Raw genomic sequence first — 266884 nt, 5'->3', positions numbered from 1 at the left:
GCAGCAACACTCCCCCCCTTCCCGTGGCTCCCGCCACACCCACTCAGGCACGGATTTCAGGGCCTGCCCTGGGCTGTACAGGCCCATCTCCCCTTGATGTCAGGCAGAGAAACTGCTGAGCTGGAACTCATCTGCCAGCTTGACACAATCAAACTGGGTCTGAATCGGGACTTGGAGGTAATACAAGTAATTGTCAGTGTTCACACAGTCGCACCTCCTAGCCAATGGTTGTGAATAGGCCTCAACTATTCTAACTGAATGGACTTTGCTTATATCTACCTTCCCCATTGTTGTTCCTTACCCTTGGATGTATTTATATACCTCTTATCTGATTTCTATTCCTTACATCTGACGTGGAAAAGCTTATGCCTGCAGAAATTAAATTTGTTAATCTTTAAAGTGCTACAGGACGCTTGTTTTTGCAAGGGGAGTAGGTCCCAGAGGTCAGGCTGCAGCCCAAACCTGAACATTTACACAGTAATTAAACAGTCCCTCAGCCCAACAAGCCACAATTAGCTGGCAGGGCCAACCAAGATGTCGTATTGCAGCGTAGATGTATCCAAAGTTGCCATGTCCTGCCTCAAGTCAGTAGGATGCAGAAAACGGCCAGGACTGTGACACAGGCAGTTTCATACCAGGTGCAAAATGGGACAGGTCAATGCCATTACATGTCAGCTGCCTTCTGGTTCTGAACAGGTGCTGAAAGCAGAGGATAAACCTCAAAAATAACAAAATTGGCTTCAAAATCATGAGACTTTTTTAAAAAGTAACAAATTTGGGGTTCTTTTAGTGTACTTTTAGTCTGATGCTGGCAACCCAGGTACACTTGTGGCATGGGTTTCAGATTTGTCTTCTGCAGCCATGAGGCCTAGACAAAAGAGGCACTCCAGCTAGTTCTTTTAAGACTCTTGGGTGCAAGTTATCTACATCTATTGATTTAAAAATATTTGATTTTAGCAGACGTTGCTTCACATCTTCCTTTGTTACAGATGGTAACCTTTCTATTCCATCCACATTATATAGGATGGATATATCATCCTGCTTCGTTTCAAATACAGAGCAGAAATGTCTGTTGAACATTTCTGCCTTTTCCACATCGCTATTTACTATTTTACTATGACATGTAGCAATAGATCTATACCTGATCTAGGGCATTTTGTTTGTTTTTGTTCCTAATATGAATAAAATGCCTTGTTATTGTGTTTAGCCTATTGACCATTGATATTTCATTTACTTCTTCTGCTTTCATTTTTTAAAATGTTGTGTTGTATTCTTAAATTCTATAAAGTATTTAGTTTATTTAGTTTTGCAGAACAGAAAATAAAGTTTATTTTATGTTTATAATGTTCCAAAAGTGTATCTGATGTAATTTGAAAGTAGATAAGATGATTAGAAATGCTTTAAAACGAAGATAAAATGTTTAAGTTCCTAAATCATTAACATAATATATCTGTAGACTTGGAAATAATTACATTTGAAAAGAAGATAATGGTATTGAATAGCACTGAATTCACTTGGGCATCAACAGGATAATAAAACACATAATGTGTAACTTGAAAATTAAGGTGATAATGAGATAGAAGAATTGATAGGACAGCAAAGGGGATTAGCAGCCTAGAAGTCACTCTTCTTTTCCCACACCACCTAGCAGCACTAGTCTTCTCTGTCTGCCAGTATATACTAGCAACCTTACTGCCAAGCACCGTTAAAGTCCAGTGACCCATCACCATTATTGGCATCTCCCCAGCAAGCAAGCACACATCCACCCAGAAAACACCACCAGCTTTACTCTTCTCAGGACAACTGTCTATCTCACCTTGAACATGCCAGCAACAAAGCAATGACACCACCTCTTTCCATCATCCACCTACAGGCAACCAGCAGGAACAGCATAACCATCACCCTGAAACAGCATCCTTGCACCACCACCACCAGTTCCCACTCTTCAGCAGCCAGCAGGAGTTATCCCCCAGAAATAGCCAGGTCAACAAAAAAGGGGAAGTGTCTTTGTTGCTATAGAGAGAAGATTCAGGGTCAGGGAAGTCTCAGGGACTGTGGATCTGATTTTTAAAGAAGCTAGGTGCTCAGCTGAGTGCATAAAAACATTCAATAGTTTGACTAATTTGTGTGAACAATTATCAAGTGTGCAACAGTAAGAATAAAAAAAATCACCTGAAAATTTGACATTTAATTATTCTGTGTAAACTAATGTATATTCCTTTTGAATATATTAAATATCTTTGACATTTTAGAGCTGAACTGATGGATTTGCTTAACATGTCTCTTTCGTGGATTGTACTAGAACTGAATGTGTTATTAATACCTTGATTAGTCTTGTAATTAGTTATTACATTAGTTCTCTGGCCAAAGTTCATTTAACCTGGCAGATATCCATTTAACAAGTTCACTAAAACATAGTTTTGCTTGGAATTTTATTAGTGTTGCAGACAAACCATAGAAGGATTTAAAAAAATATTCCTGTAATTAAGAGTTGACAGAAATAACAACAGACTGAATAATATCAAAAGATTAGTTTTGAAGAGCCACGCAGGAAAACCAAAGAGAGGTGGTGTAGGATTTCATCATTCTTCTAAGAATCGCTTTTTGTACAGTAAATTAGTAAGGAGCCCCATTTTCACTTTTTCTCCAACATTCCCCAAATTATATGCCTCTTTTCTGATGTCTGTTCAAAATAATCTGTACCCTCTGATATTAATCTCACACTTATCATTTTCCTGTCATGTCTAGTTATGGCATTAGTGAAAAACATCTCCATTCATGGTTGCTGAACAACCACAAATACAGATTTACTTTTGTGCTATCACTTCATAGACCAGTCCTTTTATTCCAGTTGGTGGCCTGTGTAAGAAATCCCATTTACAAACAGCTGAACTGTCTAGCAGGTTAGAATTCCTGATGCAGTTCATTGTCATGGTGTATGATTCAACATCATTATAGTTATAAAAATAAGCAAACTATTCCTTGAATGTCCAGGTGCTTATTTTACAGTATGACAGACTATACTTGTGTTCACACTCTACACACTGATGTAATAATGTTTGTACAAGGTATGCCTTGCGAGATATTATTTAAAAACTCACAACTTGCTGAGCAATAATATCATGGCAAAATGCACATAGCAACATTATATGTAAAGCTATGAACATAAGCTGAAATCATGACTGAAGTATGTTTCCCAGCTAAGTCTGGAGAGTGGCTAAATCAATTCCTCAGAAGCAAAGGGTAAACTGATGCCTCAGCCAAGTGTCAAACAAGGCAGATGGACCATTACCTGCTATGTGGCCATTCTTTAGCTAGGAAGGGGCAGGGACAAAAATCTACATCTTAGCAAAGAAACAGGATGGATTAGTTTCCTTTCTTTACCAGACTGGCAGCTTGCTCCCAGCTGGAAGTGCTTCTCAAAGGCCGAGACAGGACTTGGCAGTTTGGTCAGTAATCTGCTGGAGCATGTGGTGAGAAAGATTTTGTTTTGCAGCTAAGATAGTTTCTTAAGTAGACACCAGTAAACATTTTATTTTTTCTTTTAATCATTTCTGACTTTTATGCCTCGTTATTTATATTCATTTAAAATCTCTCTCGCTGTAATTTAAGTGCGTTTAAGTTGAAGTGTCTGAGTACTCTATTTAAAATAATAAAATGTCATATTATTCCCTTAAAGGAATAAGAGACAGTATATTTGTACTGTCCAGGAGAGGGCAGTATAGGACATATATTTCTGGGGAAAGAGCCGGGACTGAGAGTGCGTTGGGGTCACCCTGCAGCATAACCAAGGCTGGTGAGAGCCAGGGTGTAGCTGGCTGGCTGCAGCACACACAGACATGGCTGGGAGTGACTTACATGTTGGAGGCTGTTTGTGAGCAGTCCAGGTTGGAGGCTACAGCAGTAAGGCATTGCAAAGGGCACCCTAGGTTACAGGGTAGGGGATAACACAGCTACTACTGGTCTGGATTGCACCCTGTTATGTCACAGATAGCTAGAATCTTTGCTTCAGGCATATTTAGTGTTACACTACAACTTTATTTTCTATACAGTGATTTCTAATGGGATTATTCTACACATATTATTCCACCATCCCTATTTCTTTCTATTTGAATATATGAAACACGTTGCTACAATTAGAGCATTAGCCACAAACTCTCCTGGTTCTCAGATGTAGCTTTTGAGTATTTTCACTTGTAATATATGTGTATTAAATACCTTATGTTTCCAGCGTCACACACTGATGAACAAGCTGGGGCATGCTGGGTGACGTGGAATCTTGCACCACTCCAGCTTTCCAAAGCTCTCCAGTGTGCAGTGGGGGAGTGTGCTCACTGTGCCATCTTATATGAGGGTACAGCTTGAGTTACCCTCTGCAGCTGGCCAGCTCCACAGGCTGGTGATGGCACCACTTCCTTGTTTGCCCTCCCCAACCTTCTGAGGTGGATTACAAGTTAGGGAACACTAACAAAGAACAAGCCTTGTGCTTGAGAGATTCCATATAAAAGGAAAACTCCCATTTAGTACAAAAGGCAGAATTGGGCCCTGTTAATTTTATTAAAATAAAGTACGTCCTCAATGGGCGCAGGGGATGCAGAAACTGTTCTGAATGGCCACTCTCCTGAGTAGCCCTCCCTGACTCCTACCCTGTGGGACTTCACTGTTGCCAAAGTATGCCTTGCGGGGCCGTTCACACTAAAGTAAATTTCAGGCATAAAAAACTAATTTAACTTGTTGTTGTTACTGTTGGCAGTTCTCCTTCCTCACAGGCAGAGTTAAAAATCACAGTAATTTTACTCCAGTGATTATAAACACTGTGAAAATTTTAAAAAGGGCTTTGCACATTAACGTGAAATTATTACAAATAGCACTTATTGCACAATGAAACAATATTTGCCTGGTTAAATTATTAATTTCATTCTGTTGTAAATAGAATCTGTGCAAACTTGCTTCATATTTTAAAAAATCTTAATGAGATTTTCTAAGCACTGGGTAGCTTTAGGTGTCACTATAGCTAGAGCAAGCATTTTACAAGCAAAATGCAAAGCACTGAATATCTTCTGGGGCATCAGTGATGAGGAAACTTGTAACGTTAGCCTACAAACAATATTCTTTTTAAACTTGTAAAAGACAATATGGTGCACAGCCATATTTAGATTCACTTAAATTCATATTAAAAATTAACATAATATGAAATATATTTTAATGCATTTATAATGAAATATTGTAAATAGGGTAAAATATGCCTTAAATGGTGAAATTAAAATGTACTAGTTGACAAGTCCAGTAGTAAAGGCCATTGCTTGTTTGATTTTGAACATGGCTTGTTGTACAGAACATAAAATTAACTTTAGCTTTTAGAAATCAAGAATAAACTCAGATTTCACTGAATCTTGCCTGGAATTGATAAGTGGGGAGAGATCTGACTGGGATGGGTGTTCTGCCCCACTACATCATATAAAACAAGGTTACTTACCGGTAACTGTTGTTCTTCGAGATGTGTTGCTCATGTCCATTCCAATATAGGTGAGTGCACGCCACCATGAACTGGTTCCCAGAACTTTTTTCCCCTTAGCAGACCCCGTAGGGTCGGCCTAGGCGACCCCTGGAGTACCGTGCTCATGCCGCGGTATATGAGGCACTGCTGACGCTGCGCACCCTCAGTCTCTTCTTTCTGCCGACTCCGACAGCGGGGACGGAGGGTGGGTGTGGAATGGATATGAAAAACACATCTCGAAGAACAACAGTTACTGGTAAGTAACCTTGTTTGCTCTCTTCGAGTGCTTGCTCATATCCATTCCAATATAGGTGATTAAATAGCCATAGCCTGGAGGTGGGTAGGAGTCATCGGTGAGCTGCTCTCATCAGCACGGCCCTGCCGAACCCCACATCCTCTCTCGCCTGCTGCACGATGGCGTAGTGGGACATAAAGGTGGGGACCGACGACCAGGTGGCTGCTTTGCAGATGTACTGCAGTGGCATTCGTTCCAGGAAGGCCACCAGTGAGGCCTGGGCTCTAGTTGAGTGCACTGACACAGCTCCTGGAAGCGGTACCTTCACCTGATCGTAGCAGCATCTGATGTAGGCGGGGATCCAGACGGAGATGCGCTGGGTGGAGATAGGTGAGCCCTTCATCCAGTCCACCACCGCCACGAACAGTTGCGTAGACTTCCGGCTGCGTCCTCTCAATGTAGTCACATCCAGCGAGTGCCATCTCCGCTCCTCCTCCTTCGACCCATGCGGTTTTGGAAAGAACATGGGGAGGAAGATATCCTGGTTATAATGGAACTGGGACACCACCTTGGGCAGGAAGACCGGGTGGGATCTCAGCAACACCTTGTCTTTATAAAAGATGGTGTAGGGGGGCTCCGAGGTTAAAGCTCTTATCTCGAAGACCCTCCTAGCCAATGTAATGGCCACCAGGAAGGCTACCTTCCACAAGAGGACGAGCAGTGGGCATGTATCCATGGGCTCGAAAGGGGGTCCCGTTAGTCTGGCGAGGACCAGGTTCAAGTCCCAGGGAGGCACCGGGTCACAGACCAGGGTGTATAGCCTCTCCACCCCTTTGAGGAACCTCACTGACATAGGGTGGGAAAACAATGACCGCCCCTCCATTGGCTGGTGGAAGGCCGAGATGGCCACCAGATGCACCCTCAGGGATGCCAGCGCTAAACCCTGGAGTTTCAGGTGGAGCAGATACTCCAGGATTGCCTGTATAGGCGAGCAGCTAGGTGGGATGCCCCGGGACTCCGCCCAACAGGTAAACCGCTTCCACTTGGCCCGGTACACAACCTGAGTGGAAGGTTGTCTGCTGCCCAGCAGAAACTGTTGGACCTGCACGGAGCAGGCTCTCTCTCCCTCCGTCAGCCACAGAGTCTCCACGCCATCAGGTGGACGGAGTCCAGGTCCGGGTGAAGCAGACGACCCTAGTCCTGGGAGAGCAAGTTGTAACGCCTCGGGAGCAGCACTGGTGGGGCGATGGACAGGTCCAGCAAGATGCTGAACCAATGCTATCTCGGCCAGGCCGGGGCGATCAGTATCAGGTCCGCTTTGTCCCTCTTGATTTTCAAGAGGACTTTGGGGAGCAGTGGAATGGGGGGAAACACATACATGAGGGCCCCCGTCCAGTCTATGAGGAACGCGTCGGAGATGGAGCCCAGCTCGCGACCCCGGAGTGAGCAGAACCTCGGGCACTTCCTGTTCCAGGACAATGTGAACAGGTCCAGTTGGGGAACACCCCACTTTCGGAAAATAAAAGTTATCAGCTCCGGGTGTAGTGACCAGTCATGTCGGGGTAGAAACGACCTGCTGAGGCAGTCCACCTCGTCGTTCCTGACCCCCGGGAGGTGAGAGGCAGATATATGGAAGTCGCGCCTCCCCGCAAAGTCCCAAAGTCAAATGGTTTCCTGGCAAAGGGCCGAGGAGCACGCTCCCCACTGCCTGTTCATATAGAACATGGCTGCTCTGTTGTCTGTGAGGACCTGCACCATTCTGCCCTTCAGGAACCTGAGGAACACTTTGCAGACTATCCGTACTGACCTGAGCTCCCAGACATTAATATGGAGGCTCTTTTCCTCCTCCGACCAGAGCCCCTAGGTGCTCAGGTCGGTGATGATGTGGGCTCCCCATCCCACATCTAAAGCGTCCGTGATTAGGGTGACAGATGGAGCCAGATCCCGGAACGGAACCCCTCTCACAGTACCTCCCTGGAGATCCTCCACCAGTTCAGGGAGGTCAGGACCCATGGGGGAACTGTGATCACCCTGTTCAAGGAATGCCTGGCTGGTGCATACACTGAGGCCAACCATGCCTGGAGATGCCTGAGTTTGAGGCGGGCCAGCCTCACCACGTATATACATGCCGCCATGTGTCCCAACAGCTGCAGGCAGTGCCTGGCTATCATTGTGGGGGACCTGTGTAAGTGGCCGATTATGGCGGCCATCACCTGGAAGCGAGGCTGTGGGAGGAAGGCTCTGGCCTGGGTAGCGTCCAGGGTGGCCCCGATGAAATCTATGCGCTGCATTGGGGTGAGAGTGGACTTCTGCTCGTTTATGCCCTTTTGCTTTGGAGATGAGAAAATACCTGGAGTAAAATCCCCTCCCTCTTGTGGAGGAACCACTTCCACCGCCCCGAGGAGGAGGAGGGAGTTGACCTCCTGCAGAAGGAGTTGCTCATGAAAGGGGTCCCTGAAGAGGGATGGGGTGGGGGGGAATCTGGGGGGAAAGCCGTAAATTGGAGGGCATGTCCCCTGAGGACTACACCGAGGACCCAACGGTCTGATGTAATAGCTTGCCACTCGGTGTAGTAGGGTCTGAGCCTCTCCGCAAACGGGAGGTGGGGATCCAGGAGAAGGGTATCGGTGCCACCCTCAGGCGCATTCTCAAAATGATTTCTTGGAATTGGGCCCTTAGGGGGTCCTTGCTGGGAGGCCGCAGAAGATCCCGAGCGGTCTTGGCGCCCAAACCCCGTTTCTGTCATGGCCCCTATGGGGCTGAGATGGTCTGGGTGATCGCCTAGGGGGCAGTTGGGCCTGGCGTTGGTGCTGCGGCAGAGATTGGCGCCCCGAAGCCTGGGGGTGTAAAGGTCCAAAGAGTGGAGGGTCGCCCTTGAGTCTTTCAGGGTGTGCAGCTTCTCATCCGTCCTGTCAGAGAAAAGGCCTGCCCCATCAAAGGGCAGATCTTGGATGGATTGCTGCACCTCCTGGGCTAGCCCTGAAGACTGCAGCCATGAGCACCGGTGCATGGCAATCGCAGAGACCATGGCTCTGCTGGCGGTGTCCGCCGTGTTGCTGGCAGTCTGTAAAGCTGCTGCTGCCACCGTGGCACCCTTCTCCAGTACCGTGGCAAAGTCCACCGCTTGGTCCTGGGACAACCCCCCTGCAAACCTCCTCAGTGAGTTCCACAGATTCAGGTTGTAGCGATCCACGAGTGCCTGGTGGTTTTCTATTCGCAATGCAGGGCCCCTGTGGAGTAGACCTTGTGGCCAAATAGGTCTAGTTTTTTATTATCCTTATTTTTAGACATGGTGCCCTGGCCACCCTGCCTATCCCTTTGGTTGGCCGCATCAACCACCAGGGTCCCTGGGGCTGGGTGTGTGTATAAAAATTCGAACCCCTCCAGTGGCACATAGTATTTTTTCTCGGTGCCCTTTGATGTGGCAGAAACCGAGGCAGGGGTTTGCCAGAGAGCCTTGGCCAGTTTAAGGACTCTCTCATGGACCAGGAGGGCCACTCTTGATGGTCCCGCCGATCCAGCCACTCCAAAGAGGGGGTTCTCCTCCTCAGAGAGCTCCTTAAGGTCTATATTTGAATTGCTGGCCACCCTCATAAGGAGCTCTTGGTGGGCGCAGAAGTCAGGGAGGGGCTCCCTGTGATTTCTGGCGGCTGCCTCATTAGGGGAGGAGGAGGAGGATTGTGGAAGGGGCCCCGTGGAGGGTCCTTCCTCAGGGTCTGTTTCCTCCTCAGAGGAATGGTCTTTAGCCTGTTGGCTCTGTGGTGGGGGGGGTACTGGCTGCATCACTGATGGTGGGACAGAGACAGTGGCCTGTCCCATCTGTGCCCCTCATGGGCCCCAGTAAGGCCACTGCCAGGGCCCTTGCGGCCACCCCGGTGCCGACAACAGTACCTTCTGTGGCACTTCGGGGCGACACTTGCTCTTGCAGGATCCCGACCCACTGGAGCGGTGCCAACGGTGTCCGTGGCTCTTGCTCATCCTCGCCCGGGACCTGCCACGCGACGACCCCAACGAAGACGATGAGCGTCGGTGCCGGCGTGAATGGTGCCGATGGGCAGACGTGCGGCTCGACGAGCTGGAAGACGACTGCCATCTCGGTGCAGAGGACTTCCAGCGCCGCTTCCTCTTCGGAGACCTGGAGCGGTGCCGTCCATGACGTCGCGATGTCGACCCTGACTCCAAGGAGCGCAATCGGCGACGAGTGAAGATGGGCTGTGCCGGGTCCTTCGGCACTGGGATCCATGCCGGACTCTGCGCCGGGGATCGGGACCGGTGCCGTGTGGAAGGGCTCGGTGCCGGGGTGCAGGAGCCACCTGTACTGCGTGAGGTCAACCAAGATCGACGACGCCTCGAACGCGAAGCCTCCGGTGCCGTGGAGTGTCCTCGGTGCCGTGGTGAGGAGGAGCTTGATGACTCATAGTGAGAGCTAGGAGGGGAGCCGGCCCGCTCTACCCTCTCTGGCTGTCTGGGGGGGGACTTCACCCCGGATGGGGGTCCTGGCCACCCACCGGAGACACCCAGCGCGGGTTTACCCCAGGACACTGGTCCCTGCACCCTCGGCCGAGGGTGGGGCGGAGGCGTTGGCATGGCCAGGAGGGCCTGGGCCGCACGGTACGCCTCCGGCGTCGCCGGTCTTTGCAGAGGCACTCCCCCACCCCCAGGAGTCGGGGGAGGCTCTCTGTGTGGAGATGCCGGCACTGGAGCTAGCTCAACGGGCCACAGCTGGGGCACCTCCTGGCTCAACCCTGGCCGCGCAGGCAGTGCGGGGGAGCCTTGGCACTCGGTGCCTTGGCGCTTCTTTCTAGGCACCGGCGACTGGCGGCAGCAGGACGACTCCGGTGCCGGTGGAGCCCTCCACATTGAGGAGACGCTCAGTGCCGCAGGGGAACGCGCAGGTTCAGAGTCCGGCTGGAGCGCCGCTTCCATCAGAATTGCCTTCAGCCAAGCGTCCCACTCTTTCTGGGTCCTCGGTTTGAAGGCTTTGCAAATCCTGCATTTATCCTTCCTGTGCTGTTCTCCCAAACATCTGAGGCAGCGCTCATAAAGGTCACTCACAGGGACAGGCTTGCCGCAAGCGGCGCAGGACTTAAAACCAGGTGAGCCAGGCATGGCCCAGCCCTAAGCCCCTAAGGGCTTCTTATTCTAATGCTAACTATACTACTTAACCTAACTATTAAACTACTTAACAACAATTAACACAGTCAATAAGGGCATTGCTACTTGCTGTGCACAAGAGGCAGGAGATGTTCCAGTAATCGTCACAGGCGGAAAGAAGGAACTGAGGGCCCGCAGGGTCAGCGGTGCCTTATATACCGCAGCATGAGCGTGGTACTGCAGGGGGCGCTTAGGCCGACCCTATGGGGTCTGCTAAGGGGAAAAAGTTCCGGGAACCAGTGCACGGTGGCGTGCACTCACCTGTATTGGAATATGAGCAATCACTCGAAGTAGAATCTTTTTATGCTGTAAAAGGTGGAGGAAGGAATAATATATATGTAAAAGTAAGTAGACAGTATTGTTATTAGTTTGTTTTAAATAGAGTCTAGAGGCTTTTTTGTACTAGATACTGAACAAATATATATGACACAAAGTTCTTTGGAACAGGGACTATTTAAATAGACACGATGGACAGATGATGGAGGAAACAGATATACAAATAGAGTGATCAGAAAGATGATTGACACACATTCCATGATTTATTTTGTGTTTGGGAAGGGTGGGTTGTTTATATGGAAGGAGAATGGGCTGTAGTAGCTAAGATTTAATTATGCTGAATTAATAGAATTTAAAGCTGGGAACTGAGACAACCTACCTAGAGAGGTCTGTTTGGATGGACCAATGGTAACACTTGTAAATTTAACTATTTTAGATTAGTTGTAGCCTTCTATAATACACAAAATATTTATTTGTCCTCTCTTCTATTTATTTTCCTGGTCTTCACAAGTGAACAGCCTTCGTGTCCAAGACAGGCCCAGTGAAAACAGGATTGAACAAATATTTACAGCTCAGGCCTTTAGAAAAGAAACAATGTACTGTTGATATATCCAATCTTGTCATGTCCACTTCTAAAAAATTATTCTCCTAATGGTTATTGTGTAACACCATGACCATATTTCAGTACTAAAAGGCATTCTGAAGTAGGGCTTATCCTGCAAGTGCTTATTATTAATTATTATTAGTAGTAGTAAATATTTATATTATGGTAGAATCCAAAGGTCCCAGTCGTGGTTGGGGCCCCATTGTATTGGGTACTAGACAGCCATAGAAAAGAGGCAGCCTCTGCCTCTTAGTTACTCAGGCGAGTAACTTTCCACAGGTGAGTACATACTTCTAGCTGTACCCTTGACTGGCCTCAATTTTTTGCACATTACAACCTTGTTTAGCTCATTCTGAGCCTTATACGTCCATCCCTAGGAGAGTTACATTGTCAGCTCTGTTTGATAGATGAGGTAACTGAGGTACAAAGGCGCTGACTTGTCCAAAGTCACACAGGGAGTTGGCTGCAGTGCTCGGAATAGAATCTTCATTTCTGCTGTGGAAGTCCCACATCTTATTAATCAAATCATAGCACTTCTGAGGCAAGTGGCTTCAAATTCCCGTGCCTGTGTTAACTGTATCTGAAAAATAATACCCACTTCTGTAAAGCACGTTGAGATCTATGAAAGCAAAGCACTAAGAAGGTATACAGGATTACTATTAACCTAATTACCAAGTTCTTTCAAGAAGCTTGTGTCAGTTGAGCTTCAGAGCAAAAGGGGCAGGGCATGGTGGGATGGAGAACCTGCCGGTGTGCTGATTTTCCCTGTCTTGTGCCATGTTTAGTTTTATCTAGTTATATCCAGTGAATGGTCTAATTATTATGTAGTCCTGCCTGGAGTGCAGGGAACTGGACTAAATGACCTCCCGAGGTCCCGTCCAATCCTACGTGTCTATATGGAAGAGAGAGGGGACAAAGGAGGAAGGACTGCAGTAGACTCCAAACTACTCCATGGCCATTTGCTGTATCTACCCCAGTGCTTGGCATGGCTACCCAGACTGGCTGCTAGGCTGAAGATTTTAACCTTAGTAATTATTAGATAAACTGCAGAGCAGCATCTTCTCATTTCATATAGTGCAGCAACACCCAATCAATACTGCTTTCCAAATGTTTTTATCCTCAGTGTCTATTGGGTACATTATTCTTTCAATAAGGCTACAGCAAACAGATATACATGACCTCTGATATTTCTCAACGGATCTACACCACCATCTAGTGGGATGTAAGTGTCATCATTAGAGAAGGGAAAACACTCCATCGGAGACCATTAATCTAAGCCTTTACCAGTGAATAAAAGATCTGAGTCTATTTGTGGAAGACAAGAAAGTCAAAACAAAAATTATAATACATAATAAATGTATGTAAACCAAAATCTTAAATCATTATTTTGAGAGTCTAGATTCTTAAGAGATTTTCCCTTCTACATCCTTTTCAATAATCTTAACTAGAAAAGGGAAATGAAATTCAGTGTGACAATTTTTTTCTTAGAACAAAAGTATCTTAAAACCTGATGCAATTACATCCTTATTCACAAAATTCCTTTAAGCATGTTATGGACCTCATTTTTATAAAAAATGTGTTTTACATGCTATTCAACTAACAGATTGATCTGCTTAATTTAGCCTATGCTTTATATGAAAATCATTAATATAATTGCTGTTCCACACCCATGACCATTTTTCAGAAGTGTCATGTGTATGGATTACAAATTCTTGGGACAAGTGTGATATTTCCATTTCGATTGATGCAGTTGACATAGTTCTTTATGTTTATCAAACTGGGTTTTGTGCTGATCTTTATGATGTAGGTTATGCTCAGTGGTTATCAGAGTTACTGTAGCTCACAGAGCATTGCATGAATCATTGAGAACCAGAAATAGGATCTTATTAATTTTAGGTCAGAAGACATCCTAATATGTTAACATTAACTAAATTTCCAGATAGTAACAAAAATGTGCAAGACTCTCCAGTTGTTTACGCATATCTCTAGTAGCACCTTGCAAGTATGAAATCCACTGCAGAGATGTAGGAAGGTCCTGTAGAAGGTTAATATGTTAATTAAATGATTAATGTTTGTGAAATATTTGCCCAGGTCTAATGGTCAGTCTTTCAAAGTTTTCAGAGTGAATAAATGAATGTGAAATTCTTGATGAAAAATAAAAATGAGATCTAAAATTCACAGCATTGCTAGAAATGACCAGTAGATCATGCATATGTGTTATAAAATTGTTTGGTTTGTGGCAAGATAACTTTAATGAACAAGCAATTTGCATACTTGTTTGTGTAAGCCAGAAGAAAGGTTATAATAAAATACAGTTTTAACCATTCTACTATTATTATCCAGTACAAGTTGCAAAATTCTGCACAGGTGGACATGCCTTTAACTATTATAATTTTTAGGTAAGTGTGATTGTGTATTGTACTCTGAATTAATAAGCTAACCTTTCATCTCTGGAATCCAGGGTTCAAATCCTGGAAATGATTTTGCTGGTATCAGCTTAGTCTGTAGTCAATTTTTGTTTACACCACAACTATTCCCTTTACATTTTTTCTGTGTATAGAACAAATGATGACTCAAGCTTAAATTTATTTAAAACCTGTGAATGCAATCTCTCCCACTCCTATTCCTTCCTCCTCACTCTCTTCCCTCAGTCTAGCCTTTCATTCATTCATTCCTTTCCCTTCCTCATTCCATTCTCAACATTCATGACTTCCTCTCCACCATTCACTGTCCTACACTCTCCCTTTCGCTTTCCCTTCTCCCACTTCCTCTCCCAATGCCATGCAGTCTGTCCTTCTCACTGGGTGAAGTGTGTGTGTGGGGGGGGGGGGGGGGGAAAGAAGGAGGAAACAAAATCAGGAAGGAGAGACGGATGAAGGAAGGGAGAGCTCTAGAGGCTCTTTTTCCCCTGCTTCATAGACTAGCAGCAGCATTCAAAGGAAGGGAGACCCCTTGACCTTCTATATCCCCCATCCCATGCCTGGGCCCTTGCCTCCCTTCTTTCTTGCCCAGCTGATGGCACCAGAAGCAGCTGAGGGAAGGGGAAAATGCAAAAAAGAGAGAAAGACAGACATAAAGGGGCGGGGAAGATTAGGAGGTGGTGGGTGGGAAAGGAGAGATGTAGGACGGAATAGTGGAAGGATTTTGACAAACCTCTTTACCAGGGAGTACCTTTTCTCTTTCTGATTACACCCTTCTTCTCTCATCCTGCTGGAAGAATCAGAATAGTTAACAAAAGTAGCAAGTAGTATCCCCAGCAAGGAGATAAGCATATCCAAGAGGTGTCTTGGAGAACCTTGCACTAGAATTCTGTCTCTGTGGAGGCCTCGAGATGTACTAGATAATGGTGGATGAATGTGTGAGGTAAAGACCATATGGTGACCCTGCAGACTGTGAGGGTTATGGCCTCTGCCCTCAAGTAGGAAATCTTCTGGTGCAGTGTCCTGTTACCAGTACTGATGGTAAGTCATATTCATACTGGATTTTAACTAATTGCTTAAGGGAGTCATAGAGATCACAACAACTATCTTTGAACCATAGAAGAAAAAAGACTCAGTTGTGAGGTAAACAGCCTAAATGAGAGCTGGCTTGATATAAACTAACTTTATCTTAAATGAAATTTATTTTAACAAGAACTAAGACAACTCCCTTCCATCTTAAAAGTTGCTAGGAGTAAGACATAGGCACAGACCCTTAAAAGTACTTAGGTGCTGCTCCACTTAGCATTGCAAAGCATAACTCCCAGGAGCCCTGCTACCCAGTGGCATGATCAGCCCCTAGCTAGGTGCCCAGGCTCCCCTTACGATGCATGGGGAGAGTCAGGTGCCTCAGGAAGGGATTTTCAGAAGTTGGCTCCCTGGGTAGAGAGCTGCCTAAACTAGCCAGGAGTGAAATGCTGAGGAGCGGGATGGGAAGAGATGAAGGGCTTTAGACACCAAAGCAGCTGACCTGGTACACTTGGCAGATGGGCCAGATACGCATCATCTTCTGCTCGGGTATGAATCTTCTCCTGGAATTGGGCACCTAATCCAGGTCAGCTACTTAGGTAGTCCACACCCTAGCAGCTGAAACCATCTTCCTCTCCCTCACACGCTTTATACCTCTCTTACACTCACCCTGCATTTCTGCATGCCCGCCTGTCTTTTGTGTGGGTGCTCTACTTCCCCGCCACCTACCAGTGGCCTGCCTCCTGAAGTGGCATGCTCAGAGCATGCCTATGGGATCAGGTCCTGCTGGTGAGATAGGTATTCCCTCAACATACCTTGAGAATCCCTAGCTGGGCCTCTGAGGCTTCAGCTTGGGAAAGGGCTCAGAGCATCTCATTAGCTGCGGGGCAGTGTCAGTGCTTAGGCAGCTTTGCAAATGTCAATTGTCTGAAACTTAGGCACTTAGAGATTAGACAGCAGCTGAGCAATAGCTTTGAAAATGTCAGTGTCCCCTAAATGGTGGACTCAGGCACCTAAGTACTTCTAAGGATCTGGGCCATAATTCTTCACCCAGTTAGAGCCACAGTGTTTAGTTCCCCAGTTTCTCATCTAGTGAAGGTGTGATGTGATAGTTACCATGAGGTACCTACATTTATTTTAAGAAATGGTAAGACGATGTGTGAAGATTTGAGTATGGGCGAATGACAGAAGCTGTTCACTGGGCCATTAATTATACTCACGAGCATGTTAACGTCTTCTACAGGAGGCCTGGTTCCATCTGGCACACTCCAGTCATTACGCTGAGGTGGAGGGTATAGAGGAGGGCTGGGATAACATCCTCAAAGTTACCTTCTGTGTATCAAACTCTTTTATGTTTGGAGCCCATATTATCCATTCTTGCAACCACAAATACTATAAGAGAACTCCCAGCTTGAGGACTTTCCAAACTGACCAAGAGTCACTCTTGTCCACCTCAATGAGGATTAAGCCCACATTGTAGGGGTCTGAGACGTGTGATGCCTCCAATTTGCTCAGAAGACCTCCAGGGAGATGCCAAAGGTGGATCAAGCTAGACTGGTAAAGATCAAGGTGAATGCAGAACACAGGGTGTTCTTCTTGGGCTACCACGATGCCAGGATAGGCTGACACTTTTTGAGGCTGGCCCTATGGAAAGAGAAGGAAAAGACAAGCCTGGGCTACATGAGCCTGAGCAGCTTACGTACCCAGCAGTCTGAAGTACTGATGGCATCATGTGGTCCCTTAAACTGCAGTCTTAACTCTGAAGATGAGTCCAACTACCATGCAAGATGAAAAATTTGCATTTTATTTTTTTTAACTTAAAGCATTTTTTATCTTTTATTCTTTTTATTTTGAAAGGATGGAGATGTCTTCCATTATAATTTTTCTCTTATTCTCTTGACGTATGAATGCTAGCAAGCACATTTAAGCACCCAGAAGTTCACTTTTTGAAGACATCAGTAATAATTCCCTAAACATAATTTTTAAGTAAATCTGCTTTTAAAATCACTTGTTTCTCTCCCTGATTTAGTGCAGTGTCAGCAGAACAATGCCGTACACTAAGAGGAAGTGAGAAGTGCTGACCACTATTGTATCAAATCATATAATCAGACTGGTACGAGCCAACAGGATAGCCATTGAGCATACAAGAACTTAAAGGTATAAATTTATTTCAAGGTCTCACATGTAAATTTGCTTTTGATTCTAAAACATTCAACCATTTCAGTTGATTAACCTGCCCTGAGCAAGATCCCATAATTGGTGTTTAGAAACTAAATGGTCAACCACCTCTTTAAATTCCTAGGTTAGTACTTGTAAGAACTGACTATGTGCTGTATTAACCACATGATCTGATTATTAACTGTATTAATTTAATGACTTGATCAATTGATGATTCAGTTCAGTGTCATTGTTTAAGCTATTGATTTATTGACTCAATTCCAATGGTGACATTGATCTGATAACTGTACTGTGTAATTCTTAATTTAGTGAAAGGTTATGTCAGTTAGCTTCAGCAATGTTTGCTGGATTTTAAGATTATTAACTTTTAATAAAACCCATAAAAATGATAGAGACAAATTTTTCTTTCAAATTAGCAACTTGATTCAGAAACCTAAAGAATTTAGGCAAATTATCGGAATTATCTGAGAGCGGCTCTTTTGCCAAATTATACACTTTGGTTCTCACATAGTCTTTCTCAGAGTTTGAGGGCTGTCCAAATAGAACTTCATATCTCTCTTACTGTAAAGAGAAAGTTTTGTTCAAGTGGTTTAGGTAGAAAATGGGAGGAAGCAATGACTAATTAACAAGACAATCTGTGATCATCATCTGTTGCATGTCTCAAATATTGAAGATTTGTGGCTTGTAGCCAGGACCCTAGCACATAACAAAGGAGAATACTTTTCTTAGGCATATGTACACAAAGTCTGCTTCCAGGCCATGGTAAAGCATTGATCCCTGGCAGAGCATGTCTGTTCAAAGGGGAATGGGCCATTCATGCTCCACTGAAAGGACTATTAGGTCAAAGCAACAATGTATCTAAAGTACATCCACTTTGTTTGATGTGACCCTACAAAGAATCTTGGGTACCAGAGGAATGATGAAGAAGGAAAACAGATATCCAAACTCCTTCCTTCAATCCCAGGAAATAGTCAAAGAGTCAAGGAAGTACAGGCCAAGTGTGAGGGCCTGAGAGTCCCTGAAGGTGAACAAGGCCACCTTGTGAACAGGAGATGAAGAGGAACAATTAACAGTGAAAACTTCTCTCCCCCCTCAGGTCATGGTATATCAAATAAAGCAATCCTTCTCATGTTTACTTCTTGAGATGAATGATTGTAAGGGGGCCCAAGAGTATAAGCACCATTAATTCCATGTTGCCCCTGTTGGTTGATATATTAGGTTGCTGTGATGGACCATCACAGATCACAAGGCTGATCTGATAGCCATGGCTGTCAGTAATTTGAAGAATGTCCCACTGGCACTTGATTAGGATATGGTCTAAAATCTTTTTACCATACATTCAGTATTATTAAGCAAAACTGGGACTCTGAGCAAACAGTCTTTGGGGATCTAATAGACTTCTTACTATTAAAGCTATCCCCACATTCTCTCAACAGTGGATGGAGTTCTCTCTTTCCAAGTGTATCACTACAATTTTTTCTCAGGCTAACAGCGTTATTGTAGACCATTTGTTCAATGTTTGAAAAAATAGGTGTAAGCTACAATATATGCCTTTTAGACAGTGCTTACTTTTACAAATAAGCCCATCACTGGAACTAAGCATGAGTTCACTTACAAACATGTCTTACTTTATTTCCAGAGACATGCCTTTCTAAAAAAAAAAAGTCTGCTTTATTACTGAGATGACAGCTTTCATTGACAGACAGCAGAGAATGGAGACATGAAACAATGATAAATAATTCTAAAAATTTTTTGATATAATATTTTTAGTAAAGGATTATTTAGCTATGTACAATATTAAAACAAATCACTGACATCTTCATTTAAGAACAGTCCTAAATGAAACTAGAGCACTATTTTCTAATGTGCTGGCTTTGTTTGTGGGTTCTAGTTACCAAGAATTACATGAACATATTTAAAATGCCACCTAAAACTTGTACTTGTTTAAAGTTTACTATAATGCTGCAAAGTTCTACAAAACTTTATTGTATTAAAAAAAATTACATTTAAAACTGTAAAACATTACAGAAAACCTCAACAACTGCTCTGTCTCATCCATTTTTATTGTTATACAACATGTTCTATCTCCCATTTATCTGAGACCCTGTCTATACTTACCTCTGAGATTTGGCGGCAATCGGCGGGAGTTACACAAGCTACGCAAAAAACTTGCGTAACTCCTGTCGACTTCTTTGCTCCTCTTCTGCACGCCGTCTTCCCTGCACTGCACCAATGGGAACCGCGTTCTCATCGAAGCAGCGCTACGCTACTTGTGAAGGTGGTCTTAGTACGTCGATTTCTGGATCGACTGAGCAGGTCTTCACTGACCGCTCAGTCGATTCAGAGAAATCGATCTGACGGCGGCGACTTTGCCACCGTCATTGTAGCCATAGTCTGAGTGTTTTTATTATAGCCATTGCTTAATCTACAAAAGACAAATTTAAAAAGTGAATCAAGAAACACTGACCTAGGAGAAAATAATTTCTTCAACTTCTGATATTACCGCTGTCTTCCTAGCTTGGATCAATAAAAGATAGTTAGCCAGTAGTAGAAAAAAGAACTGGCACAATAAACTGAAAGTATGATCGCTGTAAAATAGAATGTTAGTGGTTGTTAGGCATTTAGTTTAGATCATACATTTTAAATGGAGCACTGAATTAGATACCTTAAATTTAGGAACAGTATTTCAACCAACTAGTGTTCACAATAGCACTTAAAATACAGTCCAACTCTACTGCTCTATTGTCTGCACCTTAGTGGCAAAATCCTTTGGAAACCATTTCTCTATTTTCCCCCTTCTTCTCCAGAAGACCGTTTTCTACAGAGTAAGTGCCAGTTGAACGCTGAGACTGGTAAAATAACCCTTTTTACTTGTAACAGCCACAAACAATTCCCCCAGCTGAACTATGATGCATCCTCCCCCCTCTTTCTTCCTGAGCAACACCACAGAAAAATCTGACATCACATTAGCAGTATAATGGAGAGAAAATATACATGGCACCAATTTATACAACCGCTTTCTCTGCACAGATTAGGCCAGCTGGATGGGATAGTATGAATGGTCCGATAGCTCAGTTACCTACAGATTACCAGTGATTGCTAGTCATCCATTTATTTCTACATCTGCATGTCTGACATTGAATAGCATCATCAGCACAACCTTGGGGGAGTATAAATGGGTTAGGGCTGAAATGATGTTTTTGCATCTGTTTTCACCACAGTGAATCTTGGGCAGATATCTTGCCCAGATTTGCTCTTTTTTGGTAATAAAGAAGAGTTACTATTAGAGATTGAGGTGTCAGAAGAAAAGGTACTGGACCAAAATCGATCATTTAAAAAGCAGTAAGATATCAAATCCAGATGGTACATCCAAGAATTCTGAGGGAGCTGAGATGTAAAGGGGAGAGTTCCTAATCAAAACAGGCAATCTCATTAAATACTGTTTCCAGTACCTATTGTTGAGAGAGGACCTAGGCGTGATCTAAATAATTGTACACCATTAAATCTTATATCTGTACCTGGCAAATTTACTGTACTGTACTGTAGAAACAGTAACAAAACACCTGAAAGATCATGATATGATAGGGCCTTACCAGCAGTTTCTGCAAAGATACATCGTGTCTCATCTCTTAGAGGTTTTCGAACATGTCAGTAAAGTAGTGGATAAGGAGAATCAGTTGACATTTTTTTCTTAGACTTCCAAAATGCCTTTGACAAAGTCCCTCATAAGCATCTACTATAGAATTTTAGTAGTCATGGGATTAGTGGGGAAGCAAAATAGTGTCATGAATTAAAAACTGGCTAGGAGACAGAAAACAAAGAGTAGGACTACATGGTCAAAGTTCATTGTGGCAAAAGTTTGACAGTGAGGTGCCTCAACATTCTGTACCAGCTCCAGTGCTATTTAGTATTAATAATTTGGAAAGGAAGATGACTAGCTAAATAGTGAAATTTGCAGATGACACAGTTATTTAAGTTAATCAAGACCAAAAAAGTCTGAGGAGCTTCAGAGAGACTTATGCAAATCAGTATTAACACGACATGATGACAAATGAATTTTAATTCTGATAAACACAAAGTAATGTACAGAAAAGTTTAAACTAGCCCTTCACATCTTATAGATTTCTAAATGAACTGTCAATTCCAAAAAGGAACCAGACATCATTGTAGGTTGCTCAATGGAAACCTCTGCTCAATGTGCAGTTGCAGTCAAAAAAGCAAACAAGGTAGGATACATAAGGAATGAGACAGAGAATAATATGGAAAATACTATAATTCCATTACATAAATCAACGATGTGTCCTCATCTGGAATACTGTGTGCAGTACTGATCACCTCATCTCAAAAGACACATTGCAGAACTAGAAGGGATTCAGAGAAGGGTGATAGAAATGATCAAGGGCTTGGGTAAAATCTTTTATTATGAAAGATTGGGATTGTCTGAATTAGAAAGGAGACAACTAAGAGGGCACAAGTATGTAAAACAATGAACAGTTCTTTACATTTTCCCAATTTTACAATATAAGAAATTGGTGACATTCAATGAAATTAAGTGGGAAATTCAAAAGTGATAAAAGGAAATACTTTTTCACACAACACAATTAGACTACAGAACTCACTTCCACAGTAAGTTGTTGAAGCCAAGAATTTAGCAAGATTAAAAAAAGGGACTGGACATTTATATGGATAACAGTATCATCCTGGGTTATCCTAATTAATGATAAAAATCTTATAAGGGATATTAAATCTCATGATTCAGGGCTTAAGCGGTTCTCTAACCATTAGAGATCAAAATAAAACAATGTGGGGACATGTTATCCTACATCTACCTACTGTGAGGCTCTTACACCATCCTCTGAAGTAGCCAGTAATGACCATTATCAGATAGGATACTGGGCTAGCTGGACATTGGTTGTATTGTAATATGGCAGCACCAATGTTCCTAACTATTCGTTTTTAAACCCATCCTAACTATGTCCCATTCTAACCTGGTGAGAAATCTTATGATATTGCTAATCAGAGTGTCTGATGCTGTGATGTCATTCTTAGAGGTACCGCTTTTGGAGTTGTACTTCCTGGCAGTAGTGTAGCCAGACATTTGTAGACACATGGGTTGATGTGTTGTTGCCTCTCTTCGGTATACTCACAACCTCCAAAAGATGACATGTCATCATACAGTCTGGCCTGTCAGAATGTGTCAGGGACGCCCAACATTGTGTTAATAAAAATGATTGCTTAAATCCATTTCTCTAGAACTATCCCCTGAACTGGGGTAGGTGGGGGGGGAGGTGAAGAGGCAGATGCCCTCAAAACAGGGTTTAAATGGGGCTTAAGTACTGCATTCACCCACCCTGTGCCCTGTGAATGGTGGATGGCATTTCATTCAGAAAGAGGAAACTATACCTGTAAAGTAGGAGTGGCATTAACACATCATCAAGATGAGAACAGATCCTGGAAGGATTACAAAAAACCATGAGAATATTTTTGGTATGTGGTTAAAAATACATCTTGGCTAATCCTTTTTAAAAAACCTCTTCTCAGCACTGTGTCTCTCCACTCACAGCATCTTTCCAGAAAATGAAGACTAATAGAAATATAAAATGTGTTTGAATTTTGATAACTTCTTTCCTTCAGCAAGTAGTTTTGAGAGGAAGCATGAATTGAGGGGACTGGTTATACAGAGTCTAGAACCTACAAACTCCTGCATGCTATCCCAGTTCTGCACTAACAAGCTGTGTGGTTTTGAGCAAATCATTTAACCTCTCTCCTTCAATTTGCCAAGTAAAACAGGATACCACTTACTCCCCTCCATTCTTCCTAGGAGTCCTGTGTTGATTACAGTAGCCAATGTATATACCATACAACTCTCTGAAAATGGAAAGCACTAGTATTTTCAAGTTTCCAAGATGCTGTAGTTAGTCTCCGTGCATCAATAAACATTTAAAACTGGTGCAAGGGCCTGCAGGAAAAGGAACTGCAACACACTGACTTCCATATGAATTGTTTATTGAATAAATACATGCATCATAATGTAGAATTACATGAGCAAAAAATTCAATCTGTACAAAACTGATCACACTTTGTTCTCATTTCAACTCACACGAATTGTTGCACCTCTGATAAAGAAAGGATTCAAAACAAAAAATTAATCTCCTTTCATCCAAATGCAAGTGACACGTGGTGATTTGTGTTTGGATTATGCCAGCTCTGCATTTAAGAGTGCTGGCCTTCTTCCCAGTGAAGCACAGCACTTCTAAAAACCGTCTCAATACCACAGAACATAAATGTTGGTAAATACAGCTAACAAAGCTCATTTTTAAACATATTTTAAACACCTTTATATGTTCATATTTTAAGGCACAGGATAAAAAACAAACTACATGGAAAGCTAATCAGCTGACATTCAAACCTACACTTGCTAACGAGACAGATTTTTTTGGCCCAAAAGGAAAAATAAGCATCTTCCCTTCTTTCTCTCCCCTTTCCAAATAAAAACAAACCAGGACTAACAGTTACTATGACACACAGATTTTCTTCCCCACTGCTGCGGGCAGAAAAAGACACTCTTACTTGGGCAGACTTGTTCTGATCCATTTCTTATGTAAGGCTAGATTTTGAAAAAGTACCCAGCAGTGACTATTGAGAACAGGAGCTGTTGGGTGCTCAGCTATTTTGAAAATGTGACCTCTTCATTTTAGGAACCTAAGTGGGAGCTGGACAATCTTGAAAATCTAGCCCCGATGGTCAGTGCTGAGCTATTTTGAAAATCTGTGCTACAAATTCTATGTTCACCTTCTCCTCCATTTTGTGTTATTACCTCTTGTCCACAAACAGCATTTCCCCCCATAAGAACTAACAAAGGAAAAACATGCAGTTAGGTGTGATCCAGCACAAAGTCTAACTTTTTTCTCAAGTCACCACTTAGTATAGTACGGGGCTGACAATTTAGCCTTTAGATATGGATTGAACCCTTTGGTGTCACTGGTCCTGGTGTTAACCACTGCTGTCAACTAGATTTACACCAAAAATCCTACCTTCTAGATGCTGAACTTAGGCAAAAGACAATGCCACTGAGCTACACTTTCCTTATTTACATGAGCCCTGACTTTCTGCACCTCCATTTGCATCTACATCAATTCTCTCTTTTCTTCCTCCCAACAGTGTAAAGGGATGAATGACTATTCCACAAGGAAAGTTATATTTCATAATATATTCCATTGTGTGTGTGTAGATAACGAGTGTGTGTTAATACAGAGTGGAACCTTTAGTTAATTTGGAAAAGAGGCAGACTTGTTATATGAAGTGGGAAATGCCACCGTTTTTTTATGCTTATAGGGAACCCTTCTTGTACAGCTTAATTTTGCAGTCTAAACGGTTGCAAATCTCCCAATGAGAGTTTTATCTGCTGAAGTTGTTCTGTGAAATAAAATTGCCTCATTATAAGAGTTCCACGGCATATGAGTGTGTGTGTAATAGATAAATTGTGTGAACAAACAGATTGACATCAAACTAAAATGGGCTGATTCTTAATTTTGATGAAAGCAACAGGCTACGTCTACGGTAGGCACTTTGGTATATTTAGTAACGCAGGTATATTCTACATCTAGAATTAAGGTTCTGTCAGTAATTATATTATAAAGCTATTTTTTCAGGAGTTTATTATTCTGCCTTAAAAATTCTTTCTTAGCTAAGACACAATTCTAGACTCTTATCTAAATAATACACTTCTGTTGTCTAATTGCATATTTACCCAAGTTCACAAGGCTAATGGCTCTGAAGGAGCTGGATTGGTCACTTGGGTTCATAATGCACATTTTATAACAGTCTGAGAAAGCTTTCAAAAAGGAAAAGCTAATTGGAAACAAAAACAGATCCCCTGTGATTCAGAGCAGGAAGGTTGTAGTGGCATGTCCTCCACTCTCAATTATCTGCTTTTTTACTGGTATGTGTTATCTACATTGTTGTGGGTCCTGGTAGGAGAATACAGCAGTGTTTCAACAGAACCTATCTGGCATACAGATTATTCTGGAGTTGCATTTTGCCTTATGTACCAAGTACATTAGGCAGCAATGAAGCAGCTGTGGAAAGAGTCTGTTTCATCTCTGGATTTCATGGGTTTTTTTTTCCAGTCTTGTATTCCACTTTAATGTTATACATATTCTGTATAAAAAGACTACTGTATCTATTTGATGAGCCCGATTTATCAGCTGCTTTATATACCTTATTAGCCAATGTAATTACAATGCAATTGTTAAGACAGTCCACGAGTGGTTATTTTTGAGACCTGGTTTCCAATATGGAAGGTGACTGTCCTCACTATACTTTCAGAAGATCATTGGTGTAGTGCTATAGATTATAGGAATAAATTACACCAAGAAGAAATAATAAATCAATATGCATAATAAAATATTGAACTGTTTATAAGTCTTCATTCCTGCATCAAAAGAAACCGCAGATTTATATGCTGTGATTCATGGACCATGACAATCCTCTCTTCATACCATGTTTCTAGAATTCTCAGCTCTAAAACACATTTGTTTATTATATTCTCTAGAATGACTTTCCAATAATACATCTCTATATAAATATTAAAATGTTAATGTTTTGTATGTTTTTTTTACTAGCCTTACAGGGCCAGAAACACACTGTCAAATCTTAATAATGTCTTTCAGTTACAAAAAAATCCACAAAATTAATAATTTTAAGACCATTTTGCAGCAAGAGCAAAACAAGATTTGTCCAAAGAATTTAACATGCATTTAGAAGAAAATATCTATATCCTTGATCTATTTTCTTCCAACTTCAAACCAGGATGGAAAAATTATTAAAAAAATAGTACATATTTACATGGTACAGCGTACCTTGGTGATATACAAAACAAGGCAGGAAAACAGAACAGCATCTTTTCACTTTCTAACAGGCACAACTGCTATAAAGTTCAATTTAAACACAAGAGGTTACTCTACCATACCATTGCACATTACAGTAACATGAAAAGTAGATTAGCAAATTAAAATATAAAGTTTAACAATAAGATTGGCTAAATCTACATATAATGTCCAAATGTTATAAAACTATTGATTGGGGTGTGTCTAATAACTAAATAAATGAAGCTATAAAAATAACATTGATACATCTGTAAGAACAATGCTTTTAAAATATATTAAGATTGGCAAAAGTATGCTGGGCAAACTCCTGGTGTCTAAGGGTGCCTAGGTTACAACATGTGGCTTTGTACCATCTTCTGTTAAATCATACCTAAAAAAGGATGAAGCAAAGGGTAATTGTTATCTAGAGTAGAGTTGTATTATTGAAAATTACCCAAAACTTTACCATACTCACCACTGGGTCCAGCCTTTGGTGAGTTCTTCAGATGCTAGAGGTATCAATGACTGTGAGAGGGATGTTAAATAGATAATCAATGCAGTGTATGCACATTTAAGTCTAAACTTCTGTTTAAATAGTCAGAGTATGACACTGGGTTACACTGAAAGCAATATTGTCACAAAGAGCATTTTACCCCCATGCTGGGATGTGTACAGTATTTGCTACCAGTTGATTTCTAGAGGAAGTTTAAGTTGCTGATTTTGACCTATGGAGCAGTTTGGGTCCAAGCCACTTGAAAGATCACCTATCACCCCTGTGATATCATGGCAGCTCTGACTGGCTGATGTGCTCATTCTGAGAGCTCTCTGGTTTAAATGGGAGGAAGCTGGCAGCAGGGCATTCATTGTGAATGGTCCTTAGTTCTTGAATCCCTTACCCAGTCCATCAGAGCCCAGATTTCGTGACTTCCTGGGCTGTAAGTCTTGCCTCTTTTTCCCAGAAACCCTTCTTGGGCATAGTGGAGATAAAAGAAGGTCTACAGGATGGTGAATTGGGTTGACAGATTAACTTGTTCAGGGGTAGGGAGGTCTTTGACAGAGGTTCTTTTCATGTCTTTGTACATTTTGTTATTTTGATTACTGTGTGTGAATTGCTTTTGTGTACTTTGAAAAGTGCTTTCACTTGCTTGTTCAGTTCCACACCAAGTAAATATGCCCTTACGCTAGCTTTAGGGGGCATTACTTGTAGGAATAATAATTTCAAGTTAATCAAGTGACCTAGATCCCATTTTGAGGATTCACAATTCTGGGAAACCATTTTCTGGGATTTCATCCATGTTCTATTGCTCCTTATCTGTCTGTATAATCAATATGTCAGACATTTAGAGTACTTCTGAGTACATTTCTGTAGGAGTATATTATCCTCCCATATCCTGCCATCTTCTATTCTGTCATTCTTCCCACCACTTCCCATTTGTTCCTGTCCTCACAGAGGCTTGAGGTATAGAATGAGGTATAGATTTTGAAAAACAATAGATCTGAACCAGGGCCTCACTGTATCAGGCTCAGGACCAAGCATTTTAGTTTTTATAGCTGTGACATTTTTCAGCTTTTTTTCAACTTACCTTGCCAAGGAGCCCTTTGTCTTTGGACAAGAAACCACCACTGTTCTTCACTGCTACATCTAGTGTCCTCCTCTGCACTTCAGGTAGGGAAACACTGAAATCAAAGCTAACATGGAAAAAATATCATTTTAGAGAGGATTTGGTGCCTGAAACATGCAACATGCTTTGAACTGTGCTAGTTTTTCTTCTCCTGCTAAAGAAGAAGTTACTCACCTTGTGCAGTAACGCTGGTTTGTTGAGATGTGTGTCGCTATGGGTGCTCCACTGTAGGTGTGTCTGCATCCCTGCGCTGCTGATCGGAGAAATCTGGTAGTAGTCTGTCCCACCCATACATGCGCTGTTCCTCGCCTTCCATGAGGCTAGTCAGCACGCAGGGGCAACCCTCCTCAGTTCCTTCTCTACTTCTTTACTAGAACTCCAAAGTAGAGGGGAGGAGGATGGGTCGTGGAACACCCATAGGGGGACACATCTTGAAGAACCAGCGTTACTGCACAAAAGGTGAGTAGTTACTACTTCTTTTTTAGTAGGTGACTCCCAGCAGTGCCCACCACTGGAGGTTGGGACTTCTGAGTAGAGTCTGATATGGACAGCACTGTGGCACCGAATTTGGCATCTGCAGCCGAATTCCCCAGGATGGCATAATGTTCTGAAAAGATGTGTGCAGATGCCCAGGTAACTGTTCTGCAGATTTCTCATTCAGAGATACCCTTGGAGAAGTCTCAGGATGGAAACTGACCTTGTAGAATGCGTGCGTATTGAAGATGGGGGTGTTACATTGCGCAATTGGTAACAGAATTTAATATAGCCTGAAACCCACTTAGAGAGTCTTTAAGATGAAATCGCTGTATCTTTTGATCTATCCACAAAGGAGGGGAAGTGAGTGCCTTCCTCCGTGATTGGCAACTCTGGTAGCTGTATGTGGGTGTGGCTGATGTGCTTGCTTGCAGGTAGGAAAGGCTCCCCTCCCTCACACCTATCTGAATTGGGCTTATAGATCCCATTACACTAAATAAACTGATTTATGAGGAATGTGGAAGTCACCTTGGGAGTGAACTTCGGGTGTGGTCAAAGCATGACCTTGTCAGGAAAGAATACCATAAAAGAGGGATGTGCCATAAGAGCCACTATTTTCCCTATTTTTGCAGAGATGATGGCAATGAGGAACGCCGTCTTCATGGAAAGGCAAGATAATAAGCAAATGGCCATAGGCTCAAACAGTAGTCTAGTTAGCCCTTTTAACACTAGGTTGAGATCCCACTGAGGAGTGGGAAGTCTAGGTTCTGAGAAGAGGTTCGTTATGCCTTTGAGAAATCTCTGAGTAGCCTTCTACCTGTTGGTGGAAAGTTGCAATTACTGCTAAGTGAACCTTTAGTGAAGTAATAGAGAGTCCTGATTTTTTGAGAGCCAGCACGTAGTCCAGCACTACTGATAGGATGGCTCTATAAGGGGTGACGCCTTTAGGTTGGCACTATATCTGGAATCTCTTACATTTTTGTAGGTTGGTACAACAAATAGTTCCTTTCCTACTATGTAACAGCACCTCCTGGATTTCCTCATAGCAAGATGTCTCTATTGCTGGAACCATGAAAGAACCATGCTTTGAGCCACAGGATCCGAAGCATGGGATGAAGAGTGTATCTCTCGTTCTGCGATAGGAAGTGGGGAAGAGTCATCAGTGGACATAATGCCAGCTGTGACAGGTAAGGAAGGGTACCATGTCTGTCTGGGCCATGTGAGTGCAATCAGTATGATGTTTCTTTTCCCTTTTTCAACAGGACTTTCTGTAATAGAGAGAATGGGGGAAAGGCGTAAAGAAGGCCCTTGTCCCATGGAAGGAGGAGTGCATCTCCTATGGAGTGTCATCCATTCCCTGCTCTGGAGCAATACTGTGGACATTTCCTGTTCTGGTAAGTAGCAAACAGGTCTATTATTGATGTCTCCTATTGATGGAATATGTTGTGGAGTACCACTGACTCTATCTCTAATTTGTGGTCATGTGAGAATTTGCAGTTGAGACTGTCCGCTGTTGTGATGTGTATTCCCGGTATGCAGGCCGCTGATATTAGGATATTATGGGAAATGCACCAGTTCCATTGTCTTAGTGCCTTTACATACAAAGAATGAGACCTGGCACCTCTCATCGGTTTATGTAATAAATGCAGGCCAGGTTGTCCGTCATGACCCTTGTGTGTGTCTTTGATCATTGAGAAGAAGTGAGCACATGTGTTTCTATCACTCTGAGTTTGAGCAGGTTGATGTGGAGTCATGTCTGTGCTGGAGACCATTTGCCCTGTATTGTGCGACCATAGAAATGCGCACCCCATCCTTTGAGGATACATCGGTGGTCAGGAGTAGAGATGGGAAAGACTGAACAAATGGGATTCCCATACAGACATTTACTGGGTCCCTCCACTAGTCCAAGGATTGCTTAACCCTGGTGGGCATCAACAGAAGTTTGCTTATGTTGTCTCTGTTCGGCCTGTGAACCGAACCAAACCATGCTTGGAGGCATCTCATGCGTAGTCTGACATAAGTAATAATTTGTTGTCCGCAGCCATATGCTCCAGAAGTTGGAGGCAATGTCTGGCCGAAATTTGGGGGCTGGATTGTATGTTGCTATCAACAAGGAAAGACTGTGAAATCAGTTATGTGGGAGGAGCGCCTTCACCTGAATAGAGTCCAGATTGGCTCCCATGAATTCAAACATCTGTACCAGCTTTTGTTCGTTGATCTGTAGGCCCAGATTCACAAACAGATCCAGTGTGGTCTGAGTGATCACTGGGACTCTGTGAAGGACCGTGCCCTGAGAATGTAGTTGTCTAGGTAAGGATAAATCATGATGCCTTGAGAGCATAAGTTGGGCCGCCACTACCGAGAGGACCTTGGTGAATACCCAGAGGGCCAATGAGAGGTTGAAAAGGAGTACTTTGTATTGGTAGTGGTCCTAGCCGAGCATGAATCTGAGGTAATGTCTGTGACTCATTATGATGGAAATGTGGAAGTTGCATCTTGAAGGTTGAGGGCCGAGAACCAGTCTTCTTTTTCTAATGCTTGAAAGACCACTGATAGGGCGACCATCTTGAATTTTTGCGCTTTGACATATTTGTTGAGTGCTCTGGGGTCCAGAATAGGCCTCCAACGTCCCTTTTTCTTTGGTATCAAGAAATGGCAAGAGTAGAAGCCTTTGCCTCTGGGATGTATGAACATAGGTTCTATGGCTCCTATGCTGAGGAAATGGTTTACCTCTTGGTGTAGACTCTTGTGAGAAGGGTCCCTGAAGAGGGACGGAGAAGGGTGTTTGGGAGGGGGAAGAAAGGAGAAATGGATGGTATATCCATTCTGTATGATCTCCAGCATCCATTTTTTGGAAGTTCTCCATTCCCAGATGCTGTGGAATGGGTTAAGGCAATGTCGGAAGGGATGTGCAAGGTTTTCCAGCATGAGATGGTGAAGAGAGTGTTCAATGGGTGCCTCGACCAGCTGTCAAAACTGCCGATTCGAGGTGGAGGGCTGAGATGAAGTAGTTTGGGATCCTGATTGTTTCGCCTGTGGAACCTCAGTTTCTTCTTCTGTTGCTCATAAGATCTTTGTGACAAGTACTGAGATATGTATTGTGATTATCAGAGCTTGAACAGTGACTGATGGCTGTACTTTATTTTATAGGCTGGAATATAGACCCCAAGGGATCGAAGAGTTGCCTGAGAATCTTTCAACATGTGAAGAGATGCATCTGTCTTCTCTGTGAATAATTTTGTTCCCTCAAAAGGAAGGTCCCTCCACCATGGTTTGAACTTCTCTAGGGAAGCTAGACAAATGAAGCCACGAAGCCTGTCTTAACACAAAGGCTGTTGAAATTGATTGTGCCACTGTGTCAGCCGTATCTAGCGCACATTAGAGGGACATCTTGCCCACTAGTTGGCTCTTGGTAACTATGGCTCTGAATTGGTCCTTATGAGAATCTGAGAGTTGCTCAAGTAAGCAACTGAGTTTTGTGTAGTTCTGGTAGTCATACTTTGCTAGCAAAGCTTGGTAGTTTGCTACAAGGAACTGTAGGGTAGCTAATGAGTATGCTTTCTGCCTGACAGGTCCAAATGTTTCCAGTCCTGATCATAAGGGGTGGATTTAAACTGGTGCTGGTGGCCCTTAGATTTAACTGTGTCCACAATGCGGGAACTGGGAAGTGGGTGAGGAGCAGAGCATGCAGGGGGGGCGGGACAGGCTGCCACCAAAGTTTTCCCATCAGCTGTGCAGGGACACAAACTCACCTACAGTGGAGCACCCATAGGAACATTACTCGAAGAACACTGCAATTCTCGTTGACCCATTTCTAAAGCCTTTGTTTTGCACCCCAAAATAAAAGCATACAAATAAGTTCTGGGCTAGAGAGAGAGAGAAAGAAGGAAGAGAAGAGAACAATCCCCCTGTCCTGACCAACATTTCCCTTCACTAAAGCGTTCAATGCTTAAATCAAATGTTCAGAGCAACAGCCTCAGTGCTAATAAATGGGCTGACCACTGGTTATCTGGGGAAGTAGGAGGAGACTCCTACTCTCCAGGCTGTAGAGCTGCTGTGCATTTTATAATCAAGATTCAAGACTGCATCAGACCCCATGGCTCAATGTTCCCATTCTCCAGGGGGAAATGACCCCCTCATGCCAGAGTTCCTCCCCAACAGCACACAAGAAGCCAAGCAGACTAATCCTCCCCCCTCACAGAATGGAATGCATTTTGTTCTTTTACATCTGGGATCTCTGCACCTCTGGAGAGTGAAGGCAGCCTTTATTTCATAACAACTCCAGCTGTGCATTCACATCTATTGTCACTGCAATACCTGTATCTGAACCACTGGTCTATAAAGAACTTTGTTTTGTCAGACAAGGAAGCTCAACTCTGTCACCTGGAGTGGGGAGGATGCAATGCTGCGTGGCGGCCACTCCCCGCTTCCAGCCCCACCCCTCTCCCATATGGGCCCAGCGGTGCCCTGGCTGTTGCTGGAGCAAAGCAGGTGGGTGGCGGGGAGGAGTGGCCGCAGTGCAGCTCCTGGCCAGGGCCAGTGGCGCGCCGACCTGGCCCCTCAACCTCCCGTTCTCCCAGCCCCACGCTGGGCGCATCTAGGGAGCCGCAGAGACCCCGGGAGCGCAGGGACCAGGCAGCCTTCCTCGCCTGCTTTGCGTCAGCTCCGACCAAGGCAGAGCACCATCCACTGGGCCCACGTGGGAGAGGGACGGTGCCGGAAAAGGGGAGCGGTCATCACGCGGCCTTGCTTGGGGTCATGCCACTCATCACGCGTGCCATAGGTTGCCGACCCGTGTTATGGTAATATGTTTGTTGCAATGTCATGTGTATGGTTATGAGGCTTCACTATGTAATATACCCTAAAATGTGTCCTCATGGTTTAAAACATATCCAGGCAAAACCTTCCAGTAGCAGAGGGGCAGTTCACACCTCGTCAAGGCTTGTATAGGACCAGCCCAGCACAGTTTTCTAGGAACAAAGGATGGGCTTAGGCATCAACAAAGAGTAAATGAGATTCTCAAGTGAGTCACCTCTCTTCCCTTGGTCATCTTGGAATCATGATGGGGTAATGCTCACTGACTCAGGACATGGATGAAACCATACAAGGTCATAAAAGGGAGACATTTACCATGCTCTCTCTCTTCCACCTCCATCTACAAACACCACGAAGCAACTGAAGTGCTGACCAAAGGGGAGAGCCTGGCTGAAGGAAAAACCAGCCAGCCTGTGTGCGAATCATCTAAGTTTCTAAGGTTGCTGAAAGTATTAAGCTTAGTTTAGAATGCATTTTGCTTTTGTTTCCTCTTGACCAGTTATCCTTTGAATTATAATCACTTAAAATCCTTCTATAGTTAATAAACTGCTTGTTTGTTTTGCCTAAAGCACTGTATCTGATTTGAAGGGTGTTAGAGACTCCACTCGGAATAACAATGCTGATGCATATAAATTTCTTTGTTAAATTGATGAACTTACATGAGCTTGAATGGTTCAGTGGGCTTTACTGAACGTTGTAAGATGGAAGTTCCTAGGGTGGCATCTGGGACTGGGGGTATCGCTGGGGTCATTCTGCTGCATAATCTAAAGAGTGGCTTGCTAGAAGCACTCGCTCAGTTAGGAGCAACTTGCTTGCTGGAGGCTGTGCGTGAACGGCCCAGGAGTGGGGGGGATGTCTCACAGCAGAGCAGAGTAAGATGGGCTCCAGGGGTGGGGGATTGGGGTGACACAGCATTTTACCAATCCAAATTGCACTAGGGGAATGCTACACATTTATAATGCTACTATTTCTGTGGTGCCAAACACTACATGTGGATTACTTGGTTTTTTTGCCAGTAAGCATCAGCTTCCACAACACGACAGGTAACAGTGGGTACGTCTACATGGCAATTGGGAGCAAGTCTGTCAGCCAGATTGACTCATGCTAGCAGAGTTCGAGCTAGAATGATAAAAATAGCAAAATGGATGTTGCACCTCAGGCTTTCAAGCCTGCCCATCCAAACCCGTGTGTCTGAGCTCAGCTAGAGCTGTAGCTGCAACTACTTTTAGAATGCTAGCTAGTGCCAACTAGTGCAAGTCTGTCTTTCCGGGCCAGGAGGCTTGCTCTCACCAGCAGTGTGGACATATCCCATATCGCATCTTGAATATGAAAAGGGTTGTAGAAAACCAAATTCTGATCATATTCCATAGCTCATTTTATCACTTTTCAAAGTTCTGCAACATGGATTTTAACAGCAAAATTATCTCTGGTATAGCCTGAATCTTGTATCTGCATTGCAGATCTCTGCTGCATATTCTTCATGTAGAATGTCCATCAATTTCAGTATTGACTGAAGAGGAGAATTTTGCCCCTAGTCTTCCCTACTCCCTTAAGCAGAAGCAATTCCGTACATTTTTTATTCATGAAACCAGCCAACCTGGAAAGCAGACTATTTCTGATGCAATACAGAGGAACAGACACAACTCTGACTTTTTAAACCTAACTTATGTTCACAAGAGACATTTGTAGGTTTTATAACACAAAAGCCAATAAAAGTGAACTTGGTTATTTGTTGGTCCTCAGGAGAGTTAGAACACAGAGTTAAATTGTTGGTTACCATGAAGCTGTATAAGAAATGTAATGTTTGAGAGCCTTATAGATGCATATACAAATCTAATTTCACTCATATTGATACCATATTTACAAAAGGCGTGGCTATGCCCTGACACCTTTGTAAAATAGGTCTTGATCTGCATCAGCCTCAAAATCCAAGCAATACTTTTAGGCCCTGCCTACATTAGGCAAATTTTTTCAGACATTTCCCACTGTTACTAACACTTGTTTGTCTCTAAAGGTATTATGAATAGTGAGAGCCATAGTGTAGACATCTCACTAGCTCCTACCACCACTTTAAGAATTGTGTTAATTAGTACTGCTCTGAGCAAGATTAGATGACATAGTGATTTAAATGCCAGTCAGCTGCCCATGTAGGGCTCTCAATGTTCCTAATATCAGTGGAGTCAGTTAGCAGCAGTGAGACGTTTCTGAAAACTTTCACCTCTGAAGGTCTTTAGCTGTGTTTGCACTGGCAAAAGTGAGACCTGTAATTCATCACCAGTGCTGTCCCAACCAATGATAACAACAGTGGAAGCTCTTTAATAGATCAAGCTCACACATTAAATTACATGGTGATAAAGACATGTGCCCTGTGTACACTATTGTTGCCACCAATTCCCATTGGTAGAAGTGACTGGTGGTGAAATACAGGGCCAAATTTCTGTCAGAATAGACAAGGCCTTATTGAAGACATTGGGAACTGGCAGAGTACAGCAACCTGAGTAAAGATCTAAGGACTTGACTTTTTGTTTGAAAATTCCCAGCCTACCCCCAGTTCATGCAACCAAAGTTTAATAGCCTTGCATATTACATAATGTAAAACTAGTTAACTGAAAATGTAACATACGTTTGATCGAACACTGGGTTTAATGTCTTCTTTGATACATGTGTTTTTCTTCTTCCTGATCTTCTCTTGTCAGGTAATAAATACATTCGGACATATGGGTCGGATCCCTCCTCCGAAAAGGCGATTAGATTTCTGTAATCAAGAACCCAAAGAGAACCCCCACCCGAAGAGAAAAACAGATTAGAACATAGTTAGAGTTTGCTAAATACAACAAAGAATAATGTGTTTGCCTCCTATTGATTGCACTTTTTTGTTCGACTTACACTTTCATTTTCATCCTCTGTTAAATTAAGAAACAGCTAATGATTGTTTGGCCAAACAGTGATTAACTGGGAGTGATGAAATGAAGTAGAACTATTTGAGTAATGTAGACATTGGAGAGGAGAAGAATTGTTTAGGGAAAACTAAATGAGATAAACATCTGGGAATGATGCGATGAATTGCATAGAACAATACCATGAAAAAATTCTTAACAATTGAATACTTTACACTGTGGGAAAGTCTCCTAAAAGAAGTGGAGAAAATCCCAGTGCCTATAAGATTCCAAACTAAGTTAGACAAAAAATTAACAAAATATACTCTAGGGAAAAATCCTGCATTGCAAGTGAGATTGACTACATGGTTTAACAGCAATTTCCCCTCTCTAACTTCTGTGAAACTAGCACTGTGATTTGGAAGGTTCTAATAATTCATTTTATCCCCTATATGTATATCTATGATGTTTAAAATATGAAAAACTGCTGTGTTTTGATTACAATCCCAGTGGAAACAAGCCTTTTGAAACACATTAATAGGTTTTTGACAGGAGACTGTGAAGACGATAGTCAACTACTAGCATTGTATTTCTGTGATGTTGGATGTTGTTCACTAGCAATAATTGCTTATTAGTAGATACTATTAATTGTAACACAGTAGTTCCCAGAGGCACCAACTGAGATCAGGGCCCTATATTGCTATATTAACACCTAGTAAGAGATAGTTCTGTTGTATTAATTTAGATAGAATATATGGGCTACACATATCCCAGTCACTGTCCAACATTTAACAGTATTAAACAAGGTTTGGCATTTAGCATTTAGATCTCAGCCTGCTTATTACCATGGCAAACACACCATTAAAAATCCTTTTTAGCATTTTATTAAAAGATACAGAAAAAGAAGGAAAAACAGGCAAAGCATTTGAGATGTAAAATATTAGGTTTTCATTTTAACAACATCCCTTTTTCCCTTTCCCTTTAGCTGAAGAGAATTTTTAGAAAGAAACCTCCCCGTTTAACAGTCTCTTAGATGGTATCAAAGATGGTAATAACTGTCCTTTTGAGAAAAAGAAGTTAGTTGAGCAGGGTTAGTGCTATTATTGCTGCTGTTATTAAAGTCCAATCCCATTTCTTAAGAAGACATGACAAAGAGGGTGAGAAAAGAATAATAAAGATAGAAAATGCAGCTTCTGTCTCTGGTGCTGACTTTCACCTGCAATCTCACTGCTGGAAAAACACAGATGGTCTTATTAGCTACTCTGAGACCTTGCAAACTCATAAAAGCATCAGGCTGTTTAGGGCATTGCTTTTAGCTGCCTCTCTAGTCACAGGCTTACAACAGTGTTGCAAAATATGTAGTCTTGGCTGGCTAAGCCAGACTTTCATTAGAGAGAGAAGGAAACAGGAGAGAGAAAGCAAAGAGATGAAATAATGTAGGGAACTAAAAGGATACATGGAGGAGGAGAGGAAACAACAAAGTTTCACATCCCATGTGGTGATTGGGATTTAGTTGAAGCTGGAGGAAGTGGCAATGTCATCTGGGTCCTACCCTCCAGTCTGGCTTGGTCAGGACATTTCTCAGGATTAGGATAAAAAAGATCTGGGGCCATAAAATATGCTGGGGGTGGCAGATATAACTATGAGGCTCACTCCAGTAGCCATTTTTCTCCTACTTTCTTTCTTTAAGGACTTCAAAAGGGAATGCTGGGTGGAATAGCCCACCCGCATTATTTTGTCCACCAATTAGGCCTAGTTTTCAACACATCAGTTTTGGCTCACTGATTTCTGGTTCCACAATTCTCTTGTTTACCAAGCACGATCTTAACACAGTCCTTGAGTTATATCAGTAAGATTTTTGTTTGGACTAATTCAGTCTCAGTCTTGGTTTTGCACCTTTTCCTACCAACATTTGTTGTTACAGGTTATTGTGACAATTTTATGAACTTGCACTCACTTCTCAAAGTTCAGCTCACAATGAGGGTAAAACTGTAGGACCAATTATCATCACAACAGTCCCTCCTGTGTATAATTTACATTACAGTCGAAACAGAGAAGACAAACAGAGAATGGGAGAGAAAAGGGGTCACAGAGAGATGAAGTATCTTGCCCAAGATCACAGACCAGATGAGTGGCAGAGATGGGAACACAGCCCATGCCTTGACTCTCGGTCCATACCCCTATCCACTAGGTAATGCTGCCTCCCCAAATTGTACTGTGGTTTTGAATATCTTCTTACAGACTGACAGCAGCTCCTACAGGTGGCTTTCAGCTCCTGCTGATATAATCTAGATGTCACTACTGAGAACTATCATCTAATGGCAGTAGCAGGGATTTTGTGATTTAGTCTCTCTACTTCTGATGAATACAATGGTGTATGATTTTGGCATTTGCGTATTATCCTACTCCAACGTGTGGCCTTAAAAGACCTCCAGCCAACAGACCAGTCTAAAAAGATGGAGGAAGAGACTGGACATTGGTATATATGCCAAGAGTGAAGCAAAAAGATACAGTTTGATATGCTGTGCTTACCTGCAGGAATGCACCACCACAATAAGTTTGTTTCTTTGTGAGCTGTGACGAATTGTCAACTGAATTTGCCCTAATGGAGATTGTCCCAGAGTTGTTCCACTGCGAGAAGAAATAGAACATTACACTCTATCTAAATGGCATATAAAAGAACAGATCAGTTGAATTATATTGAGAGTAGAATGGTTGCTCTGCTTCTCCATACTATATTTAGTGAGAAGCATAAAGATCCTTTGAGAACTCCAAATACGGAAGAAGAATAAAAGGAAATTTAAACAGCAATAAGGACTATTTGCAACAATTCTCATTAGTCTAATAGAAACAGAGTGGTTATTAAACATCCTAGATTTCACATCAAGTCCTTTAGCAGTCAATTCTGCCTTTCACTTACTCTTAAAGGCCAGTTAACTTGAGCCTCACTGACTTTGTTACGTTAATGCTAGTAGGATCCAATGGAAAAGTAAGCTGCAATTCACCAGTCCATAATGGACCAATATTATACAGGCATTTCTTTAAAGTGTGATTATGGTTTAAAAGAAAATTGTAAAAATGGTACCCTCTTATTTGACCTATCTACTCACAAGTGGGTTTGCTTACTTGCCTATTTGTTTACTTTATTGACAAAAATAATGATTTCATTCCTCTTAGCACTGCCCAGCCAATATTGCTACAGAGTATAAACTGGAATTTATTCTACTTGTGCATTAATAAAACTGAAAACTAAGTTCTAATTGTAGAATCTTTCTTTCTGGGGAGTTAAGAAGCAGAAAGCTCAGAAACTGATTTTCAAACACCAAGCTGACTATGTAATCCTGGCAATTAGAAAGATCAAAATGAGTAGGCTCTTCCCTTTCGGTAGCTGTACTGACAGTACTTTACTAAAGCAATTTAGGTGTATTGCAAGTATATAACGCTTTACTTTTCAAGTTGTCGCAGTCTCTGACGTAGCTCCTGTGTGGCGATAGGCAGCGATATATCTGAGGCTATACTTGGAGTTGGTTCTTTAACTGAGAGGTGGGTGGGAGAATAAGTGAAATTGGAGGCAAGGAGACTGGAGGAGCTTCGGCTGAGATCTTTTGGCCACTGGGGACTGGCATTAGGAGGAGGATTTTTTTCAGCTGTATCAGTCTTTTTATCACTGTCGGTCACTGGGGAAGCTGGGAGAGGTTTGTTTGAATCAGATGGTGGCGAAACAGGGACCTGAGGCTTAAAAGAAGCTTTTCTGGAGTCTTTGGAAACGGAGGGCCTCTTTACTTGGGCTGAGTGTTGGTGATCTGGAGATCTCTCTGGCTTTTCAAGAGAAAGTACCTAGAGATAGTAAAAACATTAGTGCTCTACATGATAGTACAGAAAACAAGAATATATGTTTATTGCTACTACCTTTTTGGTAAGATAACACATTTTTGGCACGCTTTTGTGCCTTCATTTAGTATTAGTCTAACTTTTATTCATGGATTCTGTAATATGAATACTTCCACACTGCAAAGAACAACACCTGGTTCTCTATACGGAAATTGTATATTAAAATTAATGAACTATTAAAACTACTCAACATCACTATTTTCTCCCCTCATCTGGCATTTTCATCATTATTTCTTCCCACAATAGGGTCACTGCTGCTGCAAGAATCGTCTGTTCTGCAGCTCTTGCCATCTGGAAAGCCCTCCAGTAGCTTTCTGCCTTGTATTTTTTTAAATCATAGCTTACATCAGAATTTTTTTCCTTCTTGTCCATACCTTAATTTCTCTTTCTCTTGAGGCAAAATGCTTTCATTTATTCATCAATGTACAAAATATTTGCACCAGAATATTCTAATTTATCCCCTATTTTTGATATTTAACTCTGCAAAGTATTGTGGGGATACAGTTTGTGTCAGAGATACTATACAAAATAAAGTTGGATTTTAATGTATTGCAGACTACTGTTGCTTATGCAGAGTACAGGGACAGAGCTTCCAATTCATTAGGCCTCAGAACCGGGAGATCACCAATATCCAACATAATGCACAATTACCCAGCTGCTTGCAGTTTTATTTTGAAGGCACTTTTCTATGCCATTGAAAAGCTGAGGACAACTCAACTCTGGACTAATGCTACAGGATACTTCTTGTAATTCTCAGTCTACTTCATCAATACTGTTAATCCCTATCCTTCCACAATTGAGAACAGCACACAGTACAATTCTTAAAGAAGTTTGTTGTTCTTCCTTTAAAGCCAGAAAATACAGGCTACAGCGAGTCTCAAACATGCTACCTCAACTCAAACATATACTAGATGAAAATTCATGCTGTCATATACAGGTGTAATACATAAAGTGTAAAAAAGCTGAAAATGACAGAGAACAAAAATTGGGCTGTAACAGATTGCAAATCCTAGTGATGGTTCAGCCTGGTGATATTCAAAACAAAAGCAGCTCTTGACCATCCTTGTAGCTGTTTTTATCAGTTCACACTGACTTAGACATTTTAGGCTTCAGACTGGCACACAAAAAGTGACAGTCCTGGAATCTTACTATACAGATTAATTTTAAAAGACCCTTATAATACCCTGAGTGCAATCTTCATGTTTACAGTGCTGTTTGGACCAGAATTGCTAAGCTGGAACCGCTGATGCATTGTTAGATCTTCACTTGCCAGCAGCTGGCTCAGAGGAAGCTTGAAATTTCCCAAAGAACATTGATGTTGTTCATCCTTGACCTACAGCAATACAGAAAGTAACATAATCTGCTTTCTGAAAACACACAGAAAAAGAAAAGAGTTCTAATTTTAATGACAAGTTTTCATCATGTTCAGATATAGTTTACTCTTAACCCAAATTTGGCTGGTCCTATATTTATAGGGTCTTCACTGCGGCAGGAAATATCAAAGAACCTTCTGTATTCTATATCCATTCACTCTCCTCTTTAGCTTCATTAGAAAGAAAATAGTCTCACCTGAGCACTGATGCAAATAAGATGGAAGATCAGTGATCATAGGTATGTCTAGGGTTGAAGACTATATCTATAAGCTACAGTTTGCAGACAGTCAACTATCTCAGACAAAAGTGAACTCACAACAGTTAAGGAACAGCATTAACTCAACATTCCCCATCTTCTCTAGACCCCCTCAGCTGCTCACATGAGACCTCAAAAGTGTGAAGGCCTTTATAGTTGGACAAAGTAGGGAAGAACCTCAGGGAGACAGCAACATTAAGGACCTTTGCATGACAAATAGAATAATGTTGTTTCTGTAAGTTAGTGGTTTACTGAAAGAGCAGCTTGTTAAGACTCATGCAACCATCACAGGACGATTAATTTAGTATATAAAAATGTGAGACATCTCATTTATTATATAATTGGGGTGAGGAGTTTAGTTATAATTATTTTTTCTCCCTTTAACAAGCAAGCACTCACAAAAATTTAAATCATAGTGCTCGTTACAAAATCTCCATGATGTCTGGCTCTTTAACAGCTTGTGAACTATGGTGGTTAGTTTGAAATGCTCTAGCAAAAAAGAATACATGAGGACAAAGAAGTAACATACCTCAACTTCAAGGTCCTGCCGTTTGGGATTGTGAATGAAGAAAGTGAAATGTTCCTCCCAAACAGGTTCATTGGTCTTATATCGAATCTGAAGGGGAGAAAAAAATCACGTATTAGAGGTAGAGCATTTCTTTCAAACAAGCTGGCATTGAAGATGTCCTCAGTTTACACAACTGGTTTGTAACAATCATGTTCTGAACTTGATCTATTTATAGAGGTGGCAAATGGGATTAGCTCAAGGCTCAGACGGTTCAGTGTCTGTGCATATAATCTATTTAATAAAACTTATTTTTAAGGCTTCTGGTTTTTTGGATTTATTAATTTTGGTGGGGTTTTTTAATAAATTTTTGAGTTTTATGTAGATGTCCAAAAATCAGGGTGGAGGGGGTTGAGGCTCTCTCTTTGTATATACTGTAATGAGTTATGTATATTATATATTATAAACCTTACTCATTAAGAGTAGTATATATTGTAATGACTATCTCTTTGTAATGTTTCTAGTGTGCTCTAACATAGTACTGTTTCAAACAGCATTAAAGTGCACTAGGGAATCTTTAGTGTGCATCAGCAGGGTCCACAAAGAGCAACACATTAGTGCATTTTAGAAATCACATCCCTGTAGTTTGCATTACAGCTCAGTAGACAAGTCCTTAGATACAATTAACATTTCTGGTGTTTTTTGAATAAACATTGACTTTTATGTATCTATTTATTATTAGGGATGTTTTATCTGTGTATATCAGTTAAAACCTAAAATCAGAAGCCCTACTTACGTTGTAAGTTACATAGAATGACAGTTTCTCATTGTTTCAATGCACTATATTGTGCAAAGTGTAATTCCAGTTGGTGAACCTCCACCCCACGTGGTATTGGTCTGTGAACTAAGTAACTTCACCATAAGGTTCCAACTTATCTTCAAACTGATGATTGTTCTTTCCCAGTCTTCCTCAGTGGCAGTGGATGCACCAAGACTGGATGACACAACAAACAGAATCTCACTACTTCTAGCGACTGGTCAAAACTGCCATGTCATTTCCAGAACAGCAGCATTTTTTGGAAGGTCTGACATTAAAAAGGGCTGTTATGTGGCGTTCAAGTTAATAATTTATCTGTGATCTATATGTTAATATTCTCTTCCAGTTTTCTACTCATTATCTACATGAATGTTGCATTTACAGCATGCTGTTGGCCTTCTGATAAAATTTTCAATATGATATCTGAATATAAAAAGGCAACTACCACTGGTAATGTGATTTCCAGTTTAGCTCATATCATCATTCGCTTAAAAATAGTCAGTTCCTTGTATTTAACTCACTGCTGTGTTGCTAATATTTGTCATTAATTTGTTTGTTTTTATTTAAAGAAATTTTAATGCTTGATCAATATTTGTGGAGACTAAAGTCCTCTATCTACAGAACTAGTTTAGCACACGCTTTTGCAATGCAAGCATCTATACTTAGTTCCATCAATGTGCTCTAAGCCCAACCTAGAGAGGCCACTGTTAGTAACAACAGATAGTTCTGATGATTATTATTTAGTTACAACTTGCACTAGACTCAAGCTGCTGACATACGGGGTAAAGGCTTGAGAGTCCATTGCCAAGTACATATAGTTAAGGACCCAAAATGTCTGTGAAAGAACTAAGTGTTCAGAGCAGTAGCTTACCTTACTTTCTTGTGCCTTGTGTCCCACTGACAATAAGACAAGAGGGTTGGGGTTGCTGTTTATCTTCTTTCCTGACTGATAAAGAGGAGAAAGCATAAACTTTGTCTTTTATGCTATAGCATTTCCCTTTACTTCAATTTCACTGCAGTATTTAAAACCCCTCAGCCTTTGAACCCAATATGTTTTTTTAAATACTAAAATTGTATGCACTCTGCCATATGCATTTTTACTATCTTCAGTATTTGTCAGAAAGCATGAACTGCAGATATTTACATGGGTGAAGGCTTCTGAGCTGCTGAACACACAGCAACAATACAGACTCATCCATCCATAGTAGATTAGTTTAAGAAGAGTGCTACAAGCAAGTTGGAGTTTTAGAGTCCTTCCAACTGTTGTTCTCTCTCTACCCTTTGAATGAAACTGTTTCAAAAAGCACAACCTCACATCCTTGTAATAAGCATCACAACTGAGAGAGCGTCATCAGAATTGCAAAATGAATGTTACGGTTTGCATGCAGATGGAAGATTTGGAAAAAGCACCAACTCAGGAAGCTTACTTTATGTACAATGCAATAGTATAATTAAACTGGATTTAATATCAGGCCATCAATATTTCTGCTTTTTGGGTGGGAAGAATGAAGATGCACTGTAATGTACCTGATAGGTACTTTTATAGTTTACCAAATACCCTTTATTAGAGAATCAACCAATTCCATTTCTGAGCCTTGCTCAGCAGCTGAATAGCATTAGATCAGACTGTAAAAATAAACATTAATTTAGAATCAAACTATATAAAATAGAAATATTTCTAACTATGTATTTCCATAACACATTTTAGATTGGCTTATCAAAGAAAAATTTAAGCCAGAGAGAAATGTTAGACATGAAAGTTAATCATCTGAATAAGTTGTTAATGCAATTTAAAAGAGATTAAGAAAACAGTATATATGGTTAATTTATTTTGGATTTTACCCCAAAAGAGATTAATGAGATTAGACCTAAATTAAACAGAAGAGTTAATTGACCCCTTTTTTAATCATGTAAGGTCACAAGAATGTACTTTATGATTGAATCACTACTCTTGTTTTGACTTTTTTAAATATTAAGGATCAGTTCACGTCTGGTATTTTTCCACTCAAGCTGCAAAGTTTATCCTTCTACATCTGATATTTCCTATGACATGACATGTTTTTATCAGATACATTTTGCTTATTGTCAGAATTTCCTTTGAAGCAGAATGGTAAGTGATTTCTCCTTTCATGGTCAAATGTTCCATTTCTGTTTTAAAATTGAAATATTTAGTTCTATCAAAAGTAGTTAGGATATAAGTGATCAGAGAACACCATAAGATTAAAATCCATCAACATGGTTGAAGAATGCTATCTGCAGATTTAAATAAGGAAGATTTATTTTGAATTTATTTTCGTTTCACAAAATGTTGCCTAGAAATGTCTTTTCTTCATATACAGATGTAAAGAACAGAGGCATTAGCAAAAATTCCTACCACTAATATTGACAACACAGCATCTTTAAATAATCATTTTAGTCCTAATTGAATAAAGTATATTGTGTGCATGCACACACTCACCCCCTTGCCTCCATAATATTTGCCTTCGGCAGGTTTGATTTACTGATCCCTGGACAAGTCAGCATCTAAATTTGCAAATTGCTATTTCAACAAGTTCCTCCAATTTTCACCTCATATTAATTCTGTTCTGAAGTTATTTTCTAAATCTAATCTCTGGACTTTACATGTAATATGTCTGGGCATAATGTAATTATGTGTGTTTATGTATTTATGACTCAAAGAATTTTTATAAAATCAAATCAAGGAAAAGAGCACATTCTAAATGCATTATTCATATAAGAAACAAATAAAATATAATGCAAGATAGATACATTCAGGATATAATTAAAGTGCACTGATATAACATTAATTAAAACTTGACATTCAACTCAATAGAGAAAATTGGTATTTAAAGTTCTCTATTTTTCAGAATAATCACTAAAGCAGAGATTCTTAAACATTTCAGAAATGAACAAGAGAGAGACTGTGCTTTTCATTTCATAGAGTCAATGAACACAGTTTTTAAGAATCTGTATATATGTCTTATAATGAAGTGGAGCTCAGTTTTTGATATATATCTTTAAGGCCTTGATTCTCCAATGAGAATATGCATATGCTTAGAGTTAAGCTAGTACTTTGTTGGGTTGGGACCAGAGTGCTCAAATCTTGCAGGATTGAGCCCTGGATTGAAACTGACAGCTTCTAGGAAAAACATCCAACTGAAAACATATGTTAAAAATCCAACAGGACTAAAATATTGCATTTATTACCTATTTTTGAATGAATAACCAAGTCTTATTCAGCATGTGGGAGGTGTCAGCTTTGTTAATGTAGTATTACTTTAAGTTCTAAAGAATTCTAAAGCTGACTATACATCATTTAGTTGATTTATAACCTAAATTCTCACAGACTAAGATATTCTGTTTATGTCTTGACCATGTCATTTATTTCTTGGTGCAGAATTAAATATTCTGGCACTAAATGCATTGCTGGCAATAGAAATTCCATCTACTGTTGGCAGAAGGGTGTTGCAGACATTTGTGTGTTTCCAATTAACTTTGTGACCTTAAATGGAAAACTGTATTAAGTTTTACCTTTAGGGCTTTCTGAACAGCAACCTTCTTCAAGCCATCAGGGTTAAAGTTTAATGGATTATTCTTTTAAGTTAGGAGAGAACATATGAAGGGTTAATAAGTCATGAAATGAAGGCATTCCACTAGGTTAATTAATTAACGACATGACACAAACAAACAAACACATTTCCCAAAAAACAATGAAGGAACAACAACCAAACAGAAGTTACTTCAAAACAGTCCAATAAAATCTTTTGTTCTTCTCTCATCTTCTAATACAAGTTTTCTGCTTTTAAAACACACTCATTTTCAATCCTTTTATATTCTTCTCTATCATTTCTGTTTATATACAAAAAGGCACCATGGTTTACTAAAAGGATTATATGAAATGCTGCTTTTCATAAAAGACCTTTTATACTTTCCTTTTATGGAAAAGTATGTTTTCTGAAAGATCACAACACAGAAACTGACATGAAGAAAGATAAATCAAATGGAGGTGGGGGAGAAAGTGCTTTTATGGGGAAATAAATATATCACTGGTGCAGATATTAGTAAGGCTTAGTTTATGTAAATCTAAGCATTTTCATTCTCTTTCCTTGTTCTTTTTCTTTGCCAACAGACCAATGCAAATATCTTGCATGCTACAGGAATGCAACATACTTTGGTAGTTTGAACTGAAAATGTCAAAATCTATCAGCAATAGAAATCTGAGCAGATTTAACAAATGACAATTTAGCCCACTGACCATTTTCCATTAACTAAACAAGGTTTCTCATTTTACTTTGTTAATAGTCATATTGTCCTTGAATTGATGCATGCAAACTGTAAAACATTTAGGGAAATTTGCATTCTCACCAACTCAGGAGGGTGTAATTTTAGGAATTAAGTAAAGAGTTTTAAATAAAGGAAACAGAAGACTTCTAGGGTGTCATATCACCCCACTGATTTCCAAGCACAATTTCCCATTGATTGCAATGAGGAGTTCTGCTTAAAAAGCTGTGTCTTGTGGCAGCCTAGTGCACTAGCAGCTTTTCAAACATGCCACACTCAAGACAGGAAGCAATGTTACCAGTACTTTGCGAAGAGAAAATCTTTCTAAAATTCAAATGCACTGTTGACTAAAATTAAGTGTCAGTTCTTTCTGCAAAGAAGAAAAAAAACAAATTATTTAATATTTTTGTTATGAAGTCCTGTCTTAGGAGAGCATGTACTATAGTATTCCTGGCATACAGCTTAGAAGTTTGTGTTTCAGTATGAATACAAATGATGAAGGAAATGACCATAGACCAATAAATTATGGTACAAAGAAAAAATGAATAGTGGTATAAGACAAAATATCTACATTTCTTACTGAGTGGGCAGATATTAAAGAATAGCCAACTGTTTATGTGTAGACATACTTCTCTGAGAGTATTATGCTACACAGACCCTCAATTATGCCTTTTGAACACATCCCGTTGTTCTCAGCAGCTCATGTAACTTTGCTTTCTGAGAAATAGTGAATATTTTGCTCTTTAACACTCTGCTCGGGCAACAGTGTAACAACTTTTCTCATACATTATAACATACATTGTAAGTGATAAAGAGTGTGTGTGACAGAGAGGACTGCACAGAGGTGCCAACCTTAATTTGAGACTTTTAGGGATTTTATGAAAAAAATTAGGGAGGTTGCTTGGACCTCTCTCCTTCCCTCCACCTCTTCTCTCCCCAGAGAAACTAGGACAACTCCCTCCTCTCTTCCCCTCTCCTCAGAGAAACCAGGACCTCTCTGCCCTCCTTTCTCCGCTTTGTCTATGACTAAGGGGAAGAGGGGCCTGAACTACTGGGCTTCCCTCCATTACGCCCTGTCCCCCACCGCAAAACAGAGAGAAAGGAGGATCGGCCCTAGGAAAGCTGCCGTCCTATGTCACTTAAGGCCCTTTATTACCTTGGCCAGTTCTGGACCTAGACCTCCTTATCGGGTTGGTCCTCCTCCTCTTCTACCTCCTCTGTTGCGTTCCCTCTCTTCTCCACCAATCCCTTCTCCTCCCCTGCAGACTGTGCAGTGAGGGTGCATAGCAATTATCAGTGGGTCCTGGGGCACTGGATTCACTGTCCAAGCCACAGGCTGTGTGTTGAGCTCCAATTAATTCACGTTGACCTTGTTGGCATGCTCTAGGTACCTAGAGCATGTTAACGTAGTCCAACAGAGTCCACACAGGGCAGTGAAGAGTTCAATATGCAGCCAATGGCTTGGTGGTGAATCCAGCAGCCCCCCGACCCATTCCAAATTGTTTCAGCTTGCCTTCTATCAGACCTTGCTGTGCAGTCTTACCTGACCCTAGCTGGAGGTCAGTTTATGCCTTGAAGCATGAAGACTAATTACTCCCCTCTCTCATAAACTCCTCCTGTGGTCTCAAGTGAGGTTCCAGAAACTTCTGGAGTTCTGAGAGCATCCTCGGTTAATCTATGGAAGATACTGATCTTGTCAACAGTTGTATTTAACTGTGTGACCTGTACATGACCTAAACAAAGTCAACGTACAGTAGTACACAAAAAGAGCTCTCATCACATGCTCACATCTTTGTAGGCACAGCATCACGATAACGGTTTCTGAATCTCATCATTCCATGGGCATCATACCAGTTTGACAGCTGCTTTTCAACTGCCCTGTCAGACAAACTGACATTGCTGAAAAAAACACAAGAAGCCCACAGAAAAGGGAGAATGGGGGGAGGGGAGAGTGTGTGGCAGGGAGTGTGTGTGTGTGAGAGAAAGAGACAGACAGACAGACAGAGACAGTGTGTGTTGGAGGACAGTGAGTGTTTCCACATGCTGTCTCTAAGTTCAGACAGCAGCAGCTGGAAGCAACCAATCCTGAGTCAGATGCTGGTGCACAGACAGCTGGTGTCCCAAGTCCACCCACCCCAACTCAGTTGAGACCAGTACACCGGCAGGGGGCAGGAGAACACCCCGACATCAGCCCCCACCTCCCTCCCTGGCTCTGCACAGCACATCAGGAGTCTTTCTCTCTCTCCTCTCAGCAGCAGCCTGGGCTGCCTGCCTGTCTGCCCACAGGTGGCATGGTTAGCTGTGTGAGTAATTTCAAAACTTCCTGAGGCTTTGAAAGGGGAGGGGTGGATGGCTGCAAGGCAATGGAGTTCAAACTGATGACCAGAGTGATCACAATGGGCATTGTGGGACACGTCTGGAGGCTGTTTACTGAGATATAACCCAGGGCAGTATCTACACTGATGCTTTGTCACTAAAACTTTGCCACAAAAAACTCTAAGCCTCTCAACGACGTGGTGTTATTTTGTCAAAAAAACAGGGCTGTTTTATCGGCGGGAGGCAAGGAGTGGTGTGATTGCAGTGTGTACATCACCACTGTTTTGCCGAAAAAAGCTGACTTCGGTCAACAAAACTCTCTAGTGTAGACCAGGCTTAAGTGATTTATAAGCTGAGTCACATTTTCATAAGAGCCTTGGGCTTTAGGCTCGTTAGTCACCTACTGCTTTTGTAGATTTTATCCAGTGACTAAAAGGGATCTATACTTGGAAGAGAGTCCTAACGTGAAGTGACACACTCAAATCTACAAAGAAGCAACAAAAAGCAGATCAAAATTTAACATTAATAGTTGCTTCACATCTAATTTTAAGGTTGTAGAATACTTTATATTGAAGAAAACACCAATTAACTTGCAATTTTAGTGCCAAGAAAATATACTATAGTACATGTTTTTAGACTTAGGACACCTATAAACCATGCCTTTTTTTTTTTTATAAATTTAGATATTTAATTGTATTTTAGATTTTATTAGATGAAGTGTATATATTTACTTACGGTTCATATGATTTGGTATTTGAACCTTAAACAGAAGGATTTTAATTTAAAGGACCAGGCAAACAGCTGCCTTTTGGTCCATCATCACTGTGTTTGGCATGGATCAAATAACAGAGACAGCCAGCAATATTTTAATCGGCATATCCTCTTAGGCATATCCAGCTCTCTTTGGCTCAGGAACTCTTAACCTTAATACACACATGGCTTCCAATCTCTATTTGTTGATAGCAATGTGTGTGTTTAAAGAGTGTATGGTGTAGTTGTAGCCGTGTCTGTCCAGGATATTAGATAGACAAAGTGGGTGAGTAATATCTTTTACTGGACCAACTTCTGTTGATGAGAAATAAAGCTTGATGTAGGTCCAATAAAAATATTACCTCACTCGCTTTCTCTGTTTAAAAATTGTTAATCAAAATACAAGACTATTCAAATTCAGAGGCTGTGATCAGCTTTCTGTGAACCCTACAGTATTCAATGCAAGCATAAAGTACTTACACTATGTCAGTATAACTACACTTATGTCACTCAGGAGTGTGAATAAGCCACCCCTGGACGACATAAATTACACTGACCTAAGTGCTGGTGTGGACAGTGCTTTGTCGGTGAGAGATCTTCTCCTGCTGACATAGCTCCTGCACGCTCATTGGGGGCAGATGGGAAAGCTCATTGGGGTCAATGTGAGAGCTCTCTTAGACTTAGGGCTCTCATCGACTTAGAGTGGCTACACTAGCTCAGAGCTTACAGCAGTGCAGCTGCATTGGTGCAGCTGTGCTGCTGTAAGCTCTCTAGTGTAGCCATAGCCTCAGTAAGTGATGGTCCCCACTAAACAGGGTTATTGCTGGCTAATAAAAGATCTTTGAAATAGAGAAAAGGAAGTTGAATTGGCATACCAAAGAACATAATGGTGTGAAATGGAATTTACATGAGAATTTGGAGTCTGGGGAACACAAAGACCTACAAAGAACTTTTTGTTGTGAAACTTGAACCAGGTGAGGGGAGATTGCAAGCTCTCACAAATACTGCTTACATCTCATTTTAAGAGCTGTCACAAAGGAGGTTGGTTGTAATGATTTATTACTGTTTCATTTCTCTGGTAGGAAAAGTCAACATTTCATCTAAAGTGTGCTGATATAGAATGTATTTTATTACTCCATGAGTCTAATAATCTAAGTAGAAGCTCTTACTATTTAATAACCTACATATCCTGAGTTTTTTACAATAAAACATAATTTACTTACCAGATAGATTATGACAATAAATGAAATTTTAAATCTTTAAAACGCAATAAAAAAGTAGCACAAAAACAATGCATACTTGTTGAAACCATGCAGCAAAACAAATTGCATGCTCTGTCATTCCACTATAGAGTCAGTGGCTTTAGTAGAACTAATCCACACTCTGGCAGCTAAATAAAATATATATATATATATATAACACCAGAGAACTCACAAATAGTGCTCTATAGAGTGAGGTAGTGTTTTCACAAAAGACTAGTCCCGATGCTCTCCTCTCTTTTAAGTATCCACACCCAAAGTTTCCCTCGTAGATACTCTTAGGAAGATGGAAATGGAAGGAGAAAGAAAGTGATGGGATTGTGGCAGGATGAATGCACAAGCAGCTTTACTATATAGAAAAGTTAAGGAAAACAGTCAAAGGATTCCAGAATAACTGACAGATGTAACCAATAAGTAAATGTTTCTCATTATCCATTGTTTCATCAATTAATCCCACTTCTTTAGCACTCAAGGCAGGTGTTTTTCAAAGTTATTTATGTATTTCATCTATAATAGTACCTTGTATTAGTACAGTAAACATGAGAGGAACCCTCAGTGATCTTCAAACATTCTCCTGATTCACCTTTGATATTACACATTTATGTTTTAACATGACAGGTCCTACTAAGTAGGTGAAGAGCATCAAGCTCTCTTCTATGCCATTTCCAAAGTAAAACAAAACACATTTAACATCATCAGTCTTTGTAAATTCTGAAAAATTAAAGATCTTTTTCTCAAATGTGATGCTTTGTAATTCACAGTGGGAAGGCAATGCCATTAACAAGCCATCTCTGAATGCAAAAGTGGCATTTCTTTATAGAGACAGCTGTGGCTAGGGACTAAACAAATATTGTTAATGGAGAGCCTTATGACTCGCTGTTAATTGAAGATTATCCAAGGTAAATGCCTCTGACTGGGATTACCCATAACAAAACAAATGCGAGTCTGACACCAACACCTTAGGTATGATGTACTACTGATTGAGGATGGAATAAGTAAACTTTCCTTGTTCTGCATCACTAAAAGCTGTCAATGCTGAAGAGATTCAGTTTCCAACTAACAATTACACTACATTATTCCAAGGATAAATATGTGCACATTGAGAAGAGTTAGGTGTCTTTCATGTTTTGTCTTGTAAATATTATGTCATACCTAGAAGACAATTTGCCACCTCTGGACAATTCTAGAGTAGAAAGACACTCTCCCCAAATAAGAAATATTCCCGCTAGAGCTTTCAAGAACTTTACAATAGCAGATTAATCTGTCATCTATAACGATCTTTTCAGTCTCTTTTCACATGGAAGTCTTTCCATGTCACTATTAATATTTTTTTACCCATCTGTGAATTCTCTCTACTTTTGTTTTATCTTTTTTGCGATAGGTTACCCAGGACTGAACATAGCATTATAAGGGAGCGCATACCATTGATTTATATAATGGTATTTTTAATATTTTCAGTTCTACTATTCCACTCCTCATGATCCCAAAATTTTGTTGTTTTTTTTTTGGCCAACACTGCAGAACAAACTGAGATTAATGCTGAGCTGTTGGCAGCAACACTCGGGTTCTTTTCCTGAGTGGATAGCAATCCTCAAAAACTACAATGCAGAAATGGCAGTCATAGGCTCTGGAAAGGCAGTATATAGAGAGTATCAGCCAGGGCCTATTTTCCTCGTTAGTAGAGATTAAAGTTACCTAAAGAGAAGGTGGTCATGTTTGCTCTTGGGACAAAAATTCACTTTATTCCAGTACCGAGGAATCGATGTTCCCTATCAGATTACTCCTTAAGATTTTAACACTATATAAAGATGAATGCTACAAATTCCAGTCCTACACAGTAAGCTAAAATATTGTCCCAAAGAGCAGGCAATTCTCAAATTTATGCCTAGACATAAAGAATATTTTTTTAAGACTTGAATTCTAATCTGACCTTTTAGAGGGAAATCAGACTAAATTAGATGAAGCTACTGGATGTTTATAGGAAACAGGAATATGAAGAAACCAGAATCAGAGTTGAGGCAGAGTCCCAGCAAGTGCCTGGCTACTTGCTGGGGAAGCTGCACTATTATGGAGAAGCAGAGCTATAAGGAAAGGGAAAATAGAGAAGTAACAGATTTTGTTGTGTTTTACAATATTTTCTATACATTCACATACTTAAAACTTGGCTTTAATTTGAGTAAAACCCAGTAGTTGAACAATTATACACAACAGACAGTAGGGCACAATTTCTCAAGAGCAAAAACAGATGGTGGACAAATACTTTCCTAAGTGCTGGACTTTTATAAAACCAAAATTAAACTATACAGATGGATTCCAGAGACTTCCTGTTGAGTAATAGGGGTAACTTCTATGCAGATTTATGCTCCATTCATTTCTACTGAAGTAACAAGGTGGCTCCAGGGTGCAGCTCTACACATGAGGCTTCTATACAAACTATCCACACAGTTTCCAACCAATTACTTTATAAAAAATACAACCTATGTTAAGATATCTATGAAATGACTTGTGAAATAGTGATGTTTGAGGAAGACAAGAATGGGGATGACTCATTCAGCATGTTTACAGTTACTTTTGTCATTCTTCCATTTTAAGCCATATTTTAAGAGAGACTAATTTAAAAAAAAACATTACTTTCATAAATGTTCACACTTTTATAATATTTTCTTTTCTTGGTTTGAAAACCTTATGGAGTTAATGTTTTAGCCAACATCATTGCTACAACCAGCTCAACTGCAGGGAAAACCAATGGTATCCTTCGCATTCTAACTTAAGATATTGTTCATTCTGTTCCTGTTATCGTATACAAGTATGAGAACCACTTCAGTATTCTGTGGCCAACTACAAGATAATCAGCCCTTGCTACTGTTGGCCACCTTTATATACACAGGTTTAACACTGAAATCAGTGCTCACAAATGTATTCTTCACTATGGAACAGCTCCTAAACATAAGCGCATATAAGTTTGTTTGAACTCAAGGTAATGAGGGCTGTCAATTTCTCTTTTACAGGCTGGTTCATACTATTTTCTTTAGAAAATATTACATAATGAAATATGAAATCTTGCCAAATCAATCAAAGGAGCATCCTTTTAAAAATTACCTTGATTGAACAGCAGACTTTATGAAATATAGTTAACTAGTTTGTACTGGTTTCTCAGAGACACGGACCTTACATTGTACACGTGAGCAAGAGTAGAAAACATGGCATGTGGATTAGTGAAGCAGTGCAGCATACTATTAAGCAAGAAGTGCTGGAAGGAAATAACAGCCACCCAAGGCAAGGGCTACTATCACAATATGACTTACTGGTAGATTTCTTGCTGAATCCAAATAGAGAATAAGCAACGCAGAAGAAAGCCCATCATTGGCTTGATCTTTATCAGCTTTAATGCTTGACAGCACCTAAAATTAAAATTAAAGAATATATTCTAAGCATGTTTCTATACATGTGAATAGTAGTACAACATTAGCTTTGTCCCTGATTATCTTCTTTCCTTATGCACAAATACATCAAAACACTTACTTATAAATAAAACAATATTCATAATTAAAATAAAAATGCTGTATAGTGAAAAAAATTGTAACAAATAATATAGCTGATTTATCAGACATATCATATCAAGTGTAAGATTAAATATGAGTTCCATCTTCTTGAAGGTCTTCAGATGACTTTATAGTATTGCACACATTATTTATGAGCTCCAAACACCTTTTTCCTATACATTTTCTATGATGTCTAATATAGCTCCTAATTAAATGCAATTAAATAAAACAAATAACTAGCAAATTTTGCTAAATGTATCCTATTTGTTAATACTATATAAGCAATCCACTGAATAGCGAAACTGTCTTCACTGGGAGTTAGGAATTCATTTGTTTCTTACTGCCACATCAGAAGATGCACCAGTTCCTGCTGTTACCTTGGGAAGTAATTTTTACATTTTAGCAGGTCTTTTAGTATGCTGTTGAGCACTCAAAAGTGAAATGAAATGGATTTCACATAATTATACCAACCTAATTTCCTAGGGTAGATCAGGCCTGAGTGCAATGTATTGGCAAGTATTCCCAGGATCATGCCTATTACAGCAAACACGATACTTTTTATATTAAAGAGCCTTCAATTTTGTGGATTCCCACTCATGGGACATGTGGCATCTGGCATGTGACAAGGGAGAGCAATTTACAGCTTAATTAGTAAAGACTTTAGCCTTGAGGCAAAACAGGCCGTTGTTCATTATGAAGTGATCACTGTGCACAAATGCCACATTAACTACTTGTTTGCAATGTTGTTGTAGTCCTGCTGGTCCCAGGATACTAAAGAGAAAAGGTGGGTGAACTAATATCTTTTAGTAGACCAACTTCTAGCTTTTGAGCCTCACAGAAGAGCTCTGTGTAGCTCAAAAGCTTGTCTCTTTCACCAACAGAACTTGGTCCAGTAAAAGATATTATGTAATCCACCTTGTCACATTAACTACTTAACTGTCTATTTGCTTTGAACCTAGTCCATTAACCTACTAAACAGAAGAGTAATTCCTCCCTTAATGGAGGAAAGCTGATATGTGTTGATCCAGCTGTCTTCTCTAAAGATTTTCTACAGATCTTGAGTTCCTTTCTTCAATTTTTTGGGATAAATTCTAAGCTTACAACGATCCTGATTCTAAATGTGATTTGAGATTAACTAGTCAGTTCTCACTGCCAGTTTTAAGCATAACACTAAGGAGAGCAGCAAAGCAGTCTCAGTGGAGAGGCCTGCTTTCTATTTTTTCCTCCTTTTGCCGATCCCCCAGAATTTGGTAAGTAGAAGGGTATAGTATGGTTTATTAAGATTTATTTTGTTATGCATTTGGCTGACAACTTAGTATTGTTTTGGCTTTGCTCCTTGTGTGATTTTATAATTACCATGGTTTTCTGGGAATTAACATTTGGCACTAGGTGAAAACGAACATAGTGGCTATACAAAGGTTGATTATTTGTGTTTTAAAACCTTTTGTATTCGATGTGCCTTGCTGCCATGGCAATAGGCTCCATAGATAACATTTTAAAAAACACAGGTTTAGACACCCATTTTCCATTGATAGTCAGTGGAACTCAGGCACCTTTGAATATTTTACCCTGGATTAAATTAATAAACAAACATGGAAGTGAAAAGAGGGCCGGAATGGTGAAAGTCAATCACAAGGAAGCTTATCTACAGATCAAAAGGTAGATAATAGCTAATTGCTCTGCCAACAGGCTGGTCTTTCATTAAAAAAAAATTTGAACATGATATTGAAGATTCAAGTTAGTGGGCATGATGATGCTCATTTTTACTTTGCAGTCAGTGGAGACCAAGACAGGCTGCTTGATAGGCAATCATGACTAAACCACAGGGTTGTGGTGAGCATCAGTCAACTCAATTCTTTGCAGCCATGCTAATAAACATAAAATACTGTAGTCATATGATCGAAACAGAACTCAGCTTAATCTACAATGGGGTCTTGCATCTCTGCAACTCCAGTCCAAGACGTCTTCTGATAAAAGACTGTCAGTTTTAAGATTTTTCTTACTCTGTTTGGAGCCAGAGTCATGTATTTCACCAGTAATCTTCTCTAGAGAAGACATACCATTTCCCCCCTCTCTTTCTGATGCAGTAACAACAGACGTTATTATTTTTCTCTATGCACCAGTATCAATGCCGAATTTGGCAGGAGTTTGTGCATAGCTTTCAATAATATTAGTTTTAGTCATTCATTTTAGAAAGTAGCCATTGGTCAAACTTTTTTATTTTAATTTTAGAGTGTCACAAAGTTCTGGCTTTTTTCTGGAGATGAATAGTGGATTAAAAAAAGCAACATACAGGACAGTCTTCATAATTTTTTTAAATATTTTTGTTAATAGTCAGTTTAGTCACCTGAACAGATTGTGTTTCTTTCACCATAATATAGATAAAAACTGAGAAACAAATAGGAAGTGACTTGTTAACGCTAAATGAATATGATAATTTACTAAAGTTTTCCAATCCTATATGAAAAAAAAACCCACATGAAACACTGCAGTATTTACCATTCCTCAAGGGATATATATCAGATCTAGAGACTTTGCCTTCAAGCTAGGCTCTTTATTAACCAAGCTACGCCCATATGTTACATAACTTAGGAACTGAGTACCATTAAGCATATTTATTGTATCCATTAAGAATTTTCATTATGTCTAATATATCAGGATGCTGAACACTCAAAATCCATAAATATCTTTAGATACTACATGCAGGAATACTGGTGCAGTCGTCATATCTGATTTTAAAGATATGCTCTTTAAAAAAAGCTTTGTGAATAATCTGCCTTTAAAGATTACCAGGAACTTTGAAGCTATTACTATGGGGAGCTCTTTTTACACTGAATTCCATCAGTGAGAAGTTTCTAACTAGCAATGTATATATTCCATAAAGCTTCAAAATATTTTTAATTCACAAAAAATAGTACAATTGCTATGTAATAATAAATCCACAAGGAACTAAACTATTTGCTTGTTATTACAAGGCAATTAAATCTCACAAAGTCATCGTTGTCCTTTAACCATTGTCCCATGATCTTTACTAATGCTGCTACAAGGTCACAGATGCACCTTGGGACACAGACACAAATGACTGGTCTGAAAGGATCTAAAAGCTGTATCCACAGCATTAACACTGCAAGTTTTCCCAATCTTATCATATTTAGAGGACTGGCTCATTTAAAACTTTAACAAAGAAAAAAGCAGCAGTGTGATTAAGATAATGGAATGCTTTAGACTTTAATACCTTGTCAAGATTCTCAGCAGTTGGCATCAATGTGAGCCATTCCAGTTTTAAGTGCAATTTTCCTTTGGATACCTCATCCAAAGTGAACCACTGCAAGCAAATTAAGCACAATGACAATAAATAGGTAAGAGTTCACCATTAAATGAATAGTTATAATTACAGTTAGCTAATTGACTTTTTTAAAATTGTAAACTAGAATAAATCAAGTAGAGCTTTAATCTGCTGAATCTGAAAGGTCTGATTCAGAGACGTAATGACTTTATATAAATGACTAAGATATGACATACATGAATGACTAAGATATAATACAACTACTCAACTCCATAACATAAACTGGCCAGTCATGTAGTCCCAGTTTCTTGCAGCACAAAATGCTGTAAGACAATGAGATAATTCTTCAAAAAAATTTAACAAGTTTTGGGAGTTACAAATACAATATAAAGTTACCATAGGTCCTTAAGGCTGATGTATGGCACAAAGTTCTGCTCCATAAGCAAAACAGTATAGAAAACAGTTACTAACCTTTCGTACCTATTGTTCTTTGAGATGTGTTGCTCATGTCCATTCCACCTTATGTGTGTGCGCATCCTCGTGCATGGCTGTCAGAGATTTTTTGCCTTACTGGTATCTGTAGGGCTGGCTCTGGAGCCTGCATTTATGCAGTATATAAGGCACCGCCAACCCTGCACCCCCTCAGTTCCTTCTTGCCGTCAACTCTGATGGCAGGAACTGAGGGCAGAGTATGGACTGGACATGAGCAACACATCTTGAAGAACAACAGTTACAAAAGGTTAGTAACCGTTTTTTCTTCTTCAAGGGTTTACTCATGTCAATTCCATGTTAGGTGACGCACAAACAGTATCCCTAGAAGTGGGTTCAGAGTTCATGGATGTGCTGTTTGCAATACTGCTCTACCGAAGCTGGCGTCATTCTGGGTAATGCTGGGTGATAGTGTAATGGGACGCGAAGGTATGAACTGAAGACCATGCAGCAGTTCTGCAGCTGTCTTGGATCGGCACCTGCGCCAAGACCTTTCATCCTTTCTGCAACTGTGATGAAGAGTTGCGTCGACCTTCAGAAGGGGTTTAATCCTTTTGATGCAGAAGACCAAGACCCATCTAACATCCAGGGTATGCAACCTATACTCCTCACTGGATCTGTGCGGTTTCAGGAAGAACATAGGCAGGAATATATCCTGATTACTGTGGAACTCTGACACTACCTTTGGTAAGAAGGTTGGGTGGGGTCACAGCTGGCCTTTGTCTTTATAAAACACCGTGTAAGGCAGTTCTGAGATGAGAGCTCTGATCTCGGAAACCCTTTGTCTGAGGTGATCACCACCAGGAAAGAAACCTTCCAAGAGAGAAGCAGAAGAAAGCAGGATGCTAATGGCTCGAAGGGGGCCCCGTGAGCCTTGAAAGGACTAGATTCAGGTCCCAGGGAGAAAAAAACGGTTACCTGCCTTTTCTAACTGTTGTTCTTTGAGATTTGTTACTCATGTCTATTCCAATTAGGTGTGTGCATGTCCCGTGCACAGTCGTCAGAAGGGTTTTCCCCTAGCAATACCCATCAGGTTGGTGCAGGTGCCCCCCAGAGTGGCGCATCCATGATGTCATATATAGGGCTCTGCTGACCCGTCACTGCTTCGGTTCTTGTTGCCAGAGTGTTCAGACAGAGGTGAAGATGGGTGGGTCTCGGAATGGACATGAGCAACACATCTCAAAGAACAACAGTTATGAAAGGTTAAGGTCCTTTGCCGGGTATTGGATGGCAAACGTGGAGGTATAGCTTGTCCAGGCCCTTGAGAAAATGGGTCACTATCAGATTAGCAAAGACTGATTGACCATCCACCCCATGTTGGAATGCAGAGATTGCCGCTAAGTGAAGTTTTAGGGATGACACTGCCAAACCTGGCTGCTTTCTCTGAGGAGCTGGTGTATGAAGGCCCAAGGACATCAATGTTGCCCTAGAATCTTTCGAGATGTGGAGCTTGGACTCCTGCTCCGAAAATAATCCCAAGCCTTCAAAAGGCAAGTCTTGTATTGTTCGTTGGACCTCTGGAGGAAGGCCCTACACCTGCAGACATGAACTCTTCACGGCAATTGCAGATGAAATTGTTCAAGTGGCCCAGTCCGCCAAATCTGGGGCGGCCTACAGTGAGGTCCTCGCCACTGCCACTGCCCTACTCCTCTGATCTGGAATCAGCCAGGAGTAGCTTCTTGAACTTTGACATGGTGTCCCTCGAGTTGAAGTTATAGCAGCTCAAGATTGCTTGCTGGTTCGTGATACAAAGCTGGAGCCCCCCAGTAGAGTAAACCTTTTCTGCTGAAGAGGTCCAGCTTGTTTGAGTCCTTGGACTTGGGTGACGGGACTTGTTACCTCTGCCCCTCTTTCTCATTTGCAGTCACTACTACCAGCGATCCTGGCTGCAGATGAGTGAACAGGAACTCATGCCCCTTTGACGGTACAAAGTATTTTTCTTTCTATCCCCTTAGCTATAGGGGGGATAGAGGCAGGCGGTCTGCCACAAAGTTTTGATAGTAGCTTGGATGATCTTTATGAGAGACAATGCCACTTTTGAGAAGCCTTCCGGTGCTAAAATGTCTACCATGGGGTCCACTGACTCCATCACCTTTTCTACTTGGAGCCCTACATTTTGAGCCACTCTCCGTAACAGCTCGTGGTGGTACACTCGCTGATTTGTGTTTTTGAGACTGGTGACTGGGCTCTCCCTCCGACTCTGAGGAGGACAGCTCCTCCCTCGGGGAGCATGGTGGAGCTGACAGTAGCTCCTCCTTTTGGCTGCAGTGCGGAATCGTGAAGCGGTGCCGGGGAGATAGTGACTGGCAACAGGATTTCCCTGGGCGGTGCCGTGCTGGAGGGGAGTAATGCTGAGATGGCAGTGAGCAATGAGATGTCAGGCTGCAAAGTGCCAGGGTTTGGTGCCAGAGGTCCAACGACTGTCACCATGCTATCAGTGACCGGTGCCGCGAGGGTGATGACCGGTGTCAGGAAGACCAAGACCAGCGATACGTAGCTGGTGTATCTCTCCTCCGGATCAGAGACCAGGAGCATGGCGCTGGTGACTGGGGTTGGGATAGGGAACAGTGCTGGTTGACTAACCACTGCGGTGGCCCCATGGTGGGTTTATGCCTGGAGCCTTGTGCATTTACTGGCTCCAGTGCTGAGGGTAAGGCCAGAGGAGTGGGAGGCACTGGGAGGCCATCAAGTCCCTGGCCATTGAAAGCCTCCAACGTTGAGGGCATAATTATGTGGAGGGGCCTACTTCTGTTCCTAGGAGTCGGGAGTGGCTCCCTCCAAGGGCTTGCAGCCCTGGGAGGAGAGGCTGACTCCAGCCGCTGTGGAGCAGGCGATTGGCCCAAAGTGGGTCCTTTGCCTGACCCTGCCTTCTCAACCCTCTTCGGTGCAGGGGAATAGCCTCAATTGGCACGCTGCTTGTTTTGCCACTTCTTTGGCACCGGCAAAGGCGAACAGCATCAAGAAGGGCTCAGTGCCGGTGAGGCACTCCGCAATGATGCTGAAGTACTCGGTGCCAAGTATGAGTGGCAGGATTCTGAAGCCGGTCTGAGTGCTGCCTCCATTAACAGGAGTTTCAGGCGAATGTCCCTGTCTTTCTTAGTCTGTGGACTGAAGACTTTGCAAATCTTGCACTTATCCCTCACTTGTTTTCCCCTAAACACTTTAAACAACTGTCGTGAGGGTCATTAAGTGGGAAGGGCTTATGGCAAACAGAACACGGTTTGAAGCCCAGAGACCGGGGCATGCCCCGTCCCTGAGCGAAGGTTCCTGACAGAACATACATCCCTCCCTTCCTCCTTTACTCACTCTTTACAAGAACTATTAATAATATCAATTAAAAGAATCACTAGGCACTTGCAAACATATGAGAGAAAGCCGTTCCCACAACTGTCACAGGAAGAAAGAAGGAAGGGGGGGGGGGTGCAGCACCAGTGGTGCCTCACATACTGCTGCATGAGCGTGGGACTTCAGAGGGTGCCAGAGCTGGCCCTATGGATACCACTAAGGTAAAAAATATTTTACAGGCATGAGGGCACGCACACACCTAACATAGAATTGACATGAGGAAGCACTTGAAGAATAACAGGTGTTACTTTAATTAGTTTGATAGGTCTAACAGTACTTCATCTAGGAAAAAGAAAGAACTATTCTACTGGGCTTTTTCTTTTTACAAAGACCAAATCACCAAAAATATGTCAGTCCTTTTATGTTTACTCCCGGCTTGCATATGCTGGCAACCTTAGGCATGGTATGATAAAAGATGAAGGGCCTCTTCCTGCAACCTTCACTGATCCAAACCACTTCTGTGAATAATCCCAATGAAGTCATTAACAACTAAAGTCCATGGGACTATGCATGACATTAACATTCAATCATGTGTAAGGACTGCAGGATTGATTACCATGAAAAAAAAAGGGGGCAAATATCAATCAACTAGTGACAGACTTACCTCGTCTAGGAGGCGCTCCTTCTCAACTTCAGTTAGATCTATCATTAGACTAGAAGAACAACAACACTTCAGAGGGGAATCACAAAGCCTAGCACAGGACTTGAAAAACTCATTTATCCTGGCGACTATAGGTTCCTTCTCAAGAGAGCATCTGGGACAAAAGTAGCAAAGTGGCCAAGCACTGCTACTTCTTTAACAGGACAAAGGGAAGTGAGGGAGCCAAGTGGCTGGAGTAACATCACAGGGGATGACAGGGAACAGCATGACTGAGCTGCTGCTCTTTTTACAATATGGGATGGGGAAAGCAAGGAGCAGAGAAGCCTTTGAGCTGCTGCTTCTTTAAAAGTGGTTGAGGAGAAGTAAGGAATGTTGGTCCAGTTGTAGAGAAGGAGCTGGGGAGAGGGGGCAAGAAATTCCTGTACATTGAAGAGACCAACAGCGGCTCCACAAAAGTCTTTTAAGAGGCAAGATGGCAGAATTATTTGAAGGAAGAATAAAATCGATTGTGGGACAAAAATGTTTTTGTAGGGTTGGGGTGCCGGGGATAAGCATGATGTTGGAGAAGATGTGGCAGTTCAGATATTATTCACACCATCTAATGGGGTTAGTCCTAGGACAAATAAAATGTCAAGGAACCTTTTCAAAAACTCTGTTTACAAGGACAAAAGATGTGCAATAGTTCTATTATTTTAAGCCATCTTTACTTTGTCTGCAAGGAAATATTATATATACCATAGATTTGACTTAGCAATGCTACATCTGTTTCCATCAATAATTTAATTTTTTCAGTCCAGAACTATTATTCCAGAAAGAATATTTTGAAAACTGCATGGTGTAGCATTTTCTATAACACTACTTTAAATCAATAATTTTATTGGAAAAATTAAATTTTCTGTAAATGTTACCATTTCTACACATTTCTGAAGTTTAAATTGGAGGAGAAAAAAATCTGTATCATCATAAACTTGTACAAAATGTTAGATTGTTTAAGAATTAATTCACTTCTTTTAAAATGTTTTCATATGCACATAGAGCTCAGTTTTATCTACAGAATGGTACACAATAGTCACATATTTTTTGGGACTCCAGAATACATATCCAGGGAATTAGGGAAATCTTCTATTTGTTTATTTACAAAATTTTTAAAAGATACATTATTTTTAAATTTTATTTTACATCAAACCTCAATATATGCAAAAAATTCCAACTGAGTACTTCAGAACATTTAATTTCTTTGGCCATATTTAGCAACAGATCTTCCTATAGCATTTACCTTCCCAGAAAGTCATCTTTGTCTGGATCTTCGTCAAAGAGCTCAATCTCTAGCTCCTGTCCTGGATGTTCAAACACTAAGGCCTAGGAATATAGTAGTTGTTAGCAGATAGACTATACCATTAATGGTGAGATTACCTAGTCAGTAATATAAGAGCAAAGCAACAGTAAAACATTGTGAACCACGGCACCACTGTGCATTTGTCACCACACAAAGCAAATGCAATAATAAATATTTAATCTGAATTTGGGGAGTGAGTCAACTATTTTTAAGTGATTTTAACATACAAATGCTGAAAACTAGATGCATTATAATGTATCAGTAGCATTATCTAGAAGTAACAATGCTAGAATGAAGTTTTAGCGTTAACCCAACACTTCCTGGCTTTAGAAAGCTCACTTATTTTAATTAAAGCATGCCTAGAATTTGTCTTCACAAATATTGTGACTAACCCCAGGCTAAAGAGACCTACACCTTAAATCAATAGGCCATTTATGTATCAATAACTGGGATTTTAACAGGGGGCACATCCAGAAGTTAATCTGGGAAATCTCTATAGTATTTTCCATTGACCAGAACAAAGTGACTCATTGGAAAACAATTTTAAATTGTGTAGTGCAGCCTCTGACAAATTGTACCTCATACACTTCATTCCACTTTGGACTGAGATTTTCTTTGATGACCTTGCTTTGGAAGATTTGGTTGCCAACACGAATTATTCCATAAGGGTCTGACTTTCCCTTGATAATTCCCTTTAGGTATGTGTCTTTCCCTTCCAAATCCTGAGCTTCAATAAAGTGTATCCTTAGAACACCCTGAGAAAACAAAGAGAAGTGTTTACTTAGTGATCTAGAAATCTCTAGGGTCATTAATATTCTCAAAAGCAGTTTCTGTAAATTCTTTTAAAACATTCCATCATTGTTTTGAGACTATATTTGTGTTTAATGTGGATTCCACTAGTTTGTATTCCAAACTTTTTTTATAGTAATACATTTAATCTACAGTATCTGACTACTTTCAGTTGAGATCTTCAGAATCAAGGTAATTAAAATGCTAATGGCACTTTTTGCAAACACAGGTGCCAAAGAGTTGCTGGCCCATTAAGGGAAGGGATGGCCAAATCTATCTATGACGGGCCTCTTTAACTCATCTCAGTCCACTTGTAAATAATTAACCACTGAGGTGACTGGTTGGCAGCTGAATGGCAAACAAGTACCAGGAGCTGATAAAAGGCTACCAGAGCTCAGTTAAGGAGAGTGTTCCTAGAGAAAGGCAACTTCTCAGGAAGCAAACTCCCAGGGAAGAGAGCAAGAGAACTACAGGGAAAGGAACTTTGGGAGGGACTTCCCAGATAGTCGCAGGAGGCCAGCCTATGAAGAGCTGTGCCTGAAGAAGAACTGAAGTCATGGCAGGAAGGCCCTGCTTCCTAGGAAGGAATCAGCATTGAGAGTGCTCCCATATCAAGGATCTGGACATGGGACTGACAGACTCAGAGGAAGCACGCCTTCCTGCTAAGAAGCTTGGGTGAAGCTTTCTTGTGTCTGTGTTGAATTTTCCATTAATAAATGAGACTCTCAAAAAGGGGGGAGAGGGCTGGAAGTGGAGTAGCTGTTCAATTAATTAAAGCCATGCTAAACTTATTGACAATCTGTTGGGGGAAATTTAGGCAGGGAGTCCCTGCAGCACCACACTTCACCACAAGTGGGCACACAGGGATGACACATGCCTTTCAGAATAGTCCTGTTAGTCTGCCATGGCTTCTGCATAGGAGCGGGAAGATCTATGGACAAAGGAGGCCCCTAAAACTCAGGACTTGGGAGGGCAATTTTCTACTTTGAAAATAAGATACGCAGCAGTGATGCCAAGAAACTTCAGCTCTAATGTGAAACAACTGTGACATCCAGCAATTTGGCTTATGCTATCACCTAAAATAAAATAGTTAATTTTATATTTTTTAATAAAAATATCCATCTGGGGCTTTGGTCTAAAGAATCTAACCATTCTCTTTGCTTACTGGGGGAAAAGTTTCTAGCAACACAGAAGGTAATGGGGTCACACGTGCAGCTATCTTTTATAAACTCTTTATAAACTATTTATAAATGGTACCTCAATATAAACAATATGACTCTGTTCAGAATAAGTCGTACTGTTGCATATAGAAGAAGCTATAATATGATTACATATACATACAGGTAAATGTATATCTTGAAAAACATCAATACCATACTCAATTGATATATTAATGACAATTTACTTCATAATACAAAAGTGCTAACCTTTGGTATTGGGAACCGCAACTGGGCAATTTGTACTTCACTCACAAGAGGGACTGTGATTCGATTTGGAAGCACCAAGTAGTTGGATATTATATCCAATATTATGGTATCCGATAAACCACTGTTGGAGAAAAACTTACTTAACAAGATAAAGATTTTAAAGACATGTCCATGAGACATTAACATGTTGTAGCTGCTTGAGCATGAAAACTTGCAATCCTCTTAATAATAGAAGTTCTTAGCAGATCTACAATTATCCTTAAAATACTAGCATACTACAGGACAATAAGCAAAAACGTTGTAATAAGACTACTTTAAGCCAGTATGTTTTGGGCCCTTACTGAAGTTTTCACGTACATGAGCAAAATCCTCAGTAAGAAGGCAGTGGGCTTTACATTTTGCAGTGTAGAAATAACATGTCTGCATATTTTGTGGTGAGAAGATAAAGAAAAAAACCACATCTTTATATCCTTATTGCATCGTACTGTATAGGAACTTTTTAATAATCGAAATTTTGCCCTTTATATTGTTAAGCTGCATAAGTGCATGCCCATTTTTTTTGGCTACAGGGCACATTTTCTTCTGTGGAAGTTATATAGATTTTTTCCTCTAATTTATCTGGATTTTAAGACACACAGAATTTTCACCCCAAAGAGCCACCAGGGGGAAGCAGCACATGTAAAATAATGGAAAGGCCTAAGGTAGTCTATACTGTGTATGTTCTACTTTTCCATCAACAATGTAATTAATCCATGCCTCTCACCATCGTTGTCCAGAAGAAAAGGCTATTGAATAAAGTATAAGGTCCTTTACCTCCATTATATATTGATGAAGCAGATGTTAACTCTTACGTGTTTTAATTTTTAAATGTGATTATTTTAATCATTCAACTCTGTTCTGGAAAGCTACGCTGTATTGTATTGTTACAAAACAAGCTATCTTTGCATGCATTCAAAGAAATTAGGATTTAAATTTTTAAAAAATGCACAAAGAAAAAATGAGATCTGTGAGAATGAAGTATAGCCTGCAGCAAAGAGAGAACTAGTGTCACACTGTGAAGAGGAGGGGCACTAAAATCACACTAGTTACATTTCTCCTGAGCAAAGTCAATGACAAAATATTAAGATAGATTCTAAACTATGAAATCACATTAGTACATTTCTAGTGAAACAGTATTGTCTGGTTGTACTGTCTACAATGGTAAAACCTGGACATGCAATTCACTACTGGTGCAGTAGGGAGGTTTAGGAGTTTTAACCACAGTTAGATGACATAGGGAAACATGCCTGAGCCCTCTCTAAACCACAGTTTCTAGTATTGTTATAGCTGGTGGAACTGTATCAGTGATGAATTGCAAATTCGATTTTGTTAGTGAAGCCACACACTTTAAAGGTGCTATTTTAAAATTTCAGGGTAGATAGGACTTAAGATAATAAACAGCAGCAAATGTTTTGGACTACTCACAAAAGGACATACAACATGGACAATTTGTTTAAAGCCTCATCTGCACTCAGGAGTAACCCTGATCCAGCAATTGGTGTAGCTGAACAAGTGCTGGCTGCTAATTGTAGACAAGGGCAAGCCAGCATTTGTACTGACTAAACTGATGGGCAAATTCTTGTTCCCCTTGTCAGTACAAGTAGAATACAGCCCAGAGCCCACCAATTACTGAACTGCGGCTATTCTCAAGTATTGACAAGGCTCTAATCACAAGCTATATGTTATGCTTCGACTTGGTATTTACTAAAATATGCACCCTGAAGTTAGAAAAAAACACTCATCTACTTCTTTCTAGAGCACATATGCTACAGGTCACCATTATCATACATTGTCCTTGCCATCCTTCATGAAGTACTCATCCTTCACTAGCCCAAAACATACCAACTCCTACTCAAACATCCCTCAGAACTGCACAGTGCTTTGCTGAAACATTAAAATCCAAAGGCAAGTTGAAGTCTTATTTTATCTGAACAGAGAAAACAGTGCCTAGGTACTACAATTCCTGGATAATTAAACTCCTTTTCATATTATTGTCTTTAAGTTAATAATTTTTTTGTTGGTTTAAATCAGACTAAACTGGTTTTGAGTTAGGTGAAAGTTAAAAATGTTTTTAGGAAGTAAACCAACATTTTTAAACACATGAATAAACTCTTTTGTTAAAAAAAAAAAAAAAAAAAAAAAGATAGGAAAGTTGCATCGAAGCAGTAACCTGTATATTCAAGTTTCATTTGGAGGAGACTATTTGCTGGTAAGTGGATAAACCTCTGAAAACAGAGGCTGATAACAGAATCAGCATATTAACTGTAGTTTGACCAGTGGATAACTAAAATTGGCATTTGAACTTGAATGCTACAAATTCGCTTTGAAGACCTCCTCCTCCTGCCTTCTGTGCGTCACTGAACAAGCATGTTAATTGATGGAAGCATGCAGATAGTAGAAGGCACACACCCCCTCCGGAACCTTCCCTGTAAACATGAAACTCCACTACCAAGCCCTAGAGGTGGCCACTTAATGAAACTGGCAGTGTCCAATCTTTCTCATCAAAACACTCAGCTGATTGTTTTGTGTCTTTAAAATATTTTAAATTCCTAGGAAAATGTTTTATCTTTAGTGGGTGTATGAACCCCAGTCAAATAGAGGCGTCAAAATATGGAAGGTAAAATCTAAATCTAGACATCTGTGAGACTTTATTGAATAATGATAGGTTTTACAGCTCAAGTGAAAACCAGCAAAATAAAACCCATAATAGTGAGACAGCAACACCGGCCTGTGATTACCAAGTTTACTGTAATGGGTGGAGCTTTACCAGTTAACCTCAAATATTTACCATCCTCAGTTTGAAACAGCTGGACTGTGACAAAACTAGAACTGCTACATTTTTTCACTCCAAGAAAAGGTGTGTCTAGTAGAGCCAGAATGCTAGCAAGTCCTCTTCCAAGAAAGAACTGTTTTCTTCCAACTGTTACATTGATGCAGACTACAGAGACAATGCCAGTGATTTACTAAAACATTTTCAACTTCGTACAGAAAGCTGATGTACTGTAGTTCTTATTAAAAAGTCAGTAATTTGTTAGCAGTCTGTCACCGCACACTATTTGTATCTGTGACACCACAGTTTCCTCCTACACCTCGAATAAGAAATAACTATGGTATCTGTTAGCAAACAACTGATTTCTTAACGGCAACCACTGTTATAGGAACATAGGAATTGCAAAATTGCATCACACCAATGATCCATCTAGCCCAATATCCCTTCTCTGATTATTGCTGGCTACTATCAGATGCTTAAGGGTGGGACAAGAAACCCCATAGTGGACAATTATGGAATATTTTGCCCAAAGGTGGAAGTTTCCTCCTAATCCCTGTCACCTAGTGGTTCACTAGTGCCCTGAAGCATAAGTATTTATGTCACTTACATTACAAAGTTATTTTTATCCTATCTAATATAACAGTGGGTATTCCCTACTGTATAAACCCTGAATTCTACTAAGCTCATGGCTTCAGTGAGGTCCTGTGGCAATTTGTATCATGAGTTAATTACATTTTGTAAAAAGCTAAAGGGTAAATATTACTTAAAATAAACACTTCAAGCATAGTCTCAAAATAAATCATTTAAAGAAAAACAGGAACAGCTGATATAACTGCCAGAGCCACAAACATTTAGTAGATGATCAATGGGAGACATCCTTCCTTGCAAGCACCAACATCTTATTCACCACTAGTTACAATGACTGAAATAGGTTTGTTTTGAAGGTCCATCTTTCCAAATCAAAGATAATGAATGCAAACACAGCACTAATGTGTTATTGGTGAGACTAAACACACAAGTCAATTCAATTTTAGTTCCCATAGCAACTACACCTCGCCCACATTGCACACACATTATGTTTGTGTGTGGCCAGTTGAGGTTGCTGTGGTAACCATTACTGAGTTTTTTTACTCTGGCATACTTACACAGTTTTATTTACATTTTAGATCTGTTTACCAAACAAACTAATATATAGCTAGATAAGAATCTCTGAAGTCTACTGAGCCGAAATGTTGCTGATATTTTAACCAGTTTTATCAGCTGACCACAGCAAAAGATTCTTCAAAGGCTATATTCTAGAAGGACATAATTTTCTTTTCTGTCAAGAGGACTTCTTTCCTTGAAGAGTCAGTCTTAAGTGGGCTCTAAACAAAAGCAGTTAGGCAACCATTAGCCTAATTTATTAATGCAATTCTAATTTCAACTTCTTCAGTTGGGATTTCATACAACAGCTTCAAATATCTTTAAGTGAAGCTGTTTTAGTCATACATATTGATTATTAATCTCATTCCTTAATTTGGGTTCCTTAATCCAAGAAAGTTACCAAAATGATTCTGGAATCAAGTAACACTTGAGAGTTTAAGCATCTTATTTTCAGGTATCAAATTTAAGTTTGATAATTTTGGCTTTTGTGATTTTCCCGAGTTTTCTAATTTGATCCCAAAAGTCAGAGTCAAACTCACTCCTCTCATTACCCTATGCTCCAATATCACAACATCTTAAAGCCTTGGCTAAAAATGGGTAACTTTTATGTGAAGAAATTCATGATATTATCCTAGTTGATTACCACAGCCTTTTTTCACCCCTCCCAGTTCTTCATTTTGTGAGGAATTTTTATCCTTTAATATCATAAACCTAGATCAAAGTGTTTCTTCTGTTTACATATAAAAAGCAATATTCCTTGGTCACTTCATTTGGTCACAACTTACATTTCTCTTTCCTGTGGGCTTCCCCCAAGCACTTAAGACAGCGGTCGTGGGGGTCGCTGAGTGGGAAGGCCTTCTCGCAGGAGGTTTACACAGTTTGAATCCCGGCGACGGGGGCATAACCCAGCTGCTCTAAATCCCCACAGGGACTTGCCTTATCTAACTACACTTAACAACTATTTAACTAACTAAAACTAACTTAGAATATCAAACAAGTTCAAACAAGGGGAATAGTACTTGCTGCGAGCAAGGCTAGTTCCAGCAACCATCACGGGCGGAAAAAAGGAACTGAGGGGTTGTAGGGCCGGCAGCGCCTCATGTACTGCGGCATGTGCGCAAGGCTCCAGGGGGCGCCGGAGCCAGGCCTACGGGATCTGCTAAGGGGAAAAAAATTCCGGGAACCGTGCACGGAGGCGTGCACACACCTATAGTGGAATGGACATGAGCAAGCACTCGAAGAAGAACTAAACCGCTTCAAATTAAGGAAAAATAATCATGAACATATTTAGAACGAACTGCTATGAGAAGACCCTTCCGCGCCCCCCCCCCCCCCCATGTTATTCAATTTTTAAAAAGTAGACCATAATCATGGATTATTTTAAACCTTAGTAAATGAAATCCATATAAGTACTTTTTCTCTTTATTTAAAACAAATTATTTTTCCCATTAAAGTGAATAGGAGATTTCAAGCCATCAAAGGCATATTACTGTTGTACACATATACACACACAATAGTAATAGCTTACTAGACATGACAGCCAATTGGGAGCAGAATTTTCCATTCTACAAAACTTTTCAAACACAATTTTTCATGCGAAGGAATGGCAAAACATTTAGATTTCAGGAGAACCTAAATGGATTTTTTCAGTTTGCCAGCTGCCTGGCTCCCCACCAGCCTTCCTTGTGGACAGTTCAGGATGCCAACCCTGTGAGCAATCTAGACATGACCCTTTCTTATATTAATATAATTTTTATAATTAAATCATTAAATAATTTCTATAGCACTTTAAATGGAATATTAAGTAGCAATGGGCCTTAAAGCATTAATCTACATATTTAGCTGGTTTCAGATTTAACCAGGACATTTTAGATTGTCTAATTTTCTGCCTCCCCCCTTTTGAGGCAGGGGGATGGACAAAGAAGTAAAACAGACATAGGGACTTTTATTATGCTTACTTCAGTCCTGGAACATCCAGAAGATTGGTCAGTCCTGTCCAGTTAATTTCCAAAAGCTGTAAACAGGAGAAAAAGAAAAAAAAAGCCAGAGTTTCCAGTGCTGAAGAAACAAAACAGATGATCAAGCATTTTGACAGCATTTTGACAGCTGACAGCTAGCTTCCAGGAAGCTATTGTTTTAAAACTAAAAAACAGATAAAACACATGCACACAATTTCAGCTATGTTTTTAAACATTATAAACACACTGGTTCTATCATTAATCTCTCAATAAGACGTGTACACATACAATATCAGGAGGGTTCTAGACATGCCAAACCAACAACTAGTCCAGGGGTGCCCAACCTATGGCCCACCACAGAATTTCATAAATCCTGTGGCCTGCTTCAACACAATAAACTAACGGCCAATTTATTAGCATTTTGTCATCATGTTTACATCATTTTAGTTTATAAACAACCTAACTAAATACATGCTAAACAAGCTGAATTTAAAATATAAATCAGTACAGGTGATTTTAAATCTTATTAAAATATATAGGATTTGTTTGGCCCATACAAGGTTCTGCTTAGGTGTAGGTGGACCTCCTGTGTAACAAGGTTGGGCACCACTGCTATAACATACATTCACTCTACACATACTTCTTGACAAAGTTACTAATGAGAGACACAACAGTACTGAGTCTACAGATAAAACAAGTTTCCTCAGTGGACTGAATACTCAACACTAATTTACTATTTACTATTTTCATTTACTTCTAAATTATGAAAACCTACCTTTTATATTTTTACTTTAATTCATTGGACATTGTGAAAAAATCAATCACAAACCTAAGGTTCCTGAAAACTATATTCAAAAAATGAACTCAACATCTCTTCCAGCTTTCTGCTCTATTTGTTAGTGTCTCTCCTTCTCAATTGGCAAGTGACATACTAGAGACCTGAAGAACAGTGTTTGTAAATGCAGCACCTCAATTTACATGATGAATCTCTGTGACGGAGTTTACAGATTGCACGCTAAACCTGTGCAAGGCATAGAGCAGTACTGAGCTAGGGAGGTGGGAGGAATAGTTAAAAGGATCCTGGTAGCCCAACAGACAGGGAAGAAGGGGCTACAGGCTGCACCAGGAAATGATACTGATGGCTGGAACTGTGAAAGGGGTGGTTGTAGCATTCCTAAGGCTACTCTGGATGCGGTGATCCAGATTCAGTCCCCCTTTCTTTAGGAACTGGAAATTCCTAAGAGATTGAGAAGAACAAGACCTTGTCCCAGTGATAGACTAATCTGATACTCCGGAGCCCACCATGCCCCAGAGGAGCCACAGCCTAGTAGGAAGTAACCTGGGGGGAGTATAATTGGGGTGCATCAGCAAGTGGTCCAGAGACTGTAATGCCCCTCTAGGGCTCCAGCTTGGGACCCGCTGGAGTCAGAAGCTCTGGGTCCCCCTACCTTGCTTGCCTGTACCTCTACCATGACAGAACCCTAAGGGGAATAGAAGAAATTCTCAGGAGAGATTGAAGCCTGCCATGTATGAATCAGCCAGGGCCCTCTCTAGAATGACCAGGCCAGAAAGAACTGTGGAGCCACTGCCTGACCAGTAGGCCAACTGGCTATCAGACTGACTTGCTACACCGCAACGCATGGAACTCTTTGAGGCATGCATTACCACTCATGGGTGAGGTTCTTCCATAAATCTAGGTTGTTAGCTACGGTTCATACGCCTTTTTATTTTTTACTATAGAAATGTAGATGTTCTTATTGTTTATTTAAATACCTAATCCTTTTCTGAATCCTACTAGGATCCTGGCCTCAACAATATTATGTAGCAGTGAGTTTAGGATTAATTGTGCCTTGTGTCAACATATATTTCTCTTTATCAGTTTTAAAATGTGTTGCCCTTCAATTTCATTTAATGTTCCTTATTCTTGTATTATGAAAGCAAATGACAGAGTCCCTGTCTGATGTATTTGTAGGCTGATATTCATAAAGACACAGAGTATATGATTATTTAATCCATATAATTTACAAGTTCAAATATGTAAACACACATAAGATGAATTGTTGATTAGAGAAACTCCATTTTGGTTTAGCAAAATTAAAACAATGCCGACAGCTCCCTCTGTACTTCTCTTGCAAGAAAAAGCTTCATATTGGTTTTGAATAAGTAAACAAGTTGATAGAATTGAATTTCCTTGGCCACAATCTCCTTTTTACTTTCTAAAATATATTCTATCAATTGCATTAAAATTAGCTGAATGGAAAAAATAATTCACTCAAATGGTAATATGACTGTACAAGCAAATTGGCACAACAGCCTTTTGTTTCCTTTCTAGCTTTTGGCTGAACCACTATGCTCTGTTTCTTGATCTACAAATACCAAAGACTGATTTTTGCAACTGTCTACAATGCGTGGTTACTAAAAATATACAGCAAGGCTCACATGTATTCATTTTCTTATTTAAAAACCAAGGCTCGTGCCATTCTTTTTAAAGAGCCAAATCTATCTCAACCATTTGCTTTAACTGAAAAGTTCCTTTTGAATGCTTGCACTATCAGTAAACAACAAACAAGACTATGCCTTTACATAGTACCATACATCTGAAGATTTAAATGTGGTTTTATGAAAATGGGTAAGTACAACTGTTGTATAGATGGAAAAACTGAGGCACAGATATGAAGAAACTTGCCTAATTTCACAGTGAGGTAAGGAAACCAGATCTCTGAACATCCAGTACCCATACTCCTACTATTTGATAGCACTCAGCTATCATGAGGATAGAGATTTGTGGCTTAGAAACTACTCCCTGTGGAAGTTTGTGGAGGCAATAACTGTGATGGGAATCTATGGGAGGAAGGCACTTCTGGGACCTTGATCCAGTCATGACCCTACTCTCACTCATCACTGCTGCTGGGACTCGAGGAAACTGGGGGCTTTTGAAAAGGAAGTTACTTACTGCAGAAGGCTCAGTCTTGAACTTCTTTCTTAAGGAAAACACTCACTGAAGAAAAGCAGTGAAATCAAGATTCAAAAACAAAATATTAATGTAAAATTAAAAGGTACTTACTCTATATTTTGGGAGAACTACAGCTAGACTGGATTCTTGTAAGCCTCAATACCTTGCCTGTCTCCAATACTGAGTGGCCAGGCAAAGCAGAGGTACAGTTAAACCTGTATACAGGTTTGCATAACCTTAAACAAAGACATGAATTTTAACCGTAGTTGCCTTTTCAGAGTTATTACATTCTACTATTCTGCAACATATGAACTGCACTAATTTTAAGACCAATCCACATAGCTCTTATGCATGTGCTCAAATATATAGGCATGTGGTTAGTCCTACTGACTTTAATGGATGACTGTCTGCTTGACATTAAGCACATGCTTAAATGTTTTGTTGAATCAGAGTCTTAATCACCAACACAAGACATATCTTTTTTTTAAAAAAAAAAGGATGGGGATTCTAGGAAGAGAACATAATGATAAGCAGAATTAATGCTGACTGAAGTCTTAGAATATCTTGGATTTACGCAGAACATTACTTGACAAACAAATTTTCAATGTATGGGCATAAATCCTAATTTTGAAGACTCACAAACCCAGAAAACAAAAAGGAAGAATCAGGCTATAAGACTATTCCATCCTCTTCTGTGATTGATCATTTAGGGCAATAAAATGGATGGCAATTATCAGAGTACCAAAGGGACAGCAGATAAGCAGCAAGGGCCTGGAAAGAGGTCAGACGCCTGTATCCCCTCTCCACTCACTGCAGATTTTTTGCTGGAGTCAGGAAGCAGAATAATGAAAGGATATCCTTTTTTAAGTTTCCCATTCATCTACCTTTCTACCTTTCCCTATTGCCCCTCTGCAGGACCAACACACATGGGTAGATAGGCAACAGTAGCTGCTTTTTCCAGCCACCAGATGATATGGTGAATGGAAAGAATAGGCAAAGCTACTGGAGACACAGGGACTGGTATGAATAAAGGGTGGTGCAAATTAACGTATTGAATAGATAAGGCATAAAAGACATTTCAGATTTCGACAAAGAAGACATTTCAGATGTGTGTAGAAAAGACCTACTCTGAACTGGTGTTTGGAGCTCCACTCTGAATACTGACATCTTCCTGTTCACAGGTATCAGTGCTTTCTGTATTGTTGATGAACAGTCTAAAATATGGCAAGAATCTGCTGTCTCACTGCAATTAATGGTAATCACTTAAAAGACAATTATTGTATTCACCAGCTGAAAGGTCACTAAGGAAAGAACAATTGAAATAAGGTGGAACCAGACCTTGCAATCGATTTCCAATTCATTCTGGAAAGCAGCTGTAAAGAAAAGTTAATTGTCTTTTCTGTGGTGCCCAAGGTCAAGAGATATCTCTCAAAAAATTACTTGTCCTTATGACTTACAGGGAGTACTAAAGGAACACTCGCCAAACTGAAGGATGCATATTACATTCATTTCATCAGGCAGTGTAGAGTTACTTGTTCACATTAACACCGGCCAATGAGTTTTTCCAACCTTGTCATGAACCCCTTGCTAAATCTTTAAAGTGACCTGAAATATCCCAAGGGGAAAAAATTCGTATGAGACTTATTACATGAAGAGGTTTATTAAGATAATTGGTTGAAAGGGATCGTGTCAACACATGACAAATGTATGTATGTTAACATACACAATGTACAAATACACTTAGAAAATGCCAACTATGAAATGCAGCTGTTAATATTTTAGCACTGCACAGCCAAAGTTCCAGAGCAGCAATCAGAACATGGAGCGAGAGTTATCTGATTACTACAAGAGAGAGAATAAATACTACCCCGTTACATTTCTTAAACCAAAACACCATGTCCTCAGGTCAGAATTCTCTGAGCATTAAAAACAAAAACATGTAAATTTTTAGAAAACATGACAGAATGGAACCAGATTTTTTTCTTTCTAAAAACAAAGAATTCATGTCTTCTGTAGTCTCTAAACAAACATATACCCATAAGACTTTACCAGTTTAAGGTCTGATCTTGCAAACACTTGCTGGTGGAGATAGTGCTTACTCCTACCATGAACAGTCCCAACAGTGTTTTCAGAATTGGATCTATTGTCAAACATTTTTTGGTATATGTAAATACTGTGCACTGAACTGTAAGAACTGACAGGGATTAAAATCTATAAGGAAGAGGAAGGAAGGCTTTCCCAGTACTTGTAATTGAACACAGTTTATGGGAAACCCCAGCTATGATGTAATTGAATTAACCCATGTTCAGCTTTCTGGGGTTTCTTGCCTTTATAAATACAACAGTCTTTTATGGTTTCCTGAAAACCAGAAGTTTGCTTGTAACTTTGAAATACGCAAAAAAAACCACACAGTCCTCACCCTAGAACTTTCAGTTTAATTTAAATATTGAATGCAGCTTAGACACATGGTGACCAGAAGAAATGTCTAGTCTCCAAAAAGTAAAAACAATAATACTTATTATGGGGTATTAATGTTGAAAACTTGCTCTTTGAACGAACATTTCTGTGCACAAATTCTAAATTTTGTTTTGTAAAGGCTTGTTGGCAACTATCCAAGATATGCCATTTGTTCCCAAAAGTTTTATGCCACAACCATAATTATTATTTATCTTCTTTATTTGCAAAGTACAATGGCTCAGCCTTGCCCTCAGATGTACATTTAAACAAAAAGTCAAAGTCCAGGTCTATGTTCCTAGAAGAATTCTTAGATAAAATGTGTTTAACGCATGCACTATGAGAAGGGATACAATAACCCACTTGATTATGGTCAAGAAATACCTACTGAAAAGGCTGATAAACATGTTTTCATGATTTTAACATTTAGCTCTGTGTAGTAAACAACAAAGCAACCTAAAGATTCTATAATCTCTCATGTTTCCGAATGACTAAATATGAAAATACCAGAATGAAAAAAAATTAGAACAAAAATAAATTTAAAAAAAGTTAAATTATTTTTAAATTGATTTCTAAAATTCAGAAACAAATTTTATTTACATGTTGGAAGTTCTTTACTTCCTATTTTGTAATAAATGGCTGAAGTGGGTATTTTGTATCTGTTTCCTATTTAGTGGAATTTCAGATTTTACATGTAAAGTTGCAATAAATAACTCATTTGAAAAATTGTGTTTCCAAAGACTTAACCTGATGTACATCAATTTTATTTTAAGAAAACCAGACAATTTAAATACTTTTAAAATCAATCATTTAAAATAACCTCGATTTTAAAATTGATCCACCTTGGTAAAAAAGTTTAAAAAAATAACTTTGGCGTTTAACAAAAATGAAGAAACTTGAGATTGTATGGAAAAAACTTAGGATTTTGCTTTTGTTTCATTTTAGGAACCAACAACTTTTAGAGCTTCTTCAATATAATTTATACCAGTCATTGCTACTCAATTCTTGACATTCAGTTTAGCCAATGTCAATTTCTCATCACCCACAGGATGAGTCTAAATTCCTAAACTCTATAAGAATCATTAGTCATGAGAAGTAGTATTTAGTGAAGCTATTTTGCTATTGTGCTTGCAGGAACAGAGAAGAACGGAATGGCTCTTTGAAATGATTGTAGACTCACCCCAGGAATTTTATCTACAGAAATCTACTACTATTTACAGTTTGGCACAAACAGAATGTGTATTATTTAAATTCAACTACTTTTTTAGATTCAACAACTAACTGTACTGTAGTCCCTTTATTGCTCCCATCTTTGAAAATAACTTTTGTCTTTTTAACACCAAACATCTTGCCAGGAAGTTTACTGAGTATCTCACTAGCTGTAATACTGGTGACACTGACCCCCATCCAGGATTGACCAAACTCTTTCCACAGATTGTCCACAGTCCATACAGCAAGAGCCCTGAGAGCTCAAACACAATGCCTAATTCATTTTTCTGCAAGTGTCTCTCAGAACTACTGCATTTTTGTTAAAAGTCCAATTCTGTGGCTTTCTTTGCAAGCCCCACTGAAGCTCACAGGAGTTTCATTAACACAAAGATTTCAGGATTGAAGCTACAGTCAGAAGCAGGTGCTAGTTTATTTAATATTTTAAGAAGACTTGAGAAATTGTAATTTATTAAAGAATTAAATATAATTTATTAAATAATATCAGTGTTAATTTTCCCTCTGATTTCCTTTTCCACATTACACCCTAACCAGACACCAAAAGTAAGTTATGATGAAAAAAACCAAAGGTATGCAAAAAATGCCCTCAAACAAGATTTGGTACATTTTGTGCACTTCTGTGCAAAGAGAAATACTGATAAATATCCCTTATGTTAGTAGCTTATCAAATTTCTCTTTTTTAGCTCCTAGGTTGTTGGGGAAATGTATCTCACTGGAAGGTGTAATTGGGGTTTTTATCCCTCTGTTGGTAATTAATTACATTTGGTGAATGGAGTGTTTTTTGTATTTATAATTAATCTGTTCCAAAAATCTACTGCCATGCTGTTAATCAGTTACACTCTAGTTTCTGTGTATAAAAGTTAGTCTGTAGGGTCAAAATGCCACATGTTATTATGTACTATCAAACATGAGCCTGCCCCTTTAAGTTTCGTTCAGGATTGAGATAATCTAGAGGTCATAGAAATACACTATTAGGAAAGATATGTCCTGAATATAATAGTAGAATTATAGCCAGTGACATCAAATTGCTTGAACAGCTGGAAATAAACTGACATTCGAAAAATAAACTCTGTGGTAAGGCTCAATTTGTAAGTGCTGTGAAATTGTCATGACCTCTATCACAATCAGACACCAAGGTACCTATGAAATCCTCATTTTTATTAATACTGTTGTAATAATTGGGGCCTAGCAGGCGACTTTAATTGTGAGCTTAACCAAGGAAAAGTGGGTAAAGGTTCATGAAATGTCACAAAGATCTGCTATATAAACCTGTTTAAGAAAAGATGCAAGAAAGAGACAAACTAAATTAATTTAAACGAAGGATCTACTAATACTACTTGAGGACTATGTTAAGATTATGACTGGTAAACAAAGCAGAAGTAGAGGATTGGAAATAATGAACCAAAATTGGAGTGTCAAAACAGAGCCTAACTGGTGGACAAAATAATTAAAGGATTTCCCCATCCCTTTTTGGGGAGGCCTTAAAAAGAGGCTTTTGGGACATAAAATAAACTCTTGTTTTCCATCACTGCAGGAAGGACTATTGCTGTGACATTAGACACTGATACTTCAGTGGGGATGCCTGACCATCATCACTATATCAGAAAGGACTTCAGCCTGATGCATGTGAGATTCTGCTCTGACTTCCCCACATTTGTGTGCGCTTTTCTGTCCCACACTTTTCTTCTTGTCATATTTCTCTCCTGGTTTTTCACCTGATCCTGAAATCAATTGTATTGCACAACACCAGCACAGCAAGATGAGGTGGCCCATCTAGCTCCACTCTGTCTGAGAAGGACCAGTGAAAGAGAGGGATCTTATCAGATCAACTAGATGATGTCCCTGACTCGGAGGATGAGCCAGGGTCCAGAGTAACAGCTGTCTTGACTGACCTGCCAGCCCAAAGCATCATCCATGACTGACCAGCCACCCTGTATCTTGAGAATATCAAAAAAAGGTGTATTTCCCCTCTTTAATATCCTATCTCTCTTCCTCCTTCTGTGTCTGTTTTGTTTAAAGCAGGAAAGTAATCATCATTCCTGATTCAGAAATTAACAACTGAACTAACCCTTGCTTACTCACCAGGAAGGACTGTTTGAGTGAATGAGAGACTTTAACCAATATTCAATGTCTCCAAAAAGAGACTCTAATAGGTTTTGATTAAGTTTATTTTATATAGTCACTCAATTTCAGTTCAATACTTTTTGTCTAGTTTAAATTCTTTTCCTTCTGCATGTTTCAATCAATACATTTCTAATCTTTGCATGAATTTCCTACTGTTTCTCTCATGGTACCAAGCAGGCGGAGCTCTCTATATACTTTGTTTGACACTGTTTGAGGTTGGACAGTGACAGGATCTTGTAAACATCTTTGACTCCTTAAGCCCCTTTATGCCATCTAAAGTAATACAACAAGAGATTGAGGAAAAGTATCCCATCACCATATTTACTCCTTTTCCACTAATCTAAATACCAGGAAACAAAGTATTCATTTTTAAATGGATAATATAAACTAGAATTATGTATATAAAGTTTTATGTTTCTTTTCATCAAAGAACTTCAAAACAATATGTCAAAGCCTTAGAGTGGGATACCCTGCTCTACTCAAGTGAAAACAACATGAGCAACACAACTCAAAGAACAATTATGAAATGTTAGTAACCGTATTATCTTCTTCGAGTGCTTGCTCATGTCCATTTCATGTTAAGTGACACACAAGCAGTGCCCTGGAGGTGGGCTCAGAGTTCATGGATGTGCTGATTGCAACATTGCTTTCCTGAAACTGGCATCTTCACAGGTCTGCTGGGTGATAACATAGTGGAATGAGAAGATATGGATTGATGACCATATCGTGGGTCTGCAGATGTCCTGAATCAGTATCTGCATGAGGAATGCTGCTGCTGACACCTGCGCCCATGTAGAATGAGCTGCTACAATAGCCAGAGGTTGAGACCTTTGCTTGCTCATAGCAAGCCCAGATGCAGGCACTATTCCAGGATAATATCTTTTGGCATGACACCAGGAGACCTTTCATCCTATCCCACATAGCGACAAAAAAGTTGTGTAGACTTGCGGAAGGGCTTAGTCCATTCAATACGGAAGGCCAGGGCCCATCTAACATCTAAAGTATGAATCTACATTTCCTTCTCAGTGCTGTAAAGCTTTGGAAAGAAGACAGGCAGAAAAATGTCCTGATTGATATAGAACTGTGACACCACCTTCAGTAGGAAGGCCAGGTGGGGGCACAGCTGGACCTTATCTTTGAAGAACATGGTACAAGGGGGTTCTGAGATCAGGGCATTGATTTTGGAGACACTTATATCTGATGTGATTGCCACAAGAAAGGTGACCTTCAACAAGAGGAGCAGTATGGGATAGGATGCCAATGGCTCAAAGTGAGGCCCTGTGAGCCTTGACAGAACCAGGTTTAGGTCCCATAGGAGAATCGGGTCATGAATCTGTGGGTAGAGCCTTTCTAAACCCTTGAGGAGCCTGATTGTCATCTCATGGGAGAAGACTGATTAGCCCTGGACCAGATCATGGAAGACCGAGCTGACTGCCAGGTGAATCTTGACCAAGGACAGAGCCAGGTGGAGCAAACAGTCCAAGATGAACTGTAGGGAAGACTGAGATGGAGAAAATTTCCATCTGGAGGCCCAACAAGTGAAATCCTTCCAATTAGGCAAGTAAGTAGCCTTGGTGGAGGTTTCCTGCTACCAAGCAAAACTTGCTGGACCTGCTCTGAGCAGGCCCACTCCTTGGGGTTCAGCCACAAAGCAGCCACGCCATCAGGTATAAGTAGACAGGTTTTGAGTGAAGCAGCAGGCTGTGGTCTTGCAAAATCAAGTCTGGACAACAGGGAATGCTATTGGGTCTGCCACTGCAAATTCTAGCAGCATGCCAAACGAATACTAGCCTGGCCACACTGGGGCTATCATGATAACTCTCACCTTGTCCCTCTTGATCTTTAGGAAGGTCTTGTGAACCAAGGAAATTGGTGGGAAGGCATACAGCAGGTTGTCTGCCCATGACAGTAAGAAGGCATCAGAGAGGGAGCCCATGAATCAAACAAAACCCATGGCATTTCCTGTTCTGCCTCATGGCAAACAGAACCACTGGGGAATCCCCCACCTCTAGAAGATAAGCCTGGAAACCATTCGTGGCGAGAGGGAAAGGACTTGCTGAGGTGATCCGCCAACATATTCCAGTCTCCCAGGACATGTGAGGCCTATAAGTGAACGGCATGCTTCACGCAAAACTCTCACAGCCAGAAGGCCTCCTGTGAATTGAGCTTCCTCCCTTCTTATTGATGTAAAACATCAAGGCCGTGTTATCCATCAGGGCTTGCATGACCTTGCCAGAGAGCTGGGAAAGGAATACCTCACAGGCCAAGCATATCGCCCTGAGTTCCCTGATATTTATATGCAAGAATAGTTCTTCCTAGGACCAAAGACCCTGGGCCCTGGGACTGCTGACGTGGGCTTCCCACCCCAGATCTGATGCATCTGATATTAGGGTCACTGTCAGCTGCGGGGCCGCAAAGGGTACCCCTTCCATCACTGAATGCAGGTCTGACCACCAAGTCAGAGAAGATAAGATTGGCAATGGAATCATGAGAACTGAGTCCAAATGGTGTCTGCCCAGCGAGTAGACTGTCAGTCACAATTGCGGGGTCTGAGGAGTAGCCACACGCACTGCACCACGTAAGTACACACTGCCATGTGTCTAAACAGCTTGAGGCAAGCCCGGGCAGTCATAAGTGGGTGAGTTGTGACCTAGATGATTAGATCCGACAAAGTTCAGAACCTGGACTGCGGTAGGTAGGCTTTGGCCTCAGAGGAATCAAATATTGGGACCATCTTTGTGCATTTACTCATGGTTTCTGAAAGGACAAGAGATATTTTCACTGTATTATTCTTTAGACATATAAAGTAAAGGGCTCATGATACAAGGGAAAAAATGTTTGACAAGAAATGGCTTAAGAATCTCAAAAGATATGCAGGTCCTCACAAACAAGTTGACTTGCTTAAAACTGCACAGATTTATTATGGATTAAATCAAGGGAGGGGAATAAACTGTGTCACCAAAATTTGCCATTTTCACAAGTAGATTTATCTACTACACAGAACTGAGCACATGGTGATTAAGAGAAACACTGCAAGAGTAACCTATAGACATCAGTGGCAATAATACATTTTATAATTATATGAGAACAAATTATTAAAAGTGTTCTCTCAATAGGGCTGTTGTAGGTTTCCTGTGCTTTTGGATTCCAAACTGCATTAGTAACCATTATAAAATCTTCCTTGTAAACATACTTCAAGTTGTAATACACAAGACGGTTTGCTTATACAAACAAATTACTAGCCGTTGTATTGGGACAAAATCTGATTACCAACAGTACTAAAGAAATTAGTATTGACCATTAACGTACTTACTAATAACATAAAAACACACTGCTTAATTTTATTATCATCTCTTTTCCTGTTTGGACAGGTCCAGGAGCTACGCAACAGAAGCAGAAATCCCAAGGGTCAGCCTGAGGTAGCCCTAAAAGACATTCAGAACTGACAGATTACTACAAGTCTGTCACCTTTTAAAACCACAGACTGTAACTCCTTTGTGTATGTAAGTTTGTGCTTGCTTTAACTTGTAATGACTCTCTCATTTCTTTTTTTAGTTAAGAAATCTTTAGTTATTTTATTACAGGATTGGCTACAAGTGTTGTCTTAGGTGAGAGATCTAAGATAGAAATTGACCTGGAGTAACTGACTGGGTCTCTTGGGACTGGAACCAACCTGAATCTTTTGTGATCTTTGGCATATAGCAACCAACTATCACTAAGTCCAGCTTTCCTGATAGACTGGAATGCCCAAGGAACTGTCTGTAACTGCATGGCAAGGCTGTTATAGTGCTTTAGGAGTTCACACTTGTTAATGGGTTAGTGAAATCTAATTATAGATTATACAACCAGTTTGGGGTCTCTGCCCCATCCACTCCAGACAGTATGACAGACCTACCCTCCATGAACTTAACTGATTTTTTTTTAACCCTGCTATACATTTGGCTTTCACAATATCCACTGGCAATGAGTTTCATGCACTGACTCTGCATTTTGTGAAGAAATACCTCCTTTTCTTTTTTAAACACGCTATCTATTAATTTAATTGGGTGACTCCTTGTTCATGTGGTATGTGAAGGGTAAATAACACTTCCATATTCACTTTATCTACCCCATACATGATTTTATAGACTTCTATCATATCTCCCCCTTAGTCATATCTTTTCTAATATGAACAATGCCAGTCTTCTTAATTTCTCCTCGTATGGAAGCTGTTCCATAACCCTAATAATTTTTTGTTGCCCTTCTCTATACTTCTTCCAATTCTAATGTATCTTTTTTTGAGATGGGGTGACCAGCACTGCACTGAGTATTCAAGCTGTGGGCATACCATGGATTTATATAGTGGCATTATGATCTTTTCTGTGTTGTTCTCTCTCTCTTTCCTAATGTTTCTAACATTCTGCTAGCTTTTTTTACTGCTGCTGCACTTTGAGCAGTTGTTTTCAAAGAACGATCCACAATGACTCCACAATCTCTTTCTTGAGTAGTAGCAGCTAATTTATTTTTTATGTATAGTTAGGATTATGTTTTCCAACATGCATTTACTTTGCATTTAACAACAAATAATTTAATTTGCTATTTTGTTGCCATCACCCAGTTTTGTGAGATCCCTTTGTATCTCTTTGCAGTCAGCTTTGGCCTTAACTGTCTTGAGTCATTTTGTATTGTCTGCAAACTTTGCCACCGCATTGTCTACCCCTTTTTCCAGATCATTTATGAATACGTTGCACAGCACTGGTTCCAGTACAGATCCATGGGGGACACCACTATTTACCTCTCTCCACTGTGAAAACTCATCATTTATTCCTACCCATTGTTTCTTATCTTTTAACCAGTTACTGATCCATGAGCGTACCCTTCTCCTCTTATCCCTGGGCTGCCTACTTTGCTTAAGAGCCTTTGGTGAGGGACCTTGTCAAAGGGTTTCTGAAAGTCCAAGTACACTGTATCCACTGAATCACACTCGTCCACATGTTTGTTGACCTCTTCAAAGAATTCAAATAGTTGATGAAGCATGATTTCCCTTTACAAAAGCCTTGTTGAATCTTCCACAACATACTGTGTTAATCTATGTATCTGATAATTCTGTTCTTTATTATAGTTTCAACCAATCTGCGTGGTACTGAAATTAGACTTACTGGCCTGTAATTGCCAGGAGCGCTTCTGGACTCTTTCTAAAAAAATCAGCATTACTTTAGCTATCCAAGTCATCTAATACAGAGGTTGATTAAAGTGATAGGTTACATACCACAGTTAGTAGTTCTGCAGTTTCACATTTGAGTTCCTTTAGAAATCTTGAGTGAATATCATCTGGTCCAGGTGACTTATTACTGTTTAATTGATCAATTTGTTCCAAAACCTCCTCTCTATTGACACCTGAGATTTATCACCTAAAAAGAATGGCTCAGGTGTGGGAATCTCCCCCACATCCTCTGCAGCGAAGACCAAGGCAAATAATTCATTTAGCTTTCCCACAACAGCTTTGTGTGTCTTGAATGCTTCTTTGGCACCTCGATCGTCCAGTGGCTCAACTGATTGTTTGGCAGGCTTCCCACTTCTGTTGTATTTAAAATTGGTTTTTTTGCTGTTAATTTTTGTGTCTTTTGCTAGTTGCTCTTCAAATTTTCTTTTGGGCTGTCTAATTACATTTTTACACTTGACTTGCCAGAGTTTATGTTCCTTTCTATTTTCCTCAGAAGGATTTGACTTCCAATTTTTAAAAGATGTCTATTTGTCTCTAACCATCTCTTTTACTCTGTTGTTTAGCTCTGGTAGCATGATTTTTGGTCCTACTGTTTGTTTTTTTTAATTTGGGGTAAATTATAGTTTAAGCCTCTATTAGAGTGTTTTTTAAGTTTTCATGCACTTTGCAGGCTTTTCATTCTTGTTACTGTTTCTTTTAATTTCCATTTAATTAGTCTCCTTTTTTTTATGTAGTTCCCCTTTTTGAAGTGAAATACTACTGTGGTCAGTTTCTTTTGGTTTTTTTCCCCCATATAAATTTTTCAAACTCAAGCAGTCTACACTGGAAAATGGACTCATTCTTTTAGTAGTCACACCATAAAAAAGTACTGAGTTTGGGAGATACCATTTTTAACCAACCACAGTGGTGGGGCTAAAATAAGAAAGCATATAGAATCTTCAAAATAGCTCAGCAATGTGATTTCCTTCTCTGTCACCAGTTTATAAGGCACACACAATCCTCTCTTTGTTTAGCTGAACATAAGGAATACAAGCTTCTCTGCAGCGAAACTAACATGACACTGAAAAGATTTTGTTCAGAATTTGACACTGAGTGAAATGTTGCCAACAGCTGGAAGCAGTACATAGCCTATCCACAACCCATTGCAATTGAGAAAGGTGATACACTTTGCAAACTAAGATTGTTATTCAGCCAACTTGCTGGCCTGCATAAGAGTATTTCAGACACTGGAATAATTATCTAGTTCATGCTGCCACATCACATGTATTCCTATTTCAAACTCCCCTGATCCTGCTGGAAAACTGATTTAAGAGTTTCTCCTAGAAAATAAATCAGATGTGAAATTTTACCTATGTTCTGTAATGAAGCAAATACAACATTAACAAACTCTAAAATGTAGTGTAAGGACTCCATATAGCAAGACTTTTGAATGAGCACTGACTTGCCCCTTGGTTAACATTTTAATAAAAGCATTGGAAAAATAGTTATCTGGAAACGTAAGAAAGCCAGAGACTGTTCTAGGGTATGTGCTGCCATGGACAAACTGTACTGTATCTGAATCACATACTCTACAAACTCTTTGCTACAGTAGATAACTAGCACGCACATTAGAACAGGTTTAGTTATAAAATGAGTTTAAGATGGATATACACTGATGGGATCTAGCAACGGAAGCAATTCCACAATGTTTGGGGGATCATATTACAAGGCAAGAGTGCACAGAACACATTACTCAGTTTGATCTTGTGTTCATAGACATTAGGATATAGTGTTATCATATTACAGAAGAGGTGTAGGGTGAAATCCTGCACCACTGAAGTCAATAGGCATTTTGCCATTTATTTCAAAAGGGGAAGGATTTCCCTCCTGGGCTGTAATGTGATTCTGTAACACGTTTCTAACACTGCCTACAAAAGGAACACCAAACCATGCTACAACACATTCAGGACACTACCATGTCATAACAATTCCCCAACGCAGTAGGTTTGTCTCTGTAGACAAGAGACAATACATATTGTGGATTAAAAGTTTTAAAAAATTCTTAGATGATTCAGGAGCCTAAGTCCCTTGATTTACAATGGAAGCCACATTAATACATATTTTTAGCAAAGCAAGGGAGATAGCGTTTGGGCCCCGGTTGTGAATGACAAGCTTGTTCCAGTTGACTAGCCTTCAACTGGCAAATCCTTTACAAATAAAACTTTCAATCCAACCTAGTAGTATAGTTTTCCTCCAAATCACCATGCTCAGCTGTAGAACTATAACATGCTTCTGTGCTCTGATGCAAGACCTTCAGATATCCTTGAGTCAACACCAACTGTGAACTTACCAAGCATAACCACAGAAAAAGCCCTTGGTAGGATCTGAAGGACTGTCTCCTACCACAGCCCTTGAAGGAAAAATCAAAAGCACAAATGCAAAATGGGAAATAACTGACTAAGCAGTAGTACTGCAGAACATGATCTGGAGGTTATAGTGGACCATAAACTGAATGAGACAACCATGTGATGCACCTGCGAAAAAGGTAAATATAATTCTGGGGTGTATTAACAGCAGGGTTGTATGTAGGACATGGGAGGTAATTGTTCAACTCTACTTGGCACTGGTGAGGCCTCAGCTGGAGTAGCATATCCAGTTTGGGCATGATACTTTAAGAAAGAAGTGGAAAAACTGGAAAGAGTCCAGAAGAAAGCAACAAAATGATTTAAAAAAATGTTCAGAAAATGAAGGTTACTTACCTATAACTAAGCTTCTTCAAAATGGACTCTGCATAGTCACACTTGTGGGATGCACCAATGGGTGCACCCTGAACCATAAAATTCCAGCTAGCAGTAGCCACTGGAGTGCTCATGCACCTCTTTCACCCCTCCCTTCAATGAACGTCAAGTGTGCCAGAGCGAAGGTATAAAAGGGGTGTGGGGTTCCAGCCATCTCAGTTCCTTCCCCCGCAACTCCAAGCTCTTTGGCAAGTAGGATTCTGAGGTAGTGGGGAAAGGCAGGTGGGGAGTGTGATATGCAGAGTCCATCTCAAAGAACCTCAGTTACAGGTTAGTAACCTTCATTTCTTCAATAGTCCTCTGCATATTCCCACTCATGAAATAGATTAATAAGTAGTACTCTGAGTCAAGATGGTGGAACGATGGAGTCCCAATTAAATAAGGACTGCAGGACTGTCTTGTCAATTCCTGAATAAGATCTAGATTCTAAATCTGAAGAAGAATGTTTAGTAAAGGTGTGAACAGAACTGTGTGTTGTCTTTATATATCTCTGTTAGAGAAATGCATCCAGAAAAAGCCATAGAGGCTGCCTTCAATCTGGTAGAATGTGTTATAATTCCTTGAGAAAGGGGCAACCCTTTCAATTCATAAACTTTAATAATACGTAATCCAGTCCATCTCGAAAACATTTGTACAGAAATAGCTTCTCCCTTGTTCCTCTTTTCATAAGCCCTAAACAATTTTGGGACTGTCTAAATTGTTTTTCGTCCTGTCTAAATAAAAGGCTAAAGTGCTTCTAACATCTAAAGTATGTAATTTAGCTCCACCATCCTGAGTATTATGTTTGGGGAAAAACCTTGGTAAAATTATAGACCGGTTTATGTGAAAATTGGAGGCCACTTTTGGCATAAACATCGCGTGCATATGAATAACTAAAAAACGGGAATGGTAGATCTGCCATTAATGCACATCATTCACTTATGTGCTTTGCAGATGTGACTGCTATAAAAAATACTATCTTTACAGGCAAATTAAATAAAGAACAACTTCCCAAAGGTTCAAAAGGACTAAAGAGGTTTCATTCATTGTGATAGCATTAAATTAAGATCCTATGATGGCACAGGACATTTTGTTGAAGGGAACAAGTTATTAAGGCCTTTTAAGAACCTCTTAATGACACCTCTTAGTGACACTATTAGTAAAAACTAATTAGCCCTCCATGGCTACATGGTAAGCTAATATGGCTGAGAGATGAACCTTCACTGAAGACAGTGAACAAGCTGCTTTCTTAAGATACAACAAATATTCTAATATATAATTAACTGATGCTGTATCTGGATATCATACACAAAAATCCACAATAAAAACCTTTTGCATTTATGACTATAACATTTCTACACGGATTCTTTTCTAGAATGTAGAACAACTTTTTTCTAGCTGTCATAGAAGCCTATTCCCTGTGTTTTAAAAGAAGAGACTGAAGATATGGATGATAAACCATCCTGTGTTGTTGCAACAAGTCTGGTACAAGTGGAAGAGGCTCCATTAGTCTTCTAGACAGGTGAATTAAGTCTGGACACTTGTTGTCTGGGCTAAGCTGGTGCTATTAAAATTAGCTTGTCCTTGTCCTGTCTTATCAGTCTCTGAATGAGGGGAAAATGGGGAAATGCATACAGTAAGCCAGTGGTGCCCAAACTTTTCCAGTTGCACCACCCCTCCCCTTACCAGTAATGGAATCTGTCTGCGTCCCCCCTTCCATTTCTGCAGTTAGCTCAAGAGGAGCTTGGGCTGAAGGTGGAGCTGGGGGCAGAACTGGGGATGGGGGCAGAGAAGGAATGAGGGCAGAGCTGACCTGGGGCTGGATCTGGGTGCTCGGAGCTGAGATGTGGGCTGTGGCCAGAGGCCGGAAGTGGAGCCATGGCTGGGGCCGAGGGCTGCAGGCAGGAGCTAAGGCCAGGGACAGAGCAGGGCCAGATGGCACTCCCTCCCCATTCCCCCATGGGGGCTGGCCCCTGGCTCTGCCGCACCCCGCTAAATGTCCCTTCTTGCCTCCCTTGGAGGGCATGCCCCCACATTTGGGAGACCACTGCATTAAACCCTGACCCAATGAATCCGATATTAAGTCTCGTTCTCTGTCTGCTCTTGTGCAAAATGTCTGACACTTCCTGTTGGATGCACAAAGTTAAATTATCAGATTCCCCCAAAATCTGATAAAGTGTTTTAGTGCATTTGACATTTCATCATGCATTTGACATTTCAGCCCACTCAGATAATATGCAAGGGTGATTTATTCCCCGGCTACATTGATTGCTATCGGGTGAACATCGTATTCTATACACCAGTTCCAAAGTGCAATGCATGCTGATTAAACCTGGTTTATAATTTATTGCTAACCTGTGTTGAAGATCTCTGACCTGAAGATGTGGTTGGATGCCAAGACACCCAGAAAGTGAAGGAAAAAAAGAGAGTTGGTTGTTGTGGAGACTGGAAAAGGAGATATATATAGAAATATATATAGAAATTTTTATTTTTATAAATCTCTCCTTTGAGAGACAAGTAAGGCCCCTATAGAGAGGATCCTCCGACTTGGGTTTAGGAACAGCTTTTCCCAATTTATTTGTAATTCCAGACTGGCAAATAAAAAATGTATTTGATTTACATGTAACAGAATATTTTCCCTGGATTAACCAGTTGTCTAGGTACAGGTACATGTAAATCCCTTGCCTTCCTAGATATGGTGCCTCTACATACAGGTATTTTGTAAACATCCAGAGTTCTGGGGACAACCCAAATGGCAGAACCTTGTACAGAAAATAATCATCTCCTGCCATGAAACATTCTTTTATTGAAATATTGATATATGCATATTTTAAATCCAGTACTGTAAAACAATCCTGAAGAGAAACAGGCAGGATTATAAATTAGAGATAACATGCAGAAACAAAGTTTCTACCTACATGTTTAATTTCCTTATATCCAAAATAGGGCAAAGGCCTCCCATCTTTTTTTTTTTTTAATAAATTAGAAAATTACATGGGTAAAAAGGCATCCCTCTCTGCAGTAGATATTGAACCTCTTTCTCTAAAATTCGAGGTGACTCGGTCCCTGAGCAGGGATGAAACAGATGGGTTGACAGAGGGAAGCATCCTGAACTGAATCATGTAACCCCATGCAACAACCTCCAGGATCTACCTGTCTGATGTTAGCAATTCCCATTGCTAATAAAAATGGGTCAAATGTGGGTAAAACGGCCTCAGCACTGACTCCTGGGGCACTCTGCTTCTTACCGGTTGCCAGCTAGACATTGAGCCGTTGATCACTACCCATGGAGCCCAATGATCTAACCAGCTTTCTATCCACTTTATAGCCCATTCATCCAGCCCATACTTCTTTAACTTGCTGATAAGAATACTGTGGGAGACCATATCAAAAGCTTTGCTAAAGTCAAGGAATATCACATTCACCGCTTTCCCCACATCCACAGAGTAGTCAGTCATCTCATCATAGAAGGCAATCAGGTTGGTTAGACATGACTTTTCCTTGGTGAATCCATGCTGACTTGTTCACCTTCGTCTCTTCCAAGTGCCTCAAAATGGATTCCTTGAGGACCTTTTCCATAATTTTCCGGGGACTGAGGTGAGGCCGACCAGTCTGTAGTTCCATGGTTCCTCCTCCTTCCCTTTTTTGAAAATGGGCACTATATGTGCCTTTTTCCAATCATCCGGGATTTCCCTCAATCGCCACAAGTTTTCAAAGATAATGGCCAATGGCTCTGCAATCACATCATCCAAATCCCTCAGCACCCTTGGATGCATTGTATCCGGCCCCATGGACTAGTGCATGCCCAGCCTTTCTAAATAGTCCTGAACCTGTTCTTTCAGCACTAAAGGCTGAAAGTCTTTTAAGACTTCTGACAGTATGTTCCACACCTTGTCCCTCTCAGATTTTGGAAGATACTTAAACCTTGGGTCAAGTGTTGTAGCTATCTTTAGAAATCTGACATTGGTACCTTCTTTACATTTGTCAAATCTGAAGTGAAAGTGTTCTTAAATCAAACAACATGCGCTGGCTTGTCATCCAAGACAGCCATAACAAAATATATACGGTAGTGTAGCAAGGGGGCGTGGCCTCCCTAGGAGATGGACAGGGAGGGACGGCCTGACCCCTGGTGGGTGGAGCCAAAACCTTGCCTGCCCCACTGGAAATTAAGGGCCGGGATAGGAGGTACAAAAGCTGAGCCAACTAGCTCAGTTTGGAGGGAGCTGCCAGAGCGGAAGAACATCTCTCTACCAGTGCTGCTGACCCAGCTGGACTACTGCCCCGCTGGGGAGCTGCCCACAGCCTGGACCCCAGAGGAGCTACCTGCCAATGACTTGGAGGAACTGCCACCTGCCTGTGACCCAGAGGAACTATTGGAGCAGCCTGCCAACACTTGGAGCAGCTACCTGCCGGCAATGACCTTGAGGAGCTGCCAGCCGCCTCTGACACTAAGGGCCTGTGTGCACTACCCCTGGTTATCTACCCTGAGGAGACTGAAGGCACTGCAGAGTCACAGGGTAGTCCAGGGGAACCGGATGACTATCCAGTTATGTGGTGTCCAGCTGTGTCAGCAAGTTGCAGCTGGAGCCCCGCTGACCCAGAGACAAAGCAATCTGCCACTGATAGGGACATAAGCTAGCATGCAGTGGAGTCAGGTGGGACTGTGTCCCCCTCCCACCTTCCCACATCATCCCTGGGGTGATTGCCTCATCTCGGCCTGTAAAGCCTCAGAGGTCCTAGCCTATTTGCCTGCTCTGCCCTGCTTGAAGGTCCAGGCCTACAAATTGCTTGTTTGCCCTGCCCAAGGCCATAGACTATTTGCCTGCTTCGCCCTGCCTGAAGGGCGATTTATCGACTGTTGGCTCGCCCTGATGAAGACTAGAGATTGCTTGTCTGCCCCATCCTACCTGAGGGCTTGGGCTAAAGACTGCTTACTCGCCCCGTCCTGCCTGAGGGCCAGGGCTATAGACTACTTAGATGCCCAAAACCTGCAGAAGGAGCCAGGACCCCTGGCCCAAATAGTAATTCCCCTTTTTGAGTCTGCATCCACAGGAGCACAGTACCGAGGGGGCGTGGCCCCCCTCCCAGATGGACAGGAAGGGATGGCCTGACGCCCTACAGGTAGAATGCAGGTAAAACCACACAGCAGGGGAGACAATTCTCACCAAAAGAGTTCAGTCGTAAATTTAATTAATGCATTATTTTTTTAATGAATGTCATCAGCATGGAAGCATGTCCTCTGGAATAGTGGCTGAGGCATGAAGGAGTATATGGATGTTTAGCATATCTGGTATGTAAATACCTTCCAATGCCTGCTACAACAGTGCCATACAAACACCTGTTCTTACTTTCAGTTGACACTATAAATAAGAAACGGGCAGCATTATCCCCCGTAAATGTAAACAAACTTGGTCGTCTTAGTGGTTGGCTGAACAAGTAGTAGTACTGAGTGGACTTGTAGGCTCTAAAGATGTATATTGTTTTGCTTTTGAGTGAAGTTATGTAACCAAAAAATCTATATTTGTAAATTGCACTATCAGATAGAGATTGCACTACAGTACTTGTATGAGGTGAATTGAAAAATACTATTTATTTGGTTTTTACAATGCAAATATTTGTAATAAAAATATAAAGTGAGCACGGTACACTTCGTATTCTGTGTTTGTAATTGAAATCAATATATTTGAAAATGTAGAAAAACATTCAAAATGTTTATAATTAATTTAAATTTCTATTCTATTATTGTTTAACAGTGAGATTAAAGCTGCAATTAATCGTGATTAATTTTTTCAATTGAGTTAACTCAAAACAAATGAATCACTTGAGTTAATTGCAATTAAATGACAGCCCTACTGGAGATCCATATGGAGTTTTGGATGATGGAAGTAGAGGAGAAATCCTGACTTCTTCTAGCCCCCTGCTGACTAGCTGGATAGGCTGTAAGAAAACATCCAATGTCTGTGGAGAAGAAATGTCTGGCTCAGTTATCAACAGAACCAGAAATGAGAACTGGACATTCATGCTCTGCACTGTAACTGAATCCTTTTGGATTGGATGGCTCTGGAAACAGAGGCCAACATTGATGTGGTCATCTTCTTTGGATCTGTACATTTTTTGAATCCTGTAGTACTGGGCATGGAAGAGGCTCTGTCTTTCTTCCTGGCCTAATCATTCAGAGCTGAAGCAGGCCTCTGAGATCTAGCCGAGCAATGTGACCTTTCTGTTCTGTATGGTTTCACTGACAGTACTTCCTGCAATCTATTCTGTCTTTCCCTCTTTGCTTACATAATAGAAGTTGAGCAAAGAGAGTATTTGGAGGGAAAGCGTCCCACTCCTAAACATGGAAGGCATCTGGCACGTGAATCCAACAGTGGAAACACCTCCGGACATGAGACACATCACTTAAACCTAGACTTTTAAGCCTTCGGTTCTGACACCTTAATTAACTGCTGTAACTTAAACAACACTAACTAATGCTACTAACTAACTTCTCAACATGGATCCAGAAGAATCCTGTAGCAACTTTCTAAACTGTGCAGTTGATCTCAGTTGAAAGAACTGAAGAAACTGTAGCACCACAGCCCTTTTATACCCTTGCCCTGGAACACTCAACATTCACTGAAGGGAGGTGGGTGAGTGTTCCAACGGGTATATTAGCTAGAATTCTATCCTTCAGGCTACACTGGTCAGAGCAGTCCATGAGTAGGAATATGCAACAGACACTCTAAGGAGAAACATAATCTATGAGGAAAAGTTTAAAAAGCTGGGCATGTTTAGTCTTGACAAAAAAAACTTCAAATATGTTAAGGTCTGTTATGGAGAGGATGGTCATCAATTGTTTTCTGTGTCCACTGAAGATAGGACAAGAAGTAATCAGCTTATGCTGAGACAAGGGAGATTTAGTTTAGATATTAGGAAAATCTTTCTAACTATAAGGATAGTTAAGTACTGGAATAGGTTACCAAGGGAGGCTGTGGAATCCCCTTCACTAGAAGTTTCTAAAAACAGGTTAGATAAACAACTGCCAGGTATGTTCTAGGTATACCTGGTCCTGTCTCAGCATGGGGAAGATGGACTAGATGACCTCTCAAGTCCCTTTTGGCCATACATTTATATGATTCTCTAAACAGTATGCCCTCCCCTGGAATACTGTGTTTATTTTCTGATCACCTATCTGGAAAGAAAAAACAAAAAGGATCTCTGTGTGTGTGTGTGTGTGTGTGCGTGTGCGTGTGCGTGCGCGTGCGTGAGAGAGAGAGAGAGATGAAAATGATTACAGGAACAGAAAGATTTCCATATAGTGAAAGACTAAAAAGTGTGGAACTGTTTAACTTAGAAAAGACACACAGAAGAGGGGAGAGGAGGAGGTATACAAAAATAGACAGAAAGCAAAAGAGACCCTCTTATTCACCCTTTCTTACAATACAAGAAAAAAGGTACATTCAATTAAACAGAAAGGCAACAAGTTTATAGCTGAAAGGAAACACTTTTTACCACAGTGAATAATTAGCCTGTGGAACTCAGTCCTACCAGTGGTCATTTACGCTAATAGCCTAGTAGGACAGAAAAAGATTAGACATTTACATGGATAAGGAATCAATTTACAGTTTAAAAATATTATCTAACTTAAGAAAGGATACAAAAACTCTCATGCTTCAGGGCATAAGTCAATCACTAGATGACAGGGATGAGGAAGAAACTTCTTCATGACCAGGTTATTCCATAGCTGGCCAGTGAGGGGTTTCTTGAACCTTCCAAAACATGTGGTACTGACCATAATCAGACAAAGGATACTGGATTAGATGGACCACTACTCTATTTTGATATGGCAATTCCCATTGATAGTTTACTTACCTGGAACTGTTATTCTTTGAGAGTTGCCTCTGTCTATTCACTCTTGGGGGTTACGGTGCCCCTTATGTCAAGCTGCGGAACCACTTGAAAAGCCATGTCCACTGAGTGGCGCACAAGTTCTTGTGCAAGAGTGACATTACTCACTTTATTAGAAGGTAGAATGGCCATCAAAGCATTAAGCTCTCTCTCTAACAGATCTAATTGCTATCAGGAAGACTATTTTGATTGATGTTACCGTACTCCTTAAGGAATCCGGAGACTGTAGGATGAAAGAAGATGAGTTTGTCCTTAATATGGGTTGTGAGAAACAGATAATGCTGCCAAATGGACTTTGAGGAAGGCTAAAACCAAGCCCTGAGACTTCAAATGTAGGAGGTATTCTAGGACTTCAGGGACTCCAGTTCAAGAGAGCAACTCCCTTACCAGTGGCCCAGATAAATAGCTTCCATTCTGTTTATAGCATTTTATGTTAAGCTTTTCCTGAATTGTAAAAGAATGGCTTGATCCTTCCGAGAGCAGAAATGGTCCATATTAGTCAGCAAGTTATCCTCCATGCTATAAAATGGAGAGTCTGTGGGTTAGATACAGAATCATCCCTTGTTGTTAAAACAGGAGGTCTGGAGACAGAAGCAGTAGGTATAGAGAGTCTCTGGTCAGCCACAGAAGATCTGGCTACACTGAGGCTACATTAAGGCTATTAATATAACATTGGCTCTGTCTAACATGATTTTCCTTATGACTCTGGTTAGCAAGGGGAATGGGAGGGAAAGTCTTGTAAGAAAATATTGATTCTGGTTCAATAGAAATGCACTGTTACACGCCTCCAATGGGCACTGCTTTTCAAGGCATTTCCCCAGCTCAACACCAAGGATGCTATATCTCACAACAGGAAATGCACAGAGGGCTCGAAGAAGAAATTTGCCAGGTGATACTCACCTACCCGTGACAAAGATGATGAAAGAAAAGCAGTGATACTTCCTGTACATAAGAAGAGAGTTTTGCAAGGTATCAAGTGTTAATCATTTATTAAAGTTCTTGTCTGATGTCAGCAATTGTAATTTCATATTCTTTTGGCATAGAGAAATAGATGGTATTTGGAGAGAATATGTTGTGTGATGAAAAAGGCTATCTGTGCACCTTTTACAATCCCTCTTCATTGTATCAGCGTGGCACAGGCTAGTTCAGTTTGAAAACAAATCACAGTTCCAGCAGTGATCAGTTCTTCCAGGCTATTCTAAAAGTATCTTTATAGCATACATTTGTGTGGCAGCTTTCCAATACAATTAGATTAAAAACATGATGCATCAAAGTCAGTAACTGCTTTCTACATTGAAGCATAGAGATCAACTCTGTTTTGCAGTGAGTTTTTAGCAAAAGAAAAGCAGCAATATTAAAATCAAACTTTTCTGCAGGTCACACATACGACTCAAATGCATATGTTCTTTTATCCTTTCTGAAGATGAAACTTCAAGTATGTCATTAGTAGAAGCACAATAAAATTGACAATTTCAGCCAACACAGTTTCACATGTTGCTGAACCAGAAGTAGAACCAAGAGAGCCAGCAAGAAGGGGTATAAAAGAATAAGCTGCTTTTGAATCAGATGGATACTGTGCTAATTCTTTGCACACAAACTCAATTACCTGTAGTGTTGATGAGATCCCAGGACATGATAATGTTCATCCCAGTATGTTTATGAGAACAAAAGGAATTGTGCTTTCATAAATTCTAAATAAAATGTGTGCATAATTTAAACATAATTTGCTTAAAAATAAAATAGATAAGGTTGCTAAGTGACACAAATACATTTTATTGTCACTGTCATTTCCAAAAGCCAAATGCTTAACAGCAAGGAAATGAACATTTATGACCATTGTATGTGTTACATGGCTAACATTAGAATAATGTGTGTCTACTATCAAATACAAAGAAGCATGTTTTATCAAAGCACATCTTTATTTCAGTATCTAACTATTGTCTTTATTAACCTACATCAGAGTGTTTTTGGTAATGTACTTACAGTTGCTACTTATTGAGAATACTATTTTATATGTTTAGCAGGAAAGGTGTAAACACTGTCTATGTACACACATACACACACAGTGAAGCTGACTGAAGTGTATTATTAATGTGTACACATACAAAATATTATCTTTCTTTTCCAGAAGGGCTGTGTTGTGTTTATATTTTCCCATTACCGATAAAATGTGGTATTTATTATGGGTCAGAGTTAAAATTGTTGTGTTGTGATGAAGTGTGCTTTTCTCTGTCTTAGATAAGAATAATAAAGAGATTATGCTTAATATTCAAATAGTTAAGAACACCATATATTTTAAACTATTAGTTTCCTGATTTATGTGCTTTTGTTTTGTAAAAGAAGAAGATAGGTAACTACATTATTGTCACTCTGTCATCCTTAACTGGTTTTTTAAATTAAGGTTTTTGTTACTTAAATCCTTTTTATTTTTTTCTTTTCTTTTAAAAGCTGTACCTTCATCTACCCATAGTATAAATAAATAGGCTGGAATGTTTACCAGATTACTTAAGGAGTGAATAGATCTGACTAAGCTAATAATGGCTGGAAACCAAAACAGTATTCCCATATACTTTGAAATTGTTGTGGAAAGAATTCGTCAGAGAAAATACTGTTCACAAGCAATGTATCATCATGGTATGTTTGAAAGGGCAATAGAAAGTACTTGTCAATGAGAGGATACTGGCTACAAGCCACAGTTGACTCCAGTTTCATTGGTGGTTGAAAGCATGACTGTTTAAAAATAAATAAAACACACTTTTAAATTTGTATATGCGCAGAAGGAGGGGAAAAAAATCAGCCACATATAAAGATACTGGTTACAACTTAACCATGAAGAGGCTATTTCCTCCACTAAATCTTTAGGAGGTAATAGTAGCCAAACTGCTCTCCTGTTCTGCATGCAGACCTTAGGAGGACACAGAACAGCAGTTCTTCTAACCGTTCAGCTTACAAAATGAGCAGGGTTCCTCTATGACCCATGTGCATCTTCAGTCTACTTTTCTGTACACAAGTTGAAGAGCTTAGCTAATCTTCTACCTAAGTGTGTCTGTTTGCACATACACAATGCAATATTCAAAAAGACATTTTAATTACATTATTTTCCCCTATACATCAATGTGGTAAACTAAAAAGAAGTCAATGCTTTTACAAGCTTTCGAAGTTTTCAGTCTCCCAGATGTCCTAATATAGAGAATGGATTCCTGAATGCATCAAAGCAAATGTAGGACAGACACCGTACAATTACTTGAAAGTTTAAGAAGCATAAGAGGTAAATTGTATGTCCTAGTGCATAGCAGAAGCCACCGACAAACCTGTGGTTTGTTTGACTACAGAACTCTAGTAAGTAAGGTAGCTAGCAAGATATTTTGGAATCTCAGTGAACAATTTCCTTTGAAGCAAATTGGTGTGAGAGAGCAGAACATGCTTTTACAAGGGCTGTTACAGGACATATTCTGAAAGATAGATAGGTAGTAATGGCAGAACTCCTAAGGCTTAATGTATTTCTTTACATAATTATCTAGAAAGTGGATGGCCCCAGAAGCCCTTTTCTGATGCCCCCATGAACCCATTCAGGAGGAAGAGACAATCTGACTGTTCTAGGAAACACAATAGCTACCACTACTGGTGATGCTTGTAGCTTCGGAAGGAAGTCGAGCTGGGACATGCACAGGGCTACAACCCTAATTCCTACATGCTTTAACAGTTGGATTAACAGGGAGAGTTGCCCACATTGGAGCGTAGCAAGGGACTCTTTCCAGTGCACTCCCCCAGCACCCTGGAAACATGTTTTGCAAAGATATAATGATGCCTCAATCACTCTGGCAAGGCTCATGCAAGGACATACAATCAGAAATTACATGGGATTCACCAAAAGGATATTAAACTCAACATAGGGAACGTCATACGTAACATGGTGCCTGATAGTCAGGGTTAACTCACGGTAACACCTATACTTTGGAAGTATTCCCTACTTTAACCTATCGAATGCATGAATTAAAAGATGTAAGTTATACTGCTAAAGTGTAGGACATTACAAAGACCATCTATAATCTATTTGACTTTTCTAAATATGTAAATTAATGTAATTTTAAAGAACATCATTTACTGCAGTGATTCGCAGACTGTGGAGCTCTTCCAGATGCTCCACTGAGCTCCTCTGTAACAAAAGGTGACAGATTGTGTCCGTAAGTAACTCTGTAGCCCAGTACAATTAAAAAAAGATTTCCAGAGCTTTTTTTGACCAATTAGAACACATCAAACAACCCCCTAACCTCATCCCTCCACATCCTGCATGAAAGTTTTATGTCAGACATTTTTTGACAGACATTTCTTTGGTACAAATGTGACCAGAGATAAAATATCTAAGTCACTTATGTCCATATTTCAAAGGTATTTAGGCGTTGCTGCACTCAGTGTTGCAACACCTAAGTCTCATTTTCAAAAGGGCTTTAGGCACTTGGGAGCCTAAATCTCACTGACTGTGAAATGACATTTAGGCCCCAAAGTGCCTAAACCCCTATTGAAAATCAAACTTAGGCGATACAACAATGAATGCAGGCGTGTCTAAATACCTTTAAAAGTCTGGGTCTGAGGAACCTAAGTTCCATTCACGTCACCAATTTTGTAAATTCTACCCCATATTCAAATTTGCAACAACTATCAAAATTGAAGTGGTAGAAGACAGGAGGACAGGACCAAACTGCAAAGTGAACTTTCTCTCCCGATAGTACTTGATTTAGTAAAAATATATGTATGGTCCTACACCCAGAGGGAGGAAATAAATAGATACAAAATGGCAGGATGTTACCTAGCAACTGTATCTTCTCTATTAGAAGCAAACTTATTTTCATCCTGTCTTCCTTAATTTTTAAAAATATATATATATCACCTACTATTCCAGTTGCTGCAGAAAGGTGAGCAACTGGGAAAGGATTTTGAACTTAAGAAGCAAGTCACTATATGAAAGTTTGAGAATCATGATTTTACAGAATGACTACAAGCAGACCTTTCAGTAAAAATAAATAAATAAATAAATAAATAAATAAATATCAAGATAACTAGCTCATTACATGATATTTTATTCTTGTTTACATTTACAGATGAGCTGAGTTTAGTTTTCCAAGGGAAGTTGAAATATATAGTTAAATAAGGTTATACATGATCTGTACATAGTCATTAAAAAAAGACAGCAAAAAACTACATTATGATTCCTGACTCAGTTTTCTGCTCTATTACACAACATTCCCTTTCAATTCTTTGGCATTAAGGCACATCATATTTAAAAGAAAGGTTCAGAACATAGAAACATTTTAAAATGTTCTTCTCTTTTTTAAAAGATGCACACACTAACATATTTGATAAGCATATTAGCCTCACAAACAAATCTAATTTTTAAACTATGTTTTATTAAAAAATATGAAGTGGGAACTCCTGCAACTCCAACAAAAAAACCAAAAAACACAACTATGCATTGCACAAGAAAGTGGTAGAAGACTCTGGCAAACTCATTAGATAAGTATGTTCAGGATTATTAATTTAGCCAGCATTGCCTTATATAGTCATTAAGGCCAGCAAACAGATGCTACAGAGTGAGTGGAATTATTGCCGGTTACTTTAGATTGGAAAATATGAGAACAAAATCCATTGCTAGTTGCCAACTAATTCCTCCTCTTCCTTTCTAACAAATATAGTGAAGAAACGCTTTTCTTGGCTACAGCCACCCAATCTCTAAATGGTGGATGGGATTTTGTTATAGAACTTCACTGCTATACTAAAAGTTATTTTAGATCCTGCTGCAGAAGATAAAAACACAAATGCTGAAGAAGATACAGTGGGAAATAAATCTTGTAATAAAACAAAAACATTACTACTTAGTAGTAATAAACTTGCTATATAAAGCTTATTTTATGAGTCGATTGCTTTTTGGACAAGTGTTATTCAGTATGGGTGGGATGGCTCAAATGGCTGAGTCACAAGGTATTGCAATGTAGGGTCTGACATTTTCAGGAATTTTATGGCTATTTACAATATTTCTGATTTTCATATTCTACTCTATTTGCAGTCTTAAGTCAATAAAACCTAGACTTTTGAAATATATTTCAAAGTGTAGGGGACTAGTAATGGGACAAAGCTGCTTTTCCGTACATTGCCTAATCAAAACTGGCAGTGAATGAAAGTTGTGTCATCTAATGTCAGTTCTGTTTCCTATATCAAGAGCACCCTTATTCTCAGTCTAGTACCTAGTGCACAGGGGTCTACCATCTCTAATACACCACAGTTCACAAAAAGTGATCACTTTTTTTTCTTTCAAATGAGACCAGCTAAGGCCCAAAGGAATGCAGAATGAACTACAGTCTGAAGGAGATTCTTATCAGGCGGTGCCTGTTCTGAAAATAGAGTGCTTCACTGTCTATCTGGTATTTTTTACAAGACTAAATGAGCATTTACAGACACAGAAATTGATGAGGTGATTTAACCATGTGAATCTCAACTGCTTGATCTGTAGATTCTAAAAAATGTTCTATGCTGGCTTTATGAGATACCAGCACCTTTTAGGAAAGGATTCTAATTGGGATTTGCATCTAATTTAAAATCTTAACTCAGAGGATTTGCATTTACATCACCTGTTAGCCAAGTAGTCCTGAGCTAACAAGAACAAAGGCTCCCACCATCCCAAACACAATGGACAGAGAAAAGCTACTGCCTATGACAGAGAAATCCAATTCACAGGTTTTAGTGAGAACATATGTACTGCTCTATGTGATAGCCCTTGTGAGAAATTGTTATATAATCATGTAAGGCCAGAAGCAGGACATAGGTCATTCAACTCTACCATACAGTTAAACAACTCTACCATATCTACCCTCTACACTTCCATTTTTCATGCCAAAGGACAAAAATTCTCCCAAAACCAACAGAACCTGAAATGAGTAAATTTTCCCTCTGTATTTAGAAAAACAAAAACATTCACTGTCTTTACACTTCATTCAAAAACTAACTTTCTGCCAAAATATAACCTGGCAATTTTTGTCTTGGTTAATGAGCTCTTTTCCCCAGAATAAATTCTTTCATCCCTTTTGAAACTATACTAAAGAGAGAAATGTCTGTAAATGTTGTTCACTCCCTCCAACAAACTTTATTTTAGGAAAAAAGAAAAACGTAAGGATAAAATGGAAATATCATAGTAAATACACTTTGTCTCAATTAAACATAGAGGGGAAATAATTTGTTCCCTATCTAAAACTACCAAAATATAGCCAGTGGTCAGATGAGAGTTTTCTCTAGGTAAGAGTTTCCTCCACTTCTGTTAGCTGTACATCTTTTGATGCATGAATACACAATATGAATTGGTTTTGGCTCAATAAATCAAAAGAAGTATCTATCTTCATTGCTTTTTTGTGTGGTACAGAGACATCTTGAATGGACACAAGCACCTGGAGAAAGGGTAGATTTCTAAAATGTGATCGCACCAACAGTCTGATTTCAAATACAGAAATCAGATTTAAAAATGTGTCAAAAAAATCTGACTAACAGGAAAGGTGTTATGTAAAAGTTATTGTTCTAAGACCTCTGAATCTAATTTCCATATGCATATAATTCCAAGGTTTAAAAAAAAAAAAAAAAAAGTCTAGCCACTAAAGGCACTTCAACTTTTGCTAGATATGTCCTTTGACAAGATAAGTCCTGGGAATTTCTGCAATGTATACAGAGTCCTCATGCTTCAGTCTCTTTCCATAATAAAATCAGAAGACCTCATTCAATATTACTATTCTTATTAATAAATGTAGCCAAAGAGCAGAGCAATGATTCATAGCTAGATTTTTTACTTACAGGTTTCCTAAGGAAAAAAATAGATAGCGCTCCAATTAAGGGCATGTCTCCAATTAATGGTTCCAGGATAACCCTCATAGTACCATGAAGCTGAAAAAAAGGAAAAGAAAGGATAATGTAATTGACTCCTATCAATCCAGGTACTATATGTAGATTAAGTGCACACAGTAGCAAATATATACATAACTACGTTTTTGAAAGTCTTTTGAGTTTATGCAAGTGCAGATGGCCCTATACACCATGCAAGTCTAACTAAAGCCCTTAACAAGGGGGAGTTAAGTGGTGCACAGGTCTTTGTGCAAGTCTTCTGTAAACAGAAACCTTCACCCTAAATTGTGTTAAGATCACATTAGCATACTTTTGATCTATATACAATTGATGCTAAACGTCAATTGATGCTCAGTAGAAATAAATAATAAATATGGAAAAATGTATTTATTCATATGCCACAAACTGTTGCAACAGACATACATGGATAGCAGCGGCACAAGTAAATGTGAATCCTTATAAATATATCTTAAAATAATTCATTCTTGAAAACTTTTATTTCTGCTACCTGCTTTTTTCAGAACGTAACATGATTAAATGAATTTATTTCCATATTTGAGAATATAAATTAACTAGTAAGCCACAAGTATACTAATGCGATTTAAATTATTGTCAATAAAAGCAAAAGAATTATTCAATTATATTTTGTGTCATGACAAATGTGAGGTAAGAGAGAGAAAAACTGAACTTCACCTGTATACTTTTTACACCAGCTCTGCAGAAGTATCTCTTGATCTCCAAATCAATTTCACAATTGCCAACAAAACTGAGAAAAAACAGAAAAACTACAGTGCTATATAAAGGTTTTACATTTCTAGACTCTAAAAATGCAACACATATCTAATTACTAACTGCAGCATTCTTTTTCCAATCACATTAAGCATTTCACATGAAACAGTTGTGCATTTCAGAAACAATCACACTTTAAGTAAAAATAATTATAATTTTAAAGCACTAACAAAATTCTGTTCTGAAGATAGTTCCAGAGGGGTAGCCATGTTAGTCTGTATACAGCAAAAACAACGAGAGTTCTGTGGCACTTTAAAGACTAACAAATTTAATATTTGTAGACATAAGCTTTCGAGAGACTTCAGCTCTCTTCTTCAGATGCAGTAATACAGAAAATAGGTAACACCGAGGCATCTTATAGATATCCAGGTGCATTGAGAGCAGTGGGGGAGATGGAGTCTGGTACTTTAGACCTAATGACGACCACTGAGTAGGAGGTGAGAATGGGTGAGCAAAGTTACTTTGCTCAATGCACCTGGATATCTATAAGATGCCTCTGTGTTACCTATTTTCTGTATTACTGCATCTGAAGAAGAGAGCTGAAGTCTCTCGAAAGCTTATGTCTACAAATATTAAAGTGCCACAAAACTCTCGTTGTTTTTGTTCTGAAGATAGATTGTAAAATCAGATGGAAGAGGTACACTCTCATCTTTAAAAGTCTATGCAAAGGAGAAAAAAGCAGAAAGTCATAATTCTGGGAAATAATGGAAATATTTATTGCGAACCCACACTTCCTTTTAGGAGTACATGTTATATGATAGGTTTGCTCATTCATTATATGGTGACAGAAACCTTTCGTCCACTTCAATCATGAGAAAACATTCAGACCTTGAGATGTACCCTTGATTATTATAGGCAGAGCTAGTAAGGCCATCTCTTATTAAGGTTGTCTGACACTTCCAATTATATGATCCTGTTTTCAGTTGCTTATAACTTTGTCAAACTAACTATTTGGGTTGAAATTTTCGATGCTGGCTGTCTGACTCAGGCTGAATTGCTCTGGAAAATTTCAGCCAATGGTGTTCAGCCATTTTCAAGAACAAAGGTAGGGGGGGAAAAATCTTGTTTTGCCCATGTTAAAAAATGTTTGGTGACCTTTTATTTAAAAAGTTCTAGTTCAAGAAGGATGGTTGATAAATTAGAGAGGATTCAGAGAAGAGCTACAAGAATGATTAAAGGATTAGAAAACATGGTTTTTTTAATGATAAACTAAATAGATTGAGCTCATTGAGTCTAACAAAGAGAAGATTAATAATGGGCTCTTTAGTCTAGCAGATAAATGAGTAACATGATCCAATGGCTGGAAGCTGAAGCTAGACAAATTCAGACTGGAAATAAGGTGCAAATTCTTAATGGTGAGAGTAATTAACCATTGGAGCAAATTACCAAAGATCATGGTGGATTCTCCATAACTGACTATTTTTAAATCCAGCTTGTATGTTCTTCTAAAAGATATACTCTACAAATTACTTTGGGGAAGTTCTAAAGCTTGTGCTATACAGGCCAGACTAGAGTATCACAATGATCCCTGTGGCATTACAATTTATGACTCCCTCAGAATTTGTGACAAGGACTTGAACTTTGGCTGGGGGTAGCCTTAGATCTCCCATCTCCATGAAAATCCACCCAAATTTGGCAAAGATATATGCTTTTGGGTTTTAAAAAAAAAATGCAGTTTGAGACGTCAGGGATTTTAGCATCCAAAATTCCTGAAGATTCTGTCCCCGCTGATCAGGACTTTCCCTGCAATTGCTGCTGTTGTGGGCTGTGACAGACCCTGAACTGAAAGCAGGAAGCCTGTCTCTTCTGTTCTCTCAATGACTTCTATTAGGCCTAAGCACCATGAAGGACAAAGTTCACTGTTTCAAATGCAGAGGGGTCAAGAGCTTGGTCTTGGGAAATGGAGGATATATTGAGATAAGAAGCATGTGTGGGGGAAAGAGGGGAGCTAAGCCTACAGCTGTGAGCCAAGAAGAGAGGCTGCGCATGGGTGGCCAAAGAAACTAGAGAGGGAATCAGAAAAGGAAAAGGGGAGCACAGGAGGGGGGACTGGGAGCCAGTGGAAGGCTGCAAGTGGATGGGCAAAAAGAATGGACAAGGATGCAGGGGGGATGCTGAGACTGGACAAGGAGCCCCAAAAGAGAGATGATAGCGGAAGAGGGAATTGTGTGAGGGAGAAAAGCAGATTGGATGAAGATTTAGGGGAGAGAGTATGGACTGCATGGGCAAGGAGTCTGGGAGGTGGGAGGAGGAACTGAGAATGGTTTGGCAAGAAGACTGGGAGGAGAAGCCTGAAGAGTGGAGACTGGGACTGGTTAGGTTAGGAGAAAGGGACGGGGCAAGGAGCAAGAGATAAGGAAGAGACAGGATTGGAACAGGGATAGGCTGGAGGTGTCAAGGCAGGAGGGGGTTAACTCTTGGGGGAAATGGGAAGAAGAAGTTGTGTCCACTAGATCACAAACCCCTCCAGCACCAGGAACTGAATCCAAGATCCCTGAGTATCACCTTTCTTCTTCTCTCAGCATATCTGTGAAACCACGGGCGAAGTATCCCATTCCTGTCTAGTGGTGGTTCACATAGATTAGAGGATGACAACCTACTCTTGTTATCAGTGACTCCATTAGGTCAAGTGGCAGAGGTTGTGTGATGGAACTAAAAGTTTCAATACCACTGATGAACCATTTCGGTATCGAGATGCTGCCACAATGATAGATTTTTTTTTTCAGTTTGCTTTTTTAAAAATCTAGGAAGTCACACACACACAAAACTACAGTAAAAGAATATTAAGCTTGAAAGTCAAGCAATCAAAAGTTAGGAAATGCCAAAATTAAGGTTGTTTGTGCAACCTGAATTTGGCCACCTTGTGCATATGCATTATAAGACAGTCTTTAATTACATAATCACTTACTATTTTTTCACGGAACCACTGCTTCATTCAGTGCAAAGAATGGACTGTGCTCACTTAATATTCAGCTGTTCAATATTTTGTTTTCTCTTCATTGTTCAATGTATGGTCCTAGCCTTATGACTACACACTATTAAAACCCTGTTCTGAAGACAGAATTATTCATCCTCGTGGGCTTTTTGATGGCGCTCCTCAGTATAGTATCGGAGTGCTTCACATATTAATGAATTTCTTTTCACTACACCCCTTTTGAGATAAGGGATATTACTCTCCTCATTGTACAGATGCGAAGCAGAGGCACAGAGACAGTAAGGTCAAAACTATCCACTAATTTTGGGTGCTCAATTTGAGAGACCTAGGACCTGCTTTTTCAAAGTACTTAGAATTATATAGCACTTTATACGTTCAAAGCAGAGCTCTAACTGCAATTTGAGTTGTGTGTTCTCAGCACTCTGCAAATCAGTTCCCAGGATTTAATATCATGCATCCAGAAATGACGTAACACACAGTGACCACCTGTGAAATATTTGGTTTAAGTGATTTGTCTACCGTCACATAGGAACTCTGTGGCACTTCCAGTGATATTATTCTCCAGGGCGGCATTCAACTGTCTTAACCATCAGACTCTCCTCTTTCTTCTTGCATTCCCCTGGCTCATTCACTACACACACCTCCCAACTACAGGAACAGATGAAGCAGGGGTCATACAGACAACAGCATCCTTTATAACTCAGCCATGATTTATCAACAGAACTAGAGCCCTGCAAATCTGCAGATATCCACTTCTATCTGTAGATATCTGCATCCATGCATGAGGTTGTGGATATGAGGACCATTTCTTGTAACCACAGATCAGACGGTTATGGAGGTCGGGACCTCTGTGACTTCTGGGGCAGGACTGGAGCAGCTGCCAGCCAGGGGTGCAGCAAACAGCTGATCAGCTGTTAAGCTGCTGGCAGGGCTCAATAGCTCATCAGTTGTTAGGTGAGACTGTGGGGCTGATCAAGGCCAGGGCTCAACAGCTGATCAGTTGTTAGGTTGGAGGGGGAAGAGGGCTGATCAGCTGTTAGGCTAAAGGCAGGTCTCAACAACTCAGCAGCTGTTAGGCGGGAGGGGCTGATCAGCTGTTAGGTCGCCAGCAGGGCTCAACAGCTGATCAGCTATTAGGTAGAGGGAGGAGGGGCTCATCAGCTGTTTAGGGTGGCAAGGGCACAACAGCTGATGAAGGGCTGCTGACTCCAAAACAGCTGATGTGCGGATGTGGGTAAATCTAAGAGAGGAGGGGTGGATTGCAGGTCAGGTAAGAGTTTATTCCAGCAGATGCAGATCCACATACTTGTATCCGTGCAGGACTCTACCCAGAACAGGTCCATCTTGTGCATTGAGACAGACAAGGGTCCGGCAGAAAAAATAGTATTGAATTACATAATTAATCATTGTGTCATAATGCATATGCTACAAAGAGCCCAAATTAAGGTTGCATGAGCAACTTAAATTCTGGCATTTCCTAATTTTTCAGTGCATGACTTTGCAATCCTAATGTTCTTTATGTTTTTTGTGTGTAATATATTAGTTGCTTTGTCTTCGTGTCTATTATAATAGTTTATCAAAACAAACTGACCACTAGAAGTAAACAGCACCAAACTGGAAAAAAGTAATAACAAGCTTTAATCATAGAATATATTAGAGAAAACTTTGCCCTTTAGTACATTTTGCTAGGCTGATGAATATGCCACACAGTTAGACTGTAACATCACCTACTATTTGACGTCTCATTTAATAAGCACAGTTTATCCAACTGAGATCATAATGGCCCTGAAATATTTAAAACTACTTTAATTTGCAGATCACTGAAGTGACAGAGAAACATGTCACAGTCTAGTGGGGAACACTTTAATCCATAGCCTTTAGATTTCTTAGATATTCATCCACTCAGTGTGTTCCATAAAAATGACAGGGAGTTACACATAGTTTGAAATAAGAGAATTAATAGACCATAAAGTGTGCAGATTCTTTATCTGGCAAACCATAATAGTCATTATTGAATCACTAAGTACATAGGGAGACTAACAGAAGGATTAATGGATTAACATCTTGTTTAGATTTTTTGTATATTTTTAGGTACTAAAATGGCTCTCAAAGATTCTGAGCCCTTCACCTAAATTAAAGACAGTGTTCTCGCTTCCCCCCCCCCCTTCTTCTTTGCCACCAAGAAGCAGATTAAAACAATATAAATGCTAATCTGAAAATTTCCTTTTTTTCAAACAATAAAGGCTTGTCTACTTGGGGAAGTTAGCATGCAGCAAGCTAGAGTGTGAATTTACAGTGCACTAACTACCCTGCACTACCTTTCCATATGGATTCTTACAGAGCAGTAAAAGTGACATTGGGCAATTTATATTAGTACATTTTACGAGCTCATTTTCAGAGCAAGTTATTGTACGGCAAGCCAAGGTGTGAATCTATGGAACACCAGCTTGCGGTGCATTAATGTCCCATGTGGACACTGCTTCACCACAGTGAAATTTTGCAGAGTGCAGCTTAGCATGCTACTACTGCAAAATGTAGTACTCCAACTGCACTCCAGGACTTTCATTGCATTGTATCACTGTTAATATGGGACCTTACTGTGCCGCAAGCTGGTGTGCAAAGATTTACTTCCTAGCTTGCAGCACAGTAACTTGCTGCATAGATAAACCCTAGAGTGAATTAAGGTAAAGGTCACAAAGGCACTGTTAGTGTGCAATAAGAATGCCCACACAAGGAGTTAGGGGAGAGTAACCAGTGTGCTGTAAATTCACCATACTTGCTGGTTGTGCATTAACTTCCTGGGTAGACAAGCCCTGAAGTCCAGAGATCCATTACACTGGGTACTTCAGACTGCTTGCACCTTGGGCAGAACCAGACTTGTCCGTCATTGGCAACAGAGGAGTGTCCTCCAGTTGAAGAAACTTCCACAGCCAGGATAATTCAAATCTACTTCCCTAAATTACAGACAGTGTTAAATATATCTTATGAAAAATATTTCTCCTATTGCAGAGTATGGTGAATTCCACCTAATAAAAACAAACCCAAATCCTGGTATGTTAATTTTCATCTTTATACTGGATGATTCGTATGTCCCCAGATGAGATCTTACTCAAAGAAATAAAATTTTCAGATAAGTACAGATAAATGTTCCCATTTTTCTTGGTGCTAAGGTACACAAATGTGTTTCCAGGGTCGGAAGTAGGATTATTCTTTAAATACGGACGATCAAAATGAGGTGGATTATATATAAATCACTGCCATCTTCTCCTCAGCACAAAAGTCTGAAGAAGACTTCTGCCAAAAGAAAGGAAATGGCACTGGCTCAGACTGGATGAGCAATATGCAGTATGGGTTAACTAATGGGCATTTAGTAGATCTTAATATAGGACACATGAATATTCCGCTCTGAGATTACCAGTGCTTGTAAGGATTGGACTCTGATGCTAAACTGAAGGAGGAGTATTTCTTGAAGGGAATGAATATGACAGTTCTGAGGACTACCAGACAGAATTACATGTGTAACACTGGGTCTCATTAGAGAAAGCTTCCAAATTCAAATAAACTCATCTGACTGGAGACAGAGTAGACTTCCTGATGTCTGCTCATGGATAGATGTATGACACTTCCTACATGGCTACAATATTGCATATGACACTTTCTATCAAGACTCGATGTTTTTCTAAAAGATATGCTTGAGAAATTATATTGGGGAAATTCTATGGCCTGTGTTATACAAGAGGTCAGACTAGATAATGACAGTGGTCCCTTCTGACCTTGTAATCTATGGAAGGATTCAATCTGTGCTGTAATGAAAACAATGAGGTTCCAACATCTTACTGTATGACCTTGTGGGTTAGAATAAAGCTGCTGGAAGTTTTTAAAGTTGGAATTTGTACAAAACTTCTTTTTTTTTGAACATGCTGAGAACATCAGACTACAGAGACCTGAATGTTTTGTCTGTATCTACTTACACATCCACAATAAGGTTCTGCTGGAGGAAATGAAGGCTATGTTTCACTGGTTTAATGTGATAGTCAAGTTACTGACTTTGCAATATCCAGCAGAATAAATTCTACTTGTTGATTTCTCTTTTGGGGTCCATTACAGTAATCATCACTATATTGAAATATTCATCTTAAACCTATCTGTCCCTGGATGGAGGAACAGTCTTGTAACAACAGATATCCTCCATGCGATACAGACATCTGAAGATTCATTGCTAGGTTAATCAAGATTGAGAACCAGAAAGGCATAAACAGTATCACTGTGGCTCTCTCCTATCAGAACAGCCATACTCGGTCAGACCAATGATCCATCTAGTCCAATATTCTCTGGAGTAGGGCTGATCATCATCTTCCCATTTATTGTGAAAAACCTTTTGGACACAACTGTCACAACCAGAACAGGTCTGTTATCCACTGAAGGATGCCGTTCTGAGGGCTCAATGAATCATTGTGCCCAGCTATAGGATGCTTTGCTCTCTCATTCTGGTGCCCATTCCCTGAACGAAATTGAGATAACTTATCATTTTAGAAAAATGAAAGTTATTTTTAAATTGTGTATTTACAAAGCAAACTTACAGACCGTTTGCTTTAGGTAATGACTACATACAGTGTGCATCTTCTTCCTCCATACACAATTACATTAACAGGCACTACATTTGCTTAAAGAAATGAGAATGACCTCCTAACAAATTCAGTTAAAAAAAACTTCAACAACATGAACCAAATAAATAAGTAATACATTCTAAAATATTTTTATAATGGATGTGTGTGCTCTTATCTGATAATAAATAAATAGGATTACCTGATCTGAAGATCCAAAATGATCTGTCTTTTATCCACGTTTTCAGTGTACACTTTTACACCATTTATCCTAAGTGGCTGAAACATTAACAATAGGGTGTCCGTTTAAAAAAGTTAAATCTTCTTACCAAAGTTGTCATATTTTGAACCTTATCCTTAACAGAAGGATATAGAATTGTTTAACATAAACATAATTGCAGCAGGAATTGCTTGCATATTTACTAATTGCATTATTTCACCAAAGCATTACTAAAAAAATGAAATTTAAAACCGAGTTATCAATTTAACACTGTGAATTAGGAGCAGGAATTTATTGGCCACGTGCCCAGCTTAATGAAAGTGCTGCGGTGCTGAAAAGTTCTTCAAAAACAGACTTCAGCAAGAAACTGCAGAGCTGGAACTCATATGCAAACTGGACACAATCAGACTGGGTCTGAATAGGGACTTGGAATGGTTATCTCATTACAAGAAGTAATTGTCACTGTTTACACATTCTAACCTTCAAATCAACAGTTGTGAATAGGTCTCATCTACCCTAACTGAACTGACTTTATTAGCACTTGCCCTCCCCACTGTTATGTTTCTTACCCTTGGATGTACATCTATACCTCCTATCTGTGATTTGCACTTCATGCATCTGACAAAGTGGGTTACAGCCCATGAAAGCTTATGCCTGCAGAAATTTGTTAGACTTTAAGGTGCCACAGGACTCTCGTTTTTGCTGTCATGCTATAGCTTGATAAATCTGGCCAGACCATTCCTGGAAACAGCATCCAGGGCTTAGACCGCTAGGTTTCAGGCTTTACCCACGTATTTTATATCAAGTCTTTGTTCCCCTTAAATATCTCTTTCCTGCTTGTCAGGGGACATCACTAATCCCTCCCAAAAGAAACATCTCATCACTTCCTGTATCAGGCTTGTTTAAACAGCAGCATTTAATGGAAACTAATGTGACCCATATCCAATTTATAACACTGCAACTCATTCATATCAACCAGTGTGGGGAAAGTGTGACATAGGAGCTGCAAGAATTTTTTTCTGATCACACGGGCAGCTTTTCAGCTTTTGCTGACCTCTGAAGCAAAAGACTAAGATTCAAACTTTAATACCTCTGTATGCATCACCACAAGGACGCTGGGCCGGTCTACACCAGGTCTGAGCAATTAAGAAATCAGACACACACTCTGATGAGGTTAAATATATAGTATTTAATGTTCTTTTACGATAATTAAACATAGAATCATAGATTAGGGCTGAAAGGGACCTCAGGAGGTCATCTAGTCCAACCCTCTGCTCAAAGCTGGACCAACCCCAACTAAATCATCCCAGCCAGGTCTTTGTCAAGCCGTACCTTAAAAACTTCTAAGGATGGAGATTCCACTACCTCCCTAGGTAACCCACTCCAGTGCTTCATCACGCTTCTAGTGAAAAGGTTTTTCCTAATATCCAACCTAGACCTCCCCCACTGCAACGTGAAACCAATGACTGTTTTCATGGATTTGATCTTGATTGTTTGTAAGTGAGGGTAAGATCCTCTGAATCCTGCCTTACAAGTCACAGCAAACTATATCATTAGAACTAGCTCACTAACCAATGTTTCCTTTTAGACTTACCTAAAATAACTACAAAAGTATATCATGAAAATATTCATTTATGGTAGTTTAAACTTCGACTTTTTGAGTGGAAAGATAAGATTCCAAGACGTTAAATCTTGGGCTAATCTGAATTGATTTTATAATTCTATATTGCATTAAACCAGGGGTGGGGAGCCTTTTTTATGTCAAGGGCCTGATGGTGGCCCTGGCAGCGGGGGAGAACAGGCCCAGAACAAATGATTTCACGGGCCTTATATGGCCCGCCGCGGGCCGGATCAAATCATTTCGGCCCGCGGGCCGGACGTTCCCCACCCCTGCATTAAAAGGATATGCTGGAATTAATTATGTAAAAATACATGTTCTGTATCTTCCAAGGTCCCTTACAACTCCTGAATGATACATGTACTTATGAGAGAAGACAAAGACCCATTTTGGTATAGCCTCTCCAGTACATGCAAGAATGTTAATTTTGACCATGTGCAGCTCCAGTGAGTGAGTGTGTGCACTGAGGGCCTGACCCGAAGTCCACTGTTAGTGAAAGACAATATAAATACTCTCATTGATTTCAATGGGCTTTCTATCAAGTCTAGAAATAACATTTATAGAGCAGCTTTCATCAAAAAAAAAAAAAAAAAAAAGTCACAAAGGGATCATATTTCTCCCATCACCCAATCCTGGGTGGAAAGTTTCAGCTATACCGTAGAGAGCAACAGTACACAAGAAGGAGATCGGTATAGAAAGTGTAACACTACACAACTGAAACTACAGGGAAAGTTTTCATATGCACAACTTAGTTGTCCAAACTGGAATTTAGCCAGAACATAGGGGTTAACCTCCAGGATTCTTTAAATAGTACAGTAATAGGCTTGTCTTTATTCTATTCCTTATCAGAGCCTCAGTTTTGTGTTCCAAATGAAAAACAACATATTCAACATCAGAGTCTTCTACTCCTGCTCCACTCACAACGTCATGCTCAGGCACTGATTCAATACTGACACAAATGGAAAAAATGAAAAAGTCCCACCTATTAATTTACTAACATCACTTCCTGGGTTTTCCTTTCCTGGAGGTCTTCAATCTCAGAGCTGATCTTGGTCATCTTGTACTTAATAATTTATTTTAGAATTGCACCTTAAGACCCCAAGTGAGATCAAGTCCACTGAGTTAGGTGCTACATAAGCACGCAGTAAGAGTCTCTGCCTCAGAAAGTTTACAGTCTAAATAGACAAGATAGATATAAGGTGGAGGAAGGAAAGCATTATTATCCCCATTTTACAGATAGGGAATGAAGTCAGAGAGATTGAGTGACATCCCCAGGGAGTCTGTAGCAGCACTGGAAGCTAAACCTCAGACTTCTCGAGTCCCAATAGGCAGGGGAAGGATGGGAGAAAAGGAAAAGCAAGCAACTGTGAAATCCCCAATGGAAACCATTCCATTTTTCACACTCATGATAGGTTGGAAGAACAATGCAGGACTTCTTCACAAACAAAATTATAGGCTACATCCTCAACTGCTCTACAACTCCACTTGACACAGATGAGCATAAGCATATTGGTTGCTCTAACCCAGTTTAGCATCTCCCCAATCTGAATGGCTACTGAAGATTGTTCTAGACTTTGTTGTAATTCAGAGCAGGCTCAAAGCAGCTCTTAATTTCATTTGGCTGGAACAATCCCAAGAGGCTATTTCACAGCTGGGGACTGCTAGAGAACAGCATGCTCTGGCCATGCTATTCCTTCTCTGCAAGCCAGAGATTCACCCTTGCCAGGGGAATCCCCAGCTGACTAGTTAAGGAAACTGTACAGACCATTTGTGTCACTGGCACAGTGCAAAGTGGCCAGAACCGGGCCCAGGATCTGATCCTTGTAATTATAAGTATTGAAGTGATAAGAAATGGAAATACAAAGAAACTACAATTACCAAAGAAGTGTCAGAAGTCTTTTGAAAAGCTTCTGACAGACCAGCAGACAGAGGAATTTTGTTGTTCTGCAACTTTCTGAGTTAAAGTGGCAATATGAATCATGATCCTATCCTTAAAGTTCAATGAATATATAAAGCTTCATTCTCTCTAAATTAGACTGGAAATATTTTCTCTAAATTGTTACCTCTGTATCTGAGTTTCTCCTATGATTTTACACTGGAGGCTGAGACCAAATCATTCACTCAGTTAAGCTCACTGAAGTCAACAGAGAAACATAAGGCATGAATTTGGTTTTCAAACACTGTCAGACTCACAAAAAGAGGAAGGGTAATAAAACTGCAAGCATCAATTTTTTAATGCTCAAAAAGCTTGTTATACAAGTTCTTATTTAGACTTTAAAATTTTGTGTTTGTTTTTGCTTCACTACACTAGCAATCAGCCACCTAAGCAACCACAATGAGACATGAATAGCCACACCACTCAAGGCTCAAATAAGGCTTCTGCTGTTTAAGGAAACAAGAATGAAGCTAATTCTTTCTTCAAGAATGTAACTCACAGTAGTGTAATACCGTACCACAAGAGTAGCACTATACATACTCAACCAACTTGTCACGGTACTAGTACTCATGGGCTTACATAGGGTTTACATTAGGCTTCGTGCCCAAAATTTGTTACCAGTGGGATCAGCAGTCATAATGCTAGTATAGACAATACACTAGCAAGTTAAACCTTTCCTCATTATATTTTTTTACATAACAAAACAAATAAGATTTCTTCACCTAAAGTGTCATTTAAACCCACTGAATTAACTTTAAAAGATATTCTTGAGAGGCTTACATTTAATGATATTAATATCAGAATCCTTTAAGACTAAGGATTACTATCTTTGCCATTCCCCAATAAGTGGGACAAACTTTCCACAACAATGACCCTAGATCAAAAGACAACATTAAATTTGCCACCCAAGTCACACCCATTTTTATATTTTTATTTAATATTTGTATTACAGTAGCACGCAGAAACCCTAAACAGGACCTCACTGGTGGGTGCTGTACGAACACACTCAAAGACACAATCTCTGCCCAGAAGAATTATAATCAAATGTCACTAAAAGGCTTTACTTGTGTAACTTTAATGTATCATGTTAAAAAGCAAGCAAGAGATAGATACATTTAAAAACTGGTATATTAGAAGAAACTGACCTGGTGACCTATATCAATCTTTGTAAAACTGAAGGTACTGAGGTGGTTGTTTGCTCCTCTCACAGCTGGTTCTATCGTTTCTCTGAAAAGTTTCTCAATAAACTGGCAAATAAAAGGCCACATGTGTTTTACAGTCTGAGGAGAAAGAAATGTAATATTGAACAGATAAAAACACATACATTTGTATTGTTTCAACGTGCATCAATGGAGAAAATCTTCTAAGTAAAAGGTTTTTAAAAATACAATACAATTCTGCTCTCTGCTGTTCACCATTTGGCAAGAAAGCCATCACTTCTGCATTTCCTACCACACAGAAGAGCCTTCTTGGACCAGCATCTTAATTCTCCATCTATTTTCTTATCTTGTTTGCACAACCTTTTTGCACATTACTATATTTTCTACTACATTACTATTATTTTCTGTATTCTATTAAAATATTGTTTTGGGATACGATTTGAATAAAAGATACTACATAAACTCAAGGTTCTGTGTTTTATTTTATTTTATACACATGGAACTTCAAAGTTCTGTTCACTTTTAAAACTGAAATACAAAATGATTTATTTGTATATGGTACATTAGGACACAAGCGAAAGACAAATTTATGCTTAACATCTGCAGTTGACTACCCATAAGTCTGATTTTAATTATTTTTAATGCAAATTAAAATGGATCACTCTGTTCAATAATGGCAGATCATGATTTAGTGACCATCACAATGGAGTCACGATTATCAACTGAAGAAAGACTGGTCCTTTGTTTACCCAAACTGTATTAAGTGTGTGAGGTAAAGACCTGTATGTTTATCAACAGTCAAAACATCAAAATGTAGAAAGGCGATAAATATTTTATCCTTAAGTGCCACAGCCATCTGGAAGAGCTTCTTACCTTATTTAGCCATTCTGCCCTTTCTGTATCTGGAAAGTGAACCTACGGATAAAGGGGGAAAAAAGCCAGTTATTACAAACATACTTTAGTTAATGAAAATACAATGTAAAAATGACAAGTAGGTGTGGTACTGTAAGGGTCAGGAAATGTAATATCTGGAACTGATATAGAGAACCAATAATTATCAAGGACCTGGGATTCATAATAAGAATGTATAAATGTAGTTAAATAGTTGAAATAAATGTAAATTAAAAAATTATAAACCAGATAAATACACGCCCAAGTACGCTCCAGAGTACAGGTATGGAGAAAGTATTGTTTTAGCACAATATAAATGACAGTGTGAGACCAATAAGTACAACAATCAAGTCCATGGCAAGATTAGTTAATGTAACATACCTCTAAGTTTTAAGGACACTGTACAAGGGTAACTTCTCTTTTGGGTATCTAGTAAGGGGCATGAGAATAGTATCTGATGATTTGAAAAATGACTTATTTGGTAGTTTTTAAGAGTGAAAAAAACAAGTGAGAAAGAATGAGGTATACTCAATGGGAGTAAGTACAATCCTAAACAAACCTCAGTGTTTCTACTTTTGAAAAAGAATTAAGCACCTACGGATGTTAAATACATGCTAATCATGCCCTGCACTGCTATCATGAAACTAAGATGGACTGATTTTTTAAATTTAAGTGATTTTAAAACATTTAAATAAGGTTTTTTATTTATATATTACTAACTCTTTATTTCCACTTCATAGCCTAAATTGCCCAACTTCCTCCTCCACAAGGCTCAGAGGTAGGGAGACTTTGTCGGGGCCAATAAGAAAAAGAAAACCCCTGGCCTCTTTAAGGAATGACACCCCCAACCCCCAACTCCACCCTCCTCATGGGCGCTCAGCCTCTTTGTGATCTTGAAGATTTCTGGCGCTGATTGTTTGGGTTGAAGGGTGAATCTGTCACGCACTAAAGGGAAGGATTTATAAACCCTTTCTCTCCTGACTCACCCTTCTAGGACTGGAGATTCCCAGGAACATCAGGGTGACCAGTAAGAATCCCAGTAGGGACTGGCTGAAAGTCACCCCAAGAAGTATAGCAGAGCACATGGGGCAGCAGTGGCCCTGAGGTCAGGACACTCATGTACAGCCAGGCCCCAAGCTTTTGTGGGGATGACATGAACCCTGACTGCTTCTCCCTCATACATCTCCTTATGAGGTCTTCGTAGGTAGCAATGTAGGATTAGGTATTATTTATGCACTTATAAAGTGATGTTCAGCACTGTGGGTTTAAATTCCACTAGGAAGTTTTGCAAAGCATGTCCCGAATTTTTTAAAAGTTCATAAAAAGCTACTGGGAGCCAGAAGAATGAGGAAACAAATGGTGGCTGAGTGGGGATGCCCAACATGCCAAATATGCCACAATTTAAGTGGTGGCAGAACAGATTAAGCAGGTATTTTATGGGATGTGGGGGAGAGCAGAGCTTGAGACCTCACTTCCAGGCACAAACCCAGGAGAGGGGAAGGAGGTGCTGAAGAAAGACTTCTTTCTTTGCTAATGAACAGCAGAAGTTTCCATGACCGAGACAGTGAGGATCATCTTTTCTATGATTATAGACACAGTCAAATAAAAACAATACTTGAACATAGTGGAAGTCTATGACTGTGATCACTGTGAAGCCATCTCTCTGAGTTGCAAAATCTTAGCGTCTATACAGCATAACAGACGGAAGTGCTGGTCAATCTGCAGCAATGGAAGCATCAGGGTTTGGTTTACATTCACAGAGAAAGCATGTTCCCTAAAAATCAATATTCACTTGTAGTGGCATTGCATGTCTGTGTACCCGTGTATTTATCAACTGTCCTGTGTTGTGGACAAGTTCCCTTCTGCCTAATCTCAAACCAGTTACTGTTAAATTTTCTTATTCAGACATAATATATCCATTTGGGGGAGGGAGGCCTGCAGTCTTAAGGCAGCATTTAACTGGCCTCTGGTTGTCCATATATTACATATGGAAGGGGTGACCTTCAGAGAACCACTAGACTCAAAAGTCTGCTTTTCCTCTCTACGGAAGCTGATTACCTCTCATTTACAATCATCATGAGTGTATGTACATAGAATGACATGACTGGAAGGGCCCTTGAGAAGTCTTCTAGTCCATCCCCTGCACTCAAGGCAAGACCAAGCACTATCTAGACCATCCCTAACAGGTGTCTATCAAACCTACTCTTAAAAATTCAGAGATCCCATGTGTGTGGTTTTGATACCAAAAAAACAAAACAAAACTATGTAGCTCTTTGACATTTTAAAAGTTACAAATATTGATCACCCTGTCAATGTTTTGGGAACCTTTCTCTCCAGAGAAAGTAATTCTTTTTTAAATGCATCACTGAAACTTGTCCAGCATGTCCACGACAGTAATCAGATATGTACACTGGAATTACATATACAAAGAGGCAGAAAAGTCTACCTGTGTAAAGATGTTTGTTCTTTAGGTAAATCTCTAAATCCCACAAGGCTTTCACTAAAAGGCTATTTGTTCCAAATAGATTTCCTACTTAATGAGTTTAAATGCATGAAAATTATTAATAATGAATATTTGTGTTCCTCTATAGAAGACTATGATATTTTATTCATGAACAAAATTCAATAGATGGAAAATCTAGGCTAACTTAGAGGCAGACAGCTAGGAAATCAAAACGTAAATGTCTCTACAAAGTATCTGGTAGGAATATTCATTTTTGAATATGCTACAAAACACGAAAAATACACTATGTATTATTTTTCACTGAATTTATAATTAAACATAGAACTTTCATTCAATATTTGTCTTGTGAGAGGTCTCAAACCTATACTCTTTCAGAAAGGTTAAGAGGTCTAAGAAAGAAAGAAGAAAGGTAGGAGGAAGATTTTTTTTTTCATAATTGTTTTTGCCTTCCTCCTAAGCATCTGCTACTGATCTCTGCTGGATGAAAGATATCAGATTACTCTAGAGAGATAAGATAATGTATGTTGCTATTGTTTTATCCTATGTTCCTTCCACATTAAAGTTTGTAAAAAGCTGATCAACTCTCCTTTCTATATATCTACTCTCATATTCCTTCGTTCATACTTGTATTTGCCTGAGATACCATGAGCTGTTGATGTAATCTCCTCTTTCAAATGCTTCCTCAAAACACAATATTTGGATGTCTATTTAATTAACAGGGTTGGAGGGATGAATAACCCCATTACTCCCTGATAAATCAGTGTTTTCTGTTGTGTGTGTTAATTGTACAGTTTGTCCATTTGGACAAGATGTGTCAAACATCCTGGACAAAATTCTGTATTTTTTTGGCTCACACGCTGCCTATTCCAATTCTGTAGCATCCAAGCTTATATAAAGTTTTTAAAGTTTCTAGTTCTCAATATTACAGACCTCAGCTTCCAAACTGATGCAATGCTATCTTCCTGAGTCTGCAGACCCACAGGCACAATGGCTCCAAGAATTCTCCCACTCCTTATGTTTCACTGATATGTTACCTCTAAAACCGGATACTGACATTTTAAATGGCAGTAGTAGCTACTTAAGCTCTGGTCATTTGAGCAGATGGAGTAAGGATGAGGGTTTTCACTGAATGGGGATTTGGAGCTTCTGCAAGTAAGGGAGAACAAACACAATGGGGAACGAAGGGCGGAAGAACAGATGTACAATAAAGGATATGGAAGGAAGAGAAACAATTGACAGAAATAAAAGTATCCCCAAAGGTGAGCACAATTTTCCCAGTGAGTGCTGATTGATATGACAATAAGATATTAACCAAATAAATGATAAGCTAGTCTAGATATTACATACATTTCATATTCTACCCTTGATCTTTGTACAAGCATCCCATTGACATCCATTATGGACTGAGAGGTGTATGTAATCCTAAACATATATCTTGCCCACAAACAATAATCCAAAATATTTGACATCCCAGATTTGGAGCGTAAACTCCGTAAGGCATGGACCATGCCACCTCTGTGTTTTGAACAATGCTAAGCACACATCAAGTTCAAATATAGTTGAATGTCAGCTATTGCATGTAGGACCTGTTCCTGCCAGTCCCTCTTTGCATGCCTCTCCCACACCCACCATCATCCTCTGCGTGTTGCTTCTGAATTATGCAGGATAGCTATAGATAGGTGGAAAAGATAAATAGAAGGGAGAAAAAGCGAAATACACAGGATTAAACTAGTTTATAAATTCTCTCAAACCATAGTAAATGTGTATTAAGTCTTGCTTAAAATAATACAATTATGCATTCTGGCTCAGATTAATACTTACTTGCCCTATATTGACATGCCATACACCTCTGTATACACCTTGCAAAAAAGGATTCCCAGTGTTTTTAATACTTGTACTAACAGTTTATGTTTGTAACTGTATGGTCCTTTAGATGTTCCTTTACTAATCATAACAAGACACTAAAAGCATAAAAAAGTATGTAATTTATTTCCACACCTGCACCCTTCAAGATCCTCTCATAGGAAAGGGAATGATACTCTGACCTATCTTTATTATTCCTCACTTAAGTCCCCAAAATGTAAAGTATACACTTTTGGCCCAGTAGAGCAATATAAATCATACATATGGCATCTTTTCTGAATCAAAATGATCTGCATTTTCCCCTACCCACAGAGTCTGAAGTCTATTAACTCTGTAGGGGTCCCAGTCCCAGCCGGCCAAGAGTTGAGGCTTTAGTTGCATTTTAGAGGCTCTAACTCGGGGTATATAACTAGACTTCCGGGCCAGCTGAGAGAGTATCCTCTTAACAGTTTAGCATTTGAGACAGTTGGTTAGCAACATACCAAATTTATTGTGATATAATTTGATTACAAACCTTCAAACTGAAGTTTTGATGCTAGACCCAGAATCTCATTCATTCAAATGTGATGTTTAAAGGAACGTCAGGGTATGACAACACATGACTAATCAAAAAGATTTAACATTCCATGTTTTCTATAAAGACTTAATTCCTTCCATAAAAATTACTATTTAGGGAATGTTGCCTCCACCACACTTTATCCATGTCTACACTACAAGCTATGGTCAATGCAAGTTACATTGGCATAAAGCCGCCGCAGCTACTATATCACTCGTGCGGGTGCATACTTGGCTCCTTGCATCAGCATTGCGAGTACTCATCAGAACTGCCTGTGTTGATGCACAGTGCCGAGAACTGTGAATAGGTAACCCAATGTGCAACTCGTCTTTATCTGGCACACTGTCTTTTGGGAAATCTTAGCAATGCATAGTAGGGCAGAAATGAGTCATGCAAGGGAGACTGGGAGCAATGGGTGAAGTTCCCATCACGCAACTTTTCCCTTTCCATAATGTCATCTAGATCCCATAATTTTTGCATCTTTTTAAAAAATCTCACAAAACCACATGGCACTTGTTGCTGTCCACCATCTCTGACAGAAGCATGGAGCACACATAGCTTTGCACTATTCTCATGAGCATTGCAAACACAGAACGAATGATCTTCCATTATTTGCAATGCCATAGGAAGAATCAGAGCAGTGAGGTACATGACGATTTCATGGAGGACACAGACTGCTGTGCGAAATCCAATTCAAGGTTGTTGATGGCACTCATAGAGCAGCTGCAGATGGTGGACTGTCACTTCTGGGCGTGAAAAACAAGCACTAATTGGGTGGGAATGCATTGTAATGCAGATTTGGGATAACAAGCAGTGGCTGCACAACTTTCAGATGCAAAAGCCCACATTCCTGGATCTGTGTTGAGCTCACCCCAACTCTCCAACACAGAGACACGAGAATGAGATCTGCATTGACATTTGAGAAGTAAGTGGTGATTGCACTGTGGAAGCTTGCAACACCAGACTGCTACTGTCAATGGGAAATCATTCTGGAGCTGGGAAATCCACAGAGGGGACCGTTGTTTTGCAAGTGTGCAGGGCCATTGTCTCCTGTTACACAGGAATGTGACCCGTGGTAATGTGCAGGACACAGTGAATGGATTTGCAGCCAGGGGGTTCCCGAACTGCGGTGGGGCAATAGATGTCATGTATGTGCCTCTTTTGACACCTGCCCACCTTGCCACAGAGTAGATCAACATACTTTTCTATGGTTATGCAAGCTTTGGTGGATCATTGAAGATGCTTCACCAACATCAATGACAACTGGTCAGGGAAGGTGCTTGATGCTCACATCTCTAAGAACACAGGACTGTTCAGAAAGCTGAAAGCAGAGACATTCTTTCCCAACCAGCGGATTATCACTGGTGATGTTGAAACGTCAATAGTAACCCCGGGGAATCAAGCCTACCCCTTGCTCATGAAACCATACACTGAGCACCTAAACAGCAACAAGGAAAGATTCAACTACCAGCTCAGCAGGTGTGGCATGACAGTTGAATATGTTTTGGTAGATTGAAGGGGTGCTGGTGTGGTTTACTCACAAGATTGGATCTCAGTGAGAAAAATATCCCACTGGTTACAGCTGCCTATTATGCCTTGGATAATACTTGTGAGGCAAAAGGGGAAAAGGTGCCACCAAGAACAATGCAGAAGAGCTGTCTGCTGATTTCCAACAACCAGACACAAGGGCCATTAGAAAAGCTCAGTGTGGAGCGATGCAGCACAAGCAGACCTTGGAAGAGCACTTTAACAATCAGCCACTGTAATGTGGTGTGGTGGACCATGCTCAACCTAGCTCTGAAGTTTTGGGGGCTGTTAGAGACTGTGTGGTGCTTAGCGTATATTTATTAATATAAAACTGTCTGTTAAATCCATCTATTAACTTTGCGGTGCTTGCGGTACATTTGTAATTACTACACTGTTTGTCACTAATTCTATGAGATCTGGTGCCCTCTACAGGAACAAGTAGTGGGTGCTTTCTGCAGCATATGTTGTGAAGTAAGTAATTCATCTTTATTACCAAAAATAGATTTTTATTGTATACCAAAACCAGTGGGGAAAAAATGTGTAATTAAAAAACAAATACAATAAAAACTTCTGAAATAAATTAATGGAACAGAACTTAACAAGGGAAAAGGACATTCATGTTCCACTTTAGTTCCGTCTGGCTACACATACAGCAACTATGGCTCTCACAGGTCAGTGTAAGTGAAGATGTCATTGACCTTACTGTCTGCGGGCATGGAGTGTCAGGGGTAGGGATGCAACACCTGATGCCATTAGAATGTTGGGGGGCATAGGAAGGGGTTAAAATGGAGTTCTCCACTGACTGCAAAGGGAGGCAAGCCCATGCTCGTTGAACCTGTAGGATCTGTATTTGCGGCCATAGATGCCCCATTATCTCCTGATGCATCTTGTTCTTTTTTTCCTGCTGGGACTTTCTTCTGTCTGCTCTTTCCTTCTCAATACTGTTTGAAATATTCACTCTCCAGGCCCTCTCTTTGTGGTCCAATGCACTACTGGCTTGCAGGATCTCACCAAACGTATCCTCTGTTATCCTCTTCTTTCTCTTTCTTATCACGGCCAGGAACTCTGCAAGCATAGAGGGGGACCCCGTCAAGGCTGCAATGGCAGCAGCTAAAAGAGATAAAACACCAACAGGTATCACTGTATGAATAGTCACAACAGAAAGAAAAAGTTAAGATTCAGAAATACCTGTCTTCACCCTTCTAAAGTTTTAAACAAGACATGCTTATTGACACTTCAGTCTTGGGAGCATGTGTGCATAGCCCTGCTCTCCAGCCCTAGTCATGGGGAGTGTACGCCAGCAAGGGAATAGGGGGAATTGTTTGGGCATGTGTGCAGGGCAAAGGCATTGATTACTAGCACTATCTGCCACAGATGGTGGTGATTTTATCTGATATCTTACTTCTGAGGGTAACAAAGGCATAGAGGGCACAGCTACTGCTGGGATCCTGAAGCTGCCTGGGCCTGTATGCCACTATCCTGTTTACTGCAATGGTACCCACTGTAGCCATCGCAGACTGGCATGGGAAATAAAAAATGAAATAAGGCTGCCATCCCTAAAAATCTTCAGGAGAGGATTGCAGAATGCCTCCATGAAAGTTTAAGCGAGCCCTCTCAGGAGGATTCAAGGAACATCCCTATGTACATAAACAAACCACTCCATGTGGTTCTGTCCCCGCCACTAACTGTATAGGGGAATGAAAAGCAGATAATATCTTTACCTCCATTTGTTGTACCACTACCTTTCCTAAGAAGAGCAAATTAATGAAAAGTCAGTATCTGTCCAGCTCTGTTGGGTTTGGATGCTATCTGTATATTTAAACATTGCAATGGAAAATGCATTCACACACTTACCCGAGGTCTCTTCCCCTGCATCGGGCTCACCCATGCTTAGCTGCTGGGCCTGCCTAGAGTGCTGTGGAGTCGCAAACAGATCCTGGTTTGCAGCATAGCTGGTTCCCAGTCACATGTCGTCCTCCTCTTCCTGGCTGTTCAGGACAGGGGTCTATGTCTCAGGATCCTGGGAAGTATCCATGAAGTTCCGTGGGGTGCTGGTAAGGTCACTGCCAAGTATGGCATGCAGCTTGTTGTAAAAATCGCAGGTCTGAGGCTCAGCATCAGACTGACAGTTGGCCTTCCAGGTCTTCTGATATGCCTGCCACAGTTCCTTCTCTTTCACAGATGCTGCTGATCCCTGTCATACCTCTTCGCCCGCATTCCCAATGCAATCTACTTGTAGATGTTTTCATTTCTTCAACTGCTTTGTAGCTGTGCTTGCACAGCCTCTTCTCCCCACAGGCCCAACAGATCCAATACCTCCTGTCTACCCCAGGCAGGAGTGTGCCTGAAGCGTGTAGCTGGTATGGTCAGTTGTGCAGTTGCACACAACAAGGGAGAGCTACTAGGTGTGCTTGTCAAGCTGGGCCACCAAGAAAAGCCATTTCAAGAGTATGAAGGGTTTTTAAAGTAGGTTGGTGTGGGGGGTGACTTACAGTCTCCGTGACCACTAGGCAGTGGAGTTCACATTTGTGACCAGAGCAGTCAGTTTCTGACATTGTAGGACAACTGCTGAAGGAATGTTAGGGTCAACATAGATCATATGGTGTCTCCACTCACAGTGCCAACCACAGTAGATTGACCATGGCTCAATGCCGTTCAAGAAGGTGGTGTTATATGTTGCTGTAACAGGACGCTTAGGTCAAAGCAAGGAGACTTACGTTGGTCTAACTTTGTAGTGTAGTCCAGGCCTTTGTTTTTAGTTACTTTGGAGCTAAATGGCCCTGAAGCACCACTGTTCATAAATCGGGGAATAAAGACTTTTTTTTTTCCTTGAGGCCCTTTAAATATTAACCAGGTGGGCAGGACTAATTTTTCCTTGATAAAAACTGCTATGGCATACACATTTTCAGTGATTATTTTGACATGATACCCCTTATACTGGCTATATAGAAGTCCCTGCTCTATTCCACAGCCTGTATCATTACAATACACACTAGCTCTGCTTAAGACTAACACTTCCTTTCTGCAACAGAAGAGACACTGACACCAGCTTCTTTGACCTAGTCTCTGGGTCTTGCAGCTTTGACAATAAAACATCCACAAAGCCATTGGTGTTTCGTAGTGAGAGAGGGCAGCAGGAATGTGAGCCCTGCAGTTCACTCCTATGCAAAGCCTGCCTAATCAGGCTTTGTGGATGGAGAAAAGGGATACTACGGACTTTAATGCAGAAACAGGAGAAATGTTTTCCATGCAAGTTTGATAAGTACTGTCATGTTTGCCTCTTGGAGTAGTTTTCAATTATTCAAAAGAGAGCAAAGAATAGTCCATGTAGAAATACTATGGCAAATACTAACAATACCCTAAAGACAATGTTGAACACCTAAACAAAATTCAGTGCTAAAAGTTTCAAGAATGTTTGATTCATAGTAAGATGTTTCCTTTCAAAATGCTTGGAATTACACAATTCTGCACTTTTTAAAACAAACACAAGTCAGCATTATCATGCAGCTACTTGTGCTTGGCACTGAACAATTACTGGCTGTATTTTTCATTCTTGATGTGCCCTGCACCCTCAACTGCCATTTCCTGCCAAGACCTGAATTTAGGATGAACTATTTTTTCTGCCATGAGATGACTAATTAAAAACTTGAAGCAGGAAAAGAATTGTATATCACTGCTGCGTGTTTGCTGTTAGTGTTGTCAATCATGGCAGAAACATAGGTCTTAGTGAAGTGAGCTGTGAGCTCCTATCTCCAAGTACATAATGCTCTATGCCCATCATTATATTAAGGTTCAGGTTCACCTCATCCTCCCACCCCACCAGGCATTTAAAGAATTAATTCAGATATCATCCACCCAAGTACCCCACTATTCACCTGCACCCTCTCAAGGAGGTTCAGCTGACTAAGAATATTGGTATACATATATATATTGGAATATTGGTATATTAAAGAGGTATATCAGAGAGAGGAACATATCTCCTAACCTTAAACAATGGAGGTTTCACAAAACTGTACATGTGTAACTAAAAGAAAGCACAAGGCAAGGAAGCTTTGCAAACAGTTAAGTGTAGCATTCTCCTGGAAACAGTTTCACATAACTCAGCAGAAGGGAGACATCTCAGATAAACTGCTTGATTTAAAACATGAGCTGCGATGCTGTTACTGGTTGCCTGCTGATGCTCTATGTCAGAAAAAATACCTGGTGCCTTATCTTGCTACTTTGTGATCAGCGTTATTTAAAACTGTGTATTAGCCAAAACATGTAATATTATATAATTCTCATACTTCGGAAAACTCAATTATATTTTTCAAGTATTTTGGACACAAGTATAGTTCTCAGCTGTCAGAACCATTCCATAAAATGGAACCTTCACACCATTACACCACATATTTTTCAGTGATCTACATAACGCGGCTGTTTATCACATCAAAATAAGAAAAAGCATGACTAAGACAAATATTATGGTATCATTTAACAATATTATTACAGTTAAACCAAGTACTTCTTTAAAATCAGGATAATAAGGGTTACATAATTATAAAAAATAAGTGCTTATCTTTCTCCTGTAGAACTTGAAAGATTTGAGAAACTACTCCATAAATTAACATAAATAAAGGCTGGACTGGTAAACCAATAAAATCTGAAAACACTTTTCTCTCTGGAAGAGCAAGAAAGTGTTGTCTACACAGGGTACTCACAGCTAAGTAAAACTACTTGTCAGTTTTCCCAAAAAATATCCCATGTGAGAATGAGATCTGCTTGCTAATGATCATAAATAGTTTCTAAGTGGACCAATACTTGCAAGGTTAGCATAGGTTTCCTCAAAAATTAATAACAGAATCAATATACATTGATGCTGACCTTTGTTAACATCACTTAATTAGCTAAATGCAAAAATTGAAAGTTAGTTTCTCCCATGTAGGCTATTCATTTACTTTATGCTCAAAATGAAACAAAAAAAATGAAACTAGATTGATAAATTTCATCTATTGGTTCTCAGGCACCAACACAATGCAGCTGAATTTAGATTCACAGAGCTGCAAGGAAGTGTTAAACAAATTTTCAGTTCAATTCACAAAGTTGTTTCCCTTCATATTAGATTTTGCATATCTCCAATCCCAATCCATCCTGCTTTGTCTGCAAATCCTAAATTTTGAGATGAAACTAAACTGTAAATGTTCTTTTAACTACAACTGCCAGGCTAATTTGTTACAGTTTGTTTTAGCCCATACAGCTTTCATTATAAACTAATTAGGGGGACCTGAGAGGAAAATAATCCTGGTATGAATAGAGAGCTGGAAGCACAGTAAATGGAGTTTAAATACCAATGTACCAACTGGTTACTGCAGAGCTAGCCAAAGTAAGAAATGCTCTAGATTTCATGTTGCCAACACTAAAATTCAGTATGCTGGAGTGATGGGGTGAAATAGTTTTATATCACAATTAGGGCTCAAAAAATACTGCAAGGAAAATTATCCATACTGGCACCTGCTGCTAAAGTTAAGGGTCAGCTAATTTTTCCATTGCCAGTTGGATAATCTCACTCTGCTTCTGTCTAAGCCTCTTTTCTTCTGCATGGATTTTGTGCGTACAATAATGCTAAACATGTCAAGGTATTAGCCTGTGCTTAGCCATAACCATACTTGGTATAAAACTCTCTGTGGGTAGTCAGGAAAGGAAACAGACTAGCTGAGAGCCTGAGATAGCTTTATTGGGCACAACCATTATTGTCTTCTCCTGAAGTGGCATTCAAAGGCATTTAAAAAAAGCCCAGTACTGGCCACTTAGCAGCCCCAAAATCAGATTTAAGTTCAGTATAATTTAAAATAGGACAGCGATAGAGTTGACACTGGAAAATGTCTAATCTATCTATTGCAGTAAAAACTAGCTCACAGGAAGCAATTTAAATTGCTCATCAAAGGAACTAGTCCATTGTTATTCCTTCAAGCATAGAAGCCACTCTACTAAGCAACCCATCTTTCCGTGGCCCTGGTGCAATCTGATAGGTGGATAGTACCAAAGTATCAACAAATGATATTCCATTTTTAAAAGTTTGCAGTCTCTAGCCACACCAAAAGTGCCTTTCAGACAGGGAATTAACCATTGCATTCTGAGCAACGGGCCCCACTTCATGCATTTGCTCCCATGGTTTGCCCACAATGAATGAAAATCTGTAAGAACTTCAGGCCCGAACTCAGAAGATAACAGGTTTTTTAAAACCCATTTACCATAATAAACTGAGCTCCCTGTCTTTGCTGATGTTCAGAGCAAAAGAATGAAGTCAGAAATGCAAGATTTATACATGGAAACCAGAAGAATTTGGAAAAAAGATGTATTCCATGAACAACAGCCAAGAGGCAGCATTTCACATATTCCATAATTAAAGCATACAATGAATGCTGGGATAGTATTTGAAGTATAAGTTACGCCTAGCTTATCAATCACATGAAGGTAGTGAAACTCAGGAACACATTTCAAGATTTCTCGGTCCAACTAAAAATAAGATGAGGTTTATACTTGGAACTATAACTGTCACAAGGGCCAGAGGGTCAATCTGAAGTAGTAGCAGGTAGTGAAAGTGAAAAACTAAAGCCCTTTTCAGAATCTTGGTATCATGCATAAACACACCTTTGATGCAAGGAAAGAGAATTTTCTGGCCACATTTTTGAGAAGCCTGCATGGTCACACAAGGCTCTTTAAAACAATCAAATGTGTTTGTGTGCACACCAACATCATCTATGTGCACAAATCCAGTCCATAATATGCAAGAAAGCTCAAAGAACAGCTACTATAAGTATTAAATGTAAAGAGACACTGACACTTCATGAACATATTCTGCATGTGGGGAAAAAGTGCTTTTGTACAACATTCTTACACTCTATTCCTTTGTTTCCAAGAAAACCAGATTTGCGTTCCTTAAGAGTTCAGTATCCTCTGATATAATTGTCTTCACAGCAACTATGTGACATCACAGAGGATCTAGCTAGGTATTTAGATGTTGTCAAATCACTGTGACAGCATGTGTCACAATTCTTGGATAACATGAATTTTTAAGGAAAAAGATTATCTAATTATCAGACTTATGCCTCATTACTCCATGCATAACAGAAACTTCATCTTTGATGGTCTCTTGCTGTAGTCTTAGCTTCTTCCCATGTTATTTTGATAGCTTTCAATTCTGTTTCTATTATGCATTTCCACACTGTCCTTGGTCTATCTCATCAGCTCTTGCCCTTAGGGCTCCAGTCCAAAACCTGTCTTATTATGTTATTTAGGTCTTTTCTTCATGTATGTCCTAGCCATCTCCATTTTCATTCATTAATGTCCTGTAATATCAGTTTCTGTTTCATCCTCTTCCAGAGATCTTTATTTGTGATTTTTTTTTCTGGCCCTCTAATATTGAGGATTTGTTTAAGGCAGCTGCTTATGAAAACTTGATGAGGTAATAAGCTCTTAAATCTCCAAGTCTCAGCACCATATAGTATGACCAAATATTTAACACCATTGTAAAGTCTAAGTTTAGTTAGGAGGGAAATATTTCTGTTCTTCAGAATGGCTTTAGAGTTATGAAGGCATGTCTGGTTTCACTATTCTGGCTTTAATGTCTTTGTCTGTTCCACTTGTTGTACTTATAATGTTGCCAAGATATATGAAATACTGAACCTCTTCTATGTCAGTTCCAGAAAGCATTATTGCTGTTTCTTGTTGGGTGTTGATTCTCACTATTTTAGTTTTCTCTGTGTTGATTTTCATCCCTAATAACTGTGCACAGGCCTGGAGATCATTTGTTTGGCTTGCTTGTCTCTATGGGTATGTCATAGCAAGTTGATGTCACCTTCAAACTTCTGCATGAAAGTCCACTGTATGACCCTTTGAAACAGCAGATTGAACAGTTTTACTGAAGTTGCTTCGCCACTATGAAATCCCTCAGAAATTTGTGAACATCATTCTGAGTTTCTATAAAAAATGCTAAATGCCAAAGAATACATAACAGCAAACTGACTAAGCCATTTACAGTTAATACTGGCATCAGGCCAGGATGTCTTATGTCTCCCATGATCTTGTTACTGGTAGTGGATTGTGTAATAAGAAAGACCACAGAACAACCAAAGGGCATACAGCAGACTGTTATCCAATAGTCCTTGATAATTAGAAACAGAAGATACAGGATATAAAATAATTATGTCTAAATAGAATTTTTCTTATATAGCATTAGAGACATTAAATAAAACTATACACTAGCTTTTTATTAGTGCTGGTCAGAAACCAGATTTTTCTTTTTGGAAGAAATTCTGCAATTTTGAATTTTTTTCCAATTGGAAATAAGAAATCAAAACAAAGAAGCTTCCTGCAAAACAGAATTCCAGAAAAACTTAGTTTTGGGATTATCAAAATGTTGTGCCCTGATTTTGACTTTTCTATATTATCTTGAATAATGAAATTGAAACAAAAATTAATTTCAAAATTTCAGTTAGCCACAAAGGTTGGAATTTATGTCTATCAATTTGATTGTATTATATTTGTTAGCCAAAAAGGTAATAATAGTCTGTCTATTATAAGACTAGAGTACTTAAATTATCTCCAGATCAAACCAAACAAGAAGGTTCCTCACTGCAAAACTGTACAATCTAGAGCAAATTTCTTCAGCTTAATGAAGAATTTGATAAGGCTGCACGATTCAGCTTCCAGAGGTCTTCTGAACAGAAATAGCACATATTTCAAACCTTATCAGAGCCATTCCAAAGACTGATGTTACTGCTTCCTGAGTTAACTTTGCATGAGTAACAGCAATTTCCTGTTCAGTTTATTACACAGAGGATATGAGTGGATGAAGTTATTTCCCCTCCTTCCTCTACTTCACAGAATGCCAACATTTCTGTGGAGAAGCCTCAAACTTAAGTGTTTGATAATATTTTGATGCTATACCACTTCATACACACACACACACACACACAGACATACACACCATGTTAAAAGAACATTAAGGTTACCAAGTCACACACTCAAAAGTTAGTCAATACTGGAATTAAGGTTGTCAGTCCCCTTTTCCATATACATGATGACTGTTTTAATCACATACTATACTGCATTCAGTGCACAGTATGAACATCTTGAAGATCAGCTCTTCTCACTTAAAGACCAGCTCAATTAACAATCAGCTATTCAATACTTTGTTTTCTCCTCATTGTTCAATGTCTGGCTGTAGGCCTTATTTATTGCACTTAGTTCAAATCCTGCTCTGAAAGACAGAAGTATTTCCTTATGGGCTTTTCTGTGGTGCTCATCACCATTATATCTGAGTGGTTCAGGAACATTAATCTCCACAAAACCCTATGGGAAAAGGGGATATTAGTATCCTCATTTTAAGGCACCGAGGCACAGAGAGATTAAAGTCAAGAGTATCTGCTAATTTAAGGTGCCCAATTTGAGACACCTAGGACCTGATTTTTCAGAGTATTTACCATTACATAGTACTTTATTGGTTCAAAACATTAGCTCCCATTGATTTCAATTGCAGTTGTGAAGGCTCAGTACTTCTACAAATCAGACTTCAATGTCTCAAGTAACACATAATTAGTGATCACCTGTGAAGAGTCTGGTTTAAGTGACTTGTCCAGCATCACAGAGGAACTCTGTGGCAAACGGAGAGAGAGAATCAATTCTCCAGGGCAGCATTCAACAGTTTTAACCATGAGATCCTCCTCTCTCTTCCTGGAATTCCTTGCCTTATTCACTAAACATTTATTGCAGAAGTTGGAAGGTAAAGCAACAACCTCCTTCACTGTACAACTGTGATTCATCCCCAGAGCCAACCCTGTGCACTGAATTTGCCAAGGATCCTGGGGGGAGGCAGAAGTATGTGCCTGTGTAATGAAAGACTATCATAATGCATATGCACAAGGGGAACAAGTTATGTTACCCTTCTCAATCTACTTCCATCCCTGTAGGTCCAGCTCTTTTCCCCTCTACATTTGAATCAGGTAACTTCCTCTTTTTCAAACTCTGGACCCAGCAGGGGTGTACTAACAGCATAAGAGACAGACTCAGGTGCCCAGATGCAGCATAACCTAGAGCTGAAACCACAGGGAAAGTCCTACTCAACTCTGGGCTTCAGCATGCCCAGTGCAAACGGAATCTTCAGGAAATTTAGCTGCTCAAATCTACATCTCTACTGGGGGGAGAACAGGTATAATGCACAAGCAGAGTGAACATAATGGCAGCAAATATCACGTTAAGGTTTTGTTTGTTCGTTGTTCAGTAGATTTAGTCAGGAGGGGGTAAGGCAGAGGGAACATGGAAGGGAAGGAGGGCATGGAGGAGAGAGCAGAGGAGACGTTAAGAGGGGAAGGTGTGGGGTGAAACTGAGGAGAAAAGATAGAGGGAAAAGGAAGAGGGCTAGAGCAAAGAGCTAATCAATGGAAGGCAAAGAAAATCCAGTCAAAATTGTACAAATTTCCACACACACAAAACATGTGATTTGTAAAGACTCAAAATGATGTTAGTTGCCAAACAGGATGTGGCTTTTCGTTTTGAGATCTGAAGTGATACATTTAATGTTAACCAGCATGAATTCAACCTTGCCACGTTAGTCTTCACTCTATTTTGTCATCCGCCCTAAAAATGACAGCGCAATTGGAACTAGGCAAACCTTTATACACATGTATGCTATTTTTGCCAGAATTGTTTATTTGGCCCTTGGCTTTATAATACAAATACCTTGTCCCCATTGGGCCTTATACACTGAGTTCATGTTCTATTAACTGCTCTTTAAGAGATTCCTGTGTTCACTAAATGATATAGTACTGATTATCTTCAAAGTGTAAAAAGCGTTAACATACAGAAATGCACTTAAGCACCCAAACGACTTTTAATGCTACCTTGTAGCGGCATACTAACGAAAAAAATATTAATAAGTCTAAGATAGCTCTGAAAATTAGTTTAATCTAATCTGATACAGACAGCAAGGTTAATCATAATTATACTATTACTGCAGTTTCAGTACAGATTGGAGTTAAGTTGTTTGGGTCCCTTCCATTTCCTTACCTTACCATACTTTAATATATTTCGATTTCCTTGAGATTTAACCTTAATTGTGAGTTATCTGGATTTGCAGTCTTTGGTTTTGGGATAACTACAACATCCTTGTAATGTTTTATCCATAAATTACAGATGTGTATTCAACCTTAATTCCAGTTTAATGCAATTTTTAATCTGGGAATTTAAAAAAAAATTTAACTGAATGAATTTAATTTCTACTCTAATAGAATTAATGTAAATTGGGAAAACGGCAATAGCAATAAACAAATTTCAAATTTAAGGGTCCCGCATTGATTTATAAATGGCAACACAACCTTGCTTGGATAACAAGTTATTTCCAAAATAATGCTTTAAAAAAAGCAGGCACAAACCTGACTTAGAGGATAAGAGACAAGGTACTTGTCTACTTTACGGCGCCGCAGCAGTACCACTATAACGCTTAAAAGGCGCTACCCACACTGACAGGAGAGAATCTCCCGTCAGCATACGTACTCCACCGCTCTGAGAGGCAGTAGCTATGTTGACAAGAGAAGCCCTCCTGTCAACATGGCGCTGACTACACCAGGAGCTTGGTCAGTATAACTGCGTCGCTCATGGGTGTGGATTTTCCATGCCCCTGAGTGATGTAGTTATACTGACATATGTTTGTAGTGTATATCAGGGCAAGATGTGGGCCAGAAGACACACATACTTGGTATTAAACCACACAAAATAATCCAAATACGTTCTACTAGCATTAATTTTAGTCATTATCCTATGTTACCTTCACTCTGTCAATCTAGCAAATCATAAAAGCAGCCACAAAACATCACTCACAGATCTATACAAGGTAAATGCAGGTTTTTGATTCAGACAAACAAATGTGATATTGCTTCAATCCTGCATGAGTTACCTGCTTTAGAGTCAATGCAAGAACTAGGGTGAAAGTTCATGCTCTGAAATGTGTTCAGTAATTGGCTAACTCCATTTGACATTTTCTTAAGCTTGCTATTTGGCTGCAACAGCTTTTTAAATTAGATCTATCCCCCTCTCCTGCTATTAGAAATGAACAGCAGGTCAAAAAGCCTTGTGATTTAGCAGCCATGCAACTCCTAAATTATGTAGGCACTTTTGAAACTCACACCCCAAATTTTTGTCTGTTGTGCTAAGGAGAGGAAAAAAACCTCATGCTTTTAGCACCATAAAAGGATAAGTTAATGGCTGGCACTGAAACTCATCTCCAAATTTAGACAATAAGAAAGAACCCATGGATTTATATAAAAGTAGAAGCCAAACAAAACGTAAATGAATTCCAATTTCACTCTTATTCCACTCCCTAAAATGTGGCCTCATTCTATTCCTTACAGTTATCTTGCAGATTGTAGAACTCCAAGTCAGTATTGTTTGCTACAGTAATCAAAACAAAGAAGTCTGAACCACAAAAAATGGTTATAACTCAAACTTACAGATTTACCTGAACATCCATTCTGCATTCTCAAAGAGTAAGCACTGCAAAATTGTGGGCATCTTAAAGCTTTAAGAAAGATGCAAGAGGGTTTTCACCAATCATGGAGTGGCCCTTAATTTTGTAAATTTATTAAACCAGTTAATTGATTTTACAATATTTTCTAACTCTGAGATCATAACTGAGGGAGCAAAGTCAATTCCTGACAAAAATAAATCTGCAATGATATATTGCTCTTGGCCTTTTTATCAATAGTGAATGAATGTGAAACAAATTAGCACTCAGAATGTGTAATGCATACAGACAATACAGATGAACAGCTCTGAAATTCCTTTAGGTGTGAGGGGAGGTCTAAATTAAGGTTATTTTAATTATCTTATTTTAAGAAAATTAGATTGTTGGAATATAAAAACAGAAACTGTTTAATTTTGGTGCTCAGTATAGTTCTTGGTCTAACAAAACAAATTCTATTAACAATATTAACTTTGACATCTGTCACAAGGCTTTTGAAGACCTAAGGGAACATAAAGAAGCAGATTCATATTTAGAACTATATAAAGAACGTGTAATAGACAAAAGGTTTATGCATCTGTGATGGAGTAGTCCACCATCAAGGGCAGTAGGTCTACTGGTCAGCTCACCCCACCACCTGGCATGGTGCATTAAGGGCTCAGAAAGGTCCAATAGATATATATAGGGATCTAAGGGCTCTGGGAATGAACAGTGCTTGAGGAAGGAATCCAGACATTGCATATATAAGGGACTGAAACCTTACGGAGAAGGAGGGGCAAGGCTCCCCTTTCACCCAACCAACTGTAAAGGAGTTGGGAGAAGGGGAGTAGCATAAAGGCTTGCTGTGAGGGAGAAGGAGACAGGCACTGACAGGAGAAGACCAGTCCGCTGAACCTTCCAGAATGGAAGGCTAATTTGGAAGGGTTTTCAGCTGAAGAGAACTAGCAAAGTGAGCTGACTTAAGTCACAACCCCAGCTTCAGGATAGGACTGGCAAACCTGAGCCAAAGAGGCCCGAGGCATAACCCTAGCTCCTGAGACAGGACTAACGGGGAAACTCCTGCTTAGAGGAGGGAAAGACTGAGTAATCCATAAGAACGGCCATACTAGGTCAGACCAATGGTCCATCAAGCCCTGTATCCTGTCTTCCGACAGTGGCCAATGCTACATGATTCAGAGGGAATGAACAGAACCGGTAATCATCAAGTGATCCCATCCATTGTCACCCATTCCCAGCTTCTGGCAAACAGCAGCTAGGGACACTTCAGAGCATGGTTTGCACCCCTGCCCATCCTTGCTAATAGCCATTGAAGGACCTATCCCCCACGAACTTATCTAGTTCTTTCTTGAAGAACAAGAGGCAAGAGATAGAGCTGTTCATCATAGCTCAGCTGCTGCAACAAAGGCTAGAAGCAGCTTATAGGGGAGTACCATTGCAGCAGCCAAAAAACAGTGTGAAACCATAGATTCCAGGTGGGAAAAGCAGGATTCAGAGACCTGGGACAAGACATTAACAAGCTGGGCAAAAGGTAGGAGCAGCAGGGAAAATGGCAGAGGGAGTGAAGGAACAGTCCTTGGCAGCCTAAACAGGGTCATTGGGCTGGAAACCTGAGAAGGGGGTGGGGCTGGATTCCCTTACCCTTCTCCAAACCAAGAGGAAAGGTATGGGAGGAGAACCCAAGTATTGTGTACTCCAGATAGAGTTTGAGGACAAGGCTCAAAAGCCACTAGACTTTGGTGTTTCCTATTTGGGACTTTTCTCTTAACCCCACAAAGGGAATGGACTGAGTGACCTGGCCCAAGGGCTAGAACATGTACAATGACAAACCATTGTGACTCCAGAATGATTACACAGGGTGCTAGACTGAAAAAATCCTTGCAACATTGCACCCAGACACAAGCAGGTGCTCTGAACGTGAGAGGTGTGACATCACCATCTATATGTGACATTAAGTTAGAGCAATTCAGAAGAAGGCAGTTATTATGACAATATACTTCAATTGCTAATTAGGTATGCATCTCAGAAAGACAGCTGTCACACAACATTTGGATCTAATTTGGATCCAAAACTTATATTTCCTGGAAGCTAGCCATGAAAGTCAGAACCAAAGGAGAACTAATGACCGCAAGTCCTGGAAATCAGGCATGAAGAAAACCAGAAAGCCATCACTTTCTCTACAGATGTTAAATAGTTTCAAAACTATTTAACATTAGTCCCATGATGGCACTCATGTACATCCTAAGAGTTGTATTAAACCTTCATATTTTTTCCTGGTCAAACTGGTAAGAACTGGATTATAATTCACTTTTCTTATACCCATCAACACTATCCCTCTCTGAAGTAAAAATTTAAAAAAAAGAAAGTGTGCAATAGTATAAATTTACCCAGAAAATTCCATGTGGTTGCAATGTTCTCAAAGCCTTATCACCAGGGATGGAAATGATTAGCAGCTGTACAGAGATGGAGTGTACTCACTGACCCTAGAGACTGAAGGAAGTCCTGGTCCCAAGGATACAATTTCAGTATATCCATGCTAATGTATAACCTTCACAACCCTACGTCATGAGGTGGGGTGCTGTTTGAGACCTAGCAATTCACTACTCTAACTATCATGACCTCTACCACCACAGCCACAGAGATTTCTTCCAAATGTCTTTGAGCAATTCACTACTCTAACTATCATGACATCCAGAAGAGATTCTTTTGGGGAAAAAACTCTACCACCACAGCCACAGAGATTTCTTCCAAATGTCTTTGAAATCCAACTGCACAGTAATGGATATTACACACAGTACATTTGAGTTTTATGGAATTACATACAAGGCACTGGTATCTTATACTCATATTCCTGCTACTGACAAATCTGCCAAAAGCCAAATTATCATTACCTGATTTAAAAGTTGGTACCTACCATGCCTGTCAAGAGTGTAAAATTGCACTAAACAGCATCAATCCTGTGGATTTTACAGGGACTGGAAGATTTTGAATTTAAAAATATTTTAAGTCATCATTGTTGACCCACAGCTGGTAGTAAAGGCAAAAGATTCATTATTCTTTTAAGTGGTCAGTTGCATCAGAAATGGTGTCAGGCATTTTTTAAACTGAGGCAACCTAGGAATTTAAATCTCTCATTTAAAATCTTTACCACCAACATTCACAGCTGATGAAAAGTGAGCACACTGGACTAAATAAAACCCAACAATAATACTGGATATATTCCATATCACCTCAGTGCACCTTGCAAAGCTCCACTTAGTATGACATGCTATATTAGCAGTGTTTTGTCTACGAGTTTTATGTCCAACCTCTGACACAGGGAAAGCAAGAATTTTTGTTAATACTCATTTCCATTACTTTTATCAGGTTGCGATACATATCTTCCAAAGTGTCAATTCCTCCATCTTTTGCATATTCTGCTGGAGACTGTATTACTTCTCGGTTAATGAGCACCAGAACATCTCAAGAGTAACTACTAAGGAAGGAAAAGATGCTCCAATTCAACCTCCTTTTCCCATCTCACCCAGCAATAGTAATTTTATTTTAAATACTGATGTCCGACATGAGCATGTTTAGCAAAGGGCAAGGGAAGCATGGGAAGAGAATTGTGTAACATGGCATATAGATAACAAAAATTGGAATTAATACCTATAGAACTACAGACTACATATCGTAGTAGATTAATGAGCATGTGTTAGACATCTCTGGCTCATCTTTGCATCTGGTGCACCTTATGTAAAATAATGAGTTGTGTGGTCTCAGTGGTTGATCCTCCACAACTTGGCAGCTAAAATAAACGCTCCAGAAACTGAATACCAAGGCTGTTGCTAGTCAAGAAAGAAGCACCTTCTAGCTCAGATATTTGTCAGGTACCTATCACTGTGGTATCTCAACACTGAAAATATGGTGGTAGAGCTGGCTACACGAGGGAACTGTCAAAGCACATATAAGCAGCATGACAGCCACTTGGTCTTTACTGTCAGTCAATTGTCATTTCATTTTTCAAAGAAAATCTTAAAACCTCTAAGTAGTTTGTCAGTATCCGGCTCTTAGATGAGATTTATACAGGAATGAATTAAAAACAAAACAACAAAAAACACCTTGCTGAAATTCAAAATAAGTTTTGTAAATTTGATTTTATTTATTTTTGTAGAAATCTTTGGATCCGTAGAACACAGATAAGATTTTTACTATTCAGATTGCCCAGGAAAACATGCCTGGTTTGTATGAAGACACGTCCATGCTTTGTGAACAGGCAGAAAATAGAGGAGGATGCAATAGGAAAAAAAGGAGTGATTATTTAGCATGCAAATTTTAGTTCCACTTTTTTTTCTTTTCTAGAAGGAGTTTGAGGTATGCATGGCTTTTTTTTTTTTTTTTTTTTCCATTCTTGAATATGTACAGATATAGCGATCTGCAATGTAAAAAAACAACACAGAGAACAATCTGGCTGTTTCAGTTCTTGCATTCAGATCAAATACAATTATGCAAGTCTGCACATTCATGTTTTGACTGAACCGGATTAACAACAGTGCAGTTCTACAGTTTCACGTGCTGACTATGAGAGCTATGCCCTCCATCTGGTATCAATTCAGTTGTAGTGCAACACGTTAAAAGGGAGTTTAATCTGTGATTTTAGGCCTAATATTTGTGTTACAATATTTTAGAAGACATACCAAAAACATTTTTATGAACTTCAGTTTAGTTTCATTGAAAATTTTATGGAAACACGCCTCTGCAGTGTTCACAGCCCAGCAACATGGATCTAGCATATGAGATCCAGAAAGTAATACTGAGTAGTCTATCATCATTCTCCAGGATGAAACAATGCACAAACAGTAAACCAACCAACACAAGCACTCTAAGGTGATATTTGGAACATAGAAGGATTATTTTCAATTTCATATTTTAATTTGCAATTGCCATTATAGGTGAGACAGCAAGATAAAAAAAGAGAAAGAAAAAATGCTACAGCATATCATTAAGGCACTATCTGTATGTACAGTATTACATTAAGAAAAACAATTCCATAAATTGTTTCCTTGCACAAAGGCAAGTAAAGCACTAAGGCAGCCTACAGACAATTTACATACCAATGCAGTGTGAAATTGTATCTATACACTGGACGGTCACTGGTGCAACTACAGAGGTAGCTAAAAACACAGTGTAGATAAGGTCTTAGTATTTAAACTGAGCCAAGGGTGTGTTATACCCTTTACAGACATGCAAGAAGACTGATCATTGTGCCAAAGAAAAAATAGAAAGGCAAGCTTGGAGGAAAAGCATACAAAAGAAGGCAATTTCTCTGATCCACCATCCCTATTTTGTGTTCTTAAAACAAATTACCTACTATATGTCTTACTTTTGGGTTTTAACTTTTTTAACTTTAGTACCTTACAGAAGTAAACAGAAATCATTGGAACACAAATTTCCTTTTAAGTTAAACCTTCTTATTACATCTTCTGTGGACCAGAACATTGATAAAACTAAAGACACAAATTTTTTAATTATGATGGAATGTAGCACAATAGCCAAGTGCTAGGGAAACCTTGAGGTGTTACAACAGAATAATCCACTGGAAACTGAGAATGTCAGTTCCAAACACTCCTCTGCACACTCCCCAAACTTGCATAACCTAGAAGATACTACTGCCAGTTCAATTATCAAATCAAGAAGGTGCATGGCATGTCATTACTGCTTGAAGAATACCAGGAGGAAAAGAGCATCAAGGATCAAAAACTCAGTTTGCACAACCTCCTGTTCAATATTACTCGAGAAAAGGAACGGTGATAATTGGGCCATTCAAGGTATCTGTGGCCAAACAATGGATTTGAACCACAAAACATTATTTTTGCTACTCTAATGATCAGCCTTAAGAGTGGCTTACCAAGCAGTTTATATGTTGATTTCATGTAGTATTTTGCATATAAGATTTTTAAAAACATCTCATTGCTATTTCTAAAATTAAAGCCCCTTTTAATGCTGTTTAACTTTGATTCCTGTGTTTTGAGTCAATAATTAGGAGGTCTGAAGTCTACATTCATCTCCCCTCAATAACTGAGGGATTATTTTATAACCATAACAAGCCCTTGGTTTGTTGCAAGGAACAAGTGTTTGTTCTGTGACCAAGACCCTGTCACATCTAATAGAGGGATCAGGAAGACCATTCTTCTCCCTGAGTAACTAACAAAACAGAAGCTTGGTTACAAAACACACACTTGTTCTTTGTAACAAACCAAGGGCTTGCTATGGTTAGAAAACAAGCAGTCAGTTATACATTCTATAACACAATATGTTGAGGATTATGGTCATGTCTGTACACCTGATACATATATGATGGTGAACTCAAAACAAGTATGTGCCATACCAGAAAAAAAGTTGAATATATGAACTCTTCTCTTGCTTCTTATTCTTACCATTTTAGAAACATAATACACAACAGACATTCAGGTTCCACAGACATACTGAGAAACATTGCCTCGATCAGATACATTGCCTCATTTGCTATCTCTTCTCCTGGCTACTGTTTGAAAAGCTTTTAAAGGGTCTTCTGAAGATCTTGCAAATAATCAACACTTAAGAGTTCTAAAAATTATTCACTGATAGACAGCTATTGATATGATGAGCCACAGCCATTTAAGGGTCTAGAGAATCCCCCAGTGAAATAAAATCTTCATTTGAGACACCATGAAGTAAAAACATTTCAAGAAGCTTACTGGGGGCGGAAGAGAATCTACCACGACAGTTTCAAAAGCAGCAATTCCATTTCTTGCAAGACATCTCTTTCAAGTCTTTAAGGTCAACCTGAACACTGTTCAGTCCCCTAAAACCAAGTTTGTGTAATGGTCATTCTTTTGTAAGGATATGTCTACACTATGAGCTACGACTCTGATTCTTAGCTCATGCACACATACTTGTGCTTGGTCTCATCTGAGATGGTATGCTAAAAATAATAGTGTAGCCAAGGAGGCAAGGGCTAGCCACCCTGTGTACATACCAACGGGGTTCAGGTGAATTTGATGAATTTAGTAAATGATCCAATCCCACCTCCTGTGAAAAGGACGGTGAAGCTATTGATACAGAGTTAAAGAAGAAAGGCAAATCGGGGGAAATGTGATGCATCCTATGCACTGCCCCTACATACACCAGTACAAGAAGAGAGTTGTGGTGGGTTTTTTTTTTTTAAATCAGGCATGGAGTGAACACTCAAGAAAAATATGACATTTTTTCAACATTAGTGCAAAATTGCTCACTCATTTTGGGGACACAGCTAAATTATTCCAGAAGCTATTTGTTTGCCCCGATAACAATAACCATGTTTTGCAGAAAAATTCATTCAATGAACTTATATGCAATAGATAAATCACTCCACTATACACATTACACTGCAAGTTTTATATGAAACCAGTTAAAGCATCAGATTTTGTGTGCCATTCTGTGCACATTTATCTTTTAATAACTACAATACTCTAAAGGAAAAGTCACACTTACAGCAGGGTTTGGTTTTAAATCTACTTTTGGTACCAGTATTGTCTAACTGAAAGGTCTTCAAGAAAAGTCCTCTCAGCCTCATTCAACTTTGTTTGTGTTAGTCTTTGGTATAGAGTCAGCTTCTGTGTGGGTCTTTCACATAGCAACAGGGGCTAGAAAAACATTGCTGAAAATAGGAAAGTGACAATTTAAAACCAAAGACTGATATCATGACTGAGCAAGAATAGCACCTGAAACTGTTTGGTTTTTTTTTAAATGACCAGATCTCAAGCTCATGATGTTCCCCTTAACAAGAAGTGACATAGTAGGAAAGATTTGTTTGTTATTTCTGGACAAAAACTATATTAAAATGGAACTAAGATCAAGAATATATATCAATAATTTAGGGTAATACACATCACAGGAATGTTGTAATTATCCCCCAACCACGTGTTATAAACCCAGGAAATTTAGACATGCTAAGGTATGGAAATGTACAGTTAATGTACTTTTCCAACCAATTTTAACTCTGCCCTGATGTGATGCCTTGCAATAGCCATACAATTATGATCAAGGCATACTACTATTTTGTAGTACTCGATTAGATTTAATTGATTTTTAAATGACGTTTTTCCTTTTTATTTCTTCAGTGTCATTACAAGGCAGAGTTAAGGTTATTTGGGTACATTATTTGTGCCCTTCCCCTATGATGTTAAGAGTCAGAGAGGAACATTGAGGAGCAGGTGAATGGAGACAGAAGACATCTTGCCTAAAAGCAGCCTACAGTCCCACTAAGAATGAAAGATAGAAGCCATTTTGAATTAGAGCAATTCTACATGGAGTTATCGGAGTTAGAACACTATTTTTTGTTTTCTGCTGAAAGAGAAACTTCCAGTTACAAAGAACAGGAAATCCTAAAGAAATTCTCTCCCCCAATGTAACCTATCCACAAGATTTCAATTAATTTTTAACCATAAGGAAAATATGAAGAGTCCACATTATTCCACTACTGGGAACATTAAGGACAAAAGATTCCAACCCCCAGTGTTAAATTTCTTAATGGATACAGAGTTACTTGCAAATTCTCAGAAAATTTGTTTTATAGTCGAAGAGTAAGGCCAAGGCTTAGGTGTTGCAGTGCTAACTTTTAGGAACCTAACCATCCAATGGAACCCACAAAATTGGAAGAACCTTCCTATATACTCCAGGGGGAAAGAAAGGCACCCAAGAATGGGATCCACAAAAGCCAGCATGCTAGGCAGGGAGCTGCCTAAACCAGTTAATAGCAAGAGTGGTATATCATAAGCCCCACCCCTCTCAGGTCCCTAACTCCCTAAATCCAGGCTAGAGGCAGGTGTCTATCACTGCTCGCATTTCTCATTTCTCAACAGATTTAGTAGCAGATGCTGTCATATAGTCTTACTAAAATTATTTGTACATCTATTACAGAACATTTGTTATGCCATATTAATTAAAATTGAACTATAATTGACAAAATAAATGAATTCATTTTCTGAAAGTATGCTGTATTATATCAATAAACTTCCTAATTCACAATGGGTTTCTCAGTCTCTACAGCAAATTACTTAGGTTCCATTGTTTTAGGGCCTGGGCCAAAGGCCAATAAGGTCAATTAAAAGATTCCCCGTGACTTCAATAGACTATAGATGAGACCCTTAAACGCTATACAACACTGATATCGTTACTATATGTCTGTGTGTTTATGAAATTGAAAGTACAGGGAGTCCTATTACATCATGAGGACCACTTAAGTAGCTACTGAGATATAGGTAAATTTTTAGTAAAAAATATGTTCGTTATGGATATATGTTTATTTTCTCAATGTTTTGAATAGGTACGGTGCTATCCAATTGTTGTATCATGTCACAGGGATTGGTAGTAATATATCATAAGGTGAACAAACATGAAGGAATCCCCATAATTCCACTACACATCCAGTACACTGGCAAGCTTATTTTATAAAAGGATGGCATCTTTTTTCACTGAAAATTGCAGTCTCATTTAGAATATGCTCTCCATACCATATTGCAATACATTACCATTCCTTTAGGATTACTTGGATGCTTGTTATGCAGAAGATGTTGCTGGGACATTTAGTGACCTTCTTTAGGCAAGGAAAAGCACTGCAGAGACTGGTCTTGAATTTACTTTGATAGAGACAATACATTAGTTCAGCCTCTTATATATTGACAAGTGTTCCACAGCAGAGAGCCTACTGTCAAGAACTCTTAACTGCAAAGTTAACTTACATAATCAGCACCCAGTTCTGAGCTCCCACCTTAGCCTAGCCTGGGTGCTAAGCAGCTGTACTGCAAAGCCATAACAGAGTTACTGTGTCCTCTCTGGTGCTGCACTCACCTGCATGTGTCACTAGGACTTCTGCAGGCATATTCCATAATTCTTTTGTGCTGTGGTAAACTGTGCCACTTTATTCTTTCCCTGTGAATCGTGGAAGAACTTTGTCTTTCCTTCTTGGCACAGAAGGGGTAGGGAATTGTGGGAAGGTATTGGAAAACTATCAGCACTCACATGATTTAACTTGCATTCCCATTGCAAAGTGGGCAGATTACTAGCCTGAGTGTAAACCTCAAATGGGTTTTAGTACCAGACAAGCCAGCTAGCCCAGGTTGAAAGCAACAAACTTGTGTTAGAGAGTTGAGTGTGGGGACAAGAAGGTGGTTAGCAGCAACACTTGAGTAAAAGCCAGAGTTAATACATGCATCTGAGATTAAAAAATAAAACTCAAGGTATCATCCCATCCCCACTGATGACAGTGTTCAGAGGAATATGAAAAGGTAGTTGCAGATATAGTTAGTCCCATGGTGGAATGACTTAAATCAAGGCAATTTAAATCACCAGATGAAAAGCCTTGATTTAAAAAAATCAATTTTAATCAACTTTTCCATTTGTACTTCAGTTATTTTCTAAAGAAAGATGCATTCTCATTGGCTGATACAAGCATTAAAACATAGAATCATAGAATATTAGAGTTGGAAGGGACCTCAGGAGGTCATCTAGTCCAACCCCCTGCTCAAAGTAGGACTAACCTCAGCTATATCATCCCAGCCAGGGCTTTGTCAAGCCACAGCTTAAAAACCTCTAAAGATGGAGATTCCACCACCTCCCTAGGTAACCCATTCCAGTGCTTCACCACCCTCCTACTGAAAAACTTTTTCCTAATGTCCAACCTAGACCTCCCCAACTGCAACTTGAGACCATTGCTCCTTGTTCTGTTATCTGCCACCACCGAAAACAGCCTAGCCCCATCCTCCCTGGAACCCCCTTTCAGGTAGTTAAAGGCTGCTATCAAATCCCCCCTCATTCTTCTCTTTTGCAGACTAAACAAGCCTAGTTCCCTCAGCCTCTCCTCATAAGTCTTGTGCTCCAGTCCCCTAATCATTTTTGTTGCACTCCACTGGACTCTCTCCAACTTGTCTACATCCTTTTTGTAGTGGGGGGCCAAAACTGAACACAATACTCCAAATGCGGCCTCACCAATGCCGAATAGAGGGGAATGATCACTTCCCGCGACCTGCTGGCAATGCTCCTACTAATGCAGCCCAATATGCCATTAGCCTTCTTGACAACCAGGGCACACTGCTGACTCATATCCAGCTTTTTATCCACTGTTACCCCCAAGTCCTTTTCTGCAGAACTGCTGCCTAGCTCGTCGGTCCTCAGTCTATAGCTGTGCATGGGATTCTTCCTTCCTATGTGGAGGACTCTGCACTTTTCTTTGTTGAACCTCATGAGATTTCTTTTGGCCCAATCCTCCAGTTTGTTTAGGTCCTTCTGTATCCTATCCCTACCTTCCAGGGTATCTACCACTCCCCCCAGCTTAGTGTCATCCGCAAACTTGCTGAGGGTGCAATCTGCCCCATCTTCCAGATCATTAATGAAGATGTTGAACAAAACCGGCCCAGGACAGACCCCTGGGGCACTCTGCTTGTGACCGGTTGCCAGCTAGACATGGAGCCATTGATCACTACTTGTTGAGCCCTATGCTCTAGCCAGTTCTCTATCCATTTTATAGTCCATTCATCCAACCCATACTTCTTTAACTTGCTGATAAGAATACTGTGAAAGACAGTATCAAAAGCTTTGCTAAAGTCAAGGTATATCACATCCACCGCCTTCCCTGCATCCACAGAGCAAGTCACCGCATCATAGAAAGCAATCAGGTTGGTCAGGCATGACTTTCCCATGTTGATATACTACTAAAGGGAGCTTTAACACTAGATTTGGTACATCTTTTTGCTACCTAGGAGGGTACACTGTAACTATATACATTTATTTAAGCAAGTATATAGCTTAATTTCAGATTCTTAACTGTACATTTTTAGTATGATAAGTAATATATTATTCACCATTTTCTATTTATTAGATCATTCACTTTTTGCTTATAATTTGTGTCAAGCTACAACATTAGGATGGTAACTGGAATTTAAACAAACACAAAATAGCACACACAATTTATTATATAAAATAATAAATTTTTTATTATATAAAATAGCCTTACATGTTTTGGATACATAAACTTCCCTTTTCAAAACATGTTTCACATTTACAACTAAATGATTTATTGAACACAGGGATAAACTGTAGTCAGTGAATCAAACTGATTATTTCAGGTCAGTCAGGGAATATTTTCAAATCTGCTTAAGTGACATTGACTGTAGCTGAAGTTCTTATTTCCATAAGTCTCTTGAAAATAAGACAGTCTACTTAGGCTGACCAATAGTGACATAGTTATATAACTTGACCTCAAAAGTTGGATGTTTTTCCGATTCTTTCTTTATATAGAAAAAGCAACCTTTAACTCTGCAGTTAAACACTGATGAACTAAAAAATTTACTCAGCTCCTTCAATTTTGTCAAAGAGCTAAAAACTAAACTCCTTACAGTTAAGGGCTCAACTGATTAAGGCAGCAATCGAAAAGAAGCCCCCTCGACTTTAATGTAATATCAGCAAGATGGGGAACAGTAGCAGTTCTGATAGATAATTTTATATTAACATGGTCTCAAATCTGCACAAATTACATAGTCTCTAGAAAGAGGGCAAAAAAGAAACAAATGAAGTTAAATTATTTGTATAGTTTATTTAAATGTTTATTTTAAAGGAGAGATTGCCAAGGCAGCCAGAGGCTTAGATGGATGCTCTCTGTTTTAGTCATTCATATTGTAACACAAATTTTTAAAAAATCACCCAGCAGTGTCCCTTATAGCACACATGGTTAAATGACACAGAGATCCACATCTATCAAATACTAAGTTGTATCTCCTGGTTGTTTGCCTGTGACATTTAAATGGGGGTGTTGTCTTTTAAGTTAAAGTATATAAAAGGGAAAAAACACTGTCTGAGGGTTAGTATATGAGAGGTGAGTAATAGATATTGTAAATATCTCAGTATGCATCATTCAATAATTAATGAAAAAAAAACTCATGAAACAAAGAATTTCTTTAGCAGTGTGTAAAAGAAAATTTGGTGCCTTAAATATACCTGTAGGTACAATACAGAACAAGTCAGATCAGTAGATATCAGAACAAAAAGGGGTTTAGCATACAATTGTTCAGAAAGCAGATACTGCAGGCAGATATTCTGAACAAAAGAAGAAATGTTTATGTTCAGAGGAACAAAATTTCCCTTCTTCACATAATAGGTTCACACAGCCATTACAAATAATATCAGTCTGATTGAAGCTTGGGGGCAGAATCAGACCTGTTCACCACCAGCAGGCGAGGAGAGTATGTGTTGCTACTCCCTATGAGCCTGCCAGTTGAGACATCTTCCACAACTACAGTAAACTCATTTGCCTACAGGGATACAATAGTAAAATATTTTATAGTTAACATTCTGTCCACAGCAGGATGTGACAAGAATTCCTGAGAAGTTTTGGGATATCAATTTGCATCTTTGTTTGATCACTACTACAGACCCAATCCACGTTGGGCAAAGGATCTACAGATCTTTCACTTAAAGAAAGGAAATGCAGATAACCATGGATACACATTACTAGTCTTAGCACTGAGATATGCAGATGTCACAAGTTTTTAAACAGTGAACGAACTTGTGTTTGGATAAACTAAAATATGGATGTGAAGAGAACCTTCCTTCAAATCTAAGCATCACCTACTGATGGCTGCAAACTTGGCCATGAGCATTTCCATCTTGAATTGCTGTTTCTTCAGGAAACTATTCTGTTTTAGACTGAGAACTACTCCACTTCTCTAGACACTAGAAACAGAGTGGATTATAACCTTTAACATGCTTTCTCAGTGCAGCACTGGTTCAATTGCTCCCATCTGAAACATGTTTTACAGCTTCCTTCATGCACTGGTGTTTCTTTGGGTTGTTTAAAATTAAAAGTGGGATGAATCTGCATCTTGACAAAAATGTATCTGCTTTTTCTTTTAAAGACAGACAGTTAATGGCAAAGGGAAAGCAGTAGATTTATCATATTCAGAATTTAATAAAGCATTTGATGCTATGTCTCACAAAATCTTAATTCAAATAGACTTCAGTAATGACATTCATGTGGACTGACAACTGGTTGAAGAAATGTAAACCAAGGTTATGAAAACAATAGTCTAATGAGATATTGCAGAGATCTGCATTAGGTCCCACAGTAGTTAATATCTTCATTAAGAAGTGTTAAATATATATGTAAACTGTACCAATAATTTTATTAAGAATTATGTTCTATTGGAAATATTTGATCAAATTATTTCTGTTAATACAAAAAGGGGCTGTCTGAACTAATGGAAACATAAACCATGCTGCTATATGATAAGGACAGTCAAGTGACAGCTTAATACTCATCATGTGACAGTTATTTTCAGCCAAAGTAAAACTACAGTCTCACATTTCTAGTAACAACTTCATGGTACATAATTCTAGACTGCTTCAGCTAACTGTGAACCTCTAATTCAGTTTTCAAATCTTTGTTTAACTGTGGATGAGAATTTCAGTCACAGCAGCATACAATGGAAAAACTTAATGCACTGACTCATTGGAAGGGAACGCTATTCTTCTAAATTCTTCTAAAGGTTATTTTTGTGAAAAGATTTCTACTAGATAAACTATGTTTTAACAGTTCACTGCACAGAATTTTAATACTATATTTTGGCTGATAGGCACATATACCATTTTTTTTAAATTAGTCCCAGTACCTCCCACAAGTCATCTCTACAAGAGAAGGAGCCATCATTTGCTCAAAGTCACCACTAGTGCATTTAAAGAACTAAGCAAATATTAAAAGATGTTATGTAAATGAGCTTTTTAATTTACGGGCCAGTTTTTGTGACAGTTAAATTTAAAAATGGCTTGGTTAATTTTCAGTGTTAACCTACTTAGTTGCAAAAAATCCAGATAACAGGTCAGCTGAAATGGTAGAACCCAAGAGACTGCAGATCTGACAGCATAACATTACAAGTTTAACTATAATGTACAAATTAACTGATCCCTCCACCACCCACAAGTTCTGACATCTCAATGGGGCATTTGCCCACTCCATTCCAATAGTCTCTCCTCTTCACTAGGTAATTGTCATGCATCTATCTCCCTGAGAGATAGCACCTACCCCTCTTCTAACTATCTCCCATTGACTCATTTAGGCAGCTCCCCACCTAGCATGCTGGCTTTGGGAATGTCTAAGGCACCTATCTCTCCCCATGCATTGTATAGGAGCCTACGTGCTTAACTGAGGCTTTGTGGATTGCAGCGTGTTCCTGTGATTTTTCTAGGCTCCTTGAACACCTAGATATTGTTATGCAGATTTCACGATACTTAAGTACCCTCCTGAATCTATGCCTAAAATCAGAAAGGAAGCGAACAATGGATGAGATACTAGTTAGCACTGGCATTATTATACCTTAGTTACGCTGTTTTTAAACACCTGCACTCAAACTGAACCAAAACTTTATTAAAGCTACTGAAGGTAAGACTTATGGTGTGGCGTCTCTCCTTCTTAAAAAATTAATACAAGTTGGAAGTTAGATCAAAAGTCAGCTCTGAAGGGGGGGAGGGGGAGTCAAACTATGTTGGCTAAAAGAAAACAAGTTCATTCTTAATTCTCTATTAATTCCCTTGACTTGCTACTCTGTTCTTGCTAGTCTTTCGTACTTCCCACGTGTAATCTTGCTGTCTATATAAGTGTCTGCAATACCAGTCATACAAACTGATTAGTTATAGCTAAATATTAGGCCAACCATCACTTTTTAGGCAAGTTCAAATTTACATGGACACATTTTATACTTAGATCTGACCAAAGAACTTTACCATGACATTTATAATTCAGCCTCCAACTTCTGAGTATTGGCATTTAGAATAAGTCTCCTGGACCTGCTATATCTAGGATAACAGCAGCATCAAGCGGTATTATAAGTAGCCCTCTGTTTTCTGTCTTTTCATGTTGCTGGGTATAGGAAAATTTAAGTGAAGTCTCTTTATACTCTGAAGTAACAAAAATGGCACTGTGGGATTCCATTTCTGTGATTAACTTCTGCATCAGACTTGCTGCATCCATAAGTAGAAAAGTGTTGGGTTTTTTCTTCCATAGACATACTGGTCAGTAGTGCTAATAGGACTAAAGTAAGATTGTCTAATTTGTCATAAATCCATCATCTTCACTGTCGAATCAAACTGAAGTGTTTGACAAAAACAAGATATATTTTATTCCAAAATAGAAGATTAAATAACTGTGGCACACCAACAGAAAGTTTATGAAAAGACATGCTTTATACTTTTAGCTAGATATGCTCTTCTCCAGCAGCATGATCCATCTTCACCCCCTCTTGCAAGGAACTAATGTTTGTTGTTCATCTAGCAATATTTAAGATCAAATAGATATTTAAATATACGTCCTCTGAAGTCAGGTCACACACTTTGCACCTCTGAACCAATGCTTTCTTGAATATAAACTAAATACACTTTCTAAATACATTGTAGCTATACACATTAGTTTAGGAACATCCTCATAAAACTAATACATGTTGATAATTATATACAAGTGTCCTTTCCATTTAACTATCATGGTGGCACTGTAGTTTAGTAAGTAAGGCAACACTAACTGCAGCCTCACTGAATACTAAAAGCATCACTCTTGGCTTATTTATGCAAGAAACATGCATCAGGTTATTTTAAACTGATTTACTTTAAATAGATGCAATCCAAACCCACTGTGTAAACACTTATTTTAGTTTAATTTTAATTAGATGATGACACTGTTTAAGGTAAACAACAAACCATTCTTACACAGAAATAAACACACTTTAGTTAAACTGTGAACTTTCATGTAGACAAAGATGGCAAAATGGTTTCAGAAATTTGCAATTAAGCTTTTCACATCTCATTATCTTTGCTACAAAGATCGAAAACATTTAAGCTTCAGAATCATTTGAAGTTGATCAGTTGGCTATACCGATAAAGTATTTGTGATTTAAATGTTTTCATGCTGAAATGGTTAATAATGTTAACATTTCTTCTTAAAGTACTTTTCTGCTGATTGCTATCAGAGATTGCAGGGTTGCAATGCCTCCCTTCCCAGGCCACAAAATGCTATTAATCTGCGAAAAATCTCAGAGACTAAGGACATGTCTACACTACCGAGTGAAGTCAACTTACTTTAAGTCAACTTTCAGCAGCTGATTTTTAGAAGTCGCAGCAGCGTGTCTACACTACGCTGTTTGCGCAGGTCTCCTGCGTTTACACTGAACACTCTTAATTCGAATTGCAAAACGGTGCAATGTGGGTAGCTATCCCACAGTGCAACTAGCCACGGTGGCTGTTGGGATGAGTGTCATCGTCCCATGATGCAACACTGCTTCCCCCTACCTTCTCCTTTCCCTCCCCCCCAACAAACAGGAAAAGTATTTTTGCGTCGTTTTTTTACTCCCCATGCTCGCCATTGCTGCAGAGACATGGAACCAGCTCAACTCTGCACTATAATTGTGAGCGTTACAAATACATCGCAGCTTATCAGATTGGTGGGACCGCATCGTTATGCAGCTGTGGGATGATGATCACTGGCTGCAAAACTTTTGTATGCGAAAGGCAACTTTCCTGGAACTGTGCTCGGCGCTGGCCCCGTCCCTGAAGCGCATGAATACTTGCTTGAGACAATCTCTGATGGTGGAGAAGAGAGTCGCCATCACTCTGTGAAAGCTGGCAACCCCAGACTGTTACCGCTCAGTTGGGAATCAATTCGGAGTTGGTAAATCTACAGTGGGCATCGCCGTGATTCAAGTGTGCAGGGCCATCAACAGACTTTTTCTACGAAGGATAGTGACTTTGGGAAATGTGCAGGACATAGTGGAGGGGTTTGCCATGATGGGGTTCCCAAACTGCAGGGGGGCCACTGATGGGACGCACATCCCTATCTTAGCGCCTGCCCACCTAACAACCGAGTACATAAACTGCAAGGGGTACTTTTCCATGATCCCTATGGATCACAGGGGTCATTTCACCAACATCTATGTGGGGTGGTCTGGGAAGGTGCATGATGTGTGCGTATTTCGTAATTCGGGGCTGTTCTCTAATATGCAGGCGGGCACTTTTTTCCAGACCATGTACTGCAGCCTGGCCAGTCTCCTCAGAGACCGGCTGGGGGCGGGGGCGGACACTAAAGCCCTCGGTCGAGGAGCATTATGGAGGAGCTGCAGCATGACTTTGTCCTTCCTCTGCTCCTCCTGAAGCTCCACAAGCCTCTACAGCATGTCTACCTGGTCCTGCATGATTCGCAGCATCTCCTGCATGGTACTGTGATCATGCTCCATCATTTCTCTGCGAGTCTCCCTGTCCATGTCCATATTCTGGGACAAGGTGAGCCACCACGCTTTTTGCTCTGCAGTGCACAGGGTAAACACAGAGCCTCATTCCATTCCTGACATCCCAGAAGGGTCTGCTTGCTGTGCCCTTACAGAGAGGAACTGCGGAGAGCGTGGGGGGGCGGGGGTGGGGGGAAGTCTCTGCAAGTATTTAACATGCATAGTGTGCCCCTACAGAGAGAGGCACTGAGGACGGCTGGTGAAGGGGGAGTCTCTGCTGGTATTTTAAACCCTTACAGAGAGGAACTGCGGAGAGCATGGGGGGGGGGGGGGGGAGGGAGTCTCTGCTTAAAACAAAGAAGCAGCGGGGTACCAGCAGTGTTCCGTCATGATGCAGGCTCCCTTGATTGCAGCAAAGTATCTTACCACGGAGGGAGGAACAAGGCAGCCCTCCCCTGAAAACTCTTGCGAAGGATAACAGATTACATACATGAAAGTTTCCGTGAGATATCAACTGATGATAAACGTAGCATGTCTCATCACATAAATAAACTGTTCCCTAGGTAACCCCGCAATACAGTCACCGAAATGCCTGAAATCCCCTTTGTGCCCCCACCCAATATAAAAGGACAAAACTCCTAAGAAGAAAAAAATCTCACCAGATGTGCCTTCCACAGGATCATTAGTGCTGTCCTCTGTGCTGCTGGACTGCTCTGGAGTCAGGAACACGTCCTGACTTTCAGGGAGAACTGTTACCTAGCAGCTCTGTGTTCTTGGGGAACCAGGGAGCAAAACCCCAATTGCTCACCTGAATAACCACCCCCTCCCACCACCCTGCAGGCTGCTTGAACCAGAAACCAAAGACATTCTGAATATGAAAAGGCAGGAGACACAACTGAAACCCGCCCATCAAGGGTGAGACAACTCCCCATGCCTCATAAGCATCTCAGTTAGCACATGAATGGAGAACAGAAGCCTCATCTACATTGAAGATGGAACACGCACTGAACTCTGGGACTGGTACAGCAGGGAACGCGCTGAACTCTGGGATTGCTGAAGCAGGGAAGCACTGCATGTTGGGAAATCCCTGCTCTTGATGTAACCGAACTCCTGTACACATCCAGCTCCACAGTTATCAGACCATTCTAGTTATTGATATGCAAAACACTGAAAACTGGTTGCATTGTGAGCTCTCTCTCAAGGAAAGACGCCCTTCCAGGAATGATCAGCTCCTTTTGTCCAGACATTGTTTATCCATAAACAAACCTGGCATCTACAAATCCCCTATCAAAGCTCAAACCTCTGGTCTGATGCTTGGATCCAAACTCTGCATAAGTTCCACTGTAACCTGTCTTCTCTTCCTGACTGATCGTATTGGGGGCTCTGCCAGACTCAAAGCCCTCCAGACCTTGAACTGACAAGCCTGTTCCTGGGAACCTCTGAATGGCATGGAGCGGTGAGATCAACCTCCCCTCCCCCCTTTCTTCCCCCAACACAACTTGTCTCTCTCTCTCTCTCTCTCTCAGTCCAGGTATAACTTTCTACTTTTGTAATCAAACCTGGGATAGCTTTCTCCAATACCCCCAACCGTAATTGTGTAGTACTGTAAGTGTTTGATGGTTTTTCTCTCCTTGTATGGTATTACTATTAGTATCATAAGTTTTATACCTAGCAATAAAATAACTGTTATAATCAAGCTGGTTGCCTCTCTCTCTCTCTCTCTCTCTCTCTCTCTCCAAACTTTATTTTATTCTTTTGTGTCCTTGGTCCCTATCTTGCTCTGTAGTAACGCTTCTCTTACTTAAGCCAAAGATCTCTGGAGTGCCCAAAAATCCTATGGGGTTTGCTCATCAAGGGGGTTACTGCTAGAACAATTGTGGTGTGAAGGGGCATATGAAGGGGACAGCCAGGAAGTGCTACTCTGCCTAGCCTATGGTGTCCAGGGGCAAATGAGGGTGCAGCTCAAGTGCTGTTTGACCCAGCCTGATTGAGTCCAAGGGGCAATTAAGGGGAATAGTCAAAAAGATGCTGTTTGGACCCAGCCTGCTCTATTCTGGTGCGTTGCAAAGGAGCATACACAGGTAACCACTGAAAGTGTGGTGTCACCCAGCCTGTTGAGTTCAGGGACATATAAGGGGTCAGCTGACAGTGCTGATAGCCCGGTCTGCTCAGACGCACTCAGTTAATCTAAAATGTGTGTGTATCTGTGGGGGGGTTTATTTGAATCTGGTGCTGGAGGAACCCAGCCCTGAAAACCTTAGGTCCTGCAGGATAGCTCCATTGGGAGGGGGCTTGTAGTCCTATGAACACACAAGTAACACAAGCAGTACATTAGTAAAATCACACCCCTAGAATCACACCCCTCTTCCAGGAAGGTAACCCTAATAAATGAGCATACCCCAAGGTGAAGGGCAAATCTCGTAACAGAATGGACAGCACACTCTCATGCAGCCTGCTCTCCTCAGCCTCCTCCTCGTCCACAAAGTCTTCATCATTGTCCATGGACTGTGACCTAGCGGAGGTATTGATGCTGTGGGGCGGCACCATGGTGGGATCGCCACCAAGAATTGCATGCACCTCATCTTAGGAGCGGCATGTTTTGGGCGAGGAGCCAGAACAGCTGTTAGCTTCCCTGGCTTTCTGATATGACTCACGCAGTTCCTTGAACTTCACGCGGCACTGCTGAGCATCCCTCGTGTCCCTTCTCCAGCATGCCTTGGGATATCTTCCCATAAATGTCCAGATTCCTTATGCTGGCTCTGAGCTGAGCCAGAACAGACTCCTTGCCCCACAGACCGATGAGGTCTAAGACCTCTGGTTGACTCCATGCTGGAGCGCGTTTGGGCTTTGCAGTAGCCATGCAGAGAACAGTGACAAAGCTCTGTCCACGTTGGCAGCACAGGAAATGAAAATTCAAGTCTTCCCAGGGCTTGAGGGGAGGGGACATTTCCTGGTAGCATGAACACAGAGCAGCACAGTGCAACTGTCCAGAGGGGTCAAAACGGGGCATTGTGGGATACCTCCCAGAGGCCAATAAATTCAATTTAAGTGAAGTTGTGTCTACACTGACACTAAATCGAATTAACAAATTCGATTTAGGCGCTATGCCACTTGCAGAGGTGGTCTTATTAAGTCAATTTTCGAGGCGACAATTCGAAATAAGAGTGGTGCCAGTGTAGACGCAGGTCGACGTAAGTGACTTTACGTCGACCTACGTCGCCAGTGTAGACCAGGCCTCTGTCATCCTGTTTCATTGCTATGAGCTGAAAAAAAGCAGCAAAGTTTCACTCATCCACGGAATTAATTCAGTCAAATGCCTGCCTATATGTCCCTATTGATAACAGGGAGACAGTCACCTTAAAAAAGATTAAATTTAGAATCAGGTAAGGATTATTTTGGTGTTGTAGGATGGTAGGGAAAGGTGTTATTTCTAAGTCTGAAATCCTGTCAATCTGTTTGACAATACAAAGCACAGCGGGACGTTGGTCTTTTAAAACAAACTGGAGGAAAGTCCAACTTTCCATCTCCAAAGTGAAATTCTTCAACTATTGCTTTTCTTTGTATTGAAGACTGCAGATCCTTTCACAATGCTGGGTAAGAAGTATTGTCCTTGCTTGTAAGAGCATTTTGAGCCACAGTCCTACTCCTACTTAAACAAACACCAGAACTAGTGACTTGGAAACTGTGTGTGAATCACTGACAACTTCCCAATAAAAAAAACATATACAAAAGTTTTACCTAGATTTTAGTGTGTTCATTACTTTAGTGGATCCTACTCTTTTTAAAGAAGTTATTCTATACTCCATTTCAGGCTGTGTTCACAATGAGAATGCTGATGCCCAAAAAAAGACATTAAAGATTAGAAACAAAGAAAAAACATGATGCCTAACTATCTAAGGATAATAAAATAGTATCCTACTGTTTCTTTTAACATTGTACATTTTCATTTAAAATGGATCAGAACTACTTCTTCCAGTAATGCAATCCTGCTAATGTTCAATGAACTTATTTTTGTGTATTAAAAATATGTATTTCCACTATCTGACCACATGGTTACAGAAACAAAGTGAACTACGATCACAAGATAGTATTCGTTCACCTTATCTAGAAAAGGTATATTTCAACAGAAGAGTAGCATTACTTTCAGGTCACAGTTTACACAGCAGTTAACATCCTCAGCATACAACTGCTTGCTTAAATTAACAATGCAAAGCACTATTACATTGCCTCAATACATATTGCTAAAGCAGGATTCTTACCCACCATTTAGGTTTCAATTTTGCAGTAGTGTATACCAAAAGTAGAATAAATGGAATTTAAAAAATGATTCAGATGTAGGATTATAGGTTATTTTTAATAGAAAGTTTATTCTATGCTCTCCCTGACTCATCTTCTGTCCCATAACAGTAGTAAGCCTCAAGTGTTAAGGAAATATATTCTCTCGTTATTTCAGTGATCTGCAGACAATGCAATGCCCTGCAATGTGAGATTCTGACTGAGATGCAACTCCTTTGGATAATTATAAGGCAGTGGATTCAGTGTCTTGTCCAAGTGTCCTCATTTTGGAATAGCACCTGCAATGAATGACCCTCAAAAGTCTGTAAAGTGAAGAAAGAGATGAGGGAAAGAATATTTTGGGATACATTACTTGAGGGAGGAAAACACAGAATAAGAACTCCCATAAAGCTTATTTTATTGACTGTGGCAGCAAGTGCTTTTGCCCATTTAAGGAACATCTCTGACTTTAGGAATGTGGTCATTCAATCTCAGTAGGCCTTCTGTCTTCATGGATAAAATGCACCATAATTACATCTATCTGGAATATAGAATGCTGAAAGATGAAAAAGGACCAAGATTCCTTACATTCAAGCCAGATAATTGATTAGACAAGAAGAACAAATGAAGGTTTACTAATACACATTAAATACATTTCCCAAGGAAAATGTCATGTTGTAGGTATCTGTCAGATAGAAAAGCTGCTTTCTCACTGCATTGTAGGAGCATGCTATGCAGTAACTATTTGTATTAGCACTTGTGACCGGAAAATTTGAGCACCTTATAGGTGTTCTTTCAGCTGGTCTTCCTATCAAAACTACCTACAGTAGATATTCATGTGCTGCATTCACACAGACTGAAAGTCATGGGTAATCAATCACTACAGAAGGTCAGGATTAAAAACAAGCCAGTGATTTGCAATTAGGATGAAGAGTTCTATTTGACAATGAAAAATTTTATTTGAGAAAAAAATACTGCATTAAATCTAACTGTGTTTCTAATTCTATTTTTGCAACATTAGCTGCACTTCTGCTATCCACTAGAATTTCATTTCTCCAACAGCCTACAAAGTATAATTCCAAACTTCTAATGGCCAGACATTATGTAGGCAAGCTAATAACATCAAGATACCCACTTCCAAAGCTTTAGGTCTTCAGTCCACGCACATGGGGAAATAAATGCCATTTTCTCTAGTGCCTATACAAAGCATGCCATAGTGCAAAAAACTAAAATATGCAACACTAATCTTGACCAAAAAAGACTTACTATCTGTATGTAGTTACTATTCGCATCTTTCTATACAGAAATCTAACAGCAAATTAGATTATGGAGTAAAACTGACCATGCTGCATAGTTAAAGTTGAAATTTGCTTCCTGTAATTAACCAAGCTTCCAAATGCACACACCCCAACTTCAAAACTAGTCTACTGCTTCCATTTAATCCTAGGCTACAATGTATAAAAAGGACAGGGCAAGTCAGTTACAAAAACTATGGATGTTTAAAAATTTCCAACACTTGCCACAGTCCTCTCTCACTAGTCTTCTCTGAAACACCTACAAAATTCACTCTATTGTACTACTTAACAAATAAAGAGACCTTTTCCTAGTTTTGAACAGATCAGATAGCAATGATTTAGATGTTTTAATATAAAGATTTGATCAAATGAAAGCAAAAAACAAGACTACATGTGTATATTTAAGCTTATCCTCAGCTTGATGCAGTCATTGAGAAGTATGTATGGGGCAAGTGTGGATGTCTATGATAGAGAGGAATAGAGAGAAGAGTAGTTGTCAGAGGAAGGAGTCACATGAAAGTAGATTTGTGGATTTCCAGTTAATCTTTCCAAACCAGAGGTGTGATATGTAGACTGTGAGGACAGAAATTAGATGTAGAGACAATGTCCAGGAAGGAATGGGGAGGGGAGGGGTGTAATTTTGTGGGGCTTGGAAGGTCCCTTGACATTGCTGTGTGGCTTGCAGGTAATCCTGTATAAGCAATTCTTAAAATATTTAAGATTTAAAGGCATTACTAGACAAAAACCCAGTCTACCTAAAGTTTGAAAAAATGTTGTCTTCAGATAATACATATTATAGTTCTCATGAAGTGCTAGAAAGCCTGCCAATTCCAAATTAAGGTGCGGCTTACAAAAACACTAAAGACTTTAACAAAAAAAAAAATCAGTAAATGCACAGAAGGTTACCCAAACAATCTTAGGTCAGTCCTCATGGCACGACCGCCAACTGCCAGAAACAAAACCTCATCCATCTAGTCAATTTTCAATAAGAAAAATTTTTCCAATCATGATAAAATTAAGCTGTGTAGTGGTGCTGGAGTTTCATACTCAGTGTTGGATTTTTTTTAGAAAATGTACTCTCAAGGGATTTGTCTGAAGCATGAGATTTATATCTTAAAGATTCTTTATTTCCTCTAAACTAATGTAAAAGGCTAAGATGTGTACACCAGTTTAGACAGCTAGAAATCTGGACTAAATTTTTTCTTTGCAAAAAAACTCCAGCCATGAAAGGTTCAACCCCTGCTTATAAATGTAAATTCCAAGTCAGCAGAAGGCAGTGACCGCTTCATGCTCAGCACAGGTATTAACTGGAACAGGGTGGGATGGGATATTTCAGGGAGACGATCTTGTCCGGGGCACAAGCGTCTGAGGACTGAAGCAAATAAAAAGGTGGGCAGAGCAGGGCTGCTCACAAGGAAGCGAGGGTGGGGGGACAGACAGCGAGTGGACAGGTAGGCGGCCAAGGGGCAGAGGTCGGGTGCTATCGCCCGGCCGGGGGAAATGAGCGAAGCACCCCTCACCAGAAAGCGGCGGAGTCACGGATAGAGGAGCAAGCACTAGGGCGGGGACCCTCGGGGCGCTGGCAGGTGGTGGGTGTGTGTCTCCTCATGCAGAGAAGCCTCAAGGAAGTCGGACTCTCCCCCCCACCCAGCCCAGTCACGGAGAGGTTCTAGCCTGGCTTGTCTCTTCCCTCCGGGAAGGTGCCCGATCCCGGCCCGGGGTGTCTGTCACTGCCCCACGTGGTCAGGTCCTACCGCGGCGACAGGCCCCGGGCCGGGAGTGTCGCTCCCCCGGGGGCGGGCGGGCAGGTAGGGGCCCGGCTGGTGTGACTCACCCATGCCGGCAGCTCGGCCGAGGAGACGCTGAGCCGCACCGCCCGCTCCTCGTCCTGCAGGAAGGCGAGGGCCCGGCCCAGGCGGGAGCTCTTGCCGCCGCGGTGCCTGCGCAGCCAGAAGAGCCCGAGCAGGGCGAGGAGGACCCAGCTGAAGCTCAGCCCCAGGTAGCCCAGCACGTAGACGGGGAAGATCAGCGCGAAGCTCCGCGCGAACTGCGACACCAGCCCCGACACGTCGACGCTCAGCATCGGGGGAGGCTCCGGCACCGGCTCCTCGGCTGCTGCCTTGCCCGCCACGGCGGGGTCTGGCCCCGACCCGGCGCCGGGGGGCTGCTGGGCCCGGGACCCGCTCATGTTCTGCCGGCGGCGGCCGCTGCTCCTCGGGCGCTGGCTCCGGGCGGGCAGAGGGGCAGGGCTTGGGCGGCGGCACCTCGCATCCTGCGCTCAGCCCCGCTCGCCGCTCACTGACACCAACGGCCGCCCGCTTCCGGGTGCCGAGTGGCGGCGGCGGCGGCCCAGCCCGCCGAGGGAGGGGCGGCGCAACGGCGCGGCCCAGCCGCAGACCCGTCCGCTCGAGTCGCCTGCCCGCTGCGGGGCGTCGCCCTGTCGCCGTCTCCCTCAGCCTGCTGCTGCCGCGTCTGTTGGCGCCGAACGGGACACCCGACCGATCCCTCCCGAGAGGCGGGCCCGAGCGAGCGCCCGCCGCCGCGTCAAGCCTGTCCCCCGGGCCTGAGCCCCGGTGAACATCAAAACAAGGGACCCGCCTCGGCCTTCCCGCGGGACGCGCAGCACGTGGGACCCTTGGCGCCCTGCTGGGAGGCAGGGCCGGCTCCCTTAGGCCTTCTGCACCGGGGCTCTGGGAGGGGGGCTGTAGCTGCACCATCACTGAAGCTGGCTCTGGGCCAGTCCCGCGTGCAAAGCCAAACAGTGCCTCTGCCTCACACCACTTCCATGCTTCCTTCAAAGGCTCCTGGGAGCCAGCCAGAGCTGTCCAACTCCGCCCCCGCCTGCAGGCACAGCATCCTAGGTTCCTTCAGGTGGTTCTGGTGTAATAATCAGAGGATCAAAGGCCAATCTTGCCGGAATGGAGAAGGGAACTGGGGCCTGACACCGAGGGGGAGGCAGGGCTGGCTGTACTCCAAATGGTGCCCTGGCCACAAAGGGTATTCAGTGCCCTTTCCTCTTCCCCCCCCCCCCCCCCATTTGTTAAATTTTTGAATCCCTTCTTTTTTATTAAAACAGCGAGAGCTCTGGCACCTTAAAGACTAACAAATTTATTTAGGAATAAACTTTCGTGGGCAGAAACCCACTTCATCGGATGCATGTATTGCATTTGTAGCCCATTTCAAGACTTTGATGCATGATTTCCATGCATGATTTATCTCTGAATTTGCATGCTAGAATCTGTGTTTATTCTACAAAGTTCCAGAACATTCTAGGAAGTCAGTAAAAAGTGAATCCACATACAGAATATTTTAAATGTTTTACTTCAGTCTATTTTTCCTTTTTTTTCTAATAACAAAAACAGCACCCCAAGCCTGACACTCCAGGCAATTGCCTGCCATTAAATCCGGCCTTGAGGGGATTTAGAGGATGGCTGGTCAAAAATCAGGGAGAAGGACCATTGATGGGAAACATGAGACAAACCCACTTTTGGGGGTCACAGAAAGGAGGACTCCCCAAGTATGGATGTAAATTGTGCTTGCCATACACCACACCACCTCCTTCTCTTCCACCCTTGTTCCCTGTGGCTGTTTTTCTCCTCATCACTCTCACTTTGTAGTCATACTAGTGGTTGGCAAGAGGCTGCTTCCTGTTACACCCCAGATGGGCAACTGCCTTCCACATATTTTGCACCCATAACTAGCAGCAACAAGAGATAACACAAAATAAACTTAAGTGAGTAGCTTCAAAGAAGTCACCAGCCACTTCCTCTACTTCTCAGCTACATCAGGTTTTCCTGTGGTTTTCCCCACCTCAACTCTACTATTGCAGGCTCTGCCATCCTACTATTAATAGTACAGTGGTGCCTAGAGGCCCCGGTCAATATCAGGCTTCTTTTATACTAAGTGCTGTACAAGCACATATTTAGCCCAGGTTTACACTCAAACCTTACATTGGTATAGCTATATCTCTCAGGCCAGGTCTACATTATACACTAAAGCTTTGCTTACAATACACAGTTTTGTCGACAAAAGTCTGCTTTCATCAACAAAACAGTGGAAGTGTACCCACAAAACAGTGAAGGTGTGCCCACTGATACACTCTTCCCACTGATGTAATTCCCATGCTATGCCAAGATAATAAAACCTCCTTGACAAGAGGCATAAGACTTTCTGTGATGTAGTTAGACCAACGCAGCATCAGTATAGATATAGACACTGTGCTTGGTTATGTCACCCTAATTGGCCTCCAGGAAGTGTCTCACAATGCCAGCTCATCCTGACCACTCTGGTCAACAGTTTGAACTCCATTGCCCTGAAGGTACACAGGTATGTGCCCCTCTCCCATTTAAAGGCTCAAGAATTTTGAAATTCCTCTTCCTATTTGCTCAGCGTGCACAGTTCACATAGCATCTTCCCAGTTGACCATGCCAGCTTTCCACAGTAGATGTGCTCCCACATAGAGTAAACCAGACCTGTCGGATCTGCTGAGTCTATGGAGAGAGGAGGTAGTGCAGTTTCAGCTTCCCTCCAGCTATAGGAACTTTGATACTTATGGGCTGATTGCTATTGGCATCATGGGCGGTGGATATAATAGGCCAGGGAAGGTGGCGCAGCCACTGCCACCCTGCTGCTGGATGCCTGGGCCATGGTAGCCACACCTCTTCCATCCTGCACACCACCCCCTCCCTGGCATTTGCTGCATGCGACTGGGCTCAGAGCCCCTCTGGGCAGCCTAGGCTCAGGACTGCTCCGGGTGCTGGCTGGGGACTGGGGCTGCTCTGGGCGCTAGCCAGGCATCACCAGGGACCGGGGCTGCTGCGGGGCCTGGCCAGGTGCTGGGGCTGCTCTGGGTGCTGGCCCGGCTGTGCTGATGGGCTGACAGGCAAGAGCAGGGAGGCGGAAGGGGTAAAGTGGAGGGTGGGGCCTCGGGTGGAAGGGGCACCTCCTTTGAGGAGGTTAGCCCCTGCTTTGCCCCTTCCACCTGAGACCCCACCTTCCACTTTACCCCTTGCCTGTGGAAAAGAGTACCAATATTCAGAATAGTTTCCCTAATTGATTGTACTAACCCCCTTCGCAAACCACAAACAAACCCTTTGTCCCTTCTTGCCAGTTCCCTCTAACCACCCCACATCCAGCAAACTCATCATATTTGGGACTCATGCAGAGCTGTGTGCTAGCCAAGGGACAGTGAGAAAGAGGTGTGTGTAACTTTTGTGATTCACAGGAATAAGCACACTCACAATACTGTTTCTGTTCATTGTTTCTTTGGCTTCTGCAGATGTGCCCCTGAGGATCCATTCCTTCATACCAGCAGAGCAACTCTGTCAGATAAGATGGCAAACCAGGAGAAGTATGTTTCGCAAAGTGCTGCAGTCAACAGACATAGCACATAGTGAAACAAGAGTATGGAGGGAGAAAAATAATGAAAGACTCAGGCTGGAAAGGACACAGGGGCAGACAGACGGGCAGAGCAGATGATAAAGCTCCTGGAAGGCCAGACAGTGATGCTGAAGTCCCTCATTACCCTGCAGTCCAAGCACATCCGTGCACGCCTCCCCCTGCAGCCAATACAGAATTCCGTTCCATGTCCTCCCCAAACTCTCCCACCGCATTCCTCCTGTGTTCCCGAGCCATCAGAGTACCCCATGCACTCCATGCCAAGAGACTGGTTTCACAATAATAGCTGGAGTTACACACAGCTATGAGAGCCCTAACCAAGAGACTGTTCCTCATTGCTATGTCCTCTGTTTCACCAAATATTTATATTTTGTCCTGTTATTAAACTTGAGTATTTGAAATAAAATGAGTCTGTATTTGCATCATACACATGTTGGTCAGTGCTAACATTCAAACACAGTGACTATAGGCAGGAATATTTGCTCAGTACAATTAACACTCAGGAAGCAGGTACTACAGGGGTCATTCAAGGTGGCAAGTAAACATTGTCTTGCCAAATGCATCACATAAAGACTGGGAATCACTGTCAAAATGCTCCTTCAAAGCCTCCCTAATTCGAATAGCCACTTGCTGTGCTCCTCTAACTGCCTGGGTATCTTGCTGCTCAAAATCAGTAGAAGCCAATCAATCTCAGCACTCCACCGCTGAAGAAACTTTTCCCCCTTCGCTTCGCAAATATTATGCTGAGTACAGCAGGCTGCAATGACCATTGGAATATTTTCCTCACTGACGTCTAACCAGCCTAATACTATCTGATAGATATGGCACAAACAAAGGTATTTCCTCTTAATTTGGAAAGGACAAAGCCTGCCCTGAAATACATTGTACCATTGGCTTAAATAGGACAGTACAGTTTGTAAATTAGTTCAGGACTTAGAATCATAGAAGATTAGGGTTCGAAGGGACCTCAGGAGGTCATCTACTCCAAGCCCCTGCTCAAAGCAGGACCAACCTCAGCTAAATCATCCCAGCCAGGGCTTTTCAAGCCACATCTTAAAAACCTGTAAGAATGGAGTTTCCACTGCCTCCCTAGGTAACCCATTCCAGTGCTTCACCACCCTGCTAGTGAAAAAGTTTTTCCTAATATCCAATCTAGACCTCCCCCATTGCAACTTGAGACTATTGCTCCTAGTTCTGTCACCCACTAGCACTGAGAATAGCCTAGCTCCATCCTCCCTAGAACTCCCTTGCAGATAGTTAAAGGCTGCTATCAAATCCCCCCTCATTCTTCTCTGCTAAAGACTAAACAAACCTAGTTCCCTCAGCCTTTCCTGATAAGTCATGTGTTCCAGCCCCCTAATCGTTTTTGTTGCCCTCTGTTGGACTCTTTCCAGTTTGTAGTGAGGCCCAAAACTGGACACAGTACTCCAAATGAGGCCTCACCAGTGCCAAATTGAGGGGAATAATCACTTCCCTTGGTCTGCTGGCAATGCTCCTACTAATGCAGCCCAATATTCCATTAATCTTCTTGGCAACAAGGGCACACTGTTGACTCATTCTTGTCCATTGGAACCCCGAGATCCTTTTCTACAGAATTGCTGCCTAGTCAGTCAGTCCTCAGTCTGTAGCAATGGATGGGATTCTTTCATCCTAAGTGCAGGACTCTTATCCTTGTTGAACCTCATCAGATTTCTTTTGGCCCAATCCTTCAATTTGTCTACATCATTCTGTATCCTAGTCTTACCCTCCAAGTTATCTACCACTCCCCCCAGCTTAGTGTCCTCTGCAAACTTGCTAAGGGTGCAATCCACCCCATCCTCCAGATCATTAATGAAGATGTTGAACAAAACCAGCCCCAGCACCGACCCCTGGGCACTCTGCTTATTACTGGCTGCCAACTAGACATCGAGCCATTGAGCATGATGATCTAGCCAGCTCTCTATCCTTCATATAGTCCATTCATCCAACCCATACTTCTGTAACTTGCTGATAAAAATACTTTTGGAGACCGTATCAAAAGCTTTGCTAAAGTCAAGGTATATCACATCCACTGCTTTCCCCACATCCACAGAGCCAGTCATCTCATCATAGAAAGGAATCAGGTTGGTCAGGCATGATTTGCTCTTGGTGAATCCATGCGGATTGTTCATGATCACCTTCATCTCTTCCAAGTGCCTCAAAATGGATTCCCTGAGGACCTGCTCCATGATTTTTCCATGACTTGGGTACTTGTGTTTGTTCTTATATACGGGAACATCACAATACATTTCATTATATGTTATTTCACATAAAGCACCTTTATCCAGGGAATCAAACCAGTATTTATTTTGGTTCAGTTCAGGTTTGTGTTCAGTTGCATTCAGCTTGTTTGGGTTCAGTTCCTGTTGAAGCCACCAAAGAAAAAAAATGGTTCAGTTACCAATTCAAAATGGTTCATATTACATCTTAGTCATAGTGGAAGTAAATTCAAAAAAGAGTTGAAACTTAAAATTGAATTTATTTTGATTTTTGAACGTTTATTTTTTACCATTAGCTTTATGTGACATTCCCTAGAGATTCTGTGTTGTCAGATAAACTCAATTTTTTAATGAACAATTTGTTTGAGCAAACTAAAACAGCATATTCTAATATTTGCTCTGTCATATTGGACTGCTGTGGTGAAAGGATAAATCTGAAACCTGAAAATGTTCTTTCTCACCTATGTTCTCACTTACGTTCTCACTTATGTTGCTGGAACTGCAGTACAATTTTTGCTAGTTGATACAGCTTGGACATGACATGACATGACTGGTTTATGAAGAACCAGTAATTCGATATGTTTTCTTATTAAGATGTGGCTTATTTGCAAATAAATCAAGAATAGGCCCAATCATTTTTTGGGCTCTCCTTCATTCAGATATCTCTTTCTTTTGGGAAATTTCACAAGCTTTAAGAAGTTCCCCTTTATCATCCAATCTTTCAGTTACAGATATGTCTGACATTGATTCCATGACATAATTATTTTCAACTTCTGACTGAAGCATTTTCATTTTTGTCCACATTTTGGTTAAATGAAACTTTGCTTTAACTTTATCCTTTTCTGATAATAGGAGTTCATAACTAAAATCAAGGTATATACATGAGAGAAAGATATCATTTTCAAATAGATTTTTTTCTCATTTTTTCATTGAAGCCAGTAAGGATTCAGTAAAAGAAGATGAGACTTTCTATGTTTCCAGTTGGCATTTTAACCAAGCACCATAAAAGTCATCCAGGCTCAGTTCATATTGAAGAATTTTTGTTGTCACTTTAACAGGCTTCAGTGCAATAGTGATGCCTTCAATGGCACTCTATTCTGCTTTTGTCAAGTGAAGCTCATGGTCTGAGGGGGCCATGCCCTGGTAGAAATCCCTGAATTCCAATAGTCACTCAAGCATGTCATAAGTTGAGTACCACCTGGTAGGACAATCTAAGATTGGGGTTTTTAGTTTTAATTTTCTAATGAGTACCTATATTGTTTAGTTTCTCCATTTTTTACAAATATATTAAGTTTTATGAATTATGTCAGAGACTGTATATTCCATAAATGAGTCTTCATCTGCAAGCTGTTGTGGATGGGCAGAACATTTTTGTCCCTGAAGAGTAAAAATGAGGTTCAACAAGGACAAGTGCAGAGTCCTGCACTTAGGACGGAAGAATCCTATGCACAGCTACAGACTGGGGACCAACGAGCTAGGCAGCAGTTCTGCAGAAAAGGAGCTGGGGGTTACAGTGGATAAGAAGCTGGATATGAGCCAGCAGTGTGCCCTGGTTGCCAAGAAGGCTAATAGCATATTGGGCTTCATTAGTAGGAGCATTGCCAGCAGATCACGGGAAGTAATTATTCCCCTCTATTCGGCATTGGTGAGGCCACATTTGGAGTATTGTGTCCAGTTTTGGGCCCCCCACTATAAAAAAGATGTGGGCAAGTTGGAGAGAGTCCAGCGGAAGGCAACAAAAATGATTAGGGGGCTGGAGCACAAGACTTATGAGGAGAGGCTGAGGGAACTAGGCTTGTTTAGTCTGCAGAAGAGAAGAATGAGGGGGGATTTGATAGCAGCCTTTAACTACCTGAAAGGGGATTTCAGGGAGGATGGAGCTAGGATGTTCTCAGTGGTGGCAGATGACAGAACAAGGAGCAATGGTCTCAAGTTGCAGTGGGGGAGGTCTAGGTTGGACATTAGGAAAACGTTTTTCATTAGGAGGGTGGTGAAGCACTGGAATGGGTTACTTAGGGAGGTGGTGGAGTCTCCATCTTTAGAGGTTTTTAAGCTGCAGCTTGAAAAGCCCTGGCTGGAATTATTTAGCTGAGGTTAGTCCTGCTTTGAGCAGGGGGTTGGACTAGATGACCTCCTGAGGTCCCTTCCAACTCTATGATTCTATGAACAGCGAACTCCCTTCAATATTATATCCGTGGCCTCAGCAAATATACTAAGTCCAGCTTCTTCAACCAAATCATTCTGATCTTGATCTATATCTTCTTGAACATCTTCCCTGAAGAGTAAATTCTTTGTTTCCCCTTCATTCTGAATTTGTTGTTCTGCTTCTTCAGTTTCCTGGCTCTCAATCATTTACGTCACCACTTTTATAGGCCCAAAGTTTTAAAAATTGCCACAGCTAAAAAAGATATCACAGCATATCATTGGTATGATATTTTCATAGGTTAGTCTCCTACAACCAAAGGCATATTGTTTATTGCTTTCCATCCGTTGTTAATTGTACTAGTTCTCAGTTATGTCTGTTTAATTAGCATGTGCATTATGTGCTGTTAAATACAAAAAATATACACTAAATTAAAACCTCATGCTAAAATCAACACACAGTACATAGCTTTAAAACAATTAAAAATGACCCATTCCACTTAATAAGTTGAAGGGTCAAAAGGGGGATAGGGTCAAAAGGGAATGTAGGCTCAAAGCTTGATTCTGTTATATCGATTCTATGTGAAATAACCTTATTCTTTTGGTACGTAACAAACCACCCCAACAGTTTCTGTGAGGTTTTGCATTTTGCGTATGTAGGGTAATCTGTTCACTATTAATAAGTTTGTTTGAAACCACCATCTGTTTGTCCGAAACTAATATCTGGTCATTAATTATCCTGTTTGTAAAGTTACCAAAGATTATTCTGTGAAACTGTTGCTATTATTGAAGTACACGTTTTAAGATCACTGCTTAAAGTAACATCAGCAAATGTTCTAAAACAGAAAAATTCAATGTTAAATAATGTTTTGTTATAATAATAAATGTTTTAAATAAAAAAAAGTTATTGTTTCTGAAAGACACTTGTGTCTTCCAGTTACAAATTTTAAATAAATATTAAAAAAGTAAAATATAAATAAATAAATATGTATAAAAAAACAAAAATAAAAAAAAGCGCCAGCCTCAAATGTTCAAAAAAATAAAAAAAACGTTTACAATACAAATGGCCAAAGACTGCTCACCCTAATAACTGTAAAATCCACCTCAAAAAACAAAAACAAAATAAACTCTAAAAAACAACAATAATCATGCTTACAAAACATAAATAATTTATAATCACACCAAAATACAAATACAGCACAACAAAACCAAACCTATAAAATAGCATAAAAACTTACCCCTATAAAAAAAAACCCAAAAAATAAAAACTTTGGGTTTGGTTCTACAATCATCCTCCAGGAGCATCAGTGTGCACTGACAGACCCCTGCTCCCTCCCTCATGTCTTAGCCACCTGGCCAGTAAATTAACACAAGCAACTAAGGCTAGTAACTATACTTCATCTTTGTAAAAGCTTGTGTGTATATGTGTGTGTAACAAAGTGTGCAGGCAATTGCTTTTTAAAATCTTTGTATTCACAATAAACATGGCGTATTGCCTTGTCCGCCTGAATACAATCCTGCTGTTTATTTTATAACACTTTCACCATGTTTGCAGCATTATCTGTTGTAATACTAAATATAGTCCTTGGAGTGATTCATACATACCAATATCTAAGAATCATTGATTTTAAATATTCAGAGGTATGTCTTTCCATGATCTCTTTCAGTGCTGGAATCTGAAGAGCAATTTTTCCAGCAACAAAATACTGAATATTAATCCCTAAAGGGGATCGGCCAAACCATGTGGTGCAATCTACTTTCAATGAAACTAGCCTTTCTCTGATTTCTTTTTTGACCTTCTCGTGAATGGGAGTTGCTACAGTAACAACTTTGTCTTGTACATTTTCAGCAGTCAGTATATGTCAAAAATTTTGTGAAATCCTGAATCCTCCACTAGCTTAAATGGTCTTCCACTTACAGTAACTAATTCGAGGCAAGAATCCAGTAAGCAATCCAGTCATCCATCAATTGTTCTTGTAATTGCCTTAGTTGTGAACATGGAGTCCAAAGTAGCTTGTGTTGTAGTAGACTTCTTGGTTGTGGATTCATCAGGATTGCATGCTTGTAGTGGTCATTTATTATTTTTATTCTCCCATTCTTTTTTTTCCCATTAAAGAAAGTGCATCTTATTCCTCACAGTGGTGCCTTTGAATGTCCCTTTCCAGGTTGGTGGCATGGTGTCCTGACATGATTGAATGGCACTCTGGTTCCCCAATTTGTCTGATTATTTTTTTATTTTATTTTATTTATTTATTCATATTGAAGAACTTTCTTATGGGATGTTATTGGTTTCTCCCCATGATTAATTCTCAATTGCTGTAATAAATAATAATAGAAATATAATTTTTATAAATAAACGAAAGGCAATAACACAGCCCAGATGCATATCTCCAGAATCTAAACAAATATGGCTGTGTTTTAGCAAAGCAGCGGCATGAAATCTGAGAAGCAGATCAGAGAGGGGTAATCTTGAGTCTAGAGAATCTTGAGAACTAGTATCCTCAGTTCATTAATTAATATCAATTGGCAATCAGTACAATTATTATTAACCCTTAAAAAGGATCAGGCAACAGTCCCAGAAGTTAACAACTCTTCCAGCCCAAGAAAAAAGGTAATGGTTCCCCAACCCTTTTCCCCCTTAGACAGGCCTCCTCTCATCCATCCCCAATCCCTGAGGCAGCTCCTCTCTCCAACTACCCCACCTGAGGCAGGATCCCTGACCGAAACTCACTTCTCCCCTGCAGCAAGCCTCAGGTCCCACTCCCCTGCTCCCCACACCTTCGTGTTGCCAATCCTCGTCATTGGAAAATCATGAATCAGACCCTGAAAAATCAGGAGATTGGCTTAAAAATCATGAGGATTTTTTTAAAAATTTGAAATGTGGATTCTCTTTATTTCCTTTCCAGTTTCTGAGCCTTTAAGGTGCTCTCAGGTCACATTTTCAACCTTTCCTCTGCAACCATGCAGGCTAGAAACTTACCTTTCTAGTACACAATGGTACTAAAGACCGGAAAGCGGTGGCTGCTGGCGAGGAATTTGCTTTGGGGCTTCCGCTGTCAGCCATAGAAGAAGGGGCTCCCGCTGTCAGCTTCTCCAGTCCTCTCCTTGCAGGGCTGACAGCCGGATCGTGGCCGCCTGGGGCTGAAAAAAAATACTAAGATTTGATAGTTCTCTCGCAGGTTGATGAGTGAGATTTAATTTAACTTAGAAATGATGTCCCTCGCAATAAATTCATGAGAATTGGCATGTCTGGGCACAGGCAGAGCCCATCCACCACAAATAGCCCCAGAGCAGTTTTTTCTTCACCCACTCCATCTGACTACAGCAGATTCCAATTAGAGCCAAGTTTAGAGCCTCAGAGGCAGGCCAGCCTGCAGCAGAATATTTGCTGCAGAGACTCCTCTCCACACTGATAGTGCTGCTGGCCCAGCCCTGCTGTGTGGTGAGCAGCAGCAGCAGCAGCCTGGGCCCCCGCCGGCTGAGAGAGACAGAGAATGGGAGAAGGAGAGAGACAGAAAGCGGCCTATGTTCGTCCACAACACTTTAAAGAAGTGCCTGACTAGTCCCTGGAGTGGAAAAGTTTGGGAACCACTGTTCTAGAGCATGGCCCATCTCCACCCACTGGGGTAGTGGTGTGCCCACTCAATCTACTTCCTCAATTGCCCTGCTACACTGCCAGGCTTATGAAGGGTCAGAATAAGAAAAGGAAAAAACAAGGGAAAAAATAAACAAAATTCAGCCCAGACTCCCACCCCCATGTACTGTACATTATTCCAATTTTTCTGAAAAAGAATTATCACTTTTAAGTAAGATCCCCCTGTGTGGGCTTGTCTACACAGGGAAATTTACTGGCATAATTATACCAATATAACTTTCTGTCTGGACACTTATCTCAGGCCAGGTCTATACTACAAACTTACATCAGTATAACTACACTGATCAGGGGTATGAAAAATCCACACACTTGAGAAACTCTCTCATTGGCGTAGTAGCATCTTCACTAAAGTGCTGCAGCTGCACCACTGCAGCGTTTTAAGTGTAGACCTGCCCTCAGAATAACAGATCCTTTTTCTGATTTAATTTATACTGCTTCCAAAGTGTCTAAGTGTCTCCAGTACACTCTTTGGTGTTGGTAACAGTATTTCTCTGACACCATGACAAAACTCCACTCCTGCAGCATTAATTTTGACCTTTGCTCTGTCCTCTTACATGCTCCGTATCTGCAGATTGTATTTCAAGTATGGATCAAAGGCAGTACTGTTTGTCTAACCTGATGGCATTAGAGGAACATCAGGAAACAGCAAAGAGCACATTGCTACTGAATGCCAGAAGCTTAGATATCTTACATTCTTGTTCTTTGAACTAAGTACATGTGGAGAAAAGCAGAGAGGGGGAAAGACAGCAATGAGGATTTAGTGACTCAAATTTGTTAACTGTCCCAGAGCTGTTGATGGCCCTGCTGCTAACTATCTTTTCTTCCTAGGAGAATCTGGGCTTCTACACTCCCTAATGCTGTACGATAGCTCTTTGTATTTCATTGACTATAGAGAAAATGTTCTCAAATATGTTCCTGTGTTTATCATTTGATAGTAAATAATAATGTATTCAATTATTTGCCCCCAGTAGGCAGGTGAAAAATTAGGACAGTTCATTTTTAATTATGGCTAAAATTTAAAGATTACACACATTTTTGAGTTCCACTATTTTTCTATTATAAGTGGAAGCCTCAGACATGTATTCTCACTTATCAGTGAGCCTTTCATGATTAATTAACATGAATCCTAGCTTTAGGTTTGGAAGGGCCCTATCCTAAACTCCATGAAGATGTCTCCCCACACCAGTGAGCTCTCTCACATGCTGCTTCTTGCCCCCTTAAGGCTGCAATTGATTGGTACAGTCTACTGCTTGATTACCTGTGGGTTTTTTCAAAGCTGAAGTATATTTCAGAGCTGTAACAGGTTAAGTATATATGCTTATTTTAAGAACAAAAATTTGTCTGATCACGGAAACAAGACGCTTAAAAGTTAATATATTCTGTTTAAATTTTGGGTACTGGTGCTACCTACACACTTGCTATTTTAAAGTTGCATGTATTTGATACATTGTTGGACTGTTTAAAATAGATGTTTAAAATAGGCTATGATGGAGAAAAGGACAGAAGGCACTGAATTTGGTTTTAATTAGCCCATGACTTTATTCTTAAATATCTGGGTGTTCCCGATAGATAAAATTGTATAGTGCAGGTAATTCCATATGCTTGGGGGACTGCCATCAGCCCTCCCCCACATCCCAGTCCCAGCCAACCCACTGCTGAGACCCTGCCACTTGTCTCCACTCAGATGAGGTTTAAAAGGGGGCTATAAAAGAGAGGGATTGCCTTAAATGTAGGAGCCCCAAAACCCCCTTTCTCCATTTCTTTAAAGAATGACTCCTTTAAATCCTTTACCAATCTGTTTTATCTGATCTGTATCCATTCCCAAAAGAGTACCTGCACTAGACTCTGCCATAAGTTTACATAATGAGTTGTGACATAGCTTAACTCCCCTTTCCTACCCCACTAGGCCCCTGCTCTGTTGCGCATAAGATGAAAAACCCACCTTGCCTTGGCCAATTTGGCAGTAAGGGAAATATTTCCTTCCCAGCTCTCCCTCCCTCCCGCCCAAGAACAGAGTGACTTGTGTAATCCCCATCAGCAGATTAACCCTCAGTAGGTTAAAACCTACTATTTTAACTACTTCCATGGGTGTTTGCCTGGTTCCAGTAAAAAAGGCTTTCCTGGCACAGCCCTGGGGATAAATACTCCCCCTCCCCCTTCCTGTTGCCTGACCTGTGCAGGAAGGGGTAAGTCCCCCCAGCGACCAGGTCTGGCTGACTGTCAGGTGACTGTTTCCTACTTCTTGTGTGGACTGGAGCAGGTAAGGGGTGGCATTTGCGGGCAGAAACTTAAAGGGACAGTGGTCCCTTTCCTATCAGCCTGCTGGACAAGCCATGCTTGCTATTAAAGGGGACAACTTACCTCTGTTAAGCTGGACAAAGGGTCCAACTGCTTAATATGAGGTGAGGGCATTGTCCAGCTATGCCAGAAATAGTACAGGAGGCACTGGATGTAGTTTTAATTAGGCTGCAACTATATTCTTAAATATCTCAGAGTACCTGCAAATAAAATTGTAAAGTGCAGATAATTCCTTTATCCTTTCTGTCAGCCCTCCCCCTTAGCCATGCTGGTCATAGCCAGCCCACCGTTGAAAGCCCATCACCCCACCCCATAAAGGTTAAGTAGTGTCTATAAAGGACCCAGGCAGGGGGTTATTCCCCATCATACCAGTCGTATGAGCCCTGAACCCTATTTTTCTGTTGCTTTAAATCCTTTAAAAATTCATTTTACCTGATCCATACCCATTCCCTACAGGGTATCTGCACTGGACATCTGCCACAAGAAGATGCCAGCAGATAGCTTAGCTGCCTCCTCCCCATACCTAGCTGGGTTCCCAAACATTTACTGATGCCTTCTTGTCAGCCAAAAATATAGCAGCTCCCTAGTTGTATAGATATCACTGAATCACTCCAATACCCCATAAATTAAGCCTGGATAAGAAATTATCAAACCTCCTTGACTACATATGAATTTGGCCACCTGCCTGTTGACATACCTTCTAGTCTTGTTGATTCACAGGGGCTTTACAGCTTCTTACCACACCCTGTATTGCAGCATGTCAGATGAAATAATTTTTACTCCTGGGAAAAAGATCTAGGATTCATCCCAAGTCCCTCTTGGTTCTGAGTATCATGTCTACCTCTTCATAGGTTTCCAAATAATTTTCTCCCAGGTGAACCACAATCACATCTGGTGCCCACTCCCAGATCACCATAGAGTAGATAAGGGGCATCATCTGGTGCCATTGCAACCCCTGATGCCAGGCCATCTCAGGACTGCTTCACCACTGAGCCCAGCTTAGCTGTGAAACTCCAAACAACACAGAAGCCTGCCAATGCACCCAGTAAATAATACTGTGCCTGCAGATATGCATGGCCCTTCTGCAATCATCAGAAATGGGAATACAAGAAAAATTCTCTGATTCCCACGTTGGGGTCTCATGTACATCCTGTATGCATTAGAATGTCAATGTCCAATTGCCTGACTTGCACTGGCCCCCAGACGCAGCTGTGGTGCTGCTATAATGGCCCCAATCCAGAATGAGTGGGAACAAAATTCATGAGCTGGAAGCCCCAACCTCATCAGCCAATTTTAAAACTGTAACAAACAGCTATATTGTGAGGGGGTTCCCGTCACTGTGGATAAAGATGGGCCCCATCCTTAATTGGTCTTATTGCCATATATGCCCTTGTAGGAAGGCGCGTTTTCCTTGGAGCCGAGGCCCGAGGAAGGGCCACAACACCCAGGCCAGACAGTAACAGATCTGGCAGGCCAGTCTGCCCGACAACAGAAGGGTGGAGCTTCCACAGGAAAAGGAAGTATAAAAGGCAGGCCCCGCAGCTCCATAGGGAACAGGCTGCCGCCAGAGGCAGACGTGCTGTTCTGCCAGCTGTGGCTTAGGCCTGACCCCAGCCGGGCAGGTGCCCCGAGCAACTGCCTCCCAGAGCAGAGGTGCCTGAAGCTGCCTGACTTGCCAGGCCCCCGGGACTGGACTGGGCTTCTGGGCCCCCGGGACTGGGTAGGGCCTCTAGGCCCCCGGGACTGGACCAGGCTACCAAGCCCTCGGGACTGGATTGGGCTGCTGAGTCCCAGGGATTTGACCGAGCCTCCTGAGGACCGTGGGTAGGAGATACCCCCTGAGGCCAGCCCTGACTTGGAGGAGCTGCCTGATGCCGAACCACCGGAGTCCTGAGACCTGGAGGAGCTGCCTGATGCCAAGGAACCCTAGGAGCCCTATGACCTGGAGGAGTACCCTCTGCAGAGGAGCTCCCTGACTTGCTGCTGATCGATGAAGAGGGACTGGTGAGCGTGCTGCGTGCCGAATACCCCAGCAACTCCAAGGACATGGAGGACACAGGTACCTGGGGACCAGGGGGAGGAAGTGGCCCAGGGACAGCCATAGCAAGTAGCTGAGTCAGGGGCAAGACCCCCATCAGCGTTTTGCGGTGGGAGCCCCGCTGACTCAGTGGCAAAGGGCCCTGGGCTGGGATGCAGTGGAAATGGGTGGGCCTGCATCCCCCTTCCCTAGCCACCCCGGGAGAACGTGCTCTCCCCTCTCGCTACAGACAGCAGAGGCCACCGACTGCTTACCCGCCCCGCCCTGCCTGAGGGCCGGAGGCCACCGACTGCTTACCCGCCCCGCCCCGCCTGAGGGCCAGAGGCCACCGACTGCTTACCCACCCCGCCCCGCCTGAGGGCTGGAGGCCACCAACTGCTTATCCGCCCCGCCCTGCCCCGCCCTGCCTGAGGGCCGGAGGCCACCGACTGCTTACCCGCCCCGCCCTGCCTGAGGGCCGGGGCTAAGACTGGTTCACAGGCACTCAAATATTCCCCTTGTAAGAAGGTGCTGGGGCCTTCCTCGGAGCCTGGGCCCGAGGAAGGGCCGCAACGCCCAGACCGGACAGTACCACTGGCCTACAGCCCTCATGGGCCCCACAATGCAGATCCTTGCCTTGCTGCCTTCTTGTAGCATCCCTGATCTGTCTTTGACATCCTCAAGGTTAAGATAACCAATCGGCTCTTCTAATGTAAATCCCTCAGTTCCAAGGCCTTTCCCAAAGTATCCTTCTATGACCTAGGCACTAATTTGCTGACCCTAAAAGGCCCCTCAAAAGCTACCAGGAATGCTGCCCTGAACAAGGCTACTCCTTGTCCACCACAACATATGGGATCAAGAATTTGCACCCAATCGCTAAGCATATTAACAGGGATGGCCTGTTAATCATGGACGTGGATCATCTCTAGGGCAAGTGCTTCACAATAACCTCACTAAAAACCTAACTAAAAGCCCTCACAAGCAGGGTGCCTGCTGACAAAAGTAAGATCCGACAGGCATGCTGAAATGGTTGATAACAGCTCTCGGGTTGCCAGCAACACCATGTACTGAAACACCTGGTCCTTTGGGATTGGCCACACTGTGGAAAGGACCTCCCTCTCCTGAAATTACACAAAATCATTAAAACTTCTTTTATGGCTCCTAAATGTCCATAGGAGCCACCAATGTCTGCACTACACTGAAAAGCCATCATACTCCAGATTCCAGAGTGCTTGCAATGTCTGTTTGGGTACTTTGCGGCTCCCGGTGCCCGCTCCCAAAATCTGTCCATCTGAAAATGAGACAACGCATTGGCTATGCCATTATCAACTTTGGGCACATATTGGGAAAAGAAACTGATGTTAAAGGTCAAACCTAGTACAAATGCCCTCACCAACCTCATAATTCTGGATGATCTGAAGGATTGGCGACTGATAACATACCCCACTATGTTGTCACTCCAAAAACACATGCTTTTGTTAGCAAATAATCACTGCCTCTAAAATGGGAAAAAAGTTCAGGACATATTATAGCCTGCCCTATGCCTTTTTGTATCCAAGTGGAGAACCATTTTGATGCACACCATCTACCTTGTTAAAATGCCTCCCAAAAACCATTTCTTCTGAAGCAGCAAAGTGAATCTTCAAGTCATCCTCAAGTATCCATTGTTTCATCCAGGATACCACTATAAAATGGCTCAAACTGTTCTCATACCCCCAAATCCTCCTTCATCTATTTAGTAACTCAGAAAATGGTGAGACCTAGATATTCCTGCAGTGGCTGCTGAAAGCCAGGTCCAAAATGCACACCTTGGGCCACTACCAGCAAGCAATGTTAAGATGCCTTATAATAGACTGCAGCTCATGGAGTGTAATTTTCTTGACCGCTCTGCCCATGCTAATCAAGCCCAGTAGTTCCTAAAGCTTATCCTGAGGGAGTCAAGATACACCCGCCAGTGTGTCTAGCTCAGTCCTCAGGTTGGTCAGTTTAGTGGAGGGCCCCTCCCATTTTGCTCCACTAGAGGTAATCCCAATTTCTGAGACAGTGCACTACTTAAATGACTTTTTGTTCACAAGCAGGGTGGATTCAGATGAATGAGCTGGCATGATGGATGCCTTCCAGGCACTATCTGCCTAGAACCAGATTCCTGAACCACTGCCCAATATAGCATTGTACTGAACTTTTCAACTCCAAACAGGATATTGAACATCCCCATGGCATAGATTTATCCAAATAATACTGTCATTCAATAAAGAAACCCAAGAGGTTAACATCAGAAGGGTGCACCTGCAGCAATTGAAAAGCAGACTTGATGTTACACTTTGCCATCAGTACCCCTGGGCCACAAGACCTAACCATGAGCATAGCCTCATCAACAGAGGAATAGTGAACAGAACAGTCAACCAGATTGTGATGGTATGCAGAACCCCTGGGGTACAGCCTAGAGGCTATGGAACAATTGGGGACACTTATCAACTATTTAGCTTGGGGTGAGCCATCCACCTTACTCTGGCTGGTGACCCACAAACAGCCTCTCCAGACCCTGTTACCACCAAACCCAACAGCTGATGGCACCAGACACCCAACTTAGTTTGATAAATGCTTTCCAGCCACTCACAAACCAACAATAGAAAAACTCCAGCTGGATCCTCAGTCCAGGACCACAGGATTACACCATCTAACCCTGGTCAAAAAGCCTGACCAATAAAGATTATCATCCAGTCCACCCTGCCCTCAAAGTGGAATGTGCGCCAGCTTTTGTTACTAAGCAGTTTGTCTAACCACTTCACTCAAAAAACGCACTGGTTAAGATAAAACATTAAACAAGTTTATTAACTAGAAAATTAGATTTTAAATTATTATAAGTGACAAGTGTAAAGAGATTAAAAGTAGTTACCAAATGAAATAAACATAAGATCACAGTGTAAGTTCTACACACTAACAAGATTTTGAATTAGCAATGTCTCACCCTTGATAGCTGGTACAAGCAGTTTCTTAAATGCAGGCTGGGCAACCTTCCCTGCCTGGGACTACCCCTCCCCCAGTCCAAAGTTCTTTATCTTCCAGACGCTCCTCCAAGTGTTGAGTTGTGGGGACAGAGAAGCCAAATGATGATGTCACGCTCTTTCTTTTATAGTTTGTTTCACCTTGCTAAAACAATCGAGTTTGTGACCTGTGGAGTTATCCTCCCTGGTCAGTCAAGTCCCATTGAGAATGTATTTCCTACAGTGAAGCCTTCATTGTAAACAATTCCTATTAGGGGAATCTATTCCTGAATGGGTGAGAGAGAGTCATTAATGCTTTCTGGCCACTCCATTGTTGTGCCTAAAAGGCTATTTGTGGGAGTTTTCCACCTTGCAACATGTTCTAATAGCATGTTCAACAATGTTTCATAACTTCACATACAATGGTAGCACATACAATCCGACAAGATATTAATGTTCATCCAATGAAGACTTTTAAAATAATACCAAACAAGGTGTACCTTGTAGAGAACATATCCTAATTACATGACTCTGGTGAATATGGAGTTTCTGGGGTGTTGTTCTCAGACAAAGGGTGTCACACAGGTCTGTTTCATTGTTAACTGAGCTGCCCCAAGGGTAAGAGGCACCAAGCCCAAGGGAGAAACCCACAAGTTCTTTATAGGTACATGACTGAGTGATGCTGCTACTCTATTAGCCTTTAATTCTTTTCCTTTATGAAAAGACCTAACCTCACTAAGGACATCATATTTTTGGACATTACATGACTTCTTTCCCCCATATATGGGATTGCAAACCCTTCCCATAAATACGTCCCACCTATCTTGTTAGGGTAATCCCAAAGGAGCACCTTTAACACCCCAAGTTTAACCAGAGATAGTGCTTTTGTCCAATACCCCACTATCAGTTTGCCCCACCCTTCTTCCTGCTTCTTGACTCCCATGCCTTATTCCTGCACCCAGGGGCCTGTAGGGAGCACCTGATTTATCTCTCAGTCTGTCACCATACTGTGGCCTTCCCCACCGCTTTAGCAATTGCTGGCTCTACAGGTCCCAAAGCATGATTTGCAAGCTGGTCTAAATTTTTGCAGATGCTCCTGTCACACTGTCTGAAGTGGCTCACCATAGTAAGTGCCAGGCTCAGATCAGACTGTCAGAAAATAGAGCAGACACCCAAACTGGTGGTATATTCTATAATTAGATTTCACTAAGCCAATAACAAATGTGCACTTCTGGATCACTATACCAGTATTATCATAAGTCACAGACAGTCCCCTTAGGCATTCTGGCCTATCCTGCCACCCAGACAAACTGGATTTAGTGATAATGATCAAATAAACCAAAAATCACAGAAAAGTAACATTAGGTTACTCCCAGTCCCAAAGATCAGTCACTTACCCCAGTCAAATGGTATTTTGGATCTCACACCAAAGACAATGCTGACAGATAATTCTATAGTAAACTAACAATAGGATTTTTAGCTAAGAAAAAAGAATGAGAGTTATTAAGAGGTTAAAACAGGTAAAATATAAGAACAGGTGAGTCAAAGTTTGTAAATCGAAAATGACAGCAGTTAATGTAATACACTGCTGGTTTCCCAAAAGTCTTTTCAGGAATCCCAGATGTTTCTGGAGATCACCATTTTGCATTTGGTATCTTCCCTATAAGAGTCCACACAATCAGAGATATAGGATCATTCCTTGAAATCCATTTTATAGCGTCTCCAGAAAATAATCTGAACAGTGTCTTCACCCATATGGGTTTGGATGAGTAGGAAATGCAGACTGAGTCTGTGATTTCCCATTGTTGAACACAACCGCCCTTGCTTTGAAGTTAGCACTCTTCTTCGTTTGCATTTCCCTAAGGCTTCATCTGCATTTAATGGGTTATTTAGTTACAAGGATATACAAAATGTAAATGCCTGCCATCACAGTATAATAGATAAGTGAAAACAATAAAAGTCCATTCCATTAGTTTTCATGAAGTTTTAACACTTGACTACAATCTTACATTAACACACCTTTGATCTAGGGTTATTTAATTACAGGGTATACATAATGCAGAAGTAATATAATAGCAAACTACATGAGCTAGACAGACAAAAACAATACAATCAGCATCTGCTTTGATCTCTATTAGCATACAAGTGAATTAGTTTGAACACATACGAACACCTAACACTTTGACATGCGCTGGCACCTGGCCCGTCAGCACCAAAGCTCCATGAACAGCTGCCTTCATTAAATACCCAGAAAACGTCATTACAAGTTTTAGGCCTCTGCCAGTCTTGCTGAGGAATGAACAGGCCACCGTTATGGTGCATGACAGGTCCCTGTGGTGTCATCCACACTAACCATGCCCTATGATGCAATACATACCACCAAATTCTGCTGTATATTGCAGCTCTCAACTGAAACTGATTGTTATAATTAAACCAAGCAATGCCTCCAAACATTATATGCCCACCTCATTATATCCATATTTTGAATAATGCTGGGCTCCTGTCTGGATATGCCTCTGCAATAACACTATTATAGATTAAGGTGGTGGCCTCTCAATTTTCCAACATTCTAATTACCTGTTGCCTCTTGGGTGTTTCATTGCCTGACTTACCCTATCCTGGTTTACTCTGTCAGTACCTCCGTGTGTAACAGAAACAATATGTCTATATATTTTCCTCTCAAAATCGTGTCTTAGTTGTACCAAGAAGATGAACTCCCATTGGGTCAGCCATCTCACCATAACCATATTCCTGACTGACCACCGCGGAACCCTCAGTACCCCGCTGCTCCCCAGATGCCCCAGATCAGCAATTCTATCCCACAAATGTACACTGCCTATTAGCTGGCAATTTGGACGTTGCTCAGCCATCTCCCACATTATAAGCTCTCCTACCTGATGGTGAGGGGTCTGCCCCACCAGACTACCACCTGTATCCCAAGCCCATGCTAGATGTCTGGGACTACAACCTCTGATCTCCCCACTGATGGAAGATCCCAGTGCCTACAACTGGAGATTAGCCTGCAACAGCTATGTAATGCCATTCAGTTCTGTTGAGGGTGTGCCTACTAGTCCAGTCGTCCCAAAGCCAGCTCCTGGGACACCAGTTCCCTCCCTTAGCCTAACTTCTAGGTCTGATATCCTGCTTGCATCAGTATCCCCCACCCTTCCCGGGGTAGGAGGAGCTCTGGGTAAGTTATTACCATCCCTTCCCTACTTAAGTCCCCTGAGTAGAGAAGTGAGTAAGGGTTTCTACAGGTGTGTTAGCAACAAGAAGGTCAGAGAAAGCGTGGGCCCCTTACTGAATGAGGGAGGCAACCTAGTGACATGATGTGGACAAAGCTGAAATATTCAATGCTTTTTTTGCCTCTGTCCTCACAGACAAGGTCAGCTCCCAGACTACTGTACTGGGCAGCACAGGATGGGGAGGAGCTGAGCAGCTCTCAGGGGGAAAATAACAGGTTCAAGACTATTTAGAAAAGATGGACATACACAAGTGTTACCAAATTTGTCCGTCACCTTGGGGTATGTTCGTTTATTAGGGTTACTTTCCTGGAGGGCAGGGGGGTTGTAATTCTATCAATATACTGCTTGTCACTTGTGTTTTCATATGGAGCTTTACTGCTCCCTTCTGCAAGTCTCCTCCCAATGGAGCTACCCTGCAGGACCTAAGTTTCCCAGAGCTGGGTTCCTCCAGCCCTGGACTCAGATAAACACCCATGCACACATTCACAGATTAACAGAGCACGTCTGAGCAGACCAGGTCCATCAGCACTCTCAAGCTGACCCCTTATATGTCCATGGACTCAGCAGGCTGGGCAGAGCAGCACTTCCAAACTGCCACCCTTATATGCCACAGGTTCAGCACATCGTTATCCCCACTTTCACTCTACAATTGTTCTAGTAGTAACCCCCTTGATGAGCAAACCCCACAGAATTGTTGGGCGCTACAGGATTTTTAGCTTAGGTAAGAGAAGTGTTGCTGCAGAGCATAATAGGGAAGCCAAGAACACTCAAGAGTAAACAAAGTTTGGACAGAGTCTAGCACCAGCTTGATTATAGAAGTTATTTTATTGCCAGATATATAAAACTTATGATACTAATAGTAATAGCCATATAAGGAGAGAAAAACAACCAAATAGTTACAATATTACACGATTTCACTTGGGATATTGGGGAAATCTAGCCCAAGTTAGATTACAAATGTCAGGTTTAGAAAGTTATACCTGGACCGAGAGAGAGAGAGAGAGAGAGATCAAATTAGGTCTGAGGGGAAAAAGTGGGCTTAACCAGAGGGAGGGGGGAAGAGAGAGAGTGTGTGTATGTGTGTGTTGGGGACTCACAACACAAAGTGCAGCTTGAACTGGTCAAAGGTTCCCAGGAGACAGGCTGTTCAGCTTAGGGTCTGGAGTGCTTGAGACAATCAGAGACCCCAACATGATCAGTCAGGAAAAGGTGAAGTCCCAGTGGAATTGATGCAGCTTTTCGATCCAGGCATCAGAACAGAGTTTTGAACTTGGGTAGGGGTTTTTGTAGGGAAACAACAGTCGTGCAAGGGGGAACACTAATTTGTTTATGGGTAAACGATGACTTGAGGGAGTATACCAGAGTCATTTTGTTTAGGCTGGATAATAGGAACTGATCATTCCTGGCTATGGGCAGTGTTCCTTCGAGGGAGCTCATAATGCAATCAGGCAGATTCAGTGTTTTGGATATCAATAAAGGATCTATGATTAGAATTGGTTGGATAACTGCTGAGATGGGTGTGTGCAGCCGTGGGTTCATTAACATCTAGAGCAGAGATCTCCCATCATGCCATGCTTTCCTGCTTTGCTGATCCCAGAGTTCAGTGCGGTCCATGCCTTGGAATCTCTGTTCTTCATTCCATATGCTAATGGAGATGTCTCCTTGTTACATCTTCAATGCAAATGAGGCTAGGGAAGTTACCTTAATCCTGTCACCCTTGTCTGGAGGGTTTAGGTGTGTCCCCACTGCCTTTTTATTGCTTTTTGTAAGTCTTTCTTCTGATCAGTTCTGGTTCAAGCAGAGGCTTGGGGGGAGAGGGAAGCCCTTCATGAGTCAGATGGCTGGGTACTGCGCCCTGGTTCCAAGAACACAGAGATGACAAGTAACACAAGTGCATGGGGCCAGATGCAACGCATCCAAGGGTGCTGAGGGAATTGGCTGATGTGATTGCAGAGCTATTGGCCATTACCTTTGAAAATTCATGGCGATCGGTGGAAGTCCTGGACAATTGAAAAAAAGGCAAATATAGTGCCCATCTTCAAAAAAGGGAAGGAGGACCTGGGGAACTACTGACCAGTCAGCCTCACCTCAGTGCCTGGAAAAATCATGGAGCAGATTGTGACATTCCTCTCTGCAATCTGGACTGGTATATCACTGTCTCCCCAATCCCTCATTCCTGGAGCCCATCTTGCACTTCCCCTGTCGTGTGAACCACCCACTCCTGAGTTAGTTCACTCACAGCCTCTTGCAGATAAGCGGCCCCTATTGTAGTGAGAGCTTTTGGCCAGCCACTCTTGGGATTCTGCAATAAAATGATCCCCAGCTGATATCCCCAGTCCCTAGGAAGTGCCATCTTATAGAGTTCAGTGCTTCCTATTGAACTCTGCAAGCTCATAGGTTAGTCAATTTATCAAAGAAATTGATATTCACCAGCTCTGTCATTCTAAATGAAGTTGCTATACACATTCAAACCATATGCACTGCTTTAGATAAAACAAACAAATACATCAAGTACAGAAAGATTTTAAGTGATTATAAGCCAGAATGAGTCAGAGTTGATCATGAAAATAAAGCAAATCGCATTCGAAACTAAATTTAACACCTCAGTAACCTTACAGTCTTTGATGGTTAACCTTATCACACAGGCTGGCTGACTCCTTCAGCCACTCTCCCTCCACCCCCCATGGGCAGTCTGTCAGTTGCTTGATGTTGCTTCCTAGACAGATTACAAGGGAGAGCTCCAGAGACAAAAACGCCTCTGCCTTCAACATGTTTCCTCGTCACCCTCCGGGGTCAGGTGATGGGCCATGGCTGGCAATGGGCATGGTTTCCTCCACTTGAGTCAAATGAACGTCACCTTATCAGGTGCTCAGGCCAGTCCATTGTTCCTGTATGTATGTCTCAGCAAGGTGTGAACTCTCACTATGCTTTGTGTTTGCCGGGATCTATTCAAGCCATGTGAGATAGACACTTGGGAATATAATACAGCAGAGTTCCGTAACTACGCATGTGACATTGCAAGAAGCATACTATCATAACAATAATGTTCAGTATGTCATGAGCATTCCAAAAACATCTTACATGACATACTTTGCATTAAACAATACACAGTTACACCATAAGGGTGAACGTGGGGTACAGCATGTCCCACAGGTCCTCAAGAAATCTATTTTGAAGCACTTGGAGGAGAGGAAGGTGATTGGGAACAGTCAGCATGGATTCACCAAGGCCAAGTCATGCCTGACCAACCTGGTTGCGTTCTATGATGAGATGACTGGCTCTGTGGATGTGGGGAAAGTGGTGGATGTGATATACCTTGATTTTAGCAAAGCTTTTGATACGGTCTCCCACATATTCTTACTAGCAAGTTCCAGAAGTATAGGTTAGGATGAATGGCCTAAAAGGTGGATAGAGAACTGGCTAGATCATCGGGCTCAACAGGTAGTGATCAACAGCTCAATGTCTAGTTGGCAGCTGATATCAAGCAGAGTGCCCCAGGGGTCTGTCCTGGGGCTGGTTTTGTTCAACATTTTCATTAATGATCTGGAGGATGGGGTGGATTGCATCCTCAGCAAGATGCAGGGAGTGATAGATATGCTGGAGAGCAGGGATAGGACCTAGACAAATGGAAGATTGGGCCAAAAGAAATCTGATGAGGTTAAAAAAGGACAAGTGGACAAAAGAATCCCAAGCACTGCTACAGACTGAGGACTGACTGGCTAGTTCTGTAGAAAAAGACCTCGGGCTTCCAATGGACAAGAAGCTGGATATGAGTGAACAGTGTGCCCTTGTTGCCAAGAAGGCTAATGGAATATTGGGCTGCATTAGTAGGAGAATTGCCAGTAGATTGAGAGAAATGATTATTCCCCTCTATTCGGCACTGGTGAGGCCACATTTGGAGTATTGTGTCCAGTTTTGGGCCCCCCACTTCAGGAAGGATGTGTACAAATTGGAGAGAGTCAAGCAGAAGGCAACAAAAATGATTGGGGGCTGGACCACGACTTAAGAGAGGCTGAGGGAACTGGGCTTGCAGAAGAGAAGAGTGAGGGGGGATTAGATAGCGGCCTTCATCTTAATACACAGTGAGGGCATTTCCATCTGCTAGAAAACTCCAACTTATTTTTCCTCTTTCTGGCATCTGTGCAGAGAATACCATATTTGATAAATATATTCTATAGCAGAACAGAAACATAAACTTAGACATCTACTCTTTAGAATATTCAAAAATTGTCACTGCCTTGTCCATATTCCAGACACTGAGTCCAATGTCTGTAGTACTCTTAATTTATGCTAAACTAGGGAATGAGACACAGATTGGGGATGGGCAAGTCAGCCATTAATTATTACACTGCATTGGAATTCATTTCTTATATCAAGTTAGAGAATATTGGTCATCTGAGTTCTGCAGGTGAAATAGTGAGGGCTAGATCCTACTTCACTTAAGTCAATGGCAGAACTCACAATGGCTTTATTGAGAGCAGGATTGTACATGGAACTGAATGTGACAACTCACTACACCATCACTCTCTTTTATTAGTTAATTCTCTAATAATGAGCAATAATATGTTCACTGTTATTGAGCATTAGCATGAACATTTAATTCTCATCATGTCCCAGTGAAGTAGTCTTAGTTTTTTTTGGGGGGGCGCATGTAGAGGGATAAAAGTTAGTAATATGCTCAAGGCCACAGAGAAAGTTCCACACTCAATCCAATCACCGTGCAAACAGGGCCAGATTTACAACTTACTCACCTTTGTAGGCACAGCATCTTCAGCGCCCTCCTGCCTACAGCTGACCTTCATCCTTCATGTTTTCCACATGAAGGGGAGGGGCTGGAGCAACCAGCTCAGCCAGCTGATCTCCAGCTTCTGGCCTTGCCAGGGGGCAGGGCCTCAAGGGGGAGAGGAAGGGCAGGGCTGCAGGGCCCTGGGAGATAGGATGAAGAGCAGGAGGTGGGGCCAGAGTTCCAGTGCTCATGTGGGGCTCCCAAATGGCCAGGGCCCCTGGGCATGGGCCCCATTAGCCCATGTGGTAATCTGTTACTGTTTAGGTGCCTCTAGGCACGTGCTTACTGTGTCTAATTGGAAATCCAGCCCTACTAATATCCTGGAAGTGTTCAGCATGAATAAGGCACACTCCTTTCCTTTAGAATAGTATCATTCACTTCTGCAATTACGAGTGTTCCACCCATGTGTCTAGTGAACTGCTACTTTCCCTCTGCTATGATGCTAGCAGATACTATGACAATATCACTAGCATTATTTTTCCCCATTTTTATAACATCTGGGCACATGCTAGCTGAGCTGCAAGTAGCAATTAAATCAATCTGTCCACAATAAACTGTATAAACTATTCTCTGCCTTAATATTTTTACCCACTAGCCTCATGATATAGATTTTCTTTTTATCAAAGAAAAGGATAAGTTGCTAGAATCTGAAAATATCACTGTATGTTCATACCATACAATTTGACACTAGTATAAACAGAGTACAGCTGCTATTTTGGGTTTGAATAGGTCTTAAACTCTTTGCTTTAAACTGATTGCCTAATTCTTCACTGTTTTGCAGAGACTGCATTGTACTATGGTGTGTAGCCTTTTACACCTGTCAAAACAAATTTTAGATCAAATAAATCAAATCAGAATTATTTAGTACTCACTTTGAACAAGTATAAATTTCTATGCTGGATATCAGGTAGGGGAGGTTAAACAAACACAATGGTTGTGACCAACTATTAGGCAGCATTTGAAGCAGCAGAGAAAGGGATGCAAATAGCAGAACATCCCAGCCAATGTCTTTTTACAAAAGTCTTCTTACAAAGCATGGATTGAGGTTATTACACACACCCTTTTGAAGTGCCATCGTAAAGGTACCCTGCTATGTTGTTCACTCTTTCCCCAGCTATAATGTCCAAGTTTTGGATGGTTTGATAGATGCATGCTTCCTGGGGCTCAGAAAGAGGGGATGGGGTTGCCATGTTGGAGTTCACCACATTGGCACTGAATGACACATCCTATGGCAGCCATGGCAAGTCTCTCCAGGCATTCAATGAACTTACCCAGAGCTGAGTGCCAGGCAGTGGGATGCAGTATTGCTAACCTCAGGAGATCAAAAATCATGAGTCAGATCCTAAAAATACATAATTAGCTCCATAAATCGTGAGATTTTAAAAACATCAAACCATGTTATTTTGGTCTGTCTTTTTTTACTTTTTTACTGCCCTTTACTCTTCTTCCAATGTGTCTTACAATTTTAGGCTGAAAAGTCAACCTTTAATGCACACAAAAATGTACGTCTTTCCCTGGCTGCTCAGATGGGAACTCTGCTTACCCTCCCTTCGCCCCCAAGATAGGCAAACTGCCATCCATTTCCAATTACTGCCTCGAGTTTCTCTCCTCCCCTGCCTCGCTGCTCCCTGAGGCTTCCCTCCTTGCCTGGACCTGGCAGCACTGCTTCTCAGACTCCCTCCAGGGCTTCTTCTCTACCCAGATCCCAAGCAGAGAAGTCCCAAGACAGCAGGAGGCAAGAAAGTGTCAGGGTCCCTGGATCCAGCAGCCGGTCTTCATCTACTCCTCCCTCCACTGCCTCTTCCTGTCCCAAGACCCCTCTCTCTGCTATAGGGCTTCCCTTCCCCACTGCTACCTCCAGGGTGGGGGAGCTACCCTTCTATCTCTGCCGCCTCCTAGCCCCCCCCCGCCCATCACCAGGAGCAGCCCTGGCCTACCCATTTTGCCAACCAAGGTGGAAAACATTTTTGGCACCCACCCAGTAACCAAGATCCCCCCAGCAGAGAAGCAAAGGGATGTAGCATCCCCTGGAGGTTGGTGCCCAGGACCACTGCCCCTCTCACCTGCCCTGCCCATCACTGCCCTCTAGTATGCACTGCCCTCGGTCACCCCAGCTACTAAATTGGCTCCTGCTCCCTCCCCCCATTCTCCTTTCAGTGCCTCTGCTGCTCACCACAGTCCCTGACTACCAGTGGGCGCTGGCAGCCCATTTTATTAAGGGCAGCCTGACCGCTACCCGCCGCTGGATTATAGGAAAATGGCGGCCCCCTCACCGGCTTCAGCCCCTAGACAATCACGGGAGACGGCGGCCATTTTGAGTAAGGGATCGTCCCCGAGCGGTCAGCCTTCAGCGCGTTCGCCCGGGACAGGGAAGAAACGCCCACCCGTTCGAATCGCGGTAAACTCGCCAGAGCGAGCGGGAGCGGCCCGCACGCCCGTCGCTCTCCTTGCAGCAGGCACCAGTGCGGACAGTCACGGGGACACTGCTGGACACGCGAGCGTGCGCGGGACCCTCCACAGTCCCCCGGCCAAACCAAGCCTCTCGGTCGGCCCCGGGCCCCCCCCCACAGTCCCTGGTGGGATGATCCTGGCTGCACCGCCCGCCGCCACCTCCCCGTGGCTGGGATTGATGGATCGGTCAATCGGCTGCCTCCCCTACGTTGCGTGCCTGTTGCTAGGCAGAACCCGACGCAGTTGCCTTGGTTTCGTCCTCACTTGGCGGCCCTGACGGCGCCCGGGGGTCGGGATTGGGAAACGGCCGGGGACGGGACCTAGAGGGGCCGGTGCTGCCCGCTACTGCCCCGCCTCCGCCATGGAGGCCGAGAAGGTGAGGCGGGTCGGCTGCGCCGGCCGGGGTGCTGCACCCGCAGTGCGCCGCGGCATTGCCAAGAGGCGGTGGCGGTGCGTTAGCGTCCGCCTTGGCGTATAGCAGCGCAGCGCGCACAATGTGCCCCGCCGCCTACCCACATGGCCCACGGGGGGAGCTTGGTGAACCCACAGGAAGGTGGGGGAAACCTCGTGGCAGGAGGCAGGTTCCCCTGCTGCTGTGACCGTTGGGGCACGGGCCTGGACTAGATGGCCTCTCCAGGTCCCTTCCAGTACTGTGATTGGCTGTACCCCTCCAGTGCTGTGCCCTATTCCCCCCCATGGACTGTCCCCCCAGAGTGCCCTCTGCTGCTGTAACGATCCCCCTACGGCCCAGCCATCCTCCCCGCTGTGCCCTATCCCCCCAAGGCTCTTCCCCCCAGTACTTCTCACTGATTTGCCATATTCCCCCCATGGCCCATCCCCTCAAATACCCCCCCATTGCTGCGTCCCATCCCCCCATGACCCTGGTTCTCAGCCCCCCCACACTGCTCCTCTTCAGTTGATGGAAGTGCTCCTGGTGAGGATGCGCACCACTGACAGAAGGAGGATAGTGTGGACATCAAGTTGATCTAACATAGATAGATTTAAGATTGTAGTGTAGATATGCCCTAGGTTGATGCCCCTGTAGTAGAAGGCTAAGGCCATATACAGTATAACATTTTTTGGGGAAATAAATATTGTGGATTATAAATATTATAAGCTCTTTATATTTCTAGAGGTAGTATTTTATTTAATATTTTCTATTTCATAACTACTATTTACTGTTTCTACTTCTGTGGGAGACTTTTTGTTAAGTCTGTGTTATTGTAAAATAGAGTTATTTAATAAAGCACCATCAGCTATAACAAGTTCCCATTGCTACGTCTTCTTTCATGGTACCAAAAATGTCAAGTCATTTTGCCATAATTTGTGCTATTAATACTTTGGGAATCTACATCTTTCAGTTAGTTTGATTAACTATAGTCAAGTTCCTTTACATAGCAAATGTAATGGCTAGGCTTGGCATTCCTATCTAGTATAGTATTCAAGTTATGTCTGGTTAAAATCTTCTATTCATTTATGTACCAATGTACTATTTTCACCTCATCCTTAACCTCTCATGTAGAAAGACTATTAGTAATTATCTTGGTAAGTAAAACTATGGTCCAGTAACTTTTTTCAGATACACAGGCATGTCATGGGAGTCCAGTTGTCGAAAGGTTCAGAGTCAGCCACACTGAAGAGACACTGGTTTCTGAGTAAAGAGAGCCCCTTCCTGCCTTTTTAGTTGTAATGAATCAAAGATATCACAGTCTATGTTTTTCTGCTTAGAGCTGTCAAACAATTAATGCCAAACAATATGTATTTTAATTAGCAATTGAACCATCTAATACAAAGCACCTCCCTGTAGCTCCTTGATTTCAGTAGTTTCTCTAGTTATGTGTTTCTGTTTCCTTTTCCTTTCTTTGTTGAGACCAAAGAATCTTCTTTTATGCTTTTATCTTAAATAGCTTAAAGTAACAAGATCAGCCTGGTCAGACTGAGTTAGCATGCAACTCAGCTGTCTTCCTTTGCTGTACTTTAGGAGGCTGATCTTCAGATGAAGTACATTGTCATAGCTCCATCAACTTCAATGGAACTATGACATTTTACAGCAGCTGAGTATTTGCTCCCAGAAACTTCAAGACCTAGCTCAAATGTTAATCAGCTCTCACTAGGAAGTCTCCAAATTCCTTCAGAAAAGTAATGGACTTCTTGGGCCATTTCTTACACCCTGTACACCTCCTGAAATCTTTTATAAAGATGATTTGGGTTTGCCTAGAAATTGGAGAAAGAAGCAAAATGCCCCAAAGGACTCTGGTAGGTAAGTCTTTCCATAAGACTTTCAATATTCTTAATTTTTAAAATACTGTTTCCAAAGATAAAACACCAAATCATGATCTCAATTTATATTAAGGTTCCAATTATAAATAGCTTATAAATGATTAGCAAATGATGAATAGATGTTTTAATGCATGGTTAATCAATTGTTATAGATGGCTGTGGAATCCAGCAGGTCAATCGGTTGTTTATACGCATATCTTGTAATCATCTATGACACCTTCATTAACGTGCTTACAACTATAACACATACATCTCATGTCTAAATATGTTTTTAACATTTAAGCATTTATTAATGCTTTATAAACCATTTATTGGGGAACCATAATAGAAGGTGTGACCTAAATAAAAAAACTACCTTATGCTTGGCTAGAATCAAGAATTAATTTTTCATTGATTCGCCTAGTCCTTGTTCAACATAAATTTTCCTCTATCAGGGTTTTCAGTCTTCTGGCATTTATTTTAAATGCATCTTAGTGGGCAATAATCATTCATTTTATTGGTTTTCAAACAGATTTACTTCTGCGAACAATGCTTCACAATGTTGGTCTATCACTAATATTAGGGCTATTTTTTTTCCACAGAGAGTATATTTTCAAAATTTTCACTCTTGTGCTCATTTTAGACTTTCTGCCAGAACCTTGTCAGAACTCTGAATGTAGTATCTATCTATTAGGTTGTATTTCTGAGTACAATGTGAATACTATACATTATTTGGAATCCTCCTGTAGGTACAGCACCATTATGTACAATTGCTCTCACACTATGCCATGTATTTGTGGTGTATGTTTGAATTTTATTTTATATTATTTTTATGTATTGAATTTTATTTTACGTTTGTTTGGTGTATGTTTGAATGATATGTTTTAACTCTAAAATAATGTTCATGTAGTAATGATTATAAATAGAAATTAATTTGTAGGAATACAATACAATATTATTTCAGTTAATACAATTATTGTTTTCCATTAGACAGTAATGGCAAGGAGAATAATATTAATAAACCATGCCCAAACCAAATATAAAAATTATAAAGGACCACGCTAAATAAGGTAAAATACCTAAAAGGAGGTTAAAAATATTTTTAGAATTTTGTATCTATTTTACTAAAATGATTTAGATTATTTAAAGTGAAATAGTTTAAAAAATCTAATATACTTTTCACTCTTTATGCTATTTATTTACTTATTGCAATTTCACCAACATATACAATAACAATAAACTAATCAATATCACCTTTATTCATTCAATTGTGAAGTTCTGTACAAGAGACTCAGAACTGTTAATGTGTCAGTCCTGATATGAGTTAGGGTATGGTGAGCTCTCTTCCTATTGGCATTAAGGGACTCCTAGGGTCACAGGTATATCTACATTGGAAGTGTAATTTCCAACTCAAGTTGACATACCTGTGCTAGCTCTGATCGAGCTAGCATGATAGAAATAGGAGTATAGCTGTGGTTGCTCAAGCCACCCCAAGTATGGTCCCATCTGAAATCCTATGTGGGTACTCGGGCAGCTAGTCTGTCCTGCTGCTCACATCGCCATGGATTCACTTCTGCTTTTAGCTTATTTGATCATAGCTAGCATGGGTATGTCTGCTTGAGCTGGAAATTACGCCTTCCTAGCTCCTGTGTAGACATAACCTTTGATCTCTCTCTCTCACCTGAACGTTATAGATATTTTCTTTGCATTTTTTCTGCCTTTTTTAAACTTTAGAAATATCAAGAATTTCAATTTATGTTGTCCCTGTTTTTGCTAGCAGTCTCCTTGGAGAAGCCACAGAAGTAGATTGGGCTCTTTCTCAGTGCATTGTTTAAAGGCTGGGTGTGTTGAATTTTAACAAAAAGATCTTTTAATCCAGTTGTTAGATAAAACTAAGGCAAATAAAAACCCAAGTCTCAAAAATCACATCCCCTCTCAGTTAACCAGGTTTAACTTCTTTGATACCTGTGATATCATCCTGCATGTCACTATTTCATAAAGTCCTCTAGAAAAAATATAGGATAGACAAGGCCTGAATTTCTAATGTAAATAAGAAAAAAAAGCCCACCCACAGCTGAAGGCCCCTCCCCAGCCTAAGGGGAGGAGCTACTGAGCCCAGAATGCAACTAATTATGGGGGGCAACTAATGAAAAAAGAGGAACAGGTGTGGAGGTCAAAGGGTTGAAATTAGGGAACCTGAAAAGGACACTGAGCAAAGAACCCTGGACATCTCCCACTGCTCCTCAAAGGTATCTAGGGAGCCAGTGGATGTGGCCCAGAGGAACTCTGCCCAGATACATGAATGAATAGAGGAACAACAATAAGCCCCATAGTCACAGACCACCCCCTCAGCCAACATCCTCTCCCTGGTGTTATAGATGGCTACTTTAGCAAGCGCGAGGAGGAGGTTGCTGAGGAAGTCTCGCAACTTCATGAGGCCATGGATAAGGTGTGCAAAAATCAGGAGGTGTGGGGAAATGTGCAGCCAAAACCTTAAGAGAAAGTTCTGGAGGAGTCAGTAAAAAGGCTGCAGCCTGGCGCACTGCAAGTAGACATGTGCCAGGGTTTCCCTCACACCGCAAAAGAGGCAGGTAATGGGAGTACATGTCTGTGCTCACAGCTCCATGAAGGAGCCACAAACTAATGTCCCTGGGCCATCCTTGATAGGTGGCAAAAGGTCCCGCCACTTAGTGTCAGGGTGAGACACAAGAGTGAGGAAGTGAAAAGTATGGAGCATGAGTGTGTACAGATGTGCCCTTGGTGCAGTTTGAAAACAAACCTCGGGGTGTGTGGTCGGAGGACTGGGGCAGGGTGGAGGGGGGGCTCACAGGGCAGGGGCCGTTGAAAAGATCCAGAGGCCTGGGGTGAGAGGTGTGTGGGTAGCACCCTCCCATAGGACCCACACAAGGTAAACTTGGGAGATGGGCAGTAAGGCTGCCCTCACCTCCTATAGTACACGCAGAGGAGTTCAAAGGGTGGAGAGTCCCATGCGCCAGCCTAGCACCAGGGGATCCACCCAGTCCCAACAGTTGTAGTCCAGGAGATCTCTGATTCTAGTGACTCCTGCCAGGACCAGCCTGCGGGGGTGTGTGTGGACTGGGCTGGGTACCTGGGGGATATTGGAGGGGTACCTAGGGCCTCACTCTTGAAGTGGGGGAGACGACAATGTCACTCATCATCACGGTGACAGGATGGCTGGTGCAGACCCGGAATGTAATGACAGCTATCTGTCAGCGCCTCACTGCAGGACTCTCCCACTCCCCAGGACTGGGAGCCAGGGCCTGGGTGGTGGGATCTGGCAGCTGTGAGAGACCAATCAGATGCAGATGCAGGGGAGGGACCAATCGGGAAATGGACCAATTGGGGCTCTTTCTGAACTGCAACATATGCTCGGCAAAAATCCTAGACATTGCTTCTTATTTGAGAAATCCGTCCGGACAGAGGATCAAAATAGAAGCAATGTCCGGAAAAACCCAGATGTATGGTAACCCTATTTATGGAACATTACTCGACAATAAACTTTCTTAGTCAGTTTAATGGGAGTATGCAGTAACTTAACTTTAATTTTTTTGTTCTCCAGTGCTCAGAAATAAAGTAAAGAGGACTCACTGCAGTGTGCAAAATCAGCTTTCCCTTCTGGTGGTGGAAATAGTGAACTTGATATATTTTGCAATACCTAGGCACACTTAAGCAAGTTAATGGTGATGTAATTAAAATTAAATGGAACATACATATTTATAAATGGCTTCATTCCTTTGTTAGAAAAATGTCCATTGATAATAAATAAAGTGGTTATTCTGTACCTGAATGCAATCATCCTATCTTTAGCATGTGTGTATCATTCCTTTTCTAGAAAAGAACCAAAGAAGATACTTGGAAATCAGATGAACTTAAGAAACATCTTAAGGTAAACATTTTTTATAAATTTGTTAGAATAAATTTAGACATTTTTGGACTACTTTCTTTAGTAAAATTAATGTGACCAATGTTATATTTTAGGATTAAGGTTATATTTTAGGATGCAAAGACACCCCGGTCTTCTTAGCTCAGATTTAGTTGGCTTTGTGGGAGAATTTGAACATTGTATTTAAGAAAAACAATCTTCTAAACTTAGGAAGCAATTAATGCATATTTTATTTAGTTATACAGAAACTACACTGGATGGCACATGTATGGTACATGGACCAGATCATTGATGATGATTACTTTTTCTGTTCAGAGCTTGATTCTTCATTTTTCATGAATGTTCAGAGCATTAAAACTAGTTAGTTCTGTTACACCAATGGAAATAAATGATAGCCCTGCTTAGTGCTTAGTGTTCTGTGTATTAGATTTGAAAGGTTTTGATGTCAGCAGGAATGACTGAGCCTTTTATCCCTATTAGATAGGCATGATTCCTGCCCAGATGAGCTCACAACCTAAAGAATATAGGGCTAAATTTTCAGACTAGCACAAAAAAGTATGCATATTTGCATTTGTAATTTGTACACATGAATACCAAATTGTGCTAGCAGTCCTGTTAAAATATATGGAAATGACCAGTCATGATCTGAGTTGCCCTTTGTGTATCAATTTACCACAGCTGCAAGCTTACTTGTGGTAATTGTGCACACAAGTCAGACATTTATACATGTGGGCATTTTCACAAATTTCTGGAAACTTGGTTCATTGTTTGTAAATCACTTATGGATTTTTGGGATGAAATATACTATCTGAAAATAAGTTAGTGAATTTTAATTGTGCATCAGGTTTTTTTGTTTTTTTTTACTGTTTTTAGGTATCACAATCAGATAGTCAATCTGAAGATAAGAAACAGAGGGAAAAGAAACTGCAAAGAGATAAAGAAACTCATGACATGGTTGATTACAAAGGATACATACACAAGGATCAAGACAAGGACAGAGGAAAGGCAAAAGAAAGAACAGGAGAACGAGAGAGATTTAAATCTAGTGAAAGAGACAGGGATAAGCTAAGAGATAGAGAAAGGGGAAAAGATCATCATAGAGAACAAGAGAGAGAGAAATTTAAGGAGAAGGACCCAGAAAAAGATGCAGAGAAGGAAAAACATAGTACAAGAAAAGATAGAGAGAGTGATAAAGAAAGAGACAGAAAATATAAGAGGGATGATCTGAAGCAAATGCTTATACAGAATAACCTGAGAGCATATGGAGGAAAGGATAAAGAACAACACAGAAGAAGAGAAAGCAAGGATCAATTGGGTAGGCTGGCTTGCTTTCCTGTGCATACTTTGGAGTATTTCATTTTACAGATAGAAATGGACTGAAACCAAACGCCTGTATGTTCAGGGAGCATAACGTTAATGGGCATTGGGTGCTTAGCTGCCATGTGTGCCTTTGCAAATCTTACTCAATAATCCAGTTTCATTTTCAAGGTTTCCGGGTTCTCAGCTGCCTCTTTTCCTCCCCAATGAGTTATTGACTATAGTAGATTTTGGTGATTAATTGATTCTAATAGAGTGGCTGACTTGTAAATCTCTCTATGAATACAGGACTGCTCTGTTGAAGTCAGGTGCCCGAACTGTAGATGAAATTGCAGTGTAATTATTGATGAGTGATAGTAGAAGGTATCATTGCTCCTACCATCATACAAGGGAATGGAGCTTCTCTCTCAAGGACCTCTCTTTAGGCAAAACCCCAGATACAACCAATCTTGGGATGAAATTTAGGCTCAAGTTTATGTTTTGTTATTTGTTGCCAATATTCCAAACTCCAAAATGGTGATAGTTAGGAATTTTATACAATGTGTGTATGTATTCCATTGGGAGAAGATGGGAGCTCTGTCTACTTGCATTAACATTGCTGGATTCAGGGTCCCTGTCACTGAAATGTGGAATATGTGCCACATACTGCAAGTATACTGGGGGATTTTAGTGTAATAAAGAAAAATGTCTCTAGTAATTTTATATATATAATTTTTTTAGAGCAAGCAAAAGCAAGGGATGAAGTGAAAGAGAGAAGGCATACGGAAAGAAAAGAAAAGGAAGGAAAAGTAAGAAAAAGTTTCATAACAACAAATGATAATGTGAAATATAATGAATAAATTGGATAAAACTCCAGCGCTTGAGTAATCCAAGAAATGCATTTACTGCAGGCTTGCATGTAAATAGTTACAAAACAACAAACAGTATTTGAACATAATTCTTTCATTGTATTTCTTAAAAGGGAAATGTTCTGTAACTTTCAACATGAAAACATTTAAATTTTATTTGTTTTTAACATTTTAATTAATAATCTTGAAAGAGATATGTTGTTCTTCTTTAAACATGCAGCTATCATTTATTTTTGTATAGCATCTTCCAAACAAATGTATTGCAAAATGTTTAACCTATTATTTATTAATGTATTTATTACTAATGTATATATTTGGCATTGGAAGTATACATAGTGCTTTATAGCACTCTGTGCTAAAAAACAAAGAGCGAAATCTCTGCTTGAAGAGTTTATAATCTAAAGGGGAGTTTACCATTACAATGAGCTGTAGAGTCTCCCAGAGGAAGTATTGGAAGCCCTATTGCTAGTGTAATTAGAAACTTCAATGGACACAACACGTGATAATATATTGTGTGGAGAAATCCTGTACTGGCAGGGAGATGGACTAGCTGACCTAATAGTTGTGTCCGTTCCTGATTTCTAGAATCATAGAATTCTAGTACTTCCAACATTTTAATTAAAAATCTTTGGAGAAGTCTCTAACCTCTTTATATATTATTTTTCCTTGTTCCAGAGAAGTGAGAGCAAAAATAGCCTTGGTGAGTTTTTAACATACAAAGATGAAGAAGGTAGACATAGACACAAGTCACACAAAGATCAAGAACTGAATAAAGATAGAGGGAGGAGTCATAGGGATAAAAGAGAACATGAACATTCAGTTAGGGGAGGAAAGGAGAGACCTTCCAAAGAAAGAAGCCATGAATTGTTTGTAAATGACGGGGAAGAAAAACGTGTGTCTAGGAGACCTACAGAAGGATCCTCCATTGAAAACAGAGAAAGACTACCGAGAGCGAATAATGAAAAAAGACAGAGGGAAGAACATGAAAGAAAGAAGAGAGATCTTAAGGTTAGTTTTTGTAAAACTTAAAAATTGTAGTTAACATATTGTTCGAATACGTTATTATTTCATCTAACACCAAGTCTGTCTTGAAAACGCTTTGTTAAAACATAATAAGCAAATACTGATTTCTGGTGAAGTGAACATCCCCAGGTATTGACTCAGAAGGTAAATACTGATTGAAGCTTTGCCTCAAGGGACAATAAATCTTGATATTTCCTGAAATGTATATACTCACACATTCATTCTGAATATCTTCTTCATAAATGCACAGTCTGATAGTCTCTTCATTGTGACCCTGAATTTCTTATTAAAATGCTGAAGGGGAGATTAAGTTAGAGGTCCAGTAAAACAAATTGGCTGGTATTTCCAAAAGAGCCTAAAAGAGTTAGGTGCTCAATTCCCATTTAATTTCAGTGGTTGTTGGGCACCTAAACTCCTCTAGGTTTCTTTGTAAAGCCCACCTATTATTAACATGTTATAAGACATTTGTTGGCCCCAGACCTGTGATTGTCTTTTGGTGCCACAGGCAGTGATTGGGAGAGCCCAGCCCATCTCTCTCTCTGTCTGCCCAGGAGTTGGGGGAACTCTGATCCCAAATGGCACGAGTAGCCCAGTTTACCCATCCCCAATTCCAGGGGCACCATGTGCTGGATCCAGGAGTTATGAGGAGAGCACAGCCCTGTTCCCCAACGCCACCCTCTCACTACTACTGCTCTAACATCTCCCTGGTGTTTCCAGTGTAATATGTGCTGCTGCTGCTGCTTTGACAGAAGTGCGAGCATAACCTTGGAGTGTTCTTTGATTTTGGCATGCTGCCAACATTTTTCTACACGAGTGAAAGGACATGGCAATTTTTAATCTCAGTGGAATTTCATGGGTCAAAGCATCACTTATGTAGTCCAAGGGGATTCCTCCTGCCGAATATCAGAGGCCTGCTGCAAACAATGGAGGTGTGAGAGCTTCTCAAAGAAAGGTTGGAAGATTCTTTTGTAATGGAAAATGTAGGGAGCTACCACCTCCCCCTAAATTCCATGTCTTCATCATTGACCTAATTAAAATGACTGACTATCAGCAAATTTTTCAGCGTTTGTGTAGACTTAGAAATTTACTGAAATATCTATTTTAGAATATGTAAACCCTTGTGTGGAGATGCTCAGCTATTTCGGTATATTTACAAATGTAGACTAGCCCTTAGTGTAGAGAATCTAAGTGATAAATTCCACCTTGGCTGGTGCAGCATGAAAAGCAGAGACAATGTCAGAGCCTCTGCTACAGGGATCCTACTGGTCAGGACAGGATTCCTCAAAAAGAGCCAGAAGCACATGCAGTAGATACTTCGCTGCTTCTCTGAACAAGTGCGCTGTAAGCTTCCATCAGATATATAATAATGAAAGAAATATATATGCTAACCCATAGTTCTAATAAGTCAACCAGGTTCCCTCAGGTTCTTGAGCATTATGAGGTGATTCTGTCCTGCTGATTGCACAAATGGAAGATGTTCACAATCCCCTCTCCTCCATTTGTGCACAATCACAGCATGGAGTAGGATGTAGCCATAAGGATCACTTCCAAATGTTCAGCATTTTCAAGGCAGGTTCACATTATACATGTTCAGCATTTGCTTAATTGATGTTTCTGCTATCTATTTTCTTTGCTTAACGTAATTACTTTCTTTTTGATAGGCCTCATTCTGACATCACTGCACATGCAGAGCTTCCTACAACTAACGGAGCATAAAAATGGACAGCACAAGATGACTCATGATTTACTAATGGAATATAACTGCTTATGTTACAACCTCTTATACTGCTGCTAATATTTTATTACAAGTTCATATACATTATTTCCCAGATTTCTGACAATGTGAATAAATATGAATTATGCTAATCTTTCAATTTTTTACAGATCAGTGAGCACAAAACACAAGGAAGGAGCTTAAGAGAAGAAGAAGAAACCAGCCATCAGCATGAAAGGTACACTCATATATTTAACATTACTCTATACTGTACAATATGTGTTGCTTGTATGAAAGTCACAAGGAAAAGATATAGTTCACTACTCAAACATTGTTGAGCTCATTGTCACTCAATAATAAAAATGTTTTAATTACAGATAATTTATGATGTGCATCACAATCTTTTGGGAGTCATTTTGTATATTAAAATTATTACAAAATCTATATATTATGCCCTAAAAAGGTGATTTGTTAAAGTTTATATTCAGACTCTCCCTCCAGTTAAATTCTTTTGACTTTATGGTTCAGAGCAGTGAGACAAAGACTTGCAAAATATAGGTCAATTTGATCCTTGTACTTAAATTGTGAGACAGTCCAGGAACCTTCAGAGCCAGACATCTGTTTGTCTGTCACCTGACAATTTTTCACATAGTCATGTGGATACTTGATAAGGTCCAAGGTAAACTGTGAAGCACACCTTTTATTATTTCTTTGAATTATAGATGTCCTTCTTAGCTGCAAGTCTGACATGGAATTTAAATTATTAATTAGACAGCAATGTCAATGCTACATATACAGATTTCCAAGGAAAAGGGTCTAGATTTATCCTGACAAGGAGGGGTAAAAGATCTGGGTGATATGCATAAATTATTTGCTCTGGTGATCATGGAGTTTACACATATATACTGAAGGCAGAATATAGTTCTTTTTGTATTCTTTAGTGATTCAGCCCTATCAAATCCCTACACAACCTTCTGGACTATAATGCTAGACATAGTTTCAGGCAGAGTCTCATTGCTGGGTTTTAGCTTAGCTCTTTAGTGAAAGATTGGTAGGATTTCCTGACTTCTGAGGGCAGTGGTAGTGAGGTAGTGCATGAGCCTTCACTTGACATCCCTACTAGGTATAAATGCAGTTGCCTAAACATTCTAGTCAGTTCCCCTTGATCTTGGCCAGCGTATCATCCTGTGAGTTTTGCCTTCTGAACAATCAAAGGTAATGATTGTAACATTTCCTGATCACTGTTTATATCTATTGCCGTGGTACCAGATGGCCAGAAGACAGCCTGGCTTGCTGTCTGCTCTGCCACCCCTATTATCATAGAAAAAATTGTTTTAAGAACTGAGGGATTTTCACCTGTCTTTCCCTGTGGAGATATGACCCAGGAGTGAAGAAACTTGTCAGAATGTTATCTTCAAGGAAGCAGAATTATAGGGAAGTAATTTTTCTTCCTGACTTTAAATTCTCAAGGCCATGTAACTAAAGTGGTTTCTATTCCCAGGATTGTGGGAATCCATCCCACTTTTACTTTCACTCCTCTCTTTCTTCATACCCTTACGACCATTCCATAATATGTCTCAACAACTGGCTTGTTGCTTTGGCTGAAGAGGGCTGGACGTTCTCCATTTGAAATCTATAAGCTCTGCCTCCAAAATAATCAGAGGACAGCTAAAGAACAGCACAAATTGTTGCTTTTCTTCCCTTCCTCGGGAACTGACTGTGGTGCCTCCTTGCTTCTCCTAACCCCAAAATGAAGGACCAGGTTTGAATCTAAATCTCTGGTCTCCAGCATAAAAGCACATTGGCAGGCCAGGCCCATTTTTGATATGTTGCCAATAATGTCAGTAATACTCAGTAAATGTACAGGCCTAACTCTTTCTCCTTAATTTTTTTATATAATTACCACTCAGGGATAGCAATAGGGCGTTTGTGCAGTTCTTTGCTGATTAATCCCTTGGCTCTTAGCCTATTGGCACACATCACCTCTGATGCTTGCAGGAAGAAGCTAAGAATACTGGCTGTTAGGTTTTGTTGCTGAAGTATTTAAGTTTATTGGACTGCATCAGCACTTTTTAATATAAAACAACCCTTTCCCCCAACACAGTATTTTCCTCTGACTTAATGCAGATTCATAGTGATATTCTGTTTATTTCTAGGAATGCAACAGATAAAGGAGAGAACATTGAAAGAGAAAAAAAAGAGGACACAAGACAAAAGGTAAAACTATTTGTTTTGGGGTATTAGAATGAAGGGATATTTTTAGAATTAGCATGTAGTATAATAATTACTATATGTAATATAATGCATCTAAAAAAATCACAACAGGATGTGATTAAAATAGATATGGTAATTTATATGTATATTAAAGATTTCTTAAATAACTTTGGTGTTTCAGGATGAAGCACAGGAAAATTTATTTATTCTTTATCAGTGTACTTAATGTTTTAACATAATTATTTAGGACTAGATTCCTAAAGAGACTTAGGCAGTATGAAGCTGAGGTTGCAACACCTAACTTTTAGGTGCCTAGAAATCACAGGGCAGCACTTTGATTCGCACAGATTGACTTAGGCCCTTAAGCTCCCTATACAATGAATGGGGAGAGATAGGTGCCTTAGACCAGGAGTTCTCAACTTCTTTCCTTTTGAGGCTCTCACAGCATGCTATAAAAACTGCTTAGCCCACTTGTGCCCTAACCACTTTTTATGCATACGTGGTAGATTAAAAGCCAGGGCCGGCATTCGGGTGTAGCAAACGGCAGTTGCCTGGGGCCCCACACCATCGGGAGCCCTGCAAAGCTTGTCTGGGCTTTGGTTTCAGCCCCTGGCGGCTTGGGCTTGGGCTTCAGCCTTATGCAGCAGGACTCAGGCTTCGGCTTTCTGCCCTGGGCCCCAGTAAATCTAATGCCAGCCCTGCTCTCTGGTTTATTTTGGCGGACCCCCTGAAACCTGCTTGTTGATCCCGAGCGGGCCTCAGGCCCCCCAGTTGAGAACTGCAGCCTTAGACTGTGGTCCACAAAAGTCAGCACACTAGGCAGGGAACTACCTAAGGTAGCCAATGAGAAATGCTAACCAGAAGAGCATGTTCTAAGCCCTGCTTCTCTTACGGAGATAGGTGCTTAAGTGCAGGCTGCAGGGAGGTGCCTATTTCTGCGAGCGATCCACAACTTGGAACCCCTTTCCTGGAATTTGTCAGCTTAGGCATCTAAGGTGTTTCTTGTGTGAATGTTAGACAGGCGCCTAACTGAACACAAACCAGTTGGAGGAGGTGATGGTGGCACTTACCTTATAACATTTAGCTTAGTGGTTAGAGCACTTACATGGGACATGGGAGGACCCAGGTTCAAGTTCCCCCTTCTTCCTGAGGGTTGAAAGGATTTGAACAGGGGCCTCCCACCTCTTAGGTGAGTGCTCTAACCACTGATCTATTAGATAGTCTGATGTGGTGTACCCTAAATTTCTCATGTTGAAACTACTCCACCATGGATGACTAATTAAAGAGTAAGTGGAGCTGGGAAATAGACCCTTGGTCTACCACAGCCCAGGTTGGTGCCCTAACCATTGAGCTGCGGAGTCATTTTTCCCCTCCATCTCCCCACCTCGTACTATGCCCAGAGGCAGAAACTTTGGTGTCAAGGAAACTTTTACCCTCAAAATGTAGTAGCCTGCAGAATTTGACAGGCACTTTATGGATTGCAGTGGAGCCTAAACCCCAGGCCTAGCTGCCAAAGTCGGGGGTTTAGGTGTCTAGGTGCCTTTGTGAATCCCACCCTTACTCAACATTTTTTCAAAATCTTACAGGCTTTGGAAAAATATTCCCAATAAGGTGGGAGAATTTTCTGATGATACATTGCATGAAAAAGTCCATGTATCTATATACTATATAACAATTCTATTCTTCCTCTAAGTAGTTGATATAGGCAGAGAAAATGTGATGTTAGCTAAATGGAAAGCAATTAGCATCTTATTCTATTTGTCATGAGACCCTCAATGTAATTCATATCTGTCCAGTAAAATAGTTGCCACAGAAAGGATATAAAAATTTTAAATATCCAAAGAATAAGATCAGGGCTCCTGTTGACCAAAATAAATTAGAGGAATTTTCCAGAACTTCTACCATAACAGTTATTTGTTTATTTCACCCAGGTTTGTGTACCAGTAGCTCACCAAGACATAACTTTTAACTACTGAGACATTTAACTATATTTCAAACAGCAAGATTATGGAGGAGAGAATTCTGTAATGTAGGGATTATATCTCAGAAACATCCAATAAATTCTGTTTTGGAATACTGTGCCAGCAGCTACATATATGGAATTATGGTCCCTACCTTTTGGCAAGTAAATCCTGTTCCAACACCTATTGAAGTCAATGGATAGACTTCCATTGACTTAAGTCCATTTGGTTCAGGTGAGAAGTAAAGAATGATGGTCAAGGATGTATTATAAACTAATTTAAAAAGAAACATTTATGAACTGGTGTCATTTTTAAGTAACCTACATAACTTTAGTAAGTGAGTAATAGAATATTTTTAATACAATGTTAAGATTACACTGTTATTTATTTTTTAAAAAGTCAGCTCATAAAACATTGAAGAAAGTAAAGAGTTATGGTTCTTTCAGCAGTTAAACTTTTTCACCTGGCACTTATGTAGTATTTTGTGGGATACACTTGGAAAAAAAACCCAATCAGAAATAGAAAATACTACATATGTGCAATGTGGACAAGCCAATGTTGTTGTAGGTTCCTTGGCCTTCACCCCTGGGCCTGAGCAAACTGTGCTTGCTGCAGGATCTCGGTTGTCCTTCAATACTGGCATCATCTGGTGCTTGACTTCGTTCCAGATGTAACTTAGTGTGACCTCAGGGTTGCTTTAAGCTATACCAATTGGTAATAAAGCCCAAGAAGCCAGCCAGGAATAGGAACTTCTTTGAATACGTGTCAGTGTAGACCTCACTGTAGGTGCACTTGTGCCTCACGTGTATGAGATCAAAGTCTTTTGAATAGCAGTGTCAAACAGAGCTGTAGATGTGCTTTGTGTCTCCTCATGCTCCTATGCAAAGGCATAGAGGATGGAGTGAATAAACCCTCCCACAGTTCCCTCTTACCATCAGTGGCAGCGAGATGGAACCTGGCAAGTACTTGACCCACTAGTCTCTACCTCTGGCTAAATCTTCTCAAAAGTCTTTTAAACTTTCAGAACTCTCTGACTCCTCTAAAAAGAATCACCATGAACTTGACCCATCTGGACAGAATTTTATCAGGCTACCCTATACTGACCACATGGTACATCCCACCTTGTGCAGACCTCTCTGTACAGGGCACCTGAACATAGCAGATTCTAAACCTGTGGGCTTCAAGCCCTGCCCTTCCTGCAGTAGATTAATTCCATTAGATGAACACAGCAGATGCTTCTTTTGTTTTAAGGGAGATGTATATTGCAGATAGATGCTCGGTATGCCAGTCACTCTCTTTCAGTACACATAAGTTGCAGAAGTTGCGATTGAAGCTTCATCTACAGGAGTAATCTATGAAGATCTTCCGATCTGGAGGAGACCGGTACCAAACAAGCCAGCTTCATTGAGCACCCTGTTTAATAGACACACAATGCCTAAACCAGCATGCAGAAAATGGCGTTGAGAAAAGACCTGGCACCTGCACTCACTCAGCTGGCACTGATGCCAATGCCAATATCTCCAGTACCAAAGGCTGGCAAAAAGTGAGTCTGCCTCAAACACAAGAGGCAGAAACTCCAGACAGAGTTTAGTGTCTTCCCACAAGGACAGACCTCATAGGGTCTCTATGGAGAAAATCACTAAGCATCACATGGCATCGAAGGCTAGTGTTAGGGAGAAGCCTACCACAGCAGCATAGAGAAAAAGTTCACTGGCACTGATCCCAGCACCGATGGCACAACCTTTGACTTCGATGCATACAGCCAAATGAAGGCTACCAACTAAGCTTCTGGAAGAACTGGGAATGACCTCTGTACTGATGCACCTACTGATACCAGTGCAGACCTTGGTACCACAAGTGCTGTGTGCCTTGGTCCCATCCCTAGAGGAGCTTTGCTCCTCCTGTCCATCACCAAGGCATATCTTCTCATCTTCTTCAACCAGAGAACCCTTTTTTCTGAGATCTGTGGGCAACACTATAGAAAAATTAGTTGACTCTCCCTACAGAACTTAGCTGCAATCACATCAGGAAAGGCATTGGACTGACTAATATCAGACAAACCAGCTATATCCTTATGGCATGCTGCCATGGCCTTATTGGGCTTACTGGGGTCCTCATAGGTGTCTAGGAGCTGATTTCTACTACATTCTAAGACAAGAAAGAGATCCATCTCCTGAGTAGCATCTCTGGCCAACCACTGACACCAGAGGGAGGAATTCCAAGAGCCACCAGACCTGGAGCCACCACAAAAACATCTTATTTCACCATCTGAGAACCTTTCATCCTTGTCTCCTGATGAAGTGGTGCCCTCAGCTCCAGTACTAGTGCAGGATGACTTTAAGTCATGTGAAAAACTGCTCATGAGAATTACAGAAAATCTAGAAATAGAATAATCTATTATAGAAGAAAAATCTCATAAAAGTTATTTTACATATTGACAAACAGCCAGGATCATCCTCCTGATAAATGAAAGAGTACTCAGCTCCACTAAGGCTTTATGGCAAACACCTGCCATGATAATATCCACCAAAAAGAGGGTACGAAGTTCCTGAAAAGGATTCAAATACTTTCATGCCCATCCCAGTGTGGGCTTCTTGAACTCAGCAGGGCAGAAAAAATCCAAATTGAACAAAAGCATCCTTGGGAACAAAGACCCAAAAAAGCTCTGTTTCTGGGGAAATCCTGTTTCTCTGTTTCCCACTAATTATGGGTGGCAAACTATCAGGTCCTTCTGGCCAAATATGACTTTTTGACCTGGAATTGAGTGACACACTTTCTATCAAAGCTCCCACTTTAGAACAAGGAAGAGCTCAGAGAAATAATCTAAGAAGGCCAATTCATGGCCAACACAGCCCCACACTCAGCAATGGATGTTGCTGACACCATGGCATATCTATGGCCATTGCAATAACTATGAACAAAGAATTATGGCTTCATGAATTGGTTACTCTCAGGGAAGTATGAGTCATTATTGAAAACTGGTGTTTTGAAGACATGGAATTGTTCTGTGCACAGAAAAACTGTGCTACGCACTCCTTAAAAGACTCTAAGGCCACCTTGTTTTTCATGGAATTAATATCCAAGTCCCTTACCACAAGCTGTACTCGCATCAACCCCAGAGAAGACAAAAGATGCCATCTTATTATACCAGACAATGTGATGATCATGCTAAGAAGGAAGCTAGGTACAACAGGTCCCAAGCCTTCTTCCTTCATAGCAATGCACCCGGCTCCCACATTGCGTCAGCAAATTTGATGGGACTGTCACGAGACCCAAGAGCATCAGCCCAGAGAGCATGACCTTTGGAAGTGCCTTGTCCCATTCTGTCAGGCATAGTGTGCCATAACATTGGACAGATGAGTGGTAGAGATGATTGCTAATGGCCACCCTAAACAGTGTCATTCCTCATTCCCCGTCCCTGCCCCCTTTTTTGGAATCCTTCTCACGAGAGCCTATCATAAACAGAAGTGGCTTTGTTGCTTTGTCTAGGGAGCCATCGAGGAGGTGTCAGAATTCCAGGCAAGAGGCTTCTACTTCCAGTATTTCCTTATCCTGAAGATGAAAGAGGGTCTTTGTCATAGCCTAGACCTGATAAGACTCAACATATACTGCCTCAGGTTCAGAACGATAATACTTGCTTCTTTCATTCCATCTCTTCGAGCTCAAGACTGGTTCATGGCTCTGGAACTGCAGGATGCATATTTCCTTCTTGCTATCCTAAAATACCTAAGAAGTACCTAAAATTCACGATCAGGCCCAACCAATACCAATACAGGGTATTTGCCCTTTGGACTCCACAGCACCAAAAGTATTCACAAACTGCCTGGTAGTGGTGACAAAGCATTTGAAAAGAAAGGGAATTCACATCTACCCAGACCTGGCAGGGCAGTCCCAGAGGCAGAAGCAGTTCCAGCAGGAGACCATAATAGCCCTAGAGTGTGACTTCTCCCTGTTCTCTCAACTAGGAATCCTTGTGGACTATGAGAAATCACCTCTAACACCATCACAAATAATAGAATTAATGGGAGTCATGATCAACTCTAGACCAAGAAAACCTTATCTCCTGGAGGACAAGTTCTGTGGGGTCTTGAGTCAGTGATAAATAACCTAAAATCAAATCTGATGATTATGGTGTGTACATATCTGGGGCAGCTTGGCCACACATCCACCGGTACATATGACGCCCTTGCCAGACTTCAGCTGGCTGAGGTCAGTGTAATCCCTATCCCAGTATCACACAGACACTTGAGTCATAGTCCCACCCTGTCCTACAAGAACTCACTTGGTGTCAGGACACACAGAAATATGAAGAAAGGTTCACTTCTCACTCCCTTCCTGATGCTGATGCTCATTACAGATGCATCAGAATCACCTGTAGAGGCAAGGATCCTGATTCCAGGTTGCTTTGAAACTACATATGAACATCCAGGAACCCAGAGGCATCCAGCTGGCATGCACAATGTTCCTGCTGCTTTTGTGGAACTCCACAGTGCAGATTTTGACATACAACACATCCACAATGTACTGTATAAATCAGTAAGAAGGCGCTTAGTCATTCCCTCTCTGCCAGGAATTCATCACGCTGTGTGCTTGGTGTCATCACCAGAGAGTACCCCACTGGCTCTACATCTTCCAGGAGCCAGCAACAGCCTGTCAGACTTATTAAGAAGACATACAGTAACCAACCACAAATGGTTGCTACATAAATCCAGAGAGCTGGTATTTTCCCCTGGGGAATTCCCACAATAGATCTATTCATCACTGAGGACAACTCTAAATGCCCAAATTTCTGCTATAGAGGGGGTATGAGCCTGAGCTTCTTGCGAGATGCCTCCCTGCTACAGTGGTGTTCACACCTCTTATACTCCTTTCCACTGATCCCCCTGATCTCAGGGAATATCCAAAGTCAGCAGACAAGGTCACACTGATCTTAATATCTTCCTATTGGCTGAGGCAATTTGGACTGTCAGACCACCTGCATGTCTGTTTGGTCTCTCATCCATCTTCTGATCTCAGAACCACAATCAGATATTGCACGCAGACCTGCAGGCATTGCATATGATGGCTTAGATACTGGCTGGTGGAGTACTACTGACAAAGACTGTTCTTGATAGGTTCAGGAAATCCTCATACAGTGTGGAAACTGTCTGCTAGGAAGAACTACTCCTGCAAATGAAAACATACTGTAAGATATTGGTGTCTCTAGTGAGTTCAGATTACCACAATTTACAGACTATATGCTACACTTGAAGCATGCTGCACTGGCATTTAGTTCTCCCAAAGCCCACCTTTCAGCAATACCACTGTGTCATGGTCCAAGATAGTTGTACTTGTTCTTCTCACATCTGGAAGCATCGAGATTCCTCAAGGGTCTTCTACATACTTACCCACCTATTTGAGACATGACCCCCTACATGGGGTTTCAACATTACCTTCCTAAAACTCATGAAACCTCCGTTTGAGCCACTTCCAGATCATTTGATACATCACCTTACCTTTAAGACAGCGTTGCTATGACCACGGGTAAGCTAGATCCAAGCCCTTATGCCTGAACCTCCTTACGCATTCTTTAACAGGGACAAGGTGTTGCTGAGACCATAGCCAAAAGTCATCTGTAAACTGATCTCAGATTTTCACTTAAACCATTCAGTTAACCTACTAGTTCTCTTCCCAAAACCACACTGGACACTTTGGACTAGGGCTGTCAATTAATTGCAGTTAATGCATGCAATTAATGCAAAACAAAATAACTAGATTAAAAAAATAGTTGTGATTAATCGCAGTTTTAATCGCACTGTTAAACACTAATATAATATGAATTTAAATATATTATAAATATTTTTAGATGTTTTTCTAAATATGTTGATTTCAGTTACAGCACAGAATACGAAGTGTACAATGCTCACTTTATATTATTTTTATTACAAATATTTGCACTGTAAAAAAGATAAAGAAAAGGAATAGTATTTTTCAATTAATCTCATACAAGTTCACTCAGTCCTACTTCTTGTTCAACCAATTGCTAAGACAAACAAGTTGGTTTACATTTATGGAGATAATGCTGCCCGCTTCTTATTTACAATGACACCTGAAAGTGAGAGCAGGCATTCGCATGGCACTGTTGTAGCCGGCATTGCAATGTATTTACATGCCAGATATGCTAAACATTTGTATGCTGCTTCATGCTTTGATTTGTAGGCTCTAAAGCTTTACATTATTTTGTTTTGAGAGTAGTTATGTTAAAAAAAATCTACATTTGTAAGTTACACTTTCGTGGTAAAAAGATTGCATTATAATACTTGTATGATGTGAATTAAAAATATTATTTCTTTTATTTTTTTTTACAGTGCGAATATTTTTAATAAAAATAATAATATAAAGCAGCACTGTACATGTTGTATTCTGTGTTGTAATTGAAATCAATATATTTGAAAATGTTGAAAAACATCCAAAAATATTTATAATAAATTTAAATTCATATTCTACTATTATTTAACAATATGATTAAAACTGCGATTAATCATGACTATTTTTTAAAATTTTTTAATTTATTTAATTAATTTTTTTAAATCTTATGATTAATTGTGATGATTTGTTTTAATCATTTGACAGCCCTACTTTGGACATTGTAAGGGCTTTGCTGTATTATCTTAACAGGACTAAACTGTTAGACTGTCTCCTCTTCTTTTTTGGCTGTATCTGGCTTGTTGAGAGCCCAACCCATCTCATCACAGAAAATATCTAGGTGGAGTTTTCAGATACTCAGGCTGTGAATTGTGAGGGAACTGAGGGAGAGTTGTAGCGGCCCCACCCTTTATCCCACAATGTGAAAGCATGAGGAGGCACAGGGCATGTGCATGGTCCCAACAAACACTGCTATTAACAAGACTCCAGTCTCACACATGAGGCACATATGCCCCTAAAGTGGAATCCACACTGACTGCAATATTTAGAAAAACTACACTTACTGTACAGTAAGTAATTTATTTTTCTAGTCTTTTTCTTTGCCTCATGGAAAGGTAGGGCATTACATACTACACAAAAATCTTGTCAGTATAAAGTTAAACTCCACAGTAAGTACTCAGCAGTCAGGAAGTGCAAGATTCAGGCTGTAGTGCTAAGCGTAACACTGCCCCCTTGTGTGAGTACATTATTACAGTTTTTAAATTTGTGATCACATGGCCTTTTATCATTTTCTTTCAAGCTTTGTGTTCATATACTTTTTTATTTGTAATTACTCCAAGCTAGGTTGTATCCTTAGATACAGCCCTGGGGGAGGAGTGATGCATAAGACACACTGCCCCAGGAATAGTCTTGGGAAAAATTTTGACTTAGCATCACAGTGCCCCCCAATCGCTTCTTAGGCTTGGTCTACACTAGAGCTTACTTCAGTATAACTTACATTGCTCAGGGATGTGAATAATCCACACCTCTGAGTGACATAAATTACACTGACCTAAGCACTAGTGCAGACAGCACTATGTTGTCATGAGATCTTCTCTGATCAAAATAGCTACCACCTCTCATGGTGATGGATTTATTATGCCGACAGGAGAGCTCTCTCCCATTGACAGAGAGAGTTTTCACCAGACACACTAAAGCGGTGCAGTTGCATCAGTGCAGTTGCACCACTGTAGCGCTTCTAGTGTAGACTAGCCCTTATTCTGAGTGTGTGTGTGAGGAAGGCAATTCATAGCAGCCCTTAAATGGGTGCAGTTTACTTCCCTTTATTTGCTGAGCCAGCACCATTGGCCAGTCTGAGTGTGTGTTCCCACCCCTGTTCGCTCTCTGGAGAAGCAGCTGGAATGCAGCCCCTGTGCTGCACACAGATAACGGACCCAAGGTCCAGGTAGCTCTAACATGGCTGTATGCGGGGCTGGGGTTGGAGCCTTACTGCTCCTTACTACTCTGGATGGCTATATGAGGTTTGTCACAGCCAGCCTTTCATGTCTATAAAGAAGACTACATTACAAGCATGATATAATGCTCAGTGTTAAGAATTATTAATACTAATATATTTACAGTCAGATTTTTCAGTTACTTACATTCAGGGCCACATTTCACTTCCTTTTTCTTATTGCTTTTATATTTTGATTCATTAGCAACAGCAAGTTGAACGTGTGTCAGCATGGAAACCTATGCAAAGGCAAAAAAGTGAGGAAGAACTTGTAAGGACAATTGATATTTTTTATTTTCTCTTGATTTCTTGAGCACATGGAAGTATCAAATAGCCTTCCTTGTGAGTTAAATTTAATTAGTTTTTTCCCCCATACAATTATGCATAGTATTTTTATGCAGTTTAATTAGTATGCGATTATCAGAAACTGGTACACGCTCTCGTATTGCTGGAGACAATGAGATTATTTTAATAGCTATTGAGAGACCTAGGTTTTTATTGCACTGAAAATAACTGATACCTGGTAATTTGTAGGCCATTGATGGGGATTGTCAAAAGTGCTGTTGTTTTATTGTTGATTTTTTAAATAAATTCTCAATTTTATTGCTGTTTAGAAATCTTTTAACATCCCTTTCACTCTGATCGTCTAAGTTATGAATAAATGAAACAGAATAGCAGGGAGAAAGGCAGCATAGCTATAAAAAATTAATAGATTGGTACATGTGCCACTCATTCCTTTTTTTAACTAGATAAGGGTATTTAGAGAGGTGTTGGTGGTTTTTGGAGAGGACGGGGTTAAGGACAGCAGGCACAGCTACTTTTTCAGTCATTTCAATAAGAATAAAACTATTCTGTCAATAAATCCAGTATTGTTGCTTTTAGTTGAGATTATAATGTTGTTAGATGAAATTAGTATATGAAGATTTTTTGTTTGCCCACTAATCCATGGCTCATTTTTCCTAGTTCAAATTTACAACTGGACTACTTTATTACTAATCAGATTTGAATCCAGTTATAATTAATGTAGCAAAAGGAGTGTACCTGTCTAGTCTCCTGAGAAATAAGGCAATTTTATTCTGTTATACCAATATGAAATCTTCAGTAACATTGTATGGGACTTTGTTGAAAGTATATGCTACCAGCACATTTAATCTTCAAAAAAAATTTAAGAAAAGAAGCTGTTATTCATAGTGTATAGTTCAGCTGGCTACTTTTTTGTCATCTTAAATTGATGTTTTATATCCATCATCATCACCTGTTGCTAAATATTTCTGTAATTCCATTTATGAACTGAATTTGTAGTACATTATATATTTTTAATTCTATTAGAGAACATAAACTAATAAGCTATTTCACTATTAATGTTCTGGCAAATAAAAGATCATTGTATTGTGAAGTTATGTAATGGCTTAATTTATCTACCGTTATATTTTTCCTTCTAGGAAATCAGTGATAACTATTTGACAAATTATGAAGATGATTTTGAAGTATGTATAAGTTTATTTGTTCCTTTTGTAATAATTCATAAATGGTAACTTGTGTTCACTGTAATAACAAATATAGCATGTTTTGTGTTTTATGCTTTTGCTTTTTTGGTAAGAGTGTGGCCCTTTCAGACTTCTTACCAGGCTTTTAGCTTAATCAGAAATCCATCTATCCGTCGATCAATCGATCGATCCATCTATCTAGAGTCCAGAGGGGTGGGGTGGGGGGCAACTTTGACTTTTCCATTAAAAGTCTTCAAAGGATCAATGTTCTGTCTTGCTGGATTTCAGGTATTCAAACACCTTTTTGAGTACAAGTTTTGAATTTTGGCCTACTCACTTGTTATGCACTGCTAACTGGAGGAAAAACTCAGATTTGACATAGATGTCTGACATGTCAGTAGGTCACCCAAATGTGTTCAGTCTAGCAATTTACAAAAATTATATTAATTTCTTTTACTGGACTTGCAATTTGGTTAGAAGAATAAAATTAGGTTACCTGCTCTATTTACCAGAATTTAGCCAAGAAAGTTGTGTAAGGTAAAAAAGTGTGCCGCAGGGACCTTTGTTGCTAGCCAAGTCCAATCAAATTGTGGATTGTGGTCATGTGGGGTCTGTGTGTGAAATCTTGGCCCTATTGATTTCTGTGAAACCAGAATTTCACTTACATGGTTTATCTCTTTTTACTTCAGTAGGACAACTCTCATGCTTAAAATTAAATATTGGCCTAAGTCTTTGCAGGTTTGGAATCTTGATTATTTTTTTGAATGATGGCTGTTAGAAAGTGTTTCAGAAGTTTGGATTGTCATAGTCCTAGCATATATAGATTAATGGGAAAAAGAGATGATGAGGTGAAAGATGCAAAATAAATGCATTTCATTCGATGGAGGCAGAAATAGAGGAATTTATTCCATCATTAATATGATCATTTTATGCCACGTTGCTATAAAATACATAATGGTGTGTGGTGATATAAAGATTTTATTGACATGAATCTGGGATGACTACTCATGCATGCAAAGTCACAAAGAGTTATGCAGCTCAGCTTCAACAAAGGTTCATAAAGTAGCACATACCAGGACATGTTTATATGATACTCACTTTACAGAAATCCTATTTTAGAGTGTTTTTAGAAGATCAAAAAAAAATTGGTACTGTTTTTCAGTTCCAAGACAGTGGGTGTGGATTCTCTAGATAAGCTTATCACAAGCATTTAAGAGATTGTTTATTTAAATCAAAAATTTATTTTTTAAATGATTCCTGATCAGAGGATTTGTGGTCATTTTCATGTATCATTGCTCCTGAGAGCAAATGTGTTGAACTATAGGATTTTTTTGCATCTTTAAAAGAGACAAACAGTATTTTGACACAAGCACCAGTAATATGATTTAAATTATTTAATTTAATTTGTTTGTTTGTTACAAGTAGCTGTTATTTTTTAAGGATTATGAAGATGATTTTGATGATGATGATGATGAGGACAATGATAGAGAGGATAGAGACTTGGAAGAAAGACTAAGTGAGATCCCTGTTTCCAAAAAATCAGAAATAGAAGAAATTCAAAGAGCAATTAATGCAGAAAATGAGAGGATTGGTATCTCACTACCAAAGCAAATCCAAAAAGAACATGAAAAGGAGCCCAAGATGGGTATGTGACCAGGCTCAATCTTTTAAATGTTGTTATTAAAGGCATAGCAGGTTTTGTGCAAACAGGATACTAAAGATCTCCATTAAAGGCAAAAACCTAGTGTTCTGAGTAAATCACTTAGCTTTGTGGCTAAGGAGTGTAACTTTCACATAGCTAAGCAAAATTTCAGAGATATTACTATGATTTCAAATATGAAGTATAAAAATGTACAGGCTGATACTTAATATCCCCTCTTCCCTCGTTTGGAGGGCTGGGTGAGTTGCAGATCATGTTTCAGCTTCCTATAGTGTTACCTTCCCATTTTTTCAAAGATGTTAACAGCATCCTCCAACAGCAAGAGAGAAGTCATGACCTGATATTTCTTATGTTAAAAATCAGGGAAAAAACACTTTTTACTGGAAAAATATAACAAAAATACAGAAGAGTACAATTTTTTATCTTTGGTAAAATATGCATCTTTAAAGTATATTTTTGCTGTGAAAAGTGACTATATAAAATGACAACCTCTTCCTCAACAGATCTATTTACTTTACTATGTCCACATTAAGGCCCCGATTCACCTCTGCACAATCCAGCAGTGCAGATCACAATGCTAGATTGGGGTCTATAAGAAGCTTTTTACTACTTTTTACCTCTCTTAGTACTTCAGGGCCAACACAGCTATGGAAAAATGACTGTGATTCTGGATCGTGCAACATCAACAGAATTTTTAACTAAATTCTGATTACACAATCTTTTTCAGAACCCAGCTTGACCTTCAGATTCCAGGTCGAGTTAGTAGTAATTTGGCAGTTAGAAAAATCATCTTCGTACCTGAAAACTGAGCACATTTGATATAATTATTAAAAGGCAATAAACGTGGAAATATTGGTCCTAATTTTTAATGCAGATGCAGTTTAAAAGAAGGCAGGTTTTGTGAGAGCCATCTATGTAAGAATCAGTATATTGCATTGCAGATTTCCTGTATTCCTTGCAGAAGCTCACAGTACCTGTTATAACTTCTACTGTGCACTCTTCTGTAGATCAATTTTGAAGTTTTCTTATAACACCTGCTACACAAATTTTGATTTATTGTAAATTGCACAATCCTCTGGATTTTGACAGAGTCCTCTAAATCAATTTGATTTAGTGTGGTAAATTATGAACCACTGTAGCAGTCATATTTAGCACTCCTATAACATCTTACATTTTAAAAATACTTTACAAATATTATCTAACAGATTTTTGCAGTCTTCCTCTAAGGTAACTAAATATCATCGACTCTGATAGGGAATCAGACACAGAAGTCAATTGACTTTTCAAAGCCCACATAATGAGTCATTGGCAGGGCTGGGACTAGAATTTAAGAGTTCATGACTTCTAGCACTTTAGCTGGTTCATTAACTAGATTGGCTCTGGAGCAGCAGTTTTCAGCTTGTGGTTTATGTCTCTAAAGGGCTGCAATGTCTCCTCTCCTTCAGACTGATTCCCCTTCAGCTGTAGATGCCAACTTGCTATTGGTGGGTGGGTGGGTAGGTGGGTGTGTGTGTGTTGTGTGTGTGTGTGTGTGAATAGTTTACACCACCTTGTGCCACCTTGGGTGAATGTGTCCTAATAATTACTATTTGAACAGAGACATCGTAGAGGCAGATTACTTTCACTGATCCTTGAACTCTAAATGTACATTGGGGATTCTTCATGGTGAAAAGAAGGGTCAGTTTTAAGAGAGAAGAAACATTTTCAGCACTAAAGATGACTATTGAAATAAAAATCTGAATAGTAAAGGACCTGTAAAAGAAAAATATTAGTTGCTTCATATTTGATAAAGTTATGATACCCAGTGCACCAGTCCTTTGCCTGCAAATATATCATTACCTGCTTAATTAATCTTTAACACCTGCACATCATTACACGTTTTGTTAATTGCTATACCTCCTGTTATCTGACATTTTAATGTTTGATTTATTTCACTCACAAAATTTTGTAATATCACACAGAAAGGCAAGATTCTCCTGCCAGAGGCTCTCTCTGTAGAACATTCATGGATTTTGAAACAGCAAACCAGCGGCAAAGTAACCGAAATATGGCCAATAAACAGAAGTAAGGAGCATTTAAAAATTCACTGAGTATAGCTGCTTAGGCAGCTCCCCGTTTAAAATGTAAATTCTTTTCATAATGTTTGAAATACTTTTAGTAATATTTTATATATACACTGTCAGCATTTAACAAATTAAATAATAATATTTGATTTTAAATGAGATGAAGAATTGCTTAATCAACTACAATGATTTGGTTTCAATTAAATCCAGTTTTCACGCTTTGTTTTAAATTAAAGAAATATTAAAATAATTTGAATAAGTATAACAAAGAGCAATCAATTCTCTTGTATAGAATCCATATGGTGTGGGTTTGTCTACACAGCCCACAGCTGAGCGCTTCTCAGAGGGAGTCAACAAATGCAGAATCACACTATTGCGCTAAAAATAGCTGTGTAGACATTGCAACTTGGGCTGAAACTCAGGCTCTGAAGCATAGGAAGGAGGGGGGATGGGCTTCAGAGCTATCAACCTGGGCTGGGAGTCTTGCTACCACAGGCTGTGTAGATGTACCTCGTGTGTACACAGGAAAAATTGTGAATATTATTAACTAATAAAAAAGGCATGTTTAGCCTGGCTTTAGGAGTACTTCCCACCATCCTAATTACTTGAAGAACTTGAAGTTCATCCATTATATCACAGGAAAGGTACTTTTTAATAGCTTTTCAGTAAGGTCTGTGACTTAACTTATTACTTTGAATAGTTGCACTACCTAAGCTATTAAAAGTTTGGGTTTATGTAATTAGCAGTATAATTTTCCCTAGATTTGCAGTCAAGTCTTGGATTTCATATATGAGCATTACCTTCATGTCACAATAAGCTAGAATTCCTAATATTATCATTCCTTCTCTGAGTATCTACACTGATATACATTTTATTATCAATGGGCATTAATATGGAACTCCATGCATACGCTTGCAGAGATGAACAAATTGCTAGATCTGTGGTACGGTATTGTGTAATACCATTTTCCTCTAAAATGCCATGGGTTTATGTAGATTTTACATCTTAATTATTTTTCTGTTTTGTAATTCATTGTAAAGGAAACGCTGTTCAGAACTGCTCCGACTAATTGACCTGGACTTCTCAGTCAGTTTTTCTTTACTGGATTTGCCTCCAGTGAATGAATATGACATGTACATCAGAAACTTTGGAAAAACAAACACTAAACAGGCAAGTACTTGACTTCTAAGACTATATAAATCCTGAAAGCTCAGATTCTTTTCCTGGAAAATAATTTTCCTTCCATTGGTTAGCTAGGAAGGTGGTAAATGCCAACACTTTAATTATTTTCTACAAGAGAAAAACTATGTCAGGGATGGCCCTAAACTGTCAGCATCTCTCTAATTTTTAATGCAATTTGTTTATACCGGGAGTGGCCAAACTTACTGACCCCTGAGACGCCCCTCCCTCCTGGGCTGAATCCTCTAGCCCTACTACCCTGCTGCAGGGCAGAAGCTCTGAGCTCCCCACCCTAGTTTGGTAGGCGGAGAACTGGGGGGGAGGGCACATAGGGAGCTCTGTGAGCCGCACTTTAACTGTAAAAAAGCTGCATGCGGCTTACGAGCCACGGTTTGGCCACCCCGGTATATGCAATGGGAGGGTAGTGGGAAGGATGGCACAATGGCAACAGGAAGCAAGGCAATAAATAATACATTCATAAACATTTTAGATGACTAGTATTTATTAACATAAAGGATAACTGCAAAGCCACAGGAGTCCTCAGAATATTTGCAGGGACTCCTGAAACCTCACCAAGAGATTCAAGTTCTCCAATATTTATCTTAAACTAATTGTGTCAAAGGCATTAAAATACCTTGTCTGTTCTGCATCTTTTAGAATGTTGATGGTAGATGTGTTCAAAGATTTGATTTTAATCATGAATAATAAAAAATGCATTTATTTTCAATTTAATATGTAACACATTGTGTGTATGTATTTGGAAACTAATTTATAAACAAAAGGCAGAAATATTGAATGTAACAGTTTTAAAAAATAACTACTTAAGTTTCAGCTCTCGGATGGCAGCAAGACAACATGTTAATAATTTTATCTTCATATTTAGGCATATGTTCAGTGCAATGAGGATAATCTTGAGAGAGACATTCAGACGGATGATATACAAACTCTAGAAAAATGGACACAACATCCAGGAGACAGCGTTCTTGTATCTGGAGGTGAATAACCCTTTGCTCTTGTTTACTTAGGGCCGTAAATACTTAAACTTCCTTTCCTTTTTCACTGCTGCTGTTAGATCCTGAAATGAAACAGGCTGCTATTATTATTTATTTATAGATCCCTGCTTCTGCTGGAAAGAGAAGTAGGTCTCCAGCAGCATCTCCAAACTCAGTATCATTACTGCTGAAGAGGAGAAGTTGGCTGCTTTCATCCCTTCTCTTCCTCAAACATTGCATAGAGCATGGAACTTCCTTTGGTAGTTGATTTTGTATGTTGGTGCCTGTTGGTAACCTCATGTCTTTTTATAGGTCCCAGAAGCAGCAATGATGTATCTGTAGATGTTGCTCTAACACCTAAGATTGATTCACAGAGGTTAACAAACTTCCTCCGGTCTGCTTGTCAGGTACATTGCTACATGTGTATGTGTGCATATATAAAATGTGGGAGAGAGTGATCGCTTAAAATGCCTATCCTTCCTAGGTATACTTAAATAATGTTCATTATGGTGAGGTTCAGTCCTGTGCAGAGGGACAGAACAGGCCTGTGGAACACATACATCCCTCTAAAACCCTGTTTTGCAAAGCAGTGAAGTTAGCAAGAGAGTTGATCAAAATCTATTTAACTCAAAATAGTTTTGAAAGTTGCAGATAGCAAAGTTGAAATATAAGAATGGTCTTTTTTATTTCTATAAATGTAATTAATTATGTTTGAAAGGTGATTGCTGTTTTGCTTGAGGAAGATCGAGTTGCAACACAACCCAGGTGGAATCTAAGATCTCGACAAACCAGTCTGTCTATTAGTGATAGCTGCTTCCAGTTAAATACTAATCTACCATTCCTCCATGGTAAGAGAGCTTTATTGCACAACTTTTAGTGGACAAATTGAACTCCTCTTCTTTACATGAAGTGCCAATTCTTGTGCTTGACTAATCTGTCGAGTGTACATGTCAGGCTGTAAAGATGAGGTAAAACTCACTTTTGCATTCCTCTGATCCTGCTGCAGTTCTGTTTAGGGCAGTTCCCCATATGCTAGTTTAGAGGATTCTGGCTACAAATGACCACAAGAGACAAAAATGCATCCAGGAGTCGGTATCCAGGAATCAGTATAGGGATGGCCTAGCCCACCTTCTTTTCGTTAGTATACTGGCTGTCTCTAAAAGATCACCCTTACACTGACTGGGGTGATCCTCCTCAGGTTGGTTATGTTGGAGCTAGAGTTCAATTTACTTTGGCAATGTGAGGCAAAGCAATCACATTTCACTGGGAAAATATGGCTTGATATGTCTAGAACACAATACACAAGGAAAACAATGTATTGCCCTAAAGCTGTGTCTTTCTCCATGCAAACTACAAAAATTTAAAGGAAAAAACTAAAACACTGTCATAATTGGGTGAAGGAAAGATCTACTGCAACATGAAGTGTTTCATTTTTCTGGCACACCTCTTATTAGAAAATGCATGTGTTGTTCTTATAAATGCTTACATTTGTACATCCTGCACCATCCCCTCTACTGTCCATTCCCTGGGTGAGACATTAGCCTCTCTTGCAGCATGTACTGGAGTCATCTCAGACTTATTAATGAGAATGTCAGGGCTTGGCTGTGCTCAAAATAATTGTTCTCCAGATTCTTTGCATCCAGGCAGCTGAGCAAAGCAGTGGCTCAGTTTTCTCTCCATTCCTGTTCACTTCCCTCATTTAAAGTCAGTTTTGGGACAGGAGTGAACAGTTTTTTCTTCCTCTCCTCTAAGCCTTCCTCTTTCCTGCTCTGGCAGTGAATGGCACTCTGCCAATAATATTGAAATTTTCTTTGAAATTATTTGTTAAATTTCTTAGGTTGTGGCTACGGCAACAATTATTCTCTCTCATGTTCAACAAGTTTTCCTTTTTTATTTTGACTTAGGCCGAAAGGTGTCCTGCTTGCACGTCTCTCAGGTTCAGAGGCAGGCATTGCTTTCTGTTCATGGGTTACCTGAAAAGCCAGGTGCTATGCAATTGGACAGGAAGTATATCGTATGTGTATGGAATGTCTGGCAGCCTTCCAGTCCTCAGAAGGTTTTAGTCTGTGAAGCAGAGGTACAGTTCAAAGTCATTTCTCAATTGCCTGTTGAATAAATGAATTTTGGATGCATATTATGCTGTTCTCTCCTGGTACAGTGTGCACAATTTATTTATAAATGCTGTACAGTTGAACCCAGTGAGTGAGACAATACCCCCATTCCTATGTTCACTATGACTCCAATTTGCAGTTTTTTATTTGTTTTCTTTAAATCTGGGCCAGAGGTTGCAAGGACCCATCTGTCTCCTCAGACATTACTATCCAGTAGAATTATACCTGTCAGCTTTGCAACTGCAGGTAGGGACAATACAACAATGCTCTGGAGAGGAGATAGGAGGTGTTCTGCAGCCTGCTGTACTTTTCTTTAAATAGGTTGGCCTTCGATAGAGTCAGTATCTCTAGCCTTTCTGGACTTGTGTGGATTGAAAGAATGGAAATATATTGAGCTGGATCAAGCCTTTAGCTCCCTCTTTAGTATATTTTTTCCTGCCTTATAGGTGTCATGCTGCTGCTTTAGTCCCAGTAAAGCAACTTTAGTGTTTGCTGGAACAATGGATGGTTCATTGGTAGTGTGGGATCTCCGAGAAGACTCAAGGATGCATCACTCTATGAAGTTAAATGAAACTGACTGGATTTTTAGAGCTCCAACATTTTCTACTGGTTAGTATGATGTGTGTCTTGAATGATCTTTTCAAATTCAATGAATGTGCCATACATTATAAGAAATGTTAGCTCTTGCTAACTTAGTTCAGCCAAATCAGAAGTGATATGTAATATGGTAAAAGTTACACATCAATAATGGGTGTAAAAGAATGTCGCTTGCTGTAACTTACACTCCAAAGAATTGGAATAGAAAGGTGTATCAGGAGATCAACTGAGGGTGTGTCTACACTGCAGCTGGGAGCATGCTTCCCAGGTTGGGTAGACAGACACACACTAGCCCTGCTGTAGCTAGCACACTGAAAATAGTAGTGTGGCCATGGTGGCATGGGCGGTTGCTTGGGCTAGTCACCTGCATATAATCATGCTCGACCATCTGGGTACATATTTGGGTGGGTGACCCAAACCGCCACAGCCAGACTGCTATTTTTAGTGCACTAACTTGAGCCCAACTATTGTGTCTGTCTATCTGCTCTGGGAAGCACACCAGCGTAGACATACAGGGAAGTATAAGCTAAAATAGGCTACTCCCCTACTACTTCAACTTGCATGATGAAGGACTAGCTAAAGTCATTAGCTAAATCAATTTAGCCTCCCTTATGCTCACTTTGACTCCCTTATATATCTTAGCATACACTTAGATTTCTCTTATACCTATTTATAACCCCATTTATTGACATGAATGGGATTTTCAGGGGCATGTAAGTGATTTAAGAGCTTAAGTCCCATTGACTCTGAGTGAGACTTGTACTCCTAATTCTAATACTTTTGAAAATCTCACCTGTGTAATTTATATCATCTCAGAACTTTATCCGATTACTGAAATATTTCTGGTGGGGTTTTATCTCCTCCATGATGGTTTATTGCCCATGTATCTATCAGTCATTGTAGCAACATAAAATTCTAGGGAATTGTAGTAAACTTCCACATAACTCTGTGTTGCTCATTTCTGTAAGTTTAGCACTGTTCAAAATTTGAGTGTGACTTTTGACATGGGTTGATAGTCAGGTCAGGCCTTCTTATGATGGCATCAGTTCAAGGTAAATGCCCAGCTAGGATCACATTGCTGAAAAATATATGTATGTAAACTGGAAATCGCACTTTGGTCTAATGTTTTGTAGGATTGCCTCTCCCACACCAGTGTCTTGGAGACACAGGCCCAAATCAGAGGTGCTGTGTAAGATGGAGTAAGTTAGCCTCAGTTAGACTCCTATAGACTTACTTGCAGCCATTTGCTAATGTGTAATAGAGGCTAAATTGGTTTTACTTACACATTAAGAAGCTAAAGGAAGGTGTAAGTTCAAGAGTGTGTGGGTGTGACCTATTTTGCTTACATCTCCTTACCACCTTCTCTGGTGGATTTTCTTTCTGTGTCACCTCTTCTGATCCCTTAGCATGTGGTTAAAACAACTTAGATTTTCGTAGTCTCCCGTAAATTCAGTGGGCCAAATTCAGAAATGATAAAAGTTTTATATAAGGCGTGTAAGTTACATATTGGTAAGCAGGCACTTATCCTGCAGCTAGATCAGCAGGAGTAGATCCTTACATTCATGTAAATCCCAACTGAAGTCAGTGGGATTCCACACAAATGAAGAATTCACCCATGTAGATTTAATTGCAGGATCAGGTAGGTAAGTAACTCAAGTGATTTTGAAATTGATATAATTTATATGTTGAAGGAGCCAGAATAAAGTGTACATTCTACCAATTTAAACTCTCTCGATTACCTCAGCCTTACGTGTAAATTGGCCCACCTTATTTAGGGTTACATTGCACCACAGAATGGGCATCACTTCAAAGCAACAGCCCTCCCTTAATCTACTTAGGGCCTCTCATCATATTGCAAAGTGAGTCCCATTTCTTTAGTTCTATTTTTTAATATAGGACCTACACTGAGGAATTATTCATTTTTAAAAATTAGATTATTGTTAATGTTTCAGACACATTTGGCTGTTGATGGAATTTAAGTGGTTGAAGATCTTTGGTCTTGTGCTGCACAATGTACTAGTAGCCATGTGTGTACATCCTGTTGTGGTTTATTGCTTATTTTACCGCAAAAATGATAATGCTGCACACTTACTGGAGCCTGATCTCTTTAATCTTAAGTGAAGACAATTTTGGTTTCAGCAGCAAATCTTTGGAAATCAGAATCTCTGACAGTGGGGTACATAATGAAATGACCTATCTAAATAGGTATTTGCTTCTAAAATCTTACTAAAGGGTAAATATTTATTTTCTAATTAAAGATTAGGTGTAACTGCTTTCTTTTTTGTAAACAAACTTGATATCTCTGGGTGAATTATGTTCCTACCAGTTTTGTCTTTCCCAGTTAGAAAACAGTGATTTATTTCCTCCTTTGTTGTTGCTGATGGGGCTTGCAATTATTATAGCTGTTCACTTTTTGTTTGAGTAGCAGCAGCTTTAATAAAGTCAGCATTGTACAAAAAATAAGTAGAAGCTTGTGTGCCTGATACTGTTCTGGGAACAATGTGTATTGCCTGCTGCTGTAGAATTAACAAAGGAGTAATATAAGTGCCAGGTTTTTGTTTTACTAAGCTTTTGCAAAGTTTAAATTGTATTATTAAAGGTTTTAAATCCAAATGTATATAACATTTCAGAGACCTTGTAAAATCAATAGTGTAATAAAAATGGCATTTTGACGTGACCCTTCTGATGGCCTGTATGATCTATATCAAGGACATCCTGGATTCATTTGTTTTAGATCAAATTCAAAACAAATAAATAAATGTTCCAACATGGTTGATATACCATTTTCAGTATAGCACAATCTAGAGCAAAATATGGAATGAGGTTCAGTAAGTCTGGGTATCAAGAACACAAAGGCAAAAGTATGTTTTAGTTAATCATATGTTGATTGCCCCTCCTTCTCTCATTACTATTTGGGTCATTTACTGTAGAACTTTAAGGCTGGAGGATTTTTTTAAAAATAACTTTATTATTCAAATTTACATAAAATAAAACAAGAATGAAAATAAATTTAAACATTCTTACATTATTTCCATTTTACATTAATCAGTATGATATTTTCTGTTACAAAAGGTTATAAGGTTAATCTTAGCTAATTTAGTCTTCCTTCATGTTGTTATATGTTGTTTTTGCTATAGTCCTGGGATACAGTCTTAATCCATTTTCTTGCTGCTTTTTCAAAAGAGAGTTCTCATGTATGTGTCTTGTATTTCTCAACACTGTTGATCATCCTTTTCACTGGAGATTTTCATAGTCAACCTTGTGTTTAATTCTGAAAAAAACCTGAACTGTTTTGGTTTTATGGCTGGTGAATATATTATATCTGAAGATTCAATTAAAAAAAGGTGTCTAAAGCCATAAAATATACTAGATATTTATTTATATTTTGCTTCCCTTGTTGAGGCTATAACTTGGATGGATCCTTCCAGCTGTACTTATTTGTTCCACAGGAATCTGTGCCCTCCACCTCCTTTTCTGCCACTACTCACATTAGATTAAGAACCACCTAGTAAGGTTTGTCAGCTTCTGCTTTATGTCAGGGTTGTCTGCAGCAACCTTTTCTGCAGGGTTCATGATCGAGATCTGGCTACTACCAACTGGCTACCAGCACTAAAAGCAACTTAAAATGAAGCTATGCCTTCTTTTTTTGAAGTCATGTAACTTCATAAAGACTCAGAGATTTTCATCATATTTTTTCCATAAACTTTCATCCTAGACTGAGGTCTAAGCATGGAGCAAATTTTAACAGCAGAGTTACAAACCTCTGGAAAAAGAGGGGTTTTATAATGAAATGACTGAAGCAGTGGTGTAAATGATGTTGCAATATTTCATAGTGAAAAATAAAAACAAATAGTAGAAGACAATTTATCCACTATTGTTTTGTTGATTTAAGAAATATATTTTACAGAGTTATGTTTGAGACCTTCACAACATAATTTTTGATGAAGTTCATTTTTGTCATTTCTGGTTAGTAATCACTAAATCCTAAAACAATAATCTGAAAATGTGTAGGGTTTTTTGTTGTTTAAAATAGTACAGTGATTGCTAATTCTTTAACCACAGGTGGTGTTCTCTCTTCAATAAACCACACATATCCTATACTGGCAATAGAACCTGTCTCAACATCTGTCTACAAAGAACAGAATTATGGGCTGTCATACCTGTCTTCTCAGGAAGGTATGTGAACTGCTCTCCAAAAGGTCAATAAATGTGATATTTTCTTTAAGCAAATATCTCTTATAGTAGGCATTTTACATGGGTATTAATCCCTTGTTCTAGCCAAATTCTAATTCATAACTGCATTCTGCCTTCTTAAAGTCCCATGTATTTCAATTCAGCTACAAGATTATTCTTCATTTTCTGCCCTAAACTGTTATGCATTGTTAATGTATGTTTTACCACAAATGTGAGTGCATTTCTGTCATGCTTCCTATATGCAGGGCAATATTGTATCTTCTCAGGGTAAATGCACAAGAGGGGGAAAGGTGGCCCAAGAAACTCCATAAGGTGAACCTCATGGAGTTTCCACCAAATATTCTCCCTCAGGGATAGTTTTGGGAAGTTACAGGACAGGTAAGAGGTGAAATCATCTGATTCTGTGGAAAGGTTTGTTTCTGATACCACCTGCAACGTACCACTGATCCTGGCATCTCTTTCTGTACCCTTTCCCTAAATTGCCCAATGACCCACCTCCCAATAGAAACACTGCTGCCTCAGGAAACATGCTACTTTGGATGCTGCCCCAATCTACCCTAGGGTGTGTAGTAGAAGACATAGGCCGACTAAATGCAAATTATTACTCTAAAACCCATAGGGTCCAGAGAAGAGCATGCTGCAAAGTTTAGCTGTTATCCAGTTTTACATCTTCCCACTTCTTCTGTCTTCAAATCCTTGCAGAACCCAAACATGTAGAGAGGTACAGAAGGTAGCCTTGGACTTAGTGGTAAAAGAGGAAAAGTATCCAGTTTGGTTCGCCTTCTTCCCTTCAGTAGGGTTAGGACACTCTCCTATGCAGCTCACAGGAGAGCAGCATAGGGCCCATAGTTAATATAGCAGTCTGGTAAATATTTAAGACTCTTTGGTATTGTTCAGGATGTGAATGTAAAAGAGTTCCAGAGGGGTAGCCATGTTAGTCTGTATACAGCAAAACCAACTTGAGTTCTGTAGCACTTTAAAGACTAACGATTTTAATTTCAGTAGGCATAAGCTTTTGTGAGCCTCAGCTCACTTCCTCAGATGCAGTTGGTAGAAATGATACAGCAAAATAGGAAACATAGAAAATATATAGAAGGCAACATTTACATATCCAAGGGCATAGATAACAATGGGGAAGCCGGGTACTTGAGGCTTGATGACAACCATTGAGTAGGAGGTGAGAATAGGTCATCAGAGCAAATTACTTCTTGTAATGAGATAGCCATTCCAAATCCCTGTTTAAACCCAGTTTGAATGTGTCAAGTTTGCAGATAATTTCTAACTCAGCAGTTTCTCTTTCAAGTCTGTTTTTGAAGTTTTTTTGGAGAAGTACAGTAACTTCCAGGTCAGCGACAGAGTGCCCTGGGAGATTGAAGTGTTCTCCGACTGGTTTATGGATGTTGTTATTTTTTATGTCTGATTTGTGTCCATTTATCCTTTTGCGTAGTGATAGTCCAGTTTGGCCAATGTACGTGGCAGAGGGGCATTGCTGGCACATGATGGCATATATAACATTAGTGGATATGCAGGTGAATGAGCCCCTTATGGTGTGATTGATGTGGTTAGGACCAGTGATGCTGTCACTAAAGTCGATGTGTGGGCAGAGTTGGCAACGGGGTTTGTTTCAGGGATAGGTTCCTGGATTGGATTTTTTGTAGGGTGTATGGTTGCTGGTGAGTATTTGCTTCAGGTTGAGGGGCTGTTTGTAAGCCAGGATGGGTCTGCCGCCCACTGCCTGAGCGAGAGACGGATCATCTGCTAGGATAGGTTGTAGATATTTAATGATGTGTTGGAGAGATTTTAGCTGGGGACTGTAGGTGGTGACCAGTGGTGTTCTGTTGTTTTCTTTGTTGGGTCTGTCCTGTAGTAGGTGACTTCTGGGTACCCGTCTGGCTCTGTCAATTTGTTTCTTCACTTCTCCAGGCGGGTATTGTAGTTTTAAGAATGTTTTATAGAGATTCTGTAGGTGTTTGTCTCTGTCTGAGGGATCAGAGCAAATCCGGTTGCATCTTAAGGCTTGGCTGTAGACAATGGATCGTGTAATGTGTCCAGGGTGGAAGCTAGAGGCATGAAGATACGTATTGTGGTCAGTTGGTTTTTGGTATAGGGTGGTATTAATGTGACCATCCTTTATTTTTATTGTAGTGTCCAGGAAGTCGATTTCTTGTGTGGACTGGTCCAGGCTGAGGTTGATAGTGGGATAGAAATTATTGAAATCCCGGTGAAATTCTTCGAGGGACTCTTTCCCATGGGTCCAGATGATGAAAATATCATCAATGTAGCGTAGGTAAAGAAGAGGTATTTGAGCACGAGTTTTGAGGAAGTGTTGTTCTAGGTCAGCCATAAAAATGTTGGCATACTGTGGGGCCATGTGGGTGCCCATAGCTGTGCCACTGACTTGGAGGTATAGATTGGCTCCAAATCTGACGTAGTTATGGGTCAGGACAAAGTGACAAAATTCAGCTGCCAGGTGTGACATATTATCATCAGGGAAAATGTTCTTAATGGCTTGAAGTCCATCTTTGTGTGGAATGTTGGTGTAGAGAGCTTCTACATCCATAGTGGCTAGGATGGTATTTTTTGGGGGATCACCGATAGATTGTAGTTTTCTCAGGAAGTCAGTGGTATCACGAAGATAGCTAGGAGTGCTGGTGGCATATGGCCTGCGGATAGAGTCCATATAACCTGACAGTCCTGCTGTGAGAATGCCAGTGCTTGAGATGATAGGGCGTCCAGGATTCCCAGGTTTGTGGATCTTGGGTAGTAGATAGAATAACCCTGTGACAGCATCACTGGTCCTAACCACATCAATCACACCATAAGGGGCTCATTCACCTGCACATCCACTAATGTTATATATGCCATCATGTGCCAGTAATGCCCCTTTGCCATGTACATTGGCCAAACTGGACTACCGCTATGCAAAAAGATAAATGGACACAAATCAGACATAAAAAATAACAACATCCATAAACCAGTCGGAGAACACTTCAATCTCCCAGGGCACTCTGTCGCTGACTTGAAAGTTGCTGTACTTCTCCAAAAAAACTTCAAAAACAAACTTGAAAGAGAAACTGCTGAGTTAGAAATTATCTGCAAACTTGACACATTCAAACTGGGTTTAAACAGGGATTTGGAATGGCTATCTCATTACAAGAAGTAATTTGCTCTGATGACCTATTCTCACCTCCTACTCAATGGTTGTCATCAAGCCTCAAGTACCCGGCTTCCCCATTGTTATCTATGCCCTTGGATATGTAAATGTTGCCTTCTATATATTTTCTATGTTTCCTATTTTGCTGTATCATTTCTACCAACTGCATCTGAGGAAGTGAGCTGAGGTTCACGAAAGCTTATGCCTACTGAAATTAAAATTGTTAGTCTTTTTAAAGTGCTACAGAACTCAAGTTGTTTTTTTTTTATGTGAATGTAAGTTGTTATTAGTACTGTATTATTATACTTTTCCCTCCATAGAAATGTCAGGCCTGTCATTCCAGATCGCATCAATGGATGAAAATGGAACTCTCAACCTGTGGGTGAGTAAATAAATATGTATAAAGAGGGGGAATATTGCACTTTTGAAATGATAAAAATTTTCTATAAAAATGAGGCATTATTCAAATTTCCAAGATTTCAAGGAGAGTTTCTTTCTAAAAATGTGGCAACATTTTATTGGCATTCTCCCATATGACCTGGCTCCCTGAATACCATAAGTTCCAATAACGCAGAACTATTGATATATATGTGATCTATGTGGCCAAATCTATCAGCAGTGCTGCCATATGGGAACCTTGTGCATATTTTTCTATTTCTTGGGAAATCTCTATTGATCCGTATTTGTCCACCCACTTCATTCACTTTAGATCACTATAGGTGTGATAGGCAGTCACTGATACTGAGGTGGGAAACCACAGCCATAACATATGTTGGAGGCATCTTCAATCTTTTTGAAAATATTTTTCACATGAAGAATAATCAAGGTGTGGTAAAATATTGATTAGTATTCCCACTTTCTGGATGATACCTATATTTGTCTTTCTACTATTTTCTAATTAATATGCTGAAGTCTCTCTTTCTGTGTCAATTTTTAAGCCTAATTCTGATAAACTAGAAATATTTCTACTTTGTCCTAAGTATCACCCTAATCCTACTGTTTGCTAGTTCCTATTATTGCAATCAGATTAATTTTGGGGAACTAGTGGATTAATCAGGGGATATTAGTTTCATCTCTGTATCACCAGTTCAAACCCAGCAAAGTTTCTCCTAATTTCATGGGGAACAGGATTGAGTCCAACAAGAGGAAGAATATATAGGGCTAAATTATCTGAATCGTCCAGTTTACCTTGGGCACAGCATGGGGTGGGCAAGAGTAAGGGCCATCCCTGATTCTAGGCCTACATATACGAGGCATAGGCTAGAGCAGACCAAGGACTGGTCTAACTTGTGCCAGCTGACAGCTGTCTCCATCTATCTGCTGGGGATTGTTGGAGCATATCACACTCCAGTACTCTTCCTCCTTGCCCTGACATCCTCCCTGTGCCAAAGTCTCTGCGGAGAATAATATATGAGTTGGCTCTGCCAGCTCTCTACCCTACTGGTGATTGCCTCACACCAGGGAATTCCCAGCAGGGGACTTGAAGCCTCTCTTATACCCTCTATATTTCTGCCTGAGCAGTGCAAAAGGAGCAGTGTAGGACAGAATGTCTGCACACTATCATTACAATGTTAGGCTCAGTTCTGATATAGATACAGTAACATAGCCTGCAGTGACTCAGGTGCATGAATATCAACCTCAGCACAGACTGTTAAAAAACAGGGCATGCACCCCAAATTGATTGCGAGTTCTATACTTAGATTTCAACTACCATTTATCAAATGTAAACTCCTGAGGCACTATAACAGCCTTAACATGGAGTCACAGACTATCCTCTTAGGTACTCCGATATGTCTCACCATCCAGGTGAGCTTATCTTTGTAATAGATGGTCCCTTATACCAAGAATCACCGTAATATTCAGGTTTTTCTCCCATCTCAAAGGATCAGTCCCACCCATGTCATTTACATCTTAGATCTCAGACCAAAGACAATGTTTGTAACCAATCCTATAATAAACTATATAAAGATTAATTAAATAGGAAAAGGAAACGAGAGTTATTTGTAAGCTTAAAGCACATGAGTTACAATCTTAAGTTTCAAAAGGTAATAGTATATTTACTATAATCAGCAAACTCTACATGTCCTTTAAGGCTAACCAGGCTTAGCAGTTGGGGAATCTCTGGCTTATCCCTAGAAACGTTTTGCCTCCCAAAGTCCAAACAGTATAGAGATTCCTTTTGTTCAGGGTTTATCCCCCTCCTGCCAAGTACTCTGAGCTGCAAACTCAGCTGACGGGAGGAATCAACTTGCATGACTCATCTTCATGGGCAGGTGTGAGAGAGCAAAATAACAAACGTCTTTTGTCCTCTTTAGTCTGTCTGGTATTGATGAACCTTTTCTGTTGGGAAGGATGTAACACCTTCTGTTGAAGAGCAGCCCTTTACACTAATAGATGTCTCTCCCATGTCTGGTGATTTACATAGTCACAGAACCTTACAACATGGAATACAGATGTTATAAGTGAGATTAATGCATTCAGCAACTCACAAGCATTCAATAAAGTCTAAGCACCAAACACATTCTGATAGTTCTAATACCTATACTAACACCCAGGTGAGCCAGATTGATTCCAGCTATATATTTGTCAGTGTTCAGTTGAGACATGGGGATTTTCGCATGAGCTGACACCAGGTCTGCCAGCCTCACGGATGCTCAGATAAAGCAGTAACTGGAAATCTAGAAATACTTGTATCAGTGTAGGTTTTGTTAATATTCAGTATTTGCTCATTTTGAATTGTCCTTTTTCAGGTAGCAGTTGAATTACAAAAAGTGGATTTGGCTGGTTCACAAAGTGATTTAGGTAAGTACTGTACATGAGAGGAACAATCTTGAAAAACATGAGAGGAGCAGTCTGTTTTTGAATGGAAGGGAGAAAGAAGTCATTGGAAAGGCAGTGCAGCCAGTGAGGGAACACTAGGAATTTGGAGGAAGAAGAGAGTGCTAGTGCCATTTTGAATTTATGCAGAACATGGATCTGAGATTTGGGTCTATATATTTTGTTTTGGGAGCTCTCTCATCCATGCCCTCAGAATAGCTATCCCCTTACTGCTCTGCCAGCTCTTCCCTTTGGGGCACCTTATTTCTTACACTTTTCCCAAGCTCTCTGGCAGTTCTTCCTTCATCATCACTGGAATAGATATCCTTATCAGTCCACCAACTCTTCCTTCAGCTTCAGTCAAAGTTGTAACTTGACTTCTAAAATACTCCCCCATTTGCATTCTTATAACTGTCTCAAAAACTCTCCTTTTGGGCCAGAACTTGCCATATTTGGTTTCAGCCCAAAGATTACGTTTCCTCCCCAAACTGAACAAAATATATTCAGCCATATTTGGGTTATATGAATGGGGAAAAGTGTACTTTCTACACTTTGAACAAATTAGGACTTACGTTCATGGATAACTTTAAAAAGGCTGAATTTTTAAAACTTTATCATTCATATGTATCTTGTACTGAGTAAGGACTAGTCATCTAGTTAGTCTGGAAAAAAAACCGAAACTGTTTAAAACACCATGTTTAAAAATAAACTTACAAACTTTAGAATAATAATAATAAAATTAGGCTTCTGCACATGCACAGTAAAAATGTTGATCAGGTTTTTAGTTTCATAATTACTGCAGAGCTGCATAATTTGCTTAATCTGGTTATTTTGTGTAACTATAGATATACAAAATTTAAAAGCTATGGACTTGTGTCAAACACATCTGTGCCAGCTGAACGTACTGTCCACGGCATTTATTTTTCCTCTTTAGAAAGTTCCTTTACACAGTAAGAGAGATTCAGTTGCGGTGCAGTTCTCTGTTAGAATTTATACATTATGGTAGCAGTGTTCTTGGTAGTATTATTACATGTTATCTTTACTGTGTAAGGAGTATTTTATTACCAAAGGTCCTAATGATATAAATGTGTCATTTCCATCATTGGTCTTTGTATAGTAATGTGATGATGTGATTGCATATTATCAAAAGGAAATTACTTGTAGAATTAATACAGATGGTAATTCTGTTGAAATTCTAGACGTTATAATTTTAGAATTACAATGTCAATTTCTCTCTTTTCCCTTCTTCCTCCTACTTCCAACAAAAATTACAATTTTTTAGGATTTGACTTCTGTAGCCAATAATTTTTCTAAACACATTTCAGTTTGTCTCATCCTGTAAATCCAGGAGTGATTTAAGGACAATGCTTTAATTGTGAACTTCCTTGTGTTTATTAATTGGGATCTTAATTCTATTTTAACATAGTTATTTTAATATAATCAATTTAAATCAACAGTGACATGTTTCTTTATATTTTATTTAATTTGAGTTCCTTGGTTTAAAGAATAATTATTTATAATTTCAGGTTTAATTCCTGGGGGAAAAGTAAAGTTAATACTTAGCGCTACCGTTCAGTTGAATAGCTGGTAAGAAAACAGTATTTATCCATTAAAATGTGTATTTATAACTCATTAAGTTAATTCTACTCTGGAATTGGGCACGTTATTGTTATCTAATATATACTGATCAAGATTTTCAATAGTTCATTATTGCTGAAAATACGTGCTTTTGCTAGAGGTGTCCAGTGACATGTCAAAATAATGGGAGACTTTCTTGTTTAAAATTCCTGCATTCCTCTCTCTGTCCGTAGACAGATGAATGTGCCCCAATGTTTCCAACAAGTATTTAACACTCAGAACAACAACACTTTTTAGTAGTTGTAGTAACAGGATGCTTTGGGAAAAGAGTTCTTATTTATTTATATTATCTTTTTCTTTTGCATTTTGCCAGCCTTTTCCCAAAAGATATCATACGCCAGAGGATACCTCAAACACTGAATATTAAGTTTCTGCCTTCTAATCCTAATCATTTCATTGTTGGAACAGATATTGTGAGTAACATTCTAAATTTCATTGCATTGTTTTCTCCTCTCCTATTATTCTAATGATAAAAGGTGTCTGTCTTCTTCGGAATTATATGGGCACTGCATATGTAAATATTTACTGTTTGATTTTATTAAAAATGTTTTTTTTCTAATTAGTATTGTTCTTTAAGAGCAACAGCTCTATGTAAATTGCCATACATAGGTTTTTATTTAATATAATTGCTGATGATATAGATTATTTGTTTTTGTTTTGTTCTTCTTCGAGTGATTACTCATGTCCATTCCACTATAGGTGAGTGCATGCCTCCATGCCCGGTTCCTGGAACTTTTTTCCCCTTAGCAGATTCCGTAGGTCTGGCTCCGGCACCCCCTGGAGCCCTGCACACATGCCGCGGTATATGAGGCGCTGCCGGCCCTACGCCCCCTCAGTTCCTTCTTTCTGCCTGTGACAGTTGCTGGAACTAGCCTTGATCTCAGCAAGTACTATTCCCCTTCTTTGAATTTGTTTGTTATTCTAAGTAGTTTAGTTGGTTAAGTAGTTGTTAAGTGTTATTAAGTGTAGTTAGAGATAAGGCAAGTCCCTGCGGGAACTTAGAGCGGCCGGTCCCATGCCCCGGTCGGTCGCCAGGATTCAAGCTGTGTGTCTCCTGCGGGAAGGCCTTCCCACTCAGCGACCCCCACGACCGCTTCCTTAAGTGCTTGAGGGAGGCACACAGGAAAGACAAGTGAAAGATCTGCAGAACTTTTAAACCAAGGACTCAGAAGGACCGAGAAATCCGGTTAAAAGCCCTGCTAATGGAGACAGCACTCTGCCCGCGTCCGAGCTGGCCCATTCCACCTCGGCACCGAGCATGACCTCGGTGCAGAGTGCACCGCCGGCACCAGCCTCGACCCAGCACCGAGCAACATCGCCGGCACCGGCCTCAAGTCGGCACCGCACAACATTGCTGGCACTGAGGAGGAAGAAGGCGCGCGCGGAGTGCGGACACTCCCCTGCGCCATTGGTACGGGCAGAGTCGAGTACAGAGATGCACTCAACTCGGCCTGTCAAGACTCTTTCTCTGATGCCTGCATCTCCTGTCAGGGAGCCTCCCCTGACTCCTGGGAGTGGGAGTGTGCCCCTGCCGATGCCGTCGACACCGGAGGCTTTTCAGGTGGCAAGAGCCTTGTTGGCCTTGTCTACGCCACCTCCGCTGCCGCCGCCCCTCCCCCCCGCCTAGTGAGAAGGGGCCGGTGTCATGGGGGAAACCCGCGTTGGGTCCCCCTGAAGGGCGGTGGAGATCCCCGGTACGGGGAGGAAGATCTCCCGCCAGATGGCCACTGGCGGTAGAGCAAAGTTGCTCCTCCAGCAGTCGCTCCAGGTTGGCGTCGTCGAGCCGGCCTGCTTCGACTCAGGACAAGGTGTCTCCCTCTCGGCACCGACATAGATCCCCGGCACCGGAGACAGCGCAGGCCAGGAGGCAGCAGCGGTCGAGGTCTGCCAGGTGGTGCTTGGACAGCTCCCATCCAAGTTCCCCGGCACTGAAGAGTTCGCTCGCACCAAGGCAGCTGAACCTGGTCGCTGTCGGAGGACCCAGCACTGAGGAGTTCGCCCGCACCGAGGCGGTGCAGAACCCGGTTGCCATCGGAGGACCCGGCACTGTACAGTCCATGATGCGGAACCCAGTTGCCGGAGTCTGGCTTGGCAACGCGGAGTTCGGAGTGGCGCCGATCTCAGTCACCTAAAGGCAAGCAGCCCTGGAAGTCATCGGTACTGAGACAACACTCTGGTACTTCGAGCTCTTCAGAGTGCACCTCCAGTCGTTGGCACTGCTTGCGGCGATGGAGGCGGTCCTCATCGTCCTCCAGGTTGGAGGCGTCGAGAGGGCAGTCCCCGGCATGGAAGGGCACCCGGGATCGTGGACGTGCACGGCACCGCCAGCCCCTTGGGGTCTCCCGTGGGGACAGTTGTCGGGAGAGCCAAGACCCCCACAAAATGTCACAGTCTTTGGCACAGTGAGCCCCAGGTTGGCGCCAGGGTCAATGGCTGCAACAATGGCCTTTGTGGGCCCCATCGGGTATCCAGATGGGGCCGGGGCCCCAATCCATCCTGTCATCGAGGTGCAGTCTGTGCCTCAGGCACAGCAGAAGGCCCGTAGACACCACTCCTTGGATGACGAGTCGGACCCCATGGAGGGACCCTCAATGGGTGCAACCCTTCGTCAGGAGGGGGAGCACTGGCAGGACGCGACTTGGCAGTCCTCTTCCTCCTCACTGGACGAGGCAGTCTCCCGAGACCACATGGCACCACTGGAGGATTTCAGGGTGCACTGGGAACTGCTCAAGAGGGTGGCCTCCAACTTGGGGCTGGAGGTGAAGGAGTTAGAAGAGACCGATGATAGCCTCTTTAATGTGCTGGCGGCGGCTCCCCCAGTGAGAGTGGCCCTACCAGTCCATTAAAGGGTCCTCAGAATTGTAAAGGCCTTGGGGCAAACCCCTTTCTCGGTCACCCCTACATCAAAAGTGGCCGAGAAAAAGTATTATGTCCCGGCCGAAGGGTTCAAGTATCTGTTCATTCACCCCTCCCCAGGAACCCTGGTGGTAGATGTGGCCAACCAGCAGGACAGGCAAGTCCAGCCAGGGTCCACTGCCAAAAACAAAGACAACAAAAAGCTGGATTTGTTTGGGAGAAAGGTTTATTCCATGGCAAACCTGCAGTTCAGGATTGCCAACCATTAGGCCCTCCTGGGTAGATATAATTTCAATTTGTGGGACTCCTTCAGATGGTTTGCTGTGGCCCTGCCCCAGGACCAGGCCGCAGACTTTACCATCATCGTGGAGGAAGGAACCACGGTGGCTAGGACAGTGCTCCAGACATCCAGTAACGCTGCTGACTCGGCGGGTAGGGCCATAGCCACCGCCATCTCCATGAGAAGGTGCTTGTGGCTGCAATCCTTGGGCCTGTTGCAGGAGGTGCAGCAATCGATTCAGGACCTCCCCTTTGATGGGTTGGCCCGATTGTCTGACTAGACCGGTGCAAAGCTGCACGGTCTGAAGGACTCCAGGGCCACGCTTCACTCCCTGGGCCTGTAGACGCCCCAGGCTTCGAGGCGTCAGTCATAGCCCCAGGCGCAGCTGCAGCCAAGGTCTCTGCCTAGGCCCTTTCAGCCCTATAGAAATAGGGACAGGAATAGGGGGTTTAGAAGGAGGAATCAGCCCCCCAGCTCGTCCCTAGCCCCCCAGCAGGGGCCCCTCAGGGGGTCGGGCAACCGGAGGAGACAGTTTTGATGGTGCGCCTGAGTGTGGCTCCCCGACTGCTCTCCTGGATCTGCCCCATCCCTTCCTAAACAGGTTAAGGCCCTTCTGTCCCAAATGGGAAAAGATCATGTCGGATCGCTGGGTCCTTGAGATAGTCTCAGGGGGCTATGCCCTACAGTTTACATCTACCCCCTCATCAATCCTCCCCCTACATCCCTCTTCAGGGACCTCCTCACGAGCAACACCTCTTGCAGGAAGTGGACACCCTCCTCTACATAAGAGCGGTGGAAATGGTCCTCAAGACAGAAGGGGGAAGAGGTTCTATTCGAGGTACTTCCTCATCCCCAAGACAAAAGTGGGTCTGAGACGCATATTAGACCTGCGTCATCTAAACAAATATGTCTAACGACTCAGGTTTCACATGGTTTCCCTAGCCTCCATAATCCCCTCCCTGGATCGAGTAAGCTGGTATGCCGCACTCGATCTTGAGGACGCATACTTTCATATATGTATCCTCCCCAGCCACAGGCACGTTCTTCGCTTCATGGTGGTTAGCTCCCACTACCAATTTACAGCCCTACCTTTTGGTGCCAAGCAGACACCCACTGGATCAGGTGGTCACAGTTCCCCCGCCTGTCCTAACCTCCCTAAACTGGTGGCGGACTCCCAGGGTAGTGTTGAAAGGCATTACATTCAGGGAACAGATCCCGTCGGTCACCCTAATCTCTGATGCCTCGGATGTGGGATGGGGAGCCCACATCTGTGTCAGCCTAGGCACTCAGGGGCTCTGGTCGGGGGAGGAGAAGCGCCTGCACATCAACGTGAAAGAGCTGAGGGCCATTCGCGTAGCGTGCAAGCTGTTCCTCCGATTCCTGACAGGCAGAGTGGTTCAGGTGCTGACGGACAACATCCCAGCCATGTTTTACATAAACAGGCAGGGAGGAGCGTGCTCCTCGGCCCTCTGTGAGGAAGCTATCCATCTGTGGAACTTTGCCATAAGGCATGATTTCCACTTGACAGCCTCTCACCTCCCGGGAGTGAGGAACGACGAGGCAGATCACCTCAGCAGGTCGTTTCTACCCTGCCATGACTGGTCATTGCACCCGGAGGTAGTGACTACGATCTTCCAGAAGTGGGGTGTTCCTCAACTGGACTTATTCGTGTCAGCCTGGAACACGAAGTGCCCGAGGTTCTGCTCACTCCAGGGTCGCGAGACTGGGTCGATTTCCAACACGTTCCTCATTGACTGGACGGGGACCCTCATGTACACGTTCCCGCCCATCCCGCTCCTACCCAAGGTCCTGTTGAAAATAAAGAGGGACAGGGCGGACGTTATACTCATCGCTCCGGCCTGGCCGAGACAGCACTGGTTCAGCATGCTGCTGAATCTTTCGATCGCCTCACCCCTGGAGCTCCCGAGGTGGCATGACCTTCTCTCCCAGGACCATGGTCGCCTGTTGCACCTGGACCTGGACTCCCTGCACCTCATGGCCTGGAGGCTCTGTGGCTGACGGAGGGAGAAAGAGCCTGCTCGATGCAGGTCCAACAAGTCTTGCTTGGCAGCAGGAAGTCTTCCACACAGGTCATGTATCGGGCTAAGTGGAAACGGTTTACCTCTTGGGCGGAGTCCCGGGACATTCAGCCCAGCCTCTCGCCTGTACAGGCGATCCTGGAGTACCTGCTCCAGCTAAAGCTCCAGGGTCTGGTGCTGGCCTCTCTGAAGGTACACCTGACAGCCATTTCAGCCTTCCATCAGCTGCTAGAGGGGAGATCACTGTTCTCCCACCGCATGTCAGTCAGATTCCTCAAGGGGGTGGAGAGACTTTATCCGCAGGTCGTTGACCCGGTGCCTCCCTGGGATCTCAACCTGGTCCTCTCAAGACTCCCGAAGCCCATCTTTGAACCCATGGCTTCATGCCCACTACTCATGCTTTCATGGAAGGTACCCTTCCTGGTTGCCATTACTGCAGCTAGGAGGGTCTTTGAGGTTAGGGCCTTGACCTTGGAGCCCCCTTATACAGTATTCTATAAGGATAAGGTGCAGTTGAGGCCTCATCCAGCCTTCCTGCCCAAGGTGGTTTCCCAATTTCATTGTAATCAAGATATTTTTCTCCCTGTGTTTTTTCCCAAACCGCACGGTTCAGAGGAGGAGAGGAGATGGCATTCGCTGGATGTGAGATGAGCCCTGGCCTTCTACATCGAGCGTACAAAGCCATTCCGGAAATTGATGCAGCTCTTCGTCGCAGTGGCTAACTGGATGAAAGGCTCACCTTTCCCACCCAGCGCATCTCCTCATAGATTATATCATGCATCAAGTTCTGCTGTGAGCAGGTGAGGGTGCCGCTTCCAGGAACCCTCACAGCGCACTCAACCAGAGCTCAGGTCTCATCTACGGCTTCCTGGAGAGAGTGCCCCTGCAAGACACCTGCAAAGCTGCCACCTGGTCGTCAGTGCATACCTTCACGTCCCACTGTGCCATCATCCAGCAGGCGAGAGAGGACATGGGATTGAGCAGAGCGGTGCTGTGGGCAGCTCACCGGTAACTCCGACCCACCTCTAAGGTATTGCTTGTTAGTCACCTATAGTGGAATGGACATGAGCAAGCACTGGAAGAAGAAAACAAGGTTACTTACCAGTAACTGATGTTCTTTGAGATGTGTTGGTCATGTCCATTCCACAACCCACTCCCTGTCCCCGCTGCCGGAGTTGGTAGAAAGAAGGGACTGAGGTGGGGCATAGGGCCGGTGGCGCCTCATATACTGTGGCATGTGCGTGAGGCTCCAGGGGGCGCCGGAGCCGGCCCTACGGGATCTGCTAAGGAGAAAAAAGTTCCGGGAACCATGCACGGAGGTGTGCACACACCTATAGTGGAATGGACATGAGCAACACATCTCGAAGAACGTCAGTTACAGGTACGTAACCTTGTTTTTTGTTTATTTTATTAACAGGGTGTGGTAAGTCATGGTACAAGACATGATTTAAGAGTACGTCCAAAGCTGTTCAAACTCCAGCAGGGTGGACCAAGATCAATAAGAGCTAATGCAGTTGATTTCTCCCCTTTTGGAAAGCCAATATTTTTGGTATGGAAGGCTTTTTATCTAACAGTAGATTAATTTTTAATTACCCCGGGGGGGAGGGGCATTTCTAACATTTCTAGCTCAACGCATGTAAGAACACTTAATTTACATTCCCAATGCAGAACCCTCTTGAGAGGTGGCAAACTAGTATTGTATATTAGCGATTGAACTCATCATATGCTGAGAGATGAAGCTGCTGGCTCACAGAAACAGAGTGACAATTCCAGCACAGCTGATTATCCTTAAAATGTATTGTCTATTTTCTTTAAGATTAGTACCATTTTTAGCTTATAGGTGTATCATGAAGTAACCTGTTTCTGCACTCTTATCTTATCCCATACCTCAGTCTGGGTTGTTTTCCTTATGTAGCTAACATGGAGACACAGACAAAAATTCTCTCTCTCTCTTGTGAAAGTTTACTCAATACTAGTTGAAAATGATTAAAGTAGGATCTCATATATAGTTATCCAGATACTTAGATATGTTGAACTACTATAGGATAATGTTTAAGGGCCATATCTGCTCTGATTTGCATCGCTTCAGTGAGATTGCACAGATTGTAAATCAGGCTGATATTTGGCCAACAAACATACCCATTCTGTACTGTCTCTGCCCAGAACCAGAACTGATGTTTTAGCTGTGTGGAATTTTCTATCTTTGTCCTGGATTTGTTTGGTCAGATTCAAACTGTATTGTCCAAATCTATAAATGCAGAGTAATTTTGGATGAAAGCTAATGCAAAATGAAGTCTGCTTTAATTGTAGCTGATTTTGCTCGCTGTGGTACTGGAACTGCTATGTGATCTTAAGCCTGTGACTTGTCGGATGGACCCATGGCTAGTAAAAGCACATACAGGGGTGGAGAGAAAAAGGGATTGCCCTCAGAAAAGTCACTGACAAAGCTCCCATTTACTTCAGTAGTTCAGGGTCAAGGCCTTAGTGAGATTTGCAATATGGGAGTCTGTTTGAATCTTTGGCTACTCCTGTGGCTCATAGCCAGGAGAGTTATTTTGTCTGCATCTTGCTACGAGGTTGCAGAATTTCCTATTGAAGCAGATTTCATCCCAGTATGTCTTTGTGACCTCCAGATCGAATATACTTTGTATTGGGGGTTACCACTGCAACTTGAAACCACACCAAAAATTAAAAATTGGGTAATTCCTGATATCCACAGACTAAAGTATAATAGTGACACATAAGCCAAATACAGTATAGTTGAATAACATAACTGACCTTTTCAACAATAGGATTGTAGCTTTAATTTTAATTAGTTTGTTTCTTTCCCAGATAAGATTTTTCTTTGTGTTGCTGTACAGGTTGGCTGTTCAGATGGAAGTATTAGATTGCACCAAATGACTTCAGAGCATCCCCTCATGCAGTGGAATGATAGCACAAATGGCCAGCCAATTATTGCCCTACAGTGGGCTCTAACAAGACCTGCTGTGTTTTTTGTTCTGGATGCATCATCTAGTGTTTACATTTGGGATCTACTGGAAAGTGACTTGTGGCCTGTAGCCAAACAAATTATCCAGTCAGATAAGTAAGTAAATTAACTGACTTACTTTTTGTTGCTGTTATAAGATGGCAACATTACACTGAATCTGCCTTTTGTGAAAGTTTTGGGTTTTTTGCTTAACTTTATACCTCGATTAGAGCATGAATTTGTTATTGCTATCAGCGTGAAACTTGCATTATGGCTGATTTTCATTTACACCAGCACGCTTTTACCTGTCTTGGTAGTGTAAAGAGGCCTTACGGTGAGTGTAAATATAATATATGACCACTCAAAGGTCCCTATATACTGTCAGAGAAGAATAAAATGGTCTTAGTATAAATCACAATCAGGCACAGTGTCATCAATGGGAGTTCTGCTCATGGAGCCGCTGCAGAATCAAGCTGTTATAGATGGTCAAATTCTGTTCCTGTTGAAGTCAAAATGTTTTGCTGACTCAGGTCCAGAACAACCTTACTAGATCAGTCCCTAGGAAGGCAGGCAAAATATGAAGAGTTGGAGAGAGGAATGTTATTAAAATTTATATACATTTTAGTTTTAAATATATATAAAAATAAGTTGTGATTATTTTTCCTGAGTGGGATCAGGAAACTTCCATGTCTCTGTCCTTAGTTTTGAATATTACTTTGTACAAAGTAACTCAGCATGATAAGAATCTGGCTAAGATTGCTGGCTTATGTAAGGTTTGGGGAAAAATCAGTATAAAATAAAAGTAATTTTTAAAAGCTGCTACAATTATTTTTGAAATGCTGCATGATAATAACTATTTTACTTAAATTAATGTTTAAAGCATGATTAAACATTTGATCATGTGGAGGCTGTGCACCAAGTAAAAATTTCCCCTTAAAATATATGTATGTGAATTGATTGCAGCTGATTGGTCCTTTTCTTGTTGTTTGTCATTGTTTCTGTACATTTCCATTTCTGGCATTGTACCTGTTTTTTTGGGGAGACAATTAAGTTACTTATAATTTCCTAATAGAAAGCTTTCTAAGTGCTCAGTGCACCTTGGGGGTTGATAAATAAACAGGTTTCAGGGGTTTCCATTTTCATTCATTTTGTCTCAATTAAAAAAAAAACCTTTTGTTTTCAGGGTTATGACTATGGCTGTATTGGGTGAACCAGAAAAAACAAATGGTCTCTTGGGAATTGCATTGGCCAAAGAATCTGGAATAATAGACATTCAGTATGTAAAGAAGAAGTGGGCATTACCTCAGTCAGAAGAGTCAGAGAAACTACAATTGCTCTTGCAACATTCCTTATAGAAGCAGAGAAATTGTCTGAGTACAAATATGGCTGGATATATTTAGATTTTTATTTGAGGACTTTAATTAAAGATTTATAATTTAAGAACTTTTGCATTTGTGTGTATATATACATTGTACATATTTTACAAGAATGTCAATATAGTATTTCAACAGAAAATACAATATTTTTTGTTAATTATAAAAATGACAGGGCAAAGCTTGGTAATATTGTACCTGAAGGAAGATGAATTGTATTTACTTTCAATATGATCTGGATTGTGGACATTTATAGATTCTTTTTAGTAAAATAGTGAGAATATATTCCTATAAAATGTGATATGCTGCGTCTCAATATTGCACTTTGACACAAACTATAGATATTTTTATGTTCATATCCTCTGTGTAAAGTTAAATTTATGCTTTTCTATAACCAAAGACTTGCCATATTTAGGTTATCACTGGAACTTTCTCAGCCTCTCTACAGCTGTCATTTGTGCACTAAACATTATAGGCTAGACCATCCCCCTATGTGGAAATACTTGCATAGAGACCAGAAAACTAGACAGGGTCCTCTGCATTCTCCCATTTTGGGTGGGGTTTGTTCTTAACGGGATAAATCAGGCATCCGTCCCACAAGCCCAGTATCTGCTGGGTTTGCAAGAGTATCCACAAGGAGTCCCTGTAGCTCGTCACTGATTCTGGGCATACTTCATCTCTGTTCATACTCCCTGCCAGCCTGACTTTGACAGGGAGTCCTCAGGTGGCACCTGACCTTTGGGTCCCGTGTTAAAGGTGTTCCCCAGCATGCGTGGGGTCAGGCAGAAGAACTAATTCAACACCAGGGTGTATTAACTTATCTGTGTACTGTCTGCTGGAAGACAGTATGATCCTCCCTCAACTCTTCCCCTCTCGTTCTTACCTCCTTCTTATGGTTGGATCCTCACATCTGCAATGAGCCTTCCAAGCAATCCAGAAGTTGGGGAAACTGCTACCATGAGACACAGAGGTTAGACTACATGACCCTTACAATCCCTTCTAACCCTATGGTTCTATGATTCTATGTCCATTTGCACTAACTTAGAATGCTTTATACATCAGTAAGTGGGCATAAGTAGGTCTAAGGGAGTTTGAGTGTAAAAAAACCTTTTTTAGACTATCTTACCCATCTCTGCTGACTTTGACCCTAAGAATTTACAGAAGTAATTACTAATTGTTAAGTAGGTTCCGTAGGTAAGAGCGTCACATGCATGATTAGGACATGCTAACGTATGTTATTGGTTTATTCCATTTACCAAAAATGGAAATGCTCTTTGGACCAATGGAATATTCAAGCATATTCAACATAAATTAAATGATATGTATCTGTTTATTGCTACATTTAAGCAATTGTAAGATAATTATCAATTTTTTTATATAGAGAGGAAGGTAGATTTGTCTTTAATAAAATGTTTGTATTGTCCTATTCTAATTTTGGGCTGGAGTTGCTGAACCTGTGGGGTGAGACCCCTTGTGGAAAGCTTCAACTCAAAAGTAATTTGTTTGGAAAAGTTATAAGCTATTGAAAAAGACAAGGTTAGGATGGAAATTACACCTCACAGTTCTTCAAGAACTGATTGTCCCTACTTTCAAAATAATAACACCTAGCCCTTATATAGTGTTTTTCATCAGTAGATCTCAAGCACGTCACACTATTTAATGTATTATCCTCACAACATCACCGTTAAGCAGGGAAGTGCTATTATCTCCATTTTTACACATTGAGAACTGAGGCACAGAGAGGCCAAGTGACTTGTCCAAGGTCATGCAGGAAGCTCTGGTCTCTCAAGTTCTAGGCTAGCGCCCTAACCACTGTATACTCTCTCTGATGGTAAGAAACCAGTTTACACATATTTAGTGTCTCCTCCCAACGGAGCCTGAAATAGTTTTAGGTTCTAACTTATTTTTTACAGTTCACAAGAGTAAAAAAATGTTTACAATCTTGTCACTTTAAATGAGTAAACTCAAACTGGCCACATGGTGGTGCCAAACCCTCAGCAGTAAAAATGAGTATACATGATACACAGTGGTATGAGAACAGATTTGTTTCTAGGCATCTAGATTTAATTAAACTTTTCACTTTCCTTGAAAATAGCAGCTGGAACCCCCAGAGAGACTGAAGAGATGCTGACATGGACACACTCCTCAGAAAAATCATTGACACTGTCCTGGTTCCCTGGTCAGTCTCCTCATATATGCCCACAATGGGGAAATTGGAAAGCACAAGATTTTCCACTGTCCTGATCCACCTTTGGATTTCTGTCTACCATTTGAAAACAAAATTACATTAAAAATGTAAGCTTTTTTGAGAAAAAGGAGGATAAAATAATATTTTTGATGCCCATGAGTGCAGACCGTGGTGAGGCTCATGACCTTGTTTCTTTGCGCTCTGTTTAATAGGGCCTTCTTGTCAATCTAATTGTCATGGTTGAAGCATACAGCCCCACCTGTGTGTGGTATTTTGAAGCAACCTTGAGAGCCTGAGAAATCCTGAGTTTTGGCCAAAAATAGGATGTTGGACAGATATGTCTGTCCTGCTATATACAGTAGCTCTGAAGATCAGTGACTGAAATCTTTTAACATCACCTCTCTCTAGTCTCAGGAATCAGGACAAAGAATAAATGGTAGGTGCTCCTTCTGATGAAGTACGAAACCATGACTGTTGAGGCCCAAGGCAAAAGAAAGTACATAAGGCCAAAATTTTCAAATATGGGTGCCTACATTAATATTTAAGCAACTAAATAGAAACACCCTGATTTTTAAAGGTGTGGAGCACTTTCATTGCTCAGTAATTTATCATTGCAGTCTTATAGCTTTGGCCACCAGGGACCCTGCAAAACCACCACATTAAATCTTACTTGAGAAAAAATTGCAGTGGCTCAACAGTGTTGCAAGATTATTTTTCCCCCATGTATGAACAGAATAATAGATGTTAAGAAACTGGGTTTTAAAGCTGGTAGATACCGGCACTGTGACAATTGTTATAACACCAAGCAAAAAAAAGTGTCACCACCATATTTCACAAATGTCCTTACGTTGTGTTGTTTAAAATCCTATTGTGGTCATATTGTTAATTATTTCTATTGTGGTGGTGACAAAACATGACAGCAAGGGTCAGGGGCACAAGGTGCCGTACAAACATATTGCAGAACATGATCCTTGCCACAGAGAGTTTACATTCTAAGGCCTTGATCCTGTACCAGTGAAATAATTGTGAGTTTTGCCATTGGCTTCAGGGGCAGCCCTTAATTTAAGATAATAAAAAGTAAATATAATAGAAGCGGAGGGTGGGGCAGGGGCTGAGGGTAACAGTGACAAAATCATATCCTGATGTATGCCAATTATGTCACAACTTGATTGTTCTGAAAAATAATACGATCGACAATCTCCACGGACCCTCTACCCTAGTCTTTATCAATTGATTACCCCCCATAACAGTAGAACAAGATCTTGAGGACGGATATGAAGAAAGCAACAAAGTAGCTTTATGGTCTAGTTCAGGGAGAGTGTTCCATACATAGGGACCTGCTGTGCTGTGTCAAACCGAAGATCCATCTAATCCACCATCCTGTTTTCAATGATTGTTATAGGAGTTTTGCCATTGGCTTCAGTAGAGCCAGGAGTTCATCCAGGTGTTTTGGAGGAAAGCAACAGTGCACCTGGCCAATTGTGAAATGCTGTATCTTCATTCTTTAATCCAGATATTTCATGGTTCTTCTTATTTTTACTTGCTCCTGTAACAGATCTTGTGTACATAACTTTACTCAGAAGCTAAAATTTGATATTCTGCAAATTTTAAAGTAGTCCAAGATGTATATGTTATTAATTTCAGACATGGGCAATTTTTTATATTATTCTATATAACATAACTTCCTCTGTAATTAAAATAAATTGCTTCAACTTTACTTAGTAGAAAAGTATTCATCCATATAAAATTTGCATAAAATGTTGCATTCTGCTTTCAAACCAGCAACTCCCAGCCAGCAGAGCTTGAAAATAAAAATATGCTAAAATGCCAGTGATAGAAACAGAATTTACATTTTTGGACAGGGCCTCTGCTTTTATTTTTCTCGCTGAGAACATGCTTTGAAAGCCTTCTCCCTAACATAAACACTGATATTATTTCCATTGAATTATCTCATCCTAGAGATGGGAAAATGAAGGAGTTTTCAGAAGCTGGGATAATAAGCTGTTCGAGGAAGAATAACTCAAATCCTTCAAAGTCTGAATGCTTCATGGCAGGTTTCTGAAAACTAGTTTGGAAATAGTTTTATCAATTTGTCATACTGTATTTGGAGAAAGGAGTGGGAGAACAAGAAAAGAATGGTTTTCATTTTTATATTGGAATAGATTTTCCTTAATTGGAGTAAAGGTGACCCTCCTACCCTACTATAATCCTGGTTTGCTGTGTAATTTATACATATTTACTTCCAATGTATATGCATTAAATGGATTTTTAAGCATTTATGTAAAATGCTAATTAGTTAATGATAATTATCATAAGCATAAAATGTTTAAAATTATAGTATTTTGCAGCTTCTGTAGCAATTAAGTAATTGTTTAATTAGCTAATATCTATTTATCAGAATAATTTTTTACTTAACATTTCTTAGAAAGACTGATGATCTCTTTTTGTGAGGTGGGTCAAGGAAGCAGAGTTTGTATCCGGATGAGGTTTAGGGACTGGCTGAAATGTGGTTGTAGAGGATCTCCTTTAGTGGGTGGCGCTGGTGGCTCTCCCTCGCTGTCAGTCTCTGAGGGAGGCCACACCTCCTGGTGCCTGGACCCTGCAGGGAGTCCAAAATAAAGGGGCCGCCTCTGGCCCTTAGCAGGGTGAGCCTTGGTTCAGGTCCTGCCCCTTAGGGATAGTAGTCTCTAGCCCTTTAATAGGGCCATCACGTAGTTCAGGGCCCCGACCCTTAGGCAGGGTGAGTTGGCAAATGGGAGCAGTCTACAGTCCTCACAGCCCTCAGCAGGACAGGAAGGCTGCGGGGAACAGCCTTCAGCCCTCAGCAGGGTGAGGCAATAGTCTCAGGCCTAGCCCTCCGGCAGGGTGGGCTGGCAATGGGGAAAGCAGTCTCTAGCCCTCAGCAGGGCGAGTAACTAGTTCCACACCCGGCCGTTCGGCAGGGTATGGCAGGCAGCAGGGAACAGGCTCTGGCCCTCAGCAGGCAATCACCCCAGATCAGGGTAGGAAGGGGAATGCAGGCCCACCCATCTCCACTGTGTCCCAGCCGAGGGCCCTGTCAGTGACGGGGTGTCCCATCACTGAGTCAGCGGGGCTCCGGACGAAACACGCTGACTCCAAGCAAGTGCAAGCTCAGCCGGACAGTAGTCGGCTCCCCTGGGCTACTTCTTCCCACCCTCTCCCTAAAGTAGCTGGTCTCCTGAACTGTACCCCGGCTCCTCGGGGTACTCTGTCTGAGGAAAGCTTCGGAAGCCCTCAGCATCATCACTTTACGGTAGGTCTGGGAACTGTTCGGAGTCATCTGCAGGGGGCAGCTCCTCTAGGTCACAGAGTCCATGGGTCGGCAGCTCAGGTAGCTCCTCCAGGTCCTCAGGGCCCCAGGCAGTGGGCAGCTTCGGCAGCCTCTCCTCCGGGTCACAAGATCCAGGGCTTTCCTCTGGCTCACCCAGTTCAGGCAGGTCCTCAGGGCCCCGCACCCAGTAGCCTCTCCTCTGTGGAGCGGTCAGGTGTGACCCTAGGCTCAGGTGACAAGGGAGAGGCATCCTTCTCCTTTGGCCGCTGGAGTCTGAGTGAACAGGTAGGCTGGGCTTTTACACTCCTAGCCCTGCCTACCTGCTTCTGGTCAGGTGGTGTATTCCCAGGTTCCAAGCCCCATGGGGCGGTTTGGCTCTCCCTCGTTGTCAATCTCTGAGGGAGGTCACATCTCCTGGCTACAGTGATCCTTTGACATTGATTGAGGAAGTGATGTTTGAATCTGGAGCGGGCTAAACTAAGGTTTATGTTAAGCTAGGAACTGGCCAAAATCTGGCTCTTAGTGATTATACTGTGTGCAATGGCATACCTCTTTGGGGAGATTATGAAAATACTGCAGTTGGGAGTAGCCTGTGTTTGTGCATCCATATTCCTAATTGCTAGATCCACTCCTGTATTAGGCAAATTGAAATATTATGCACAGACAGGTTTGTTTATATCTGTCTTTGTGGGCATGCCCAACTCAAGACATGGACCAGGATTACCCCATTTATAGCTCATTTTGAAAAAACAAATATTTTCCCTTGTATCATTAGCTCCTGAAGTATGTAGAAATGACACAGACGCAGCAGTGAGAATTCAGTTCCCAGCTTCCTAATTTAGGCATTTTAGTAGGCTCTTACTTTACTATGTAGGTGCATAGATGCTGATTTTATAAATTAATTGATGGTTTGCGGGGCCTGAATGTAACATTTTTGTGCCCTGTTTAGGCACCTCTGTGAAAACTGAGCTGCATGTGAGTTTGAATTGTTTCTTTTCCTTTATCTTTTTATGATGGATGAAATATCTCACGGGCCATTTAAATCTGGATATTTTTCCTATTTTTGGTTATTTATCAGTGCTTGGAGATCACTGTGCCTCTCAACATGGCTGCAGAGTTTTCTTTCAACCACTCATCCTCTTGTTTAACATAATCAGAGAAGTTAGAGATGGAAGAGTGGAGACTCCCCAGTGCAGCTAAGGTGGACATTGCCCACCCTGTTTTGAGACAGAAGAAACACGGGCTTTATATGCTACTGTAAATTGGCTCTGAGATCATCCTTACAATGTCACCAGCCCCCTGTTGGAAAAGGAAAGAGAAAATGGTTATTAGCTTGCTTGTATCTGTTACTGCAGCATTGTTCCCTACACTATATTCTCCCATGTTTTGTATTATTTGGCATTCTTTACATAATTAAAACCAAAGTAGTGCTGTTCACGTAGAATGATAATGATACTAATAGCCCACAGGATATTACTTATAGTTATGATAGTGACAACAAACCCAATCAAGCAAAACCCAACATATAAATTATGGAAATTGTACTTCTGATTACCTTTTCAGAGAGCTGAGCCTGTGGGCAAGTATCTACAAAAGCACTGCAGTAATGAGAATAATCAAGTGTTCCTTATTTAGATGCACAATATTAACTATTTGCTTAACAAATCAGGACAGAGTATTCATCTACAGTTACAGAGGGGCTATGGCTGTGGGAGGGATGCTAGCCTGCCGAAGTTTTCCATAAGCTTTCCCAGGCTGGGAATGGCAACCAATAGTGGGACACACATGATGTCTTCTTTTTCCTTGTACTGCTAGCCTTACTAGCCACCCTGTAGTAGTAAGTAGGTGACATCTGTGTCTAATCAAATCACCTGGATTCTTGAAGTATTTTAAGTGTTTTGATTGCTGGCTCTGGAAGGTGAAGTTCTGTGTTTATCCTCAGAAGAGGTATCGCATGGGCAGTGGCAATGCAAGCTGCCAAACAGCATCTTGCCCTTTGTAAATATACAAAGACATCTCAGTCCAAAGCATCAGTTCCTGTTTTAGGGGCTGATCCAAAACCCACCAAAGTCAATGGAAGATTTTCCATTATTTTCCTGAGTCTTAGTCACAGAACACAAACAGAAAGTCAACTCTTCCTCCACCTCAGACCTTTGCTTCCATTCCCGCACTCATTCTCGCCTTCATAAACTACATTGTTTTTTCTGGGCTAGACAAGATGCATGCCTGACTGATGCCAGCAATTTGAACTCATGTGGAATCTAAAAGCACTCATTCCATTTTCAATAATTTAAGGCATTTTTTTAACAGGAAAAATGTCCCTGTATATGTGCTGAAGCAAATAATTTATAACCTAGTGAAAATACTCTAGATTCATTGAATTACACAAAATGAAATTTTGGTCAGAGCACTCTGATGTGTATGAAAGCAAATTCCAACTGATGACAACAATGAGCACTGGCTCTGTCATCTAGGGCAGTGGTTCCCAAACTTTTCTCTGCCATGGCACACCTTGATATCTTTAATTATTTTGAGGCACACCACCCTATAGTCTCCAAATGAACTCATGAATATTCATGAGCCAAATCAACTCTTCAAGTAGTTTTTCAAAAAATTCCATGTCACAGCTGCTCAGGTCTGATGACACACCAGTGTGTCACAGCACACCGGTTGGGAAACACTGATTTAGGGTTCTGTGTATGGGTCCTCAAACTGATTCTGCATGCAGAAGTGTTCTGCTTTGCAGCGAGGAACTCAGCCTGTGCCCATGAAGAAAAGTTGGTTTTATGGTTAAGTTAAGGTACTGGTCTATGTTGATACTGGACACTTAGTGATGAATACCAGTGAGACACGGAACGCCCGATTTGCAGATCAATAAGGTTTAATGTGCAAGGTTTTCTATAAATATACTAATTGAATACAAAGCCTAAAATTAACTATAATATATCATACTCACTAAGCCTGGAGAGCTAAGCAGTCACGCAGAAGGCTGTATACAGGGGCCTCGCCAGAGAGTCCGTGGCCTCTGGTCTGACCGGCAGCACCTCCCACGGAGTCAGGTGTTGATGGAGCACGCCCCTTTGTCTAAGTAGTGACTTCTTATACCTTTCCATAAACAGCTATCACCTAATTACCTCTCTACTCATTATCATATATGCTAATTACCTACATTGGGTTTTCACCAATTCCATTCTCACCATGATAATTGGGGTCGTCAAAACAACATCTGATGATAGGAGGGGTGGTGTAAAAATATGCCCAGATGTTCAAGGATAATTTCTTGTTCCCATCACCGTTATCTACGTGCAGCGGCAAGCATGCATGTTGTGTATTTCGTCTTGTTGTGTGCTGTGGTATGCAAAAACTGAGACATCTGCAAGGTTACTCAGTAGTCCTATTCTTCTCTGCCAGCCAGAAGATGTCATGCTACAGGGGTCAGAATAACCAAGCAAGCAACTAAACCTATGCTAGGCCTGTAGGACAGTGATCAGGCAACTCAAATTGCACTGGGCCTCCAACAGATTATGGCCCAGATGATCTAGATTAAATTTCTAGATCTGCCACAGATTTCCTGTGTGATCTTGGGAAGTATTTCCTCTTAATCTCTCTGAGCCTCAGTCCCCATCTGTAAATTGGGGGTATTTCCTTTCACTCACTGTCTTGTCTCTGTGGTCTATTTAGATGGTAAACTCTTTGGAGCAAGGAGCATCCTTTACTATGAGTATGTAGAGTGCCTAGCTGAGATCAGCTCTAGGGTCAAATGAAAGACCAAAGGGCCATGATCAATAGTTTGAAGCAGATTTTCAGCCCGGTTCCACTTCCTGGGCACTTCTCAGCTAGCACATAGAGGATGAAAACCAGCAGATTCTCCAGCAGACATGGATGTGACATCACTTGATATGCCTCCTTTTCTACAGCCCCTGGTACAGGAACCATGCTGGGCAGGTTGTGGCAGAGGCAGGTTTTGCTCTGACTCTCCTAGTTGACATATGGCTTCTAGGGAATGGTTGCCATATGGATCAGATTAGTGCAGGCCAGGACAAACCTGCTGGGGCAGAGAACTGTCACAGGTTATGGGTTTTTCCCTTTCACCTCTCCTGGGCTGAGCTGTCCTAGGAGACTGTATCGGGGGGAGTGGGGCACCTCTTTCTAAACACTTCCCTAGGCGCAGGCAGAGCCAGTCAAGCTCCTATCCTGCCCTCCCTGGGGCTCCCAGAGCCCAGCAGAGATCAGAGCAGCCAGAGCTTCTCTCTCCTGCTTTCTACACAATGTGGCAATTAGCTAACAGTGGGGGGCACAGTTGGGAAGGCATCTTCCGCCTCCCTCAGGGAACACACATTATCCATTTATATTCAGATACACTTTTTCTTTTTAACAAAAGGGCATTTTAGGGGTATCCACAGGTTGGACACCACTTAACCAACACAATGGGGCCCTGATCTTGATTGGGGCCTTTGGATGCTAATACAATGCAAATCAACAACAACAAGGTAGAAGGTAGTATTACCTGTCTCAGATCAAGCAGATGGCTGTAAGATCCAGAGTTGGATTATGCAGAGATAGAACTTAAAGGATATGACTTCTATAATACTGGCTGGCTTTTCTCTAGAAATGAAACCAGATATACATCTATGCCTCCAATTTGACAGTGCATATAGTGTCCATTAGAGGACGTGAAAAAAGAGCAGTTTTATATATGAGCCCCGACACTTCGATACATTTAGAGACATCTATTATTTTTGCACAGATGCGATTTGGTCATTGTCCTACTGTTTTCTTAGAAAAATATGTACCACCTCCATTTGCAAGTTTTGTTCTCTGGCCATGCAGTGATAATTTCCAGTCTGAAGAAATCATTGCAAAAATGTTGTGCCTGCTTTACTGCTATGTTACTCCAGTTTTATGTTACATGGAAGTCAGGGGAGTTACACTGGTGTACAACTGGAGTAGCTTTGTGGTGAATCAGAATCATAGTGAGCACATGCACAGGAGTGTTCCAGCAGAGTCAAATGAAAACAAGTGTTGCAATATTAGCAGACTAAGAGTACTGTAAACTCTTTTAGAAGACTGCACACTTTATAGATTGGTAAATCAATGCCACAGCGCTCTTGCTCATATAAGCAACTTAATTTCTCAAAGAATGGAATTATTTTTGGTACTTGTCAATCACCTGAACTGTATTTCAGCTCTAAGTAAATCAAATTGTATTCTAAATTTCAGAGGGCTGTTTCATTGCTGAATTACTCCAGTTTTACTCTGCTGTAACTCCACTGAAATCAGTGATGCTACACCAGTCTAAAACTGGAATAATGCAGTGTTGAATTAGGCCCAAGATGCCCAGTGGTCTTTGTTACCTTTCTGATTCATCATTTTTCACCAACTGTCCTGAGATAGCTGCTTCTAGGAGTCTAACATATAATAGCTTTACTGGAACCTAAACCCACACTCGGATGATAACATCTGTGCCTCCAAAACTATTCTACTGCTGCTGCTGGAATAAATCTAGTACTGTAAATTATGTATCAATAGAGTATATTATTAGAAGTTCTTCTTGTCAGGCATGGATATAGCCACAGAGGACTTTAAGAGATCTTTCCTCTTGGCCAGAAGTTTCTGCTTCACTGGCTGACAACTGCACTATTGTTTTTTCCTTTTATAATATCTTCACTATAGTCAGGCAAAATCATTCAGCTCTATCTAAACCATAGTTGTTGCTCATTAGGTATTTCATAATGTGCCTGCAACCTCAACTTGCTGTTTTTCCTTTCAGTTATAGCAAAAAGACCATAAACAATCCAACTTAGTTAGAAGCACATTTTAAAGGAAGCCATTTGGGGATTTATTCAGTGTGTGAACTCTTTAAAAAATAAAAGCAATGTATTTTATGACATCCATAAAGGAATGTACACTTGCTAGAAAGGAGCCAGCACATGGGTAGTTTGTAACTAGATGAATTTTCTCTATGATGTTTAAATAGGAGACCCACATAGTGAACATGTATTCTAAGTTCTTTGAGGTTTGGATTAGCTCTGCTGGCTCCTACTAGGTATCATTGTTGCTCCACAGAATTTCAACAGCCCATATATTTAAATGGCTGAAAAATGGCTAAAAATGGTCCTTAAAAGAAAATCTCTAGTGTACTATTATTGTTATTTAAAGTATGGTACCTCCTAGGAAGGCAAAGGATCACAGTCCGATTGTTCTGGACAGGCAAGTAGTAAGAGACATTTATTGCCCCAGGGAGCTCACAATCTAAGTGGAAGATATATTTCTCTAATCACTGCATTTAATTACAAAGGTGAGTGTGGGAATTTTCCTTAAATCCTGTAGAGCTGAGCCCATTGTCACCAAAATGCAAACCAACTGACATCAGCAAAGTATATTGATGCTAGAGATAAAATGGAACTGAAATACTCACAAAATGCATTTCAGATATTCACCTGCCTTTGAAACAAGAAGCTAATGATCAGTTAGGATACTCAAGATAACTAAGTAAATATTTATTACATTAGACAGAAGTCCTGGCTGCTTTCATATCCAGGCTGAGTGGGCCAGAAGAAGGTGTATGTTGCACTTAGTGTAATATGACATTCCCACATGGGTTGTTGTTGGCTTTTGAATGCAGAACCTAGCTACCTAGGAGTGACAAAGAACCCCTCTGTGTAAGTGTGGATTATGTTAGGTTACCCTAGACTCACCTCTGAATTTGACCTGTTGTTTTCAGTAGGTTTGGCCAATCTCTCTCTCTATAATTACACATACATTAGCTTAAGATCAGTCACGGTGTAACTCCGCTACAATGGGATTCTTACCACTTACATCATTGTTGTGTTTAGCCTACCTTGTACGTATGGTAAACATACTGTGATGTAGATATTTTGTAAAGATAATTAAGTGTTGCTTTCCAGGTGTTAGGGGGATTTAATTGAAAAACACTTTCAACTCTTGTGACAACATTTTTTGTGTATTTTTTTTTAAATACGCACCAAATATTTAAATTGGGTTTAAGGTAAGGTCTGTTGCCACTCCATGTTAAAACACTCCAAAGCTTCTAGAAATAATCTTTATGATACTCCATGCTGAGACTCTTACAACTTGAAAAATTTATGGACCAGTTTATGTAAAGTAGCCTAGCTCTACTGAAGTCAATAAAGCTGAGGATCTAACCTTTCATATTTGTTCTCCATTTTGTAAGCTGATTTTCTGCTCTTCATAGCCTTCTTTTTAGTGGCATTTACCTGAACAATTAATCAGTAATGTGGAACTTTGTCAACACTTTTTGAAAAAAAAATCTAAGCAAATATATGACATCCACTGTATTTCATGTAGCTTTTGCTCAGGAATAACTTCAAAAGACTCCAGCAAAACACTTAAGCATAATCTCCACTGCCTGAATCCAGGCTTGCTATCATTAATCAAACTCTGTTTTTCCTGGTCTTCTCCCATTTCATCCCCTGAGGTGGTTTCCAGGATTTTCCCTGTAATACATATCCATTCTAAGGCTACAGTTTCTTGGTTTCCCCAGTTAAAATTGCCCCTTTTCTGTCCTCAGGAATCTCTTCTGAACCTAGCAAACTATTTTAAAAAATAATGTTCGAAAGGTGTTTATTGGTTCAGATGAAGTGAGATGCTGGTGGACGGAAAGGGTGATGAAGCATGAATCTGCTGAATGTATTTGGAATGGAAACTGATGAGTAAAGGATGTGGTGGATGAGGAGGATGCGGATGAAGCAGGCACAGCTGGAAGCTAATCAGGATCAGTTGGAATCTACAATGGAAGATGTGCAAGCTTCACAGGTATGTGATATTAGCAAGATTCATGTCTTGCATTTTTATCCAATCCTGAGTCTTTACTCAGACCCAGTGCATATTTTGCCGGGGTAAGGATTGCAGGTTATGGATCACTGTGGTTATGCTACATTTTCACATCACTACAACCTCCTCCTCTCTGCCTCAAAATGCAATTCATTGGTTGCATGCTGTTTTGTGCAGTGCCTGACAGGTCCATGAACTTGCATAAAAAATCTAGCCCTGAAAGTTTCTCCCTGGTATTCTTAGAAACATTGGTCCTGATCCTTCAGCTACTGATCACTTGAGTGATCCCACTGATTCTAAAGAAGGCACCAATGAATAAGGGTTGCAGTAATGAGCCATGTGTTTTTTATTGGGAAGCATATTTGAGCATAGACAGTTCCCAACCATGTGTTTTCAATTAAAAACAATGTTTCAAATGTTTTCAATGTCCTCAGAGATACACGCCTTTTCATAAGTGGAACCAAAGTGGTAACTCAACATTTAGCTTGTTATAGCGATGCTGTACAGCTTTGTTGTTGAAATACTCTATGCAGTGCAGTGGAAATGCTATAATTGTTTAGAGAGAAACAGATTATCTTTCACTTTATGTGAGATGGTAATTCATGTTCTCTTAATCATACTGAAATAATGAATAACCTTTTATATATAAATGACATTTATTTTATCTACAACATCAGCATTTTGACTCCTGCCAGGTGGAAATTAGATTCTCAGAGTGGCTGAAAGTTTAATGCATTAGCCACGAACAGTTATTAGCTTGAACTGGGTTTTAACCTGAGAAAGCAATCATAGCAAACCATAACACAGAACAAATGTAATTTATTAAACAGTACTATAATATTTGAAGTTAAAGGACTACAGATCAAAGAGAACAACTATATCATTCAACTCCTGAGAGGATATCAGAAATAAAGCAAATTTATCTTAAAATCATACTTTCAAATATACTATTAAACACAATTAAAGGTAAAAGAGAAGTGAGGATTTACCAAGTTCCTTCTGCGTATTTATATATATACACTTATAGATCTAATACACACACACACCAGTATGTTCAATGTGGTTCATACATTTATCATCCACCTATAAGTGCCTCACCTGCCGTCTTTCCACCAGTCTATCGCCCTGTGACTTATTTTAACAGACCTACCCCCTGAACAGCTTCAAATAGCTGCAATAGAAATATTACAGCTTTCTCCCCAAAATGTGAGATTTTCTTACTAAATTATTCCTACCCAAGGAGAGTCAGGCCTGGACCAGTGACAGCTTTAATATATATAAATATGTCATAACTGAAGTTTGAGATCCTGCAGATCAAGAAATGGGAGCTATATACCATGGGAAAGGAAGCCAACACTGGGATCCAGCACTCACTTTTAGCCCTAGAACGTCAGAGGAGAATGGACTTTATACATTTTTACATGAGAGAATTTCACTTTTATGTCAGTTTTAGAGATTTGTATGACTCTCCTTGAGCTCTGTACAGCTGGACTGATGGTAGATAAGGCATCTGGCTTCACAAATTAGAGTAATAAAATATGCCAATAACATTATTTTAACGTTTCTAAAACATTCCTAATATAGCTTTTTGCAAAATACTTGTTATATGATGAATACATGATGATACGGTGTGGGTTTACTACCACTCATTTAGAAAGAGCTACATAACATAGTCATGGTTTTATCACTCAATAATTCAGGGGTTCTCAAACTGGGGGGTCAGGACCCCTCAAAGGGTCGTGAGGTTATAATGGGGGGGTCATGAGCTGTCAAGCCCCCACACATGCTGTGTCTGTGTCTGTCAGCCCCGTGCATGGCTGATACCCAGAGCCCTTTAGAGCTGGGTGGCTGGAGAGTAGCAGCTGCTGACTGAGTGCTCTGAGGGCAGCACCACTCCCAGCAGCAGCACCGAAGTAAGCATGGCATGGCATGGCATAGAAGTGGTGGTGGAGCGGCATGGGGGGGTCATCAATTGGGGGGGGTCGTCACAACCTGAAATATTTTCAAAGAAGTTCTCAAAGTTTGAGAACCCCTGCCGTAATGCAACTAATTCCAAACCGAGGCTTTGGTACAAAACAACTCCATATGTGTGCTATAATTGTGAGTATATTGATGTAAAAAATGTGCCATAGCGTGTCTGAAGGATCATGTGTAATATTAAAAGGTAAATCTGTAAGTAGTTGCCATGATTCAGCAGAACAAAATATAATATAAAATGATGGGGTCTAAATTAGCAGTTACCACTAAAGAAAGAGGTCTTGGAGACATTGTGGTTAGTTCTGTGAAAACATCCACTCAATGTGCAGTGGCAGTCAAAAAAGCTAACAGAATGTTGGGAATCATTAGGAAAGGGATAGATAATAAGACAGAAAATATCATATTGCCTCTATATAAATCCATGGTAAGCTCACATCTTGAATACTGCATGCAGATCTGGTCACCTCAGCTCAAAAAAGATATATTGAAATTGGAAAAGGTATAGAAAAGGGCAACAAAAGTGATTAGGGGTATGAAATAGCTTCCATATGAGGAGAGATTAATAAGACTGGGACTTTTCATCTTGGAAAAGAGATGACTAAGGGAGCATATGATAGAGGTCTATAAAATCATGACTGGTGTGGAGAAAATAAATAAGGAAGTGTTATTTGCTCTTTCTCATAACACAAAGAACTAGGGGTCACCAAATTAATATAAAAGGCAGCAGGCTTAAAACAAACAAAAGGAAGTATTTCTTCATACAACGCACAGTCAACCTGTGGCGCTCTTTGCCAGAGGATGTTGTGAAGACCAAGACTATAACAAAGTTCAAAAATGAATTAGAAAAGTTCACGGAGGATAGGTCCATTAATGGCTATTAGCCAGGATGGGCAGGGATGCAAAACCATGTTCTGAAGTGTCCCTAGCTTCTGTTTGCTAGAAGCTGGGAATGGGTGACAAGGGATGGATCACTTGATGATTACCTGTTCTGTTCATTCCCTCTGAAGCATCTAGCATTGGCCACTGTCGGAAGACAAGATACTGGGCTAGATGAACCATTGGTCTGACACCAGTATGGCCGTTCTTATGTTCTTAAGTGCAATCAGCAGGGGCTTTTCCTCAATGAATAATGCTGATATTATTGTCAAGCTTGAACTACTTATAAATATCCCTGTAACTCACATCACACAAGAACTGAATGTGACTTACTATGCATTCTCCTGGGAAGTAATTAATGTCTAATGGCTTCTTCTGTATTAACGTGGACCTGAAGTCTATTTTTCCCTATGCCATCATGACAGATTAAGGGCTAGATTGTAATAATGCAATTTCCTTGTATAAGGGGCAGGGTATAGCTGCAATGACCCAGTCATAGACTAGTGATTTGGAGTCACACTTTTCTCCCTTGTTTCTCCTCCTTGTTGCAGGGGCAAGCATCTGTGCCATCCCTTTACCAGGTGCAGATTACTTATTCTCTTTATGCTGATTCAGCTGCACTGGCTGGTGCACTGGACAGTGTAGGCAAAGCTTTGCCCATTCCTTGCCCTGTTTCCTCACTCCCTGATCACTTGTGTGGGAGGAGGAGGAGTGGCCCCTTGGAGGTTGTCCTCACACCTGTGTTGTGATTTGGATGCAGATAGCCTGCATTGTGATGCAATGGGGTGCCTAGCATTTCCATATCCCACTGTGTAGCACAAGTGGCAACCTTATGAGACATTAATCCTCTTAAATTTTCTTGGGGGAAGGGGTTCATCTGATTCTTTGCAAACTCCAGGATTCATTCAATTTTCCACCTTCATTTTACACTCTCCCCTCCACAGGCCCTGCACTGTGAAACATACATATATTTTCCCCAAACTTCAGCTTCATTCCTCAATAGGGCTAATGTTCTCCAGGACTCTCCTAGAAAGGAGAAATAAGAACACAAAGACAAAATAATCAAACAGATTAATGACTTGTTTTTTACAACACCACTATGAGAGATAAAATAAAGAAAGGAATCATATTAACTTGAAATAAGGCTAAGTGGCTTCAGCATATTCCGATACATGATCACACCATGCTCCAGCAGCTGCATTTATTATAGTAAAGAAACAAGTAAAACACAACAGTAGGTAGTAACCGTCTATGTGGGATACTTCCTTGTATTAAGACACAATGTGGCTATTATTATAGGCAGTCTAAGCTGTTAACGACCTATTATTAAGGTTGCCTGACACGTCTCGTTATAATACCCTATTTTCAGTTGCTTATAACTTTGCAAAACTTTAACTGTTTGAGCTGAAATTTCCCATGCTGTATGTCTGCCTCAGGCTGAATATTGCTGGAAAATAAAAGCCAGAACAGTTGATCTGTTTCAGAGAATGAAGCTAGAGAAAAATACATTATTTGTACATGTTAAAAAATTCTTTAGATCTTTTATTTGAGATGCTGTAGCACCCCTATGCTTTACAGTAGGGATTCAAAATTGGGAAAGGGTGGGCTGGAGTGGCCTGTGTGTCAGGGATGTACTTCTTGCGATATCTGTGAAAATCCACCCAAATTTAGTCAAGTTATAAGCCTGTGTAAAATCACAATTGACACATGCTCAATAGAGGCTTGTTAGAGTTTAACAGTGAAGAGTCCACCTGCAGTGAGTATGCTTGATCCTCCCATAGCAACTAGTGCCGACCAGCCTGTACATGTGCCGTCCCCGCAGAACAACTGAGTATGCTCCAGGCCAGGGCACAGGGGCTCGGAAACATTCTTCTTGTAATTGCAGCTCCAGGTGGGGCAAGGGCAGGCCGCAGAATTGAAAGCAGGGAGCCTGTCCCTGTGCTCTCAATTATCTCCCTGCTGGCACCCAGGCAGAACGGAGGAGGAAGCTGTCCACTTTGAATGCAGAGGATACGTGAGCCAGAGAGGGGAGCAGGAGAGAGAAAGGAGTCTGGTCAGACTGGAAATGGAGGGTGGTGGAGAGAAACTGTGCCTGAGAGTTGGAGACAGGGAGACTGGGACTGGGAGCAGAGTGGGGACTGGCAGGGCAAGGAGACTGGGAGTGGGAGCTTGGGGCGGGGGAGGGAGTCTGAAACTAGGATTGGGAGCCATTAAGGGCAACAGAAGGGCCTGGGAGCCAGTTAGCAAGAGAACCCTGAGATTGGATGAGGACCTGGGTAGCCGGTGGGAGGACTGGGACTCACTGCACAAGGAGACTGAGCTGAGGAACCAGGGGGAGCAGTAAATGAGGGTTAGCGGAGAGGAGAAGAGACAGATTTGACAAGGAGCAGGGTTGCGAGGGGAGAACATGGACTGACTGGGTAAAGAGCTTGGGACAAGGACCCATGGAGGGGTTTGGGAGAGAGTGAGATTGTATGAGTAGCCTCAGTATTATCATCGCCATGTGACAGATGGGAAAGAGAAAGAACAGTTAAGGGCATGATCCCAAAGCTAGCAAAAACAATGAGAGTTTTTCTATCAACTTCAATGGGCCTCAGTGATTTGCACAAGGTCACAGAACTGGTTTCTGAGGTATGATTACAATTTAGGGTTTTCTAGCTCCCAGCCCTGTGCCTGATCACACGTCTCTCTTATTAGAGGTAGTGTGAGCTACAGAAGCTCATTAATAGCTACTTAAAGAGTTAAAGACATTTATTCCAATTATTTTTGCCTCAGGGGAAAGTTACTTATTCAATAGTTTTAAATTACTTCCTCAGCTTTGTGTGCAAATTATTTTTAACTGACACTGTCAAGCTGTCTCATTAACTATGCACAGAACATGGCTCTGTGTTTGTATCACTAACCCTTAGAAGCTGGGTTTACATGCCATCTCCACCTGCAGCCTGAAGACCCACATGGGGAAGCATTGTAATTACTGCGTGGATTTTTACACTAATTTTATTTTCTAATTTAGATTCCATCTTTGCAGTTTAATTTTTCATCCCTAAGCATTATTTATGTTTTATCATTCATATGTTATAAATGGCTTGCTGCTAGCTACAGTATAACGCCAAGAGGTACATCTCACATGCATAATTTAAACAATACATTTTAAAAACTTGGGCATGCAGAATGGCCTACTTACAGTCTCTGTAACTCATTGACTTTAACATATCGTCAAAAATATTGTGGTTGTCCCATATGCTGTTTGATTACAGTGTGTAGATTGATTTGCAATTGTAATAACGACGGATCAGTTTACATTTTTGGCTTGTTTTTTTACCTAGGGTAAAGCCCTTAAGAGAAAGAGAGAGAGAGAAATCTTTTAGCAAAACACATCTAGGTTAGCTGAGGGTGT

The 266884-nt window shown here is 40.8% G+C and overlaps 2 protein-coding genes across 7 annotated transcripts; one reads left to right on the top strand and one right to left on the bottom strand.

Moving 5' to 3' along the window:
* Positions 1 to 23379: 23379 nt before the first annotated feature.
* ESYT2 (extended synaptotagmin 2) lies at positions 23380 to 164358 on the bottom strand. 3 transcript variants are annotated; one of them, XM_067542695.1, is made up of 23 exons: positions 163417 to 164358; positions 118838 to 118879; positions 117950 to 118084; positions 113233 to 113309; positions 105396 to 105468; positions 104655 to 104744; positions 72218 to 72273; positions 66308 to 66428; positions 64670 to 64846; positions 64032 to 64114; positions 62759 to 62807; positions 58270 to 58359; positions 54798 to 54893; positions 51668 to 51769; positions 43758 to 43832; positions 42094 to 42180; positions 41119 to 41268; positions 39493 to 39881; positions 38577 to 38675; positions 35792 to 35923; positions 27841 to 27946; positions 26733 to 26782; positions 23380 to 26648 (listed from the first exon to the last, which is right to left on the bottom strand). In XM_067542695.1, the coding sequence occupies exons 1-23, from the start codon at positions 163768 to 163770 to the stop codon at positions 26603 to 26605; spliced, it is 2679 nt and encodes an 892-aa protein (XP_067398796.1). In that variant the 5' UTR covers positions 163771 to 164358; the 3' UTR covers positions 23380 to 26602. The 3 variants fall into 3 exon arrangements, with proteins under 3 accessions (XP_067398796.1, XP_067398797.1, XP_067398798.1); XM_067542696.1 differs by lacking the exon at positions 51668 to 51769 and adding an exon at positions 46418 to 46480; XM_067542697.1 differs by lacking the exon at positions 51668 to 51769.
* Positions 164359 to 192934: 28576 nt separating this feature from the next.
* Positions 192935 to 247624, top strand: DYNC2I1 (dynein 2 intermediate chain 1). Of its 4 annotated transcripts, XM_067542690.1 has the most exons (25): positions 192935 to 193170; positions 198907 to 198960; positions 199831 to 200272; positions 200995 to 201062; positions 201798 to 202130; positions 204030 to 204097; positions 206016 to 206076; positions 216137 to 216202; positions 217374 to 217418; positions 218859 to 219063; positions 221040 to 221142; positions 222182 to 222311; positions 223204 to 223315; positions 223625 to 223719; positions 224031 to 224160; positions 225217 to 225389; positions 225870 to 226032; positions 230083 to 230196; positions 233689 to 233750; positions 236119 to 236170; positions 237712 to 237772; positions 238137 to 238236; positions 244416 to 244547; positions 245860 to 246083; positions 247150 to 247624. In XM_067542690.1, the coding sequence occupies exons 1-25, from the start codon at positions 193156 to 193158 to the stop codon at positions 247319 to 247321; spliced, it is 3180 nt and encodes a 1059-aa protein (XP_067398791.1). In that variant the 5' UTR covers positions 192935 to 193155; the 3' UTR covers positions 247322 to 247624. The 4 variants fall into 4 exon arrangements, with proteins under 4 accessions (XP_067398791.1, XP_067398795.1, XP_067398793.1 ...); XM_067542694.1 differs by lacking the exon at positions 201798 to 202130; XM_067542692.1 differs by lacking the exon at positions 216137 to 216202.
* Positions 247625 to 266884: the final 19260 nt, after the last annotated feature.

This window comes from Emydura macquarii, unplaced genomic scaffold (assembly GCF_026122565.2).
Source record: "Emydura macquarii macquarii isolate MOO-44397 ecotype Brisbane River unplaced genomic scaffold, CSIRO-AGI_Emac_v2 contig_719, whole genome shotgun sequence".
NCBI lineage: Eukaryota > Metazoa > Chordata > Testudines > Chelidae > Emydura > Emydura macquarii.
The sequence above is the reverse complement of the archived record's forward strand: the minus strand, read 5'-3'. Positions and strand labels throughout refer to the sequence as shown.

What these genes read in the sequence shown, in the direction of transcription:
- ESYT2 (XM_067542695.1), bottom strand. Translation starts at nt 163,770, where the DNA reads ATGAGCGGGTCCCGGGCCCAGCAGCCCCCCGGCGCCGGGTCGGGGCCA. An exon ending in ATTCAGCAAGAAATCTACCA is followed by an intron (nt 51,770 to 54,797) that starts GTAAGTCATATT and finishes CATCTTCCTAAG; the next exon opens with AGTATCTACGAGGGAAACTT. An exon ending in GTGGTGGTGCATTCCTGCAG is followed by an intron (nt 35,924 to 38,576) that starts GTAAGCACAGCA and finishes TCTTGATTACAG; the next exon opens with AAATCTAATCGCCTTTTCGG.
- DYNC2I1 (XM_067542690.1), top strand. An exon ending in AAGAGGACACAAGACAAAAG is followed by an intron (nt 206,077 to 216,136) that starts GTAAAACTATTT and finishes TTGATTCATTAG; the next exon opens with CAACAGCAAGTTGAACGTGT. An exon ending in TAATCTACCATTCCTCCATG is followed by an intron (nt 224,161 to 225,216) that starts GTAAGAGAGCTT and finishes ATTTTGACTTAG; the next exon opens with GCCGAAAGGTGTCCTGCTTG.